At 48.4% G+C, this 249,794-nt stretch overlaps 95 protein-coding genes across 95 annotated transcripts; 43 read left to right on the top strand and 52 right to left on the bottom strand.

Annotated features, from left to right (window-relative positions):
* Positions 1–676: 676 nt before the first annotated feature.
* On the bottom strand, positions 677–2,131 carry N7508_009908 (uncharacterized protein; the record flags this gene model as incomplete). The annotated part of the gene is made up of 4 exons (XM_058467968.1): positions 677–821; positions 1,388–1,528; positions 1,734–1,786; positions 1,991–2,131. 4 exons carry the CDS (start codon positions 2,129–2,131, stop codon positions 677–679), a joined length of 480 nt encoding a protein of 159 aa, XP_058315814.1.
* Positions 2,132–3,601: 1,470 nt separating this feature from the next.
* Positions 3,602–4,597, top strand: N7508_009909 (glycosyltransferase family 32 protein; the record flags this gene model as incomplete). The annotated part of the gene is made up of 1 exon (XM_058467969.1): positions 3,602–4,597. The coding sequence occupies one exon, from the start codon at positions 3,602–3,604 to the stop codon at positions 4,595–4,597; it is 996 nt and encodes a 331-aa protein (XP_058315815.1).
* Positions 4,598–8,091: 3,494 nt separating this feature from the next.
* Positions 8,092–8,877, bottom strand: N7508_009910 (uncharacterized protein; the record flags this gene model as incomplete). Its single annotated transcript, XM_058467970.1, has 1 exon — positions 8,092–8,877. The coding sequence occupies one exon, from the start codon at positions 8,875–8,877 to the stop codon at positions 8,092–8,094; it is 786 nt and encodes a 261-aa protein (XP_058315816.1).
* A 265-nt stretch (positions 8,878–9,142) lies between these two features.
* On the bottom strand, positions 9,143–9,628 carry N7508_009911 (uncharacterized protein; the record flags this gene model as incomplete). The annotated part of the gene is made up of 2 exons (XM_058467971.1): positions 9,143–9,489; positions 9,541–9,628. 2 exons carry the CDS (start codon positions 9,626–9,628, stop codon positions 9,143–9,145), a joined length of 435 nt encoding a protein of 144 aa, XP_058315817.1.
* A 3,767-nt stretch (positions 9,629–13,395) lies between these two features.
* On the bottom strand, positions 13,396–14,240 carry N7508_009912 (uncharacterized protein; the record flags this gene model as incomplete). The annotated part of the gene is made up of 2 exons (XM_058467972.1): positions 13,396–13,887; positions 13,992–14,240. 2 exons carry the CDS (start codon positions 14,238–14,240, stop codon positions 13,396–13,398), a joined length of 741 nt encoding a protein of 246 aa, XP_058315818.1.
* A 1,608-nt stretch (positions 14,241–15,848) lies between these two features.
* On the bottom strand, positions 15,849–16,630 carry N7508_009913 (C4-dicarboxylate transporter/malic acid transport protein; the record flags this gene model as incomplete). Its single annotated transcript, XM_058467973.1, has 2 exons — positions 15,849–15,995; positions 16,049–16,630. The coding sequence occupies 2 exons, from the start codon at positions 16,628–16,630 to the stop codon at positions 15,849–15,851; spliced, it is 729 nt and encodes a 242-aa protein (XP_058315819.1).
* Positions 16,631–18,370: 1,740 nt separating this feature from the next.
* Positions 18,371–19,057, top strand: N7508_009914 (sulfurtransferase; the record flags this gene model as incomplete). The annotated part of the gene is made up of 1 exon (XM_058467974.1): positions 18,371–19,057. One exon carries the CDS (start codon positions 18,371–18,373, stop codon positions 19,055–19,057), a length of 687 nt encoding a protein of 228 aa, XP_058315820.1.
* Positions 19,058–19,482: 425 nt separating this feature from the next.
* On the top strand, positions 19,483–20,382 carry N7508_009915 (MBL fold metallo-hydrolase; the record flags this gene model as incomplete). Its single annotated transcript, XM_058467975.1, has 1 exon — positions 19,483–20,382. One exon carries the CDS (start codon positions 19,483–19,485, stop codon positions 20,380–20,382), a length of 900 nt encoding a protein of 299 aa, XP_058315821.1.
* A 719-nt stretch (positions 20,383–21,101) lies between these two features.
* N7508_009916 (YoaK family protein) lies at positions 21,102–21,839 on the bottom strand (the record flags this gene model as incomplete). The annotated part of the gene is made up of 1 exon (XM_058467976.1): positions 21,102–21,839. One exon carries the CDS (start codon positions 21,837–21,839, stop codon positions 21,102–21,104), a length of 738 nt encoding a protein of 245 aa, XP_058315822.1.
* Positions 21,840–24,625: 2,786 nt separating this feature from the next.
* Positions 24,626–26,964, bottom strand: N7508_009917 (bZIP transcription factor; the record flags this gene model as incomplete). Its single annotated transcript, XM_058467977.1, has 5 exons — positions 24,626–25,216; positions 25,358–25,485; positions 25,884–26,168; positions 26,255–26,709; positions 26,762–26,964. The coding sequence occupies 5 exons, from the start codon at positions 26,962–26,964 to the stop codon at positions 24,626–24,628; spliced, it is 1,662 nt and encodes a 553-aa protein (XP_058315823.1).
* Positions 26,965–28,462: 1,498 nt separating this feature from the next.
* On the bottom strand, positions 28,463–30,046 carry N7508_009918 (snoRNA-binding rRNA-processing protein ENP1; the record flags this gene model as incomplete). Its single annotated transcript, XM_058467978.1, has 3 exons — positions 28,463–29,330; positions 29,377–29,627; positions 29,681–30,046. The coding sequence occupies 3 exons, from the start codon at positions 30,044–30,046 to the stop codon at positions 28,463–28,465; spliced, it is 1,485 nt and encodes a 494-aa protein (XP_058315824.1).
* A 622-nt stretch (positions 30,047–30,668) lies between these two features.
* On the top strand, positions 30,669–32,540 carry N7508_009919 (SPRY domain-containing protein; the record flags this gene model as incomplete). The annotated part of the gene is made up of 1 exon (XM_058467979.1): positions 30,669–32,540. One exon carries the CDS (start codon positions 30,669–30,671, stop codon positions 32,538–32,540), a length of 1,872 nt encoding a protein of 623 aa, XP_058315825.1.
* Positions 32,541–32,853: 313 nt separating this feature from the next.
* On the bottom strand, positions 32,854–34,535 carry N7508_009920 (glutamyl-tRNA(Gln) amidotransferase subunit HER2; the record flags this gene model as incomplete). Its single annotated transcript, XM_058467980.1, has 4 exons — positions 32,854–33,747; positions 33,806–33,965; positions 34,019–34,343; positions 34,400–34,535. The coding sequence occupies 4 exons, from the start codon at positions 34,533–34,535 to the stop codon at positions 32,854–32,856; spliced, it is 1,515 nt and encodes a 504-aa protein (XP_058315826.1).
* Positions 34,536–34,999: 464 nt separating this feature from the next.
* Positions 35,000–35,293, bottom strand: N7508_009921 (uncharacterized protein; the record flags this gene model as incomplete). Its single annotated transcript, XM_058467981.1, has 1 exon — positions 35,000–35,293. The coding sequence occupies one exon, from the start codon at positions 35,291–35,293 to the stop codon at positions 35,000–35,002; it is 294 nt and encodes a 97-aa protein (XP_058315827.1).
* Positions 35,294–36,602: 1,309 nt separating this feature from the next.
* On the top strand, positions 36,603–37,907 carry N7508_009922 (enoyl-[acyl-carrier-protein] reductase; the record flags this gene model as incomplete). The annotated part of the gene is made up of 2 exons (XM_058467982.1): positions 36,603–36,796; positions 36,863–37,907. The coding sequence occupies 2 exons, from the start codon at positions 36,603–36,605 to the stop codon at positions 37,905–37,907; spliced, it is 1,239 nt and encodes a 412-aa protein (XP_058315828.1).
* Positions 37,908–38,193: 286 nt separating this feature from the next.
* On the bottom strand, positions 38,194–40,074 carry N7508_009923 (metallophosphoesterase family protein; the record flags this gene model as incomplete). Its single annotated transcript, XM_058467983.1, has 2 exons — positions 38,194–39,859; positions 39,920–40,074. The coding sequence occupies 2 exons, from the start codon at positions 40,072–40,074 to the stop codon at positions 38,194–38,196; spliced, it is 1,821 nt and encodes a 606-aa protein (XP_058315829.1).
* A 331-nt stretch (positions 40,075–40,405) lies between these two features.
* On the top strand, positions 40,406–41,774 carry N7508_009924 (pyruvate dehydrogenase (acetyl-transferring) subunit E1 beta; the record flags this gene model as incomplete). Its single annotated transcript, XM_058467984.1, has 4 exons — positions 40,406–40,653; positions 40,755–40,878; positions 40,947–41,233; positions 41,299–41,774. The coding sequence occupies 4 exons, from the start codon at positions 40,406–40,408 to the stop codon at positions 41,768–41,770; spliced, it is 1,131 nt and encodes a 376-aa protein (XP_058315830.1). The 3' UTR covers positions 41,771–41,774.
* A 312-nt stretch (positions 41,775–42,086) lies between these two features.
* Positions 42,087–42,778, bottom strand: N7508_009925 (putative C2H2 finger domain protein; the record flags this gene model as incomplete). Its single annotated transcript, XM_058467985.1, has 3 exons — positions 42,087–42,647; positions 42,695–42,721; positions 42,770–42,778. 3 exons carry the CDS (start codon positions 42,776–42,778, stop codon positions 42,087–42,089), a joined length of 597 nt encoding a protein of 198 aa, XP_058315831.1.
* Positions 42,779–42,965: 187 nt separating this feature from the next.
* Positions 42,966–44,047, top strand: N7508_009926 (MCP1 family protein; the record flags this gene model as incomplete). The annotated part of the gene is made up of 2 exons (XM_058467986.1): positions 42,966–43,167; positions 43,260–44,047. 2 exons carry the CDS (start codon positions 42,966–42,968, stop codon positions 44,045–44,047), a joined length of 990 nt encoding a protein of 329 aa, XP_058315832.1.
* Positions 44,048–44,319: 272 nt separating this feature from the next.
* N7508_009927 (tRNA (guanine26-N2)-dimethyltransferase) lies at positions 44,320–46,431 on the top strand (the record flags this gene model as incomplete). The annotated part of the gene is made up of 1 exon (XM_058467987.1): positions 44,320–46,431. One exon carries the CDS (start codon positions 44,320–44,322, stop codon positions 46,429–46,431), a length of 2,112 nt encoding a protein of 703 aa, XP_058315833.1.
* Positions 46,432–47,029: 598 nt separating this feature from the next.
* Positions 47,030–52,699, bottom strand: N7508_009928 (trifunctional fatty acid synthase subunit FAS2; the record flags this gene model as incomplete). The annotated part of the gene is made up of 3 exons (XM_058467988.1): positions 47,030–47,140; positions 47,200–52,133; positions 52,183–52,699. 3 exons carry the CDS (start codon positions 52,697–52,699, stop codon positions 47,030–47,032), a joined length of 5,562 nt encoding a protein of 1,853 aa, XP_058315834.1.
* Positions 52,700–53,629: 930 nt separating this feature from the next.
* On the top strand, positions 53,630–59,893 carry N7508_009929 (tetrafunctional fatty acid synthase subunit FAS1; the record flags this gene model as incomplete). Its single annotated transcript, XM_058467989.1, has 1 exon — positions 53,630–59,893. One exon carries the CDS (start codon positions 53,630–53,632, stop codon positions 59,891–59,893), a length of 6,264 nt encoding a protein of 2,087 aa, XP_058315835.1.
* A 577-nt stretch (positions 59,894–60,470) lies between these two features.
* Positions 60,471–62,649, bottom strand: N7508_009930 (transcription factor IIF subunit TFG1; the record flags this gene model as incomplete). The annotated part of the gene is made up of 3 exons (XM_058467990.1): positions 60,471–60,914; positions 60,970–61,242; positions 61,315–62,649. 3 exons carry the CDS (start codon positions 62,647–62,649, stop codon positions 60,471–60,473), a joined length of 2,052 nt encoding a protein of 683 aa, XP_058315836.1.
* Positions 62,650–63,190: 541 nt separating this feature from the next.
* N7508_009931 (uncharacterized protein) lies at positions 63,191–66,725 on the bottom strand (the record flags this gene model as incomplete). Its single annotated transcript, XM_058467991.1, has 9 exons — positions 63,191–63,253; positions 63,321–64,152; positions 64,202–64,703; positions 64,756–64,909; positions 64,959–65,318; positions 65,366–65,679; positions 65,771–65,829; positions 65,886–66,594; positions 66,719–66,725. The coding sequence occupies 9 exons, from the start codon at positions 66,723–66,725 to the stop codon at positions 63,191–63,193; spliced, it is 3,000 nt and encodes a 999-aa protein (XP_058315837.1).
* Positions 66,726–66,838: 113 nt separating this feature from the next.
* N7508_009932 (protein HGH1) lies at positions 66,839–68,125 on the bottom strand (the record flags this gene model as incomplete). Its single annotated transcript, XM_058467992.1, has 5 exons — positions 66,839–67,633; positions 67,687–67,800; positions 67,850–67,953; positions 68,007–68,052; positions 68,105–68,125. The coding sequence occupies 5 exons, from the start codon at positions 68,123–68,125 to the stop codon at positions 66,839–66,841; spliced, it is 1,080 nt and encodes a 359-aa protein (XP_058315838.1).
* Positions 68,126–68,466: 341 nt separating this feature from the next.
* N7508_009933 (inositol monophosphatase family protein) lies at positions 68,467–69,391 on the top strand (the record flags this gene model as incomplete). The annotated part of the gene is made up of 2 exons (XM_058467993.1): positions 68,467–68,581; positions 68,631–69,391. The coding sequence occupies 2 exons, from the start codon at positions 68,467–68,469 to the stop codon at positions 69,389–69,391; spliced, it is 876 nt and encodes a 291-aa protein (XP_058315839.1).
* A 132-nt stretch (positions 69,392–69,523) lies between these two features.
* Positions 69,524–72,783, bottom strand: N7508_009934 (lipase ROG1 family protein; the record flags this gene model as incomplete). Its single annotated transcript, XM_058467994.1, has 2 exons — positions 69,524–72,458; positions 72,608–72,783. 2 exons carry the CDS (start codon positions 72,781–72,783, stop codon positions 69,524–69,526), a joined length of 3,111 nt encoding a protein of 1,036 aa, XP_058315840.1.
* Positions 72,784–72,963: 180 nt separating this feature from the next.
* N7508_009935 (uncharacterized protein) lies at positions 72,964–74,307 on the bottom strand (the record flags this gene model as incomplete). The annotated part of the gene is made up of 1 exon (XM_058467995.1): positions 72,964–74,307. One exon carries the CDS (start codon positions 74,305–74,307, stop codon positions 72,964–72,966), a length of 1,344 nt encoding a protein of 447 aa, XP_058315841.1.
* Positions 74,308–74,542: 235 nt separating this feature from the next.
* N7508_009936 (inositol polyphosphate kinase VIP1) lies at positions 74,543–78,488 on the bottom strand (the record flags this gene model as incomplete). Its single annotated transcript, XM_058467996.1, has 3 exons — positions 74,543–74,639; positions 74,692–76,009; positions 76,091–78,488. The coding sequence occupies 3 exons, from the start codon at positions 78,486–78,488 to the stop codon at positions 74,543–74,545; spliced, it is 3,813 nt and encodes a 1,270-aa protein (XP_058315842.1).
* Positions 78,489–79,260: 772 nt separating this feature from the next.
* Positions 79,261–82,507, top strand: N7508_009937 (rRNA-processing protein UTP21; the record flags this gene model as incomplete). The annotated part of the gene is made up of 4 exons (XM_058467997.1): positions 79,261–79,371; positions 79,428–80,915; positions 80,968–81,846; positions 81,902–82,507. 4 exons carry the CDS (start codon positions 79,261–79,263, stop codon positions 82,505–82,507), a joined length of 3,084 nt encoding a protein of 1,027 aa, XP_058315843.1.
* A 307-nt stretch (positions 82,508–82,814) lies between these two features.
* On the top strand, positions 82,815–84,638 carry N7508_009938 (uncharacterized protein; the record flags this gene model as incomplete). The annotated part of the gene is made up of 2 exons (XM_058467998.1): positions 82,815–83,077; positions 83,183–84,638. 2 exons carry the CDS (start codon positions 82,815–82,817, stop codon positions 84,636–84,638), a joined length of 1,719 nt encoding a protein of 572 aa, XP_058315844.1.
* Positions 84,639–85,101: 463 nt separating this feature from the next.
* N7508_009939 (rRNA-processing FCF1 family protein) lies at positions 85,102–85,832 on the bottom strand (the record flags this gene model as incomplete). Its single annotated transcript, XM_058467999.1, has 4 exons — positions 85,102–85,183; positions 85,235–85,597; positions 85,649–85,711; positions 85,762–85,832. The coding sequence occupies 4 exons, from the start codon at positions 85,830–85,832 to the stop codon at positions 85,102–85,104; spliced, it is 579 nt and encodes a 192-aa protein (XP_058315845.1).
* A 1,053-nt stretch (positions 85,833–86,885) lies between these two features.
* N7508_009940 (uncharacterized protein) lies at positions 86,886–87,137 on the bottom strand (the record flags this gene model as incomplete). The annotated part of the gene is made up of 1 exon (XM_058468000.1): positions 86,886–87,137. One exon carries the CDS (start codon positions 87,135–87,137, stop codon positions 86,886–86,888), a length of 252 nt encoding a protein of 83 aa, XP_058315846.1.
* Positions 87,138–88,441: 1,304 nt separating this feature from the next.
* On the top strand, positions 88,442–89,150 carry N7508_009941 (FKBP-type peptidyl-prolyl cis-trans isomerase; the record flags this gene model as incomplete). Its single annotated transcript, XM_058468001.1, has 6 exons — positions 88,442–88,575; positions 88,634–88,704; positions 88,797–88,857; positions 88,908–88,928; positions 89,015–89,056; positions 89,111–89,150. 6 exons carry the CDS (start codon positions 88,442–88,444, stop codon positions 89,148–89,150), a joined length of 369 nt encoding a protein of 122 aa, XP_058315847.1.
* A 603-nt stretch (positions 89,151–89,753) lies between these two features.
* On the bottom strand, positions 89,754–91,970 carry N7508_009942 (putative triacylglycerol lipase (LipA); the record flags this gene model as incomplete). Its single annotated transcript, XM_058468002.1, has 9 exons — positions 89,754–89,893; positions 89,950–90,085; positions 90,153–90,439; positions 90,516–90,769; positions 90,845–90,935; positions 90,991–91,058; positions 91,121–91,239; positions 91,306–91,420; positions 91,483–91,970. The coding sequence occupies 9 exons, from the start codon at positions 91,968–91,970 to the stop codon at positions 89,754–89,756; spliced, it is 1,698 nt and encodes a 565-aa protein (XP_058315848.1).
* A 981-nt stretch (positions 91,971–92,951) lies between these two features.
* N7508_009943 (putative LysM domain protein) lies at positions 92,952–94,858 on the bottom strand (the record flags this gene model as incomplete). Its single annotated transcript, XM_058468003.1, has 2 exons — positions 92,952–93,378; positions 93,408–94,858. The coding sequence occupies 2 exons, from the start codon at positions 94,856–94,858 to the stop codon at positions 92,952–92,954; spliced, it is 1,878 nt and encodes a 625-aa protein (XP_058315849.1).
* A 747-nt stretch (positions 94,859–95,605) lies between these two features.
* N7508_009944 (protein-degrading AAA family ATPase MSP1) lies at positions 95,606–96,912 on the bottom strand (the record flags this gene model as incomplete). Its single annotated transcript, XM_058468004.1, has 2 exons — positions 95,606–96,790; positions 96,847–96,912. The coding sequence occupies 2 exons, from the start codon at positions 96,910–96,912 to the stop codon at positions 95,606–95,608; spliced, it is 1,251 nt and encodes a 416-aa protein (XP_058315850.1).
* Positions 96,913–97,142: 230 nt separating this feature from the next.
* Positions 97,143–98,835, top strand: N7508_009945 (putative chromosome segregation protein (Pcs1); the record flags this gene model as incomplete). The annotated part of the gene is made up of 3 exons (XM_058468005.1): positions 97,143–98,070; positions 98,127–98,561; positions 98,615–98,835. 3 exons carry the CDS (start codon positions 97,143–97,145, stop codon positions 98,833–98,835), a joined length of 1,584 nt encoding a protein of 527 aa, XP_058315851.1.
* Positions 98,836–99,140: 305 nt separating this feature from the next.
* N7508_009946 (mannose-ethanolamine phosphotransferase MCD4) lies at positions 99,141–102,328 on the top strand (the record flags this gene model as incomplete). The annotated part of the gene is made up of 3 exons (XM_058468006.1): positions 99,141–101,071; positions 101,122–101,357; positions 101,418–102,328. 3 exons carry the CDS (start codon positions 99,141–99,143, stop codon positions 102,326–102,328), a joined length of 3,078 nt encoding a protein of 1,025 aa, XP_058315852.1.
* A 2,514-nt stretch (positions 102,329–104,842) lies between these two features.
* farA (CeGAL family transcription factor) lies at positions 104,843–108,285 on the top strand (the record flags this gene model as incomplete). Its single annotated transcript, XM_058468007.1, has 6 exons — positions 104,843–104,982; positions 105,228–105,252; positions 105,405–105,422; positions 105,497–106,433; positions 106,494–106,995; positions 107,043–108,285. 6 exons carry the CDS (start codon positions 104,843–104,845, stop codon positions 108,283–108,285), a joined length of 2,865 nt encoding a protein of 954 aa, XP_058315853.1.
* Positions 108,286–108,831: 546 nt separating this feature from the next.
* On the bottom strand, positions 108,832–110,718 carry N7508_009948 (cation:proton antiporter; the record flags this gene model as incomplete). Its single annotated transcript, XM_058468008.1, has 3 exons — positions 108,832–109,515; positions 109,565–110,415; positions 110,466–110,718. The coding sequence occupies 3 exons, from the start codon at positions 110,716–110,718 to the stop codon at positions 108,832–108,834; spliced, it is 1,788 nt and encodes a 595-aa protein (XP_058315854.1).
* Positions 110,719–111,472: 754 nt separating this feature from the next.
* On the top strand, positions 111,473–112,905 carry N7508_009949 (cystathionine beta-lyase STR3; the record flags this gene model as incomplete). Its single annotated transcript, XM_058468009.1, has 3 exons — positions 111,473–111,688; positions 111,753–112,796; positions 112,852–112,905. The coding sequence occupies 3 exons, from the start codon at positions 111,473–111,475 to the stop codon at positions 112,903–112,905; spliced, it is 1,314 nt and encodes a 437-aa protein (XP_058315855.1).
* Positions 112,906–113,228: 323 nt separating this feature from the next.
* N7508_009950 (uncharacterized protein) lies at positions 113,229–114,252 on the top strand (the record flags this gene model as incomplete). Its single annotated transcript, XM_058468010.1, has 2 exons — positions 113,229–113,374; positions 113,427–114,252. 2 exons carry the CDS (start codon positions 113,229–113,231, stop codon positions 114,250–114,252), a joined length of 972 nt encoding a protein of 323 aa, XP_058315856.1.
* A 2,544-nt stretch (positions 114,253–116,796) lies between these two features.
* N7508_009951 (uncharacterized protein) lies at positions 116,797–117,282 on the bottom strand (the record flags this gene model as incomplete). Its single annotated transcript, XM_058468011.1, has 1 exon — positions 116,797–117,282. The coding sequence occupies one exon, from the start codon at positions 117,280–117,282 to the stop codon at positions 116,797–116,799; it is 486 nt and encodes a 161-aa protein (XP_058315857.1).
* On the bottom strand, positions 117,283–117,549 carry N7508_009952 (uncharacterized protein; the record flags this gene model as incomplete). Its single annotated transcript, XM_058468012.1, has 1 exon — positions 117,283–117,549. One exon carries the CDS (start codon positions 117,547–117,549, stop codon positions 117,283–117,285), a length of 267 nt encoding a protein of 88 aa, XP_058315858.1.
* A 5-nt stretch (positions 117,550–117,554) lies between these two features.
* On the bottom strand, positions 117,555–118,205 carry N7508_009953 (uncharacterized protein; the record flags this gene model as incomplete). The annotated part of the gene is made up of 1 exon (XM_058468013.1): positions 117,555–118,205. One exon carries the CDS (start codon positions 118,203–118,205, stop codon positions 117,555–117,557), a length of 651 nt encoding a protein of 216 aa, XP_058315859.1.
* Positions 118,206–118,847: 642 nt separating this feature from the next.
* On the top strand, positions 118,848–120,185 carry N7508_009954 (M20 family metallopeptidase; the record flags this gene model as incomplete). The annotated part of the gene is made up of 2 exons (XM_058468014.1): positions 118,848–118,937; positions 118,986–120,185. 2 exons carry the CDS (start codon positions 118,848–118,850, stop codon positions 120,183–120,185), a joined length of 1,290 nt encoding a protein of 429 aa, XP_058315860.1.
* Positions 120,186–120,729: 544 nt separating this feature from the next.
* On the top strand, positions 120,730–121,599 carry N7508_009955 (uncharacterized protein; the record flags this gene model as incomplete). Its single annotated transcript, XM_058468015.1, has 1 exon — positions 120,730–121,599. The coding sequence occupies one exon, from the start codon at positions 120,730–120,732 to the stop codon at positions 121,597–121,599; it is 870 nt and encodes a 289-aa protein (XP_058315861.1).
* An 897-nt stretch (positions 121,600–122,496) lies between these two features.
* On the bottom strand, positions 122,497–124,427 carry N7508_009956 (fungal specific transcription factor domain-containing protein; the record flags this gene model as incomplete). The annotated part of the gene is made up of 4 exons (XM_058468016.1): positions 122,497–123,250; positions 123,302–123,493; positions 123,518–123,665; positions 123,701–124,427. The coding sequence occupies 4 exons, from the start codon at positions 124,425–124,427 to the stop codon at positions 122,497–122,499; spliced, it is 1,821 nt and encodes a 606-aa protein (XP_058315862.1).
* A 743-nt stretch (positions 124,428–125,170) lies between these two features.
* Positions 125,171–126,420, top strand: N7508_009957 (carbon-nitrogen hydrolase family protein; the record flags this gene model as incomplete). The annotated part of the gene is made up of 3 exons (XM_058468017.1): positions 125,171–125,349; positions 125,434–125,873; positions 125,954–126,420. 3 exons carry the CDS (start codon positions 125,171–125,173, stop codon positions 126,418–126,420), a joined length of 1,086 nt encoding a protein of 361 aa, XP_058315863.1.
* A 388-nt stretch (positions 126,421–126,808) lies between these two features.
* On the bottom strand, positions 126,809–128,539 carry N7508_009958 (uncharacterized protein; the record flags this gene model as incomplete). Its single annotated transcript, XM_058468018.1, has 2 exons — positions 126,809–128,001; positions 128,083–128,539. 2 exons carry the CDS (start codon positions 128,537–128,539, stop codon positions 126,809–126,811), a joined length of 1,650 nt encoding a protein of 549 aa, XP_058315864.1.
* A 709-nt stretch (positions 128,540–129,248) lies between these two features.
* N7508_009959 (ferric reductase family protein) lies at positions 129,249–131,368 on the bottom strand (the record flags this gene model as incomplete). The annotated part of the gene is made up of 6 exons (XM_058468019.1): positions 129,249–130,260; positions 130,310–130,408; positions 130,460–130,711; positions 130,763–130,877; positions 130,931–131,181; positions 131,241–131,368. 6 exons carry the CDS (start codon positions 131,366–131,368, stop codon positions 129,249–129,251), a joined length of 1,857 nt encoding a protein of 618 aa, XP_058315865.1.
* Positions 131,369–132,062: 694 nt separating this feature from the next.
* Positions 132,063–133,727, bottom strand: N7508_009960 (putative cysteine synthase B; the record flags this gene model as incomplete). The annotated part of the gene is made up of 3 exons (XM_058468020.1): positions 132,063–132,590; positions 132,655–133,484; positions 133,535–133,727. The coding sequence occupies 3 exons, from the start codon at positions 133,725–133,727 to the stop codon at positions 132,063–132,065; spliced, it is 1,551 nt and encodes a 516-aa protein (XP_058315866.1).
* An 823-nt stretch (positions 133,728–134,550) lies between these two features.
* N7508_009961 (MDR family MFS transporter) lies at positions 134,551–136,513 on the top strand (the record flags this gene model as incomplete). Its single annotated transcript, XM_058468021.1, has 7 exons — positions 134,551–134,679; positions 134,728–134,861; positions 134,912–135,705; positions 135,752–135,941; positions 135,988–136,053; positions 136,099–136,152; positions 136,198–136,513. 7 exons carry the CDS (start codon positions 134,551–134,553, stop codon positions 136,511–136,513), a joined length of 1,683 nt encoding a protein of 560 aa, XP_058315867.1.
* A 438-nt stretch (positions 136,514–136,951) lies between these two features.
* Positions 136,952–139,303, top strand: N7508_009962 (E3 ubiquitin-protein ligase; the record flags this gene model as incomplete). Its single annotated transcript, XM_058468022.1, has 1 exon — positions 136,952–139,303. One exon carries the CDS (start codon positions 136,952–136,954, stop codon positions 139,301–139,303), a length of 2,352 nt encoding a protein of 783 aa, XP_058315868.1.
* Positions 139,304–139,676: 373 nt separating this feature from the next.
* N7508_009963 (uncharacterized protein) lies at positions 139,677–141,301 on the bottom strand (the record flags this gene model as incomplete). The annotated part of the gene is made up of 3 exons (XM_058468023.1): positions 139,677–140,033; positions 140,106–140,577; positions 140,634–141,301. The coding sequence occupies 3 exons, from the start codon at positions 141,299–141,301 to the stop codon at positions 139,677–139,679; spliced, it is 1,497 nt and encodes a 498-aa protein (XP_058315869.1).
* An 821-nt stretch (positions 141,302–142,122) lies between these two features.
* Positions 142,123–144,985, bottom strand: mfp (putative peroxisomal multifunctional beta-oxidation protein (MFP); the record flags this gene model as incomplete). Its single annotated transcript, XM_058468024.1, has 4 exons — positions 142,123–144,242; positions 144,295–144,493; positions 144,550–144,777; positions 144,830–144,985. The coding sequence occupies 4 exons, from the start codon at positions 144,983–144,985 to the stop codon at positions 142,123–142,125; spliced, it is 2,703 nt and encodes a 900-aa protein (XP_058315870.1).
* A 761-nt stretch (positions 144,986–145,746) lies between these two features.
* N7508_009965 (TDA10 family protein) lies at positions 145,747–146,973 on the top strand (the record flags this gene model as incomplete). Its single annotated transcript, XM_058468025.1, has 5 exons — positions 145,747–145,896; positions 146,006–146,508; positions 146,567–146,590; positions 146,643–146,758; positions 146,819–146,973. The coding sequence occupies 5 exons, from the start codon at positions 145,747–145,749 to the stop codon at positions 146,971–146,973; spliced, it is 948 nt and encodes a 315-aa protein (XP_058315871.1).
* Positions 146,974–147,558: 585 nt separating this feature from the next.
* Positions 147,559–149,166, bottom strand: N7508_009966 (60S ribosomal protein uL30; the record flags this gene model as incomplete). The annotated part of the gene is made up of 3 exons (XM_058468026.1): positions 147,559–148,220; positions 148,425–148,536; positions 149,153–149,166. The coding sequence occupies 3 exons, from the start codon at positions 149,164–149,166 to the stop codon at positions 147,594–147,596; spliced, it is 753 nt and encodes a 250-aa protein (XP_058315872.1). The 3' UTR covers positions 147,559–147,593.
* Positions 149,167–149,478: 312 nt separating this feature from the next.
* Positions 149,479–150,320, top strand: N7508_009967 (ESCRT-II subunit protein SNF8; the record flags this gene model as incomplete). The annotated part of the gene is made up of 2 exons (XM_058468027.1): positions 149,479–149,951; positions 150,008–150,320. The coding sequence occupies 2 exons, from the start codon at positions 149,479–149,481 to the stop codon at positions 150,318–150,320; spliced, it is 786 nt and encodes a 261-aa protein (XP_058315873.1).
* Positions 150,321–151,139: 819 nt separating this feature from the next.
* N7508_009968 (uncharacterized protein) lies at positions 151,140–151,987 on the top strand (the record flags this gene model as incomplete). Its single annotated transcript, XM_058468028.1, has 3 exons — positions 151,140–151,262; positions 151,322–151,517; positions 151,575–151,987. The coding sequence occupies 3 exons, from the start codon at positions 151,140–151,142 to the stop codon at positions 151,985–151,987; spliced, it is 732 nt and encodes a 243-aa protein (XP_058315874.1).
* A 497-nt stretch (positions 151,988–152,484) lies between these two features.
* N7508_009969 (thermophilic desulfurizing enzyme family protein) lies at positions 152,485–153,881 on the top strand (the record flags this gene model as incomplete). The annotated part of the gene is made up of 4 exons (XM_058468029.1): positions 152,485–152,774; positions 152,842–153,214; positions 153,266–153,315; positions 153,368–153,881. The coding sequence occupies 4 exons, from the start codon at positions 152,485–152,487 to the stop codon at positions 153,879–153,881; spliced, it is 1,227 nt and encodes a 408-aa protein (XP_058315875.1).
* Positions 153,882–154,133: 252 nt separating this feature from the next.
* On the top strand, positions 154,134–155,131 carry N7508_009970 (xanthine phosphoribosyltransferase; the record flags this gene model as incomplete). Its single annotated transcript, XM_058468030.1, has 5 exons — positions 154,134–154,166; positions 154,315–154,421; positions 154,549–154,861; positions 154,921–155,033; positions 155,083–155,131. The coding sequence occupies 5 exons, from the start codon at positions 154,134–154,136 to the stop codon at positions 155,129–155,131; spliced, it is 615 nt and encodes a 204-aa protein (XP_058315876.1).
* A 596-nt stretch (positions 155,132–155,727) lies between these two features.
* N7508_009971 (dolichol-phosphate mannosyltransferase subunit 3) lies at positions 155,728–156,172 on the bottom strand (the record flags this gene model as incomplete). Its single annotated transcript, XM_058468031.1, has 3 exons — positions 155,728–155,889; positions 155,992–156,060; positions 156,125–156,172. 3 exons carry the CDS (start codon positions 156,170–156,172, stop codon positions 155,728–155,730), a joined length of 279 nt encoding a protein of 92 aa, XP_058315877.1.
* Positions 156,173–156,775: 603 nt separating this feature from the next.
* N7508_009972 (uncharacterized protein) lies at positions 156,776–159,122 on the top strand (the record flags this gene model as incomplete). The annotated part of the gene is made up of 6 exons (XM_058468032.1): positions 156,776–157,196; positions 157,247–157,381; positions 157,432–157,551; positions 157,603–157,737; positions 157,797–158,983; positions 159,033–159,122. The coding sequence occupies 6 exons, from the start codon at positions 156,776–156,778 to the stop codon at positions 159,120–159,122; spliced, it is 2,088 nt and encodes a 695-aa protein (XP_058315878.1).
* Positions 159,123–159,403: 281 nt separating this feature from the next.
* On the bottom strand, positions 159,404–160,708 carry N7508_009973 (uncharacterized protein; the record flags this gene model as incomplete). Its single annotated transcript, XM_058468033.1, has 2 exons — positions 159,404–160,324; positions 160,373–160,708. The coding sequence occupies 2 exons, from the start codon at positions 160,706–160,708 to the stop codon at positions 159,404–159,406; spliced, it is 1,257 nt and encodes a 418-aa protein (XP_058315879.1).
* Positions 160,709–161,402: 694 nt separating this feature from the next.
* On the top strand, positions 161,403–163,552 carry N7508_009974 (ABC1 kinase family protein; the record flags this gene model as incomplete). Its single annotated transcript, XM_058468034.1, has 3 exons — positions 161,403–161,918; positions 161,966–163,308; positions 163,375–163,552. The coding sequence occupies 3 exons, from the start codon at positions 161,403–161,405 to the stop codon at positions 163,550–163,552; spliced, it is 2,037 nt and encodes a 678-aa protein (XP_058315880.1).
* Positions 163,553–163,914: 362 nt separating this feature from the next.
* Positions 163,915–165,033, bottom strand: N7508_009975 (holocytochrome c synthase CYC3; the record flags this gene model as incomplete). The annotated part of the gene is made up of 3 exons (XM_058468035.1): positions 163,915–164,179; positions 164,243–164,901; positions 164,956–165,033. The coding sequence occupies 3 exons, from the start codon at positions 165,031–165,033 to the stop codon at positions 163,915–163,917; spliced, it is 1,002 nt and encodes a 333-aa protein (XP_058315881.1).
* A 389-nt stretch (positions 165,034–165,422) lies between these two features.
* Positions 165,423–167,174, bottom strand: sam50 (SAM complex subunit SAM50; the record flags this gene model as incomplete). Its single annotated transcript, XM_058468036.1, has 4 exons — positions 165,423–166,627; positions 166,680–166,866; positions 166,960–167,076; positions 167,142–167,174. 4 exons carry the CDS (start codon positions 167,172–167,174, stop codon positions 165,423–165,425), a joined length of 1,542 nt encoding a protein of 513 aa, XP_058315882.1.
* Positions 167,175–167,407: 233 nt separating this feature from the next.
* Positions 167,408–168,351, top strand: N7508_009977 (ubiquitin-conjugating enzyme E2; the record flags this gene model as incomplete). The annotated part of the gene is made up of 3 exons (XM_058468037.1): positions 167,408–167,434; positions 167,496–167,575; positions 167,631–168,351. The coding sequence occupies 3 exons, from the start codon at positions 167,408–167,410 to the stop codon at positions 168,349–168,351; spliced, it is 828 nt and encodes a 275-aa protein (XP_058315883.1).
* A 262-nt stretch (positions 168,352–168,613) lies between these two features.
* Positions 168,614–170,703, top strand: N7508_009978 (uncharacterized protein; the record flags this gene model as incomplete). Its single annotated transcript, XM_058468038.1, has 5 exons — positions 168,614–168,653; positions 168,804–169,259; positions 169,354–169,673; positions 169,722–169,846; positions 169,902–170,703. 5 exons carry the CDS (start codon positions 168,614–168,616, stop codon positions 170,701–170,703), a joined length of 1,743 nt encoding a protein of 580 aa, XP_058315884.1.
* A 408-nt stretch (positions 170,704–171,111) lies between these two features.
* N7508_009979 (transporter YIP1) lies at positions 171,112–172,219 on the top strand (the record flags this gene model as incomplete). The annotated part of the gene is made up of 2 exons (XM_058468039.1): positions 171,112–171,456; positions 171,617–172,219. The coding sequence occupies 2 exons, from the start codon at positions 171,112–171,114 to the stop codon at positions 172,217–172,219; spliced, it is 948 nt and encodes a 315-aa protein (XP_058315885.1).
* Positions 172,220–172,488: 269 nt separating this feature from the next.
* Positions 172,489–174,774, bottom strand: N7508_009980 (putative ubiquitin fusion degradation protein (Ufd1); the record flags this gene model as incomplete). Its single annotated transcript, XM_058468040.1, has 1 exon — positions 172,489–174,774. One exon carries the CDS (start codon positions 174,772–174,774, stop codon positions 172,489–172,491), a length of 2,286 nt encoding a protein of 761 aa, XP_058315886.1.
* Positions 174,775–174,931: 157 nt separating this feature from the next.
* On the bottom strand, positions 174,932–176,689 carry N7508_009981 (uncharacterized protein; the record flags this gene model as incomplete). The annotated part of the gene is made up of 3 exons (XM_058468041.1): positions 174,932–175,019; positions 175,067–175,140; positions 175,208–176,689. 3 exons carry the CDS (start codon positions 176,687–176,689, stop codon positions 174,932–174,934), a joined length of 1,644 nt encoding a protein of 547 aa, XP_058315887.1.
* Positions 176,690–177,911: 1,222 nt separating this feature from the next.
* Positions 177,912–179,200, bottom strand: N7508_009982 (proteasome regulatory particle base subunit RPT6; the record flags this gene model as incomplete). Its single annotated transcript, XM_058468042.1, has 3 exons — positions 177,912–178,170; positions 178,227–178,902; positions 178,966–179,200. 3 exons carry the CDS (start codon positions 179,198–179,200, stop codon positions 177,912–177,914), a joined length of 1,170 nt encoding a protein of 389 aa, XP_058315888.1.
* A 658-nt stretch (positions 179,201–179,858) lies between these two features.
* On the top strand, positions 179,859–183,439 carry N7508_009983 (calcium/hydrogen antiporter; the record flags this gene model as incomplete). Its single annotated transcript, XM_058468043.1, has 5 exons — positions 179,859–179,994; positions 180,051–181,906; positions 181,959–182,897; positions 182,951–183,114; positions 183,172–183,439. The coding sequence occupies 5 exons, from the start codon at positions 179,859–179,861 to the stop codon at positions 183,437–183,439; spliced, it is 3,363 nt and encodes a 1,120-aa protein (XP_058315889.1).
* Positions 183,440–183,785: 346 nt separating this feature from the next.
* Positions 183,786–185,727, bottom strand: N7508_009984 (FGGY-family carbohydrate kinase; the record flags this gene model as incomplete). The annotated part of the gene is made up of 3 exons (XM_058468044.1): positions 183,786–184,844; positions 184,897–185,457; positions 185,515–185,727. 3 exons carry the CDS (start codon positions 185,725–185,727, stop codon positions 183,786–183,788), a joined length of 1,833 nt encoding a protein of 610 aa, XP_058315890.1.
* Positions 185,728–186,271: 544 nt separating this feature from the next.
* N7508_009985 (uncharacterized protein) lies at positions 186,272–186,897 on the top strand (the record flags this gene model as incomplete). The annotated part of the gene is made up of 2 exons (XM_058468045.1): positions 186,272–186,771; positions 186,831–186,897. 2 exons carry the CDS (start codon positions 186,272–186,274, stop codon positions 186,895–186,897), a joined length of 567 nt encoding a protein of 188 aa, XP_058315891.1.
* Positions 186,898–187,558: 661 nt separating this feature from the next.
* Positions 187,559–189,319, top strand: N7508_009986 (uncharacterized protein; the record flags this gene model as incomplete). Its single annotated transcript, XM_058468046.1, has 1 exon — positions 187,559–189,319. One exon carries the CDS (start codon positions 187,559–187,561, stop codon positions 189,317–189,319), a length of 1,761 nt encoding a protein of 586 aa, XP_058315892.1.
* Positions 189,320–189,806: 487 nt separating this feature from the next.
* On the top strand, positions 189,807–191,498 carry N7508_009987 (F-box domain protein; the record flags this gene model as incomplete). Its single annotated transcript, XM_058468047.1, has 1 exon — positions 189,807–191,498. One exon carries the CDS (start codon positions 189,807–189,809, stop codon positions 191,496–191,498), a length of 1,692 nt encoding a protein of 563 aa, XP_058315893.1.
* A 658-nt stretch (positions 191,499–192,156) lies between these two features.
* Positions 192,157–194,492, bottom strand: ptpA (uncharacterized protein; the record flags this gene model as incomplete). Its single annotated transcript, XM_058468048.1, has 3 exons — positions 192,157–192,912; positions 192,964–193,949; positions 194,042–194,492. 3 exons carry the CDS (start codon positions 194,490–194,492, stop codon positions 192,157–192,159), a joined length of 2,193 nt encoding a protein of 730 aa, XP_058315894.1.
* A 959-nt stretch (positions 194,493–195,451) lies between these two features.
* On the bottom strand, positions 195,452–195,921 carry N7508_009989 (cytochrome c oxidase assembly protein COX16; the record flags this gene model as incomplete). Its single annotated transcript, XM_058468049.1, has 2 exons — positions 195,452–195,532; positions 195,595–195,921. The coding sequence occupies 2 exons, from the start codon at positions 195,919–195,921 to the stop codon at positions 195,452–195,454; spliced, it is 408 nt and encodes a 135-aa protein (XP_058315895.1).
* Positions 195,922–196,361: 440 nt separating this feature from the next.
* On the top strand, positions 196,362–199,796 carry nic96 (linker nucleoporin NIC96; the record flags this gene model as incomplete). The annotated part of the gene is made up of 5 exons (XM_058468050.1): positions 196,362–196,849; positions 196,919–197,576; positions 197,640–198,621; positions 198,691–199,415; positions 199,470–199,796. The coding sequence occupies 5 exons, from the start codon at positions 196,362–196,364 to the stop codon at positions 199,794–199,796; spliced, it is 3,180 nt and encodes a 1,059-aa protein (XP_058315896.1).
* A 286-nt stretch (positions 199,797–200,082) lies between these two features.
* On the top strand, positions 200,083–201,948 carry N7508_009991 (RibD family protein; the record flags this gene model as incomplete). Its single annotated transcript, XM_058468051.1, has 1 exon — positions 200,083–201,948. The coding sequence occupies one exon, from the start codon at positions 200,083–200,085 to the stop codon at positions 201,946–201,948; it is 1,866 nt and encodes a 621-aa protein (XP_058315897.1).
* Positions 201,949–202,221: 273 nt separating this feature from the next.
* On the top strand, positions 202,222–203,851 carry N7508_009992 (RCC1 domain-containing protein; the record flags this gene model as incomplete). Its single annotated transcript, XM_058468052.1, has 2 exons — positions 202,222–202,974; positions 203,027–203,851. The coding sequence occupies 2 exons, from the start codon at positions 202,222–202,224 to the stop codon at positions 203,849–203,851; spliced, it is 1,578 nt and encodes a 525-aa protein (XP_058315898.1).
* A 347-nt stretch (positions 203,852–204,198) lies between these two features.
* N7508_009993 (Chromosome segregation in meiosis protein 3) lies at positions 204,199–205,096 on the bottom strand (the record flags this gene model as incomplete). Its single annotated transcript, XM_058468053.1, has 3 exons — positions 204,199–204,693; positions 204,751–204,829; positions 204,879–205,096. The coding sequence occupies 3 exons, from the start codon at positions 205,094–205,096 to the stop codon at positions 204,199–204,201; spliced, it is 792 nt and encodes a 263-aa protein (XP_058315899.1).
* Positions 205,097–205,420: 324 nt separating this feature from the next.
* N7508_009994 (putative NADH-ubiquinone oxidoreductase 21 kDa subunit) lies at positions 205,421–206,236 on the top strand (the record flags this gene model as incomplete). Its single annotated transcript, XM_058468054.1, has 4 exons — positions 205,421–205,480; positions 205,563–205,579; positions 205,634–206,108; positions 206,162–206,236. 4 exons carry the CDS (start codon positions 205,421–205,423, stop codon positions 206,234–206,236), a joined length of 627 nt encoding a protein of 208 aa, XP_058315900.1.
* A 213-nt stretch (positions 206,237–206,449) lies between these two features.
* N7508_009995 (nucleoside deaminase) lies at positions 206,450–207,259 on the bottom strand (the record flags this gene model as incomplete). The annotated part of the gene is made up of 5 exons (XM_058468055.1): positions 206,450–206,526; positions 206,580–206,677; positions 206,732–206,940; positions 207,000–207,104; positions 207,152–207,259. Coding segments are annotated over 5 exons (597 nt in total), but the record flags the coding sequence as incomplete, so codon positions are not given.
* A 374-nt stretch (positions 207,260–207,633) lies between these two features.
* On the top strand, positions 207,634–216,081 carry atrA (protein kinase MEC1; the record flags this gene model as incomplete). The annotated part of the gene is made up of 11 exons (XM_058468056.1): positions 207,634–208,213; positions 208,266–212,790; positions 212,839–213,793; positions 213,843–214,330; positions 214,379–214,508; positions 214,567–214,655; positions 214,711–214,833; positions 214,919–215,091; positions 215,145–215,263; positions 215,324–215,487; positions 215,862–216,081. The coding sequence occupies 11 exons, from the start codon at positions 207,634–207,636 to the stop codon at positions 216,079–216,081; spliced, it is 7,566 nt and encodes a 2,521-aa protein (XP_058315902.1).
* A 1,015-nt stretch (positions 216,082–217,096) lies between these two features.
* Positions 217,097–219,406, bottom strand: N7508_009997 (putative AAA family ATPase; the record flags this gene model as incomplete). The annotated part of the gene is made up of 2 exons (XM_058468057.1): positions 217,097–217,813; positions 217,868–219,406. 2 exons carry the CDS (start codon positions 219,404–219,406, stop codon positions 217,097–217,099), a joined length of 2,256 nt encoding a protein of 751 aa, XP_058315903.1.
* A 325-nt stretch (positions 219,407–219,731) lies between these two features.
* On the bottom strand, positions 219,732–220,458 carry srgA (Rab family GTPase srgA; the record flags this gene model as incomplete). Its single annotated transcript, XM_058468058.1, has 3 exons — positions 219,732–220,054; positions 220,111–220,378; positions 220,429–220,458. The coding sequence occupies 3 exons, from the start codon at positions 220,456–220,458 to the stop codon at positions 219,732–219,734; spliced, it is 621 nt and encodes a 206-aa protein (XP_058315904.1).
* Positions 220,459–220,840: 382 nt separating this feature from the next.
* On the bottom strand, positions 220,841–222,900 carry N7508_009999 (NCA2 family protein; the record flags this gene model as incomplete). The annotated part of the gene is made up of 4 exons (XM_058468059.1): positions 220,841–221,078; positions 221,136–221,261; positions 221,314–222,831; positions 222,884–222,900. The coding sequence occupies 4 exons, from the start codon at positions 222,898–222,900 to the stop codon at positions 220,841–220,843; spliced, it is 1,899 nt and encodes a 632-aa protein (XP_058315905.1).
* A 321-nt stretch (positions 222,901–223,221) lies between these two features.
* N7508_010000 (sterol desaturase family protein) lies at positions 223,222–224,491 on the top strand (the record flags this gene model as incomplete). The annotated part of the gene is made up of 4 exons (XM_058468060.1): positions 223,222–223,232; positions 223,500–223,740; positions 223,794–223,879; positions 223,930–224,491. 4 exons carry the CDS (start codon positions 223,222–223,224, stop codon positions 224,489–224,491), a joined length of 900 nt encoding a protein of 299 aa, XP_058315906.1.
* A 449-nt stretch (positions 224,492–224,940) lies between these two features.
* N7508_010001 (siderochrome-iron transporter MirB) lies at positions 224,941–225,448 on the bottom strand (the record flags this gene model as incomplete). Its single annotated transcript, XM_058468061.1, has 2 exons — positions 224,941–225,244; positions 225,336–225,448. 2 exons carry the CDS (start codon positions 225,446–225,448, stop codon positions 224,941–224,943), a joined length of 417 nt encoding a protein of 138 aa, XP_058315907.1.
* A 24-nt stretch (positions 225,449–225,472) lies between these two features.
* N7508_010002 (siderochrome-iron transporter MirB) lies at positions 225,473–226,060 on the bottom strand (the record flags this gene model as incomplete). Its single annotated transcript, XM_058468062.1, is given in 3 exon segments — positions 225,473–225,844; positions 225,909–225,946; positions 225,961–226,060. 3 exon segments carry the CDS (start codon positions 226,058–226,060, stop codon positions 225,473–225,475), a joined length of 510 nt encoding a protein of 169 aa, XP_058315908.1.
* Positions 226,061–249,794: the final 23,734 nt, after the last annotated feature.

A 249,794-nucleotide genomic window follows, 5' to 3' on the forward strand; every position in this document is an offset into this window, starting at 1 on the left:
TATCACGCTCTAAGAAATCATTGCCGGAGATATATTCTTCGTACGTAGAATCCTACCACCTTTGAACAAAGTCTTTCTTCTAAGCTAGCAGAAGCTTCGCTTTCTTGTTATATAGCTACGTACGTTTAATTATAAGCTATTCATGAAGCTTAGGTTTTCTAGCAATCCTAGAGGTCAATGACGCAATTTTCTCGTTTATCTCCTTGATATTATCCCTTTCTCTAAATATAGTGATAGCAGCCGTATTAAGTCGCTAGGGAGCGTTAGGGTCTCGGTAGTAAGCTATGCTTTGCTCTATATCCCGGTATTCGTAGTCGGGTTCTAAGTCGTAAAATAACGCCTAGATATCTAGCGACTTAATAGAGGATTGGTATTTAATATAGGTATCATGGTTTTGATGGTTAAGCGCTTAGCCCTATGTCGCCTCGGATGCTTTTGCTAGACGAGTTTAGTGAGAGTTCTATCACTAACAATAAAGGAATAAGGAATACTCACGGTCAATACGGTTTGCTATACTACCACGAATCCTATGCACGTGTAATATATCTCTGAAGCACTCCCGACGAGCCAGACTTGTAAAGTTGTGCCGCAATAAAGAGAACGTTAGTGCTCTATTTTGTTTAGGTCCTTCTGGCGTAACCATTCGAAAAAAAGGAGTATCTCTTACACTCTCCTCCTATTTAAGCGTATATGATTCTCTACCCTTAGGTGGCTTTGCATTCAGAACCTCTGCTATAGTACTAAGGCCTTTAAAAGCACCGTTAGCTATGCCATGCACTATCACCCAAAAAACAAAATTCATCCCAAGAATTAGATGTTCTCTGAACTAGTTCTTAGGCCTTATATACTCTAAATCAGCTTTTAGGGTTGAGTATAGTGTAGATAGGGCTATAGTCTTATAAAATTGTATTGTCGCGACAATACCATCCTTTTAGAAACTCTAAATCGATTGTTACCTAACGCTTTAGAGAACTAGTCTAAGGGCTCTATTTGATATTAAATATAATATACTATTATTTTCTTATTAGCATAATATTTGATAGTATAGGCTAAACACAAACCCTATAGTATAAATATTCGTTAGAGTTACGATAAGCACTTAACTTAACTATAGCACCCGCCCTAGCACTAGATCTAGAAAATATAGCGAGAGCACTTCTAGTCTAAACACGTACCCTCTTATATCTATAATCGTGCTAATCGTTGCCAAAAAGACCGCGAAGAAGATATTCGATATCCTTAGCCGTGACCGTGGAGCGTTCTCGCGGCTTCGTCGGTAGATTGTACTTAGGTGTTAACTCTATCCTAATGAACTTCAAAATATTAGAATGATTTATAGCGAACCAGTGTATAAGTCTTATATTTAGGATATTATCCTTGATTTCACGAGGAAGGGAGCGAGAGGTTTCTCGCTCCTATCTCGAAGTGAAGCTGATAAAATTTAGATAAGTAGTCTTCTGTGAAGGAAGTTTTTTTCTTGTTGCAATATAATCCTCCGCAAAAGATTTCAAGATTTGCGGAGTTAGATCTAGCTTATCTTTTGAAAAGTTAGTATCGGCCGCTTCCTTTCGAGAAAGTCTCTACCTCCTAAATATTAATATACGCCTATTAGCTACAATTAGATAACTTATAGAGTCTAGTTTAAGACGGACTTATTATATTTATTGACTATAGTAGGTGCTAGCGCTTTATAGTATATAATATTATCCTCTCTTTCTCGCTCGGTCTAATACTCGTAAGTGAAGCCACGTAATGCGGCAAGTGCAATACGCTTATTAAGAGCTCTCTAGAGATCTTTAGGGAACATAGTCTTGAATACTAGGGGAAAGAAAAAATATAGCGACAAGCCGGAATCAATGCCTCGGTCAGGTATTTATTGCCCTGGCTAGTTATGCGGAGAGACATCCATCATCTTGTCACCCGTTCTCACCCCGTTCTCACCTCTATCACCTCGGTCTCCAGAATTCTCACCCATATCACCCACACTCACCCTAAGACATTTTTTTTTCTCTATTTTAATTTTCAGGGCGCCTCGAGAATTGGCCGCGTAGATTAATGGGCTTAAGTACGGCTGAGCGGACGGGAAGCCCTGTTCTCCACACCCTCTGGTCGTATGTACCTGAATTAGCATTTAAGAGGAATATATAGTGAAGAGGGGAACACGAAGGGGAACTCGATCCTGCCTGTCTGTCTGCGAACCAGGTCGGCCACTAGGGGTAGTAGGAATATAAGAGAGGAGAGCACATAGAGGTGGTAGTGAAGAAGAAAGTGTGTCTGTCTCTATCCTGCTAGTAGGAAGACTTATATATCACAAAAGCCTAAGTCATCCGATACACCGCTAATTCATGAATCATGCAGTAAGCAATTCCCCCACTACAATATTTAATATACTTTTATTAAGAGGAGACTTCGTACTCGATACTAGGGCAAACTCGCACGTAGTGCCATATTATAGTGTATTGATACGGTAATATTACTTCCTCATTCCCGGCAGAGCGAGGCCTTAGGGCTGTACTAGACTGCCGTACCGAATCTACATACAAGCGGTGTGGATCCAGCGAAGCTCAAGAAAGTTAGTTTGGGCTTAGTAATGATAGATTTGGTCTGAAAACTAACGCAGTCACCATAAAGCCGTAATGCGTCTTTACACTAGCAAATATATATACCATATGGATCTAGGCATTTGAGTTGCTGGCTTAAGCGACAAGTCTCACAATCGATTCTACTTGAAAATATTTTTTGTTGAAATTCAGGGACGATGCGAAGCTGAAATAGTACACGTGCCAAGTATTAACATAGAGAGTAGGATGGTTTGTTGCAACGGTAGAGCATGTGATAAATGAAATCCAAAAGTAGACAGCCTGTGAAAAGCAGCTGGAAACAAAAACAGTAAGGATAGAATTATATCATGGATTAGGAGACGGAGGTAAGAATCGAAAAACTCGACAATTGTATCAATAGAGCGTACATCGACTGAGTTACTCATCTTGAACACTAAGAAGCAAGATCAAAATTTAAAGATGAGCAGTTCTTGGCAGTATTTTGAAGTAGGAGCTTGCTCAATTGCTGCATGTTTTATTTATAAATAGTCTGTAAGATGTCGACTGCCCATGTATGATCTAATATACAATTCGCTATGTCTTAAACTCAACGGGTCTGAGTGTTTCAAGCCGACTAGCCAACGCTCTGATCCACATAAGGTTAGCAAACTGGCCCCGTACGGGGAAAAAGTTCAGGGATTGTAAACTAGGCAGCGACTTATTCCTTCAGTATTACGATGACAGTACCGTCAAAGACCATCAAAAGACTGACATAATTTTCCACGGCCGGAGAAAAGCAGGTGAGGTAGAGATATGTCGGAGATGAATTATGACCCGAAATGAAACATGCATGCTCTTTCACGGACTCGATGATGGGATCGGCAATATGGGAGAAGGGACCTGCAAAACTTTGGACTCACATTTGAAAAAAAAACGTGCCATTCAAGCATTCGAGTTTATTCACATCTTCTATTCTTAAAGATTGGTTTGTGAAGAATTCGTCAACCGACTAATGTCACATCATCGTCTGACTAACTGCATCCCATCTCCAGAGAATCACGATGGTAGCTTCCTTGGGAAAGGGGATGAGAAAGCTCGTCGTTCTGGTAGCCACCTCTCTCACGGTTTTTGCTACCTATCGTCTCAGCCATGCTGGAGATCCTGTTCTCACCAGCGGGTTGTCCGAGACTATCAAAATAATTAACGGATGCACTGCTCTCGAACCTCGCGATAACTTGACCGATATCCCTGACTTTGGAATACCCAACACTGTCCACCAAATATGGAAGACAGCCAACATCCAAGAATATTTTTCGAAGATAAAACCATCCCAAGAGGCATGGAAGACCCTACTGGAGCCCCAAAATTACACCATCAAGCTTTGGACTGACGATGATGTCCTTGAGCTCATCAAGTCCAAATACACATGGCTGCTGCCAACATACACGAACTACCCTTACAACATCCAACGTGCCGACATCGCCAGACTGCTGGTTGTACATACCGAAGGCGGTATCTACGCTGATCTGGATGTTTATCCAGAGTCAGCCGAGCAGATAAAATGCCTCCAACATCTAGGCTTGCAAGCAATATTCTCCCCAACAACAGGTACTCTCGGTCTAAGTAATCACTTCTTTATGGCTGAGCGTGATGCTCCAGTCCTACAGTGGTTACTTTATGAGGCAAAGCGGCGGGGACGTGGTCTGAAGCCGCGATGGATAGCTCTGCCGTACCTACAGGTCTTCTGGTCTACGGGGCCTATGATGTTGACAGCAGCATTCAAAGAATACTCCTGGATATATGGATCATTATGGGATATCTTGGGGCTTCTAGACGAAGGGTATAGTGGTACAGTGATACAACATGCTGCTGGGCGGTCATGGCATGCGTTGGACGGACAGGTGCTGAATTACATTGCGGATCATTTGGAGATGGGGCTACATATAAAGGGCGTTGCATGTATTGTTATGGTAGTAGGAAGTATTTATGTTGTTAGGAGATACTATGGTAGACGGTACTCCAGGGGAGGTACAGAGCCACGGATTGCCCAATGCTAGGAAATGAGTTTGACAACTCACACAGAGCCGAGAAGCTTGAAAATTGATTGGGCTGTGCTTGGCGCCGGGAAAGGAGTGTCAATAAAACTCCAAGAAATATACCTAATGAAGCCTTTCGAAGCCCATCGCGTCGTTACTAATTTCAGAATAGAGACGCACATCTTGTATAACAACTTACAAAGGCTGCAGGTGTATGCTCAAGTAGAATAGAACTAACAACTGACGAGCATGAACAACACCGTTCACATTCCGTCAGCACTAATAGTCGAGCTCATGCTGGGCTTGTAGTGCCCCTCTGATCACCCGTTCCCGTCTGAAAGGCTTTCAGAAGGCCGAATCTCACTTTGACCAATTAATCTGAAAGATAAATATCTCGCAATTTAGCGAAATAATTTGCAACAGCTTGAATCACCGTAACGCTCCTTGCGCAGTACTTTACCTTGAGACGCTAGACTCCACACCAACCCTTACTACCTGTAAGGCAGAGTGTAGCGGTAATTTATAACTCGCATTTAGGTGGCAAGATAAGTTCCGAGGCTGTTCGGATGATATTTCGTTCCGTGGCAACACAAGTCCTATCTACCTTCGATGTCCGTGAAACTTACCAAAATATACCCGACGCTTATGAACTGCTGTAATACTTGAAGATAAAACAAACTATTTGATGATATCCGAAAGACGGGAATACTATGAGCATTGATCAAAGTACACTTTGTCCTTTTTATGTCTTGGAATCCGCATCCTCCATGTGCTTGTTTTTATCGCAAAGCCTGTTCGCATTGCCAAGTCTTTGTCTTAGATGCGTTACCGTAGTCTTGAATCCCCCTTTACTTGAATCACTTGTATTACATGATATACCAATGTATTTCTGGATATTAGGATGAGCATTCCACTTAAATTGGGCCCGTTTTCCAGGATTGTATTAGCCTGTACTAAATTAATCCCGTTTAAGCATGACCAAGGTTTATTAGTAGCATTGAAATTCTCATGTGGCCCATAATAGTAAGACGTGTTACGTTAACGACTATTTCACATCAGACAGTAGGCGAAATATATGGCTGCAACCCGACAAATATCCAGTCTGACATCCTCGTACAACCAACAGATTCACCTCATATCCTCCTGTCTTGCACAGAGGCCCTTCGAAGAACGGACCTCCCACGAATATTCCTTCCATCCCCCTTATTCGTATTTCGAAAAGCCATGTCGCAGAGATACCGTTTGTTGTCGTATAGTTGCTGAAGAGAAAATGCAATACAATGAATATCTCCCCATGGCAATGCGAGCTCAACTTTGATTGAAATATCGTTCGGCATTTTCTCAACTATACCACAATTTAGATCAGTTCTTCATACCTTGTCCGTCAATCGGCATAGCTGGCCCGTGTAGTGTGAAACTCCGCCCCAGCGATCTTTCCCACGTTCCCGTCGATTCTTGCATTCTGCTAGAACAGCCATGATTTTGCCCGGAAAGAGACAGTCTTCCAACCTTCCAAGGAAAAGATGAGATACCGCCTGAACTCGGTTAGCTAGTTAGCTTGAGTGTTTAAAATGTGGAAACCATAATTTTTCTTACATTGTCTCATCAAGGGTATAGTCGTCATAGCATACGACCAAAATTTGTTGACAGGGGAGATCCGTGGCCACTATGGTCGTCATGGATTGTATTTGGCGTAGATTCATTGTTCAGAGCTGAAATCCCCCAATTCTTGAATCCCGCCAACCGGAAAACGACTTTAGTATCTTTGGACACTGGAATACAGATTCCGTTGAAAGCATGGTTCAATTTCCTTGGCTCTGCTAGATGGTCCCAAACTGACACCATTTTGGACTCATTAGTATTGCAGGGTTGGACACTGGAATTGGAGTGTTAATACCAGCAAGCATCTTGGCGCGCCGAGGATGTTTGGATAATACTTTTCCAAACATGGCAAATGCGCTAGAATCGTATTATTTCCACGTGATCGTTGCAATAGTATATTCTTGGTAAGTGCCTATATGCTAACGTCTGCTCGGTAGATGATAGCATTCCCAAGGTTTCCGCATGAAGTGTCGCGTGTTTGTAATGAGCAAGGACACTCTAATCTCTCAGTTTTGGAGGCGATTTCACACTTGAGTATCAGCGGAAGATTTCTTCCACCTTCCCATTTCTGATCTAGCGTGGACTCTACAGCGTGCAATGAACCATCTTAGAGGGACAGTCTTAGTTTGACTCATCTCGTCTATCGAAAAGATCGGTCCACAGCGGCTTGATACTAAGTTTAACGAGTAACAAACTGTCCCAGCAGTATTCTTACATTGAGGGTCTTTGTTGGAATTTAAAAACCACGGCGGTCATGTTGGAGTAAGAGATCAATGAAACTTTGGAACATAGATCTTCTCGTACGGGTAATACCGGTATGTATCTCGAACTCCATGTTTGAGCCATCCACATCTCAACGACTTCAATAAGAACTCTTTGTCGACAAAGATAAACATCAATTCAAGGCTTCAGCCTTCGTCGCATCCCATCATAGCACTTACTATGGAACCTTGACTTAAGAGAACTATCGCCAAGTCAATAGACATCAACTCCGAAGCCCCACAATGTTCAGGGCTATTGCGCGGAGTTTTGGCTCTGCAAAGATAGTAGTGGCTATCGAGTCTCATAAACCGCAGGCCCGCCATGTAAAGGTCCTATTCGAATGCTCTTGGCCGGCATCAATCTCTCAGGCTGGTGATGATATGGGTCTTGCTCTCGTACCGCACTGGTAGCTGTTAACGCTGCGACGTTCCTTATTGGGCAAATTATCATTCGCCTGCTTCATCATACTGGTGTATGTTTGATTATCTTGGTTCATCGGGCTCATACTCAAAACTAACTTAGTCAAATCGATGTGTCATCCGTGCTTTGTACATCTGAAGTTGGACTACGATAAAAACTGCTCGAAATGACTGGAGGCCGTGGCATAGTGGTTGCTTGGGATGCTGTCGGTGGGTCTGAATGGGACGGAATTGTTCCCGCTCTTGAGTCCCGTAGAACGATTGTTCACTATGGTTTGCTGCCTGGCAGGCCCTCATTATATCGTCTGTTTACCCGTGTCCACAGACGCGAAGCGTCATGTAACTACTATGAGACTGGGTCTATTCGACTGAACGCCACTCACTGCAACTACGTTTGGACGAGTGTTTTCAACTGATTCGTGATGGCGTAGCGACGTCAAATGTAGTGGCTCTGTTCCTGTCATCAGATATCCGACAGGCGCTGTAATGTGAAGCCACAGCGGGACGTCAAGGGAAAGTACTGTTATCCATGTTAGACATATGTTAGATGTGGAATGTAATGCTTTATGTGAGCGTGAACAATAAGGCTACCGTATTTCTTGCAATAACCGAAAAAAAAGAAGAAGAAATAACTTTGGGACAAATGGCTTCATGAAACAATTGGATGAGGACGGAAAGGCAATGGTTTGTTTTTTGAAGTACATTTTGAATATATAAGCTCCATTTTACCCATCAAAGCCCTGTGTAAAGAGGAATCTTCCTTGGATCGATGGCCCGGGGTCGCATGTCATGGTACATTCTCGGGCAAATTTCTTCCATAGAAAAATAAGGTAATTGACGGGCTATCAGCCCAAAGAGGCATTTAATTTGCACTCGCATAAATCCTCGATACTCCATGTTGTCATAGCTTCGACCCTCAACATAACTAGGATCAATAATTCCAACAAATCCTGGCGGAGCCCAACTCCCCCTGTTATTTTCAGGCTCGTCGAATGTATTTCTGATAGATTGCAAGCATGCATCATCAATAAAAAGACAGAAACATGACCGAGGCATGTCGTCTCCAACAGACAAACCGAGTGATTCCAAGTGCGCGATGAAGTCAGCACGAATCTGCTTCACTGATGCGGAGTCCCAGCGTTCCTGATCTTCAAGAACAACGTTTTTGAATGTCTCTGAGAGAATTTTCTCAGGAATTTCATCTAGAAAGTCCTTTCCGCCCAGATCGATCTCGCAGCGGACGCATTCCTCGATTTCCTTGAGACAAGCCGACCATACTTGGTCCGACTCAGGGGTATAGACGGTGCGATAAATAATGAAGCCCCAGGGCCATTTGCCACTTCTCATGAAATTAACAGAATCACGGTCGTCATGCTGCCAAGACTGTTGTCTCCACCGTGCTCTGCGTTCATCATGAGAAACCGTGAATTCGGGATGAGACCACTGTTCGGGCCATGAAGGGTGGTGGAACAATTCTTCCTCGGAATCCTCCGTTGGGGAAGATACCGATTGAGACATGGGGAGGAGAGTGCTGAATATGGCGCGTGAGGTGACAAGATAAAAAGCAAAAGAATCCAAAATTGGAAATGGACTGAAAGCGCCTTGGCAAAAAGTCTTTGGTTACATAACTTACGGAGATGAGGCTGAATCTGCGGCCCCACTCAACCCGGAAGCCTACGATCAACAGAGATCTTTAGATCATCGCACAAGCTAGGCTTGTGTTTGTTACTAAGTCACTCATCTTAGCTTCATTACACGATAATTGTACTCTCCTGTCTATCTGTCAATAAAGCCACACCCCGTCTTGGTCTAGCATTCCTTCGGCTTCGATCTTCTTCATACAGGCTTTGATTCTCTGCATAACATGCTCTGCATACCCCGGTCCAAGTGGTGGTATTGGTACGGTCATATCTATCTTTAGCCAAGGCACAGAACTGAGCCCTTGGCACTCCTGGCGCATCTCGTCGATTTCTTTATCACCATAAAGGGCGCCTGCAAAGACAGCCACGGGCAGCTCGGAACAGTCCATGCTGCCGCAATTCTGCCTTGCGGTGAGGGGACGGGTGAGTCCTTGCAGCAAGAGGGGTATCTCAACTGCCCCCGAAGAGCTACTGGTGACATTATGCAGAACTATGGATGATTTTAGCCTTCAGCAAGGGCTGGTTTTGTTCTCTCTCCTACCTTCGTATTCCGGTAAGTAAAGAGGTTTGACAGCGTTTAAAACCTGGGGGTCGGTGCTGCCACAGGTGATAACTGGCAATGGCGACATCGTGACTGAGATCAAGTTATAAGTGCAAGAATTCAGTCTGCAAAAGAAAATCAAAGAAATTCTTGTCCAGATGCTCGTTCTTATAACCATGGGCGTGTGGTGTATAGATGATCTTCCCTGCAGCTGCTATTAACTGAGCGAATCGATTTCCTTAACGGGCCAAAGCTGAACTTTGCTGACACAAACACATCGACCCCTCTGAAATCCCCCTCAAACTCCCTTAAAAGTTCGATTATAGTATATCACTTTGGTCGAAGTTAACTGAGGCCAAACTCCAAGCAAATGCCGAACACCGGTCAATATAGCCGCAATTGCTATCCGTGTCGACAGCGACGCTGCAAGGTACGGTGGTCATGGAATAGGCGAGTGAATTTTACCCACTAACAAATGTGACCCCAGTGTGATCTTGCACTTCCTTCCTGTAGCCAATGTCTACGAATAGGAATTTCATGTGCAGGGTATCGGGATGAGACTAGCATGCGCTTCCGCAATGTCAACATTTCGTCGTTTCAACCGAGAACGAGGCACTCTCGTCGAATCATACGTAATCCCGATGCACCAACGGCCCAAGCGGACTTGGACAAAAATAGCGACATCATTCTGTCCAGATGATAAGTGAGCCTTTCCAAGTGTGGAGCCACCATGTGATTCCATTGGACCTACACAAGTTCTCAGTCGAATTAGTCGATACGAGCATAGACAGTAGCATGTTCGCTACCATTCCACGCATTATATCCAGTACAGAAGCAGGTTCCTCGGTTTATGCCGTCTGCAATGCTATTGCATGCGCATATATAGCTAGTATAACGGGGACTACAGCAGCAAATGCCAACAGAATTTGGGCGTATGTGGGCGCACTAGAAACTGTCAATGGAGCTCTAGATGATCCTGTCCAATGCAAGGATGACAGCACATTGTTAGCGATTTGGATGTTTGTGGTGTACGAGGTATGATTTATTCACCAGTGGGTAACTATAGGCCAAATGGACTGATTGATCCAAAGTTCCTATCGAATCCTCACCTTACATCAGTGATAGGGTCAGAGGAAGGAGACCGCCATTGTCAAGGCATGGCCAGTTTAATTTATCTCCGGGGCTACGAGCAATTCACGACGCAGGATGGGCGAAATCTCGTCTGGTTTGTCTGTTATTGCACTGTAAGACATCTTGAACCTGGAGTTTTCTGTCAGTATCTCTGACAGCACTAGCAAGCCAAAGCGCTCGTCGCCGGCCGAGAGTCACCCGTAGAAGTGTTGGGCTGGATCAACGGGCTCCGTCAATATGCGAAACCATCCGAGGATATTCTAGTTCAAGCATGTTCCTTTGCCTACCACTGCAATCGCCTTTCTAGTCGAATTAAAAAGGTGCTAGCCGATAGTTCTGATTTGGTGTTAGCCTCCTACTCATCCATATTGCAAGAGATGGATGAGACCGAGAACATTTGGAATCCTTCCTACGACTCTGGTCAGCCCTCAATATCGTCAATCGGAATACATGCATACCAAGGAAATTTCCAAATGCATCTCTCGGCGAATGTTTCAGTCTTTCTGCTTTGTGCCTCTCAAGCGGGCTGCTCGCAACAGCAGCATATGTATTCCACGGCGAAACAAGGACGCTGCGCTGCTGCTTTCCGTGCTACAGCTACGAGGATCTTCCATGCACAGGGCATTTTACCGGGTATTGATAATTTGCCTCGTGAGAAGTTCAATCTTGGATGGGCAGATGCGGTTATGGTGTACGGATCGTTAAGAACCATCGCAACATCCCCGATGTCACTAGGCTGGCAGAAAGACGCGGCGAATAGGGTTAGCGTAATGATTAAGGAGCGACTTGGTTTTCAACTGTCGCTATAGATACATAACTTTGTTAATTTCTAATCGCCTGTCATATCTGCTCCAGACACATACCCCGAAAGCCAATACCTGCGTCCAAAGTCCAAGTAAACGGCGGTATGAGCGTATGAGGAAGTCTATCCCCGGTTTTCTCCAAGTCCAAAGACCTGTTCGTCAAGCCGATTCGTCAGTCAAAGTAGTGGGCGTGGACATACGGCTGTTACTCCACCATCTCCGATCAAAAGGCGACTGGGATGTGTGCGTGTTCTTCCGCTATCAGATATTGGCACGCCAACAAAAACCTAGACGGTCAATTCAGCCACCTCTAAGGACCTCATCGAGATCATTACTGCTTCGCATCCTATCAATGTGACAACGAAAACATTTGCCGGTTCAGAGACGGATAAGCTCGTCGGAGCCTCTGTTTAGCCTATCATATCGCTGGTGCGTCATCAGTCTGACCTCATAGCAACAGGAACGGCTGGGGCTGGGTCAATGAAAGCCAGCATCACTTCGAACTTTGCGATAATAATCGCGCTAAAATCTAGCATGTGGAAGGGATTGAGCAGTGTTCTGGGTGTATCACTCGCTGCTACGGCTTTCGGTGCGGCTGTGGTATTTCAGTAATAAATTGCGTATCGCTTTGGGCCTTGTCTAAACTCACTGTGACTCGTCATTTCGTCGTTGAGGACGTCATTCAAAGGCTATGTTCGCTCCTTCGTCCTCTTATTGTATCTAATATTACCTAGCCTCACACCCAATTTTCTCCCCTCGAGGTTGTTGCTCTTGACTACTCGCGTAGTCTAATGCTTGAAGGTACGTTGTTTCTGTTACGGTGTAGTTAGGACAGAAGTATCAGGACGTTATCTGAGATCACTCTCCATGGTCGCGGCAAAAATTGGACTGGCTCAAGCATTGCCTGCTCTCAAAAGCAAAGAACGGCGAGGAAAACAACAAAAAGACGGAAAAAAAAACATACAACAGTAAGGATTCGCTAGTGGTCACCCACCTAACTACTAACTTACCGGCGTGTGGCTTAAGTACGGCTGAGCGGACGGGAAGCCCTGTTCTCCACACCCTGTGGTCGTATGTACTTCACTTGTCTTAAACTTCGTATAATAGCCAGAGACATTTAATTGTAAATTAAGTGGACCGGTATGTAAATGGACAGCACATTACATACAGGGTGGGAAAAGCGTGTACATTAGGTGAGAATCATTCAGCAGCATCTTAACTCAGTAACGATTCATTAATCCAACTTACATAACATCGCAGATACTCTGGTTCAAGGACCACGAATTTGGTTCATTCGCATTGAACTTTCTGCGCAATCATTACAATAGCCATCTATTGCAACAGATTAATAGATTTTTGATTGATTGGTTATTATCGCGGGATGTACAGACGGTGTACAAAGAATTAAAATTTATGAAAGCAATGGGCATATCATTGAGGTCATTGCATACAACTTGGAAAACCTGTAGTATATATGGGAGGCCAGGTTCATCACAATGAAGGGTTTTTGTGGGAAAAGAGTCACCCCACAACCGTGCTGGGGATCCACGGAAACAGTTATGCGACGAGTTTCTTTGTATTGAGCTGGCGTGAGAACAACATCCAGGGTCTTCATTTGGGGAGGTTCCCCGTATGGCCGAAACACGTAGACTGATAGATGCTCGAATCAGGATCAATAAATAGTCGTCAGCACGAGCTGAAGCTATCATACTCTCTGTAAATAAGTAGTGCGTGCTTATGGTCGATCTAGTTCTCTGTGGCATTCCATAAAAAGTAATTACAGGTCCTTATGGAATCTCGCTTCCTCCCCAAAGGCTAATTGGATACACAACCATTGACTATTGAAGTGCCGAACCTGAACACTGCTTCATGGAGACTTTTCACAAGAGGATTGCTCACCCTATTTCTTTCGAAACACTCCTCAGAGACGTTTGAGCGGCCCAAACTTGCGATCGAGTCCTTCGTTCATTTCTCGAGTCATCCTAGCCCTTTCCGACTCCACTTCTTTGAGAAATGGCTCATTCTCCTTTGTTGGAGGAGGATATATTTCGAAAATCTTCTCATACTGACCCTCATCGGGGAGATAGTTTCTCCGTTCTCGCGAAGATCCACATAATTTCTCGCCTGTCCTCAATGTTATCTTCTCAAGACTTGAATGCTCATGTCTCCGACCAAAGAAGCGCTTTCCAAATTCGTGTGCTTTGAATTCGGTCAACACCGACAGCATCGATTCGTGCGTCCAGTCGTCTAGATGCATCCGGTCCGCTTGATCCATACCCTTCGAGTCGTCTTCGTCCGCATATTGCTCCCTCAGCTGCTGTCTCAATTGTCGCTCTAGTTGTCGTCTTAGCTGATGCTGCAATTGCCATTCTAACTCCACTTGCCGGACTCCCAGCTCGACATGAATGGATAGCTGGCGAAGGTTTAGAAAGCCTTTTGCCAAACAATCAATGGGTCGGCTAGGCTATAGGGGCTTCTGGTCAGCTTAACCCAAGCTCAATATTTGATGAAACTAACCCATTCACCATCCGTATTCATGTCAACCTCCAGTGTAGTTAGATTGGGACACGACTGGTCCAAGATGCCGATCTCCTTCCCACTAAGAACTTCTCTTTCTCTATCAGGATGCTCGATCGCATGCAGGCAAAGGCGTTTCAGATCTGGATGATTAGCCACAGCATGTACTGAAGGAACATACCCCTTGGCAGTCAGACTTTCCAGGGTATGAAATGAAAGCAAGAATGAGTCAAGTTCTGGATGAATCATGGCTGTCTCTTTGCAGTACCGTGTTATGGTGAAACTGGTTAGATTCAGTACACAGCCGCCGAGATTCTCCAGAAAACCTGGGTTGTCGTCTGGACCCAAGCTGAGAGACCGCAAGTTATGCCATGAAAACTGCTCTCGCCAAAAGGAGGCTTCGGGTCCAATCAGATAGCCGTTCAAGGAAAGACTCGGCTCAAATTGGTTGCAACTTCTTTCCGGGGAGACGTATTCCAAAATCTTTCTACGAAAGGAGGACGGGCGGTGCGTCCCGCACCACCCTCTTCTATATCGACTGACCGAGAGGCATAAATCTTCAATATTTGGATATGCAGCAAACATATCTCGAAGCACTGAAGCATGCTCCACTGGTCCCTCTTCATAATAGGATGCATTAGTAGGGACGTAGATATGCAGTGTCTGTACAGCCAGTATCGGGGCGCTGGTTTGCCTCTCATGATAATAATCGAGCAGATGGAGCCTCGGTGATCCCTTGTGTTCATTCAATGAAATCAAAAATCTCTCCGTCAAAGGAAACTTGCCGTGAAAGCTATCTTCTTTTTTTAGTATATGTCCCCAGGTAAGTGCATAAGGCTCTGCACAGTAGCTTCATGGAACATAGCAGGAGGCCTTACTAGATATCGCGAATATTAGGCATTTGCTTCACTAAGCTAGTCAACGAATGGCTGGAATGCTCGAGTTTTCGGCGGACAGTCGCCATTTCTGCTCTATCGTGTATTCTTGCGAGCCTCAATTCGCGCACCTGAGTTCTTATATTCTCGTCGTGAAGGAGTCGGTTAAAGAGGCTGTATGACAGATCTTTCGCTTTGGCTGGGTCATCAACATCGCTAGGCAACACATCCCAGTTCTCGCCGGTAGTCTCTGACTTGCGTAGTGTGACCGATCGGTACAAAAGTGGAGTGGCGAGTTCGTTGAACAACTTGCACACCTCGCACAAGTTTTTAAGCTCCCTTCGAGTGGACACCTGTATGTATGCTTTCAGGATGGATGTTTATGGTACATGTAATCACTCGAATCTTACCTGAAAGACAAGGTCCCATATATACGGTATGTCTTCTGGTGCTCTCATGGTCCTTGTGTTCATTCTTCAATTTGGGTCGAGAAATAAGGAGAGTGGTATTCATGAAGGAGGGTAGTAGCATTGGGAGATACCACTAACCATTAATAGCTTAGTGCTCGCACTAAGCAGACCCAAGAACCTACCCAACTAGAGTTAGCCCGCATATCAATATAAGAAATATTTTGCAGACTCCAGCAGCATGGGTGATCCAGCATGCTTGAAATTTTAATCCTTGATTGATATTTTCTATTGATATATATATTGCTAAACACTTTAGTAGATAAGTACAGTATTAATATTCCGCAACAGGTGCCGTGAGCAAATACCTGACTTGCGTATTGTTTCCTTGAGAGGTGAGATAGAATCAGGCTATGCTATAGTTCAGATACATCAGTAAGATACGTCCGCTGTGTTGCCCAGCAGAATTTGATGTCTACTGGGTTGATTACCTGGATAGATGCAGTCCAAGCAAGAATGCGATAAATGCCATGACATAGCCAGAACATGCAAACAATAATCTTGACCAAGACAAATCAAACATTTCTTCTCCTACGCCGTTCAACTTCCGTCCTCTCCCATTCCTTCAGACATGGTGCAACAAATATCTTCCGTCGCCAGGTTTGAATAAGCGTGCCGGACATAACAACAATCCAAAGTAGAACGACTACCACAGAGAAGATCTATTCATGTCAGCCACCAACTATCATACACCACAAATCAATAGATAACTCACTGTACCCAAAACCTTGAAGAATAATGAAGGCAGCTCGCTCGCAATCGTGGTTGTTGCGACAGTAAATACCCCAAGTGGGAAAGTAAACCCCCACCAACCCATATTAAATGGGAATTTTGAACGAGTAATAGAGGCGATTGCGAAGAAAAGCCAGACAAGCCCAAATCCCCACATTATAAGACCGACTATGAAGCCTAAGATATAGAGAATAGGGCCAGCTGAAATTTGCGAGGGTAAGCTCTGTGTGACAGGGAAAACCCTGACGGCTTCTTTTCCAAGTTGCATAATACCAAATGCACCTTGACCTAAGGGTCCCAGGGGAAGAAAAACAGACACAATGACTTCACGGGGAGGGATCTTGTGTATCGTCAGGCGATGAAAGTACATAACGAGTACCATCATTGCTAGAGGAACTCCAGTTCCCCACAGTATATAACTGATTATGATAGTCCAGAGTGCGTGTTGCTCATTTTCTAACACTGAGGCCACTATTCCACCTGAGGCAGCAGCAACAACAGTCGGCACAACAGGGAGTAACCAGGCCGCAGTCATTCCCGAAAGTTGATTCGAATGACGAGACATTCTACGAGTCGGCGTTAGCATGTCCTGGAACTTCCAAAATGGGAAGAGAGGCTGGAAGATCGGCGATTCTTACATGACAAAAGGCAAATACACATTATTTGCAAGGGCGATAACGGCATCAATCCACCAAAGTGTCCATGCTAACGTAGCAGCCCCTTTCCCCCAGGCAGGAACACACACAAAGCAGACCATATTAATGATCGTTGCCAGGCCCATGGGAAAGGTGCCTTTCAAAGATTTAGTCAAAACTGGTGGATCATGCCAATAAGAGTGATGCATACCGAGAAATAACGACTGCGTAGGATGATTCAACATTACCGTCCAAATGCCCGGGAATAGCGTATATCGCGCCAGAGAGATAAGGCTGAATAGAGTGAAAAGAAAAACATTAAGAGCGAAAATAACCACGGAGATCCAATAAAGCCAAGTGCCGTTGTAAGGAAGGTTATGAAGAAGAATTGAAACGATGCCCGTTCCCATAGTAGCGCTGAACTGGAAATAGTCAGGATGCGTTTATAATAATGACAGAGCTTTTCTTACCCATCTATGATAAGTTAGTAATGCCCGAACAGAAGAAGTATAAAACGCACGATGGAGTGAAGTTGACTATGACCCGTCTTAACCCTTTCTGATTTTTGGCGTGAATCATCACTTCAATATCATGATCGGTATCTTCTCTGCCACCATGATCGGGGCAATCTTGAGCTTGGTGGCAATTTTCACAGCTTACAGAAGGATCCATTATAGGAGGAATTGATATCTCAGGCAAGATTCTTTGTAAGAAGAAAGAAAAGGAGAAGGGATGCCTGCCCGACGTATTGTAGTGGTAGAGCCGGTGACAGTATCCACGGGACTAGCAACCTGAGTCATCACAATGCAGAATAAGCAGCCTACTGGACCTGAGATTTCTATCTTGGCATGAGCCCTGCATGTGATTCGAGTGGGCGCAGAACTATAATATTTTATTGCTAACGGGCTTTGTAGGTTGACTCATGGGCTCTGGTCGCCGAGTCGATGGTCTTTACAAGTACGTCGGCGACTAGTTTTCTTTAGAACCTTTGATTTTAATGGACGATTTGTAATGCAAGGAGTTCATGGGAGCGGTTAATGTTGACAATGAAACACTTCCTGAATGGTGTTCTACTACGCAAACGACATTTGAAGTGTCGCTGGCCCAGTCATTCGTGGCGAATATCAATGATGTCATAGTTCATAGTCGGTTGAACTAGTGTTTTGATTCATACGTTTGCAATGATTTTAAAGAACAAAACATAAATTTTACGAAGCTGACTTAGCTATCTTGTGTTCCGAAAACCCGTGATTGGCAGTAAGGAACTACAATGCTTCCATATTTCGGGGACCACGAGATCGGGGAACAGAATACGTTTACAACCACAAAGCCACGAGATCGAGATACACCACATACTTATTTTCCTACATCAAGTAATTTACCTATTGCAATGAACATGACCCGAAGTTCTGCTACTCTACCGGCATCTCATCTTTCTCACCATGGCATGTTCTCGCCCCTTCAAATCACTATTCATTTCTCCAGCCGAATTGAACCATGCTCTATCGACTTCCCGAGGATGCCCCCGTATTATACCTATTGCAGCTGGAAGGGAATCTTCCCTTCCCTACTTTGAAGCTCGACACATTCCAAACTCAAAGTTGGTTATTTGGCCCCTAAAGCAACATTGGGAGCTGCGTTTAGTAACCTAAATATCAAGGTTCTTCAACATGGATCAGATCAGTGATACCGGGTCCAGCTACCCATTGACGCTGCCTAACGCAGATATCTTCGCAGAATCTATGATAAAACTCGGCATTCACATGGAAGACATACTCGTTGTTTACGATACGTATGAGACAGGTCTCTATTTTTCTCCACGAGTTGCATGGACTTGCCTTCATTTCCGCCACCAGAGGATTCATGTGTTGAACAATTTTCCGGGTTATGTGGACGCGGGATTTCCAATTTCTACTGGGAAATTTTCCATTAATTCTGAATCTGTCCCTCAGGTCAAGTATCCTCAGCCACTCCCTGATCCACGGAAAGTCATCTCGTTCACCGAACTACGTGACCTTCTCACAGCCAAGGAGAAATATCAGATTATAGATGTCCGGATCCCTGATAAATTTTCTCAGGATGGACATATGCCAACCGCATTGAACATTCCATTGGCTTCCATTTTGAGCTCGGATAAGCTTCTCCTGCCAGCGACGGAGCTAAAGACCATGTTCACCAATGCCGGCGTGCAGGAAAATCTGCCGGCTGTGTTGACATGTAACTCCGGTGTTACTGCTGCAGCACTCGACTTAGCGTTAGGCGTGAGTGGCTTCCGAATGGAAAGGAGGCTATATGATGGAAGCTGGATGGAATGGCAAGACAGAGTGGATGCGGATGGCCTCATTGTTATTGACTGAGAATCTACTGAAGTTGTCTCCTTTGCAAAATATGATCTGATGGCTTATCTGAGTCACATTTCGAAAAACACAAATAATGCATGAAATGGCATCCTTATTTTGAGGATTTTGTAAAGCACTAGTTCAATACTTGATAGGACTGTAAACAGACTAACGAGCCATGTTGTATGTTGATAATCATGATCCACACACCCAGTCCCGGGTGCTTCGGGGACTAGAGGCATCCATGCTGGGCCACGTTTGGGTGGGCCATTACTAGTCGCCGAACGGTTCCCGAACAAGTTGGTGGTGACCGCTTCAGAGACAAGGGGGCACATGCTTTCGTCTCATATATGAAAGTTTCGTGAACGCTCAACAGACGCATTTCTGTGAACTCATACTTTTTCCTCTCCTTTTGGGCCTACCTTCACACTTTCTGCGCCAGTATGGAACCAATCATACACAGCATTATAGATAAAGAGACTGGCACCTGGCAATACATCGTTGCGTGTCCCAATTCACGCAATGCTGTTATTATAGATCCGGTGCTCAATCTGGAGCCAACACAGCCCAAGATCATGACCTCCTCTGCTGATTCACTTTTGGATGTGGTTTCATCTCACAACTACACAGTCGTCCGACTCCTCGAGACACATGCTCATGCAGACCACCTGACTGCTGCCTATTATCTTCAGCGGAGGTTGTTGGTACTCCAGCAATGCAAGGTTCCCATCTGTACCGGCTACCGAATCAAACAGGTCCAAGATTTCTTCGCCGCGATATACAACGTACCCAAGACAGACTTGGACGGTGCTTTCGATCATCTATTTCAAGATGATGAGATCTTCAGTATTGGGAATTTGACTGCTCAAGTTCTTCATTTGCCCGGTCACACCCCTGACCACAGTGGGTTCCTGATCGGTAGCAATATTTTCACCGGCGATTCAATATTCAATCCCGACGTCGGCAGTGCAAGGTGCGATTTTCCAAAGGGGGACCCGAACGCCTTGTTCCAGTCTATGCATAAGCTGCTATGCATGCCATCCCATTACAACCTGTATACGGGGCACGACTATCCCCCGGAGGACTCAGGACGGGACCCCATGCCTTATGTGACCGTTGCGGAACAACGTGAGAGGAATAAGCACGTCAAAGGGGGCACGAAGCAGGAGGAATTTGTCGCTTGGCGTCGAGCTCGCGATTCAGTGTTGAAGAACCCAAGACTTCTACACCAGGCACTTCAGGTCAACATTCGTGGAGGACGACTACCGCGTGGGCCAGGCAACTCCCAAACGTCATTCTTCTTGACACCAGTAGAAATTCCCTCGCTGCTTACTGAAGTCTAATGCTTTCTTTGGCTGTCAACAAGCTCCGCTCTTTTCAATTTGTTCAATCGAATTGGTTTTTTTCTCTTGGTGTAGGTTAATTTCCATTAATGCAAAATGAGATTTCTCATATAGTTCACCTTTTCTCTGCCTAGGAAGAATCACCAAATAGACGGTCATCGTTGGATACTTGACTAGTAGCATACGGGAACCATTTATGTCTCTGATTCATCCACTCTACACAGGTTTTGAATCAGAAGAGAGATAGTCGGGTTTACGTTCTTATTGGTGTGATCTATGGCTGTTGCAGATCAGGAATCAAGCGGCATCAGACATGATTTCTTCTCTAATCTGGCCAGAGAAGCTAGCATAAGATCACTCAGTTAACTTCGCTTCCTTTTCTAATCAGGCCAGAGAGCAGGCTCGCTCGTAATACTGATAATAACTAATGCACGGGATGAGACATCAGAGCTCGCTCCCCGAGACCCACTTCTAGTCGCCGACTTCATCACTCCCGGACGCCCAGTCAGTTTGCAGGTTTTTCGCTCTACTTTCAGATTTGGACGCCTTTTCACACTTCTGGTCGATTTATTCAAAATTCTGCGGGGTGGCTGGTTGTAGAGGGTAGATTGAATTCTTACCAAAATAAAGGAGAAATCCGACTATTGCGTTGCAGGATGCTAGAGCGAGAAATTGGACGCCGATTATTTTCGTAATCAGTTAATAATCAATGCAGTTGATCACATTTCGCTCTTCTCTTTGATAGGTTCGTTGAACAGAAAGGCAAAAGTGACCAGCGTTTTGCCAACTGCACACATGACGATGGAAAATGTAGAGTTGACAGCACGCTCCATGAAAGCTCCAGCAAAGCATCCTGCTGTCAACATAAGAAGGAACCCAACCCGTCGGTTGCGCTGGCGGTTCTTGAGCTTTAGCAAATTGGAATCTGCCATGACATCTATGTAGGCTGCAGTAGCCATTGCTGTAGTAATGTCCGTAATTTTCAACGATCGACCCAGCGCAACCTGGGCTCCCGACGAGAATGCTAACAGAAAAAGAACCACTAGAGCTGCCGGTCCCTCTCTTGAAACAATGACCTGGTACTGTATTGCAGCAGCAGTGTAAACCATGGCTGTTTGAAGAAGACTGCTTATGAACAGCCATAGCCTCTTCCGAGCGCCAAAATAATGACCAATTTGGCCTATGATCAAGCCACCCGCAAGAAATGCACCAAGGCTCATCCCGATGTTGGGCAAACTATTGGAGTTACCTCCAAATCCTGCAGCCCCGATAGCCAGGAAAAGCGTGTTTCCGGTTTGGTTCGATGCGAAACAGCCATAATCCACCCAAGAAGCAGCATCTTGGATGCCAGTTGCAAATGACAAGAGTAATAACTCGCTTTCAAGCATTAAATCCTCCCTCAGATCTTCCGTCAGGTATGACCATAATCTTGACGGTTCTTCCGGGGACTGTGCCATAGTTGACGTCGGAAGCCCAGAGTGGTTGCGCACTAGAATTTGGATACGCTTAGTGAGTGATTGGTTTTAATGGGGAGCATATACACAAATAGTTACCTGAAATTTGCATTTGTTTGCCGGGGATGATAGGCATCAGCGAAACGGCACACTGATTGTTGTCTTTTTGTGGAACTATGCCTACTGAATGACTCTCGGCAGCAACGAAAGAGAACAAGTCTTTCTACTCCGACTCCGTTGGTCCTAAGTTACGGAGTAGTATTTTTAGTGGACGAGAGATTGTATCGCGCTAAAAACCTTCTAATCAGGTCCCACCTGAGTCAATTTATCCTGAGGATAGATTTGGAACACCGAAGACTCGGGGACCAAAACATTTCTTCCCCGATCAAGCGCAGATAACAACGATGAAATTCTCTACTGGAAGGATCCGAAGACAACAGATTTGACTTCAGAAAAGGATTTCAGGGGAAATTTTGCCTCCATGGGGGATAATAACCCTCTCAAGCCTATGTTAGCTCAATATCCAGAGATCCTATCACAAAAGCATAAGAGGTAGGCCATCATACAGCCCAAAATAAAGTGCGAAAAGGTTAAAAAGTACCTGAACCTAAGGTTTAAGTTGATACTCATTAGGAACAACTGATTGATTTATGTCAATAACCTCGGACTAAAAGAAAGAAAAGCAAAGAACAATCGGTGTAGGATGTAGACTCCAATGCAGGGCTCAAGTCAAGTAAAAGGGGAAGAACAAACCAAGGACTATAATTTCGAATCATGACCCGATACTCGACTGGGCATGATTGTTTGTATTAGTGTCAAGTTTTCTCTTTGGGCCAAAGTCAACACCATGACGAGCACTGCTGTTTTACAGTGTTCGATGCTGGATATTGCAAATGTCAAGCAATCAGTATGCGTTTGCCTTAGTTTCGCAAAACTCATTATCTCAAGGAGCTGAATTTGCTCTCTTTCAATTAAATGAAGTATTTTTTATCTTTTTCACTTGACTAGCCTATAAACATGACAAACTTGTTAGAAATGCGTCTAGGCTTTCAGACTATTGCTTGCTTGTTTGCCTGCTATTTGCTAGTCGCCTGTCAGGCCCTATTTAGTCTGCCTTTTTCTCATAGACAATCCATGTTCCAAGGCATCGTTGATCGTCTCTACGTCCTCTTTTTAAGCCAACCTCGACCGTCTCATCCTTCTTCCTCTCTCTCCCTATCAAGACAATCACTTCTCTCGTAGATAGAAAGGGATCATTACCTATCTGTATCAGGAGGGAACACTATCGCCACTGCTATAATTATCCTCGAACCCGAAAAGAGGAATATGGTCAAGCCTGTCACAACTTTGACATTAGGTACTCTTTGGCTGCCACAGGTGATGAAGCAATTGAGATGCGATATAGAGCTGCCAATCGGGTTCCGTACAAACAATGACAATGCTATTCTTATGCAACAGGGCAAATATCGCAAGTTGACTAAATAGTACCTTATGTCTAGCTATTCAGATTCAGTCGACTCGTGCTATTTGTCTTGCTCCATAATCATGATAGCATTTTTACTGTCCGTACGAATCTCGATTGGCTTTATGTCGCATCCCAATGGCTGCACTACCGCTGGTAACCAGACAGATACCCTAGCTGAACTAGTGACTATTCTTGCAGACCGCGAATCAGACAGGCCAAGGCTATTGCTTTTGATTAAATCCCAGTACTGGCTTTCAGGCTAAACTACCTGATCTTATGCTCAGAATTTCGGAGCTCAGAACATTTGCCTCGATTTTGTTTGGAATTTGGAAGGAATGATCTAGGTAATAGTCGACAAGACCAAGCTTGGCACTAAGATCAATCAGCCTTAAGTCTAAGCTAATTAGAATTGGAGAAGCAATCAAAGCTGCCCTCAGCAAGTTTGAATACATCCCTACCTGGGACACTCAAACATCAGGGAGTAAATATTTTCGAACTTACAAAGCCTTTAAACTAGAGACAAAGGAAGCTAGGAATACAGTCGTGTCTTGCCTAACAACATAGGCGCACAGGCAGCTACGCAACAATGCCTGAATCGATCATATTCGGTTCATGTTCAAGAGAAGGGGATTTATTAGTAGTCCCGCGGTTGAAGTGACTCTTGTCTCGATTATCACCCCGTCTATAGCGTACTCACTTTTCCACACCGGAGTTGCGCGTCGTATATTCACTACTCATCTCGCTCAACATAGTCCTCTTCAACACTTAATCAAGTACATACGACCACAGGGTGTGGAGAACAGGGCTTCCCGTCCGCTCAGCCGTACTTAAGCCACACGCCGGTAAGTTAGTAGTTAGGTGGGTGACCACTAGCGAATCCTTACTGTTGTATGTTTTTTTTTTCTTTTTTCTCTATTTTTCTACTTAATATAGAGTGTTTTCTTATAGAAGTTTTTAAGACATGTGTGTATATATATGTAGTTACCTTTTTGAGATTGAGATTAGTGTCCAGAGGTAAATGGTGATAGCCAAGAGAGATAACATCCTTGACGCTTCGTATACTGGGATGTCCGGTTTAGAATATCATACGAAAAGGTATAGATTCAGGTGTACATATATTCAACGCTTAATATGAAATAGTAGGACTGGAAGAAGAACAAGATGAGATAAAAGGAATGAAAATTGAAAAATGAACAACACATCCAGCCCAGACAGACACAAGCATAAAAACAGCCATAACTTCGTAGTGCCATCTACGGATATCCCGGAAGACAAAAGACACAAAAACCAAAGATCAACACACACCAACTGAATCACAACCCCCCTAATTAGCAGCCCTCAAAGCCCTCAACCTAGCCCCAAGCCCATCCTCCGCCTCAGCATCAACTCCAGTCCTCTCCGGCACCTTAACCTCCTCCTTAGGCGCCGAACTCTCCTCAAGATTCCTCCTCATATCAACACCAGCATCATCAGCAAGCTGCTCCATAAGCCGATCAACCTCGGTTTCTCCCTCGGCCCCATACTCCTGCATACTAACACCCTGCGCAACATCCTCGATCGCCGAAGAAGCAATTTTGAAATCCTCACTGCGGGCCAAGAAATTATTCGCATGGCCGACCAGTTGTTCAAGATTAACACTCCGCGACGCAGCGTCCAGGCCTCGCGATGCAAGCGCCAGCGTGCGGGATGTGTCGCGCGTGCTTTGGGCAGCTTTGAGTTCGTTGATTATTACGTCTGCGCGGGCGGCTTCTGATTTGAGTGTTACCTGCCGGCGCTTTTCGCGGATTGCGCTGGCGGCGTGGATGCGGGCGATTTGGAATTCATGGTTTTTCATTGCTTTGTCTGCTTTTGCTTTTTCGGATTTGTAGGTTGATTCGGCGCGGACGGCTTCCTTTTTTAGGCGGTTCGAGTGGAGCTAGTACATATGTCAGTATTTGTTTGGTTTGGTTTATTCTGTTGTGGTTGTTTGTGTATGTTCATGTTGGGTAGAGGGGGAGTGCGGGGAGTGGGCGTTCAGGTGGGAGACTGGAGTGGCCAGGTGGGATGAGTTGCTTACCTTGACATTTGTGCGGGCTTCGAAGATGGGGTCTTTGCGAACCATGATGGCGGTTGTGTTTGGTGTAATGTGCAAGAGAGAGAGACAAGTTGGAGATAGAGGTTGGAGATGGCGCGTGGCAAACGTCACTTACCGCATTCGGTGCATTTTTAGCGTTGGTTCATTTCGTCGATAAGACTCGGAAGGCTACTACTTTTAAGTCAAGATTACGTGGTAGGCAGCATCTACTTTTACAGATTGTCTACAGTAATCACATTAAGTGAAGAGCAATGAGCCAGTCAAATTGCTAAACTAGTATACAGCCAAAAAAAAAACCTCAGTGTTTACTCAGCAGTGATCTGCGAGAACTCCTGGAACTCCGTGAACCTCGATGCTTTCCGTTAATACGTCGCCGACCGGATTTCAAACTACCCTGTTGCGACAGACTGAGACTATCAATTGCCCACGCCATGGTCAACAACAACTCCCAACTCGATCGTGCCTCCGGGGCGCCGGCCGACCAGGTTTGGGAGAAATGCTCACTAACCGCTAGCTGCAATGCTCTGCCCGTCGCATCGCGAAGTGGACGCGCCAAGGCTGGGCTGCAAGCAAGTAGTCTGGTGAGCAGTCTCATCCGAAACACCGGACGACTGGACGCCTTCGAGGACGACAGACTCGGGGTCGAAATCAACCATAGAATCAAAGGGAAATGCTGATAGATCTCCGCCGTCGAGAACGTCAAAGGCAAACCCGTCTTCAGGGAAAGAAGGATTTGGCTCAGCGGGTGAATCACCGTTGAACAGGCGACGGAAGTCATCGTCAGACAGAGGAGCTGCAACGTCATTTGCAGTTGTAGGTTCTTCGGAAAGGTCGAAGAGAGGGAGGGCGCTTCCAGCTCCTTCGAGGCCACCGACGGACACTGCAGGTCACACAACACCGCTGCAGGATGTTGTGTCGCGTCGGAGGCTTCAGCCAGAGTGGAAGGCTTGAGGGTGGGGGAGTAGTCGGTCACAGAGGGGGTGGGGAATGGGATTCGTTCCATGGGGAGTTCGTCGCCTTCCTGCTTGAAGAGGGTTGGCGTGAGAGTGGGAGATTCGATGGCGGGAGAGCTGGCTTTGGGAGTGGCGCTGCGAGATCCGCGGACCTCGGCGGAGAGTTGAGCCACCTGTTGACTGAGGCGGTTGTTCTCGGTCTCCATCTGTGATAGGCGCTGGATGAGGAACTGATTTTGTTGTTCCATGCGGATCTTCTCGGTCTCGAGCTTCTCCATCTCCAGTCTCTTGCGTTCGCGGGATGTTTGAGCGGCAGCGCGGTTCCGAAGGACCCGTTCTATCCGACGCTGCTCTTTCTCATCATCTGTTTTGGCCCGTTTGCTAGTTCTGTTAGTGAGGGTTCGCGAGTAGCCAAGTCAAGTGGCGTACATACCGAGGAGGTAGGTTTGTCTTTGGGGTTGGCAGTTCTTGTCCCCAAGACTTTCTCTTCTTAGCTGGCTTCTTCTCGTCCTCTTCCTCCTTGATGTCATCTTCCGGCTCAGGTGAGTCCAGTGATGTATCAGCGGGGGAGATTGTGTACATTTCGGGATCAGGAGATGTTGGCAATGTGTCCAACGGGTTGATAGTATCGGCCATGATAATGGATAACCGGTGCCGGATGCGAGGTTGTGTACTGATGAAAGCACTTGAGGGGAATGAAAATTAACCTGTCAAGGCCACGCTGTCATCACGGCACCGGAGATCCAGACTCCGGGGAAATTGAGTCAGAGGGTGAGTCAGCAAGAAGAGAGATAATGGAGAGGACAACTGTCTGTTTGCAGAAGTGGCAGATGGGCGGATTTAAGTAGAGGCCAGCGTGGTCTGAAGGGGGGGGAACAAAGGAGTACTTCCCCTATCATAGTGTATTGTATGCGCCACTAGGTACCCTGTAAATTACGCATTTCCCCCCTGCGCCCCTGCATTCCATGGTTCCAGATGCGTTCCGACCAATCAACGTGTCTCGCCTGAAACATTCGCCATCTCCTTACTATCCGTATACGTAGTCATACACAGTACAGCCCCTGTTCTATCTATAGGCGAGGCCCCCTAAGCCCCCCAGGCCCCCAAGGTGTGCCCCTATACTTAGACTTAGTATTGGCCCCTACATCGATTGTACTGCCCTCATATGCATTGCATTAAATTCAACATTGGGGTCCAACACTGAAGGCTGTAAAACACACAACTCGGCAAATAAATAAACACATCCAATCGACACATCTAAATAAAATAGTACACATCAACGTCCCACATGAAAATGCAACACCCCCAATATCAATCACATCAGCCCTCAGCCCCCTCAACTTGCACAATACGGAGTCGTACCCGCTCAGTCTCGAACCTCCCCTCCACACCTTCTGCAACGTTCCAGACAATTCGATGTAATCCCCGAGATACGTTACTGTACTCTACTGTAGCCTACACTACTGTACATTGGAGGGGGTACTGCCAAATCCACCAATCCCATCCACCCCTGCATAGTTCGTGTCCTTACGGACATTACAGTTGCAATGCAACAATCACATTCCATACTCAGGGGGCCGGAGAATTAGATTGATGTGCTCGGCTCACTGATTGGTTTTGGCATGGGACATTCTCCGTGATCAACTTGCATGTAAGCTGAGTTGGACCCACTAGAGGAAGGGGCTGAAACGAGTCGCAGGTTGTACTGTATGATGGGACTGGCCCCTCTGTGTGTCTCGGATTGGAATAGGAGTCACTCCTATTGTCAGTTGATGCAGTATGCTATTGAATATGTGCGTATGCATTGACATGTGCATGGACATGGGATAGTGGGTTATTCTCTTTTGATGTATACCTGAAGCAGTGGTCATTTCGTAGTCCTACTAGTTTACAGTAGTATGTGCTAAACGCTAAACATGAACTATATGTAGACTTCGGCTTATATTCATCCCATTTTTTGGAAACCTGACACCAGGGGAATTATATGCAGACCATCCGAGGCAGAAGAAAATAGAAAAACAATGAAAAAGCAGAGGTGAAAAACGCCATCCCAGAAACAGTGCAGTGCTCATGGCCAAATCGTAAGCGAATACATGCGGGGCTGTGTGGAAGATCCGTCGATCGGACCTACACTCTACATGGTAATGTCCATCGTATCATCGCCAGCATCGAGAGCATTCTGCATCTCGGGATCAGGAACGACAACACCACGTCCACGTCCAGCAAGCAATTCACGACGGACCTCAGGGCCGATATCCTTGTGACCACGGACGAGAAGCAGATCGAGCAGAGCCTCACGCTGATCCTCGGTGATGTCGTTACGGTACCGCTGGGCGAAGACCAGCAGAGACTGGTGCCACAGAACGGGCAGCTTGTAGGTCTTAGAGTTGAGACCGTTGGGGCCGTCGTTCATGGCTTCCGATGGGTCGACTGCGCGGAAACGCATAAAGTGGAAGACTACGGCGTCGATGACCTTGTAGGGCAGGGCGTACTTCTTCTCCAGGAAGACTCGGATGAACATGTTGACGGCACCAGTGCTCTCGAGCGAGGTCATGGACTGCTCGGCTGCGAGGTCGCACATGCGCAGCAGGGCCGCGGCGGAGTGCAGAACTGGCACGGAGACGCGGGCAATCACTGAGGAGACGATGTGGGCTTCGCGCAGGGTGCAGGTTCCGCTTGCGACGAGGGGGAAGAGAAGTCCCTTGAAGAAACAGGCGGGCTTGTACAGCGCCTTGCGCAGAGCGTTGTAGGTGTGGACGTTCAGCTTGCGGGTTTCGTGGATCTCGGAGCGGGTGCGCTCCAGGAGGACCATGTTGATGAACTCCTGGGCAACGTGCGGCTTGGAGGAGATGAAGATTCGGGTTCCGGCGTAAACGGCGTTGCCGGTCCAGTCGGCAGGCTCGGTGATCTCCAGGAGTGTTTGCCAGTTCGGTACGGAGGGGAGGATCTTGAAGGGCTTGGGGAGAGGGCCAGACTTGTAGCGGCGAAGAATCATGGCGACCCTAAACAAATTAGCTTGGGCTGTCTTGTGGGATGTGGGATACATACTTCTCGTATACTTCAATGGCTTTGGCGGGGATCTGGACGGCATCTTCAGGCAATCCACCACCTTGAATGAAGGGTCCACCGGTGTGCTCACCGGCCTGCTTGGCTTCGTGCTCAGCGATCTTCTCTAGAATCAAGTCGGCAAGGTTTGTGGTCTGGCCGCTGGCATTGGGGTCTCTGGGGTGGAAGATAGGGTCTTCCTCGTGGCCGGGCATGAACTTGTTGAACATATCTAGATCATTGGGATCAACTTCCTAAAGATATAATTAGCATGAGTCGTCATCAAATTGAAGATGAAAGATCTTACAACTTCCTCGACTTCATCATCAACCCAGTCATCAGCTCCAAACTTCCCCTCGTCGTCAGAAAAAGCCTCTTCTTCCTCGAACCGAGTATCGAATTCGAATGCGCCGTTCGACTTGGCCGGGCCCCGGGCGAGATTCTGTTCGGCCTCATCTTCGTCGGCCAATTCCTGACCCATCTGTAGAATGTTGCGCGACATCTTCGCATCGATATAGCCCTGTCCATTTTCGCCATCTTCGTCATTTTCGGCCTTGCCCTTGCCCTTCTTGCTGCTCTGTGTCCGAAGGTGCCCCGCGGAACTAATATCTTCGGCGAGAGGGTTGTGTCTGCGAGCCGCAGCAGCGGCCCGGGAAGATCCTGCCTTGGGCATGTTGTATGTGATTTCTGGTGACGGTGATGTCCCGAAAAAAAAGTGCAAGCAGCTCCTAGGGTCCTCGCAGCAAAGCCCACATAGAAATTGTGTGGTCATATTTTTTTTTCTGCCAGGCGGTGCCCCCCAATCATCCACCGCCTGCCCACACCGCCTAACGCTCCGACCCTTTTCTGCCATTGACTGTTTTACCGCCTTTCTACTCAAGGAGATCGTTGATCGCGCTCACTTGAGATCAGCTGAAGATATACATACTGTTGTCTCTATTACTGCATATCAAGGACTCTCATTACTTACAGAGGTAGCTTGCGAGTCTAATTGTGGATTTTCGAGAGCCAGAGCCTCCTATATAGATATCCCCGTTTGCATGCGCCTCGCGCCCAGCGTGTTGCCAGCATATTGAAACCATCACGCCTTACCAGATTGGGTAAGAATGCATTGGATGGACTTCAACTTCTATTCACCGCTCTAAATCCCTTCGAATTGGCATTGGTCTCATTGACTAACTCCATTCCCAGATATCAACGTCCTACTTTGAACGACAGCCTCCCTGAAGCAATATATCACCAGAACTCCGCGGCTTCATCGTTCTTCAAGCTTGGCATAGAGACCAGCCTTCACCATGGCATCCGGCCAAGCTCCTGGGTCCTCGGCACCCTCCTCCAATATCAACTCTCCGATATTACCTCCCAATAGCGGGCCATTGCTCAACACGCAGTTCTCGGACCTGAACCCAAGATCATCTCCAGCTCCGGGCAGTGTCGCATCTCTCCAAGGTGACGGCCGCGCAAAGCGCAATAAAAGGGACAGTCGCAAGAAAAGGGAGGCAAAGGGTCTGGACACCGAGAGTGCTCCCCCGACCAAAAAGCGCTCCACGGCTGCACCAAGCACCGCCCTCCCCAGTTCAAAGCTGCGAATTCTCCGACCGTTGCTGCTGGCTGAGCCGAATGCCACCGACAGATACCCGCCACAGCCTCGCCAGCTCAACCACGTGAGCAGAAAAACCTCCGACGTACTGGGTCAGAGCTGGGACTTCTACGAGGTCGTGGACAAGCTCACCAACAAGAACGGATTCCGCTACAGCTACGCCATTGCCGACCCGGGCTTTTCCCACATCAAGTATCGACAGACAGATGTTCGTCCCTACCATGCCCGTTTCAGTTTTGAGGATTCACCAGCCGCCATTTCCTTCTCCGAATCCGCGACTGCGGTGACCACCAGCGATGCGTGGCATACAGCTCGCGCGAATGTCTGTGCACGAGAAGGCGCGTACTATTACGAGGCCCGGATCATCAGCGGAATAGTTACCGACCCCGAAAACCCACCTCAGAACGGCCGATCAACAACCTCACCGCGCGGCCACGTCCGCATCGGCTTCGCGCGCCGCGAAGCAGACCTAGATGTCAACATCGGAGTCGACTGCTACGGGTACGGCATCCGCGACGTAAACGGCGAAGTCGTCAATCGCATGCGCTGCGAATTCTTCTTCCCAAGAGGCGAAGCCATAAATGAAGGCGATGTCATCGGCATGCTAATCACTCTCCCGCCTCTATCCCTCCACAAGAAGATAGTCGAAGGAACATACAACCCAGCAACGGACGACCCCAACAACCAATCCTCACAACACTCATACCCACCCACGGCAACGAACATCATCCGCGACCGAATCCCCTTCCACTACAAATCAGACTTCTGCTGGCAACAGTCAAACGTCTTCTCGACCAAACATCTCCGCGACTATGCATTCAACCTTAAAGAAACACCCACCTTCGGCCGTCCATCGCCCACAAACGCAGAAGACCCAACACTCCGTACACTCCCCGGGTCAAGCATCACGATCTTCAAAAATGGAAAAGAAATGGGAACCCCCTTCAAAGACCTCTTCGCCTTCCTCCCACCAGCTAGCCGCCTCGCAAACGGCACAAACAACCTCGGCATCGGCGAACGTGAGAACGCCGACGATGGAATGATAGGCTACTACCCAGCAGTAAGCTGCTACGGCGGTGGCGCAGTCGAATGCAAATTCGAGGGGCCGTGGTGGGTAGGTCCACCATCTACAACAGAATCTGGTACCACTATCCGACCCATGGGCGAACGCTTCAATGATCAGATTGTCGAGGATGTCCTCGCCGATATCGTCGATGAAGTCGAGGCTATGACTACCTGGGGTGGGATTGATGGCGATATCATCGGGAACAATAATACTGCTGGAGATGGCGTGCTTGAAGAGGGATCTGCTTCTGGGGCCGTGGGTGGTACGGAGGTTTTGAAGGGTGGTGTTGGGGCGGCTATTGAGTCTGTTTCTGTTAATACGCCTGGTACGGCTGGTGCGTCTGATTCCGCGGCTAATAGTAATCGCCAGACGCCTATTGCTGGTGATGTACCTGGCGTTGGTGAGGATGGGGTTAGTGTTGGGACCGCTGGGACACCTTTGGCTGTTGAGATTACGGGGGATGCGGAGGGTGATGGGGATGGGGATGTTGAGATGAGTTGAGCGTTAGGAGAGAACCCCGGGAGAAGTGCCGAGGCGAGTTTGCTATGGTGATCTACCTCGAATTCGGAGTGCTGGTGGCAGACAGTGCTTCTTTGATATGTATCATGATATACAGGCGTTTCGGAACATGATAGCATTGATACCAAATTTCAATCAGAGTCCAGGATTCAAGGATTCAAAAATTCAGCCTTGACTGAATATAATATACACACTCGAAAGTAACTTAATCATACAAAGATGTCAATCTAGACAAAGTATAGAGTGGCACAAAAGTAACGAAAAGGCCAATGATCCCTCAGCACTTGAGTTGCAATCACGCAGCCTCCTCCAAAGTCCTCCCTTCCAACATCTCTCCAACGTTCATAACCAACTCATCATCTCCATACTGACCAACAACCTGAATACCCGCCAACTCCGCCTCATCACCCTGCCCAGCAACAGTAACAGGCACCGAGACAGCAGGTAGCCCAGCCAAACTAGCCGGAACAGTAAACACATCCGTGACATAGGCATCAAGAGAAGACTTCTTCTTCGGATCCGTCAAATCAGACAAACGCGGCGGGGAAGAGGGCGCAGTAGGACAAAGCAAAACATCAACATCAGGATGCGTCACGGAATCATTCTGCGCATGCTGAGAAGCAGTGACATGAAGCGGGTGTTTAGCCGCAAAGACAGAATCAAAATCATGTTGAACAAGACGCCGAACGCGCTGAGCTTTAATGAAATAGTTATCGATTTCATCGGCACTGAGAGAAAACGTGCCGAGCACGATTCGTCTCTTGACTTCTGCTCCAAAGCCCTCGCCGCGCGTGTTGGCATAGAGATATCCATCTGGCTTGCCGTCGCCATCTGGGCCTGCGGCGCGAGTGCCGTAGCGGACTCCGTCGTATTTGGCTAGGTTTGAAGATGCTTCGCCTGGTGCTAGGATGTAGTATGCTGAGAGGGCGTGTCTTGTGGCGGGCAGGGAAACCGGGTGGATTGTGTGGCCTTGTTTCTGGAGGTGGGCGAGAGATAGGATCCATGCGCGTCGGACAGAGGGTGTCAGTTCCGAGACGTTGTATTCGATTGGGACGCCGATTCGGAGGGGTGCTGATGTCAGTCTGGAGGCGAAGCGTGGAGTTTGGTGGTATGCATTTATGCGTGAGCGGGATTGAATGGATAGGTTGGTTGGGTCGCGCTGGTCGTGCTTGTTGAGGAGGTCCATGGTCTTGTTAGGAGTGGCTCGGTGCTTGTAGGAATGGAACCATACCGAAGATATCCCGTACACTAGCGGTGGTCTTGCTCAGGATACCCACTGTATCGAGGGAATTGGCATACGCTACTACACCCCATCGTGAGATCATGCCGTATGACGGCTTGAAGCCCACTGTTCCAGTGTACGCAGCTGGAAGTCTGACCGAGCCTCCGGTGTCTGTACCCAGCGAGCTATACATCTTCAGTCAGCCAAGACAATGTTTCTGGCGGCCCAGAATACCTACGCATAGCATTGATCGGCAGCAACCGAGGCAGCACTTCCACCAGAGCTGCCACCAGCAGAGAGGTCCTCCCCACTCCCATCACGACGCGGGTTCTGAACAGCCCCAAAATGAGAGTTGATCGAATTAGATCCCATCCCAAACTCATCCAGATTGGTCTTTCCAGCAACAATCGCACCGGCATTCTCCAATTCGTCAACGACGGTAGCATTGAACGGGCTCTTGAATTTATCCAGGATCCCCGAAGCACATGTTGTTGGCATGTCGCGTGTGCAGATATTGTCCTTTATGGATATTAAGCGGCCATCGACGGCGGATTTGGGCTTGCCTGTTCAAATACACTTGTCAGTCGTAGTCCCGAGTGCGGAATTCAATGGGAGCTACCTGATTCCTTGCGCGCATCGGCTTCCTTCACGCGGTCCAGCCATGGCCCCGCGCGTGAGAGTGGCGTTATAAATGCATTGATCCCGTATGCATATTGGTTAGCGACGCATTTCTCAGCTTCGCGCAAAAGGGACATTAGAGCTTTGGGGTATGTGGTGGTCGTCAGTGGAGGATGCGCGGGAATGCGAGTCTCCCCGGTTGGTCCGTGCGCTCTAACTACATGCCGGTTTTGAGTGGAAGTTTTGGTCATGGGAAATACATTCTATATTTTCAAAAATTCACTCGAGTTTAAGTGGGAACGATACAGGTACTCCTCGTTGTATGATGATCAATTTCAGAAAGACCTGAAAGTCATGTAAATTTATTTGGCCCGAAGCTCGAGAAATATATACTTCTACGAGTTATTTGTTTGCGAAGTCACCACAATATTATTGTCCAAAGAACCAATGACTACCAAATAGACACAAAGTGAGAGACAACAATAGACGACATATTGAGCTGCACTGATTAACATCAAAAGACAAAGACTAGATCCAAGAGCTCATCCCTCCATTCCACCAGTCTTCTCAATGAAGACATATCAAAACTTGATATGTTGATTTAACAGCCCGAAACACGGAAGCTGCCCATACTCTTGCCCAGAGTGTGATCATTCCAGTCGTCATCGGCGATTCCAATCTGGTTATCGCAGGACTTGTCACTGTACAGACGGAGGACGCAGTCCGAGCCCCAGGTGTTCTCCCAGTCAATGGTGTCGCCAGTCTTGCAGGAGGACTTTGTGCAGCCCTGGTTGCCGTGGCTGTCCCACTGGCCACTGCAGGTGGAGAAGATCCAGGCGTTAGCCATGGGAAGGACGGCGACAAGCGCAGCGATGGTGGTAGTAGTGAACTTCATGTTGGTTCGAACTCGAAGATTGAATTGAGGTTTGAAAGGTTGTGGATTGATTGATTGTGATTGTGATTGAGACTGATTGTCTGAGAGGATGAAGACCATAGAGACGAGGAAGATAGCCGTTTAAATAGAAATCCAGATGCCGTTGAGTATGTTTTTTGATATAGTATGAACATGTAACCTCGTTGATGCCAATGCTCGTATTATCCCGAATGAAGCCAGAATAGAACTTATCACGAGAGATCAACATTGTTCATGAGGCCCTAACTCATGTTGCCAAGAGTGAATACGATTTCCATTAGTGATTCTTTTGTCGATACTGCCAGCAATTGGTACCTCGCTGCCGTCAACATGTTGCGGCCGAGATATTATTGTCGATCACGAACGAAAGTAGTCATCTACAGGATCCGAGCGAAGAACCAAGAAGGGAAATCTATGACAGATTCGTATTCTCAGTTTGGACCGCCTCAGTTTGAGATCAAGCTGCGAAATTATACTTTAAGCAGAAAGATCATCATCGGATAGGAACTCTTAGAATGTTGAGTGCGGCTCCGCTCTTAATGGGAATGTCGTCGTATAGATCTGGAAAATGCTGAACCTATTATTAGCTTGAAGCCATCCATTTCCACGGATTGAGTCTATTCCTGGGTCAAGGTTAGCCTCTGCAAACGATGATCGGCGGGCTGCTGCGGCTGTTCTCCTAGTCCAGTAATCTGCATGGATGATCCTCGTATCAAGGGCCAAGACTTCCAGTTGCCTCAGCCCCTGCCTTATAGACATCTCACATTATCGTGTTCGTGGGGGCAGCAGTACTTGAGTTAGATATGTGAGGATCTGTGTGAGCATTGTCTCGTGAGGAAACTTGCCTTAAGTAAACTGTCCCTAGTTGCACCTTAGGTCTCACTCTTCAGTCTATATGGTTTGCTGTACTTTGATTAGAATAAAGCGCAAAACTTAGGGATTAAGACTCATGCTAACTTGCCCTTTTCTCGAGAGCTAATTGTGTATGAAAATCGCTGTACTAGATCATTGCGATGTACGGAGTACTCTGTACTTCATGGCGGTATACTTCACAACATATTTCGTCACTGGTCGAGTCTCTCATCTGTTAGAACCAATAATATGGAACCTACAGTACTGATGAGCTATAACAGGATAATAAGTAAAAACCAAGTAGCTGTCGGTTAAGAGTTGAACTGTAGTTGGCAGTTCCTTCGGGCCGAGCGAAATCGCCGACTAAGCGACGTCATCCGCATCCGCATTGCTCAATAATTTCCTCCTTCACCCTCTCTACCTTCACCACACACCAAATATGTTTTCGCGAAGCGCACTACGAGCTGCAGCTCCGGGTACACCTCTCGTGGCCCCTGTCCGCGTCACACCAATCCCGGTGCTCTCCGGCAAAGCTCCGATGGGATACGGTCGGAGATACATATCAGTCTACGGCTACACCCAAGCCAAGGCATTGATGTACTCGAAATACGGCGAGCCCAAAGATGTCCTCCGGTAAGAAACAACCAATTCAAGCTCCAAGCCAAGCCCAAGAGTCAAAGCCACTGACCAATCGCCCAGCCTACACAAGCACTCGATTTCCGCGCCGCATGCAACCCAAGTAAACCTCCGCCTAATGACAGCCCCAATGAACCCAGCAGACGTCAACCAAATCCAAGGCGTCTACCCCAGCAAACCGCCCTTCCAATCGGCCCTCGGCAACACCGAGCCGGCCGCAGTAGCCGGAAACGAAGGCGCCTTCGAGGTTCTTTCCACCGGCGCGGGAGTTAAGAACCTCACAAAGGGTGACTGGGTCATTATGAAGCGCACAGGGCTGGGAACCTGGCGCACACATGCGCAGCTGGACGAGTCCCAGCTCATCAAGATCGAGAACAAGGACGGACTTACCCCGCTGCAGGTCGGCACCGTCAGCGTCAACCCCGTCACGGCATACCGTATGATCCGTGATTTCTGTGCGTGGGACATGATGCGCACGGGCGAGGAATGGCTCATTCAGAACGGCGCGAACAGCGGTGTTGGCCGGGCTGCTATTCAGCTTGGACGGGAGTGGGGTATTAAGACGCTTAATGTTGTTCGGCAGCGGAGTACGCCCGAGGAGACTGAGGTTCTTAAGCAGGAACTTAAGGCTCTAGGCGCTACTGCTGTTGTTACGGAAGAGGAGATGCTTACTGGTGGGTTTCGCGATATGGTTCATGAGTTTACCCGTCAGGGTCGGGAGCCGATTCGTCTTGCGTTGAACTGTGTTGGAGGCAAGAATGCTACTGCTTTGGCTAAGACTTTGGCGCCGGATTCGCATATGGTTACTTATGGTGCTATGTCAAAGCAGCCTGTTGCTTTGCCGTCTGGTTTGCTGATCTTCAAGAACCTTTCGTTTAATGGGTTCTGGGTTAGCAAGTGGGGTGACAAGAACCCTGAGCTGAAGGAGAACACCATTAAGGATGTGCTTCAGTTGACTCGGGCTGGTAAATTCCAGGATATTCCCGTGGATGATGTCAAGTGGAACTGGGACTCTGAGGGCCCTGAGCTTGCTGAGAGCGTGCAGGGTACTTTGGGTGGTTACCGCAGTGGAAAGGGTGTTTTCACATTCACTGGTGGCGATGAATAATTTAGGATCAAGTTAGGTGTATGATATGAATTGAGCTCATCTACATAGGCTGTCTGTGGATATTGATTACTTTATACGCGGAAGGAGCCTGAAGCAGAAGAGGAGTGCTATTATCTTCCATGAGAAAACATAGTGAAGATTTGCACAGAAGCATGGACAAGGCCTGCACAATCGTAAATTACAACGTACCTTCTCGCTATATTTCACTCCTGGAAACGCGTAATTAAATGGGGTAAATTGTATGTATGATTGAATAAATCGAAAACAAATATCATATATAATTATATTACTCATCGCACTTCCAATGCGTCTTCACCCAGTCCAGAATCAGGTTCGTCATGGTCATTCCTGGCATGTACACATCACTCTCCTTCGCAAAGTCAACATCAATACCAGCAAAGTTAGCCGCGAGCACCATATACCGCTCGATGAAATCAATGTAGACCAGATCCACCTTCTCCGGGGTCTCGGACGAATTGGCAGATACAAGTGCCTGAATACAATTGGGGACGCGATAGAAGGGAATTGGGGCATGAATAGTATCATCACCGTCCGTGCCCGCATCGTCCTTGGTCGTGTAGCCGTACACAAGTGGTTCAGAGGGCTTATCACCAGACATGAGGATTTGGGCAGATCTGGGACCAGACAATAATGGCCATGTCTCGACTACCACATCCTCTGGGTATGCAAGTTGCTCAGGAGGTGCGAGTGTGGTACGTAGTGACTCGCTTCCGTATTGCGATGCGTACAACACTTGGGGTTGTTTGTTCAAGACCTCGAGCATAAGCTGGGCTTTGTCATATGGAACGTTCTTCAAATAGCGGAAACCACTCGTAAATGGCGAGACAATAAAAGTCGAATCTTGAGTGAAAGGACCCTTGAAGATGTCGAACCTCATGGCTCCTGTATTCACAATAGCCAGGGCAGGCACATCCGCTCGAGAATCGTCTCGTAACGAGTCGGGGATGACTTGAGTCGCAAGCCATGAGAAAATGCTGGCTTCATCGTCGTACTTGACTCGTGACATCCAGAGCTCACGAGGAGCACAGCCATGGACCTTGTCCAACTCAAGTTCGCTTCGTGCCTTGGAAATCAGACGGGAAACATTCTGGCCCTTCTCTGTGGGGAATGTATCCTGATCGAGACCGGTATGGTAATAGTAAGAATAAAGGTTGCTATCAATGTATCTTCGCTTGAACACAGGGCCGGAATTAAGCAGGCCAGATTTACCTCCAGTGGTAAGGCCATCAATGGACATGAAGCCTATAGTCTCCATGAACCGGCCGCTTGCCAATGCATATGCCTTGTCGTCGTACTTGGCGTAATCGCGGACATGTTGATGTCCACCAAAGAATTGGATTGGGGTATCCCAGCGGATGCCTCGAATCGTTTTGAAGATCGCACGATACTCTGGCGAATGGGCGGGCACATGACCGATCACGAGGAACAGATCGACCTCTTTATCCCTGATAGCCTCTTGGAACCAATCTTCTTTGATGGTTTCTTCTACCGGCTGGACCACAGTATTGTTGTAGTTTCCGGTAAAATCAAAGAGGAAGCCAAAAGCTACAATACGTATGCCCTGCTTGTTGGTAGTAAACTTCTTGTACCGGGGAGCAAGAGGTACAAGCTCATGGGTTGTAGGATGAAATATATCAATATTGGAAGCGAGGTAGTTGCCCCGGAAATTAGGAACGGTGGTGAGGAGTTCAGCCTCGGATGTGTTCTGCTTGTATAGTTCGTGGTTTCCCGACGTCAACAAGTCGATATGTTGATGCCGGAGGATGTCCGAGAGGTAGATGCCTTTGGGCTCGGACGAGTCGTACAAGCCGTTGCCTTCAACTCTGTCGCCGGTATCGATCACCAACAGGTCTTGTCCCTGGGCCTCCGCCTTTTCCCGCAGACGCGTTGCAAACGATACATAGTCACCCCAGTCTGCGGAATATGACGGCCTGTAATACAGATCAGTATGGCTCAATAAAGCTTCCTGGATAGGCTAGACAGCTGCATACTCCTGCAAATGACCGGCTAGCCAGCCATGAGTATCAGTCGTATGGAGGAAATTCAGTTGCCCGAAATCAAGGGTGCGCAGCGGAGCGGAGATGGGTTCGGGCGCGGAGGGTTGAGCGGCGAGCGCCGACGGAAGTAGCCAGAATAAGGGCAACATCCTCAACAGCTAGAGAACAAGATATGTGGTAGCATTAGTTAAACAGTCAAAAGTGGGAGTCAAATGAAGCTCTCGAGGTGGAATCAAGGACCCTCGTAGCTGTGTTGAAGTAGATAGCCTGTGTATGGACCGTTACAGTACCGGTGAGTTGCGGGGGTCACGTGAAGCCCAACATCTTCGGATTTGCATCTCAAAGATTATTCTATTCGATCTCCGCAGGGCATATCTTTCTTTGCTCCCCCAGTCGCTGATTTTCCTCTCGCGATCTTCAATTGATCCTTTCGTTTGTCTTTATCCTTTCTCATCGACTCGATCGATCATAATTACCGTCATGGCAGCTCCCCGACTTTTCCGCCCAACAGCTCGTCTGTTCTCTTCGCGCCTTGCTTCCACTACTTTGCGCTCCGCTACTCGCCAGTCAGCCTGTGCTCCCTCGATCTTGCGCCGTGGATACGCTACCGAGAACGGCACCAAGGAGGTCACCGTTCGCGATGCCTTGAACGAGGCTCTGGCGGAGGAGTTGGAGCTCAACCAGAAGACTTTCATCCTGGGTGAGGAGGTCGCACAGTACAACGGAGCGTGAGCAATCCCTCAGTCGCAGATCAATTCCAGCCATGAGATGGCGGAATCATATCCCGGTGGAATCGTTGAAACTGTTCATCATGCTGATCCCTTTACAGCTACAAGGTGACGAGGGGTCTTCTCGACCGCTTCGGCCCTAAGCGTGTCATTGATACTCCCATCACAGAGGCCGGATTCACGGGTCTCGCCGTTGGTGCTGCCCTCGCTGGTCTGCACCCCATTGTGAGTTTTTCCGCGAAGACCGGAGACCGGAGACGATTGTTGGGCCACGCTGACACTGGACAATCTAGTGTGAATTCATGACCTTCAACTTCGCCATGCAGTCCATCGATCAGATTATCAACTCTGCCGCTAAGACTCACTACATGTCCGGTGGTATCCAGCCTTGCAACATCACTTTCCGCGGTCCCAACGGTTTCGCCGCCGGTGTTGCCGCCCAGCACTCCCAGGACTACTCTGCCTGGTACGGCAGCATTCCCGGCCTGAAGGTTGTCTCCCCCTGGAGCTCCGAGGACGCCAAGGGTCTGCTCAAGGCTGCTATCCGTGACCCCAACCCCGTTGTTGTCCTGGAGAACGAGTGAGTTGCGCATAACCCGGAAATCGGAAAATTGGAAAATTGGACGGTAAACTGACATACCTTAGGCTTATGTATGGTCAAGTCTTCCCCATGAGCGAGGCTGCCCAGAAGAACGACTTCGTCCTGCCCATCGGCAAGGCCAAGATTGAGCGCCCCGGAAAGGACCTCACCATTGTCTCCGTCTCCCGCTGTGTCGGCCAGTCCATGACTGCCGCCGCTGAGCTCAAGCAGAAGTACGGTGTTGAGGCCGAGGTTGTCAACCTGCGCTCCATCAAGCCCCTCGATGTCGAGACCATCATCGCCTCTCTCAAGAAGACCGGCCGCATCATGGTCGTTGAGTCCGGCTACCCCATGTTCGGTGTTGCCTCCGAGATCCTCGCTCTGTCCATGGAGTACGGTTTCGACTACCTGACCGCCCCTGGTCTCCGTGTCACCGGTGCTGAGGTTCCTACTCCTTACGCCGCTGGCCTCGAGGCCATGGCCTTCCCCCAGGAGGACACCATTGTCAGCCAGGCCGCCAAGCTCTTGCGTTTGTAAGTCAACGGACTGAGACGAGTGAAGAGCTCGTTATAATATAGCCATGTGCCTAGTACCCTTTCATCTGTTCCATTTTTAAGTCATGTTGTTTCATTATGTTCCTGCGGTTTGTTTTCTAGACAGATTCTTGGAAAGCTATGTACGATTACATTCTGAGGGTCTGTCCTTCCAGCGTAAAGTGCTTTGATATTCTCTAACTTCTCAAAATGATAGATAGCTGTTTTGTTTCCAAGAAAAGAGTCACCACAACAAGAACATGTAAACTCCAAGCGCCGTCCAAGCATTAGTCCTCCAACAATGAATGTGATATCCAGCATCACGTAGTAATCTTCATTTTCTGAGTTGCACATCCAGCAAAACAATCCGTAGGCCGACGCGGGTCATAGTAGGCACCACTTCCATGTGAATATCCCTCATCAGAATCACTTTCAACATCATCACGGCGCTCCTCTTTCTCCACAACCTTAGCAGCAGCAAGTGGGACACTGTCCACAGGCTTGGGAGTATCATCATCATCGTCCCCAAGAACATTCCTCTTCACAGGAGCAGCAGGAGCCGCAGAGCCCTTGACAGCAGCGAAAGAGCTCTTGAAACCACCCTTCTTAAACCCACCACCACTCTTGGCCGCAGGAGCTGGGGCAGCCCCCTCAGGAGTCTCAATAACCTTTAGACCAGCCTCAGCGTCCGCCTTGCGCTCGGCCCGCCGGGCCTTCTCAGCGGCATTTGGGTCGCGCGAGAGCTGCTTCAGATCTTGAAGTCGCTTGCGATGCTGGTGATCATATGAGCCGATATGAGCTTCATATTCTGGGTGTCGAGAGTAAGACTTGTTGCACAGAGTACAGGTGAAGGCGCTCAGCGCAGACCGTGCCGACTCGGTCTGTTGGGATTAGCTTAAAGTTTAGATGTTGGGAGTTGAGAGCTCACCTTTGGAGCGGGATTGGTAAAGCCTCGCTATTTGCATGTTAGCTTGTTTATATAGAAAGGCATAGTTAAGCATACCGGAGCCATGATATGGAGTGAGGTTGAGAAACGTGAAGAGCCAGCCTATCAACGTCGTTGTGTTTGCGGGAATCAGCAAGATCGTCAACCCCAACTTTCTTCCAACTGAACTGAAGTGACGATTTTCTTTTCTCTATTTCTCTTTTTATCTTTTTCTTTTGTCTTTTGTCTTTTGTCTGTACTTCTCATAATTATAATGCCATCTCAACCCTCCAAACCGGAGGACGTCGACACCAAGTCCATCATCTCTATGCAAGAATTGGACCCCTCGCCAGTCACCGACACGCCCGACGTTGAAAGCGGCGACTACTTCCCTTCAAATGAGCCTCTGCCACAACATGAAACAGGCTTCTTAATCCCCAAACTGGGCCTCCGCGGCCACCGCTGGGATACATGGCGTACGTCAACCTCAACCCACCTCAACCCACCTCAACCCACCTCTACGCGGATTCAAAAAGAAAAAAAAAAATATGCTAACACATATCACCAGTGACCGGCTTCCAAAAATACTCAACCTACCCACCGACAGCCTTCTTCATCCTCCACCTCGCCAATACCTCCCTCATCCCGCTCGTAACCCGCTCCGTGCCCGCAAGCGAGCCTTACCTTCTCCTCACGCGACCAATCTATCAAGCCCCAGGAATCGAACACCTAGTCCTCACCCTCCCAATCCTAGGCCACATCGCATCCGGCATCGCTCTCCGCAACATCCGCGCTGCACGCCGCGCAAGACTATATGGCGCCGAAACCCGTGCGCAGCGTGACAAGCTCTCCTGGTGGCCACGGATGTCTCTACAAGCTCGCTCGGGATATGTCGTTGCCCCGCTGATCGGATTGCATGCTCTGGTGAACCGCGCAACGCCTGTTATGGTTGAGGGTGGGAGTTCCGGCGTGGGTCTCGGATATATTGCGCATGGATTTGCTCGCAGTCCGGTCTTCTGGAATGTCTTCTACGTCATTTTTGTTGCTGCTAGTGTTTGGCATTTTGTTGGTGGGTGGGCGACTTGGATGGGGTGGAGGGTTACTACGGTGCGTAAGGAACGGGGGAGCCAGAAGGGGTCGTTGGAGGGGTATCTCGGATACACGGAGAACCCCAGTCAGAAAAAAAGACAGCGCAAGATGTGGTGGATGGTAAATGGCATTGCTGCTGTTGGCGCGTCGCTTTGGCTTGCTGGTGCTCTTGGTGTTATTGGGCGTGGTGGTGAGGGTGTTGGGTGGGAGGCTAAGGGGTGGAATGAGATGTATAGCCAGGTTCCAGTGATTGGAGACTGGTTATGATCTCTCTTTATCTCTCTCTTTGTGCGTGTATAGAAGAAGAAGTATAACGATAGATATATATCCTAATGTAATCCCACTTGGTCCGTGCGCTGCATCTTTTCCTCGACTCTTCATGCGACAATCTTTTTCTACAGGCCTCCATGCCCACCATTTTGATTTCTCGCTTGACAGTAGGATGCGCACATAAGAACCCGAGTTCGACCCTTGCTTTTGCCCAATTAATTCACTCGACATCTACTCCCCGAGTATCTCTACCTCGACTCTTTTCCACCATGGAGAACACCGCTGCCGAAACACCTAGCCAGGTGGAATTCAAGGGCACCGAGTACAATGTGATCAAGGAGGGGCTCGCGCATATTCTCAACCCTCCGGCTCAGGAAGCCGCTTCCAAGGGACCAAAGAAGTTCCTCAAAGAGGAGGATCAATCTCAGTCCGTCTTCTACAATCCAATCCAGCAATTCAACCGCGACCTGAGTGTGCTCGCCATTCGCGCGTATGGCGAACATGCCATGGACCTGAGGAAGAAAAAGACGGATCAGAAAATGAAGAAGCGCGCAGGCAATGGCGAAAAGAAGCGCAAGCGGGAAGACGACGAGACCGAGAGTGAACAGGTCCCGAGGCCCGCACCCAAGGAGGGAGAGCAAGGCAATGCTGAAGAAACCGAGCAGCCAGTGTCTGCTCCTGTCGACCAGCAAATTGATGCAAACCCCGAGAAGCAGCACCCGCCGCCAGCTTTCACCGTACTCGACGCCCTGTCCGCAACAGGCCTGCGTGCTCTCCGCTACGCTTCGGAGCTTCCATTCGTCACCAAGGTCGTAGGAAATGACATGTCCGAGTCTGCAATCAAGTCAATGAAGACCAATATCGAGTACAACAAGCTCGAGGACCGCATCCAGCCTAACCTGGGCGATGCCCGCGCCTTCATGTACGGACTCGACCACGCCGACAAGTTCGACGTAATCGATCTTGATCCTTACGGCACAGCAGGCCCATTCCTGGACGGTGCCGTCCAAGCCGCCAAAGATGGTGGTCTTCTTTGCGTCACTTGCACGGACGCCGGTGTCTGGGCTTCGACCGGCTACTCAGAGAAGGCATTCGCCCTGTACGGTGGTATCCCCGTCAAAGGCCAACACTCCCACGAGGGTGGTCTCCGCCTGATTTTGAACAGTCTCGCCATGTCCGCATCTAAATACGGAATCGCCATTGAGCCTCTCCTGTCTCTGTCCATCGATTTCTACGCCCGTGTCTTCTTGCGCGTCTACCGCTCCCCTGCCCAAGTCAAGTTTAACGCTGGTAACACCATGCTCGTATGGAACTGCGATGCCGGCTGCGGCGCCTGGTCCACCCAACCCATCGGCTCGACAAAAGAACGCGCAGACAAGAAAGGAAACCCCTTCTACCACCACGGCATAACAAAGGGCCCAACCTCCAGCCCGAACTGCGAACACTGCGGCACAAAAACACACCTAGCCGGCCCAATGTGGGCAGGACCCCTCCACAACCCAATCTTTATCCAAAAAATCCTGGACATGCTCCCAGGCGCCGACAAACAAACCTACCAAACAACCGCTCGCATCGAGGGAATGTTAACAACAGCCCTCGAAGAAGACCTGGATCTATCCCAATCCACTTCAACCTCTCCCTCAAATCCCAACGAAGGCGACGAAATCAACATCAAAACCGCCTCGGACTCAGACGAATCCCTCTACCCAGCCCTAATCCCCCGCCAACCCCTAACCCCCAAACCCGAACACCCATTCTACTTCTCCCTCAGCGCCCTCTCAAAAGTCCTCCACACAACAACACCCCCCATCGACGAATTCCGCGGAGCTATTGCCCACCTGGGCTACCGCTCAACACGCAGCCACACAAAACCAAACTCCGTTCGCACCGATGCGCCATGGGCTGTTGTTTGGGAGATTATGCGTGAATGGGTTCGCCAACATGCGCCTAATAAATCTCCCGTTCTCAAGCCAGGGACTGCTGGTGCGGGTATCATGGCCAAGAGCCGTGATAATGTGCGGGTTGCTGGTGATAACGAGAACCTCTCGACCTTGAAGAATGAATTACTCGCTGCTATCCAAGCCGGGAAGGATGTATCCGATCTCGTTACGAAAGTTGAAGCTGCTCTTTACCGGTCTGGTGCTCGGGGTGGCAATGCTTCTGGTGATGCTGCGCCTGCGAAGGCTGCTGCTTCTACTACCACCTCTACTGCTACCTCTACAGCCCCATCTAAACCTCCTCACCCCAGTACCCTCGAAGTAACATTCGATGCTGAGCTTGGTCGTCAGGTTTCGGCTCAGCATACTAGTAAAAGGATCGTGCGGTATCAGCTTAACCCTCGTGCGAACTGGGGTCCGTTGAATCGGGCTGGGAAGTCGTGATTTCTCTTTTCTTCAAATTTGCAATGTAGATAGGGTTGTATTTTTCTATGGGATTTACTTTTGGTTTTTGTATTACTTTCTTGTCTTCTTTTAGGTGTTGAGATGTGAATACGCTGGTGGCCATTTCAAGAAGAGATTGTATTCGCTAAGTGTATATCTCATCATTTTAGTTTATTCGTCAAGCCAGATGGATGGAAAGATATAAGATCTCAATCTTTGATTTCTGTGTAGATGTTATAAGCCAACCTAGAGAATGATATGTCTATGCCTACTATACTCCACTCTATAAAGTGTGTAGGGAGCTAACATTAATATTGACCTACACCAACTTAAAGACATCTACTCAATCCCTCCAAATCTAAACCAAACCCAAATAGAACAATGAGAAAATACCATTCATAACACCCATTATAAACACAAACGGACACAGACACAAACCAGTCCGGAAAATTCTAAGAAAACATAAATCACAATCATTACGTCTCAACAGGGGCACGTTCAAAAAAAAAAAAAATAACAGAATGCCCGATCTCAAGGATCTATATGCGAAACAACAACACAACAACACAACAACAGCAGCCATTCACACTGTTCTAATCTAGAACTGCGAGACGGCAACAGCAACAGCCTGCGAGTCGCTGTGGCTGATGCTGACGCTGACTTGCTTGACGCCGGCTTGTTTGGCGGCGGCAGCGGCGGAACCGGTGAGCTGGGAGTATGTTAGCTTTCTGTCTGTATTGGATTGTCTTTGGGGAAAGAGTGACTTACGTTAACAGTAGGAGCGCCGTTGGCATCGACGCCAATCTCGATTTCCTTCAGGGCAGCGCCGGCACCCTTGCTGCTCACACCAAGAGACTTGAAGACAGCTTCCTTTGCGCTCCAGCGGCCAGCGAAGGAGGACTGAGGGGAGGCGGCCTTGCGGCAGTAAGCCTGTTCGCTAGCGGTAAAGTTGCGCTCGACAAAGGTCTCGTTGTCGATGTTCACGGAGTCGATGTGCTCGACATCGACGCCGATTTTGGAGTTCTCCGAGGCGTTGGCCTTGGCGAGGGACTCGACTGTTTGGCGGGTTGCCTCGGATTCCTTGGCCTGGGGGGCTGTGGCGGAGTACTTGAGCTCGGAGGTCTTCTTGTCGACCGAGACGCGGTAGTCGGGGTTGAGGAAGATCCTGCTCTGGAGGTCGTCTTCGTAGGGGGCCTTGTTCTTGGCGACGAAGATGCTGTTGTTGATCAGGCCGTTGTGGAAGTAGCGGTAGGCCTTCTTCTGGCGGGCTTCGACCTTGGTCTTGTAGGCCTGGTACTGGGCCTTCTCAAGAGTGGCGTACAGGTACTTGGGGTGGATACCAATGACCTGAGCACCCTTCTGACCGAAACCGAAGGAGGTAACGGAGAAGGCCTTGACACCGTCGGTTTGGATACTGCGGCTGGGGTAGACGATGTAGTCGAACTTCTCCATGACCTTGTCGACGTTGTCGGCGTTGCGGTTACCGGGGACGAGACCGCTCTCCAGTACTTGGAGACAGCCGTTGAACATCCACGCGCCGGCGGCTCCCTTAGGATGGCCTGTCAAATACTTCTGGAAGATACCCATGACGGCGTTACCCTTGGTACGACCGAGGTGCTTCATCTGCTGGCAGATGACATCGGACTCATTCTTGTCGTTGGCGACAGTGGAGGTACCGTGGAAGGAGGCAACGTCGATGTCATCAACGGTCAGACCCCAGGTAGCGAGGGCACCACGGAGAGGAGCGATACGCGAATCCTGCTTCCAGAAGTTGTTGCCGAGGCTGAACTGAGCATCCTTCTCCTGGCGGACGGCCTCGCGCTCAATGTGCTGAGCACGCTCCTGCAAGTACTCGGACTCGTTGAAGGTCTCGTCGCTCTGGGCCTTCATGGCCTCGACCTCCTCCTGGAGGTAGAGGAGCTCGGACTCCTGCCACTCGTTGATCTGCTTCTTGCGGAGATCAAGCTGGCGACGGCGGTACTTGAGGTCAAGCAGAGGCGAGGGGAACTTTCCGGGGTTCTCACGGGCAGTAGTGAGGACACCCTGGCCAGGAGCGGGAACGGAACGTCCGATCTTGTCGGTAGCGGTGGTGGTCAGGGCAATGATACCGTGAATGGGGACACCCATGTCAAGAGCGAGCTGAGCAGTCATGATGAGCTGCATACCGCAACCCTGGGACTCCATGAATCCAGCACGGGTAGTGGTAGTGGGACGCGACATCTCCTGAGGGGTGCGGCCGTGAGCGAACTCATCCTCGGCGTTGGAGGTAGCCTTCATGTTGGCGAACTCGTAAGAGCCCTCCTCCTGGAAGTCATCGAAACCACCGACGAAGCAGACGCGAGCCTTGCCCTCGACAATAGTCTCGTAACCGATATCCACGGACTCGACGGCGGTGGCGCAAGCACCGACGGGGGTCTTGATGGGACCGGTGGAGGAGAGGAGCAACATGTTCACCCAAGCACTCATGGTGTTGATGAAAGACTCCTGCAGAATATCCTTCTGCAAGGGCTTGTCCAGGTAGCGATCCTTGTACATACCGCGAAGAGCGTGGGTACCACCAATACCGGAACCAATGCAGTTACCGACCTCAGAAAGGTGTACGTACTTGTAGAACTCGTAGGGGTCGGTGATACCGGCGGAGAGCATAGCCTCAGCAGTACAGACCAGGACGAACAGAGTGACTGGGTCAACCTGCTCGATAATGTCGTCGGGGATACCGTAACGGCTGGCATCCCAGCCGGTAGGCACCTGACCAGCAACGAGACGGTCGAACTGGAGAGCCTTGGGGATGAGCATGGTGGCACCCTTGCGGAGGCGGACGGTGTACTCGCCAGACTCAGGGATCTCGAAGATCTCGACCTTGTCTCCGTGCTCACGCTTGAACTCCTCGGCAGTCTCCTTGGAGGACTCGAAAGGCTCGAGGTCCTCCTGGATGACGATCTCCTGGAGAAGCTGCTTCTGCTTGGGGTCGTAACCCTTGAACAGCTCAGGCTCGATGAGACGGATACCAGTGTGCTCGAGAATGTGCTTCTCATACTTGGGCTTGACATCCTTGTCATCGACAGGGTCGCCAGTCTTGGCGTCAACCCAGCCGGAGTAGGCCTTGCCCTTGAGGGGACCGTTGTGGTGTTTGATCAGACCCATAATCCAGGCCATCTCAACACAGCCCTCGAGGGAGAACTTGCCCTTGGACTCCATCTCCCAACGGGTACGAGAGTTACCCCAGGGGCCGACTTCAGAGAAACCAGTGACAACGACAACCTTGTCCAAGTTAACCATACCCTTGAGAGAGTCGTTGAGAGGCTTGACCTCCTCTTCCCAGTCAGGCAGGTTGGGGAACTCGAACTTGATGTTGGCACGGGGCTCGGCAACAACCTTCTTGTACAGAACTCCGCTGTCCTCGCCGTTGACGACCTTGTGCTCGATGGCGGTCTCCTTAATGACAGCCTGGCGAACATCGCTGGTCTCCATGATGTCGGTACGCAGCTTGGTCATCAATCCCTTGAGGTCAGGGATAAACTGCAGACCACCGTTCAGGTCGGCAAAGACGGGGTCAAGTTGGCAGAGGTTGACAATGGCGGGGGACATCAGACCGAGAAGATTGAAGGCCATCTCCTGCTGAGAGAAGGTGCGCACACCAAGCTTCTCAACACCCTCAGCAACCATGTTGTTACCGCTCATGAGACCAGTACCACGGGTCCAGCCAATGACGGCACCGCAAATGGTGAGGTAGTGGCTCCAGCTCTCAGAGTACCAACGGTTGAAGAGAGTCTCGAGAGCGAGCTTGGACTCGGAGTAGAGACCGTCGTTACCAAAGGTACCGTGGTTGGGGGACAGAGGCAGGATGACCTGGGCGGGACGAGTCTCGAAGCCATTAGTCTGCTTCTGGGTCTTGATGGAACCGAGAAGACGAAGCAGGTTGGTCAACATGATACGGTGAGCAAGCTCAGACTTGGAGTCGATAGAGTCGATCTCACGACCGTTCTCGGGGATGGCGGCGAAGGGAACGACAAAGTCCAAGTCCCAGCCGAGACCCTTCTTAGTGTCGTAGATGTAGTCAACCAGAGCCTCAACATCCTGCTTGCTACCCTGGTTGAAGGGAACAACCACGAGTTGAGAGCCACGAGCGCCATAGCGGGCGTACATGGCCTGGTAGTACTCGGTGACCTCACGGGAGAAGCGACTGGTGGTGACAACAACCTTGGCACCACCGCTGATGAGACCCTGCAGGACCTCGGCACCAATGGAACCGGCACCGGCACCGGTCATCAAGACGTTCTTACCCTGGAAGGTGAGACCGTCACGGGCAGCAGACTCGAGTACATTGAGGTAGGTACCAGTGAGCTTCTTGTTGTAGTCCCAGCCGTGCTCTGTCTTCTTCTTGAGGTGAAGGAAGGGAATAGTCTCGACCTTGCCGGGGCGAGTGGGAGAGCGCTTGAGACCGTTGCGGCCCTTCTTGGCGGAGCCGTTCTCCTGAGGGATGATCTGACCCTCGTTCATGCCGAGTGCGTGGAGGACATCCTTGTACAAGGTGTCAAACTGGATCTGAGAAGACTTGGAAAGACGGTGCTGCTTGCGGATCATTTTGTAGACGTTCTTCAGGTCGTGCTGAACCTTGGTGCGGTTGCTGTACTCGGAGATGGGGCCACCCTCAGCCATGTGCTTGACGTAGTGCTCGAGCTTGCGAGCGCTGGCACGAGGAGCTTCCTTGTAGCCAATGCTGCCACGGGCATCAATGGTGGTCTGGGGACCGGTAGGAACAGCGACATCCTTGTAGACAGGAGCCACGTTCATGACCTCTTGACAATTATCAATGAGCTGCTGTCCAAGTTCCTTGGCGAGCTGGTAGGTCTCGCCGCGCTCGGTAGGGCAGTTGTCGATGTGGTATTGCATAAATTCGAGGAGGAGGGGGTTGGAGCGGTTCATAATGCGGATACACTGGCTGACAATCTCACGGTCGACGACTTCGAGGCGGCCAAAGATAATATCGTAGTACATGCTCAAAGCATCCTGACGAGCCCAATTCCATGAGGAGTCGTAGACACGGGCCTTGAGAGGGTTGAAAGAGGGCTCAATACCGGAGGCGTAGAAGTCACCGTGCTCTGCCTGCCACAAGTCCAGCTGGGCCTGGAGAGTCTTTTGGGTCTCCTGGGAGGTAATGTAGGCCTTTTCGCCACCACGGAGGTCCATCTTGAGGTAGCGAGCAATGATCTCGAGCTGCTGCTTGAAGAGAGCCTTCTGATCCTTGGTAAGAGCATCAATGGCAGCAGGGTCCATCATCATACCACCACCGCCGCCACCGCTGTCACCACCGGCGACAGGAGCTGAGAGGTTAATCCCGGCGCTGGCAGCGTACTTGTTGGTCACATCGTCAAGGTAAGCCTTGGCATCACCCTCGGAGCCCAGACGGGCAGCGGGCTCCATAGTGAGAGCGAGCAAGAGCACACCGTCCTGGCGGCCATTGCCCAAGCCCCAGCGGGTCTCTAGGTACTTGCGAACAGCAGTGATGTTAAAGCCACCGGGCATCTTGGAGGAGACCATGCGGGCAATCAGAGAAGAGGACTGCTTGCCCAATTGACCGTTAAATGTGGCTTGCATCGAGGCACCGAGCTCATCGAGGGGAACATCCTCGGGCTTCTCTGGCGTGGAACCGAATTCCTTACCCAGGTCACCTAGGATTTCATTCTGTAATGTGGACTTGCCTATTGAAGTTAGTACTCAATTCAAAGGACGGTGTTCTGGTATTCTTACCTCCAACAAGGTCCTTAATAGCTTTTGTCAAGGGAACATCTGCGAGGCTCTTCTTCAACTTTTGAGCAACCAGTGTCCGTAGCACATCGACGGCTGTGACAGGGACATCCTCCACGGCAGCAGCGGGGCCAGCACTGGGAGCAGCGGGGGCAGCAGCCGCAGGGGCGGCAGCCGGTGCCGCTGCAGGGGCACCTGAAGAAGCAGGCTCTGCGGCGGGCTCGGGCTCATCCTCCACGGGATCGACATCGTAATAGATCTCTTTGGCGTCCTTATTGTAGCAAAGAATCTGACGCTGCACTGAAGTTGCGGCATCGTAGGCCTCGTACTTGGAGGCTAGTGTCCGCCGTGCCATTCCTCCAAGGGTATCTGCGGGACCGATTTCGACGATGCGCTCGGTGCGCTGCTCGGCGAGGATGACATCCTGTGTCTCGATCCATCTGACGGGCGAGGCGAATTGGTAGGCGAGCAACTCCACCAGCAAGGTGTGAGCAAGCTCTTGTTCGACTTCCGGACGCATGTTGGAAGTCTGGGTATCAATTGATTAAAAACAAAAAGGACGTGAAAGTCCTGGCTGAATTGTCGGGCGCGACGAAAGGGGGTCGCAAAGTAAGCCCGTGAATAAAGAGAAATAAGAGTAAGGGGAATGGGAGAAAGGAAGAATTAGAGAAGTTCCTGTCCAGGTGTCAGTGTCCTGAATGTAGAAAAAAAAGGTGGGAAGTCGGAGAGCTTGGTTGGTATGTAATACCGTAATTTTCCCACACTTTTTTTTTATAAGGGACAAAGCACTCACCCCAGAATTATTTGGATAGGAAATTGACAGAATCCGGACAGAAGGGAGGAGTAATAGTCTTAATGCTACTAGAGGTTCAACCAGCGAAATTCGGGGGAATGGGGAGGGACATAAATTTGGTGAGGGCGTTGGGGTTCCAGAGCTTCGGCCGGATCTAGGAGAGGTACGGCATTGATCACCCAACCACTAAATGCTCCAAGGTACAGAGTAGAATGTATAATGCACTATGATTATTAGATCAGACCACGTTGTATACAGTAACCTAGCGAATCACTATCACTAATACATAGAAGAGTATCGAACCTTGACTGTAATCCTCAACGGGTCCGAGTCGCAACTCATTGGGGCGGGTCTGTGACGGCGCTAAGCCCGTTTCAGCTACTTGCAGTTCAACAGCGGATCTTTTTTTCTTTCTCCCCCCAGGTCAATTGATTATTATAATCTGTTGTCTGTATAGTTGTGCTTTAATTATATTCTTTTGATTAATACCCTTTTCTCTTGTCCAGAGATCAATTGGACCTGTGAGTCGTTCCTTCCGTTCCTGTGGTCGTGGTTGCCGTTTTACTGACTGTTCCTTCCTAGCCTTCTTCTTCTCCGCGGTCCTCTCTTTCTCTTCTTCTTTCCCCCCCCCCCAGAGACCCCCATAGAGAGAGCATCATGTACGGCACATCGACCGGTCCTCAAACCGGAATTAACACTCCTCGATCCTCCCAATCTCTCCGCCCTCTTATCCTTTCGCATGGCTCTCTCGAGTTCTCCTTCCTCGTTCCTACCTCGCTTCACTTCCATGCGTCCCAGTTGAAAGATAGCTTCACCGCTTCCCTACCGGAACCCACAGATGAATTGGCTCAAGATGACGAGCCTTCATCAGTGACTGAGCTTGTGGCTCGCTACATTGGCCATGTGGCACACGAGCTTGACGAGGGCGAGGATGATGCGTCAGGCAACTACTTGGATGTGCTGAAGCTCGTGATGAACGAATTTGAACGTGCTTTCATGCGCGGTAACGATGTCCACGCCGTGGCTGCTGCCCTCCCCGGTATTGTGGCCAAGAAGAACCAGGTCGCCGAGGCCTACTATGCTGGACGAGCTGCGGCGGGCCGGCCCACCAAGCCTTACGACTCAGCTTTGTTCCGTGCGGCCTCTGATGAGACTGCCGGTATCTACTCCGTCTTCGGTGGACAGGGCAACATCGAGGAATATTTTGATGAATTGCGCAGCATTTACAACACCTACCCCTCCTTTGTGGAGGACCTTATTACTTCCTCCGCAGAGCTGCTTCAATCGCTCTCCCATGAGCCCGAGGCGAGCAAGCTCTACCCTAAGGGTCTGGATATCATGCGCTGGCTGCAGGATCGGGACGCTCAGCCCGATATCGATTATCTGGTGTCCGCCCCAGTGAGTCTGCCTTTGATTGGTTTGGTTCAGTTGGCCCACTACACAGTGACCTGCAAAGTCTTGGGTCGCCAGCCCGGTGATATCCTGGAGCGTATTCTGGGAACCACCGGTCACTCCCAGGGTGTAGTGACCGCTGCTGCTATTGCGACTGCCACCAGCTGGGAGTCTTTCGCCAAGGCTGCTAAGAACGCCTTGACGATGCTCTTCTGGATTGGTCTTCGCAGCCAGCAGGCTTATCCCCGTACTTCCCTCGCTCCCTCCGTTCTTCAGGACTCGATTGAAAACGGTGAGGGTACTCCTACTCCTATGCTGTCCATCCGTGACCTCTCTCGCACCGCCGTTCAGGAGCACATTGATGCCACCAACCAACATTTGCCCGAGGACCGTCACATCTCCATCTCTCTGATTAACAGTGCCCGCAACTTTGTTGTTACTGGTCCCCCCATCTCGCTCTACGGTCTCAACCTTCGTTTGCGTAAGGTCAAGGCCGCTACTGGCCTCGACCAGAACCGTGTGCCCTTCACCCAGCGCAAGGTTCGCTTCGTCAACCGTTTCCTCCCCATCACTGCTCCTTTCCACAGCCAGTACCTCACCTCTGCTTATGACCGCATTCTGGACGACCTCGAGGATGTTGACATCCCCGCCAAGTCCCTTGTGATCCCCGTCTTCGACACCAAGACCGGTGAAGATCTGCGCTCTCTCGGTGACAAGAGCGTCGTTCCCTCTCTGGTTCGCATGATCACTCACGATCCTGTCAACTGGGAGCAGGCTACCGTCTTCCCCGGTGCTACTCACATCCTTGACTTCGGCCCTGGTGGTATCTCCGGTCTGGGTGTTCTCACCAACCGTAACAAGGACGGCACTGGCGTTCGCGTCATTCTTGCCGGTGAGATGGACGGCACTAACGCCGAGGTTGGCTACAAGCCCGAGTTGTTCGACCGTGATGAGCACTCCGTCAAGTATGCCACCGACTGGGTTAAGGAACACGGCCCCCGTCTGGTGCAGACTTCTACTGGTCAAACCTACGTTGACACCAAGATGAGTCGCCTGCTCGGCATTCCCCCCGTGATGGTTGCTGGTATGACCCCCACTACCGTCGCCTGGGACTTTGTGGCCGCCACTATGAACGCTGGCTACCACATTGAGTTGGCTGGTGGTGGTTACTACAACGCCAAGACCATGACCGAGGCCATCACCAAGATTGAGAAGGCCATTCCTCCTGGACGTGGTATCACCATCAACTTGATCTACGTCAACCCCCGTGCCATGGCCTGGCAGATCCCTCTCATCGGCCGCCTGCGTGCCGAGGGTGTTCCCATTGAGGGTCTGACCATTGGTGCCGGTGTGCCCTCCATTGAGGTCGCCAACGAGTACATTGAGACTCTTGGTATCAAGCACATCGCCTTCAAGCCCGGTTCCGTCGACGCCATCCAGCAGGTCATTAACGTTGCCAAGGCCAACCCTAAGTTCCCCATCATCCTTCAGTGGACCGGTGGTCGTGGTGGTGGTCACCACTCCTTCGAGGACTTCCACCAGCCCGTGCTTCAGATGTACGGCCGTATTCGCAAGCAGGATAACATTATCCTTGTTGCTGGCAGTGGTTTCGGTGGCTCCGAGGACACCTACCCTTACCTCTCTGGTGAGTGGTCTCACAAGTACGGCTACCCTCCCATGCCTTTCGATGGTTGTCTCTTCGGTTCTCGTATGATGATCGCCAAGGAGGCCCACACTTCTCATAATGCCAAGAAGGCTATTGCCGATGCTCCTGGTGTCGATGATGCCGAGTGGGAGAAGACCTACAAGGGTGCCACCGGCGGCGTCATCACTGTCCTCTCTGAGATGGGTGAGCCCATTCACAAGCTCGCCACCCGTGGTGTGCTATTCTGGCAGGAGATGGACCAGAAGATCTTCAAGCTTGACAAGGCCAAGCGTGTCCCGGAGCTGAAGAAGCAGCGCAACTACATCATCAAGAAGCTCAACGATGACTTCCACAAGGTATGGTTCGGTCGCAACGCCGCTGGCGAGACCGTTGACCTCGAGGACATGACCTACACCGAGGTTGTTCACCGTATGGTGGACCTCATGTACGTCAAGCACGAGGCTCGCTGGATTGATCCTTCCCTGAAGAAGTTGACCGGTGACTTCATTCGTCGTGTTGAGGAGCGTTTCACCACTGCCGAGGGCCAGGCTTCTCTGTTGCAGAGCTACTCTGACCTCGACACCCCCTACCCTGCCGTCAACAACATTCTGGCTGCCTACCCTGAGGCCGCTAGCCAGTTGATCAACGCCCAGGATGTGCAGCACTTCTTGCTGCTCTGCCAGCGTCGTGGCCAGAAGCCCGTTCCTTTCGTTCCCGTTCTGGATGAGAACTTCGAGTTCTTCTTCAAGAAGGATTCTCTCTGGCAGAGTGAGGATCTCGAGGCTGTCGTTGACCAGGATGTCGGCCGTACCTGTATCCTTCAGGGTCCCATGGCCGCCCGCTTCTCCAACATCATTGATGAGCCCGTCCAGGCCATCCTTGATGGTGTTCACCAGGGACACATCGCCAGCCTCCTGCGTGATGTCTACGGCAGCGAGAAGTCCAAGGTTCCCACCATCGAGTACTTCGGTGGTCAGCTCCTGAACACCGACACTGAGTCCGAGCTTGATGGCCTCACCGTCTCCGAGGAGTCCAACAAAATCAGCTTCCGCCTGTCTTCTTCCCCCTCTGCTGTCCTGCCTGACGCTGACCGCTGGCTGAGCCTTTTGGCTGGCAATGTCTACTCTTGGAGACACGCTCTTTTCCTGGCCGATGTCTTCGTCCAGGGCCACCGTTTCCAGACAAACCCCATGAAGCGCATTGTTGCGCCCACTGGAGGCATGTTCGTTGAGATTGCCTACCCCAATGACCCTGCCAAGACTGTCATCAGTGTCCGTGAGCCCTATCAGTCTGGCAAGCTTGTCAAGACCGTCGAGGCCAAGATGAACGAGAACGGCCAGATCAGCCTGACCCTGTTTGAGGGCCGCACCGCCGAGAGTGGTGTCACCACCCTGTCCTTCCTGTTCACCTACCACCCCGAGACTGGTTACGCTCCCATTCGTGAGGTCATGGGTGACCGCAACGACCGCATCAAGGAGTTCTACTACCGTATCTGGTTTGGTAATAAGGACGTGCCCTTCGACACTCCTACCACTGCCACTTTCAGCGGTGGCCGTGAGACCATCACCTCCCAGGCTGTTGCCGACTTCGTCCACGCCGTTGGCAACACTGGCGAGGCTTTCGTTGACCGTCCCGGTAAGGAGGTCTTCGCGCCCATGGACTTTGCCATCGTCGCCGGCTGGAAGGCTATCACCAAGCCCATCTTCCCCCGCACCATTGATGGTGATCTCTTGAAGCTGGTTCACTTGTCCAACGGCTTCAAGATGGTTCCCGGTGCTCAGCCCCTCAAGGTTGGTGATGTCCTGGACACCACTGCCCAGATCAACGCCGTCATCAACCAGGAGTCTGGTAAGATGGTCGAGGTTTGCGGTACCATCACCCGCGAGGGCAAACCCATCATGCACGTCACTAGCCAATTCCTCTACCGCGGTGCCTACACCGACTTCGAGAATACCTTCCAGCGCAAAGATGAAGTCCCCATGCAGGTTCACTTGGCCACTAGCCGGGATGTCGCCATCCTGCGCTCCAAGGAGTGGTTCCGCGTGGACGACTCCGAGACTGAGCTTCTTGGTGCCACCCTGACCTTCCGTCTGCAGAGTTTGATTCGCTTCAAGAACCACACTGTCTTCAGCAACGTCCAGACTATTGGTCAGGCTCTTCTTGAGCTTCCTACCAAGGAGGTCATCCAGGTCGCTTCCGTTGAGTACGAGGCCGGTGACTCCCATGGTAACCCTGTCATCGACTACCTCCAGCGTAACGGTACTTCCATTGAGCAGCCCGTGTACTTCGAGAACCCCATCCCTCTCAGTGGCAAGACCGCTCTGGAACTGCGTGCTCCCGCCTCCAACGAGACATACGCTCGCGTCTCTGGTGACTACAACCCCATTCACGTTTCGCGTGTCTTCTCCAGCTATGCCAATCTGCCCGGAACCATCACCCACGGCATGTACAGCAGTGCCGCTGTCCGCAGCCTTGTCGAGACCTGGGCTGCTGAGAACAACATTGGCCGTGTTCGTGGCTTCCAGGTTTCCCTGGTCGGCATGGTTCTGCCCAACGACATGATCACTGTCAAGCTCCAACACGTCGGCATGATCGCTGGTCGCAAGATCATCAAGGTCGAGGCTCTCAACAAAGAGACCGAGGATAAAGTTCTTCAGGGTGAGGCCGAGGTTGAGCAGCCCGTTACCTCTTACGTCTTCACTGGTCAAGGTTCTCAGGAGCAGGGCATGGGTATGGAGCTTTACGCTAGCAGCCCCGTTGCCCAGGAGGTTTGGGATCGTGCTGACCGCCACTTCATGGAGAACTATGGTCTTTCCATCATCGACATTGTCAAGAACAACCCCAAGGAGCTCACCGTCCACTTCGGTGGTCCTCGTGGTAAGGCTATCCGCCACAACTACATGTCGATGACTTTCGAGTCTGTCAATGCCGATGGTTCCATCAAGTCCGAGAAGATCTTCAAGGAGGTCGATGAGAACAGCGCTTCTTACACCTACCGCTCCCCCACTGGTCTTCTCTCCGCTACCCAGTTCACTCAGCCCGCCCTGACCCTGATGGAGAAGGCCAGCTTCGAGGACATGCGCTCCAAGGGCTTGGTCCAGCGTGACAGTAGCTTCGCCGGTCACTCGCTTGGTGAATACTCTGCCCTCGCTGCCCTCGCTGATGTCATGCCCATTGAGAGCTTGGTGTCTGTTGTGTTCTACCGTGGTTTGACCATGCAAGTCGCCGTCGAGCGTGACGAGCAGGGTCGCTCCAACTACTCCATGTGCGCTGTCAACCCCAGCCGTATCTCCAAGACCTTCAACGAGCAGGCTCTTCAGTACGTTGTTGAGAACATCGCTGAGACCACCGGCTGGCTCCTGGAGATTGTCAACTACAACGTTGCCAACATGCAATATGTTGCCGCTGGTGACCTCCGCGCCCTGGACTGCCTAACCAACTTGCTCAACTTCCTCAAGGCCCAGAACATTGACATCCCCGCTCTTATGCAGAGCATGTCTTTGGAAGACGTCAAGGAGCACCTCGTCGGCATCATCCAGGAGTGTGTCAAGCAGACTGAAGCCAAGCCCCGCCCCATCAACCTGGAGCGCGGCTTCGCCACCATCCCTCTCAAGGGCATTGACGTGCCTTTCCACAGCACCTTCTTGCGCTCCGGTGTCAAGCCCTTCCGTTCCTTCTTGCTGAAGAAGATCAACAAGACCACCATCGACCCCAGTAAGCTGGTCGGCAAGTACATCCCCAACGTCACTGCCCGTCCCTTCGAGATCACAAAGGAGTACTTCGAGGACGTCTACCGTCTCACCAACTCCCCTCGCATTGCTTCCATTCTCGCCAACTGGGAGAAGTATGAGGAGGGTACCGAGAACGCCGCTCGTGCCGCCTAAGTTAAGCTTCATTTGAATTCCCTCGCCTTGCTTCCTTTCTAGCCAACTGGAAGGATTGCCAGGAATCAAAGACGCTGCTTCTGCGGTTTAATCTTGTGAATTTTATTCCCCTTGTTATAATGCTGTGCTTTTGATAGAGACCTGTTTACATTGGGTCATTATGTGATATGTCTCAAAGCCTTGGAGTTATGTGCATGTAAATGAATTTCATTATCATTGTTTAATTTATTTCTTTTCATATTTTTCATTTCCATCTTTCTAAAACGTATTGCAATATCCTTGGATAGATAGGTAAACCAGTTGCAGTGAATTTATTTGATTGAGTACAAGCTTACCAAATAGAAACCTTCGTCTAACATAGTAGATCAAAACAATATCCAGCATGAAAAGTATTGATTCCTTCGGATGAAGATGAATCCATCTGAACATTAGGACCATGAACCATGACTTGAAGTTGAAGTATTTCCAAAGATAGCAGCTACCATATCTGCAATCTGCATTTGCATCACATATCCATCCTCCATATCCACCAACTTTACATCGCCTCGCCTCCATCCAACCCAAACCGCAACCTCAACTAATTCCCCTTCCAAGGCCCAGGCCTCAGCATCCGATCCTCCTTCCCATAAACACTAACATCTTTAACAATAGCAATAAACTTGCGATGATTCTCCCCAATCCTCGGCCTGAAAACCTTCAGCAGTTCACTACTAGAAATACCAGAAGCAGGAATAGCAGCATGAATCTCCGCAGGCGTCGGGAACGAGCCGGAAGCAGAGAGAGGCGTTGAAAGGCGGTTTCCGCGAGCTCCTTCGGGACTGCTGGCGCGGCTGCCGGGGTGTCGACTTATGGGTGAGCCGGCGCGGGATCCGGCTGGGGTTCCGCTGCGGGAGGCGTTGGGTGGGTTTAGTTTTAGTTTCTTTTTTAATGGGTCGTTTGTTTCGTTTGAGGAGATTGCACCTTCGACGTCGCTGCCGGAGTTTGCGCCGCTGCCGGGGATGCGGACGCGTTTTGTACCCGTCTGGTTTTTGTTAGGGGGTTGTTTGGAATTTGGGTTTGGTGGATTGGGTACGTACCTGGATGGCAGATGGGGACATTGGACGGGATGGGGGCTGCGATGTTGGGTTGGCCTTCTTGGGCTTCTTGCGAGATGTATCGGTGCCACTTGCGTCCGAGGTGGGAGAGCCTAGTCGCTTGCGGCCTGCGGCGGATTTCTTGAGGGCGTCTGTATGCTTGGGACGGCCTGAGGGTGTGTTGGTGCCCTTGGAGGAAGCTTCCTTCTCTTTCTCAACCTCGGCCTTCTTGCGCTCTTCTTCCTTTGCCTTCTCGGTCTCGGTGTCATCGGAACTCTGTTGGAGGTCAATACCGTCTCAATATGGACTGGCCAATATAGACTGGCAATAGATACAGATATGACTTACCTCGTCATCCGAGTATGGGTTGTTTTCAGACCCACTGCTGTAGTCAAAGTTCTTCTCCCTCTTCTTTAGGGCCTTGCGCACGCTCTTACCCAGAACATGGCGAGCCTCTCGTTCACGCAACTCCCGCTTCTCTTCTGCCTCGTAATCCTTCTCATCCTTGAGGTCAAAGACGTTGGCCTTGAGCTGATCCTCTTTGATTCTCTTCTCGGCATCCTTGGCATCTTCGTCATCGTTGAACAAGCCATCATCGTGCTCTTCATCATCAGCGAAACGATCCTCTTCAAAGTCCATTTCCCCAGCCTCCAGTCCCGCGCCTCCAGATGCTGGCAAGCCTTGCTTGCCAGCGTAGACCTTCCGCTGCTTAGCATAAGTGTCCAGCTCCCTCTTCTGCTCCAGTTCTTGTTGCTTCTCCATGAACCATCTGGGATCCTTGACCTTCTTAGCCATGAACTTCTCAGCCTCCTCAATAGTCAATGCCTTGAAGTTACTCTTGGCACTAAACTTGTACCACTTCTCAGCCGGAATCATACGCATCTTCCCACCATCCAGAACAAACACCGCATGAGTTCCAGACAGAGCAGCCTCGTAGTTTCCGACCCAAGTGTGCTTGTTATCGAAATCCTCCAGATGCCAATGCAAAGCCTCTTCGTACTTGATGCGCATTTTCGCAACTTCCTCGGGCGTCATATCAGACTTGAAGACCTGCTGGGTCTTTTGTTTAGGGGCATTAGGCCGTTTCGAAGTAGTACCCAGAGCAGGCGCAATCTGAGCCATGTTCTCAGCACGCTCCTTCTCACGTGCTGCGCGGCGCGCATCGAAAGCTTCACGCTCGGCTTCATCCATTGGCGGAGCATCTGGGTCTTCGAATCGGGACGGGTGTGAGTCCTGGCCACGCCGTGGGTCACGACGGTGCAGTCGGACTGGTCGGGTGAATTGTGTTTCATCGCGGGGGTCGACGTTCTTCTTTGAGGCGAAACGCGCAATGTGGTGCTTCAATCCTTCCATTAGAGCTCGCTTTGTCGTGACGACCGGGTAATCGAAGTATTTGTCAGTGAGCAAAGGACCGCTGAATCCATTAACGGGTGCATTGTTGCTAGTCACGCCGAGTGAGGACCTCTCGATGGTAGCGGGTGGGTTATTCGACACCGGGGGGCGTGTAGGAAGAGTCTTGGTGGCTGTCCGACCACCCGGAGCAGCTCCGGCTGGCTTGGGAGCTGGTCTTCTCTTTGGGCGGACCAATGGATCTGCAGCCTTTGGACGGCGCATTCTCATCGGTGGTGCGCCATTTGGTCCTGTTGGGGTTCGGGCATTCGATGGGTTTGTTGGAGTCGACATCTTTCCGGTGCAGCTACGTGATGCGGCAGCAGAAGATGACGCGGCCTAGTGATCAGATCACCATGAAAGATTACCGCAAGGAATGACTCAACAAAGAGCCAGTCGGAGATTTGCGACAGAGGTGGTGAAGGCAGAGAGATGGGAAAAGCAAGGATGAGGAGATGTGCTCGCGACGTATGACGGTGAGCTTAGTCAGCTCAGCCCCCGGTTCTTTCATCGAAGTCTACAAGTTACTTCAACTAACTTACAGAGGGAATACATGTGCACACAATGCCATAAAAGAATCGGAAAGTTCTATTCAAAGTCCTGGGATCGATTGTACAGCTTAGTCGAATATACTTGCCCTCCTTTGTCCTCTCCTTTTTTTTCGTCTCTTGGCCATTTCGTATTGCCTCAGGTCAATCATCTAGGACTATACGAAGGTGACAATTTGAGAGAACTTATGTCCTCTGTCATACAATAGTTACTTCATTCATTATTGACATTGTTTCATAAATTCTTGATACTTTGTGCTCTGAGCTGAGATCCTTTGATCTAGGCTCTACTGACCAAACTTTTGACCAGGTTCTAGTTGTTTATATGGACAAGCAATCCAGTCACAGCCCTGTTCGCAACAAAGTTAGCACCCAAGACGGAACATCCAAAGGGAATGAAACCCCGAAGAAACTCACCTGTTTGTAAATCTCCGTTCCCCACCACTTGAATCCATCAACCCAACCAGGGTAAATGAAAGCAAAGAAGACCACCACAACAGCAAACGCCAGACCCGAATCCAAGGCAGCAGACAAAGTCATGGCATACTTCTCCCACCAAGCAGTCCTCTTTCTCCGGATCACATAATTGAATATGAAACAAACAAGTGCCCAAATTGAGAAGTTCAGTCCAGTGGCAGGTGGAATCCAACTTAGACTACCGAAAAGAATGGGGAAATTGACCTTCCGCCAGAAACTCTTCTTGCTATGCCGACCTAGAAGCCAAGTTCCAAGCGGTGCGACAGCGCCTACCAAAAAGGCCCATACAAGGGGTCTGTAGAGGCCCCCTGGACCGAAGAAGCGCTGGGGACCGACAACTCCCCAGAGAATGCTGCCATTGAAGTGGACTCGGGCGATGGGGCAGTTGAAGCCGTTGATGGCCTCGGGCGTGCACAATTTCGGGATGTAGGTGAACATCCAATTTAGCACGCCTATCTGGGTTAGACTTGAAACCAGTGTTGCCATCATTTGCACGCCGAAGAGGATTCGGGGTGGAATTTTCATGTAGTGGCCGAGTTTTAGGTCGGAGGAGAATTTAATTCCTTGCGCGGAGCTGATGTATGAGTAGGTCACGAAGATCATGTTTGCCACTGGCCTTCCTGGGAAGACTATGCCACAGATGAGCTGGCAGACTAAGTAGAGGCTGCTGTGTTGGTTTGTAACTGCCATGATGATTCCCACTGGGATGAAGAAAATGCTGGTAATGATCAGAGCTAGGAGTAGGCCGTACCAAGGGAGGTGGGTAGGATAGCTTCAGAATGGTTAGTTTGGGTAAATCGAATAAGGGTAGGGCAACGTACTATTCCACCGTAAAAGTGGCGATGGCCAACATGGAAATAAACACAAGTATGTACCAGGTGAGAGGAGCATCCTTGTAGCGTCTCATCAAGCGGCAATGGACATCTTCCATTCCCAGTTGGCTTTCCAGGCGAGGGTCTGAACCACTTCTTGAGATATCAAAGCTTTGCTGACTGTCCCTATTGTGGCCTCGAAGTGGCTGATACGTCTCCATGGCTGGGGCATCTTGTCTCTCATCAAAAGCTTTTCTGGTCTGTTGCCAGATATCTTTCCCATACCAGCAAATCGTGTGGGTGACCAGGGATGTCAAAGCAGCGAACTGCACTCCATATGACAATACGTAGGTGATTGGGAGGTAGACCGGGGAGTAGTCTTTATAAGCCTGCTCATCGAACAAAAACTCTCCGGTCAGGATTCGGCTGACGTTGTAAGGCTTACCAGTGTTATCAAACACGGCTGTTGAGAGGATGGGCATGTATGAGGAGAAAAGAACGTTTTTGTAATCTGTTCATGTTAGAAGGGCATGATTAGGTGGTTAGAGTATGGGAGATCTTACAAAGGATTGGAGCAACAGCCCAAATGACGACCACTAGGCCTGTCACAATGTTGGCTGCGGCCCACCAAGGTGTTAGTAATGGAGAGCCAATGTAGGCAATTTGAGCCCAATCAAATGTCAAAGGGAACATTCCAAGACCCGAAGCAACACCAAACTAGAGCAAGTCAGCAGGGAACAATTGAGAACAAAAGCTAGAAACGTACCAGATTGGATACAACAACGTTCTTAGGCGCTAGCCAGGTGATAACGTTGAAGTAGCTCAGAGCAGGCATCAACAACCCTGGAACAAAATACCAGAGAAATGCTCCAGCCCAAACAATTATGAAAAACTTGTATCGGGAGATACTCCACCCATTGGCCTTTTTGTTGACAGACTTGTGCATGGTAGAAAACATGGCAGTAGACATCAGGGTTCCTGGCCATATCATGGCCGAAGGCCGGACCAAGAATCGTCGAGTCAGTCCGGCGAATGCATAACCCAAGACCTGGGTTGATATAATGAGCAAGAGTTGATACGTGATCGGAACCTCTTGATTGTAAAACTTGTGTTGCTCAACAAGAACCTGTTATCGGTTAATTTTTGCGGTGTGATAGATTCGAGAACACTCACATCAGTGGCGAAAGCAAATCCAAAAGAAACATTGCTGCTGATGTATACACAAGCATGTTCTTTTTCGTTCCAACGACCCTGGCCAAACCAAAGTCTGACTTTCGTCCTCAATGAAACAAAAGGGGTATCATTGTCGCCGTTGAGCGTTTCTCGATGATGAAGGGATCCGTTCTCGAATACTTCGACAGGATCGCCTGTGTGTTTGCAGAGTACATCCCAAAACTTGCCGAGTGGATGAACCAAAACGAGAGCAATGATTGGGGTAATAGCCACGCTGGGATATCGCAGCGAAAAGAAAAGATTGGCAGCAGAGCCTGTTAGAGAAAAGAGCAATGAAAGAATCCACATTCGCGGTGCTAAATCAAACATCAGACAAAAGCCAAGACTCGAGATTGACGCACATACTGTTGATGGAAAGAGTGACATTGTCTGTGGCCGGTACCGAAGCTCGTACTTGAGCATACCTGAAATGAAATGTATTAGCAATAAATACCCATATACAGACCGCTGCTCAACTCACGGCGAATTATCCGGCGGATCCTCATCAGAAGGCTTTGAATCATCATCATCAATATCCAAAATATCATCCTCGTCACTGCTCATATAAGGCGACGAAGCGGGCGTCTCCTGCATGACCGGGTTACCCTGGACAGCCAGTCCAGTTGCAAACGAGAACTTAGAATCAGCACCCATGCCAACATCAGACGCAGCAGAAGAAGGCCTCCGACCGCGCCTCTCAGCATACATGCTGTTCCGTCGCCTAACAAAAGAATGAGACCGCCGTGGTCCAGCACTGGAGCTCGCAGCACCATTTTCAAAGCTAGCGCGCTGCAACCTCGCCTTCCGCCGGGACCCAGTTGACCTGGTCGTCCCGGTCGCAGCCTCAGCCCCGACCTCTATCTCATCTCCATCTTCGTCTCCGTCTGGGATGCGCACGGCTCCGTAAGTCGCGGCACCCAGCGCGGGCGACGAGAGAAGAGGGGCGCGAGACATAAAGGCCCGCACGCGCTGGGCAATTGTCCCTGTGCCTGTGCCTGTGTCCGGGTTCACGTCGGGCGGTAGATCGATGTCGGAGTCACTGTCACTGTACTCATTGTTGCAAGGATCTGAGTTGACAGGATCTTGATTTTGAGCGGGAAGCCACTTGCGCCTCGGGGACGAGGGGCAAGACAGCTTCCGCGTCCGCAGTGGAATATCGGTCGTGGTGATGGTGGGGGGATGATGAAATACTGTGTGTATTTCCGGTTTAGGGCGTGCAGTAGCTTCAGTTTCGTTTGTGTATTGGAGGAATCAGAGGTGGGAGAGAGCAGAGCTAATGAGAACTAGAGTCGTAGTGTGCTGAGAGTGACCCACCCGACATCGGCACGGGCTTTCGATCTCCCAGCCGTACGTCGTCCAATTGATATCTACATCTACTCTCTACACACTGTAAGTCCACGTTTTGGTATGTCTATATACAATTGAGGTATCACGCTAAAACAGTTCTACTACCTGGTCATCCTCGTTTTTAGCAGGCTCCAATTGAGGCTGCTCGGGCTCTTGGCCTTCACCTTCCTCGTCACGCATGAGAACCTGCACTAATCGGTCGCAGGCCTCTTGCACATTCTCATCCTGGACATTCAAATGTGTCTCACGGATCAGAGGGTAGACCTTGACAGCACGCATCTTATCCCGACCTTCCCGAGAGGTAGTCATGAGGAGCAATGTTTCAAGGTGGGTAGTGACGATGGTGTTGTCGCTGTCGCGCTGTTTGTCAGGGGGCAGAAGCTGAAGATCGGGCAGCATGTCCATACTGTCCTCATCAGAGAATTCCTCCGGTCCGGCAAGAGGGAGGAGCAGGTAAGGCAGGAGGTTGACAGCGTCCTCGTCGAAGAGCATGGGGTGCGAGGCAATGTCGAAGGCCACGTTCTTGATTGTGGATGCTACACCCTTTCGGCGGATGTTACTCTTGTGCTCGGTGAAGACGGTCAACTTGGTGATGGGCACGACGCCGTCGTACTCCTGGCGCTCTGTGAAATACGCCCGACCTTTCTCGGTCTGGGACAGATCGGCGAATACGTATGACAAGTAATCGTAGTTGGCGTTTTTGTTAAGACCACCCTCGGCACCCTTGACGAAACAGTCCATAATCTGGTCAATGGCATTCTCAGAGGTCGATACAGCCTCGGGGACCTTGCGCTTCAGCTCGAACAGTTTTTGGAGGACGTCGGACTTGACCAGGTTGGCCAGCAGCATGGCGACTTCGTCGACGTTGGGATCCTTGACACTCTGGCGCAGCTGTATTAGTATGGATCATGCGCACATACTTCGGCTTCACTCACGGTCAACTTCAAGAGCAGGGTCTCGATGAATTGGTCATCCTCGGCAAGAACCTTCAACACTTCTTCGTCGCCGGACAAGTTGACCAGCATTGTCAATGCATTTTTCGCAATTGGCTATAGCGCATCAGTTGGTATGTCCTCCACTAGATCGATCTCAACGCACAGTGTAATCCCGGGCAAGAAGCTTCAGGTCGCGGATGGGGAGTAATTGATCGCGCTTGAACAGGTCAGGCTGCGCGGTGGAGAATCCGACGAGGTTTTCGGCAGCTAAGTATATACTGTCAGTTCATGCGCTGGTATTTGCGAGGAGTGTTCCGTACCGATTTGTCTGATCTGGGTGTTTCCGTGGTGGAGGAATTCCACCAGCTATAGAATTGGTGAGCTTCTGGATCTCGCAACACGAGTTGCGCAGTCTTACCTCTTCGAGTTCGGTCGGCATATTGTACTCAGCAGTGTATGAGTCTTGACTTGTGTAATGTCCAGCTGAAGTGTGCCCTAAGATTTTTTTCGGAAGTGGGGTGTTTCGACGTCACTAGAATCGCGGAGATGTCTGACCAAGCGGATCTATAAGTCACTGTATACATAGGTTCTAGCTATATTTACATTTCTTTGTCTCCATTTTAGTATTCAACTTAGATTTATAGTACTCAATAGACAATCCTACAAATCGCAGGCAATTGCTCTAATCTCCGGTTGCCCCGCCTCTAGCGTTGTCCGGGGAGATCCTCCATCCTTCCTCTCTACACTCCCAACTCCCAACTCTCTACACCACAGTACACAATGGAACCAAACCTCACCGAGATCCACGACTACCTCATCGAGCTAGCCTTCAAGGCCGGCGACATAATCAACAACGCCCTCCCCGAAACCAGCGGCACAGGAGCAAAGAAGAACAGTCCGTCTCCATCCCCAAACCAAACCAAACAGAACTAACACCCCTTCAGGCGCAGACCTCGTAACAGAATATGACCGCGCAGTCGAAACAATGATCTCAACCTCCCTCTCTGCAAAATACCCCGACTACACCTTCCACGGCGAAGAAACCTACGACCCATCCAAACCCCTGACAGACGCCCCAACCTTCATAGTAGACCCAATAGACGGCACAATCAACTTCATCCACAGCTTCCCCTTCGCCTGTGTCTCACTAGGCTTCGCGGTAAACCGGATCCCCGTCGTGGGCATCGTATACAATCCCTCCACGAAGACACTATACTCAGCGATCAAGGGGCAAGGCGCGTTCGTGAACCGAACCGCGAAGTTGCCCCTGCGTGGTGATTCAGTTGAGCCCTTGACTGGACTGTCTAATGCGCTTGTTGCTATTGAGTGGGGATCTGATCGGAGTGGGGGGAACTTTGATACGAAGGTTAGAACGTTTGAGATGCTTGGGCGGGCGAAGGAGAATGGGGGGGCTATGGTGCGGTCGTTTAGGAGTTTGGGTTCTGCGGCGTTGAATCTTTGTGCTGTTGCTGAGGGGACGGTGGATCTGTATTGGGAGGGTGGGTGTTGGGCTTGGGATGTTTGTGCTGGATGGGTTATTTTGAGTGAGGCTGGTGGACGGATGGTTGGGGGCAATAAGGGAGAGTGGGAGGCTACGTTAGATGGAAGAAAGTATCTTGCGGTAAGAGGGTCACCTGGCGGTGGTGGGCAGGAGGAGATTGTGAAGGAGTTTTGGGGGTATATTCAGGGTGAGATAGTTTACTGATTTATTGGTATATGTTAAAAAGTGCGAATTCACAGTAATTCAAAATCCATCAATGCATTCATTACTTACAGGGTATATCCAAAATACAAAATACTATGTACAATCCAAAGGGCAAGTAAACCCTACATCAGTCTACTGTCGAGACCACCGGAACCCAGAATTAACCTCCTCCTCAAAACCAGACTCACAGTCATCCTCGTCGACCTCTCGATCAGTCCATCGAGCCGAATCCTGCCTCGACACACAGTTTCCACGTTCGGTCGGGCTCATAGTTCGTTGAGATTCATTCTCCCCCGACAAAGTATCACTCCGATGAGCATGATCATGACCCTGCAACGGATCAGACACATTCAACCCAGAGACAGCAGGCAAATCATCAGTATCTTTACCAGTCTCCAGTTCCGGCGTCTTAGTCTGGTCTTCGACCTCATCTCCCGAGCTGGTCGGCCCGACATTGGGAGACCGTGCTCGATCGACACTGCGCTTCTGCGAATCTTCAATGGCTACCACGGGCGTATGCGCGAAATGCGTATCAACCAAGTGTTTCACGACAGGCCACCCGTGGGCATTAGTGAACATGCGTCGAACAATGATGTTGTTATGGGCATCCGGCTCGAGTCGGACTAGGACCTTGCGCCAGGATAGATCGCGGTGGTAGGCTCTGGCGATTTTCTCTTCGACCTTTAGGCCGCTCTCGGCGCTGTTTGCACTGGAGCTTGAGCCTGGAGGTAGCTGGGTCGCCGTATGGGGTGCTGACTTTGACTGCTTGTTTTGCAGTGAACCGAATGCCAGTGTGCGTCGCTTGACTGGCATAGGAGGGGGTATATCTTCTGGGTGGTAGATGCGGTCGTGGAAGATGGTTCTGGGTCGCGAGGCAGGATCCAAGATGAACTCTGGCGGTGGAAGTGGAGGCATCAGTAGGTCTCCGGCAGACTCGAAGAAGGTCGTTTTCGGCGGTGTGTGAACGCCGTCGTTCTCGTATGTGGAATGGCCGTGGGTAACAGGCGTCACGCCATCATTCTCGAAAGAGCCTAGAGTCTGGCTGCGTTTGTAGATTCGAGAATTCTTGCCACTATGGGGAGTCTTGTTCTCCTTGGGGCGGAACAGTGACATAAAGGTATCAATGGGACCAAGAGAGGCATTTGCTGAAACATCCTCTTTCACGGGTTCCTCTTCTGGGATACTCGTGTGAGACAAATGATGACTAGGCGGTGCGAGGAACTGGCCGGGTCTCGGAGAGACGGCCTCGTTCCCCTCATCGCTGTTTTGCCCTTGTGGAACTTGAATGGTAGGATGTGAGTGCTGACCAGTCTCAGCTGATTCAGTCAGAGGTGATTCATCACCAGAGCGACCTAAACGTGGAGATTTCGAATGTGCTCCAGTCAACTCTGCCCAGCCCCATTCAGCCATGGTTCCAACAAGTCCGTTGTCCCTCCTCGCCTTCTCAACCCGGTCCAGACCTTTCCAGTCTAGAAACAAGAGACAAGAAGTGCGCAGAGGAACGATTCCATCATTCACCACATTCGAGTAGACAGTCCGATGCTGGAACTTGCTGAGAACCTCATGCGCAGGACCACAGGGTAGAATCCGGAGAAGAGGCTTGGAACCAGGGTCTGATTGGGCTTGATGTTTTGCCGAATCTCCTCTTCCGGCAATAATAGCTCCCCAACCGCTTCGTACTTTCGGTGCTGTCCAGCTCAATCCGAGATCTTGTCCAGTTCGACCAACCAGACCCAAGTCCAGCGCAAACCGGACATACATTGGGTTCTCATTGCTGAGGCCGAGGAAAGGTGTTGCGAGAGCGATGAAGTTGACTGGCTCGATCTTATCAAAGAACTCTGGGGAGTGCTTTTGGATGTATGCAATTGCATATGTCTGAATCAGGCCTCCGAGGGAGTGTCCGATGAAGCTGATACTGGTGATCTGGTAAGGGTGATCTTCACTTCCAATAGTGTTGTCGCTGTTCTCAGTCGCCACATGATGAGGATTAGATTGGTGGGTATGCTGCTTGCGAGCAGTGAAAGGTCGAATGAGTGGATTTGGTTTGGAGCCTTTGAGGGGGAAGTAGGGCTGATCAGGGTATGTCAGAAGCAAAACATATTTGGCAAGACGTTTTCCGAGATATTGAATTCCACGCTCGGTGCGAACAGCGTTGCCAGAGAAGCCTCGGACAATGACTTGCTCTTCGTCACCTTCGTCGACATCAACTTGGCACCCATCAGCAGATTTGGCATGGCTTGCCCTCCTTCGCTGTCTCTTCGTAGCCGCATCAATGCTCTCCTTCATATAGAGCATGTCCGTACCCAGATTGCTGTGAAGCCCATGCGTCAGTAGCACAAGATGTACCTTCTTCTTCGACTTCTTCTTGGCATCTGCAGGTGCTTCAGGTCTGCTCTGCGGATCTGGATATTCTTCCGTTGGAGTCCTCGGATCATGGCTCTCCTGCTTTGCACCCTCCGACTCTTCTGCAGTAGGAAAAGGCGGACTATTCCACAAACTATTCGTATCATCGACCTGCAAAGCAATCGACTTCGAATAAACACCCTTAGCAGCAAGCACCTGCTTCCCCCTAGCATCAGGCGACCAATGATCCAGCATTTTCCCAGGAGGACCATGTCCACTACTCCAACCCCCACCAGAGAAGTATTCCAGCGATTTCTCATCACGCCCAACCAGTAACTCGAAATGCACCGCCGCACTACTCGAGAATATCACCTGCGACTGTATCTCAACAATCCAAGTAACACTCTGCTCCGCATTTGACCCATCATTCCCGGATGATCCGAAATTCTGCGCATTCTGGACGTAGGACGGGACCTTGATGACGGCATCCCAACCACCCCCAGCCTTGAGATACGGCTCATATTGCGGGGCGCCTTCTAGATCTTGTCGTTCATACTTTGTATTCGGGTCGAATTTCGCCGGGTAGCAGGCAGCGTAGAGCGTGTAGGGGCCGTGGAGGTATGCGGCGCGCAATGGGAGCGCGGAGGTGTTCTTCACTCGCACGTAGAGCTCGGAGGGGATGGGGAGGATTGGATCTGCTGCAGGCGTGTAGGTTATCGTATATCTGAACAACCGCGGTTAGCATATGGAGTGTAGATTAGGAGTCTGTTGGACTCAGGGCACGCGACAGTTGGTACTGCCCCGTGAGTATGCTCCATGCTCCATGCTCCATTCTCCAAGCTTGGAACTGCACTTCCTCCTTGGCAAGCTCACCTGACCACTTCGCCTACTCGCACACTTCCAACTTGGTGGATCATCAACATCTCTGTTGCTTGTTTGGCGTCGGGGCTTTTGCGCCACCCGGAAAGGGTGTGGTATCGGGAGCCTTCAGAGGAGAGGGTTCGGTCTGGGGACTGAGAGGCGGAATAGGTGCGCGCAGTGATCAGCATCGAATCGGACGGGCAATTCCATCTCAAAAGAGAAATAAATCTGAGGCCCTGAAGGGTTGGGGCTGTGTTTATCGGAGATGGCGGGAGAGACACATGATTGGGATCGGCGACTCGGCATTCTATACTTCATTCTGATATTTATATTATGACTGCATTCTAGCATGAGTATAAGTGTTACTGCTACTGAATTAAGTGAAGCAACCGCTTAGTCTCTTTATACAACTCCAGCCATCCACCCCTCTCAACAGCAACAATCTTACCATCAATACAAACCCGCCTCCATCTCTCCTCATCCTCAAGGAAATCAATCCTCAACCCTTCAATATTAACATAGGTAACCGTGCCCTCTGCAACATGCTTCCCACCCTGATAAGCAAGAGCCATCAAGTGCAACGCATCCTGCGGCGACATAGGTCCAAACCGAATGAACCTCATATCTCCACTAAGCGGCACAGACTCAGGAGAAATCAAAAACTCCTTCTCAAGACGCGGAACCATAGCAGCAAGCGCATACATATGCTCATCACTTTCCACAATTTCCTGACGAATATCCCCATCTTCCCCATCCTTCCGCAGAGATATCGTAATCTTCCCCTTGAACCGATGACAAGGCGACCCGTCCGATGGATAAAGCAGCTCATTAGCAGCCATTTTAAAACGATCAATACCGAATTTGCGGTATTCGAATGTATCACTATCCGCAACGAGCGCGGCATGAAGACCCCAGCTTGCAACGACTGCACAGTGTACCGTCCGGTAAGCAGCATCGTCACGATCACCGTCACTGTCTATCGGCATCCGCTGACGACCCTCATCAATGACAAACTGACTCCCAGGTGAGAATCGAGCGCCGAAGACTGGGATGGGAGCTGGCGTGCCTCGGAGTAGCGTAGACAAACCTGGTATCGGACCAGATCGTAGTCCAATTGAACTCGCCATGGCGTTCCCTGTCCCGCATGGGATCAGGACGATAATAGGCGGGACTTTCACTGTTTGCTTTGATTTGTAGAATATGTCGAGGATGTCAATCAGGCCGCCATCTCCTGAGAGGAGGATGATGGTCTGGGGTACGCCTTCGGCGGCATGCTTGATGAATTTGGTTTGTGCTAATTCGGTGATTGTCTGTGCAGATTCTGTTTCGTAGATTTCGATGCCTTTTAGCCCGATGTTGGTGAATAGAGGTTGGAGGGCATCTTGGAAGACGGCTTTGGCTTTGCCTGTTCCTGAGCCTATGGATATCACCACTTGGATCACAGGTGGCTTGTCTGTGTTTTGAATGTGGCTTGGGATCGTCGTTAAGAAGCTGCTAAGCTCTATCGGTAAGTTTTTTATATCGAGTTTCTTTAGGTATGTGTGCTCTCCTGACTTGGCGCTGTCTTTTTTGGCTTGCTCGAAGAACAGTACGCGATGCTTGTTGGGCGCTGGACCTGGCAGTATACACAGGATGTCGTCGAAGTCAATGTTGCCATCAGTGTATTTCAGCGTGTTGCCGGCTATGTCGACCTCGAAAGCTGATTCAACCATTTTGGAGTGAGACTTGGAAAGAAGTGTCCAGCGGTCCAAGAAGAAATAGGTCAACACGGGCGTTCGGGCGTTGATAAGCCGCGGGGCACCGCTTACGGTCCTTTGATCCTTCTACATGTGATTTATATTTGTGACTATGATTCCATTCCCGTTTCTAAATTGCTTTTCTAGATAGTACAGTCAATAGAGTACAAACACAATTCAATAATCAAATAGTAAAGTCAATTTATGCGTATTATTGACCAGAGGCCTCGTGCGGGGCGTCTTCATCAGGATGAGCGGTATGCTTGTCGCTCAGGTTAACTGCGATGAAGGTTTTAGGAAGTTCCACCCTGGGCATAATTAGAAACCTCTATCACATCCTGAAGGATTGGGGCAACTCACGTATTAAATTTGGCCTTCAATGTTTCAATCACCTCCTTCCAGTCCTGGTGAGCTGTCAAGCTTCGTCGCGGGGCACAGCCGATGGCGTGCCTCGAGTCGAGTTGCACGTCAAGAGGATCAAAGGCGTGACAGCCGGGACTGACGGAGATGCGGATGGAGTAGGAGTAGGAGTCTGACTCGCTATCCCGAGCCTCATATAGTTCGAAGCAGATCTGAGAGAGATAGTCTAGCTCGGGTATGGCGCTCCTGGCAATCTTGGTTTGGATTCCCCCTTCCAGGATGCAGTTCAAGAGGGTATAGATGTGAGATTCCTTAGTGAAGTAGAAGAAAGATTTGGCATCCTGTGATGCTTGCACTTCTTCCAGGTCTCGGACAATCTCTTGCAGAAGAGGGAGGGATGTTAGGAGACCAATCTCCAGCTTCTCACTATCGGTAATACCGTATTCCTGGGGTGTCACATAGTCAAACAGGACCTTGGCCAGCTTGTACAGCTCCCGGAGCTTAGAGAGTCGTTCATCCATCTTGCACTTGGAAGACTTGGCACCAGGGAAAAGCTTGAAGTAGTGATCATATGAATCATCCAGCGCCCGGAGGTGGGGGAGTGACTCGAGCACGCTACGCTTCTTCAACCCGAAGCGATGAGCAAATGTCTGAGTTTCTTCGGGTTTTTCGCTTCCAGACTCCTGCGCTTGCTTAGATTCCCCAACTTCTGACTTTGGGCTCTTGCCCTTCAAGCTGGCATTGTCATCCTCATCAACGGCAATATCTGGAGGCATGAAGACCCATTCGAGGAATTGCCTATTGTGGAGGGCATCGAATTTCATGCTGTCGTACAACTCAGAAAGCTTGCTAGGATCAACCTTCTCAGTGTCGCAGAATTCTGCGAAGAGCTTCTCCCATCGCTCCTTGAAGAGCCGGGGATCTTCACCCGCGCACCAACGACCCTGAATGTTCTCGATACTGGGGTGTTCAGATGGAGTACCATCAGCCTGGGCAGCATCGATATCATTGGATGTAGCAGGTGTGAGGTGCGATGAACTGGCAATCTTCTCAAAGTTGTGTCGCATCACGCTACGGTGGAACTTCATCAGTTCGACGACCGTGGCGAGCACAACCGAAGGCTCTGGGATGTTGCTATCCTTGGGCCAAGCGAATTGCGAAGGCGCCGATCCTTCTCTCAGGAGCAATTTAAGCTTCTTCTTGACTTTATCCATGACATCCTTGGCAGCATTGGAGTCGTCAAGTAAGTCCTTGCGGACCTGAATCAAGTCTTCGGGGATGTCCTTCTGGTCTAAGAATGAACAGGCCCAAATTTGTGCTAATTAGAAGGATTGTTAGCATGCAATTGATTACAAGGAGGTTGCCTCCCAAGAAGGTGGGTGGGTGGGTTTAAACTCACCACTAGTGCTCACTCTGCGTTCCGAGCTGGTAAACAGACGAACGTTGTTGAGTGCCTCCCTGTTCATCAACTTCAGATCATCGCGCATGTTCAATCCAAGATCCTGCGATTGATAACGGGCAGCATGAGTAGGCTCTCCTCCCCATTTAATCACAAGCTGTAGCTTATCCAAGATCAAGTCATTCTCAGCAGCAGAGAAGCGGGAGAATGTTGCACCAGAGATGGAATCACTTCGTGCCTGGCGCAGCTCCTCAGTTTCCGCATGCTCGGGATCCTCCGGCACAGGTGTAAGAGGCTCTTCGCCTATAACAGCTCCAGGAGTGGAAACAACAGGTGTAGTATCACCCATCTCCTCTGCAGTCCGCTTTCTGAACATGGGCTTGATCTGAACCTTGGTTCCGGGCCAACCGCCCTTCTTTTCCAGAGAGGTGCGGAGCAACTTCAGCTTCTCCATATCTTCCAGGCCCTTCTCCATGGCTTCTTTGACTGCATCAGATACACTGGACAACGCAGCCTCACCCTTGATCACTATCTCTTCCTGGTGGCCCTTGAGAAGGTTCACAAAGGGTTGACTGTGGAAGGTGAATTTGAACTTTTGCTTGGGAGTTCGGTCTGCATGACGAATCACTGCGACCATTCCCTTCAATTTCCAAGAGTGCTTGGAAGCCGGAAGAGGGGGAAGAGCTTCGTCGTTGGCATGTTGCACCGAGAGAGCTGGTGACTTCGCATTAGAGGGACTGTAGGCACGAGAAGCAGAGTGCCCCTCGCGGGAGTTCAGCTTGCTAAGAGCAGCGCCAATATCAGCGCTCTCCACTCCAGATGAAGAGGCCACCGACGGAGTGGCAGTAGATACCTCCGAGGGAAGGTTATCGTTTGCTTTGTGGGATCCTTGGACGCCGTAAAGTCTGGAATGGCTAGGAGACTTCAGCAATGTTTTCAAGGCCTGGCGATGAGACCCAGCAGTGCTCCTCCTGGATGGTCCGATGTCCGGAGATGGGGGCTCAGAAGCATCGATTGGTCCTTCACATTTACGTCTCTCGTTCAGGAAAATATCTCGCAGAATGTTGGCACACTTGTCGTAATAGTCATTGTTGTCCTTGACAAAACTCCAGCCATTGACATCAATGACGTAGCTCTTGTCTCCCACACGGAGCATGTCAAAGCCGCAAATCCTCTGGCCAAATCCATTAGAGATCTTGGAAGCAATTGCCGCTTCTTCCTTGCCAAGTTTCGTGATGTAACGAATTTCCTTTCCGTGGGTGTTACGCCGGACAAGTCCATCCACCACGGGAGACTTGCGTGTCTCTGCATGACAGAAATCGGGTCCGACTGTGTAGGCCTTGACATCCTCGGCATTGTCGACTCTGAGGAATTGCTCGTACAGATAACTTGTATCGTTCTCGGTAACCGATCGTGGCACAGACAAATTGGGATCGTATTCTGAGCTCTTGTTGCCAACCTTTCGGAAGAGCCGTCTTCCACCACCGCCATACTGAGAGTCGTTGGGGAAGTAGATGTGAATGTTATGGTCTTCACCATTGACTGGCTTTTCGACAAAAGGCTTCTTGAAGACTTTGCCGTCAACAATCAATGATTCGCCGTCCTCGGACATAGAGACACTCTGAGTTCTGGGAGCACCACCACCAGTCCCGTCTTCCGGACCTGGAAGTTTCACACCCGTAAGGCGATAGATATGCTGGCCCAGTTCGGGCGATTCCAGAACTGGACCGCCATCACGGTTGACTTCCAACCGTTTCGGGGTGGGAACACCCATATGATCGAGGATCTGCAGACACAACCTCCGATCCCACAACACCTTTTGCATAGGTAGGTCATTGACACAGAGCGGTTTCCGCAACTTCGCATACGCAATCGCCTTATCTAAGGGGAATCCGTCGGAGAAAAATGCCACCAAGAAATCACACACTGGCCAATTTTCCACGGCCTCGTCAAGAATCACTTTGTCACCAAAAACAATCACCTCGAAATCACCCTTTGATTGTAAACGGGTCAGGATATTCTGGCTTGGCTTGCTGCGAGCCTTGACATCCAAAGCACATACTCCAATCCTCCATGGCTTGAGAGAGCTGGATTCCATCTCGCTGATAGAGCTTGCAGTTGTACTGGCAGCTGTGCTTCCACTGAATCTTCTGGGTGCTCGACTCGAGGAGCGTGTAGAATGTCCAATTAAACCACCGGGCCGAAATTCAGATCCCGGTTCGGGTTTTCCTGTGGTCTTTGGATGGACAGGCTTTGTTGGCGACAATCCCGTTGGCTCGGGGATCAAACCTGTAGGGGTCTGCTCGTTCTCGGACTCCATCGGCGAGGGAGGGGAGGCCGTCATGATAGGTTCCGTAGGGGTCGAGGAGTCGGCATTGAGAGAGCCTCCGAGATCCATAGCGGACACTGGGAATGTCCCACTGATAGGAGGGGCAAAGTGGGGGTGAATATGATAACAGAAACTCCGACAAGAAGATGTGTTTAACTAAGACAAGAGAGAAGAGAAGAATTGATCAACGTCGCATTCGGAGAGAAAGACTGTATTACCAAAGAATGGGCCCGCAGGCGGAGAGACGGTGAAGAGGTTCACCAACTTTATATTTGCGCTCATGACGAGCCGTTGAAAGTATCGAGTGGTGAGTATCTTCTGGGGCTATTATGTCTCTTCCGTGCTTCTGGAATTGAGAGTATTTTGTACTTATAGCCAGGTACTTTGCCTGAGCGTACTCATTACGCATACATCATTGGTAAGGTGATCAACTCCATGAGGCAAATGTTGATGACATGGAGTCTCGAGATTACCAGACCGAATTAATTCAGATATACGTCAAATTCTATCTATCGAGCTTGATAATGATATCCTCCACATAAATATATCAACATAATTGATCCTGTTACAAGTACTTGATACTTCGTGATCATGTACTTCTTCCCGTAATGGCAGGCGGTCTCCACCGTGCAGGATTAGGCGGGGCAGAAAAAAAACAGCGGGAAAAAAAAGAAGCTCAGATTGAGACGACTTCAAACACATACTGTACTGCAAGTGCTGTTTGTGGGGGATATCTGGAAGTCAATGGTAATTGAAATATTACATTGGCACTCTTAATATCTTGATTCCCCGCTGCCTCACCAGCATTTATCTCGAGTCGATATCCAGACTCCCTATCAGCATGCCTGCTGCTAGCGACAAGCACGATGCGCCTCTGGCCAAGAGGCAGAAGCGCACATCGCAACTGTCCAAGGGTCAATCGCGAGGCTCCAAGATCTTCGCTCCTTTCCGGGTATGTGGAAGGTCACACTCCGAACTCGATGATCCAGCTGACAATGTCCCGTGAAGACATTAGGATTAGTGTCACCCACACCGGTCCCTTTCACTTCGGTTCGCCTGGGCAAATCGACCTTTCAGATTACCACTTCGGTCGGACATTCCCTGCAGACTTACGATTTGCGCCGTGGACTGAATCTTGTCTTCCTGAGTCGGCCTCAAACCCCCGAGATTATCACCGCAACTTGCGCATGGCAGGATAAGGTATTCGCGTCATGGGGCCATCTCCGGCCGCGGTCCCCGGGTGGTGTCTGGGTTTTCAAGCGTGGAAAGAAGGTCGCAGCTCTTGATAGCCCCTCGGACCTGACGGGTCCCATCCAGCGATTAGTCGTGTTCGGTTCGTGGGTCGTTGGTTGCTGGGCTGGTGGTGTTGAAGTGTGGAAGACAGGAACATACGAGCACTATGCTAGTCTGCGTGCGCAGCCCGTTCACGGCTCTGATCAGGTCTACACCGGTGTCATGTGCAACATGCCAACTTATCTGAACAAGGTCTTCGTGGGCCGCACCGATGGAGCGGTTGATATTTGGAACCTCCGCAGCGGAAAGCTCCTCTTCACTCTGCCTGCTCTGTCTGCAGGGGCTGGACCTGTGACTGCTATCAGCTCAACCCCCGCTCTGTCTCTTGTTGCCATTGCGTATAAGAGCGGCGCATTGTCGATTCAAAATGTCAACTCTGGCCTAACAGTTTTGGCTCTGCGGGCTGCCTCGTCTCGGGGCCTTCCCGTGACGTCTATCACATTCCGAAGTGATGGTCTTGGTGCTGGTTCCGAAGGCCGCACCCCAGGTGTCATGGCCACTGCATCGAGCGGCAGTGGTGATATCACTCTCTGGGATCTGAATGAGGGAGGCCGTGTTGCCGGCATTCTCCGTGGTGCTCACAAGGTTATGAGTGGCGAGAAGTCCATGGGAGCGAACAACGTTGAATTCCTGGATGGTCAGCCCGTGATGGTGTCCTCTGGTGATGACAACGCACTGAGGACTTGGATCTTTGACGCCACCCCCTTCTCACCTATCCCCAGACCTCTTCATGCAAGAAACGGTCACTCCGCTGCTGTCAGCGCCATTGACTTCCTGCCAGCCTCTTCGGACGGATCCGATTCCGGCGGCAAGTGGCTCATGAGTGCTAGCAAGGACTGCAGTCTCTGGGGACTCAGTCTGCGCAAGGATAGCCAACATACAGAAATATCACAAGGCAATGTGGAAAGCAAGGCCAAGAAGACAGGCCAGAGTAACTCGAGCAAATCGTCAGTGGATGATCTCAAGGCTCCCGAGATTTCTTGTATCGCTTCCAGTCTGAACCGTGATGCTGGCATGGGTATCACAACCTCTGGGCCTATTTGGTCGAACCCCAAGGTTACAAACGCCGATGCTTCCAATGCAACCGGCTGGGAAAGTGTGGTCACTGGTCATCGGGGCGACAAGTTCGCACGTACTTGGTTCTGGGGTAAGAAGAAGGCAGGTCGCTGGGCGTTTGAGACTAGCGACGGAACGGAAGTCAAGGTATGTACTTACTCGGAATATTTGGTTCTTTATTACTAACAATTCTGTACAGAGCGTGGCAATGTCGCAATGTGGAACTTTCGCCGTCATTGGTTCAGCTGGAGGTGCCATTGACATGTTTAACATGCAATCTGGACAACACCGCCAGAGCTTCCCAGCCCGTCTACCAAAGTCTCGCGTGAGTAAGCTCAACATTACGCCCTCGACAAAGCACACCAAGGCTGTCACCGGATTGATGATTGACAGTCTGAACCGGACCGTCGTCAGCTGTGGATTGGATGGCAAAGTAAAGTTCTGGGATCTTCTTTCTGGATCATTCATCGACGAGCTCGATTGGCACCCAATGGCTGCCATTACTGGACTTCGCTACAACAAGGCCAGTGAGTTGGTCGCCTTCAGCTGTGACGACCTCTCGATCCGTGTGATCGACCTCGAGACCAAGAAGCTTGTCCGTGAGTTCTGGGGATGTGTGGGCCAGGTCAATGACTTCATCTTCTCAAATGATGGACGATGGGTCATTGCGGCGTCTATGGACTCAGTGGTCCGTGTTTGGGATCTACCCACTGGACATCTCATCGATATCTTCCGGGTATCCAGCACATGTGTTGCCCTGACTATGTCATCCACTGGTGAATTCCTTGCTACTGCCCACGCTGGTAGTATTGGCATTAGTCTCTGGAGCAACCGCAGTCTCTTCATGCCCATCTCGACCAAGAACCTGGACGAGAGTGTCATTGAGAACGTTGGCGTCCCAGCCACATCCGGCGAGAGTGGTGCTGGTCTCGTTGAGGCGGCCTTTGTTGATGTTGCTGAAGATGACGAGGCTGAGGGCCCAGTTCTGGCAACTGAACAACTACAAAACAATATGATGACTCTCAGTCTGGTTCCCAAGAGCAGATGGCAGTCACTGATCCACCTCGATACTATTCGGGTAAGACCTATTTACCATTTGCATCATAAGAATTCCAAAGCTAATAATTAAACAGGAACGTAACAAGCCCAAGGAAGCACCCAAGGCACCCGAGAAGGCACCTTTCTTCCTCCCATCCATGCTCAGCTCCAGCGGACCTGAGCCAGCCGCCTCCAGCAATGACGCCGTTGAAGCCGGATTCCTCGCGCAAACCGCTGAGGCCGAACGTCTACGCATCGCCAAGTTGCAAAATGGCGAAACAGGCCCCTCCTCCCAGACCGTCTTCACTCGGTCCTTGGAAGCCGGTCACAAATCCGGCAACTATGATTCTTTCATCGACCACCTCAAGTCCCTCCCTCCCGCCAAGGCCGATCTCGAGATTCGGTCATTGGATCCTCGCGTCCGCGCTGGACACTCTGAATTGTCCGACTTCGTCATTGCTCTCACTAACCGCTTGAAGTCCAAGAGAGACTTTGAAATGGTCAATGCTTGGATGGCGGTGTTCCTGAAGATTCACTCCGATACTGTCTCCCTCAGCTCACAGAGAGATGGACCCGAGTTCCGTCTCTTGCAGAAGGTTTTGGCTTCTTGGGCTCAGGAGCAGGAGCGGGAAGGAAAGCGTTTGGCTGAGTTGGTTGGATACTGTCGTGGTGTTGTTGGATTCTTGCGGTCTGCCCGGTAAAGGACTAGAGTCATTGAATGGGTCTGGCGTATGTAAATGAGCAGTCTAATTTGTTTCAATATATGCATAGTTTATGCTTTCGGGATATATGAATAGTCCCGCAAAATCCGCATAACCAAGCTCTCCTAAACCGTGCATTTGTTCGTTTCCGTATCTGAGGTATGTAGACATGACAGTTTGACTTATGGTTGAAATAAACATCCAAGCCATCTATATTTCTGTTAGTGCCCGTCACCCGCGGTCCATCCAACCTGACTAATACAACCAGGAAAATATCCGCCAGCCAACACTCCAATTCCTACACACTATGGGAATTCAATACCTCACCAAACACCTCCTCCCGTATGCCGAGAGCATCCAACTCAATGGGCAAACACCAGGCCTAGAAGACCCCCCGCGCGTACGAGGAGTCGTCATCGACGGTCCAAGTCTAGTATACCATGTGCACCACCGCCTACTTTCATGGATAGACCCAAGCTGCGACATCCTAGACGTCCAACCAAGCTGCGATGAGGTCAGTCGCGGGGTATGTAGCTACCTCCTCCAATTGAACGAACTAGGTGTTGAAATGTGAGCATTCCACACCCCACCATCCATCCCACCATCCCACCTAACACTTCCTCGCATACATCTACATTTGCAATAAGCAAAAACCCACTAACAACATATAACCAGCCATAAAATTTGCTTCGATGGCGCCCTCCCAACCCCAAAACGCGAAACACGCCTAAGCAGAAACGAAAAATCCCGCAAAAGACTCGAGCTCGCACGACGCGATCTCCCCCTCCACACAGCACCAAAGTCCCGACCCCCCATAAACCCAAAAGCAGGCCAAATATGGTGCAGTCGTGGTCTACCTAGTCGAAGAAAGAATCTGCCCGAAAACCCATTCATGGTCTCAACCGTCTACGAAGATCTCAAAGGCCGCTGGAGCAAAGAATCCATACGCAACAATGTCGACGAGGATATCACCTCTCTCATTCATCAAGAAGAATATCCCTGGGCAGAGAGGACAGTCATGGTTCCCGGCGAAGCAGACGTGGAATGTGCGCGTGTTGCGAAAGCAACGGGGTCGGCTGTCCTATCCGGTGATTCGGATTTGATGGTTCATGACCTTGGGCCGGAGGGTTCTGTTGTTTTCCTTGATTCTGTGCAGACACCTTCGGGCGTGTGGGATGCTGTTGCGGGTGATATTCGCGGGTTGAGGATTTGTCCGGCTGTTCTTGCGCGAAAGCTGGGTGTTGCTAGTATTCAACGGTTTGCGTTTGCGTTGACGCAGAATCCGCATTTGAGGTTTGCGCAAATTGTGCAGGCGGCTAAGGATGATGGGGGTGTTACTGAGTCTTCGGATGTGTATCGGAACTTTTTGAGGGAGTATGAAGATCAAGATACGCATTTGCAGCCGGCTGTTGGGGCGGGCTGTTTGGTTCAGGACTTGGATCCTAGGGTTTCGGAGTTGGTTTGGCAGTATCAGCTTCCTAGGATTTATTGTTCGGATGGTGTGCCGCATGTTTATCTTGGGGTTTTGAGTGAAGATCATGCTAGGCAATGTGCTTGGAGGCATGGGAGGGATTATCGTGCTCTTGGGTATTCGTTCTTCAATCTCTCCAGGGCTGCTGATAATCGGTACTCAATTGTGCGTGAGTATGTTCGTCGCGGTGGGAGGATTGTTGCCGATGAGGTGGCTCTCAGTGAGGAACCGTACGTGAAGTTGGAGTTAGGGCTCCTTCGGAGTCGGCTTGAATCTACACGAGATACCTTCGGGCATAGTCTGGCCACAGAGAGGTTCTGGGTCCTGTTCGCTCTTTCGGAGATCTACCGCGATGCGAGTACGACTCCAACTGGAAAGCAAGTAGAAAAGTTCCTTGCAAAGGGGTACATGGGTCAGAGGACTGATTGGGCGGATGTTCAGCTCCTCGGTCAGATCCAGGCTACATTGTATTCTCTACGGGTACTGAAGCAGCTTCTTGATATCGCAGCTCCTGATGACGACTCGGTTGAATCCAGGTCATTACTTGCAGAGTTGCCACCGCTATATATCATGATGTCGCGGCGGAGGATGATTGAGAGCTTTGCTGACAATCGGATCGCTAAGGATGCGGTTCGTCGATTGTTCACAACATTTTTTTAATAACTATAATACATGCTGCAGTCCAGCCCGCCAGAATGACTGGGATGGAAGCAAATAGCCTATGTGCAATCATCGGTCTTATTTCAAGCAGGACCTCAACTCATTGGCTTTGCCATCAGAGAATAATCGCGATGGCCATCGTAAAATTTAAGATGAGGGCATTGGCGGTAAGCTCATTCGCAGCTATCCTTGAAAGGCCCCTTGAATCGCACCTGATGCTGGTTTGAATTCAAACCGTCGAACTCAGACTCGTACTGCTTCGATCCGTTTCATGTGACAGCTCAATTTGGCGCCTATCAGTCCCGAATGATGTGAAATTCGCCCACCACTAACAAGACAAATCTATGGTTTGTTGCAACTTTTGATGAAAAAAAAAAAGAAATTCGTGGGTATCGCAATGGTAAACAAAAGACCGACGAACAAGACGCCAGGCCGAACGCAATGGAAGATCGTGTAGAAGCGCTCACTTCTCGGGGGCATCGGGGAGACGCTCAATAACGTATTTTCCGCGAGCAACGCTCATAATAGGAGCACCGGGGATTTTACTATAAACGTCAGAATAAGCACTTCAACTTTTCCTACTCCGCAGAACATACCGAATACGTCTCTTGAGATCGCGATCGTTGGTGGCGATGATGTAGACACGGTGCTTGATCACGCGGTCGACGAGACAGTCATCGGCATAGGTACCCTTGTGGTCACATTTGACTCTCTCGAACCGGGTATCCTTGGCCACACGCAGGGCGAGACGGTACTTCGGGCCCAGCTTTTCCAACTCGGCAAGCACGCAGTCTGTGACTATAGGAATACACTTTGCGTATAGACAGTCCATCATGCTGGGGATGACCTCGAGCTTGTGTTGAATGGTGTGGGAGATGAAGTTGGTATCGACCAGGACGGAGTACGGGGGAGCGAGAGCTGTGTTGTATTGGAAGAACATGGACGAAGGAGCCTGGGGACTGGAGATTTGTTAGACCTTTGCATTTTTGACATTTCATGCAGTTACTCACGCTTCTCTGATCAGATCATCCTTGGGCTTCTTAGCCTCCTCCTTCTTGTCTTGATTTTGCTTCCTAGTTGGTGTTAGCAGGTTTGACAGGACTGGGATTCAAAGGGGACAAACAGGCGGTTGTCCTTCATAGTTATGGCCCTCTTGGCCAAGGCAAACTTTTTGGTCTTCCTCTGGACACCCATTGTGACGTTAGGCTGGTAAGTTGATATGAACGAGGTTGATGGGACCTTGGAAGGTTTTTTTTCTTATCGGCGATCGAGGCATGATGACTAATCAGAGATAGCCCGACCGTCGGCAGGCAATTTGAAAGTGAAATAAACCAGAGAAATCTAGGAAGTGTAAAATAAAAACATAGATATCTGCATCTAGTTCGCTAAGAAGCATATCATAGCCTTGCCCTCTGGAGTTTAGTTCACAGTCGTTGTGTTGCGTCCCCAGCCCTGCGATGTGAGGTGCAAAACAGTCAGGTATATATAGAAATGTCCATCACCTTTGAGATTGCTTTTTACATGGTATAAAGCGAAGGGGCCTAGCATCTAGCGTCTTCAATGTTATGTTACATGCTTCTCTGCCCAAATTGGGCTTCAAAATTTGAAGTGACCTGACTCTGTGCATAAGATTTTGAATGTAACAATCTTATGTGTAATCAAATAGGAAAACAGCTTTACAATAAAAGCCCAGCTGGGCACAATGGCTAGCGCGCGAGACTTATACTTTGGTACTTGAGATTCCCTGGAGGAGATTTGCTTCAAACATAAGGTTTATCTTGAGGTTGCCTGTGACCCCGGCGTTGGGCTTTCTTTCCTTTCCGATTCATTTTTTTTTTTTTTTTTTTCGATTTGCGCTAAAAAGCAAAGGAATTAGGCCAGAAATGGCAGAGTTATGGCGCTTTCAGTCCATGCGGTGGTGCTAACATAGATATATAAATGTGATACCTGCAAAGTTGGAAACTACAAGAGGGTAACAAGTGCAATATATAATTATGGCGTCATATTGTAAGAAATCAGAACTCGATCCTGCCCAATTAGAGTACATCGAGATCTCAGTGTATGATAGCATCATTCATTAAAGGTCTTTGTGGTCATTAAGTACATCCCATTCTATCTCATTATACCGAATAGCGCCCAATTCTCCCAATTCCCGTCTAAGTCATTATTTCCGTCTAGAGCGCTGTAGAACTGAGTCAAAGTCAGAAAAACATGTCGTAGTTGGTCATCTGTGCTGGCACTCACCATTTAAATGTCACGTCGGTGTCCTTGGCCAGCATATCTGCCAGGTGGGAAGGTGTACTCGTCTTCCCAGTGTTCCTTGGCGGCCATCAGAGGAGCCCAATCCTTCTTCAGGTTGCTGAAGTGCTTCTTGAAGCGAGAGAAGTGAGAAGATTGGGAGGATGAGGAGGTAGAGGATTGTTTTGAAGCGTCTTTTGAGGCATCTGTAGTGTTGCTTAGAGCCTCAGAGCTCATCTTGATAGATGTGGAGGCGCTCATGATGTATGAAGGCTTGCGGGATGGCAAGGAAAGGCGCTAGTGGAAGAGTGGATTGAGTTGATATACTCAATTTTCAGATGCGAGAGCAGGCTTATTATATATCTATGGAGTCAACTGTGAAAAACCTAAGATTAACAATAAAAATGAAATATGTGCAGGGCTGAAAACCTTTAATGCCTCAGCCGAGTTTGTACCGAGTGATCGCCGGTTCTCTTTCCTGCCGAACAGGCCGATCAAAATCTAAATGATTTCAATGCTGACATTTTCTCCAGTCTGGGCCTAGCAAATGACAATGATTTTCGGCGCCTAGTTCGAATAGGATTGCTGTGTGCAGGGTTTCGGCGATCGGTCGGTGCAGGCTCGGTCTCTGTGATGGAGGTGTCGATCAATGGAACGGTCCACTTAACCATTCATTCTTATCTTGACCCTTGTCGCATCAGAATGCAATCTGTTTATATCTCAGTTCGCCTGATGTGAAGAGGTGCTGGGTGCCACTTAGTTCTTAAAATACGTTGGCAACGGGCTAGCGGAGATCCACTTCGTCAACAAGTAGATTGTGCGACTGGTACGATATCCAGGCATGAGATCACGACCATGACAAATCCTGGCATGTGGGAATGGTTGAAATTGGTGATCACTATCTATGACTCTTGCTGCACTGGGTCTCGACTCGAACCCAACGTTTACAACGTCCATTCTTCTGAGACTGACAAATTCTAAGCTAAACCGGCAGCATTGCGACGCGAGAAATATCGGCGCGGGACATGTGGGCCGTGCCTACCCTACGATTAACTTTTGCTTCTGGGTGGCAATATAGACCCTAGCATCTTGACAGCCTGAGACTGAAGTGATATCATGGCATCTTCCGTTCGTCTAAGTATGAGCGGCGACTTTCACGAACCGATTACTGATGACTTGTACTCCTTTGAGAGACATAACCGTGTTGGGATGCAGTTGTTCAAGTCATGACGGGCTATAGATGTCGAGATATATGTCGAAGCCCGCTAGTCCGGAATAGGAACACTAAGCCGCATTTGGAGCTCTATATCATTACCTCAGCTGGCAATTGATACTCCATCTCTGAAGTGGGCCGAAAAACAAATCTTTGTTTTGGTAAAGCTCGAGCCTTGAATGTAAAGCTCTCTCCTCTCACTATGAATTCAATCAGGCCAATGGCATCGCTATGTAGCGGATTGACAAGAGGTGTCCCACTTTGGAGAAAAGTGGATAGTCCGTTGCCCCTCGGTTTTCGTCAACATCTTTTCTCTCCTCAATCATCTTCATTCTCATCTACATCATTCAAAATGGGCGTCGAGAAACTGACTTTGAAGGAGGGCAACGGCATTGACTACCCTAAGAAGGGTGAGCACGTCGCCATCCACTACACTGGCTGCCTTTATGACGAGAGCAAGGCCGACAACCACTTCATGGGCACCAAGTAAGCTATCCCCTCGGTCTCGATCGTTCTACTTGCTAACATATTCTCAACCCAACAGGTTCGATAGCTCCCACAACCCCGGCCGTGGTCCCCTTGCCACTCCCATCGGTGTCGGTCGTCTCATCCGCGGTGCGTCCTCTCTCTCGTCATACCCTGGATGACAACATACTCGCGGACGAGTTCACCTTGAGCGATCACATACTAACTCGCTTTGGATTTAGGCTGGGACGAGGGTGTTCCCCAGATGAGCCTCGGCGAGAAGGCCATCCTGACCATCAGCCCGTGAGTTATCCCGTCGAACCTATTATAGACACTTGGCTAACGATTCCCAGTGACTTCGGCTACGGTGCTCGGTACGTATAAGCTGAACCCACTACTTCCGACGCTTTCCTGCATTCTCGGGGTATTAAGTATAAGCTGGATACTAACGAATACTTAGTGGCTTCCCCGGTCTAATCCCCGAGAACTCCCGTCTCGTCTTGTAAGTCATACTGTTTCCCCCTCGAATGAGAACATCCGGGCTAACTCTCCACAGCGAGGTCGAGCTCCTCAAGATCGGCACCAAGAGCGTTTAAATCAATTGCTATTCGCCAAAACTTGACCCGCAACTCTAATAACTACGTGGAGAGAATACCGGCTTGATCCTGCTCCTACTTTCATGTGAGCAGGTTACACCAATGCCGAAATAAAAATGCGGTCTCTTGCTGTCCCTCGATTAGACTCGTTCAGCGAAGAAAATCGAGTGGATTGGCATGCGTTTACCATTGTTTCCCGTGCTGCTTGCAGTAGACTTTGTAGATGTTTGGGCGAATGTAGGTCCAGATATGTACGGCTGTACAGCTTGAATACTTTTCCATCGAAGTTTCTAACTTGAACTGCTATGTGGCCAAGACAAATGCTCTGATTGTGGGCTTCCTGCTTGCCTGACTCTATACCCAGTAACTGATACGAGGGCGTTCCGGCCTCGAGGCTCAACTAACATTCATCGGAAACTGGAATGCTATCCAAGGTGAGAACTATTATATCGTGCCAAAGAGGAACGTCTACAAGCAAATACCCCATAGTCACCGAAAATGGGCCATCAAATACAATGTCAACAACTGCCATAGAATCCAAATCCAACGTAAAAGAAGTCTTATGAAACCCAAGTATCAATAAACATTCTCCTCCCTATCCCCTTACCGTGCAATAGTATTGATATAATCAATCCCATCCAGCCGATATTCATCATCCTCAATATAACTCTCGTTCCGAGGTAAACGGAAAACAAAATTAGTAGCCCGATTCGAATAGCGAGTCCACCTGGGAATACGGTCCACTATGAACCGTCAGCATCATCAATCTCCAACTATGACTCCGAGTAGATAAACATACCACCATGCCCATTAGGATCCAAATCAGCTACAAAAGAAGCCCACATCCTTGCAGCCATTTGCCCAAGCTCCAGCCGGGCAGGATCAGAGCCTAGAGGCGTAATTGTCTGGACGGGATTGGCAAAGACGAATGGGATCTAAAGATCATTCCTCACTTAGCCACGAAGGTAAAATAGAATAAAAGACAGCGTAGTATCTACATACCTCAGCAAAATGCTGCACGCCAATTGTACTCGAACTATTCTGCGCAGCAACATCCCACCGGTACGAGTAAACCCTACCGGCGAAACCGGACATCGTCTGCGCTAGCAATCGCCGCGGCGCGACCATCGTTATATCGCCGGCCATTGAGGCGTACCGCTTATACATTACTCCTAGCGAGGGCCAGGTTGTGTTTCCCCATCCGTACGGACAGCCGATGGATGAGATGTTCGGGTAGTGGGTTATGAGTTCTGTTGCTTGGGGGCGGGTGAGGACCCAGCGCTTTGATGCTGTTTATTTGGTAGTATCAGTATGGAACGTATAGTTTGATGGGTAGGTTCTTGCGTGAAAGTTGAATACACTTACATATCAGCTGGTCGATGCAATCCTCATCGGTATTTGTCCCTGTCGTGCCGAAGCTGGTTCCTTCGTCTGTGTTCGTGCCGAGGAGTACAGGTACTTTGGATATCTTGCCTTGCTTGTAGCTTATTTGCGGGTATTGGGAGATGAATGTGCCGTCGACTGTGGCGAACCATTCTAGGCCTTCGTAGGCAGCGCTGTATAGTGTTGCGTATGGGAGATTGCGGAGGCACTGGAGGGTGTTTGAAGACTCTGTGCATCTGATCGCGATGAATATTTGTCAGTATCAACTTGAAAAGAACTCAGCTTCATTGGGGGATTGTAAGAGGGCATACCCAGCTCTTTCGACAATACGGTCGTACATTGGCTGATGCCATTCGGTTCCATTATATGGGGGTCCGACTGCATTGCCCGAGTCCATGATTGCTGTTTCTGTTCAGTAAATGCTCATTGTGTAAGGAGTGTTAGACATTGCACGTACCAGCCCTGAAAAGTCCTTCATTATCACCGTCGTTGGTGACAAGATGAGCTCCAACACTATAAGCACCCCTGTTTTCAACGACATTAGTGTCACTCTGATATAAGAAGGTAATATCTCCCGGGTTTCACACGCAGACTCGCCCCAGATAGTGATCTTATTTGGATCACCACCAAACGCTTTGATATTCTTCCTCACCCAACGCATAGCAATGCGCTGATCACGCAATGCCAGATTGGTATTCCCTTCGGCCTGACAGTTGATCAGTATTTCGAACTTCTCGAATCCATAAGTTCAAGTCCAATTTCAATGTCGTACCCTCACTTCCTCGGAATCAAGGAATCCAAACGCTGATACTCGATAGTTGATAGAAACACCCAAAACAGGCTTATCGTTCAGATCACTCTGCTGAACAAAATAACTCATGTTATACCTACTCAGAAACAACATAAATAGTCAGTCATAGACAATATACCAAAGAAGCAGCAACCATACCTCGGATCAGCAGTAGCACCCTGAGTCCACCCACCCCCAAAAATCCAAATGACAACAGGGAGCAACTCATCCGTGCTAGATTGTGGCCGAATAATATTCAAATTATGACAATCCTCGTTCAACGTAGCAAGACCCTGATTCACCAGCGTGGTGGTATCGGATCCATAAGCTGGGCAGTCATAGCCATACTGCGTGGCATTGTAGTATACCGACTTGGTACTGGTGCTAGCCCCTGCCTTGGTGAGATCGTATGCTCCCGAGTTACTGTCGTGAGAGGCATACGCTGTTTTCAGTTCTGTAGGTGTGAAGCGGGTTGGTTTGTTGGCGTACTTTATTCCTAGGAAGAGATCTTGGTTGAACTCCGGTAGGCTGCGGCCTATGAATTTTGATTTGTATAGAGTTGCTGTTGGTGGGTTTGCTGTTGTTCCTGATATCAGTGAGAAAAGGAGGGTAGAGATAAGAAGGGAGGTGCTTGATATTGGTTTCATTTTGCGTTGGTTGTAGACTGGTATATATCGTTGCTTGGGGGCTTGCTTTTATACGTAACGCTACCAGCTTTGATTCGGATCTACATGCCCAGATATTTAGCACATAAACAATGAATGGGTTTAATTGTTCCTTCGGGCTCGGAATTCAATCGAAATTACATGTAGCGCAACCCCGCTGTGGAGGGATTCTAGTGAAGTTGTAGCTCGGCGTTGCCTCTATGGGCGCTCATAGGTGGGAAAATAAAGCTAGGCAAATTCGGTGCTCTATATGTTGACCTAGGGGTATCTGATCCCCACACCGTAAGGTACATATTCACTGCACTTCTTCAGGGGAAGATAGCATGACTTCTCCAATATAGATTGACCCTTTATTGTTTAGTATGTGGGCGCATGATATGCCACCAAAAACCCAAGGACTAAAGTATGAGACATGCAGCGAGACTACAAAAATCTGGAAAGACAAAAATAAGCTTCAAGCTACCGCAAATATAATATTCTATTCAGAAAACAATTGATCTAAATGGTGGATTATCAGGCTGAAAGGCCGGGGTGATAAAGGAAAATTTGCTGCAGTAGCAACAAGCGCATTGTAAGTATTGTACACACCAACATGCGCTAGTGACGAAGATGACAGGGGTGACACTGCCTCCGCTCTGTCCGAGGTCAAGCATCACTCAATATCCAAGACATTGACCAATTATCCAGTCGGACCAAGAAGCCGTATGCAGAACTTCAGTGCGGATTCGAAGCTCATCTTACCCTGTCATGTATGCGATGCTCCAGTGCGGCCGAATCTTGGAGCGGTCTAGCACTGGAAAGTGCCAACGCCGAAGTAGAAATAAAGTGCCAAGCCGCTCGGGAAAAGAAAGAAAGAAAGAAAGAAAGAAAGAAAGTGGCGGGAAATGAAAATGCAATGGTGAACTTGAGAGGTCCACACACGGAGACTCTTATTATGTACGCTTGGAAATTCAATCAAACACGTTAATCGTCCTTCGCCCGCTCATGTGCGGAACCTGAGCCTGCCGCGAATCCAGTCGCACGAGACCTGCTCGCTGCGGCTACAGAGGGGCTGTTGAATCGGACGGATGAGGCTGAAGAGGATGTGCCCTGCTGCTCAGACCTGCGGGATGTGCCCTTGAAAGGGCTGGGGGAGTTTCGACCATCTATCATCCCATCGTCCAACTCGATTAGATCGTCCATCCGCCACTTATTGCGACCCCGATTTGGGCCCTGCTGGTTGGGGGTTCCTTGCTGCAGTTCATTGATGCCAGCCTTGGCCCGCGTTGCTACATTGCGAATCCATCCCTCGAACGCACCGCCGATGTTCTCGAGGCCAGTCGATGCATGGGATGTGGCGCTGGACACAGACCCGAAAGAAGCTTTCCGAGTGTTTTCCGGGGGGGCGGAGCTAAATTTGGCATATGCTGTGCGAAGAACTTGGTGAATCCATCCAATGTGGGCCCTGGTCCAGTAGAGGTCGGATCAAGGGTTCCTACTCCAGTCCCAGACAGATGCAGACTACTGCGTTGACGGCGGTGTCCAAGGCGAGTAGGACGCGCGGCCCTGGGTTTAGCTTGATCGCCACTGGGTCGAGTGCGTGGGAATACACCCAATGATAAAGGTGGTGGCGGCGATCCGGTGGGAGAAGGAGGTGTGATGGTCTCGCGGTAAGAGCCAAATGGTTCAGCGTCGGTGTAAGATACTGATTTTCGCCGGGTGCGCGGAAAGAATCCTAAAGCCCTTCGAGGGACCCGACCAATTTGTACTTGGTCCGGAAACCCATCCATGTACACCCATTTCTCATGTTTCCAAATCTGGTTGTCATCCGTTTCAGAAGTAGTTGCAGGGGAATCTTCTGCAGAGGGGTTATCGGTAGAGGTAGCCGGAGGGGCAATAGAGCTGTCATTGGGATCTTCAGGATCAGGCCCCAAGAGATCCACGGGCTTCGTTGAGGCAGGCCGGCCTTTCACGGAGCATGCATCGACCGGGAGAAGGACAGTGTTCCGACTCTGGATATTATCGTTAGGCCAGAAGCCATTCGCCTTTCGGAAAACCGCAGCCTGGCAACCATATTTAATTGTCACACCGGTGATGGTATCTGTTGCTTGTACTCTGTGGATGTAGGCCAGGGCATCTTCGTCGTGTTCCGGATCCAGGGCTTGGTGCGAAGTATCGCCAGAGTCGCGTCGTTTGTGAGTAAATGTGCGACTTGTGATCGGGTCACTTTCAGCTAGGAGCAACGCCTCTCTCTTTTTAGCCTGCACCAAAGCTTGTCGTTCCTCCTTCGTCCCGGTTCCAACCTGCGGCGAATTCGGCGCTGATGGCCCCCACGTTGAAAGTCCCGACCGAGGGTTACTTTTGATACATACGTCCGAGCGAGATGGCTTTCTAGTGTGTGATTTGGTCGTATTATTTGGGGTGGATCGTCCAGTATCGTTCCCAAGCACCGAGGATGCCAGACTCTGGAGAGAAGACCATGATGAGTCAAGAAAGTCGGCAGTACCACGCGATGATGAAGCCTTTGATGACCCGTTCCAAGCAAATGAAGTTGTCTCGTTGCGAGAGCCACGATTGATCGATTCGGTTGCGCGCGATGGGTGTTTCATCGGCAGTGGGGAGGCCCCCCGGGATGACAATGGCGAGGGGGTCGCTCCACGAGATCGGGTCGTGCCACCATCGGAGGGTGCAAGAGTCGTTGAAAATGCAGAGGAGAATGGCTGGGAGTCATTCTGGTAGGAGCAATTCGTATTATTATTGCTGTCATCTTCGTCGTCCATGAATGAGACTAAGCGGCGAGGGCGTGATCGGACCGTAGAGGTTGACGTTGTGCTTGCGCTGGCGGAGTTGAAGCTTGGTGAAGCATTGACAAAGCTATTTTGGGAACTCATTCCTGACAAAGAACCAAGTGAATACCAGGTGTGTTCTTCTAAGAATGCAAGTGAGCTCCCGTAGTGTGTGCAGCCAAGTCACCAGTAGCCATTAATAACCTAGAAACCCATTCGTCCACCCCGGAGTCGCATTCGTAATGTGAACAGCGTAGGACAAGCGACTTGACCATATAGCTGGAGGGTTCATATAACAAGTACAGAATAAGAAACGTTCCACGGCGGAGAGGGAGAGTTGGCGATAGGGAAGTCAAGGAGGCGTGAGGTGATGATAACGACCCGCAGGACCCTTGTGGACAATGGGCAACGAGAGTGAAGCAAATTAGACCCAAAATAAGGAGAGCTCGCGATCTGTACAAGGACTAGAATGCAGCCACAGTAATGTAGGAGCAAGTTCCAGGTTCGGGGGGCGTACGTTGATCGGCAGGTGACTTCGCCGCTTGGCAAAGTAACAGTACATGACGTTGCCCGGGGACTGTCACCTATTATGGGTACCGGTACATTCCTCTTCACAAGTCGCACCTTATATGTTTTACGTACTCTATGTCAATTTCACTTAGAACATTCTTCAACACTCTTTATATTAGGTATCCAAGCAATTGTACACAAAATTCTATGGACAACCCCAAAACACAGACTCCAGGGCCGTCAATAAGCAACATGGCCTGGCAAGGGTCTCTTCCAGTAGATAACGCCCAGTCTTCGCACTGCGAGGGAAATCAAATATTAACATATGAAAATTGCTGTCTATTATTCTGGAGGCTCAGTCATCGCTGAGTGACGAGCCTCGGCTTCTGATGTGGCTTCAGATTCAGTGCTCCAGTCTCCATCTTCCTTCTCGCTGACCTTTCCAGTAGGCATTGGAGAGGGCTGGGGAATGACCTTGACACCGCCAGCGCGGGAGAAGAAATCTTCTGTCCGAAGACCACGAACTTCTTGAGGGTTCACAGCATCCATTTGCATGCCATTCGCCTTCTTCTGTCGAATCAACTCCCGGACAGGTACCATTGCTGCATCTCGGCAGGCTTCCTTGATATCACTGCCTGACATACCGGCCATTGTTTTGACCAGATAGTGCAGGTCAAAGTTATCGCGGTCAACCTTGGTGTCCTTGAGGATCAGGCTGAGAATGCGGAGTCGCTGGGCAATTGGAGGAAGTGTCACGGGGAACTTCTTGGGCATTCGGCGCAAAATAGCCTCGTCGATATCTTGAATGCGGTTGGTAGCTCCAAGAACAACGATGCGCTGCGGCTCTCCCGTGGAATTCGCCGAGGTGAGACCATCCCAATGTGTCATAAACTCGGCCTTGACCATACCACTTGCCTCATGCTCACCACTTCTCCTGGTTCCCAGAACGGCATCAATCTCATCAATGAAGACAATGGCGGGCTGCAACTTGCGCGCGAGCGAAAACACTGCATTGACAAGCTTGTTGGAGTCACCATACCACTTCTCTGTCAATGTCGAAATGTGCAAGTTGATAAAGCATGCGCCACTCTCAGATGCCAATGCTTTGGCAAGCATAGTCTTTCCGCAGCCAGGCGGACCGTACAACAGGACTCCGGAGGGCGCCGTCAGGAGGGATGATGTGGAAGCATAGAGGTGAGGCATTGTCAATGGATAGATGACCGATTCTTTCAACTCTTCAATAATTTCGTCAAGACCACCAATATCCTCGAATGAAACTGCAATATCCTCTGGCGCAACAACATCCATCGCGACCGCTTGTTCGTATTGATTCAGGGTGAGCTCTTTCTTTTTCTGTCCTCGCCCACGCTTCCCTTCACGCCGCGGTGAGTCGTCATCTGAATCATTTCCTTCAAGTCGACGCAAGATGGCTGCCGACTTCTGCCGTTGTTCCTCTTTCTTCTGGCTCTCGGGGTCGAAATCAAGGCGTGATAGAAGGTAGCGAACTAGAAAATATGCCGAGGCGGACTTTCAACGGCGTTAGAAACACCCTCGCGATTGAAAATGCAGAACTATAAACTCACAGTGCCTGCGATCATCACCATCTCTTGGAAGAACTGCTGCCATCTTCGGCCACCGGCTGAAGCCATGGTGATAAAAATGGGAATTAGATAGGTAGATATGACAAATGACAAAAAATAAGTTCCGGAGAAGTTGAATAAGATAGAAAGAAGCAGATTAGATGAGATTATAGAAGACCGAACCCCCGAAGATCGGGCAGCTGTGGCGGGAGCCGGGGAATGTCACATGTCGCAAGGCGGAGAGGTGTTGTTGTTCGGCGCGTCCCCCATGAGTTTGTCTCCGCACACTCCATTGCACAATGCCCAAACGAAAGGCGCCTTCTAAGATCTCTGGCCTTTTGGGCTCAGATGATGAAGATCTCATGCAGGTCAAGCAAACCGAAGCCCAAGAAATACACGACGAGCCTCCCGCCAAAAAGCGCAGAGGCAGACCGCGTACTTCACATGAAAATGTGACCGCCGAACCCAAGCCCAAGCCCAAGCCCAAACCAGCAACACGAGCAAAGAAACAGAAAGAAGTAGTTGAAGCTACAGAAGAAGCCCCCGCTCCAAAGAAAAGAGGCCGGCCAAGAGGAGGCAGTCGCGTGTCGCAGTCGCAAGATCCCGAACCAAAGAACCAGACAGCTGCCACCGAAGAAATGCAGATGGACGATCATACTCAAGACCAGGAAAACGAAGATCCCCAGCACTCGCAAAAGACCAATGCCACAAAGCCAGCACCCGCCCATCGCGGACGAGCTGCAGCCAACGCGAAGGAGCTTCAAACAGACAATGGATTCGAGTACACTCCACGCGCCAATCAGAAAGCTAGTGCTCTAGAAGAGCCTGAAGAGCATCCCTCACTCAGTCCTCATCCTCGGGCGAAAGGGCGAAGAGCGGGGCCTGAAGTAGAGGAAACACAGCAAGCCGATGAACCTCCCGCAGAACTTGTAGATGAGACAATCCTTCCCAGTGAACCGGCCTCGAGTCGCTACATCACATCACCTGTGAAGAATGCTCGCGCCCGAGCGTCCCTTCTGCGCCACCCACCAGATTCTTCTCCTCGGAAGCGCAAGCTAGGTGAAATTGAACAGAACGGCGATCCAGAGTTAAGGCGTAGGCTTGGTGAACTCAACAAAAAGCACGATGCATTGGAAGCCAAGTATCGGAACCTTCGGGAGATTGGAATTGTCGAGGCCAATGCCAATATGGACAAATTGCGGAGACAGAGTGAGATTATCACTACAGGTAGATTGCCCCATGTTACTGTAGCAGCCAAAATGCATCGATTGACATACGAATAGCTTCGAACGATTTGGTTGCCTCGCTCAGAGCAGAGCTGCAAGTCCAGCGCAAGCTAGGGCAGCAGAGCCGTGGATTACAGAAGCAACTCAGTGACCGTGATGCCGAGATGGCCACACTCAAGTCTCAAGCTGGTGAGGCGCAAGCTCAACTCGCCTCTGCCCAAACCGAGGTCAAGGCCCTACAGACCAAGCTTGCTGCGGCGCGCAACACAGCTGCCAGTATTGAGGGAGCTGCCAAGGTACCCGGCAGTGCCATCAAGGGTGGCCCAGCCAACCGTGCCAATGCAGCAGCCAGCGCTGAAGCCGCGCAAGCTGCACAGCTGGCACAGCTAAAGGAAGATCTGTACAGTGACCTAACCGGATTGATCGTTCGCGATGTCAAGACCACGGATACAGATCATGTGTATGATTGCATCCAGACCGGAATCAATGGAAGTAAGTTGCTAGATCTTTCGGTAATCTCCTTGTCTTGTCTAACCTCCTTGCAGCTCTTCATTTCCACTTGGCCATCCCCAAGACATCAACTAACTACGACAATACCGAGATCCAGTACCTGCCTCTCTTGGATGCCAACCGGGATCGCGACTTGGTGAACATGCTGCCGAACTTCTTGGTGGAGGATATTACCTTCAGTCGTGGACAGGCGGCCAAGTTCTATACGCGGGTAATCGATGCCTTGACAAAACGCCGCTCTCTTCCAGCTCAGTAGTCAACATTTATATAGTGCTTCATACATTGCAAGAAGTCGGGGCAGGTCAATGTTATATGTTTGTTCTCTACTTCGCTTTAGTGTAAACAGTGGGTTCTGCCGTGCGCAATTGAAACGCTATGATTGGCTCTCACCGCCCCCAAGGTTCCCCCCAATGCGGACAAAAGTTGACGTGTTGCGTTTGACATGCCTATCATGCTTGTCTCCTTTCAATTGCTTTGCTCAATTCCTTCTTGATATCATTTGTGGCAGGGGACCACTTCCACTCTTTTGCCCCTTGAGCTGGACCTGAGAAGAAATACATCATGGCGCGTCTCGGCCGCGTCGGGTTCCTGGCCCTCGCGGTGGTATTCCACCTGATCTATACATATTCAATCTTCGACATCTACTTCGTCAGCCCGATCGTGAGTGGCATGCGATCATATGGCGTTGAAAGATCCTCTGAAGTCGCGGCACCAGCCAAGCGTCTCGTCCTATTTGTCGCCGACGGCCTACGAGCCGACAAGGCCTTCCAAGCTTTCCCCGATCCTTCTCCCGATGCCGATCCAGAATCCCAAGACGTGATTCGCCTGTCTCCGTTCATTCGCTCGAAAGTTCTCTCCGAAGGTACATTTGGCGTCTCGCACACCCGCGTACCCACCGAATCACGACCTGGCCATGTTGCGCTTATCGCCGGACTCTACGAGGATGTGTCCTCGGTCACAACTGGGTGGAAGATGAACCCGGTTAACTTCGACAGCGTGTTCAACCAGAGCCGACACACGTGGAGCTGGGGTAGTCCTGATATTCTGCCCATGTTCAAAGAGGGCGCAGTACCTGGTAGAGTCGATGCGGAGATGTACAGTGAGGAAGCGGAGGATTTCACTGTCGATGCTACGCACCTGGACACCTGGGTTTTTGATAAGGTGCATGGGCTCTTCGAGTCCGCAAAGACGGACCCCGAAGTGGATCGGAAGCTGCGAGACGACAAGTTAGTCTTCTTCCTTCATCTGCTGGGATTGGATACCACTGGTCATTCTTTCCGGCCTTATTCGAAGGAATATCTGCACAACATCAAGATTGTTGATTCTGGAGTCAAGTCCGTCACAAAGCTGGTGGAGGATTTCTACGGCGACGATAAGACAGCATTTGTGTTCACTGCGGATCATGGCATGAGTGACACCGGCAGTCACGGTGACGGTCACCCAGATAACACGCGTACACCGTTGGTAGTCTGGGGCTCTGGTGTTGCGAAGCCACAACTTTCCATTGACGGAATTGCCCCCGGCCACGAAGATGGCTTTTCGTCCGATTGGGGATTCGACCAGGTCCGACGCCACGATGTAGCACAGGCCGATGTGGCCGCACTCATGGCTTATCTGGTTGGACTTGATTTTCCCGTTAACTCGGTTGGCCAGTTGCCGCTTGAGTATCTCAATGCCAGTCCCAGGGAGAGGGCCCTGGCTTCGTTGGCCAATACGCAGGGGGTTTTGGAAATGTACCGCGTGAAAGAGGAGCAAAAGAGACACGCCGTGATCCGGTATGTTCCTTACGATCCTCTGTCTGGATACCATGAGACCTCAATTGAAGGCCGACTGGCAAGAATCGAGGAACTCATTGCCAGTGGTGATCCCGAGGAGGCCATTGTGGTATCCTCTGAGCTTCTTCGGACTGCCCTTGAAGGTCTGCGCTATTTGCAGACCTACGACTGGGTGTTCCTGCGAAGTATTGTTTCTGTTGGATACTTGGGTTGGATTGCTTATGCTCTGACTACGGTAATTGATCTGCATGTCTTGCATGGAACGTCGGACTCTCACCGAACGACAGCCAGTATTTCGTTCTTCTCATCCATTCTGGTTGCGCTCTTCTCCATCTTCCTGTACCAGGGCTCCTCCTGGCGCTACTATGTCTACGCATTCTTCCCAGTATACTTCTGGGAAGAGGTATTCGCGCGTCGCAGGGCTTTGATCGCCGGTCGTGAGATTGTATTGGGCCATGTGCGCTCTTTCACTGGATACCTCAAGTTGGGTCTTCAGCTGCTGGCGTTCCTCGCAGTGATGGAGGCCTTGGTCCAGTCCTATTTCCATCGGGAGATCTTCACCGTTTGCTTTGCTCTGGGTGCGTTGTGGCCTGTGGTTCACGGCTTTGGTTTCATTCGAAGCCATGCACTGCTTTTTGTAACCTGGGCACTTGGTTGCGGATTAATGAGCACTTTCACTCTTCTTCCAGTCATCAAGGTGGAAAATGTTGACACAATGTAAGCTTCCTGTTTCTTCATTAGTTTGCACCTCATTAACACTTTCATAGCACTTATGGTGGACTGGTCATGTTCCTGACTGGCATCTTATACCTGTTGTTCGAGGATAATATCATTGGACACGGCAATCGCAATGCCATTGGACGTGTCGGATCGCGAGTGATTATGGGTGTTCAGATTGGCATGGTTCTTCTTGCCTTGATTGTGACCAGATCAACTGTGTACTCGTTGCAGGCTCGCCAAGGCGTTCCCGTTGGAAACATTGTTGTTGGATGGATTGTACTGGGTAAGTTCGGTTTATCAAAGATCTTGGATGATATCTCTGAGCAATACTAATGAAGCTCAGTGGCCTCTCTCTCCCTCCCATTCTTCCACCGTCTGTGTCCAAACAGCCACTATCTACACCGTCTTATGGTCATTTTCTTGACCTTCTCACCAACCTTTATCATTCTCACCATCTCATGGGAGGGACTGTTCTACTTTGTGTTCTGCATGACCATTGTAACATGGGTTCGTTTGGAGCACGCAATTTACGTCCATACAAAGACCAATACTACGGTGCAACATGCCGGCAATGGCTCTGCCAAAAAGCCTTCGACTGGCACTGCCACTGTTGACGGCGAAACCTTCCATTACCGTGCTCTTACGCTCTCCGATGTCCGTGTGGCACTCTTCTTCTTCTTCCTCTTGCAGGCAGCCTTTTTCAGCACCGGAAATGTCGCCTCAATCTCGACCTTCTCCTTGGACAGCGTCCGCCGTCTAGTCCCCGTCTTTAACCCCTTCAGCCAAGGCGCTCTCCTCATCCTTCAAATCCTCATTCCATTCGCCATTATCAGTGCCAACCTGGGCATTCTCAACCGGCGACTGGAAGTTCCACCTAGTGCCCTCTTTATGGTTGTCATGGCCATCTCAGACATCATGACCCTCAACTTCTTCTTCATGGTCCGAGATGAGGGCTCCTGGCTCGACATTGGCATGACTATCAGCCACTTCTGCATTGCCAGTGCCTTGTGCACCTTCGTGGCAGGTCTGGAATTCTTAAGTGAGCAATTTGTCAGCGGCGTGGACGTGAATCCTACAGTAGCAGCTGTTGGATCGGCCGTGGTCCAGGCCATGAATGAAGCGGCTGACTGTGGCCACGAGGCAGACCGCAAAGAGCCGGAACCCAAGAAAGCCCAGCTTAATGGAAACGGGGTTAAGCAAGGCCGGTCCAAATCAAAGGGCAAGGCCAAGGGCAAAAGGACCGGGTTCTCATAGCCCACTTGACATGTGGGTGTAGTATTAATTCAACCCGGGGACCACCCTGCTCCCCGAAAACCCGCAGGAATACTACAGGTTTAATTGGGACTTTTTAATGTATTTTACATGTACCACATGACAATTTATCTACCTCGTCAATATCGTATTGAACACGAACCTGAATACGCAACGCAAACGCTACAATATGATATAGATTCGATCAACCCTCGCCCTAGCAAGACTATGTCCAATAGTAGAGTACCGCAGAACTTACCCTGCAACTCATCCCCGAACCCACAATTCCTCCCCGAGAGACAAGGGCGATCGGACTTCCATTCCCCTCCGATCATCCCCTAACCAGCCTAGCCCACATAATAAATTAACAGGCACATCCGCTAAACAAGGATCTCGACCCGGCGAACGGGTCCAGGATCATGGTGCCTGACCGAAACAGTGGGCTCTATACCCAAAACATCAAAGAGGCTTGCAGAAGGATCATCTCCTATGTGGAGCCCTGTGCTGTGATTGGCTGGGGCGCTTTGTGCCGAGGTATCACAGGTTTGCTACAAGATGTCCTGTAGAACATCAGCTCTTTGTAAGGAATCTGGGGATCGGAGTGAGATGAATACATTTGATGGGATTGGATTAGATGTTCCCCGCGTTTTTCCTTTGTGTTTTCGTCTCCCGGGTTCCGCCCCCGCAATATCGCTTTTGGCGGGTTTGATGGTGGTGATGGTGTTGGTTGGGCTGCGTTGAGGGTCTGAGGGTTTGAGGGATCGGTTGCAGTAGCATGATCTACAGGCGAACCTATTTTTCTGAAACAGTTCTCTGCGACTGGCTTGTCAGTCACGTAGATGTAGATGTGCTTGATTATAATGTATCGAGCAAGTCATATGGCTATGGGTTGATAGATGTATACAGCTGCCATTTTCTATAGAGGTAACACAACACGAACTCCCCTCATGCCACCCAATAGCCCATATGCAAACACATACCTCCGAATGCAAGAACATGCTCACCGGTCAGAGTACAGAGCAATAGAAAATCCCCGACTCAATCCGTTCCATTGGCATGCTGCGTGGCTGTAGGCTTCTCCGGCCGTGGCTATTCCATCTGGTAACGTCATATCCCACAGACGAATTGCAAGTCGTCGGCAAGAAAACCACATACGGGACGATCCCCAGGAGGCTGAAGTCAGGGAACGGTGTGCAGGTGGGCCTACGCACACCGTTGGAAACTAAGTTACTTGTCTTTACCCCTATCCCTTGCCGTATTGGGCTTTGGCTCTTGCTGCTTTTTGTATATCTGAGCATGGGTTGATTACATAATAGACATGGCTGTCTCCAGAGCTCCAGGGCTGTTATACTCTCCTTCTTTCCCTGTTTAGCTGAATGCTTACAGCAAGGACACGACAGATTATAACACCAACTCTGTAGGGCAAAGCTAGAAGAATTGATGTTGAGGTCATCAAGTATACCTATAATCTACCTCTTAGGAAGCGGACGTTGGCCATCTTGAACGGTGCATTATATCCTTATTACTCAATTTCTCTGGTTTAACTAACAGAATGAATTACTTTCAAATCTTTTTCGTACGCACCTACAGATAATTTCTGAAAGCTTTCAAATCGGAACGCAAAATAGGAACAAGTAGCCTTTTAGGGGGAGTCCAGGCCGAGACCCGACTCGAAAGCTAGATATATATTCAGTGTTGCAAACATGGGCTCTAGCTAAGTTCCTCCTCCATCAACCACCGTAGTAAAAAGTATCTGTGTTCCTCAAGATCCATTTCGTCTTTCTTACGTGTCTTCTACTTCATGATCAAGACTTATCAAACAGAAATGTCCACGTACGAGATGAATAATTAGGGCATCTTCATGACCACGTGACCAACAGACTGAGAAATACACAGGCCCAAAGCGGCATCACACGTGCCAAGATAGGAAAGCCCCAGAGGAAATCGGCTCTCCACCATCTCCCCTCTGTAGATCACTACTTCCTGTCACTATTCAGTGACTACTCATAGTGCCGAGTAGAGTGGCTATATGTTATATGCTACTTGGAACCTATCGGGTGTCTAGGGCTACATATACATATGTCGGTAGTTGTGCTGTAGGCAGTACCCTACAGTATCAGCCATGTACGTAGTAGGTACGTAGCTTAAGTTACAGGTTATGGCTATATTCTCAATATTCAGAAATCAATTTTATAGCTCCAGTACCAAAATGCAACATATAATAGTGTGGACGTAAAACCGTTGAAACAGCCTATAAGTTGTACCCAAATTGCTGACCAGGGGGAGATCTCCACCGTGATGATTATTGCCACAGCCCTCCCCCAGATATTCCTTCTCTCTCTTCTTCCCCCTCTGTGTTCCGATACTTTTTCTTTTGATCGCGTGGCGTCCTCCTTATTCTCGGTGCCTACCTTACAGCCTTGAGTCTTATATCGCCAGCTTCTTCCCTCCGCCCTCCGCCCTTACCTCCTTCACCTGCGACCCTCTCGACCTGAGAGGCTGCATGGAGACTGCGCGATGAGCACCAACGAATTCCACTCCGAACAGCATTCGGACAACTCGCACCCCAGCCCAGCTCCGAGTAACGCGGGCTCGACGGGGACGTCGGGCATCACCGTGCGCAATGGTCCGCAAGGCCAACCGCTGAGTTTTAGGAGGTAAGTTTTGCAAGATGCGATGCTGAGAGACACTGGAGACACTGGAGATGCTGGAAATGGCGATACAGTCTTCAATATGTGCGCTAGATGCTATATTGGTTGATGCTGGGAGTCGCGGGGGGTGTGCGGGCGCAGCCCAGTGAGGAACTGGGTTTTCCAGGGTCTCACACCCCCGTTGCTGGAGAAAGAATATGCAAGGTCAAGCATTTAAAAAGGCGTTTGCTGATTTGTTTTATCTAATTTAGACAACGTGCATCACGCGCGTGCGAGGTACGTTCTGGATTCTCGAGGGGTGACGCGACTGGGGTGCCGAGGTTCTCTCGCACCTCGGCTCGGTTGCTTATCGGTGAACTGCATATACTTCCTCCCCACTATAGCTTCAAACTGGACAAAGTGGCTGACTGTTTTTCTGTGTGAACTAGACTTGTCATGCTCGAAAGGTGCGTTTTCTCTCGGTCGCACCGTTGCATCGTCGCACCGTACCTCGTCGTCGCTAACCCCTCACCGCCTATAGGTCCGATGTGATGCTGCGAGTCTCGGAGTGCCCTGCACCAATTGTGTCGCCTTCTCGATCGAATGCAAGATTCCCTCGCCGAAACGAAAGAAGAGTCAAGCCAAGAGCAAGGATGAGTCGCGGTATGGTGACAGTCCCCCACACACTGCATCCTCGCTCGTCGACGCCGCCGTTGCTCAATTTCGACCCACCGAGGAGCCAGCGCGCTCTGGATCTGTGTCTGGATCTGTCTCGGCACCACGGGAAGCGGAGCGGAACTCCGACTCAGACGAGAAGGATGCTTTTGGATACAGAGGAAACCGTATGGCTACCGAAGGCATGCCTGTTACCTCTCTTTCTGAGGCCGAGGCAGCCCAACAAGCATCGGCCAACAATGCCTACGCTCAATTCATGAAGCCCAAGTTTGCTCGGGCTCCGATAAAAGACGCTGGCCGAGTGGCGTATCTGGGCGAGTCATCAAATCTGTCTCTGCTGGTTCAAGATCGACATGGCACGACAGATGTAGTGCACTACCCGCTCCCACCGAATATCAGAGGATCTCGCGCACGCTTGACAGACTTGGACAATTTGGAAATCGATATTCTGCATCAGCGCGGTGCTTTCTTGCTCCCTCCAAAACCGCTGTGCGATGAGTTGGTCGAAGCCTACTTCAAGTGGGTGGCGCCAGTGGTGCCGATTATCAACAAGAGTCGCTTCATGCGTCAATACCGAGACCCTAAGAACCCACCTTCGCTGCTTCTCTTGCAGGCGATTCTGCTGGCAGGATCGAGAGTCTGCACCAACCAGCAGCTGATGGATGCTAATGGGTCGACCACCCCCGCTGCCATGACTTTCTACAAGCGTGCTAAGGCGCTATATGATGCCAACTATGAGGATGATCGCGTCACCATCGTGCAGGCACTGGTGCTCTTGGGTTGGTACTGGGAAGGACCTGAAGGTGAGTGATTGATCAGCATTTACCTTTATTTCCATTATTTCACCCTCTAATGAATTATAGATGTCACCAAGAATGTGTTCTACTGGACTCGGGTCGCGATGGTAGTTGCACAGGGCTCTGGAATGCACCGCAGTGTCGAAATGTCACAGCTTAGCAAACCAGACAAGAGACTCTGGAAGAGGATTTGGTGGACTCTTTTCACCCGTGATCGTTCTGTGGCTGTCGCATTGGGACGCCCAATCGGAATCAATACAGACGACTCGGATGTTGAGATGGTCACAGAAGACGATTTCATTGAAGATGAGCTCGATGCCCCGGCCGACATTCCTCCAGATCCCGTCCATGTCCACTTCTTCCTCCAATATGTTAAATTGTGTGAGATCATGGGCTTGGTTCTGTCACAGCAGTACTCTGTGGCTTCAAAGTCACGGCGCATGAATGCAATGGACCTCACCCACTCAGATATGGCCTTGGCCGATTGGCTGCAGAACTGCCCCAAGGAGGTTTGCTGGCAACGGTCTAGACATCATTTCTGGGCAGCTCTCTTGCATTCAAACTACTAGTATGTGGTTTCCCCTCTGAATTCTCGACTGAAACTAACTATTTTAGTACCACGCTATGTCTTCTTCACAGGGCTCACATGCCGCCTGCCTCCTCTGCGCCAAATAGTTACAGGGTTGAAGAAATGGCTTACCCATCACGTACCATTGCCTTCCAGGCTGCAGGTATGATCACTTCAATTGTCGAAAATCTGCACGCCCACGGAGAGATTCGATTTGCACCTGCATTCATCGTTTACAGTCTTTTCTCGGCCTTGATCATGCACGTGTATCAAATGCGTTCTTCGGTTCCTTCGATTGTGACGACTTGCCAGGAAAGAATCAATGCATGCATGCTGGCACTGAAGGATGTATCAAAGGTTTGGCTGGTGGCGAAGATGGTCAACACGCTTTTTGAGTCTATTCTAGGAAACAAGATTCTAGAGGAGCGACTCCAGAAAGCTGCTGGCCGGAAACATCAAAGAAACCGACACGAAAACGCCGCCTCTTCGAAGAGGCCAGACCCGCCGAAACGCAAGTTCGACGACATGGATCTCGGACTGCCAAATGGTGGCCCTACACCTCCTGTCTCATACGAGCGCTCTCGTCCCCAGACGCCCGCCGTTACACCATCACGAGAACTGAACCAACCCCCTCTGGGCCACCAATCACCAAACACACACCGCGGTCCCCACGATCCAATGACAGGTACAGGCAACTCTCGAGCCAACACCCGGCCAACAACTCCCTTCAATGGCCAATTCTCTCTCCCTGCCACGCCCCCCGATTTCTTCCTAGTAACGCGCGCGTCACCAAACCTCTCTCCATCCCTCTGGGAAAACTTCCAACCAGATCAACTCTTTCCCGACGGCACAGCCTTCTTCCCAGAGCTGACCTCTCCACCCCCACCTGGCTCAGTCGACCCATCCCTCCATATCCCATCCAACCTCCAACCCCCGAACATGTCCCAGCGTCCAGGCCCAATGATGAACAACCAACCCCAGCCGGTTCCAGGCGGCCGCAGCATGCCCGCCTCCCAGGGTAGCCCACAGATGATGCAAGGCATCCCAGGCGCCGTTGGCATGCAGCCAACAGCCCCACAACCAATGTTCGGCATGGACGGCCAACAGACCTGGCCCCCAATGCAAGGCCTCGACGGAACAATGAGCGGTGCAGCCATGGACAACGCCAGCCAGGATGATAACTGGAGTAGCAGTTCGCGCAGTGGACCTACTGCACCTACCACACTGAATGTCGAGGACTGGTTCCAGTTCTTTGGTATTAACGGTGGCTTTGGAGATTTGGCTGCGTAATTATGTCCCACCCGAGCTTTGCTCAAGCAGTTACGTTTGGTTCTTCGGGATGGCGGCTTGGGTCTGGCTTTAGCATCGGATTGGAATCCTTTCAATCCGCTTTGCGTTTTTTAATCTAATTGCTATGCCTTGTTATGCTTTGCTATGTTGGTATATACTATTATCTCTATCTCTATCGCTATCTCAATACTTGCAGCTTTACTTCCTGCTGTCTGTGTTGGTTTCACAAAACGGTTACGAGGTGGTGGCGTTTTGGATGTGGGATTGGTTGATGGATTGGTTTGTTTGGGGTTGTTCTGTTCTTGGATATCCTTGGAGGATGCTGGTTAAAGTTTTCCTTCTTGTTACTTGCTCTCTTATCTCGTCTCTCTGAGTTTGTTCTCTTTCTATATTCTTGTTTGTTTGGTCATTTGGTAAAACTTCATGGACTGGCATCCAGAGGGAGTTGGAGGAGTAGGAGCATGTACATTTTCAATCAATTGCCTTTCTCTTATCGTGCGAAGAAGTACCTCAACATATGCATAATTGAGCTATGTATATAGACAGCTAAATGCCCCATACACCCAGTGGATCTGACTCCGAGCCCGAGTTTTTCCTGGATTTCTGTAGTTTCTTCACTCGTCTGACCAGTGTTCCAACCATGATCGGACCGATTAGTGTGCAGAGTGAAATTGCCCATATCACTACCAGGTAGACATCAGATGAGCCTTCAGACGATGATCCAGAAGAGAATATCCCCTGGCTTTCGGCGATGGAGGCAATGAGGTATCCCACTTCACCTCTGGCGAGCATTGCCAATCCAAGGATGGATGAGGGATATAGTGATTTCGGGTTGGGCGGAAGAGACATGTGAGATCTGTTTTTCGATCTGGGATTGGGGTTGGTCGCGGGTGGTTCATTGGTTGTTAGAGTTTCTTCTGGATTGGAATCATCTGGACTCGGTATACCACCAGTCTCAGTCCCACTTTGACCGCCTGTCTTCTTTGAGCTCTTCTTCTCTAGCTTTAAAGGTTTGCTGGTTGCTTGATGTTTAGAACAGCAGGAATGAACATATGTAAATGGTCTCTTTAGGACCGAGACAAGACCAGCCAGTGGATTCGCAGAGAAACGAACGAGCCATAACCCTGTAATGATTTTTCCAATTGCCATTAGGATAGCGTAGATTATCCCTCGCCATACGATTTGGCCTTGGAACATTTCGGTTATGGGAATTGCAAATCCAATCGATGCCTATGTGAATTAGCTGGTTTCGCCAGTTGGCAGGAGTTGGGGTACTCACGAAGAATAGAGGTAAAAGGATCCGGTTGGCTGGTTCTTTGTAGTATTTGTGATAGATGAGTTCACCTGTCGGTGTACTGTCATGCGATGGTTCATTTTTTGATGTGGTTCGTGTACCAGACGACTCTGTAACGCGAGAAGTCTGATTTATATCAACGACTGTAGCATTATCGTGACTGTCAACCTGCTGGTGGGATGAACCAGTAGCTGACTGAGAGGTTTCAGAGCGTGAAGAATTTTCTGAGAACTTCGATTCAGCTACCAAGCTATCAAACCAGGAGACAATGACTCCGGCAAGGTAAGCAGCAAAAAGACTCGAGGTACCAGCATATGTCGCACCGGCCACGATGCCCACAAGAACACAGGTGTGCGCCAGGAATGCGAATTGCGCAGTTCGCAAAAATTTAGGGAACTTGCTCTCGTGGTCAATCACTTTCTTCAATACAGGCCGGAGACAGAAAGCACACAGCAGTAAGAGACCAACAGCGAACCCGAGCGAGACAAAAACGGGCCGGATGACAGTCACGGCACTGAACGACGCGGTGCCTCCACCAAGGTTGGAGATAATCTGAACCAAAACCAGGCCAACGACATCGTCGATCATTGCAGCACTTGTTGTGACGGTGCCAAGGCGTGTAGTCGTTAATTGAGTGGTTGAAAGGATGGTAAAGGTAGTTCCAAGACTTGTTGCGCTGAGCGCTGCACCCGCAGCGAATGCCTGAAGAGATGTTGCTGATACAAGCTCAGTCAAGATGAAGGACAATCCCAATGGTACACCGATTCCAGTGAGGGCAACGGCCGTTGAAAGAAGAATGTTTGCCTTGAGAGATTTGATCGCGGTTGATAGCCCACCTGTTTATGTTAGATTATATATTTATGTAAATCCAATGATATATACATACCTTCATAGATTAGTAGGATCAATCCTAGATAGCCAATTTGCTGAATGACGCGTTCTGTCTCTTGGTTAAGCCATTGGGCGCCCGGTGTGCCCCAAAGGATGCCGACGAAGAGCTGGCCGATGAGTCCACAATACAGCAGATTGTCGAGACATATTTTGATTATATTGAGGACTAATAGAAGGCCTGTATAATTCAGCACTGTTTCGATGGATGGCTCGTGGTAAGCAAATGCTGCCTCCGATCCCGACGCCATTTTATTCAGTGGCTTGATGAACACGTTCCAATTATCATGGCAAAAGTAGAAGAATATATTTCAACAAAGACCGTAGACTCCATAGAGGGACTATTTTGGCCTATTGAAATTTTGAGACAGGGAGTTGGAGTCGGAATGAGGATAATCTGGAATTCCAGGGCGGTGGGTAACTTGCTTGCCTCCGTTGTCAAGTCGATGACTTATCAAAGTAGCGATAACGAAATTCCTAGTATACGGAGATAGACATTGTATCTTAGTTGGGGGTAGAGAGAGGAACAAGAGGAAGCTAGTATAAAGATATGACAGCTTTGGTCTACGACGGGTGGCACATATGCAGTTACCTGACCACATACACTTCATCCATTGCGTATTATGCTGAAACATACCTACCTATTATAGATAGATCCGACTCACTACATCCATCTATCTCTATCACCATCATCTATCTATATAATATCCCTAGAAGCGTGTGAGAGAATGCCTGACTCACCCCAGACTGCCTAATCGGGCCTAGTGAATGACGAAATCGCAATCCTGGCCTCTCGACCAATCACAGCGCGGCCGAAGAGTCAGTACGTCCGGGGGAGAAGAAGACGTGAATGTGTGACTTCTTTTTCTTCTCTTCTTTATTTTTGTTGCTCCCATTGATATATTCCCTCTCACTCTTCAACTTGCATTTCAAGGATTATTGTGCATTAGCATAGACTCCATATCTCCATCTATTCGCTCCCTCTTTCTGCCCCGCTCTGCAGCGATGTCGGCCTCAGGATCCGGAGTTCCCAATGCTGCGTCGGGGTCGACCAGCACTGGAAAGAAGGCATTTCCTTCTGTTGATCTGGAAGGAAATGACCTGCCACCTTCGCCAGCCCCATCCAGCCCTCACCCTGGTCGCCGCTACAACATTGCCACCGAATTGGTCTTCACCGAGGGCAGTGACCAATACAATGCCAGCAGCGTGCCGATCTACCAGGTACACATTCCCCAACAACCCAATGGCAATTCCAACAGGAGTGCTGACCATGATTGACCTCTAGAGTGCTACGTTCAAGCAAACCTCTGGCGGTGGTGGTGGAGAGTATGACTACACACGGTCTGGTAACCCGACCCGCACACACCTCGAGCGACACTTGGCCAAGATCATGTCGGCACAGCGTGCCCTCGTGGTCTCCTCCGGCATGGCTGCTTTGGACGTGATTACCCGACTCCTCCGTCCTGGTGACGAGGTTGTCACTGGTGATGATCTCTACGGCGGTACCAACCGACTCCTCAAGTATCTCTCCACCAACGGCGGCATCATCGTGCACCACGTCGACACCACAAATGTTGAGAAGGTTCAGGCAGTGCTGAGCGAGAAGACCACCATGGTCCTGCTCGAGACCCCTACCAACCCCCTTATCAAGATTGTTGACATTGGCCGCATTGCTACCGCTGCCCACGAAGCCAATCCCAGCTGCATTGTCTCAGTGGATAACACCATGATGTCTCCACTCCTGCTTAACCCGCTAGACTTCGGTGCTGATGTCGTTTACGAGAGTGGTACCAAGTACCTGTCGGGTCACCACGATCTGATGGCCGGTGTCATTGCGGTCAATGATCTGGCCCTCGGAGAACGTCTTTACTTCCCTATCAACGCCTCGGGATGCGGTCTCTCGCCTTTCGACTCTTGGCTGTTGCTGCGGGGTGTGAAGACCCTCAAGGTCCGCATGGACCAGCAACAGAGCAACGCTCAGCGCATTGCCGAGTTCCTGGAGTCGAACGGCTTCAAGGTTCGCTACCCCGGTCTGCGGTCGCACCCGCAGTACGAACTTCACAACTCCATGGCGCGGGGCGCTGGTGCTGTGCTCTCTTTCGAGACCGGTGACACTGTTGTCAGTGAGCGCATTGTCGAGAGCGCTAAGATTTGGGCGATCAGTGTCAGCTTTGGCTGTGTCAACAGCTTGATCAGTATGCCCTGCCGTATGAGCCATGCCAGCATTGACGCGAAGACGCGGGCGGAACGCGCCATGCCAGAGGACTTGATTCGTCTCTGTGTAGGAATTGAGGATGTGGACGACTTGATTGACGACTTGCGCCGCGCGGTATGATTCCCGTATATCCCCCCATTTTAGTATTTTGGAAACTAATTTTTCACAGCTCGTGGAAGCTGGTGCTGTCAATGTGACTATGGAAGGAATTGAGGCTCGCTAGAGGTGAATATCCGGCGTTGGGGATTTAAAATATGTTAGCTATAATGAACAAATGACCATCCTGGACTTGCATTTATCCGGAGAGTAGATCTCGGGCCGGCATCGGAGACCCGGCGCCGGGTCGCGCCCGGGTCATTCTCGTCCGAAGCTGGGGTCGCGATAGTCCTCAATCTTGCATTTGTAATTCTTCTTTTCTCATTTGTTCTTCCCCAGGTTTTATTTGTACAGTACCTACGCCTTGTGATGCACTATTACCTGCATCCTTGTACCGTATTATAATTCCATGGGAGTTTGACTCGGAATGCAATCGCAGATCCATTCAATATGTCGACAGTAAAACAAAGCTCCGTCGCTCGCTCTACACCATCAACATGGAACACGAAAGACCTGGGCAAGCGACTCGGTGTCGATGTCGCCAGCGCAGCAACTGCAGGCGCGCTGACCTGTCCGCTGATCACAATCATTGACCGGTAAGCTCCCAAGCTACAGATGAGCTTTTCAAGACGCTAACACGTTGAGCAGTGCAATCATCGAAAAAGCATCAAAAGGCTTCCCTATCCAGCGAACAATAACAAACTGCCTCAAATCAATGGTCTCTAAACCAACCGGCTTCTTCTTCAGCACTCCATTCCTCCTCATCTATACCCTATACAGCTCGACCTACCTCACAGCAAATGCAATCGACACACTTACCTCAACGATGCGCAACCAGTCCTACGACACTGTAACACCAGGCCCTCTCAAATTCATCTCCACAACAACAGTCAATATGGCAATCTGCGTCTACAAAGACGCGCGCTTCGCCAAAATCTTCGGCGCCTCTCCTCCCCCATCCCATCCAGCTGTCACAACAACAGCAACACAACCACCCTCCGCTCTACGCGCCCCAGTCCCGACTCCAGCACAGGCACAGGCACCGCCCTCAACGTGCCATCCTCACGCTGCGCCAGGCTCAGCATTAACAATTCCAAAATCCTCCTACACCCTCTTCTGCCTCCGAGACAGCATCACAATCTTCGCATCCTTCAACATCCCAGCCCTGATCGCACCCTCGATACCAGACTTTGTCGCCTCAACCCCCGGCATGAAATCTGCCATCGCGCAATTTTCATGTCCAGCGCTTATGCAGTTCGCCAGTACACCTATGCATCTCCTCGGTTTGGATCTGTTTAACCGCCAGCCTGTCGGCGGTTTACCCTGGACGGATCGTGTAGCGCGCATTCGTCGCGATTATGTCCCCGCTTGCTTTGCGCGCATGGGAAAGATCGTTCCTGCTTATGGTATTGGTGGTGTGGTGAACGTTAGATTGAGAGATAATTTGATGAAGCGCGTTGAGAACCGTGCTTGATTGGATGTCACTCTTTTTTCTTTTACAGCGCTGCCTCTTTATGTTTATTTGGGAGTGTTAGTGCTGCTGTCGGATCGGACTTATGACCTGATGATATTTTCATTTCACTTCTCATTTCTCTAGATCTGCTTTTTTTGTGGCTTGGACCATTTTTGATGCCGCTCTCTCTCTCTCTCTCTCTCTCTCTCCACTCAAACTTACATTTATCTTTATATATTATTTGGGGGTTATGTTTGGAGTTTTTGTTTTTGTTCTGGGTTTGCACATTCGACCTTGTTTATGCCTGAGACGAGCATTGTTTTATCATTTGGCCGTGGCGTTGATTGATTTTTCGGGTACATTTTCTCCCTTGTGTTATTATTCTTGCTTTGCTAGACTGTGTGATACATCTTAGATAAGTACAGACTCGGGCTTTAGACTGGCTAGATTGTCTTTGCCGTTAATACTACGCATTTTTCTGGATTATGGATTTCTCACTTTTATGTTAGAATAGTTAGTAGCTGTGAATGTGGCGATACACCAATGAATTGAGCTCAAATCCACGCTGTCAATGGCGTTATTGGTATGCGAGGCTAGTCAGTAGTATCCTGCGGGCTGATAACACCGGAAGTATGCATACTGGGGCTAACTAATTTGGACCTTTGCTCAACCCTAGATTTCTACGTATGGTAAAGCACTGTGACACGATCTGTGGCTTTTGGTTTGGCTTTCAGTCATCTGATAACTATTAAACATGTATGCAATGCAGAGATCCAAGCATGTCCCAAAAATGAGGCTGAGATTGAGTTGCATTAGTTCCTTGGCGTCTATACGGTCCAAATTAGGGTTGGGGGCGCAAAGTATGCTCGACATCACCTGGAGCACCCAGATAAGAAATAAAATCGAGAGGAAGAAGTTTTAATGTCTCGAGAGAATTGGTCAGGTGTATCAGTATGTCTACTTAAAACTCATGGGTCTTGCCTTGTTTGTTCTTAGTGGAACCAAAAGGGAAGCAGGCTCATCCCGCTACTGACTCTAGCACTGAGCTTTATAAGGGTGCATATACGCTCGAATCCACATCTGGTCAAGATCCGGTGGACTGGGTAGCAGGACTATGTCTCGAAGCTCTCGAAGACACGGTACATTTGGTAAGTGAGGTTGAAGACTGCAGATTCCCAGGCTGTGTTTAGGGCGTACTGCCTCAAGATCTGGAATATAAGAAACGAATTTGTGGCTTTCTCATTTCAACCAGTCGCTTCAGCATTCAAGACATGTTGTTTGGCGATGAAGCACCCGACAGATACATGGACCAAAGCTGCCCACAGAAGAGCAAAACCCAGTGTTTAAAAGTAGGAAGTACCCGTGGGGGCAGGGACACCTCAGGGTCCGCTTTAATATACGTGCATAAAAATGGCTTGATTAGATCTTAGACTTTTGAGTTCTTTGTTACCCCAGGTTGCCTAATTGGGATTACGTGGCACTTTGGTGATGTTTTCCAATTATTGGGAGGGAGGGAAATCAGTCGCTGATATAAAAACACGCCTGAGGATGTGTCAAAGAGATTGATAAGGATCCCAGCTTTTTGACTTGTTTGCTTACATCGGTCACATGTGAACCCTACACTTCCGTATGTACTTCGGCTGCCGTACGCTATTCATTCCTGTCCTGTATTATACTCCTTTTTGGCTTTCACTAAGATTCAAGCCCGAAGGACCACATCCATGTACGCCAACATAACTTCGACGAATAGAAGACTCGGGCAATGAATCTCCATTGAGTAGGTAGGAGCTTCAGCCAGCAAGTGATACGTCCAGGTGACTTTCCTAAGCTCATGGACTCACTGTTCTTACCTGGTTGAAAATGAACCAATCCGCAGTAATTGCTCACCTCCATCGGGTCGTCTCATATTGAAGAGGTCTATACACAATTAGTCCCTCTCCAGTCACGCCATGTCAAACACTTGGGAGTCCAAAGCCCGCATGCGCACCCGCACCGGTTGTCTCGAATGTCAGCGCTGAATATAACCCCAAGAGTGACTCAACTGACCTAAAGCAGGTCGTTAGCGCCGCAAGAAATGTGACGAGCAAAGATCAACATGTCAAAGATGCGTCCACCTCGGCTCTGCCTGCACTTGGCCCACAACCTCCAGTCAGCTCCTAGACGGCCGAAGGCGCGATAGTCGCCAGTGGAATCCTAGGAGCTCCAGCTTCATAGATGGGAAAAGGCATTGTATAGACATTCTGTCACGACCGTGATGCCGCAGCTTGTGCGACCCAATTGTCCGTCTATGTACAGTGACCAATCTCACATGGTCCGACTGGCCCAGGAATTCTCTCCGCTGATGGCCATTATGATAGCTATTGCGGCTTTTGATCTTGGTAATGATAACCTCGCTACGCAGCACTATCTAGACTCGCTGCGCAGTCTGCAGAGTCATATAGCAGATGTCTCCGGCACCGGGAACGAAGATGGTTTACTGGCGACGACGATATGTCTGTGCGTGTTTGAGGTAAGCTTTCTCTTTCTCTTTCCTTATTGGCATTCGATCTAAAGGATCAGCGAGAGCTAAAACGGATTCAGAATCTCCGACCGGATGTACCCCCAACCAAAAGTATCATGGGAAACCGCCGTACTCTGGTATCCAGGTCCGACAATAACATCTAGATGGTTGTCCAGGAACACGCGGCGCATTTTAGCCGCGATTTCTGCACGTGAGGCATTCAAATCAAACAATCCTCGCAAAGTCGGCTCTTCTACTTTTCCGTCGAGGTCGTACGTGAATCGAAGTGATGGTATTGCCGGCTCTCCAGAATTGCGGATATGTTGCAACGCGGTCTGATCTGGATCAATTCGGAAGAAGCGGAATGCCAGATCTGCTGCAGCTCCCAAGAAGTCGATCTGCTTAGACAGATCCACGATGAGATGGCCTGCATGTTCTAGCTTCTCTATGGCCCTTCTGAGAGTCCGCTGTATGTTGGGGTGTAATGGAGTTTCGAGGTTTTCCGGCAAGACTCCGATTGTGAGCTGCATGGGCGGCTTCACGGGCTGCATCTAGGGAAATCCCAGGGCCATATCGTCCATATCATCAGATGAGGCACTGAAAACTGCCCTCAGAAGCATCTCTGCGTCGCGAATCGAGTAGCACAGGGGCCCTGCGCTTGGAGCAATCCCGGTCATTCCTGGTCTGCTGGCGCTCGTTTGCCCAGCATACGGCACGCGGCCGACACTTGGCTTGAAGCCCACGATACCGCAACACAATACTGGGATGCGGATTGATCCAGCAATATCAGTCCCAATTCCTAGGATGGATCCACGCATGGCTATCAGAGCCCACTGCTGCCACCGGCTGTGAGAGTGCTTCGATGTGGGTTCCGCACACGTCCAAAGACATTTTTATGCGAGTCTGCCGTCATCATTGTTTGAGGCACGTTGGTCTTCACATATAGCACCGCACCTGCTTCGAGAAGGATGTCTATCAAGACAGAGTTCTGGCTGACGGGCTCGTGATCCAAGAAAGACGTAAAGCCGAGAGAAGTGGGTACACCCTTGATGTTGAAGGTCTCCTTCAAACTTATCGGAACACCATGAAGAAGTCCGACGGGCTTTCCAGTAGTCTTGATATGTGTATCTAGATCTTTCGCTCTGACAAGAGCCTCTGAGAACAACGTCTCTGTCAAGCAGGAACTCAACTGTTGCGCGATAGCGGCACGCTTGCAAAAAGCAGTGGTAACATCAATGCAGCTGAGCTCTTGGGTGGCGAGCTTATCTCGCAGCGTAGTTGCATCGGGGAGCTCGGTAATAGCTAGCTCTCTCCTACTAAGGATAACGCACTTCGAGGGAACATCGAGGATGTCCAGCTCGTTTTTATCCACCTGTTGGAGGATTTCTGCTGAAAGTCGCCAATCAATGGGGATTTTGGCGGCTGCTTCGGCCTGTTTGGCAGCACACTTGTCTTGCCAGGTCAGATTGGTCATCTTGCTCAGTCTTCAAAGACGACTTGAGGTAAAGGGGTAAAAAGAGATGTGCAAAAGATAGATTCCTGTAAAAAGTGAACAAAGGGAACTGTAGAAGCTTGATATTCGACTCTTAGGGACGTTTATCCTCGCCTTTATACTTCATACTCCGGTGGAGGGTGGGGCTAGGCCAATCAAACACTTTTGCGCCGACGTACAACGCTAGCCAAAAGCCCTCTCCCACCTTCCACAGTTACATGATCTTCATGGCTCGCCTGAGGCATTTAGAAATGAGACAAAAAAGAGGTGTAGAAAGAGGCAAAAGAAGAAAAGCTAACCACGGAAACCGATGATGCATGAACTGGCACCCTTACTTCTTCAAGAGCTTTGTCAGAACTCTTCCAATACTTCTTAGTACCGTGAAGTAGCTTATGGCCCGCCTTGGTTTTCATTGATGTTGCATAAGATAGCACTAGCTGCCATGTGTAGTGAATTTGTTAGACATGCATGTCAGAGAGTTCAGGCCCCTCTATTTGCCGGCCGTTTGCTTGCTATTTGCCAGAACCTATTTAGTCTGCTTCCTGCAGTAGAGAGCTCATCGCTCTTAGACATCCTTTGTGTTCAGTCTATCAAAATCATTCAATTCCAACCTAAGAATCGACCATGACTATACTATCCAAGGATGACGTCCAAACAGCCATCGACAAATACATCGACAGTCTAGCAGATGGCTTACGCATGCTAAATCAGAAGGTAATTTCCTGGCTATCTATCAAAAGCTCTTTTCTCACCAAGTCATAGAGTCACGAGAATCCAGAATTGGCGTACGAAGAACACATTGCGCACGACGCCATTTGCGACTTCCTCCAATCTCAAAGTATCCAATTTACACGCCACGCATATGGCCTCAGCACCGCATTCGAGGCCAAAGTTGGCAATGGAAATGGAAGTGGTCGCTGCGTGAACTTCAACGCCGAGTATGACGCACTCCCCGGGATTGGGCACGCATGCGGTCACAACCTCATCGCAATTTCCAGCATCACTGAATTTCTAGCTCTGGTATTTGCCATTCGCGAATTTGGTATTTCCGGCCATGCGCAGCTCTTGGGAACTCCAGCCGAAGAGGATGGCGGTGGGAAACTCGATCTGATAAACGCCGGGGCATATCATATGGCGGATGTATCTTTGATGATGTATGGAATTTCTATCTTTTTGACTCCAACTGGATATTGGGCTAACAAGCTCAGCCACCCCATTGCAGGGGAAGAATTCAGTACAGACGTTCTTGGTATCGCCGGTCGCTCCTCAATTGCGTGCTATGATATCACAGCAGTATACCACGGCGTCAGCGCTCATGCGTCTGCCAGTCCGTGGGAAGGAGTCAATGCCCTTGACGCTCTAGTCACTGGCTACAATACCATCTTCATGCTATGTCAGCAGATCAAGCCGGACGAACGAGTTCACGGGGCAATTCTTGAGGCACCCAACGTCACCAATGCAATTCCCGAGATCACTCGCACTAAATACTCGATCCACAGCCCAACCATGGCTGGGACACGAGCGCTGGGTGAACGCGTACGAAAATATCTCGAATCAGGTACCCTTGCCACCGGGTGTATGGTGGGGTTTGAGGAGAATCAGATATTCGCCGATTTGGTTGTGAACCCGCCTTTGTGTGAAAGCTTTCAGGAATCGATGGCCGAGCAAGGGGAACGCATATCGGCCAAGGATGGGGTTCTCATGTCGGGGTCCACTGACCAAGGGAACGTGTCCCAGCTAATCCCGTCTCTGCATGGTCTTATTGGAATCCCAGTAGACAATGGGACTAAGAATCATACGCGGCAATTCACTGCGGCAGCTGGCACGAGCGTTGCTCATGAGAGAATGATCATTACTGGAAAAGCCATGGCGATAACGGGCTGGAGGATACTCGTAAACGAGGAGCTCTACGGCAGTGTACTCAATGCCTTTACTGAAGCGAGGGGGGACAGGATTCGTTAGGATGTTATCAACTTTACCTTCGCCTATTACAGCGCCGGCCATGGAACCGGCCCGGACATGCGACCAATCAGCGATAATTGCGCTGGACCCACCTCTGGAGCTTCCCCGGATTTGCTATCATTTTCAATCTATAGACATCGAGAAGTTGAAGAGACAATCAGAAATAATTAAATATAACGATTTCTCTACTTTTGGTACTTATCATCTCATCGAATCATTTACCACAACATCCGTCCATCTACTTACAGTGACATCCATCGACCTCGATACCAAATCAGGTCCCTCAGAGGACCTGAAGCAAGCGACTTCCATAGGGAGCATCACCGATGTCTCCCCTGGAGAGTCCCGCCGAGTACGGAGAAAAAGTGATTACATTCTTCTCCCAATTCTTGGATTCTGCTACTTTCTCCAGTTCCTGGACAAGCCGACGCTGAGCTATGCGAGTCTACTAAGAATGATCAAAGACACACACCTAGAAGGCAAGCAATTCTCATAGACAGGGTCAATCTTCTACTTTGGATTCATATTCTGGTCGTACCCGACCATGTACTTGTCTGTGCGTTTGCTGATTGGAAAATATCTAGGTATTACGGTGTTAGTATTGCCTCTTTTCCGGACTTCTTTGACTACCGGTAGAGAACCTAAACTTACCACATCTGATAGAATTGTCTGGGCCGCTATTCTCATGTGCCACGCAGCGTGCCACAACTTCACAGGTCTTATGATCACCCGATTCTTCCTCGGTGCCTTCGAAGCATCTATCGCCCCGGGATTCTCCCTGATAACGGGTATGTTTTACACCCGACGCCAGCAGCCGCTCCGATATGGGATATGGTTTGCGGGTGGCTCCATGGCCACCTTATTTGGAGGACTGCTTTCATACGGCGTCGGACATATCGCCGGCAGCGTAGCTGCATGGCAATATCTGTTCCTAATTTTCGGTGCCATCACTGCTATCTGGGGCATCGTCATGCTTTTCTTCCTGCTAGACACACCATCCACAACATTTTGGCTAACCTCCGGCGAAAGATCGACTGCAATCCACAATATCATGACTGACGGCCAGCCCGGTGCGAAAGCTTCCTACAAGATGTCGCAGGTAGTCGAAACCCTACGAGACCCGCTCACTTGGTGTCTAAGCCTCTACAGCTTCTGCGTGAACATCGCCAATGGTGGCCTAACAACCTTCGGGTCGCTGGTTGTGCAAGGGTTCGGATACGAAGGTCTCCAGGCCCTCCTGATCCAAATGCCCACCGGTGCCGCCCAGCTATGCTTCGTTATAACAAGCGCCGTGCTGTGCTCTTATATCCCAGATATCCGCGCGCTGACTATGATGGCCCTTGCGCTGATCAGCTTGGTGGGAATGGTGCTTATGTATGCTCTAGAGGACAGCAACCAAGCGGGCCGTGGTTAACGCGTGTGTTTTGGTTATATATTGCGTGGGAAATATCGTTTTTTTTTCAGTGTGGATGAAGCGCCGCGGTATAGAAGGGGTATCACGGCTAGTCTGGTTGGATTTGGGCTGGGCTTTTTCTGGATCTTGTGTCTGCGGCTGTATTTACAGTGGCAGAATAAGAAACGAGCAAATGAGGTGGGATTGGATATGCCGCTGGACGTGCTGCATAATGAAGATCGGACTGATTGGGAGACACCCGGGTACCAGTATGTTCTATAGGGGGCTGGAGGACATTATTGCTTATGAGGCTGCCTGGAAGCTGTCAACTCTGTGCAGTATCTGGGTTTATATTGAAACATTTGCTATCGCCTCAATTTCTATGGCAATTTGGCATGTAAGACCGAATTCATGTTCCATTAAATCATTGAAATCAAGTTGCAAGGGCTCTGTCAAATATCAAGTTTTGAAGTAGATCGTTGGAATTTATGCCATCACAGAGCTGGTCTCAAAGACTCAGCGTCATTGCACATGTAAAAGCATAAGTCAAATAGGGAGATAGTCTGCCAAATCTTGGTATGTGATTTAACAGGGGTCTCAGTAGAAATATGAAACGGGGTTCAAATCATTTAGTTCTGCGGCAAAAAGTTTCTTGTTTCCTCAGTTCTCTAGTGAGCTTTGATTTTGTCTCTCGCTGTCGTGCACTATTACTTTTGCTAGACATTAATATTTCTGTCGCTATCACCAGTTCTGTGCCACATAATCTCGAAAGTGTGGGTGACCAAAGCAAAATAGTCTTGATGTATGGCATGAAAAAAAGCCAAGCATGTCACTTGTCTAGCTTGAAATCCTTTTATATGAAAATAATGGATTCAGAGGTCGTGTTTTGCTTGTAAGCTCGGCTCGTAGACTCAACCACTAAAGCTGGCATTCGAAGGGCATATGCAGGTCCGTAATTTCGGCCTGATAGGAAGCAAAAAAGTCCATCGAGCTGAAATCAGACCATGATATACCTTCCAACACATTTTCGATCTCAAAATCCTCCAGAGGCTCGTCTTGCAACTTTGTTCCAGACCTTGTCCCGTCAAGCATTTCCATAGTTTGCCCAGTGGGCATAAAAGAACTTGCTGGAAATCCATGCAAAGGGAGAGCTTGCATTATACCCCATCTTTGCGCCAGTCCTTGGAGAGAGAGAACAAATCTTCTTGCTTTAATCCATCTGTTCTGCATTGACATGAGAGCATTGAAACATACACGGAAATGTCTGATGGATTGACCCTTTAAAGTCGGTTGCGTCGATGTCGCATTAAGAAGGGTAGTGACGGCGGCCGTCATAATACTATGTGCCACGTACGGTGGTGCTTTGTCTAATTGTGCAACCCTTTCATACTCCCGAATCAGTTTGACCAGAGAAACGGAGGCAATAGACATCGCTCGCATGGAGAGACGAAATGGACTACTCTCGGCGGGGTGCTTGAGAAAGGGCCGATGTATCAGGATTTGGGACATATTGTATGTCATATGAAGAATAATGACTGGGGGCGACGAATTGGTTGAGCTCAGGTGAACACGCGCGTCTAAATTTCGGTAGAATGAAAGAAGTTGCTCGCGAGCACTCAGGAGAAGTCGATGTTGTTCTGGGCTATTCAAGCCATCAAAGTCGAACGAGTAGCTGTAGTCACATTAAGTTGCGAAGCAACGGTTTCGGAAAAACAGTACTTACATCTTGTCCATCCACTGATCATGAAGAAACCATAGCCGACAATGTGAATCAAAAATCAGATCACATATACTTGGTACGGAAATTGTATTGATAAATGAAGGTGCTCGGACCCTCGTCCATGGTAACATGCAATTTCGTCCAAGCAGTGAGGTCGCAATTCTGTTCCCCCGAGTCAGCTTTGACGGGAAGGCGCTAGTCTATGGGCGCGTAGCTAACCTATCAATTAACAGCGCAGACCAAGCAGCAGCTATGCCTGCACGGTCATCTCCATTCGTAGGTCTCTCGAGAGCATGTAGCGAGCTAACTGGAAGCCCAAGATGCAGTGTCATGCTGGCGCACATGGCTAGGAAATATGATCCATTAACTCTTGAGTTGATAGAGGGAACCAAAAAAACGCACAGTTATACATCCAGGCCATGTTATAGTTTTCTAGACCAAGTTCGCGCCAGCACATGATGGCCAAGGCCTGAACTAGTGGTATACTAGGGTACTGTCGGCAAGCTGGCAGTAGAACAGACTCAACTGCAGAAGCGGCATCGTTTCCAAAAGCACGGCTGTCTTCATCATCGTCCAAGATTGATGCGGCAGCCATGGCTGCGTGCTTTACTAAGCTCAAGTCTGGCTTTATATCCTCTGCTCGTAGTTGACCGAGTGCGTTCTGGCACACGAAGTAATGGAAAGGATTGATCAGTTCAACAAACAGGTCGAGAAGACGATTCGTGATCAGCGTTTCAGGGTTGCTTGGGTCTGTTGGCACAACAGGGCTCTTCATGGTCAATTTTTGGGGGTCTAGTTTATCCTCAGGGAGTGTTCTTTGCGCAGTAGGGAAGCAAGCGTTCCCAGATGGGCCGATAAAAGCCGGTTCCCCCGAGTCTTCGATGCTCATGCGCCATATCATGGAGCTGATGTCCTGGATGGGTGTAGACTTTCTTGATATCTTTCCACAAGCCGCAGAAGCTTCGTCTTGTCCTGTGATGCAATTCTGGCTCAGGTTTCCATGTTGTAACTGAGGAATATCTTTAAATTCCGGCCCCAAATTCTTGAGGCGGTTCAACTCATCTTTAAGCAGCTCAATTTGATCTTCTAGTCCGATTACGTACCCAGGATCACGTTTTTGCCTGCTCATCAGTTAGCACTGCAAGAAACAATCGAATGATGGTTGTTTGCACCTCGGTGCTTTACTCAAACTGTAACGGCACTCAACATCTCGACTCCGACACCCATGGCATATGGGCTGTACTCCATCGCACTGTCACATGTGGGCCAGTCAGGAAGCTGTATATGATATTTTTTTGGCAGTTCTTACCTTGCGTTTACGCTTGCGGCACATCTCACAAGCAACACGAACCCTGGATGAGTCTACTGCCTCCATTCTACATGAACTAGAGCGGTTGGATCGGGTTAGATGCGGTAATAGCGCCCGATCAAGTTTAGTTCGAAAGTGTGAGTAACAGGAGCGCAGATGTCCGAGAACTCTGGGAAAATCATGTCAAGAACTTGATCGTGAGGGCGAGTCAGACAAAGGAATCTGCTTTTCTTGGCTTATCGCGGCGGCTCTGGACGTTCCGCCGGTCATTTCTTGGCTCGGCCAATCAGGAGACATGTACTAGCACTTGGGAAAGATTGCAATAGTGCACTTCTCTCTTTATCGAACATCATTCAATATTTAAATATATAATTACCCTTACCTGATGATATAACATCAACGAAATTTTATTCCGGCAAGCATACCCAGGGTGTAGCGGAGAACGCGCTGCCGCCGTGATAACGCCGAAAACAATGGGGTGTACTTAATCCGCAGTAAATACACGTTGTAACTGAACCTTTTCTCCGAGAACATATCAGCAGCCAAAGCCGCAGGCCCTCGGAATGTCTGTCTCTTCCAGTTCACAAGTTCGTGTTGCTGTCACCCAGGCTGAACCCGTCTGGCTCGACCTGGACGCAACGGTCGACAAAACCTGTACTCTTATTGCAGAAGCTGCTGCGAACGGGGCACAGCTAGTGGCTTTTCCTGAGTGCTGGATACCTGGATATCCCGCTTGGATTTGGTATGACCTTGTTCTCCATGAGAATCAAAAGGCTCCACCGGATATCTCAATTCCCGCGCTAACACAATCTGTGGGAATTTACAGGACACGGCCGATAGATCAGTACTTGACGACCTTGTACATGCAGAACTCCCTCAAGGTTGAATCGCCCCAAATGGCCAGGATAATAGAGTGCGCAGAGACGAACAGAATCACAGTCTGCATCAGCTTTTCCGAAAACATTCATCATTCCCTGTACATCGCACAGGCCACTATTGGTAGCAACGGGAAAATCCTCAACCTCCGAAAGAAAATGAAGGCAACACATATGGAACGCACTATTTTCGGTGATTCCCTAGGCGACTGCCTGCACAGCGTGGTGGAAACACCTGTCGGCCGTGTCGGTGCCTTATCATGCTGGGAACATGTTCAGCCGCTTCTCAAGTACAACACGTACTTGCAACGCGAGCAGATCCATATTGCAGCTTGGCCGCCATTATTCAATCACGACGGAGGTGGTGGTCTCTATTCCATGTCCTCTCAAGGTACAGTGCCCATGAGACCCACTTTGCTTTGTAAAGATGAGGAAGAGGCTAATGCAATCTGCATTTCTCGGTGAGAACAGGCACTGACGCCCTCGCCCGAACATATGCAATTGAGTCACAGTCTTTCGTTCTTCACACAACAGCCGTGTTAAGCCAGTCAGGTATTGATCGTATGAATACCAAGACTGGAGCAATCATGAACAGACCAGGTGGTGGATTCTCGGCAGTTTACGGCCCTGATGGCCGTAAGGTCTCCACCCCTCTCCCTGAGACTGAAGAGGGCATTGTTTACGCGGACCTGGACCTGAATGATATCTGCAAGTCCCGGTCGTTTCTTGATGTTTGTGGTCACTATAGTCGCCCCGATCTACTGTGGCTAGGCATCGAGGGTGGTATCCAGAAGCATGCCAATGTCCAAGGAAACGTGATTTGCCAATCACAGTCAGGCTTGCAAACAAAGGATTCGGATTCAGACCTTGTCAAACCTGCAATTTTCGGAATCGAAGATAGTGGGAATCGGGTAGAAGCAGAATTTCATACTCAATAGGGTGGACTGGAATTAATGCGTATAAGGGCTCTCGTATTTTACTTCAACTTTCCCACAGGACTAATATTCCTTTGTAAGAACCCACGGGATGACATGAGTTTTAGATCATTACGCTCACTTCGTGTCGGAAACTGTACGCCATTTTGAAGTTCATGGATTCGCGTGGCCTAATGTAGTGGTTGTGTTCCTCTTATTCGCTTCTAGGTTTCTACGCTAATTGTGATTATCCCGACCATTTCATAGCCTCTTTGAGACGCCTTCGAAGGTAGATGAGACTGTTGAAATGTAAGTCTATCTTCAGATGTGAAACGGTATATGAGCGCAAGTCGGCTGGCAAATGATTCATGTTATTAAGTGAGGTATACTTCCAATTCAATCCGGCACAGCTCTACCAAAAGACATTGCCATGCTTAGCATTGCCTGTTCGATGGAACAGATTATGATGTTCTGACCAAGCACGAATCCGTTTTCCAAAGACATAAATTGGTATGTGTGTCAACATGACGGCCACAGTAACACCTCCAAAAGTAGAAAAGAATTTTAACGGCCCCACCTGAGCAAGATATTGATTGAAGACAAAAGACAGACCGAACGCAAAGGCGCTTTTGATGACCTGCAAGCATGTTAGATCCATGGGATATTGTCCCGAAGGGACGTAGATGTTGTGGTTTACCATTGCAAGCCCAAAAGCATCTCCTGCTCTCTCTGCGGCGACATCGTTGGTGTACGCTACAATCCCAGTACAGCCCATACCCACAGCGAAGTTCAAAATTGCCAGAAACACCCCGCACACAACTGGTGAAAGCCCCTGCTCAATTGCAGCACCCAATCCAAACGTGCCTATGGCCATGGTCACAGTGGCTAGGGGCATAACCCATAGGCGGAATTCAGGTTCATATGTACCCGAATTGCGTCTAGCCAGGCTTCTGCCACAGAAGTCACAGAGCAACCCACCTACAGACGTGCCAATCGCCGATCCAAGGAAGGGAGCGATGCCTGCAAGATTACCCACGGCGACAGTGCTCATATTAAATGGGGCTGCTGTGAAAATTTGAGAAGCCACGGCTCCGACAAGAATAGTCCACGTGAAGACCACTGCCCACATCACACATTCCCAAGCCACTATCGGATGAATGAGAATATACCATGGCTTGATGCAGGCTATAATAAGATTAGGTCGATCGGGAAACATGACAGAGTCCAATCCGATGCCCCAGTAAGCCCAGAGTCGTGATCGCTCGGGAGCATTAGGGTTGATGGCCACTATGCGCTCTTTCCCTTCCCCTTCCTTGAAAATGGTCTCTGTTACTGATACATCACAGCTGTGGCGAATGAAAGATGTTTCTGGGAAACAGATCAAGACAGCGACAAGAAGGATGCCGTACATGATTGCCTCAAACCAAAAACTCCAACGCCACGACATGTTGGAAATCACGTATCCACTGATGACCGGAGTGAGGTTCACAGAGGCGATGAATCCGAGATTCCATAGGCCAACTCGAAGTCCCCGTTCCTGGACAAAGAACACATCATTCATCGATGCTGTGCCTGCAAGAGCCAAAAAGCTGCCCATGCCCAATCCTGCGTATATAGAAAACGGTAAGCCAATTGCCTCGAATTAGTGCTTTGAAGAAAGCCCTAAAGAGGCATAGGTCAGTTTACCTTGAAATACACGGGACGCTAACAGCGAGACGTATGATTTGGAAGCCGCAGCCCAGCAACATGAGACCAACAGAAGCACGGTGGTGAACAGGTAGACTGCCCGCTTTCCGAAAACCATGGAAAATGAGGCAGAGAAGTAAGAGCTCACACCCAAGGCCATGACCAACGACCCATTCAGCAGCGTCACATTGGTCAGATTAACATCCAAGTCTTTGGCAACAACAGCGAATCCAGGAACGAGGACAGGTCCCAATGACCCCGTAAAACAGGAGCCAAGGATGATGGTAGCAAATAAGAGTTCTTTCTTTAGCCGAGACCAATTAAGAGGGTCGAGATGCGAGGATGATGGGCGAGGAACTCGAACTTGGATCTTAATTTCAGCATGGTCGACGCTTTCGACCTTGTAGGTGGAAGAAGGCTGAACCCCTGTTGCTGGTTCCAGAACACCAAAAGCCATTTGTGAGATTTTGTCAATGAAATATGCTGAACGGAAAGAAGAGGTAATCTACCCGGTGTAGTTCTGGATCCTCAGCAAAATGGAGATATTCGAACTATATAAACCGGTTACCCCAGAATAGCTTATCTCGTCTTATCCGGGCGGCTCAATCGGGTCCGCCACTAGTGAGATCCCATCCTTATTGCTCCAATCATCAGAATTGACTATCCAAACCAAATACCAAGTTTGCGATAGGCTGCTACTGACCTATTGTGTAGTGGAATAGAGCGGAGTATTTAGTTACCTTGACTATATCTTTCTTTGTTTGGCAGCACACTTTTCTTGCCCGGTCAGATTATTCGGCTTGTTTAGACAGCTTATGGCCCATGCTGTATGAAATTTGAGTTACAAATTTAGTCTTGTAACTTGAGGGCAACAAGCTGTCGACCAGGTTGGACTAGTGTAACAGAGTCTGGCCCAGGATCTTACTCATGAGAGTAGCTCATATGAAAATGTCTGATATACAATTGAAAATAAGTGCACATTGTTCAGCAGAAAGTAATGCGGTGGACCGGCCAATATAATGTGCACAAAGTGAAAGATAAATATAAAATGAGTAGGTAAGTTGTGTCAGTAGTCCAGCAGATAAATAGTTGCACCCGAGAGGGTCTCATTTACCACCTATCAATCCCAGTCAGTAAAAATTCCTAAAAGCAAAATCAATGGAAACTTACACAAATGGTTCAGAGTGCAAATACAACTCCTCAACTTCGCCACCAAACACACGGCCCTGCGCTACTGCGGCTGCGTTTCGGGTATCATGCAGCATAGACGCAGGACCACACACCAGGACTCCGACACGCTGTTTCTTCTGCAAATGCGCCCCTTGAACATGAGCCATAGCCACAGTGCGCGCAATCATCCCAGGCAGGTCGGGCCGTGCATTGCGGTGGACGTTCAAACTGAAACTTCCGGTAGTCGTCACCTCGGTTGGAGGCATCTTCCCACCTGTACCCGTAACATCGTCAGATTCCGAAGATGAAGAGAAGCCAGAGTGACGTTGATCTGTCACGTGGACAGATACTGAGGTTTCGAACCCGTTCTCTGGGTCTGTTGATAGCATTGTTGATTGCGAAATCCGGGACTCGATTTCTTCGATATACCAGTCCGCCATGGCGTGATCACGAGTGGAGAAAACGACTTGGAGATTTCGGCGGTGAGTTCTGTCTTTTTCGCTCACTGACAGTGCCATTCCAGTGAGACGAAGTGCTTCGTCTACCATGGCCAGGGAGAACCCGCCTCCCGAGCCACCGGCGATGACTAGGATAGTGTCGAATTGAGCCATATGAGGCTCACTGACACCACCATATGGGCCTTCTATGAGGATCTTCTTGGTACAACCTGGGCTCTTTGCTGCCATCGCTCTCAGGCGTCCTGTAACTCCGCCTCGGGGCTTGATGTAGAAGACAAGTTCTGAGGATTTGCCGGATTCGTTGGGCGTGCGGCATGTGGAAGAGATGGTGAATGGATGAGCAGTGAGTAAGTGCAAATCTGAAGTTAGGAATCGCACAAATACATGCTGGCCGGGCGTCCATTTCATAGTTGATGGAACGGACACTTTGACGAGACCACATGGTAAGAGCCCGAGACTGGCGTTATTGAGGCCGTGCTTCAGATAAGTACGGGCATGTGATGCGATCAGATTGGCCATATATATTGTACCGGAAGCAATAAAGTAGTCCCTGTAATAGGTTAGTTGACTTCCGTCAAGGAATATCCCAATTGGCATACCAGGAAGAAAGTCGGAAATCGCAGTGGATGAAGAAGAACACGACAAAGACCGCGGCCATGAAGATGTGAGTAGCCTTGAAGAACTCATAGAATCGATTCCTATGACTTGTTAGGTTTATTTCTTGCTCGGCGTGTTAAAATCAATCTTACCGAATAAAAGGCAGTGACATGAGGGTTAGATATGCCTGCGAGATAAGAGCAACAACTCCTGTCCAGTACGCCACACTTGTCTTCCAATTCTTCACCATGTCCCCTTGTCCAATATCATAGATTATGAAAGGGAAAGTGTGAACCAAGGCCAAAGCGAACATCGCATAACTAGTCCAATGGTGGAAAACTTGGAGTTTTTCATGCGGAATACCAGTCAACGCTGAGATCATATTGGCTTTTGTGCTCAGAGCACTGAAACAAAGTTAGTGAATAAATCAAAAGCAGCTTACAGGTATAACTCACAGCACAAAGGGTAATAGCCCTAAGGCCATCCAGCCAGCTCGAGTCGCAAGGGGTGGACTTCCTCCATAAGAAGCGTCTGTCGGCCAGTAATAGGGTTTCGGGCCGAGTGTCATGGCTATGATCATCAGTGGGCTTCCTTTTGCATTCCCTGATTCAGTATAGACCCACCGAAGAAGAAGATAGCGCCTAGAGCACCCAAAATCACCACCCCCAGTGCTGGCGACCAATACCGCAACGCGCGGGCTCGAAATCCGCGATAAGAAAGGTATCGCGACACCGAAGTGAACATACGCCATGGTCTTGTCCGTTTTACGCAATCAGGCGCAAATCTGACAAGCAGATTGGAAACCATAAACACACCAATCACGGCACACATAAAGTACACCGTGTTTAGCGCATAGACATGATCGGCTTCATACCTAAAGATCTTCAATAAGCATATGTGTATACAGTACTCCCCAGTGGCAAAGGCGCATACCAGTAGCGCCAACTATAATTGCGATAGCGGCATTGAGCATCGGTCAGCTTGCATTTGTCGGCACGAGATGAGTGCAGCGTCACCGGCTGATCCAGCCAGGGGGCCCCTGGCATCTTCATATCCATCATCTTGCGATCGAGGGAAATTGACAACCATGAAGGAGATCAAGTCAAATCTCAACATGAAAAGGGGACGTTATTAGCTTAACGGCCATCTCGGTGGATGGTTACGGAACCGAAAACGGGAATTGTGTATCAAGGACTCAAGGGTTCATGTTTGGACATTCCCGGGCCCCGCCGATCACCCCGGGAGATCTGCTCACAATTGAGCACATTTCCTGGAGAAACGGGGCTGCAATCATCACTTTGCTATTGGTCCCACTATATAAGGAGGTAGAGCACATTTGCGAAGCAATGCAGTCCCCCCGCACACGAATTCCACCGTACTTGATTCATAGGCGGATTCGTGTCTCTATGCTCATCTTTCGCATATTACTTCTTGATTTGAACCGGCAAGATCTTTTTTTTCTGCTCGAACTCGAGCTATTCAGCGCATATACGAGTTGCATCCGGACACCCCGGGCCTGAGCCACCAGGCTCTCTGACGTAGTGAGGGGAGAGGGTCAAACAAAAACACTCAAATTGGAAGAGTCATAGGGTAGTATGCGCCAAACAAAAAATCCAGTCAATGAAGCAATAGAAACATGGCAAATGACAAAAAGAAGAAAAGAAAAGAAAAAGAAAAGCAGGGGAAGCAATCCACGACCGGATCGGGACTAGCGCCTCACATGGCAGATCCAACCCTACATTCCGATTGCGTTTTCTACTCAAGGGACACCGGCGCGACGGAAATAGTAGCCCCAAGCGGCACCTTGGCAGGGATCGGACTCTCGCTCCCGATGCCGTACATCTTCAGCGCACGGTGACCTCCACGCACGCTATCCGCTTCGATGCCCTTGGCCCGAAGCACGCTGGTAGCCACGCGTGCCGTGTCCCCATCGTAACAGACCACGAGAACGTGATGCCTTCTCAGATCTGAAACCAAGGCGTCATCTGTGAAGATCTTCTCCAGTTCCACCCATTGCGCCTCCAGCAACCCCGGGTCTGAAAACGGTGATGGGGTGTGAGGCCCGACGCTGGACAATTGAAGGTTCATCGAACCGGGGAGGTTCCACGCGTAGAAGTCAAGGGGCTTTCGCAGGTCCAGAACGCGATTCTGGGTCTTTAGTGCTATCTCGCTCAACTGACATTGGGCGAGTGTTCGTGGTGATCCATAGAACTGCGGTAGGACTTCCAGTGCGTCACGCTCCCAGCTCTCATCGTAACGGTGTAGATCGACCTTTGTCAGGCGCTGTATATTGAATCAGCCCTCCGTGGGCACAAAAACGTCAACACGTCATGGATTTGGCACTTACCTCATTTCGGATTGGGGGGAATTGTTCATCGCCTAGCTTTTGGAAGTACTCACCAATATACTGATATGGCAGGTCACAGCAGAGGAAGACGCAGTGGGTTTTGCCATCGGGGCCTGAAAGCTCAGATAGGGTTCCCTTGGCTTTGCGCTTTTCCAGGGTCTGGAACAGTCCTTGAAGATTGAAACCAGATGATGGGCCACAGACCAGTCCCTCTCGACAGAGGTTCAGGGACAGAGTATACGACTCCAAGGACCCAACTTCTTCAATGGTATCCACTGCCTCTTTCCAAGGAAACTCGACAGGGCGCATCAGGGCGTATGACCGAGGACCAGGTACCCGGTCACCAGGGGCTGTACAGACTCCAAGTCTGTGGACAGATGGTTTGACTCCTTTGAAATAAGTCCCCAGGCCTGTCATAGTACCTGAAGTTCCCATGCCAGCACAAAGAACGTTAATCTCAGGCAGCTGCTTAAAGATCTGAGGACCAGTCCACCGGATATGAGACTGCCAGTTGTTGCTGTTCTCATACTGGTTTGGGTTGACAATCTTGTCAGACTCCATAGCCTGTCTTCGGGCACTTTGAATGCCGCCTCTCTCGTCAAGTGGCTCTGGCTGAGATGGGCCACCAAACAATGTAATATCCAGGCCGAAGAACTGCATCAGCTTCAATTTTGCATCGCTTGTCTTGTTGCTCAGGAACGCCCGGGTATCGTACACTCCGTGCATGACACGGGCAACCATCGACATTGAAATGACTGTTGAGCCGGAGCTATACTCTAGAATTCTCTCTGTCTCCCCAGGTACCACACTGTTTTCAAGCATATTCATCGCTAGTCGCGCGTCAGTAAATATTTGGATGAACAGCCATGAATTTTCTTACCTGGCATAGCTTTGACATTGTTTGCTGGATGCAAGGTCATCATCTTGGCATATATCCGTACTCCATCTTCATAGTAGGGGTTTAAATGAGGCGGTAGCTCCACAAGAGGTAAGGGGGGCTGCGAGTCAGGGTCGAAGTACTTTTTCAACGAGTCAGGACCAAAATAACTATTGCACTCATTGATGTTGGTCATATTGGCGAAGAAGTGACCAAGTAGTTCCAACTTCCAACTTTCGTGATATGAACGAATATAGAGACAATACTACGGGCCCCTCCGAGAAGTTATACTTCTACAATGGCTATCATTTGCCCCTCTTCCTGTTGCGTCTTTCTTGGCGTCCGAGAGGTAGACAGAGATTAATCGCTCCACAGCCCGTGAATGTCCTGCCACACGACTCAGAGATGAGGGGCCTGAACTTCGGAGCCAGTCAGATTGTGGAAGCTGCATGCGCCGGAAATTTCAGACCAGGAACAAGGAAACCGCGTGGAGCAGGCTCCGGGATGTCATTGCGCCCAATTGTAGATCGGGCCCTGGCTCTCCTCTCTTCACGGGGACTGAATATAACATTGAAAACGGAATGATCAACAGAGCTGCGTCGTATTTTCTTCGGTATTTGAGAGGTCTTTCTCGGCAATGTTCTAGAATCTGTGATTATTCGTCCCCGGCATGTATAGATCGGCATTTGGCAAGGTCCTCAGGGTGAAGAGATTTCATTCTCGCATGTACTTTGCTTGGCATCAATAATTGTTAGCTGATTGAAAATACCCGATTCGATATTCAGGCGAGTATAGAAAGGGGCGGGTACCTTGAGAGTGTTTGAGAAGGTTTGCCAACCCTAATTGCTGCAGATCTTCTGTCAAGGTGCTCGGCCGTGTCGATCGGTCGGATTCAACGGATTCGGGAATTGCGAGATTAGATTGATTTGACTTGTTTAGATCCCTTTCTTCCGTCCCTCTTTTATCTGTCCTGCGTTCCTCAAGGGAGTTCCTCACCATCCCTTCACATTCTACCCGCAATGACAGGGGTACTTGCAAACAACTCAGGGCAATCTACACCCCAGGCGGATGCCGCGGTTGAAAAGAATGGAGCCCAAGTTGAGTTCAACGAACAAACTAATTATGTGCCTAAGCGCACAATCATCACGGTTAGTGTCCGGCAAGAAGCAATATGGCCAAACTAATGCCACCCTTAGATCTTCCTGGCATGTTCCACGGTCGATTTACTGGCTTTGATGGACCAGACAACTCTGGCGGCCAGTTTATCCATCATTGGGAATGCATTAGGGGCCAGTGATCAAACTTCGTGGATATCCGGCGGTTATTTCGTGTATACTTTCCCACGGTTGTCGGTGCTTGCCAATACTAACGCTTCTGCAGAACATCAACATGTTTCCAGTTACTATATGGCAAACTTTCTGACATCTGGTCTCGAAAGCTGGTCCTCTTTGTCGGTCTGGCCATTTTCTTTTTCGGATCATTGGCAGCCTCCCTTGCTCAGACTGCCACCCAATTGATTGTCTTCCGTGCTTTCACTGGTGTAGGCGGCGGTGGTCTTATGACCGTAGCACAGATGATTGTTAGTGATGTTGTCCCGCTTCGTGAACGAGGCAAATATCAAGGTATCCTAGGTGCCGTGGTTGCTATTGCCAACGGCATAGGCCCTGTCATCGGCGGTGCACTAGCCTCGATATCGGAAGACTCTTGGCGATGGATTTTCCGTCTCAATCTGCCCTTGACAGCTCTGACCACTCTGGCGGTTTTGTTTTTCATGCCTCTTCGCAAGGTTACTGGTGACTGGAAAGCCAAACTGATGGCGATCGATTTCTTCGGTGCGCTTTTAGCTCTAGGGGGAACCTCAGTCCTGCTGCTTGGTTTGACTTGGGGTGGTGGTGAATACTCGTGGGACTCAGCGCACGTTATTGCAACATTAGTTGTTGGTTTCGCTATCTCTGTTGCTTTTGTTGCGTGGCAGTGGAAGGGAACGTCAACGCCGCTCGTCCCAATGCATATTTTCAAGGGCAAGATTGTAAATGGCGCCTGCTTGACTATGTTTATCAACGGGTGGAACTTTTTGGTTCAAGTCTACTATATTCCCACCTTCTATCAGTTGGTGTTTGGATATTCAACGGTGAAGGCTGCGGCAATGCTGCTACCTATCACACTCATGCAGAGTATGAAACTCTCCCTCATTCTATTTCTTACTAACACTGTATGCAGCTGTCAGCAGTACCTGTTCTGGTCTCGTTGTACACTGGGTCGGCCGCTACCGAGAATGTATCCTCTTTGGATGGGTGATCTGGGCCGCTGGACTTGGGCTATTCTCGACGCTTGATCAGACCTCGGGACTAGGAAAGCAGATTGGATATGGTATACTCACAGGTGTTGGAGTTGGAAATACTCTGCAACCGTATGTCTCACTCGTTTTGTATAAAGGTCCAGGCTGATCATTATAGTGCTCTTATTGCCGTTCAGGCTGGCGTTGAAAGGCGAGACATGGCTGTAGTCACCTCTTTCAGGAAGTAGGTATATCTTCCATACGAGTACTTCATTGCTAACAAGAGCAGCTTTGTACGCAATCTTGGTGGTACACTTGGCCTTGCCATAGCTGGAACTATCATGTATGTTCCTGTCACGCCCGTCTTTGTTTTTGCTAACAATTTTAGCAACAACATTGTCTCGTCGTCCATTTCGGTCCTTGATCTCGACGACAGTCAGTCCCGGTCCCTCCTATCCAGCCCACAGAACTATCTTTCGAAGCTGTCTGCAGAGGATGCACAGCATGTGCGTGACGTCCTGACACCAGCATATCAAAAAGGCTTTCGCATTATCTTCATCATTGGTGCATCACTTGCAGCTTTTGCCTTCCTCTTGTCCGTCTGGCTAATGCCGCAGCTTGCTTTGAAGAGGGCAGATGATGAGAAACTGAAAGAGGAAGCGAAGAAGAGAATAGAAGGGGAACTGGATGAAGAGAAGAGATAGCTTCTGCTGCGTCTGCCAACTATACACCACCTTTAGTGGGAGACAGCCCAATTTTCGGGGAAACCCCTGTATATTTACCAAATCTTCTTGAAGCTTTACTGAATTTCCTCAAGAATACAAAAATATATTGTACAATCCAACGACATGCCCGGTGGCAGAGTAGCCAAATCATTCCTACTTTAGGTCAAGCTGAAGCGGTCGGCAAATCCTGAAAAGTACAACGAGCTGAAATCATTTGAAAGCAGAGTCAAATCAAAGCCTTGTCAAAATAAGTATAAAATCGCAAATAGACCAAGATCGAGAGAGGCCAAAGTAGCGAAAACACCCGGGCGGAGCGTCTTATGTAACAATCCTTCATTCTCCAGGCTTCCAGGTTCTCCGGTCTCACCACCTAGACAAATTTTCTCCAACCATGTAGACACGTCTGCATCTGCAAACATGGTGCTCTCGCTGCCGGTCCCCAGCTTCTATAGATCGTCGGCCTCACCCCCACGCCCCGCTGACGGCTCACCCGCACAGTCCAGACACCGAAGTTCAGCCTCATCCTCCAGCTCCTTCAGCTCCTCCAGCCGCTGGAAACCCGCTCTCCAGAGTTCCTCTTCTCCGAATCACTCTATCACCCTCGAAGCCCTACGCAATAATCCCTTCGGCAGTTCACGGTCCCGCGGCGCCGCCCAGCTCTCGCTCAGTGAGACTGAAGAACAAAGGCGGGAGCAGGAGGAGCTCAACGCGGCACTGGAGACTTTAGTACGCGTCTTTCCCGATGTGAAGGTCGAGGTATTCCGGGAGCTACTGGTGCACTTTGATGGCCAGAGCCGGGTACAGGTGTGCATCGAGGAGCTACTCAGGAATAAGAAAAAATGGGTTTCTGGGCGCTGGAACATCCCGGAGGAGAACAGTGAAGCCGATGCAGATGGAAATGCTCGTGCAGGTCCATGTGGCTACTCTGACGACGAAATCGCTCGGGATGACGCCGAACAGCGTGGACTTGTCCCACCCGAGGAGCGGTTCCGCTCTGATGAATACAAGGCTACCGTGCGGATCGCCTTGACGAAGGAATTCAACAGTCTCAGCAGGAGTGTGGTCGACGCCGTGCTGGCTGAAGCGAATTACAGCTATGCCCGGGCACGACCGACGCTGCGGGATCTATCGCGCCGTACCTGGCGTGCAACTATCAACAACCTCCTCCCGTTCCGGCGAAAGAAAGATCGCGAGGAGCATCCTTTCATGTTCTGGCACCGTCGAGCAGATGGAGAAATGGTTCCGGGTCTGAGGGAAACAGGCTGCAGTGAGCTGGATGGCGAGCTCCATGAGATGCTACTTGTCCCGTTGATACGACAGAACCGCGAAGAGCAGGAAGGCAAAGACTTTAGATTTGCTTCTGAGCTGAATGAAAAAGAAGCTCAAGCTGCCGATGCTCTATATGAATGCGAGTGTTGTTTTGCCGATGTGACATTCGAGCAGATCGCGACGTGTTCGGCCAATACTCACATTATTTGCTACCACTGCATCCAAAGAACTGTCCACGAAGCACTCTTTGGACAAGGTTGGGGCAAATCTGTGGACATGGAGCGCTCTACTTTGAAGTGTCTTGCGCCGCTGTCAGTTGGGTCCTGTGATGGATGTCTTCATCCCCGGATTGTCCAACAGGCCATTCTTCTCGATACAGCTGGCTTGGAAACATACCGCAAATTCGAGCACCGGCTCTCTTCCGAGGCCCTTTTAAAATCTCAGTTAAAGCTCATCCGATGTCCATTCTGCTCCTATGCCGAAATCGACCCTCTCTACCACCCTTCATCCCGCGGTGTCTGCTGGCGCATCCGCCGTGATGGCGGCATCATCCCTACGATTTTAATGACCCTCCTTCTACTTGATCTTCTCCCCCTCTTCTTGATACCCGTCCTCGTTCTTCTCATTGTGGACCCAGCCGCTATAACAACACTCTTCGGCAATTCTATACGTAACCTCTGTCTCAAAATGCGTCCGAAACGATTCATCTGTGTCAACCCCTCATGTCTGCGCATTAGCTGCATGACCTGCCAAAAACCATGGCGAGATCCACACGTCTGCCACGAACCTCTCCTTCTAGACCTACGCGCCACAGTCGAGGCCGCCCGCACAGCCGCCGTAAAACGCACCTGTCCCCGCTGCTGCCTTTCTTTCGTCAAATCCTCAGGCTGCAACAAACTAACCTGCGTCTGTGGGTATTCCATGTGCTACCTCTGCCGGAAAGCATTAGGCCCACCCGTTCGACAGTCCACACCAGGCCGTGGACGTGAAAACGCCCAGCCTCCCCGTGGTCTCGGCTACGACGGACCAGGCAATGATCCCAACCCCTTCGATGAAGGCGGCAGCATCTCAGACGATGACGAGTTCGAAGAACCAGAAGGCTACCAGCACTTCTGTGAACACTTCCGCATTAACCCGGGTTCCCGCTGTACTGAGTGCACGAAATGTAATCTCTACCAAGCGGAAGACGAAGAAGCCGTCGCCCGCCGTGCAGGCGAGAAAGCCGAGCGCGAATGGCGTATTCGTCAGGGTGTCAGCACTGATAATGCCACGGCGTCTGCTGTTGGATTCCGGAATATCAATCAGGATCTTTCGGCTGGGACTGACGGTCCTGCCAACCGTCGTGCGTCAACTTCGATGTGGGATATGCAGTTTGGACCGTCCGGGAAGACTTGGGATTATTGGGCTTTTGATGTTTGGTTTCATGGGAGGTGGAAACTCGAGGGTCAAGCTTTTGTGGATTGGGTCGTTGAATGCATCATCGTGATCGATGAAGTATGATGTTTCTTTTTCACTTTTTCTTTCTGTTTTGTGTTAAAAAAGATTCGAGATTGCTTTCTCATTTTGGTTTTGAATTTGCGCTTCGACGCTGTTGCTTTTTCACTCTCGCAAGAGATGGCGTCTTGGCTTTTCTTAGGAGTTTTGGATGACTTGATGATTGATGACATTCTCTTCGCTTTTTTCTGCTCTTGCGATACAGTGCAGAGCTACTCTCTTTAATGCATGATTTTCAGACAAATTCTTCATTTGAGTAGAAAAGGTAGATGTAATTGTAATTGTAAAAGTCAACTTCAAAGCAAGACAGGAAGAAAAAGATAATACACCAAGCCAACAATCACCAATCCCAAAGAAGCCCAAAGACTCAGACGAGGACTTAGTACCCTGGGTCCTCGCTGCACAAATGCTTAGGACTCTTAAACCCGCCCATATTGGCAGCACTAATAAAGTCCTTCGTCTTCTGAGCATTACCACTGCAGATAGACCCACACCAAACAGGCCGACTGTTATGCCCATACGGCTGCAAGATATATTCCTTATCCTGGTAGTCGGAGTCGACAGCAGCGCCAACATCACACACGGGAACAGTGAAGATACCCTCCCAAGATGCACCCTGTGAACCGGGACTAGCCCAGGCCCCGGAGATGGCATCTGAGGCACGGCTGGCGGCTGTGTCGGCGTCATAGTTGTATCCGGCGACGTTGTAGGCGTCTAGAGAGGAGTTGATGATATCCTGTAATGGTATTGGTATTAGCAGGCCATCCCAAACCCATGCGAATCGTTGAAGTATATGGATCCAACTCACTTCCACTTTAACCCCCCCATACTCATTCTGACCCAGTTGATCCGCACCAGGCGGCGAAGCAACCCATCCCCATTGATGCGAAGTCGTCGAAACAACGTCGTTCTCCTGCCAGTAATACAGATACCAAGCTTTGTCATCACGGCATACAGTTGCTTCCTGGGGACCAGAGCCAATTCCCTGGTTATCGCCACAGGCACCACCGCCCATGACGAAGATCTTCTGTGTGCGGTAGAGCTGGTTTATCGAGGTGCCAACTAGCATATTTGTCATGGCTTCTGTGACGGCATTCTTGTCCACGCCTGGGTAGGCGAGGAAGGCTCCGCCGGATAGGTAGCTGCGGACGTCGGCGTCGCTGTAGGATTGGCCGCTCATGAGTTGGTTGTTGGCTGTTGTGAAAGATTTCAGGGAGTCGATAACTATGCTGCCGAGGATGCCGCCTAGGTCGGCCGACTTTTGGAACGTGTCATCCGTGCTAGCTCAGGTTAGCATGTTGGAAGATGGAACTCGACAATGGAGTGCTGGACATACTGATCAGGCATGGCATTCTTCGCTGCCCCAACTGCACCATTGGTGAGGGCATTGCCAGCACCAGCAATAGCGTCAGCAGCAGCACCACCCAGCCCAGCAAATGAAGCACCGACACCGACAATGGTAGTGACCAGAGTCAACACGTTCTTCAGGGCACCAACGCTCTTATCATCCTTGTCCCTGTAGAAAGTCGTAGCCCAAGAATCCTTCGACAACGCCGCCCCCAATGCAGTAGTAGTAAATGCCTCTCCAATACCAGTAAAGTAATTATGAAGACGATTGACAGACTCCAAGACATAGTATGTCGAGCGGATATCGTCACCGCGGTCATTGAGGACCCTGTTATCACAAAGCTGCAAATCACAGTCCGAGTCCGAGCCATCGTCGCGGCATGACCAGTCCGGGTTGCCCATTGCCCATTGACCAAAGGCGCCGGCGAACCCGGCTGAACTGTTGGATATTAGACCGTCATTGTTGTTCCACCAGGTGTTGAGCCAGTCGCCTGTCTTGTAGGTGTCCCAATCAGAGGTTTGTTGGTTGTAGTATTTGGAGACTGGACCGCAGCGTCTGTAGATGCCGCTGGGGTGTTGAATTGGCCGGTGGTTTGAGGGTGCTGCTTGGACGGCTGGAAGGAGGGCAATAGCCGTTAGGGCTAAAGAGGGAAGCATCTTTCGTGCTTGGATTGGATGGCTTGTATGATGGGGGACAGAGAATGGAATAACCCTTCTCTTATAGAGATTGTTGTCCCAGTCCTGAAGCAAATGAAAGATGATCTCTTGTCACATCGGGGATGTGGTCCAAGGTTCATACAGCTGAAGGAATCCTTCGGTCAGCCCTAGTGAAGTCTCTCCGTGCAGGTGACCCACTGGAAAGTCCAGGGCGAGGTACATTGGAACAAGCACTACCATCGGACCTTGTTGCAAGTCAATCATTGGGTCTCTTGTCTTGTCAGGTTATAAGCACATATGCCACATCGGGGTGATCGCCAGGGACTTGGGGCCGATCGAGTATAGTGGCGGGTCTGGTCGTGGGGGCCGTTGTGACTGACGATCTTGACAGCCTCCAAGTTGCCTCTTTCGGGAATTGGTAAACGGAATTGTTAAGTTTGTTCAGGGGAAGTTGAAGTAGATGCAGGAATGCATTGTTTCATGTTGGCTGTGGTGATAAACTTGGAAGACTGTGCAAGAGTTATAACGTTGACACATAGGGAGAAAGGAGACTTGCCTGTATGTTACTTCCGGTGCATTTTCGTCTCTCAAGATTCCTTCATGAAATGGACAATATGGTTAGCACTTGTACGGATGAACATGGCGACACTATAAGCTCTAGTTCTGGGAAATGAAATTCAGAAAGATCTCATTGATCTCATTATGAAATAAAACAAGAAAGAAAACCAGGTAGTATATACAAACAAGAAGCAGCAATCTGTTCCAAAAGATCCGGCTCGCATGCCAACAGGGGATATCGCTTCAACCAAAGATTTTGTACTCTACAGCTTAGCCTTGGCGCCCTCCAGGAGCTCGGCACCAGCGCCGGTGATGGCGGGCTTGCCAGTCTCAACGACGGTGGCCTGGAAGAGGACAGTGTTGCCCTCCTTCCACATCTCCGTCTTGAGTGTCTGACCGGGTAGGACGACACCAGCGAAGCGAACCTTGAGGTTCTTGTAGGCACCGAACTTGGAGAAGACGTGCTTGGCGGATACACCAAGAGAACACAGACCGTGGAGAATGGGGGTCTTGAAGCCACCGACCTTGCTGAACTCGGGGTCGATGTGGAGGGGGTTGCGGTCGCCGTTCAGGCGGTAGAGAGCAGCCTGGTCCTCGGAGGTCTTCTCCTCGATAACGGCATCGGGCTGGCGCTGGGGAGCCTTGTAGGCAGCGGTGGCAGCCTTGGCGCGGGGAACGGTGGGCTTGGGGGAGCCGCCGAAGCCACCACTGCCGCGGATGAAGACGGTTGACTCGTTGTAGAACAGGTCCTCGCCGGTCTTAGCATCCTTGGTGGTGTAGCCAGCCACAACGAGGGCGGCGTTGCCCTTGTCGACAACGTCGATGAGCTTGGGGTAGGTCAAGGTGTTGGCGGTGGTGGGGATGGGGAACTTGCGGACCTCCATGTACTGCTCACCGTGCAACAGCATCATAGGGGAGAAGTTCTTGACAATGTCGTCCATGTTCCAGGGAGTAGCAGTGTTGAACCAGGGGACAACACCGTAGGAGGGAAGAGCCTGGAAGTGGTCGTTGTTCTCGTAAACCAGAGGCAAGTCGGTGCGCTTGGCACCCAAGCTAAGGTTGTAGAGGATGACATCGCGGTCCTCGTAGTCGAAAGCAGTACCCTCGGTGGAGAGAGCCTTGGCCTTCTCGATGTTCTTGAGGATGTCGCTCTCGCCCGCATCACCGTGAACACGGTTGGACATGTTAGCCATGATCTTCTCGGCGCCAGCCTGGCCATCCTCGGGGTGGTCAGCACGGCCATCCTCGAAGTTGGTGATCTGCTTCCAGTTGCGGCGGACCTCCTCGGGGGTCAGCTTGACGTCCACGGGGAATCCGTGACCGCCGGAGCGCTGCCAGCGGGTACGGCCGAACCAACCGCTACCACACTCGAACAGACCCTTGGTCGAGGGCTCAGGAGCCATATCAGAGCAGAGCAGGACAACAAGAGGAGCAACGTAGTCAGGCTTGAAGGCCTGGACCATCTCCTCGGGCATAATAGTACGGGTCATGTTGGTACCAGCATTAGGAGCAATGGTGTTGACCTTGATGTTGTACTTAGCACCCTCCATAGCGAGAGTGCGGGAGAGACCGAGGATTCCGAGCTTGGCCGCAGCGTAGTTAGCTTGGCCGAAGTTGCCGTAGATACCGCTGGTGCTGGCAGTGTTGACAACACGACCGTACTTCTGCTTGAGGAAGTAAGGCCAGGCGGCCTTGGTCACCTTGTAGGTACCACGGAGGTGGACGTTGACAACGGAGTTCCACAGGTTATCGTCCATGTTGGTGAAAGCCTTGTCGCGCAGAATACCGGCGTTGTTGACCAAGATATCAATGCGGCCAAAGGCATCGATGGCGCTCTTGACAACAGCGTCGCCATCCTCGCAGTTGGCCTTGTTGCCAACGGCCTTACCGCCAAGAGCCTTGATCTCCTGGACGACAGGCTCGGGGTCGACGAGATCGTTGACAACGACGGAGGCACCAAGCTTGGCGAACTGCAAGCAGTATGCGCGGCCGAGACCGGCACCACCACCAGTGACCAGGGCAACACGGCCCTTGAAGTCGGGCTCCTCGCCAGCGGCGGCGCTGGGCATCTTAAGGCCGTCCTCCAAGAAGCTCATGAAGTCGGCAGGGCCAGTGGGGTATTCGGGCTTAGAGAAATCGTTGACATCGTTCCACTTGCGGGCGAGGGCACCAGGAGTCAGGGAAGCATCAGTCTTGAGAAGAGCACCCTTGGCTCGCTCCCAGCGGAGCTTGGCAACGTGACCACCGCCGACTTCGTAGATACCACCAGTCTCAGTGGTGTTAGAAGAGTGCACAAGGGAAGCGACCAGAGGGACAACCCAGTCGGGCTTAAGGTTCTCGAGGACATCGGGGGGCATGACAGTTGCGGTCATACGGCTGGCAGCTAGTTGAAGTTAGTTTTCCGGTCTCCGGTTAGGACTCCGACAATCACTTACCGATGGGAGCAATAACGTTGGCAATAATGTTGTACTTGGCACCCTCCTTAGCCAGAGTCTCAGTGAAACCAACCTGTCCGAGCTTGGCAGCGGAGTAGTTGGCCTGGCCGAAGCTACCAAAGAGACCAGCAGCCGAGGCCGTGTTGATGACACGACCGTACTTCTGCTTACGGAAGTGAGGCCATGCGGCTCTTGCGCACTACTAGAGCATCAGTCTCTGCCACACGAGCTGTATTTATATCCACAGATTCTCACCTTATATGCACCGTAGGTGTGAACTCGGTTGATCAGATCCCAGTCGGCATCCTTCATGTTCTTGAAGCTGATGTCGCGGAGGATACCGGCATTGTTGAGGAGGATATCGATACGGCCGAAGTTCTTAATAGCGGTCTCGATAATGGCTTCACCGTTCTCGACGCTGTCGTAGTTGGCGACCGCCTTACCGCCGGCGGCCCGGATCTCTTCGACGACATCATCTGCGGCCTATGCGCTGTTAGTCTCTGTCGGTGTAGCTGAGGGGGGGGGGTGTACATACCTTTCCTGACTTGCCCTCACCCTTGTGAGAGCCGCCGAGGTCGTTGACGACGACATTTGCGCCCCTTGAGGCGAAGAAGAGAGCATATGCCTTCCCCAGACCACCACCGGCACCGGTGACGACCACCGTTTGGTTATCAAATCGTAGCTCGGACATGATGTGTGTGTTGTCCGAAGAGTATGGAGAATATGGAACCAAGAAAAGAAGGGGAAAAGCTGGAGAAGAAGAGGAGGTTAAAAGCGCAAGCTCGGCTGGTTTGGACCTCGGCCCATACCGTAATGGGAGGTGTATTGTTACATGGCAGATTACCATCTTCACATGCCGACATGCATAATGCAATAGGTAACTTATACCTGTGTAACATATATGCAGATGTATTTATTGAGTACGATGTGACTACCGAGCACATTAGACAGTCGAGTGACAGCCAGTTCTTGTATAGTCTTTGAGAACGGAAAATACAATACTTGACTAAGCATTCACTTTCACCGAAATAAGGAATAGGGGGATCTGCAGTGTGGGTGAGATCTATTGTACTCGATCTATCTACTAGCTAAGTAAAAATATAAATGTCCTCCGTAACTACTAGGCTTATAACTACTTGTATATTGAAGTTCAAGTCAATGTATCACGGGTCCGAGTAAGGCATGTGACGACCGACGTCATTGCCATGTGCACTCAAAGCTCTATGATGTCTATAAGCCTAAGTCTAAATCCAACGTATACCTATGAATCTACGATCCAGCCTATGTGCTCAACCATATACTCAAACTATACTCAATGGAAAAAGTAGCGGCTGAACTGTACCCCGCGCTCCCCAGATTCCTCACTCGGCCGATCGGGGGAGAGTTCCCGCGTACCGTAGCCGGTACAAGAACAGCCATGACACCCCTAGTCGGTAGGTAAAACAATCCAAAATGCCTGGAATCATAGACGACAAATCACAGCACTGCATCCCCTTCCTCCTCGACCGTCTGCGCGTTCACACCGAGCGACACCGCGGCACCTCTACCCCGCCATTCTTCATAGGTCTCAATGGCGTGCAGGGTGCCGGCAAGACTGTGCTAGTAAGTCGGTCCGGTCGGTTCTGATGCCTCGGGATTTTTGTCTCCCTCGGCCAAAGAGCTCGACCTGCATACAGTAGTTTAGTACGTTCTAACCTAAACTCATTTGCAGGTGTCCGCTCTCAATGACACGCTCCGTTCAGCGCCGTATTCGCTCTCCGTCGTGACGTTGTCGCTGGACGATATTTACCTCACACACGTCGATCAGGTTGCTCTCACCCAGGTGCATCCTTCCAATCCGCTTTTGCAGCATCGTGGTCAACCTTCCACTCACGACCTTGTGTTGGGTGAGGAGGTCTTTGCTTCGTTGGCTGCGGAGAAGCCCACTGCTATCCCGCAGTACGATAAATCTGCGTTCGGGGGTCAGGGTGATCGCGTTCCGAAGGATCAATGGAAAGTGGTCAATGAAGAAGGTCAGGATAAAGTAAAGATCGTCATCTTCGAGGGTTGGTGTGTTGGATTCCGGGCGTGGGATGATCACACCCTACGCGCGAAATGGGAGAATGCTGTGCGTCAGAAGGAGTCGGGCGATTATAATGGGAGATTGGGTCATGTCCAGTTCGAGGATGTGAAAGCTGTCAATGATGCTTTGAAGAGATATGATATTTTGACAGGGTGGGTTTTTTCAATTGGTGGTTGCGATATTGGAATTGCTAACATGTTTCTTCTACAGCAAGCTGGATGCATTGATTCATATGTATGTGCTATCTCCATTTCTAGGCTCGACTCTGAATACTGATATTCTCTAGTGATGCTGAAAACCCGCGTTTCGTTTACGAGTGGCGCCAGGAACAGGAGCGCACTCTCCGTGCTGCTAAGGGTACTGGAATGACGGAGGAACAAGTCAACCATTTTGTGGACGGGTGTATGTATCAATTCTTGGACTCAGTTGAGTATTGCCGAGTAATCATATTAACATGCATAGATTATCCATCCTATGAACTCTTCACCGAGACTCTCCGTGAAGGCGTGTTCAAGCCTGCCTCACACAACTCTGTGTCAGACTCTGACTGGCAAGGTCGACAGCTTCGTCTTGTTGTCAACCGGGACAGGAGAGTGCAAGAGGTCATTAAGATCTGATCTCGGACCTATTTAAAAGACATATCTTGTCTTCGGCATTGCGTAGATAGAAATGAAGTAGTGTGCATATACTCTGTGCAGCTGAACAATATATATCAGACTTTCTTTTTCTTTGTTCTTTCCCTCCAAGGTACAAGCATTCAGCTCCATTCAGCAGCTGAATGTGATCAGAACATAGATAAAAATAGAACAGACATGATGGTATTGAAAGCAGTCTACATGTAGAACAGCACGGAGTACAGTGAGCGGAACTCGGACCTCGGGTCAAATTTCAGCCTAAGAAAAAGATAACCATGGACCGAAGGGCGAAAGTCCCAGGTGCAGCCAGGTGCAGCGGCACTGACGAAAATTTGCCCATGCTGGCTACTAGAAATCTACGGGGGACTGCTACAGAAATACAAACTACAGTTGGAAGGTCGTCGACCATGCAATTGGGTTGCTTGAAGCATTAAATTGATCGGAAAACCCAGACCATCGTATCGCTAAAATTGACCGGAGGATATTAAACAGCCCGTGCAAAAAACAACCCAAGACAGTAAAGTCGTAAAATTTTGTAAAAGTTTTGATGGCGGTGCACTCAGAGAGCGCCCATACCAAGACCCCTCATGAGAAGAATCAATCTAGTTCATCTGGCGGATGAGACCGTTGATGTTGTCCTCACGGTTACCGGTGTCACCACCCTCAATGTAGTGCTTGAACTTGCGGGTGCGGAAGCCACCGTTAGGGTTAGACAGCTTGAAGGGCCAGAGGAAGTTGTTGGCCTGCTTGAAGTTGGGGCCAACAGTGTAGATCTCGTGGATGAGATCCTCCATGCAGACAATGCCGAACTTGCCGAGGTGCTCCTCAATGATCTGGTTGTCGGTGAGGGGAGTGCGCTGCTTGTCGACCTTTCCGTAACCACGCTTGTAGAGGAGCTCACGGACGGACTTCAGGTTGGGGTAACCGTAGGCAATGTAGGGGTTGACGATGGTCAACATCTCCTGGGTAGCCTTGGTGAGACGGATGAAGGTACCGCTGTTGATCTGGAGCAGACGGAGCAGCTGGAGGATCTTGCGGGGCTTGGGAGCGATCTTGTTGATACCCTTGATACGGACAACGAAGACCAGCTTGGGCTCACCCTCGACGTAGAAGTTACCCTCGTTGCGGGCAACACGGTTGAGGCGGATCTTCTCACGCTCAGCGTTGCGGTACTCCTGGACGTAGGACTCGGCGCGCTTGAAGATAACACCACGCTTCTCCTTGTTGGCCTGTGAAAATTCAGTTAGTTTTGAATTCTGAAAATCATGAGTGTGAAAATTTTCAAGTGTCATGAACAGTGTCAGACCCGAAAGATGGTTAACAATCGACAGCATTGACCGCCTGGTAGGATGGTCTAGTCGGTTGAATGGTGTTATGCATCATAATGAACGAAGGGGAGGCGGTATGGAAGTAACTGGAGAGGATTAACCAACCTTCTTGACCTTCTCGGCCTCAGCGCGACGCTCAGCGCGGGCAGCCTCCTGGGACTTGCGCTTCTTCAGAAGGGTCTCGGGAACGAGGACCTGGTTCTGGGTGGGGACGGAGCTGTATTACACATGTTAGAACAGTCTGTTCAAATGGAACAAGACTGAGACAATTCGCCGAGTGAAAGAATTGCAGCATATAGCGCCACATTCTCAACTGAAGGCAAAAATAAAAACTCGACGAAATGTCTTTGATCAGTGAGGGCCATTGCAGCGAGGTGGGTTGTTAGCGGCCAGGTACTAGTTGCAAAAATTTCAGTGCAATGTTCTCGCAGCCCAACCGTCCACATCTGCAAATGATGCCTTCATCCGACAAAACCCCGACGTTGTCAGGAATAAATGTTGACGCTCTTCGAATCAGAAGCAAGATGCTGTTACCACATCTGAACAACTGGAACGATAGCTCACAACAATGTTTTTGGAAGAGAAGGCGCAAAGCGCTTTCAGCCTCAAGACTCCATCACCCTCTTTCTCCATCCATGTTGTACTCTGCGGCAGACAGATGTATGCGAGGCCACCAGGGTGGAGAGAGAGGGCAGGAAGGATCGAGCTGGTGCCTGGCAACCATCATCGAGGCCGACGATGGCTGTAGCATCTCCAGCGAGAAGTGCGACTATAGCTGAAACCTTACAATCTCGAGGAGATTGAAGCAGTCCAGAAGTCAAGGGAGGTCATACGTGGTAGCGGCCATTTTGAAGGTTGTTGTCGAAGGTTGTCGAAGGAGAAGAAAAAGTTCGCAGACAAGAAGGAAAAGGGAATTCGCTTGTGCGGGTGGAGTATCCACTAGCCATATGTGGCTAGACTACAAAACATGATTGATCTAACCCAATGTGGGCTATGCCCTTATCGCTTACCAGATAAGGGTTTCCAAGATGACGCCTCATTGATGCCTTAATATGCCTGAATTGGGGTAACCCCATAAGTTAGTTACTTACCTTAGACGACCCGAGGGCATCTAGGATCTGGATCTGTCAACAGGACCTCACTTTAACAACCTCACATCATGTCGCGTCGTGGAGTCGGCCTTGGGGCCTTTACAAACCGCACTCAAACAAGCCAGTCATACGCTACCCATGGCGCAAACCTACGCTCTACTCATACGGCCTCCCTTCAGACCCAGCTCTCGGTCTTCCAGTCCCTGCTACATACATTCGCGCTGGAACATAGTTCAACAATCAAATCTGATCCAACCTTCCGAGCCGAGTTCGCGCGCATGTGTAATACCATCGGAGTTGATCCTCTTGCTGCAAGCAACATCAAAGGAAAGAATGGCCGCCGTGGACTGGGCGAGGGAGGTAGCTTCTGGACCCAGATACTGGGAGGAGATATGAATGATTTTTATTTTGAAGTTGCCACTCGAGTTGTGGACCTGTGCAGGGAGACAAGGAGTGAAAATGGTGGACTGATTGGTGTTGAAGAGTGTCGCAAACGAGTGGGGAAGGGCAAGGCGATCGGAAGCGGGCTTGAGGTTTCTGAGTATGAGGCCTGTATGAAGGATGATACGTGCCACTGGCTAACCGCGTGATTGACAGCGACGATATCTTACGTGCAGTCCGGTCTCTCGAGCCCCTAGGCTCTGGGTTCTCCATTGTCAACGTGGGCAGCAAGCAATATATTCGATCTGTCCCGAAAGAGCTCAACACGGACCAAGCGACTGTCCTAGAGGCAATCCAGGTTCTAGGATTCGTCAGTGTCTCTATGTTGCGATTAAACCTCAAGTGGGAAAAAGCTCGAGCGCAAACAGTAATCGATGACCTGCTTGCTGATGGTTTGGTCTGGGTGGATGCCCAAGGCCCTGAAAAGGAATACTGGTCACCGCAAAACCTGCTCGATGATAGTGGGTGAAGCATTCACGCTTTGACATATGACTATCATCCCAGCCACATTGAGATCTCACCCGAATGCCACCCCAAGACCCAAAGGAAGGCTGCACTACAGAGTCTTACCCATCTGAAAGACAATCAACACATTGTCAGACTATGAATGTCAAGCCCGGTTCATCATATTACAGCGGTTCAAAAGACTGCAAAGTTGGCTGTGCAGAGTTTAGAAATGGTCTTGGGATCTTCAGAACCCATCAGTTTGGCGCTGAGGTATTCGAATAAGACCTCCGGAGTGGACAATATTAAAACGGTACCTGGAGATTGGGTCATGACCAATGGCCTACAACCGAGGCTAAGAGGATCAGAACTAAGATGATAGAAACAGGGTTGTGGCCCAAGAGAGATTGCCTTGTTGCCTATTAGACCGCATTTTTTTCAGGATCTACCAATATTTGGAATTTCTGGCTATTGGAAATCACATGGCATAACATGTTAGAAGTCGAAATAAGCACATCATCTGGGGCATGATTGTGTGATATTTATTCCACTCGGTCGATAACTGAACCCTGAGTTCATCTCTTAACAAGCTTTGACATCGACCTAATTTCATGTTTCCCAAGGAGCCTGCCTGAACCCGACCAGCAGTGCGCCCCGAAGGTTGCAGTCCCGACATATTTCGCCATCATCATTCGCAATTATGTGATGCAAGATCCACATATCACCAAAAAGGTGTAGTTCATTTGGAGAAAGCTTCCAGATCAAATATCCTCCCCCTTGATCAGCACCACTACTTCCTATACCTTAACCTACTTCTACACTGCTATACCACCTACAAGCAACAATGGTCTCATCAGCCGCCCAAGAATCCCTAAGCGGAGAAATGAAAACAGACAACTCGATCGACATCGAACAGCAAAATGTCGGCACTTTGAACGTCGAGATTCCAAAAACCCTCGGCGCAGGTGTAAGTCTAATACCTGTATTCCTCGAGTGATGAGATTCTGACTCTCCGATTCATTACAGTCTGCCCTTGCCCTTGGTGCATTCGGAACTACTCTAACAACATTGTCACTGAGTCTGATGGAGTGGAGAGGCGTCACCACTGCGAATGTCTTCATTGCCAATTTCTTCTTCATTGCCGCGTTTGGGTTGGTGGTTACTGCTCAATGGGAATTGTCTATTGGTAATGGGTTTGCGTATACTGTTTTCAGTGCTTTTGGTACGTGAACGCTTGTCTCTTCTCTGGTAGAGATAGTATTGATTGATTGAGATTTAGGCTTGTTCTACGCTGGCTATGGTGCAATCTTGACTCCAGCATTTGGTGTCGCTCAAGCTTATGGCGGTGACAGTACAGCAGAGTATAACAATGCGGTCGGGTTCTTTATGATATTGTGGACGGTGTTCGTTTTCACGTTTTTGATAGCGTCGCTTCCAAGCAACCTTGCCTATATCCTGGTCTTTTTTTTTGTTGACCTTGGGTTCCTTACTGTTGCGGCGAGCTACTTTGCTTTGGCTGATGGTAAAGCGGCTTCTGCGACTACTTTGAAAAAGTCTGGAGGTGTGTTTTGTTTCTTGGCTGGATTGGTGGGCTGGTATATTGTTTTCCATTTGCTGTTGAAGGAGTCTTTGCTTGAGCTACCCCTTGGCGATACTTCGCGAATTTTTGCTAAAAAGAAGAAGACGAACTAAATAGGACTAGAGCTTACACTGAGGCTGGGGTATGGCATACTATCACTATTTAATGGGTACACATATGTCTAGTGCTAAGTTATACACAGTGCGTTGACAATATTAATCTATAGAAGGCTTTACGTGCACAAGTTGCATCGTTGAAGCCCTTATAACAGAGAACTTCTGATCCAGAGAATGTATAGAATGGCGCGAGACCCGAGAGAATGAGACAAGGTGCAGATCTGAAGATCTTAAAATTGATGCAAAGTTCATCACAATTTCGTCCAAAGAAATAAACCATTTGGATCCAGTGGCTGATACTAAAGAACAATAACGACATATTCTTTCCGACTGACGAAAAGGGCTCCTATCTGAAACTTGGGCGTGCGTGTTCATTGCGTGATAATCCTGGGAGAGCATGTAATGACTCGCCCGAGAGATAAGTATAGATTTACTGCCTACTTCCTCTACACTCCAGATAATCAATTTTGATAATTTGACTTCCAACTACAACTATGGCCCCAGTCCCTGAGACAGACCCTGCTGTCTATGCCGAGTATCTGGCCAAATGGTCCGAGCTCCCTAGCACTGAAGATGCGTGGCTTGCGAGAGCTCAAGAGGTTGCCAATGTGCTGGCCCAAGATGCTGCCCAGAGAGACCAGGTGAACAAGTCTCCGCGCGCTGAAGTCGCCTTGCTCAAACATTCGGGCCTACTGAAACTCCTCGGTCCTAAGAAGTATGGAGGTGGTGAGCAGCCCTGGAGCGTTGGATATAAGGCGATTAGAGAGGTTGCAAAGGCCGATGGGTAAGGATTATGTCTGATTATAATTGACTCATACGTGTAGTTATACGTGAACCTAACAAGGAACTAGATCTATTGGTATGCTGCTTGGTTACCATCTCCTCTGGTCCACCACCGCAAATGTGGTTGGTACACCAGAACAAGCCGACCGAACCCATCAGTTGATAATTCAAAACAATTACTTCGTCGGTGGTGCTGTGAACCCCCGCGACAGTGATCTAAAGATTACTGTGGATGGAGACGACATTGTGTTCAGCGGAAACAAGTTCTTCAACACTGGCGGTGTTGTATCTGACCTGACAGTCCTCGAGGGTGTTCTGGACGGCACCCAAGATCATATATTTGCCCTGGTCAAGACCCAACAACCTGGCATCCAATTTGCATACAACTGGCACAACATTGGGTTGCGTCTAACCGAGTCTGGGGGCGTCAGGATCGACAATGTCCGAGCTCCATGGACAGATGCATGAGGATGGGATGCATTGACCAAGCAGCCGCGTGAGAATACCTTAAAGATTGCATTCCCGACCTTGCTTTTGCCAACGTAAGCTTTCTTATACATTTTGCTCGCTGGCTAAATGCTAACTTCCTCCCAGAATCCAACTCGTCTTCAGCAACTTTTACCTCGGCATTTCTCTAGGCGCATTGGAATTCGCCTCGAAGTATACCGCAACCGCGACACGCGCTTGGCCCTTCGGAGGCGACAACAAGGAATTGGCAATAGACGAGTTCTACATCCTGGAACGATATGGTAATTTCTTCGCACACCTTCGTGCAGCCGAAGCCCTGGCAGACCGAGCCGGTGATCAGCTTTCGGGATTGTATGCTCGCTATTCTTCCGACAAGGCGGCTCTTACACCCCGCGAACGTGGAGAGGTTGCCGAGTGGGTTGCCAGTGTCAAAATTGTTACCACTGATGTTGGACTGCGGGTTACCTCTGGTGTCTTTGAAGTGACTGGAGCTCGGGCCACTGCATCGAAGGTCGGCTTAGATCGATTCTGGAGAGATATCAGGGTCCATACGCTTCATGACCCGGTGGCTTATAAGAACCGGGAAGTGGGGCGATATGCGTTGTTGAATGAAGTGCCGGAGCCCAGTTGGTATACCTAGATTTAGTTAGATGTGAGGTATATGAATGCAATGCAATGCAATATATGTTGAAGAGAAGAGAGTGTTCACAAGTGATCTTGGCATACACAAAATATGTAGTGGCGGCGATAAGAGCGGGCCGATACCGAGAAAAAATTCCCCTCCATTTTCTTGTGGGAACGGGTGACATTTGACAGGCCCTTTTTTTTCCCCTTCAGATCGTCTCTATACTTTTCTTCTCACCCCCTCACCGAGTCTTGCTCAACCGCCATCATGCCGCAGAAGGTCTATGTCACTTACAACCAGGTATGATCTATGATCTATGATCCCACATGGAATGGTCCCTGTTCCTCTGTCGCACAAGGGCAGGGAATTCACGTTCTTTGCGACAGCGCAGTCCTATCACAGCCTACAACCTCTTCCAAAGGTACATTCACTAACAAAACAACCCTAGGTCCACAAGCTGTGCCAGACCTCGGCCGACCAGATCCTCAAGGACTTCCACCCCAATCTTATGATCGCCATCGGTGGTGGTGGTTACGTCCCTGCTCGTATTCTCCGGTATGCAAATCCCTCTATACCACATCTGCAGTCTGCAAAATCCACAATTGCATGCCACATCACTCATGCCACTGCACGACTACAAGTCCAAGTTCAAGTCCAAGTATACTAACACCCACTCCAACAGATCCTTCCTCAAGCGCACCGGCGACCCCAACATCCCCATTCAGGCCATCGGTCTCTCCCTCTACGAGGATCTCGGCCGCGGCGATGCCGAGGAGGTCCCGGGTACCAAGGTTACCCGTACCCAATGGCTCGACATGAGCTCTCTGGAGATGGCCAACTTGATCGGCAAGAACATTCTGATTGTCGATGAGGTCGATGATACCCGTACAACTCTTGAGTACGCTGTTCGCGAGCTCCAGAAGGATGTCGAGATTGCCCAGAAGCAGCTTGGTCGTGAGGGCGAGAAGACTAACTTCTTTGTCTTTGTTCTTCACGTATGTTTTTTACTTCCGGGAGAGTGTCGGGTTGATATTGGTGCTGACTATTCGAATAGAACAAGAACAAGGAGAAGAAGGGTGTTCTGCCCGCTGATATGATGGAGGGTGGTCGCTACCACGCTTCCGTCACCACTGATGATGTCTGGATCTGCTACCCCTGGGAGGCTAAGTATGTTCCTCGGATATTTTCTGCTAGACTGTGACTAACATACTTGCAGGGACATTGATGAGCACGATTCTCTGGCCAAGGAGAACCCTCTTATCTAAAAAGACGAGGGCATTTGCATATAGCATTCTGGTTTGCGCGGCGCTCTAAAAGCCTGCATTGGCGACCATTGGGGTCGTCGATTTTGCTTTCATGCTGAGGGTTCAGGTGCATAACCTGCATAACTCTGAGCATGCACTTTTTACGATATCCTTGATGAATTTATAGAAAAGTTCCTTTCTTTCTGGCATGGGCGGATTGCCTCAAATGACTCCTTAATTCAACTGCACTTCCATACTCCATACACCATGCTTCAGATATCCCAAGCATGCTCTTATAGCCATCGACAGACTTCTCGTGGCCTCGCAGCACACCCCTAGAGACTACCTGGGTTCAAACACATTCCACGTGAACCAATTGTATTGTAGACGGGTATCAAGAAAACATTGCATTGATAGCGAAACAAAAGTTGATGTAGCGTATTATATCGGAGTCTGGGCGCGTCTTTCTACGTGAACGCCGCGTTGACCTTCCGCGTCCGAACACCAAATCCAAAGCCAGGACAGAGCCCCCCGGGCCCTATTTAAGACTGGGATAGGTCATCCGGCTACCAAGCTAGCTTGTATACATTGTATACACAGACAGAGTAATTGCGCATTTAGTCGACCTCAACCTTGCCCTGGCGCAGCTCGATCTTGGCCTGCTCGATCTCCTTCTGTAGCTCGGCGTGTGCCTCGGGGACATCGTTGAACGTGAAGATCGCAACGCCCAGACGGCCGAGGAGATAGCATCCGAAAACGATGACGGCGTAGAAGGGGAGCTGGGTAGGGGTATGAATGTTAGCTTTAGGTTCGTTGACGTGGTGTAGTTTGCGAGTCTAGCGGGCCCGGGGGGGGGGGGGTTGACGGTGCGTGCGACATACAACTGGGATAACCTCGGTCTGGAAGGTTTCATTCAGGGGGACGAGGCCCAGGTAGAGGACGAGGTAGAGCTGATCAATTGTTAGTAAAGTGCACGTGTTGCTGTGGTTCTCCTGGGAAGGACTTGGAGCGTACGGAGGAGACGAGGAGGAGAACGGAGAGGGCTTGAAGAGCGCGCGTCATTTTGAGTGGATTTGAGGTGTTGGTTTTCACAAAGGAGGGAAGATTGGTCAAATGTGAATGGAACACAGAGTAGGTAAAATGAGGGACTTGGAGATGTGTTGTATGCGGCAGAGGCCAGCTTGCTTGGCGCCCGGATCAGGTCACTGGGTCTACAGTCGGGGCAAGGCAACTATAGGGTTAACTGGTGACTACTTGGGAGTTGAAACTGCTGTTTAATCCATTCTAGTTCTTTTGTCTTTCTAAATATCTTATCAATATGGAGAAACCGCGAGAAACATCCATGTATACCTTCTCCGCCTAAGTTAACCTAAATTGGGTGGATGCCTGAATCCCTGAGGCAGCACCCCCGGTCCACTAAGCTAAACATTTGTGATATTCCTACAACAAGTGCCTCCTCCACTTCTGGTCTTTGTTGCCTACTTTCATCTAGTGGACCACTGTTACCCAAAGCTCCAAATAGCAGAACCAGGCCGCCATCTAGGCTCCATCTACAATTTGAAAGACCATTTCCTGTTCGGGCAAGGAACTCTCATCTGAGTCCACGCAGACCCCGTCTAGTCATACTACTCCCTGAAGGCAGCTATCGGAACTTCATCTGGCAATATGTCTTCCCAGGGTGGTATATCTACTGTCCAGTCCAGCCATGGAGCTGGCAACCAGTCAGTTTCGAAACAGGGAGATTGGGACCTACCTCCTATCAAAGATATCGTCTCAGATCTATCTGGATCTTCTTCTCTTCTACCTGCACAGAGTTCTGAATCCTTTGAATTGGAAGAGCAACAGGCTATGTTCCATGCTTTACGGGACATCATCGAAAAGGCCCAAGAGGTCGATGAAGGTGGAAACAACTTCGATCTCAAGGAGCTCCATGCTTCCCTTGAAGAGGCAGATGCTACCACGAAGAGAGGACGCCGAGATGCGGACTCTTTACAGAGTGTGGTAGGTACTCTGAATAAGCTGTGGAACAGCAAGTCGGAGTACTTGGTTCAAGCTACTGAGATTATTGCAAATGGTAGCAGAGATCGTGAGTAAGGTGATCATTTGTGGACTCATTGAGTTGCTAATTCCAATAAGCATCATGGCGTGTTCCGTTTGGCCAGTCTGGTATCTTGAAATTCTTTTTGGATGTCATCTCCCTGAAAGATGGGGTGGATACCAGCTTGCTGCTTCAGTCTTTGCGTGTTATTGGCAACTCCTGTGCCGATACGGGTAGGCCACCTTTCTTTCCTTGATCTTACTTATAACTGATGTCCCTCTAGATGAAAACAGAGATATTATCGTCAAAGGAAACTACACTCTTGCTATCATCCGATACTTCCTTGACCCGGAGTTGGTCTTCATTGCCATTCCGGTCATTTACAACATCTGCATGGACTATGGTATGTACTAGAAGCAGAAATCGATACCAAATGTTTTGCTAACACAATCAGAACCCGCACATGCTCAAATCGCCACTAACCGGACTGCCTATATACTGTTGAAGTTGATCAAAGACGGAGAGATCGAAGATAACGAGGCTCTACTCAACTTTTCTTATGACTTGATTGAATTGGCTTCAGAACAAGGTACGATTTGCTTCGTAAATTTTTATATTCAGTCCAGATCTGACATGGTGCATCCACAGCCGAGGGCATTGAAAAATCTCCCGATGGCACAATCTTGTTGCTGATGGAGCTTGCTCTTGATGAAACCCTTCAATTCTCACACTTCTCATCTTTGGTCACTTCCCTTGCCGCTTACCTAGAAAAAGAAAGGTTCCAGGCTGTTTGTGTATCAAATGACATGGTGGAGGGCGTACTGGACGTCCTGCGTCGTTCGTTCTCAATTGAGGTCGATCAATCATCCGCCGAAGATGTCAAGGCTATCGCCCAGCTTCGGCTCAAGATAAATCAGGCCTTGTCTGAGGTATCCGCATCCCCATTGTTTTCTCAGCATTATCCTCTAGACTCCTCTCTTTCACAGACTTTGAAGTCTTGGGTGGTTGCAGATGAGGACCAACTTCAGATCTGTGCCTGTGTCATGCTAGGCAACCTGGCTCGGTCTGACGAGGTCTGTCAGGTGATGGTTCGGGATCTGAAGATCCACGAAGAGTTGATCTTTGTTTTGAACGGCGAGTCTCGGGGCGCAGTCTTGCACTCTTCTCTTGGCTTCCTGAAGAACCTGGCAATTGCTGGTGATAACAGAATCATTCTTGGAGAAGCCGGTATAATCCCTGCCGTTTCGCGGTTATGGGCATATGAGTCTGTTCCGCAGGTTCAATTCTCTGCTGCCAGTATTGCGCGCCAAGTTATCATTTCTTCGATTGATAACATCTCCCACCTTCTTGCTCCTCTTTCAATTGACCCTGACTCGCCAGCTAATCAGCGAACATATCTCTCTTTGCTGTTGTCTCTTTTCGAAAAATCGGATTCTACGCCGATCAAGACAGAGATTGGACGTACTGTCGCTTCAATTTGTCGAACCGTTAGTCCCAAGGCTCGTGATGAAGATGAACAAGCAAATGCTTTGCTTGGCAAGCTGTTCACCCTACACGAGGGTCTTGCCCTTCCATTGGGTGCTATGATTACACAAACTCAATGGCCTGTTGTCCGCAGTGAGGGCTGGTTTGCTCTTGCTCTGATGGCGACACATAAGCTTGGATGTGCCGCAGTCGTAGACTGTTTGCACAAGACTGAGGTCACCGAGTTACTTAAGACGACGTTGGGTGCGGAACCTTCCAGTCAGGAGACCACGGAAGAGACAGATAAGTCCCAAGAGAACAAGGATCGAGACAACGCTTTCATTCTTGTGAAAGAGCTGCTGAAGAATGAGGTAAGTTTTTGACCAAAATGATCAGAGGCATTTGCTAATTAAATGGTAGGCTGGTACACTTCCTCTCGGGTATAGAGACATGCTGGAAGATTTGGTGAAAGTTCATACTGCCCAGTTGAGAGCTATTGCGGGTGCTTAGCTATGTTCTTCCACATGATTTGTTTGAGACGCACCCTTTGTCAAGCTCATATACCAAGCCAGTATAGATTGAGCAATACTTATAGACGGAGACCCAAGGACTAGTTTTCTTGAGCTCTTGAGTTATGATGAAAAAAAGTTATTCTCCCTTTTTTTAATTGTTCATATGATGTAGTAAATCTGCTTAATCTGTAGCATGAATATTAAGAGGCCTTGATAGCCGAACAAAAAGCATTGGGTATATGTATATACATGATATCACTTGACTGGTTTGTTCCAATCTTACTCAGTCCGCAAGCACACTCGCTCTTCTGCGTATGCTCGATAACGAGCCAGAAGATCCGTAGTATCCAGACCAGCCACACCTTGACGGGAAGAATAATGCGAAACAAGACCCTTGCCATCAATGATGACATGCGGGCGAGATCTATCCGGCTTTGGATGAGAAGCTGTTGTCTGGCTGTTGTGGCGGAACATATGGTGCACAGCAACCGCATCATTGCCCCAGAAGCACCCAAAGTTTTCGCTGATGGGCTCTGTGGGGTCGACCCAGATTGGGAACTTGTAAAGTCCCAGGTCATTGTTTTCGAGGTGATGTAAGAATGAATAGTGCTGCTGTGCACCAACGGTCCAGTCATCTAGGGTTGGGCCTGTGTCGGTGTATACGGAAGCGGAGATGGGATCTCGGTCAATGCTTTTATCGGCAGGCAGCAACCAGCGGTGTCCGTTGAAAGGTGGCTTAAAGTCTTTGTTGACTTTGAATTTCATAGGACCTTGCCAGTGTGGGAGACTTGATGCTCGCCATTCTTGATGCATTTGAGGCTTTGACAGAGACAGTTGATCGACGTGGTGGAACAACTCTGGGAGATATGGCATTGCAACGCCCGGGTGGCTGTGAAGCGATGCGAGGGCTGCCTCATTCACGACGTTGGCTGACACCATAAGAGAGCTAGGATTGTCGAGTTTTGTCTTGACAATTGTTGAAATGGTGTGATCTTCGAGGAAGACGGTGTCGCCGTCAATTCGGATGTACATCACATTGTCCATTGCGGATTTCCACTCCATATCCTGACCAGCTGGAGAAATATCATATTCGGGTGTTTGGTTGACAATCGAATTCAGCCATCCCAAGCTAAGGGCGTCATTGGTCTGCGGCACAAAGACAACCCGATCAAGGAATCCGTTGTTTTGAACCAAGTTTTTCTGCTATATGTTAGATCAATATCATAATAGCAATTGGATGTGCCCTACCTGCAGATAGCAGTCCAAGATTGACGTAGGTTCATAATCAGTGAACGGAACCAGAGCAATTATTTTGAAACCCTGGGGTTTGGAGTAATGGCTCGATCCCTGTGAGAACGCAAAGAACGGAGACATCTCCTTTCGGAACAATATTGAGGTGACATCAAATGGCAAGAAGCCGGGGTTGAAGTAGGTCAGCACCGTCAAGATGATGAACATATAGCCCAGAAAGCTCCATAGGAAGACCAGAACCCAGTCGTGCCAGTTGGAAGGCTTCTCTTCTTTGTTGGACTCGATGTCGCGCAGATTGCGAGTGCGACCCACAATTAAGAGTTCTCGCGCCATCTGACAGGTGTTTTGTTAGTTGAGGAAGTTGGACAAGCCATTGTGGGACTCTGGGGTATCAGGCCCATTTAATGTCGGCCAAGGCTGTCGTTTCGGTCGTTTGAATAAGGCTTTGTGACCCGTTTTCGGGAGATTATCAGCCTCAACCATTGATCGAGTCCGCTGTCAACCATTGACCGACCATATCACGCTTTTTTCTTGACAAAGCAGTTAGGATCAACCGTGTATTGCCGGATCGGGCAATGCTTGACGCCGGCAAGCGGACAAAGGGTGAGGAATGTGGCTGTGGAATGTTAAGGGCGACGACTTCGGAAGGGAGTCAAGTCAAGCTGAAGAACATATGCAGCTATCCATTGATAATATGCATCTGCCAAGTATGCACATTTCTGCCTCTGTGCTAGTCAATGCCATGTCTGTGGGCCAGTATAAAGTACAGATTTAACGTGGACCATGATTATTTGAGAAATGCAAGTAAGATTGATTCAATGTGGTTTTAATTGATTCAAATTGAAGTATTCCAACTTCAAAGAATCATGTTGTCTGCATAATTGTCGCGAGAAGTGAAGTTATCTTGTTCCTCGGATATGACGTCGTAGCACGTGTTTATCCACATCCAGGCTCACCTTACACTCTCGCTCTTCTTTACTTTAGAGTAAACACTCTGTTCCATGTTAACATATCTCTACATGGAATCATGAGGACGGCCGTCCTGTTCGGCCGTTTCTGTCTTAAGCGCGGTCTTCCGCGTCTACCTCGACACCATTTCGGTCGCCCGCCATGGCCTCGGCAATTAACCAAGGGCACCCCGCGCCGGGGTCCCATCATAGGAGGGCTGTTTATGACTGCCCTGGCTCCAGCTGCATTCTTGAAGCTGGCAGAGGATAATGATGGCCAAGGCAAAACCGCCGAGATGCAGATGCTAGAGGCCTCGCGCGAAGAGGTCCGGAAGACCGTCTCACCTGACGCGCAAGGCCTCTCCAAGCTCTGCCAGACAGTATGGGTCTACTTCTACTATTACGTCTATGATCCTATTGCCACAGGACTTCGATTTATGCACCTTGCTGTCATTTTCATACCGGTCGTTGTCGCGGTGCCGGCTATTTGGATTGGACGGAAAGTCCAAGATCATGACAGTGCCCGGACTGGCACTCTGTGGTGGTACCGCTTCTTGGTGAAGGCTATGGAGCGGGCTGGGCCTGCATTTATCAAGGTAAGCTCTTCTGACTGGCATTGTCTACTGTATTTTAACCTGGACAGCTTGGGCAATGGGCCGCATCACGAACAGATATCTTCCCTCCTGAAATGTGCAACATCATGTCTTCTCTACATTCGAACGCGCCCGCTCACTCACTCTGGCAAACGAAACGAATTATACGCAGGGCATTCAATGGACTACCGTTTGAGGATATTTTTGAGGAATTCCAGGAGGAGCCTCTTGGGGTTGGTGCTATTGCGCAAGTCTACAAAGCCAAGCTGAAGCCAAGCCTGGCTGCGTCCAGCGACGAAGAAATGGGCATTGAACCGGAAACGCTGAGCGAGAAGGTTCGGAAGAACGTCGATGTGCTGGTCAAGAGTTCACCGCAGAGAGTGCCATCCTCATATGTAGCAATCAAGGTGCTGCACCCCCGGGTTGAGCAGATGATTCACAGAGACTTGAAGATCATGTCGTTCTTCGCATCGATGATCAATGCTATTCCCACAATGCACTGGCTTTCCTTCCCGGACGAGGTCCAACAGTTCGGGGAAATGATGAAGCTCCAGCTGGACCTCCGGATCGAAGCTACCAACCTGGTCATGTTCCGCCAGAAGTTCAAGTCTCGTACCACCGCCTGGTTCCCGTATCCATATCTGGAGTACACCACTCGCGAGGTACTGGTCGAAGAGTTTGCCCAAGGCATCCCGTTGGCTACCTTCTTGGATATCGGGGGAGGCGTGTATCAGCACGATATTGCCAACGAAGGCCTAGATGCTTTTTTGCATATGCTCCTCATTGACAACTTCGTCCATGCCGACCTTCACCCAGGAAACATCATGGTGCGATTTTACAAACCTAGCGAGCTGGACCTTTCCCTCCGCAAACATTCTCGTGCATTTGATGCTCCAACACGGGCTGAAGTTGATGTGACGGAGGCAGTTCTCAAACGCTTACGCCCGCACTCTCATAACCGCGATGATTGGAACGCTGCCCTCTCCGAGCTAAACGACGAGGGGTATCGGCCGCAGCTTATTTTCATTGACACTGGGCTAGTCACCCAATTGAATGACCTTAACCGACGGAATTTTTTGGATTTGTTCCGGGCTATTGCTGAATTCGACGGCTATCGGGCTGGTCAGCTCATGGTTGAGCGATGCCGGACACCAGAAGAGGTACTCGACCCGGAAGTATTTGCGCTGAAAATGCAGCACCTAGTTCTGAGTATCAAGTCAAGAACCTTCGCTCTGGGAAGTGTCAAGATTGGCGACGTTCTCAGTGAAGTTTTAACCATGGTCCGGGGTCACCATGTACGGTTTGAAGGAGACTTTGTCAATGTCGTTATTTCTTGTCTTCTTCTTGAAGGCATCGGACGCAGTCTCAACCCCGACCTAGATCTGTTTAAGAGGTGAGTGTTTTCCCATGAGGTTTCAGCCCGCTACCTCCGAGGATTGTAATGACTGACATATTCTAGCGCGCTTCCTATTCTACGACAGCTGGGATCTGGCAGTACATTCTTGCAGACTGTTCGCTCGGGTGACACTTCGATGCTTCGGGTTTGGTTCGGCTTAGAAGCTCGTGGGTTGCTGCAGGCCAGCATCGAGAGTGTAGAACACTGCGTCAAATACGACCAACTCTCGCCTAATATATGAGAACACTCACCCCATTCTGTACCATAGACATACTTCTTCACTGTTGATATGGGAGATTAGATGAAATACACGAATTCACTTAAAATGACATACGTTCGAGTTACATCTGACGTTAAGAAATAGTCTAAGGTAGGAAAGTTATAAATAGTATAGACAGCTAGGATCAAATTAATGCAAAGATCATTATCATGCGTGTGCTCACATAGCCTAGCAAGAAAAAACCAAGCGTGTAGGTTGTATAAGACAAGTGGGAAGAAAAGGAACATAATACAAGCATAAGCGCCGAAGGTGAATCATGGAACGCCTGCGCCATGTCTTCGAAAGTGTACAAAGTAGAGTGGAGAGTATTCAACCTGGTGCTTTCAGTGTTGACGCGAAGCTTGCGCAGCCTGTTCACGAACAGAGGCGCCGCTAGCCCTCCACCAGACATCGCCACCCCAGCGCATTAATCGCTCAACAGCGGCTGTGGGCGAGTCCAATGCAGGACGAATGTCAAGGAAGAAAACAGGCTCTCCGGTGGGCTCGGGCTCGCCGGAGTAGTAGTCGATCACGTATCGAACTTCCTTGGGGCCAGCAGGAGTGTTGCGGATGACGTACCAGTCGTGACGGTCGAATGGAGGTTTCGTCCTGTTGAGAGCGAAGTCAGTCTTTGCTTCATGGAAATTGCATGGATATTATAGGATTGCTTACTCGAACTTGCTTGGGTACGCCCAACCAAGAGCCTGGAAGATCTGCGCCTTGGGAGTCAACTCCTTCGGCCGACCCTGGAATCGGAGCAGACGAGGCTCAGAAGACTGATCGAGTTTACCAGTCATCTCGTCGTGGTACAAGTCGAAGCTCAGGTTCTCCTCGCCGCGTCGGCACCTTTTCCACCCAGCTATGAGGCCTTTGGCGAATACACGCTCCCATCCGACAATCTCGTTCCAGGCGCCTTCGTTCAAGAAGTTGTGGACTGCAACCATTGACTCGACAGCATCCTGGGGAGTGTCGGTATGCCCTTTGCGCAGCATCGCATTGTACATTTGCTGGGGGGATGGGTACTCCCAGTTGCCTTCCGCGTCACCTCGAGGAATAGAAGAGGGCTCACGATCAACGGGAAGGTCGACAGTCTGGTTCTCAGCACGCTCTTGGGAGATAGACGCGAACATATAGTTCATAGGGTTCAGTCGCGACAGGGTAGAGGGCTGAGCCGGGGCCGGCGCGGGTGGCTGCGGCGTTTGCGCAGAGGATGATTTCGGGGGTGTATAGAATGGCGAGTCGGTGGATTTCATCGGGCAGGCATCAGGGAGTTCGACTGGCGCTACCTTTGCTGCTGGCGTCGCACCAGACTCGTGCATCGGGCATCCCGGCTGGAGATACGGGTCAGTCTATACAATCAAGTGTGTTTTGCGCGAGAGACGAACTGGAGGAGCGGCACTTGAGGATCCGTGGGGAGCCGGTGGTGTAGGAACCTTTGGAGAGTCTGCCCAAAACCAACCCATTTTGTAGAATTCTTTTGTTGTAGAAAAGATGAGAAATCGCCTTCACGCGATAAAAGATCGGAGCAGGCGGACTTTTTTTTTGATGACATAAAGAACCCACGTGATAGGCCTAGCCCAAAGCGGTGAAATCTAAACAGATCTATAACGCAACGTATAGATCGACCTGCAGTCTCTAGAAGTCTGGTATAACTGCAAGCGAATACATATTCCTAGAAAATCTTACTCTATTAACATGGCTGATTTCCAAGTCATTTTATATGCATCTTTCTAGAATATTTGAAAGCGATGGTAAAGTGACTAAATTGTAGATACTATTCATATGGGCTCCAGTCGGTTGATAAGCAATGGAGTGGTATGGATGAATTCACGATAAGTCTACTAAAACATGTCTACAGGAAGTTGATGCCAATACCCAACTGCAGTCCTTTGCGGCCTTCTTCGCCCTTTCGCAACACCAGAGGCAGGGAGAAGTTGAGCTCGAACCGAGCAACGGGGTGGGCGTAGACAATACCAAATCCAGCTGCGATGCTAGGCAGACCGTTTTGTAGTTCAGACAGAGTGGAGACCATGGCATCTTGCACCTCGCCATTGGTGGCGGGAGTGGCCTTTTGGGATGTCCGCAGAGGCAAGAGACGGCCGCCGTTCAAGAAAGCCTGGAAGCGCACAGGCTTCTCAGCACCAAGACGAGGAAGAGGGAATAGCAGGTTAGCGCTTCCAGCAGCGTAGACATCACCGCCTAGGGAGTCGGCTCCCTCACGGGGGCCAAGACCGCAGAGACGGAACCCACGAACATCGGTGGGTCCTCCGAGAAGGAAGCGGTCATTGACACGGGAAAGCTGAGGGCGAGAGCTGGGCTCCAGTCCGAGGGGGTAGAGAAGACCGGCACGGAACCCAGTGGTGAAGCTGACACCGCTGTCACCCTTGATGCCCGGAATGGGGATGGGAATAGCACTCTGAGTTTCGATCTCCGACTTCCAGAAAGAGACATCGCCCTTCAAAGGGCCAATGCCAGCAACTTCGTTAAAGGCCTTGGCGTAGTAACCGCGAGAAGGCAGGAGGGCATTATCGCGCTGGTCATTGACCCAGCTGTGGAAGATGCTACTCTTCACGCTGTCACCTGCATCAGCACGTACAGTAGGGGAGGCATTCTCTGCAAGGCCAGTAAGCTGTCTCCAGAAACCATTGTAGCCCAACTCATGGCGGTGCCCAGATTTGCTGATCCACCGGAGCTTGCTCCAACCCCCCTTAACGACCTCTTCGTGGCTAGCCCAGGACTTTTGAGTCGAGCTTGCGATACCGCCAACTTCCAGACGGAAATCAGGGTCACCCATGATTGGGGTCTCGAATGCAGCCTGATAAGCGGATCGCGTGCGAGTACCGAGGGAAGCATTCAAGTTCAGAGTCTCAGCACCGCCGAATACATTGCGCCAAAGAAGGTTTCCGTAGGCTGAGCCCTCGGCATTTCCAAGGTCAGTTCCGGTCTTCAGCAGCACGCGGGATTTCTCCCGGGTGGCCAGGTAGACGTCGATGTTGCGCATGCCATTCTGGCCTTGCGACTCATCCAAGTATACGGAGATAGGCTGGTGGAACAAGTCTTCGTAAATGTTAGCGAGTATCCTACCAGTATCATTCTGTGAAGTCCATACCAAAACGACCAAGCTTATCAGCTGTAGCCGACACCTCCCGCAAGGCCTCCGAAAGTGTATATGGGCGACCCTTGTTCTCGCTCAAAAGCGGGCTCAGGCTGCGCTCAAGGAAGCTGCGACGGGTGTGAGGAGCACTCGTGACTTGGACCGAGGAGATTGTGCAGGGCAATGTCGAGTTTTCGTCGATCTAGATGTCGAATTCACAATCAGCCGGGGGCTCCGAAGACAAGCAAACGCAAATTGACAGCTATCTTCTGCTTCCGGGGGTGAAGAAACACACCAGTTCTGCAAGTCTGCTCTGTGCTTTTTGGTAAATAGCTTGCATGCGCTCATTCACGGCATTTTGTTGCTCTTCCAGCACCTTTGGGTCTGCGCGCTGTTGTAGACGCTCGAAGACCTAAGTAGAGGTCAGTAGTGATTCAATGGGGCTGTGGCAGTGACAGTGTGCATCAATATACTCACACTCTCGTCTCCGGCAGCAAATGAGGAAGACATTATTGCGCCGAATGGCTAGAACCTACTCCGGGGAAGCATCTCGGAGTTCGCGTGCCGAATCCGCGAAGATACGGGCGGTAGGCACGTGATCCAACGGCCAGGCCGCGCCTTATGCGACCGACCACCCGCAACTCTCTTTTGACAACTCACTCATTCCTCGTCTATCGCTTCATTCTCGGGTCAGAACTTTTGGTCTTTGTCTCCATTCACATCTTTGATAGTCTCTTTCGAAGATGGCCACAAAAGCAGCCTTCAAGCGGGTAAGTGGCGAGCTCTCGGCGACCTCTAGCATCAGCCCAACAATGTCTAACAATACTACAGCTCACTCGTGAATACCAAAACATTCAGAAGGACCCCACACCGTTTATTGTCACTCATCCCTCCGAGCAGAACATCCTTGAGTGAGTTGATTTCCACTCCCCGCCTTGACGTGCGGAATCTGACTTATCGATATAGATGGCATTATGTCCTTACCGGACCTCCGGGGACCCCTTATGAGAATGGACAATACTGGGGCACATTAATATTCCCTCCCGAGTACCCATTTGCCCCTCCCGCTATCCGCATGCACACACCCAGCGGCCGATTCCAGCCGTCCACTCGACTATGTCTCAGTATCAGCGACTTCCACCCGAAATCCTTTAACCCCGCCTGGGAAGTCTCGACCATTCTCATCGGGCTACTATCTTTCATGACCAGCGAAGAAATGACCACAGGAAGTGTTTCTGCCTCGGAGAGCGAACGGAGAGTGCTTGCAGCGCGATCTCGGTGGTGGAATTCAACGGGAGGTGGATCTCACATCAGCGCCACCGCTGGTGTCACTCGAACCTCCAAGGGAATCAACAATGTCAAAGCAGGAGACGGCGGTTTAAAGTTCCGCACAGAATGGCCCGAACTGGATCAAGAGAACTGGGCTTGGATGAAAGAGCATCGCATTGACAGCGGCACCGGTCAGATCTTACCCGACCCTGATGCGCCCACCAAATGTTCGCCTGATACAAGTGCCCTACGCAGACGACCTAACGGAAGTGCTCCCGCATTTGGTGGCGTTATGGAAGGTGGGAATGTTGCGCGAGAGGCAGGTCAAGGCTGGGTTCGACAACACCGAGTTTGGATCGGCATGGCCCTCTTCTTTGGCTATGCCCTGATCTCGCGATTACTGAGTGACATGGCTTGATAGAATACCCTTTGTCTTTTAGCGAGAATTGCATGGCAAGGAGTTAGAGAGGATGCATGTCTGGCATGTTACACCGTTGACCACCAGATCATCCCAGGCGATTAGCGCTGAATTGGGCTTGCGCTCACCCCGCATTGGCAATGTTACTACTTCTTTTTCTCTTCTTAATCCGCCCTCCCCAACTGCAGTCTCTATCCACCTTTTTTATTGGGCCTGTCCTTGTTTTGCCTCTATTCCTCTGCATTCCGAAACCTTGGCTGGGATGGATCCTCTGCAGCCGTTCACCTTCCCCCGTTTCTCAGGTCAGTGCTTTGTGCAGACTGCGGGGGAGCCCTGGTTCCCAGCCGCTGTTTAGGAGATGCTTCTTTCAAGGCTTCCCTTGACTCCCATTAGTCTTCCTGGTTGCACTAGAAGGGTCGGTCCAAGTCGTGCTTGTACTAAATGTTAGTCAGGGCCCAAGGCGAAACCTGCGCCGCTTGATCGGCCTTCGTTTACCTTTATCGATCACGATGATGATCTGACCTCCAAGAGGATCAAAGATGTCAATGCTCGCAAAGCCATTCGTTCTCATGTCATGCGCGATGTGCGTCGACGTGAGAGACTTGCAGGATTGAAACGAACATCCAGACGTGCTCAACATGATGCTTCAAAGGTTGCCGAGGATGAGGACGAGCATAGATTGGTGGTAAGGACTCAGTCCCAGTCACCTGCCTCTTCCTCGATCCTCGATTCGGACAGCCTCAAATATCCTTTGTGTCAAAGAGGACGTCCAGCGAGATGGTCTGCTGGCTATCCTTTGCCACTTCACTCAAATCCTAACCCACCTACCTCTTGGTTCCTCGATCCTTTCTCTACCTTACCAGGTACTAGTGAGCTTCCTTTGATGGTTGCTCACTTGGTGTACTACTGTGAGTCGTGCCATCTCCTCGACTTCCTATACTTCTGGCATTTTCATTGTTTCAACTCCAGCCTCGCAGGAATGGAGCTGACTACGGGGTGAAGGGAAAACCATATTTGTCCCCATGACATTTCCCAACACGAGCAAAGGTTCAACACAGGAGATGGAGCTGATGGTGCGGTCCTCATTCTCGGATAAGGGCAGCTTCTTTGGATTAATGAGTATGTGCGCTGCACATCGAGCCGTTCTCGCGAGCCAGCATACATTTATATTCAACTCAGATGGCCGAAAACAGTCACCTGACTCTGACTACTGTATGATGAGGGCAATGTCTATTGGGGAAATGAATACGAAGATGCAAGATCCGCATCGCAGACTTAGTGACGAGGCATTTGATACCATCATCAACCTCCTGACTGGCGCGGTATGACTTGACACTGAAACTCCATTGTGCAGGTCTAATGATCCACAGCTTATCATCGGCGAGTTTGAAGAGGCTCATATTCATCTCAAAGGACTCAAACGTATGGTTGAGCTGCGAGGTGGGATAACAGATGACAGCATCCGTTCGTCTTCGATGTTGTCTGCTATCATTACGTGCGTGTCTCCAGTAGACCCTTCTACTATCCCGTGCTCACTTTGGGAATATTAGCACCGACATCAAAGCAGCGTCTGGCCTAATGGCCAAGCCTGTCTTTCCCTTGACTTGGGACGCCCAGCCTGTTCCTTCAGATATCCAGCAGCGCATTAGGCCACAAGCTTCATCCCCTCTCAACAACGTCGGATCCGGCTTCTTCGCCAATTCATGTATCAGTCCACCCTTGCAACGAATTTTGTATGTGCTACGCGATATGGTTTTCTTTAGCATCATGAATCAGATGGCACCTGCGGCTCTTCAACCCATTGATCAGGACTTTTTCCGAGTCCTTAACTGCGAAGCAGAGCATCAACTACTCAGCTATATTTATACAGACGACTCTCCCATTCCAGTTTCCAAGCTTCATCCTATTGAAGCTGTCACCAGAGTGGCTTCTATCTGTTTTCTTAATCATTTTCTGATTGTTTCGCCATCATCGTCCGGTCTGGGCCGAGCCCTTACGAGACACCTTACGACTGCAGTAGAGAAATGCAAGTTATCTCTCCTTCGTGGACTACCCAAGGAAAGCTTTGGTCCGTATGCTTGGGCACTTTTCGTCGGAGCTCAAGGCTCTCAAGGTCAGGCTGAACGAGCTTGGTTTGTGGAGCGTCTGGCTCGCGTTGCAATAATCTGTGGGTGGCAGTCGTGGGAACAAGTCTCAAAAGTTATGGCCAATTATTTCTTTGTTATGACGTCGGATGGCTTAAGCTGGCGATCTATATGGGACGAAGCAATGTCTGGATTTGTAGTCTCTGAGGGGGACGAACTGGAATGCCTTCTTGAACGAGATACAATCATTAATGAGCTCTCTGTATGAACCTTTGTATATCTATTATGCCAGTGTTAGTTTAGGAATACCAAGACATTTTATGAAAAGGGGGAATTGTTTTAGGTTGAACTGTATATATATGTCAATGTAAAGACATGGTCCACAACCTTTTTAAATATATGAAAAGGAAAATACGTTAGAGGCAGTATTCCAGGCAAGCACATGTAGTAAAAAATAAAATCAAAGTTATCTCAGTTCCAGAGAGCCAGCCTTTATAAGTCCTCTGATCGTCATAGTTCATAGATCAGGCCCCGACAAACCACCGCTTAGTCATCCCATTTGAGGCCATTTGGAGCTCCGAAGCTCCAATAATCTACACCTCACTCAAGAACACCCCAAGCACGCCAAACAAACACCCGCGACTTCTCACCACTCTGTCCGCCGTCCGTCGCGGTAATGGCCCAATACTACCCCCAACAACAAGGCTACGCCCCCCAAGGCTCCGCACAGAATCTCCAGTTCTTCCCCTCCTCCTACTCCTCAGTCTCCGGCCACACAACTCCATCACAAGCATCCTATGGCGGCGGCTTCAGCGGTGCTCCCAATCCCTCTGCACAGGCCTACCCTGCCGCTGCTGGCTATGGCGGCTTTGGATCCCCGGCCGCGGGTGTTACTGGACGTATGGGTGAACAGGGCGGCTTAAGGACGGGTTGGTTGGCTGCGTTTGGGACGGAAGGGTATGATGGCGAGCCACCGTTGCTTGAGGAATTGGGTGTTAATTTCGAGCATATTCGCACGAAGGTTAGTTGTGTTCTTTGGTGTTTGAGGGGTCTTCGTTCAGGAGACATGGGTGGATTGTTTACCCCGGGTTTTTCGTTCGATTCGTTTATGCCTTGGATTGAGATAGAATCGGCCTTGCGCAAACATTTGAACAGCCTGCTAACGGTACTTCGCTATATAGACTTTGACCGTGTTGAATCCCTTCGCCTCAATCGATAACCACCTCATGGACGACAGCGATCTCTACGGAGCCTTGCTCTACATCGTCCTCTACGGAACCTTCCTCCTACTTTCAGGAAAGGTCTTCTATGGATACATCTACGGCGTGGCTGTCTTCGGCACTGTCGCCCTCCACCTCATTCTCAGCCTTATGTCTCCGGCCCTTGATACTGTCCCATCCGTCAACGCCGCAGACCCCACAAACTACAACCCTCACCACAAACCCTCTATGTCCAATGCCTCAGCGGCTGGCCATTTCTCTGCTACTTTGACTTTCCCTCGCTCCGCTAGCGTTCTCGGTTACTGCTTCCTTCCCTTGGTGCTTACCAGTCTTATTGGGATCCTTATTCCTATGGATACCTTGCTCGGATATCTCTTGACGACAGCTGCTGTTGGTTGGTGCACGTACAGTTCGTCGGGTATGTTTTGTTCCGTGGCGCGCATGAGCGGCATGAGAGGTCTGGTGGCGTATCCGCTGGCTTTGTTCTATGTTGTCTTTGGTATTATGGGGATTTTCTCATCGCGCGGTACGGGTTCTTTGGCTGCGAAAACAGGTGCGGCTTGAAAAGAATATAGTTTGCTAGGGGGTGTATAAGTTCTCTCTACGGTGCTACTGCTCTACTACCCTGCAAAATGAAGTCTGCAGGTTAGTGACTGCAAAGTATATGGTTCTTGGACTTGACTTTGCTTTTACTCATGAATATTATGAAATTCCAGCTGTTTATGTATCATTATGCATTATTAGATTCAACCATTTCTTTACTCCGATCCTATGCTATAAATGCAAGTGTAAATGAACCGAATTCTAAATGTCCAAAATCACAAGAGACATTTTTAGTTTTTCGTCGGAGCCCATTTCCATAGCCATTCTCTTGTCTTCTCCAGATCACCACTTGCAGCCTCAGCTCCTGCAATACACCACGCAAGGTCATATCCCTTGCCCTCCATGCCTGCACTTTCAGCAGCAATCAATTCGGCCAAGGTCCGACGATGTTGACTTGTCTCATCGGCGCAGAACCAAAAAGGTGCCGTGTTTGGCACATCAGGCTTAGTGTTGAGTCCTTCAACAAGCGGCCGCGTGACCTTCATGATATCAGCCACAGCCATGGCCGCCAGAGGAACAGATGCATCTGCCTTTTTCTGTTTCGCCGTCTTGCAGTACTCATTTTGACACCAGGGCTTGCCACAGCCAGTCATCATCTGGGACAGGTATTTGCGTTCAATGCGGCGCCGTAGAGCTTTGCCTTCTGGGTCGTGGGTGTCCACGTATAAAGGACCGAAGCAGAAATTGCATAGACCCAGGGAGTCGTTCCCGGCATTGTTCAATGTACGGCCGCAGTTCTGGTTCAAGCATGTGCGAGGCGCGGGCCGAGATAGGCGTTCTAGTTCGTGATGGCGGAGGTGGGTATTCATGTCTCGGAGTCGGATGATCTTGTTGCAGAGGTGGCATTCGGTAGTGCGCCCTCCGTCTACCAATTCGTGCGGGGTGAGACCGGAAAGCATTACCTCAGGATCGTGAAAATCGGGATCGGAATCGCCTTTCTGTGGTACGAGAAGGTGGCAGAATTGGCAGAGAATCAGCTTTCCTGAACAGTCGCTGGTGCGGTGCTGGGCAAGAGCTGGGAGTCCTTCCAGGGCCAATTCACAGTCGGGACACTGATGAATCTCATGGAAAATAGTGTCATGTTTTTCTTTGCTGGGAGCGTCGTTGCCATGACCAGAGTCGTGAGGACAGTGCCAGTGATTCTGCCATTCTGTAGATCGCTTTTGAAACACAGTCTGGCACTTTGGACAAAGGATGTTATTCCGGAGACAGAAGTTCTCGTGCAGAACGAGTGTTCGCTCAGGAACCCATTGCTGGCAGTTTTTGCACTGTACATCGCCCGGCTCGTGGGACTCACCCGCTTGCTCCGTTGAATCAGAAACATTAGATGACTCGTTAGATGACTTCACTGTAATCCGAATATGATACTGTGAAGGCGACTTCTCCGGCAACTTGGATGATTCATCGTTCGCAGAATCGGCATGAACTGAAATATAGAGGGCCTCGGCGCCTTCCAAGGCCACATTCGTAGGCCGCAGCTGGAACTTCTTAGGTGACTGGCCTGAAAAGTCACCCCAGACATGCATATCCGCCCTCGGACGACCTCGTTGGCGGGGAGCAAAAGGACTACCGAAGAGACTCAGATCCGGATCGTCCGTGTGTACCTCAACCTGGATGGTATCCTCCCGGTTCCAGTCTCGAACCTCATAATCCACATATTCCCCAGGTAAGACCTGAGCTGTGACATCCTCTCCGAGGCCGAGGACACCACCGATAGAACTGCCACTGCTCGTACCCGGGGCGCGCGTGGACTTTTCCAGCCTCTTCTGCAACGTTTCCCGAGCTTGTTCTTCCGATAGTGCCACGATATCAACCTCAAGATCTGTATCCACCACACATATCCCTTCGCCCTCGGGGAACACTTTATCGACCAAGAACCTAAACGACTCGCTCCGCGTACCGGGCACCGTCAAAAGCTCGCCAGTCGTGAGAGTCGTGAAGTTGTCCCGCAGGTATCTTTCCAGCAAAGCCTTCCAGTCTTCCGGGTCATATCCAGCTTCAAGTGGACGCAGACGGACGTATGTGCCTTTGGGTAGCTGTTTCGCATGCACAGTAACAGCAGGGCCATTTCGCGGGGGGTTCGCTTCGGTTTCCGGTGACGTGGGAGTTTGTGCTTCTCCATCTTTATCTGAGAATTCTTCATCCTTGATATCAAGCGACTCCCTTAGCAGTGCACTTAGTGCGACCTCACTTTCCTCGGCGGAAAATTCGCGGATGCCGGCGTAGATGAAGCGGCCATTCTGGGGATTGACGATTCGGAATGTTAATGGGTGGGGGAGCTGCTGCTGACGCTGCTCGACTTGCTGACGGGCGTACGATTCGGCGGCGAAGGTGTGGTGGTTAAATGGGTCGAATGTCGAAGTATGCGCACGATTATTGCTGGGGACAGCTTGAAGCGGGGCGGCAGCTAGGAGCTGTTCGAGTGCTGATTGCGGCAAGGTGATTTTGTCGCCTGGTAATCTAGGGGCGCGATGTGGAGGCGCGACCAGAAGCTGAGACGACCAGACTAGATCCATGATGAATATTTACAAAAGAAGCGGAAGTGAGCTTTGATATTGGGAGGCGGAGAGAGATAAGTTGATAAGCAATTCTGGAAGACTCCACGCGTATACTTCGACTGTTCCACGTCTAACTCTGCGTTTCTACATCCCATTGGATTATTAAGTAATTAAATCATATTAAAAATTGGCAAATGGGATATATCTGCTTAATAAAAGTCACCTCGCATTCGGTGGCGAGAACTGGTATTACACCAGTCACACTGTAGGCAGGTTAGTTGGAACTATGGAATTAGGGTTCGACACTTACCAGTGTGGACGAGCATCCTTCATTGTGCTGAATACAATAATCGCCTTGACAACCTTGGCAGGTGTATTGGCAATCTAGTTTGCAAGAAGCACACTGTGGTGGTCAGAAAAGCCAAAGGTCTATCAGATGGAGTTAACTTACGGTTGGGCCACACTCCCAGCAATCCTTGCTCACACCTCGCTCTTGCAGCTCGCTGTCATGTTGGTCCGAGCGAAGGGCTGTCTGGTGTGGAGACAGGCTTACTCGCACACGTTGTGGATGTGGCAGACAGTTACCACAGAACCACTTGTTGCACCGATGGCACCAGCGGTTAGTGAGACAGTCGGCGCACCGAGCAATGAGAACTGGATGTTCACCTGGAATTAACTCAGGGCGCTTCGCCGCAGCAACATTCGAAGCGTGCAGCGGTGGAGGACTGAGCATCGGGAATTGAACATCTGGGGCTTGACCCCAGATAGCTGGGCCCTCGGGGGAACTGTGGCACCCGTCACAACCGCGGGGCCCGAGAGCTACGGTGGCCACTGCAGGTCCGAGCAACGGGACCTCCACTGGCGAGTTCTCACCAGTGAATAGATTGGCATCGTGTCTCGGGCCGCGACAGAGGGCGGCATCGAAAGCGATGATACCCTCGCACTTTTGGAGCACTTGGGCCCAGCCATCCTCAAGGCTATGCTTGAAGAGCTTCCCTGTTGGGCTATACCACTCATTTTGTTGCTGCTCTACTGCAGGCTTCGAAGCTTCCTGATCAGGCTCTGAGCGAGTTTGGCTGGGGCTTCGTGTTCCTACACGGGATCCCCACCAATCACGGTATCGGGGACGTGCAACTGGTTGCGGAGCTGTATATATCGGCGAGAAGTGATAGATGCCCTTGACTCGTGGCGAATCTGCAGGACGTGTAGGTCGAACGGCATGTTGAATAACCTGCATGAGCTTGCGCTCATTCAGATGCCGGCACTCGCGAATGGACAGGATATTCACGTTAAAGCGGCCGGTCAAGAGGATGTCAGCCACGAGATCTGCGGGCACTGACAGACCATCTAAGATGAGGGTGCGCACATCCCGTAGGATGCCTCTGCGCTCGAGACTGCTGAAGATGCGCTTCAATGGAGCCGCATAGATCTCATCCTCAGTCTGGGACTCATTCTCCTCAGATGTAGTGGTAGCAAGCTCGGCACCCCGGCAGTTGGATAGATCGAGATGACGGAAGACATATGGAGTCTGTGTGATAACTGTATGCAGGCGGCGGGACGTTGAGTCCAATGCCATCAAAGATGATACTGACAGATAAGGGGCCATCTGGTCAAGAATCAAATTGTTGCCTAGCAGATCCTCCAGCGAGGTTGATCGAGGTGCAGGTATCGATTTCACCGGTACCCGGTCAACTGGTAGCTCGTGCACCACAGGCTCCAATCCCAGCTCCTTTAGAGTCAATCGACGGGAGCCATAGAAATCGGGAGCACGGCCAATGAGGTTCTGCCTGTAGGCGGCCATGGCACCGACAGCGATCTCCTCACCTAGGAAGCCAAATGGAGAGGCATTGGGTTGGATTTCCTGGAGAGCAGCTCTGGCTTTGACCAGCTCACTCTCCAAGAGATTGATAGTAGATTGGAGGACAGCAGGCATGGCTTGGGTTCTTTTGGGGTCAATGGCAAGGGCTATAGAAGACCAAAGATCGGACATAGTCCGGTATAAATTATATACTCCCAGGAGAAAGGTATAAGAAGAGGTGGGGAAGGATAAATGGGGAAGTCGGGTAATTAAGAGTCAGATTCAGAAGTATAACGTGGAGAACGGAAGACGAGATCCGGGGAGATATGAGTAAATCCTCCCTGTCAACTCTTTACCCAACAAGGACTGTCGGTCAGCGGAAAGGCCAAATGCAGCAGGTCCGTGATTCTATAGGCCTGTCTACTACGCCTGTATGGACCTAGTGGAATTAACTAAACCCTTCTCGAACCCAACTTTAATGTCTAATTCAAAGATTGCCATCTTGGCCTGTAAGGGAGAGGATTGGCATTTAGGGGGATGCCAGAAAGTGGACATCTGATCAAGTCCCAGATACCTAGTTTAAGTATGGGGTGACCCTCAGTGGATCCGGTACTCGGGACAAGGGGTTCAGGTACTAGACGTTGGGAAATGATCCACTGGTCACGCGCATGGCCGCGTCAGTGGCAAGTTGTACGGAGTAACAGGGTTATATTACCCGATATCATAGCCTTATAGATCGAAAGGGTCCAGGTAGTTAGCCTTGTATAGAGCAAAATACATTGTACACTCAAACAGACCTCTTAGTAAGTGCAGTATACATTCACATACAGTCCACGGGTACCACACATTCTCAATACTGTATTCTCATTCCTCCCTTGACATAAAAAGGAGTCTGCCAAGACAATAGCGATCCTCGCGGACTGCGATTTCCGCGCCAAGCGAATACTGGTCCCTGTCTCCCTGAGGATCTACACGGTCCGCAACATGATTGCCAAGTCTTCTATCGAGGCTGAGCTACTGTATATCCCATTGAACATAGGCTAATAGGACTGCCAAGTCCAGCCGAGGCAGATTGCTTTATCCCTTCCTCCTTTCCCACAAGAAAAAAGCAATTATCCTAGTGCCAATTTTAGGGCCCGGGACATCATAGGTCCCAATATTGGCCTGCCTAAAGATAGTCGTTTCTAGGCGAGCATGCTGCCAAGGGCACTAGTTACACCTCTTACTCCGTACACCCGAATGGGATTGAGACACGTCGTCACACAATGCATTGAGGGTTGGGGCGAGAATGATCAGGGTAGGATTAGAACTAGTGATACAATGTCGTCGATCAGATCCACCCCGCTGCGAGGCTTCTCTACTTCCATAGCTTCGACACCGCAACCTCCTTGTCGTCGTGCTTGTTGAGAATCTTGGCGGTGGCCAGATCAAAGTCCTCTTGTGTGACATGCACCCGACGCTCACGCAGTGCATACATGCCTGCTTCGGTGCAGACACCCTTGAGCTCGGCTCCAGAACACCCGTTCATCTTCTCCGCAATCTTAGTCAAGTTGATACCACGGGTCAGGTTCATTGAGCGGGAGTGAATCCGCAGAATGTCGGCACGAGCTTCGACCCTACAGGAAAGAATATAATTAGCATCAGAACGGGCTGCAAGGGATGGGGTACTGACGATGGTGGGGGGAACTCGATCTTCCGGTCGATACGCCCAGGCCGAAGCAGGGCCGGATCGAGAATGTCCAGTCGGTTGGTGGCCATGATAATCTTAATGTTCTTTGTTGGCTCGAATCCGTCCAACTGGTTCAACAATTCCAGCATGGTACGCTGAACTTCAGAATCACCACCTCCTGCTGAGTCTATCCGACTTGAACCGATGCTGTCGATCTCATCCATGAAGATGATACTAGGGGCATGCTCTCGTGCCATGACGAACAGCTCACGAACCATTCGGCTACCTTCACCAATGTACTTCTGCACCAGTTCTGAACCACTGACTCGGATGAATCGACAGTCGGTGTGGTGAGCGACTGCTCGAGCGAGTAGGGTCTTTCCGGTTCCTGGTGGACCGTAAAGCAGAACACCCTTCGGCTGTGCAATACCCAATGACTCGAACAACTCGGGGTGCTTGAGACCCAGCTCGATCACTTCCTTGATTTCCTTGATCTGTTGATCCAGACCACCAATCATGTCGTAAGTACTGTCGGGGACCTTCTCAACCATCATGAGTGACACCAGGGGATCGACCGAAGATGGCAGCATCTTCTCCAGCTTGTAGGAATCAGACAGAAGGGCGACTCGCTTGCCCACGGTGAGCTTGCTAATATCCACACCGTCGGAGATATCCACCACTGCAAGTAGACCATAGCGTTAGTACAAGGCTATTTAGAAATGACAATAGCGCCAAAACCTACCGTATTTGCCCTCTGGGTGTACCTTCACCAGAACCTTCTTGGTGCTCATCACCTTAACCACTTCGCCAACGTACGAGCCGGGCTGCTGCAGCAACCCAAGCTCCTCACGCAGTAGACGCACTCTGGAGTTGTAGTCATTGCGCTGGGCTTCTAATCGTCGTAGAACAGCTTGGCCTTGAATGATCTCGAGCTTCATGCCCTCGATCTTATTGCGATAGTAGTTATCCAAAGCCATGATGGCGAGCGGGTTGATGACGCTGTGGAGACTCAAGGGCTTGTCCGTCTTCCACAGAGCGAATGCAGCAAAGGAAAAGACCTTTGGTTATCTACCCAGAAGATAGTATATCGAGGATGCGTCAGGAAGGTATGGCTCGGTTCGGGGACGAAGAAGTTGAAGCTGGGGTTTGGAGAGCTGAGCAGTCCAGCTGTCCGTGAAGCTGCGCCTGTTCGCCGCGGCTGACTAAGACACAACACTCCTCGAAATTCAGGCATCAAGATGCAAACTACACCAACCAGACAAACCAGACAAATAGCCACCACGACCCACGGTTGAGAGCTCACCATCAGCTGAGTCAGCTGTCAGTCTGATTGGGCGCGGAGCTGCCTGATGATCGGGTCATTTGCTTGCGAAAGTGCAATAAGGCAACGGTCAAAGAACCATTCTCCTCTTCTTATTTCTCTCGGGCTCTATCCTATCTGGCCCTGACCCTGTATGAATCTCAGCTAATGGAACTTTCATCTCAAGTTTTGTGTTTCAATTAGATCTACTTGAACGATGTCACTGGTGATTCCAAGTGCTTAGTCGTTTTTTCCCTCTTGATTTTGACAACGCAACTTTGGTGTCTTGAGTTTGTCTTTGTTTGCTGCCTGTGGTTCTGCCAAGTTGCTTGGCCATGGCAGATAAAGGGAAGAATGACTCTTCCGAGTCAACGCGACCATCTGCAACGATATCTGCATCGACAGGAAGTGAGAACCCTACCTCCGGGGCGCCTCCAATGAGACCATCTGCACCTAGCCGGAGAACATACGGTGCGTTTGACTTGGTGTAACCTGCGGCCATGACCTGTACTGATCCAGATTTGCAGGTACACTCGACTCATCTTCACTTGAACCGCCAAATCTAGAGGCGCGTTTCGATGACGGCCAAGAAGAAACTATGAGTCGCGTAATTACAAACCAATCGTCTGCCGACCCCGAAAGGCCTCGCAAACCATCAGTCTCGCGCCGCATGTCTTCCAAGCGTCAAATCCCCCACAAGGGGCAGGAATTCTCGACGGACGATGATGTCACCGAGGTCCAGCAATACATGGCCATGAAGGGCCCCAACACACAAACGTCCCCTAGAATACGACCATTGCGAACACAAAGCTCGACCCTCAGGCGACGTCCCAGTGCCCGACCCAGTCCCCTTGCAAGAGGGGAGTCGGAGAGTAACAATCCTGATGACGGCGCGTTGCCTGAACCAGGGTTGGAGGTCGACGACGAAATCCCTTCATTCAACCAGGCTGATGAAAATAGTGGTATGGAAAGTGATGAGGGTGAGGACACAGACACACTGGAAGACGACGAAGACGTTGCCAGTGATGCAGAGAGCTTCACCCTCAAAGATCGTCAGCAGGCCATCAACGAAACTCACCCATTCGGTATCAGGATTTGGAAGCCTGCCTTGTATAAAAAGAGTCGTTCTGTAGAGAAGACCGCCGAGGGAGATATTCATTCTTCACCAGGTGGCCGTGTCAGCCCCATGCTATTTTTGACCAACCTGTTATGGTCTTTGTTCTTTGGATGGTGGCTTGCCCTAATTTCTTTGCTTGCCGCGGTCGCATGCTTTTTCTTTGCCTACTCGTCGAGTGCCATGGCTTATGGAAGGGTATTTGCGGGTCTTTCACGATATCTGCTCTACCCCTTTGGGTCATTTGTCCTTTTAGAGACCAACGAGCATTATGCCGAAGAAGACGAGGGCGAAGGACGCAGTATCAGTGAATATGAGCAATGGCAGAATGGTGATCTGGAACATGGGCGTCTGTTCTTCGGGCCTCGCAGGGATCGATCGCTCGTCGGCAGACGCAGGAACAGCGTTGATTCGGCCGGTGAGCAGGACAGTCTGCTGGGACGACCACAGCGTGGACAACAAGATGAATCTCAGTTGGCCCACTCCAAACGCCGCCTTTTTGGGCGTGGCGAATGGACCTTGGGTCGGGTCGTGTTTTTCGTGTTCTTCTATTTCCTCGTCGGGCCACTGATGCTTCTGGTGTCCCTCACATGCTGGCTACTGGTTTTCTGGATTCCCATGGGGCGCGTCACGCTCACTCTAGTGAGCCATCTACGCAGGCATCCTTTGGCGCTGTCCTTCCATTCCGATACCACCTATGCTAGACTGAGCACAACCTCCTCGTCTTCGATCCTGCTTTGCACCTACCGAGCAGCAGGAACCAGGTACTGGAAGTATACTGTTGATGGAACGAACATCTTCCTAATCAATCTGCTTGGCGTGGTCGTCTTCGTGATTGTCGACTATTTCCTGCTTGGGAAGTTTTTGGGCCTGCAGAGCTGGATCACGCATCCAGGGTTGATTTTTACTCTGGCTCTGCTTTCCATTATCCCTCTAGCCTACTTCATTGGGCAAGCCGTTGCTTCGATCTCTGCCCAGTCTTCGATGGGTCTAGGTGCTGCCATCAACGCTTTCTTCTCCACTGTTGTAGAAGTGTATCTGTATTGTGTTGCTTTGACCGAGGGTAAAGCCCAGCTTGTGGAGGGAAGCATTATCGGCAGTATTTTTGCTGGCATTTTGTTCCTCCCTGGATTGTCCATGTGCTTTGGTGCTATCAAGCGCAAGACTCAACGGTTCAATGTGAAATCAGCGGGTGTCACCTCGACAATGCTGTTGTTTGCGGTGATTGCTGCGTTCGGGCCCACTCTCTTTTATCAGGTTTATGGCAGTGTGAGTTTCGATTTCCTTTCTTCAAACGAGACTAAAACTGACAGTTGCATAGCACGAACTGAATTGCCACTCGTGCGTCAGCTCCATTGATTCGGAGAGTCGGGATTGTCGCCGCTGTTATTTCTCTCAGACGGCGGCCATTAATGACCAGTTCTTCCAAAAGGCTGTGCAACCATATGCGTGGTTCGCCGCTGTATTCCTATTTCTATCGTACATCATCGGTCTATGGTTCACTCTCAGAACCCATGCCGCTCTTATCTGGGCTACTGAAATGGAAGAGAAGAAGAATGCTCAAGCAACCCAAGAGTCATCCTTTTATGAGCCAAGGCACCTACTATTCCCAAGTGGTCAGCCCGAGGCATCCGGTGCAGTTTCCGGAAGCAAGGACTCAATCCGTGAATCCCAGTTGTACAAGCGAATTCTAGGCCAATCCTTGAGGCATTATGGGTTCGAGGACAACGGCACAGGAAACTGGGAGCTGGCGGACGGTGAAGCAAGGACTGAATCCAGAAACAATATTCCGCACTTGGTACCACCGCGGTCTAGCGGCGACGACAACAGTGGCCCAAATGCTGTCGGTGGTCTGTCCAAAGAAGAAAACGAACGCCTTGTACGTCAAGTCACCGAAGTGGCAGCGACAGCTGCGGCAGTTGCTGCGCGAGATGCAACCCGAAGCCGCAAGCCCCCTGCTCAAAGTTCTGTCAACCGACAGGCTAGCCGTCCAGCAGCAGAACAACCACGAACCCCTGGAGAAGAGCTCGAGGATATTGGTTTGAATGTCGAGGCCGCCCAGGCTGGTGGAGGACATGATGCACCCAACTGGAGCAAGGCCAAGAGTTCTATTATCCTTCTCGGAGCAACATTCCTCTATGCAGTCATCGCTGAGATTCTCGTCAATACGGTCGATGTTGTCTTGGAGAGCGTGGACATTGACGAGAAGTTCCTCGGTATTACTCTTTTCGCATTGGTCCCCAACACCACAGAGTTTTTGGTATGTTGATTTGTCTTGATGAAACTTGTAATCATTAACTGACTTGAGAACAGAACGCCATCTCCTTTGCCATGAATGGCAATATCGCATTGTCTATGGAAATCGGTTCGGCCTATGCACTGCAGGTCTGTCTGTTACAGGTGCCCGCTGTGGTTCTTTTCAGTGCGTTCTACGGACGCACGCTGGATCCATCTGAGCTTGTCAGCCACTCGTTCAAGTAAGACATCTTCCCTGTTCCTGCTTCCGTCTTCCTTGACTGACCTTGTTTCACCAGTCTGATCTTCCCTCAATGGGATATGATCACCGTTATTCTGTGTGTGTTCCTGTTGTCATATGTCTACGGTGAAGGCAAGAGTAACTACTTCAAGGGCTCCATTCTCGTCCTCACCTACTTTGTCGTTGTTCTTGGCTTCTACATGTCAGGCTACGTCAACATGGACAGCATGGGTGTGGACCGGTTCGATACTCTCGCTCTGGGCGGCACAAGCAGCGCCGAGAAGTTCTACACTATTGGCCGAACAAGAGGCGGGGAGGCCTACTAATTAGCGCACATACTGACGGTGGCTTCTTGATGAGAAAAACTGTCGAGGCTTTTCTCGATTCAATTTAGCATAGCGATTTTGACATTATCTTGTTCTGTCATGCGTTTCTAAGATGGCCCTGGGGCTATCTTAGATGTGATCTGAATTGATCAGGCCACTCACTGCCTTAGATATCACGTTTACATGCATTACTCATCACTATTTTGAAAAAATTGTACCTGAGGGTTTTATCCAACAATTCGATCCTGCGGTAATGACTGATGACATTCGAAATCCCAGCACATTATCACTCGCTTTTTTTTTGGTATTTCAATGAAAGAAAATTCGTCTTGCTCGTCATATAACATTAGGTGGACTTCCACGCGCCCACAGCTTCGTCGACCATTCCACGGTATTTCTGCTGCTTGAAGCACTGATCCAAGAAGACCTCATACTTAACCCGGAGCAAAGCTTTTTCATTTGCATCCCCCGTCGGCAACACTTTCTTTCCAGGCTTGCTCATCCGGTTCATGATATCCCACAGATCTTCAGTCTTACCCTGAGAATCAGCGCTGGCGGCCTTCGCACCCAGCATGGCAGCACCATGGCACACCGCAGCGTGAATGTAGCGAGGAATCAGCACGGGCATTTCACAAGCTGATGCAACAAGGTTGACCAGGATGTCGTTCTGGCACTGAGAGCCTGACATGAACACTGAAGTGATACGATGGCCTGCCTTGTTCATTGTCTCGACAATCTGCTTGGTTTGCAGCGCGATGAACTCGAGAGTGGCGTAGTAGTAAATTGCAAGCCCGTCTACTGATTTATCGCTGGTCAGGCCGAAGATCGACCCCGTCATGTTTGGATCGGCGATGGGTGAACGGTTGCCCCATAAGTCACCGTAGAAGAAGAAATGGCGTCCTAGGTAGGAGACGCAAGGAGCACCTTGGTCGTGGGCCATCTCTTTCAGATGCTCGTTCAAATATTCGTAGATGTTGGCATGGTATGACTCGGCGATTGAGTGGGCTTGTTGGAAGGCCGGGTGGGTTTCGATGACATGCTTGAGCAACTCGCCTGTGGCTGATTGTCCACCTTCAGCCATCCAGTATCCGGGAAGAATGGTATCCCGGTATGGACCCCAGACACCGTCTACGAAGACGGGATCCGGCGACATAGCAAGATGACAGGTCGAGGTTCCTGCCACAGCTGCGAGCCGTGAGAAGGCCTCGGATCTATCGAGCTTGGGGGCCTCTGCGATGGATTGGCCTGATCCTAGATCGACCTTCGATCCAACGGTACCAATCCAGCCGGCATAAGCATCGATCACACCGCTGCCAATGGCAATGCCAGCTGGCAGGCCTAATTCGGCGGCAGCTTTGTCACACAGAGTGCCGACCAACTCACCAGCACTCAGGTAATCACCATTCTGTTCAAGGCGAGGTCAGTAATTAGTTACTTATCAATTAGGGAAGGCTCACCACCCCGTCAACTCCGCCCATGCGTTTGAAATCGTCCTTGGCCAAGTCGCCCAATCCAATATCGTTCAGGAAGTCTTCTTGCCAACCCTTGACGCTCCCATCGACGCCAACAGGAACATAACCCTGCTTGCAAACAACGCTGCAGAAGCTTCGCTTCTCGTTGCCGGTAGCGATGTGTGTGAGTGCATCACCTAGATCATAAAACTTGCATCTTTCGAAGAGCTCAGCTGGCATGTGGTTCTTCAGCCAAAGGACCTTCGGGATCTCCATCTCAATGGACATTTTGCCTCCAACATAACGCAAAAGGTTATGGTTAGTGGCGTTGATCTTGGCCGCTTCCTCGACGGGACGGTGATCCAACCACAAGATCACATTGCGGTCCGAGTCGAAGTTCGGACCAGTGACTGAGATTGGCTCATCTGTATCATTGGCGAACACGGACAAGGAGCATGTTGCGTCGAATCCGATACCCCGTACAGTGTCAGGGTTGATATTATGCTGGCTCACAGCACGCTGGACGGCAATACAGATGCAACGCCAAATATCAGAGGTAGATTGTTCCTAGACAGCAGGTCAGCTTCTGCACTTCATTGCGTGCCAATTGGAAAGGTTTCCTACATAGTAACCATGCTCTGGCTGCCAAAGGCCAATGTTTTCAGAGGCCAATCCCACAATATCACCCTTGGCATCGATGATACAGGCACGAGCACTGCCAGTTCCGACATCAATGCCGATATAGTGATCGAGATGGACATCCAGCTCCTCCCTGGGGTCGGTGGAAGCTTTCCGGGAAGCTTGAACGGATGCTCGGCGGTAGGGCAGCGAGGCCATTTTGTCCGCTGTACTTCGTAGGGAACTAAGCTCGTATTGTTCTAACCACGGGTTAAAGCTCTGGAAATCACGGAGCTGGGTCAGTCTGAGGCCAAAGTACCTTCTTTGGAGCTTCGAATTGAGCTCAATATATATAAAAAAAAAGAGAAAGAGGCGAGGGGGATTGAACATGACCTCGATTTGCCTCACATTCTGTGGGGTGACGGAGCCCTGCTGACCGGTACCTTCGGGGGTACTTGAGGGATACCTGGAGGTACATGTGTGCCCCGCCACGGCCTGCGCTGTGGGATGTACTCTGATGTACCATACAGCTCGGATATTGTAAGTTGAGTATCCCTGCCATGTAACTCGTGGAAATCATGGCAATGAAACCCTAGAAGTCAAAGCACAATATGCACACAGCCAATAAGTAACTACTTGTACAGGTAAGTTAAACGAGGCCAACGTACACGTATGTACTCGCAGGTATAACTGCAAGGTGGAGCTCGGACCGCCTATCTTTCTCGAACATCTCTCTCCGTCAACAACTCACCCCCCATTCGCCATGCGGTTCCTACAAATGATCCTTAGCGCTCTGTCGCTCCTGGTTTCCGTCAATGCCTCCTCTCCCGTGACTGATATTCTCTACTGGCCCGTGGGGTCTGCGCAGCCCTCCATCCTCGCGCGTGTCACCTACGACTCGGCCTCGATGAAATCCGACGTGCTCTCGTATACTCCTCCAAAGAACCAAGACGATGGTCTAGTACGCGTCGGTCTCTACACTTCAGCGCCTACAAACAACAAGCAATGGGTTGGCAGTCTTGTGTCGGCGTCCTCTTTAACCGGCAATGGGCAACCAACAATTCGCCTGCACCTTGGTCCCGCCAACGAGGTCTACCATGTCTCCCTAGGTGCTCCATCTGCTATCCAGGGCTCATCCAATAGTGCTCAGGTTGATCTTGTAGCGAATGAGCTTGGAGCGCAACCGCACTTGAACCGGCCAGTGGTTGTTAACCCTGATGGCGGAAACGCCGAGGAGCCTGAGGAGAAATCTCTTTTGCAAAGGTGAGTTGGGAATTAGATTGTGACGCCGTCGCCTAAAATGCTAATTGCTGGGTATCTAGGTACTGGTGGCTTCTGCCCATCCTCTTCTTCCTCACCATGTCTGGTGGCGGCGAAGGACAGTCATGATCGGTTGCTTTGGCATTTTATACAGTCCTTGGGTGGTAGAAATAATATATGAATCAATCTGTACACTTTGGTTACTCTATCGCTGGTCACGGCAGCTATTACGACGCATATGAAACCACCCGCCTATGAGTAGACAAGGTCCTAAAGTCGTGCGCTGCTCCGAACTGATACCACCGAGCTCCTGATTGATCGTTGACAGTTATCTGAGGTTGTGTTTATTATTGCACTTTGCCATGCTGGGTATGCAGCGCCTATATTTTTCGATATCCAAGAGAACTTCAACCGCCCTCAACAGCGATTTCTGATACTTGAGCAGGAGACTTAATTCGAGTTTTAGTCTTATCGGGGCCTTTCTTTTGAGTAAGGGCTTAAATAGGAAATCTTTGGCTAGTGATCAACTTGAGAGTGACAAGAAATTCGGAGGTGCGATGAACCGGCCAGTTGACGCTAGCCCTGATCATCCGGTTACTTTTATCCAGCTTTTATTACGTGGATCCCGGCTACCTTGGCCGATGAGATCGGGATTGATATAAACGTCGGGTGACAGATCCGACTCTCCTCATTATATAAATTCAATTGCCAATACCATAAGCCAATCCCGCATCTCATCTACAACTTTTCCTGATAAGACATCAAAGCTCACAGCCAAGGACTAATACAAATGACAATCAAATTGAGTGAGCGAGTCTTCGAAGGTACCGCACATATCAAGGGCGATGCATCAGGAAAGCTCATAGCAAGCGACCTGGAGTTGAGCTTCTGGGGGGGCGTAAGCCCCAAGACCAGCGAGATCATTGATCGCCACCATCCATTGAGCGGCCAATACCTTCAAGGCAACATACTTGCGATTCCTGGTGGTCGCGGCTCTTGCACCGGTAGCTCGGTCATGTTGGAGCTGCTTCTCATAGACAAAGGACCGAAAGCTATGATATTTGAACGACAAGAAGACATTCTGGTTCTTGGAGTTATTGTCGCCGAAGAGATATTTGGAAAGACCATCCCCGTTGTGATGCTGGATCCGAAGGATTTTCGCGAAATCCTACAATTCAATGGCTCTGATATTCATATCAGCAACAGCCAAGTCTCGGTCGGCCCCAAGACATGGCTCAATGAAGTCCAAAGTCTGACCAAAGCATCGGATAATGTAGAGCTCTCGGATATTGACAGAGCTCTATTGAATGGCGAGTTCGGTGATGCTTCCCGCGCAGCAATGAACGTTGTTTTACGAATGGCAGGCATGCTAGGAGTGAGTGAGTTGATGGACATCACCCAAGTCCATGTCGATGGATGCGTCTACACTGGACCAGGCTGTCTTCTTTTTGCAGAAAAATTGCGGAATCGAGGAGGCAAGGTGCGGGTTCCAACCTCTTTGAATTCCATATCGATCGACATGAATCGGCTTCAAGTTCAAGGGGCCAACCAAGAATTCGCGGCAGCAGCTGGTAAGCTAGCCAATGCCTATACCGATATGGGGGCACGTTCAACCTTTACATGTGCTCCATATCAACTTGACAGCGCTCCAAAGTTTGGGGATCAAGTTGCTTGGGCCGAGTCCAACGCCGTCGTCTATGCAAACAGTGTGCTAGGAGCGAGAACCATGAAATATCCTGATTTCCTCGATATCTGTATTGCCCTGACCGGCCGGGCCCCGAAAGGAGGACCACACGTGCATATCAACCGAATGGCATCACTCATCATAAATGTTGAGGGCATTGAGAACGCTAAAATTGACGATTCATTCTATCCTCTTCTCGGATACCATGTGGGAGCTTTAGCACCGAGTGAAATTCCTGTGATAGTAGGTATCAAATTGCTGGCCCCATCCAAGGATGATATGAAGGCCTTGGGGGCGGCCTTTGCGACTGTATCAAGTGCCCCGATGTTTCACATTCTTGGTGTCACTCCTGAAGCAGTAGATCTTGGGGCTGTGGTTGCCAAAGGTTCTGACTTACGCTCCGTCAGTGTACATCTGAGTGATCTGATCGGGTGCTGGGATGAACTGAATAGTGCGTCAAAAAACCAACCAGTTGACCTGGTGTCCCTGGGAAACCCTCACTTCTCGCTCGACGAAATTCAAACACTCCACAGTCTTTGCCGAGGCCGGAAAAAGAACAAGAATGTGGCAATTGTGGTGACGTGCGGCAGATTGACTTACAATTCAGCTTGCACGGCCGGATTGCTTGATGAACTGGAGGAGTTTGGGGTTCAATTCGTCACGGATACCTGCTGGTGTATGATCACCGACCCAACCATCCCCCGTTCCAAGAGTGCAATTATGACCAACTCTGGAAAATATGCTCATTATGGTCCTGGACTCACTGGCAAGAGCTTCTATTTTGGAAACCTTGCCCGGTGTGTCGACGCTGCATGTGGGGATACTTATGTGGAAAGTCGACCACAATGGCTAGAGTTAGGTCAGTGATATTGAATATACCGACCAGTTGGAATACAACAGTGGCCATCAGTCCTTCCACAGCTCCATGTTTCTCTGATTTCCATGGCTTATCTGAGGCGCTTGAGAATAGGCCACAAAGTGGTGAAAAAGAGGTGAAAAAGTGGTGGAAAAAACAGAGACCAAGTGAGGACAGAAATAATCTATGAAATGACACACTCACTTGGGGGATGTAAAGAGCTTGTCCAATAATTCATAGCCTTGTGAGCTTATGAACCCTGTTGTGTTTGATTCCCTTTATCAAACGTAGTATAAACACCAAACAAAGTGTCGAAAAGGCGTTTGGCCATGGATACTTACAGACACCAGCGCTAAAGCCTAGCAAACCAGGCTCTAGAGCAATTCAATTAATCTTTCACGTCCACAGAACTTTTGCAATGCTCATCTTTGCTTGAAAAGCCGGCAAAGTCCACAAAAGCCCGTGCCTTCTCCGACCGCATTCAGGCTCCACCTCATCATGCTTCGTCTCCCAGTTGAGTTGGTTCAACTCATACTCCGCCATTGCGAAACTCCTGCCTATTTCCAAGCTGCGTTTACGAGTCGCAAGCTTTTCAGAATTGCAACGGGTAGCAGAGATGTTATCCTGCACCATCTGCACGAGACCCCGGGGCATGACTTCGAGCATCTGCAACTCCGGACAATAGAGCTATTTTGCATCTTGATGAAGCGATCTGTGGCGCAACTATATGGCGCTGAATTCCATGCAGATTGCACACTCTATAAATTCCAGCATGTGCTTGATACGCGAGCATCAACATTGGACGGTCCTGTCTTCGGAGAGGCGTTGCTTGTCTTCAAAGGCAGCAGTACCGTTCATCTGGTTCATACCTTCGATGAGTTTCTAATTCATGAGCTGGAACTGAAATATCCGGGAAAATACATTGGAAATATCGAAGTTCTTCGCACCGCGGTCGATCACGATAATGGACTCTATGTGCTGCATCGATTCAAGCCATTTCTGGACCAAGAACTCGAGCCCAACCATCCCTTTGTCAAGCATGCTCTGCAGTCTCATCCTGACGGAAACATCTTCATGGCCCACTATGAATTGGATTCCCCGCTTGTTCGCATGTGTGCCTTCCCCCACCGTCATGACTACAGGCCTCTTGCTCTATCTGCTACCCCTGATAGATTCGCAATCTCCTGGCAGCAGATCGCAAATCCCCATGACCACGAGGTTGAACTTTACACCTGGCTTGACGATGGAAATGAGGAGGATGAAAGTGACGAAGAAGCCATCAAGGAACGTCTGGAAGCAGTGGATGTCAATCAAAACGCCAAACCAAAGCCAAGCAAAATTCGATATGCCTCTTATGCATGCAACACTCTTGCGAGCTCATATGGACATGACTCGAATTGTGATTCATTTAAGGGCAGAGGGCCCGCGGTGAGGTTGGCTTTTAACGATCGAGAGCGCCAGTTACTCTACCACTACAGGGCTCAAACTCTTTACGGATCCTTCCAACAACTTTCTCCTCAACATCTGAGACCGACAAAACCGCCAAATGAGAATGAATGTCTCGTGCCATATTCAGATTTGCTTTCACTGCAATTCTCTATTGACATTCCGTTCTTTGCTACCCACCAATTTGATGACCGTTTGCCGGGAGCAAGCTGTCATTGGCAATATCTTGCCTTCGGGATTGCTACTCATCGGGTCGAACAATGGACAGTGGCCTGTCTTTTGAAATCTGAAGCTTACCCTCGAGCCCAGCGTTGCGACCATGTCTTCAACCTTGCCCGCGGAAGGCGTTTTGATCAGTGGGAGATCATGGCGCAGCTTGAGGAATTTGAAGAGTTGACTACCTCGCAAGGCTCTTGCGTGGCTGCTTCACCCCTCGGAACTCGAATTGCCGTTGCCAATTGGAAAACACTCCGTATCTGGGCATTGGAGCCAAAGGAAGTGATTGAAGGAAACACCACCGGCTATTATGCACCATCCTGGGTGTCTGACTCAGGTGCTATTAAGCTACGGCCTGTTGTTATCCAATTAGACGCCGTCTGCTCCGACTTGAAATTCGCCGAAAAAGAAGACGAGCTGGTTGCGATTACTGACCGTGGGCTGATGTATTTGAATGTTAGCCCCAGTGGTCAAGGTCTGCGACGTGTCGACACACAGGGACTTGGACCAGTCTCTGAGAGCTTCTGATATGTTGTGGTGGCTGATACAACGGGATATTTGTAGTTTTCAAATTGAGCGGACTTTTAACATTTAGCAGTGAACGCTGTGCTAATAGAGCAGATGATGTATGCTAGACAGGTGTAGTACAATATTGAAAGCCTATCTACTTGACGCAGCTTGGCTTCCATAGCACATGCGTGTGGGAGAATAAGCAGTTCGGATATCAAACCCGATGCAATGGACCTGATCTACATTCCCGGCCCTGTGTGTCAGGAATGCTTTGCCTGTTTAACAAGTATTGACCGAAGCATCTAATAATCCCAAGACAGCCCCTTGTCCTATCAAAAGGCATGTTATGAACGAGAATGTCGAACTCCTAATTGCAGATGTCCTCGGGCAAGTAAAAGGGGTTTCCACTGTTTAAACAAATAGTCGTTTATTGAATGTATGCTGATATTCGATGGGAAATACAAAATGAATCTGATTCTTTTTTTTTTTTTCTGATCCTAAAATCCCACGAATCACCCGGACACCAGAAAATGCGGCAAGACAATCATCGCAAGTTGCATGGCATTGTAAAAGAAATCATGTATAAGCCATGGCTCTGAGCATGCAAGGCAGAATAGGGTATCCCAGTTTCATCATCATAGCTTGTAGAAAAAGTAAAAAGGGGAGATGCAAGATCTTATGATTTGTCATGGTCCATCTGCGAAACGAGCCATTCAAGCACGCTTTCATAGCAGAGCGCATATTGACTCAGATTCTGCACCATGCTTGGCCTTTGCCTCCGGAAGTCCTCCACGGTCTTTGCAATTAGGTCGGTGCTGTGGTCTCGAATCCAATCCGAGGAAGTGGTAGGGTTTTGGTCCAAGGCTTCGCCATTTTTGGCCTGCGAAAGTTGCCGTTTCAACATATCCAGCACACTATCGACGGTGCAAAATGTTCCTGTGCGTCCACAGCCCGCGCTGCAATGAACGAGGATTGGCCGCTGACCCTTCGGCTCCGGTTGCTGGCTGCTAAACCCAGTGTTGCTTGTGGCACGAATAACCTTGTTGCATTGCTCGATCAGATTGAGAAGATGGGTAGGTTGAGACGTGGTTCCAAAATCGGGCCAATAAGGGTACTGTAGCTGGGTGATATCCCGAAGTGGTTGGAAGGGGAATGCTGTGTGAGAGACACTAAAATGTCGTACAACGATGACGGGGTTTTCGTTTGTGCCATTGGGCTTTTCGGCGGATGCATTAGGGCTGCGGATCGTTGAATTGATTGGCTGGCCTTTAGATTCAATGTGAATGTGTTTCTCCGAATATGCTTTGACCTCGAACGGCCCATAATTTCCAGATTCCCAATATCGGTCGCATTTCACCTGTCCTCGCTCGATTTCAGCCGTGAGAGAAACAAGTAGTCTGACATCCTGTTCCCAAACCACGCGCCAGAAGTCCTATATGATGTGAGTAACTTGATAATGAGAACTGAGAACCGCGATACTTACACAAAATGTGTCAGGGACAGGAGCCTGCGTGGCAATGTATCTCCGATTACTAAATTCCGCTTGGATGTGATTTGCGTTGACATAGTCACAGGCCCCAGATGGGATCCCCTCAAGTCGGACGCGGGAATGATCGAATGGATAAATGTCGTTGTAACGGTTCTTTGTGCCTTTCTCAATCCCAGCAACGCGATATTTCTTGGATCCACCAGTGACCTCTGCCGCAGAACCTTCGTAGGTCAGGGCTTGCTTCATGCGCTCGAGTTCAGTTTTTTCAAGATCCAAAAATCTGTTGGAGACGATGTGCCCTTGGTCCTTTGTGTCTGAAGCGTCCCGCAACCAGGGAGGAAGCGACTGTCTTTTTTCATCGGTAAGGCTGTCGGGCTGTTTCAAGGGAACCTGTCCAACTCCGCCGAGAAGATCCATATTTTGACGAATATTAGAGAAAAAGGGGTTGATAGCGGAGGATGATTCTGGCAGGGCACACCCACCAACGACAGGAGCAACAGACTGCAGATCAATGCTCATCGGCGCACGGCGTTTGGGAGATGGCCCTGTCGTGTTTGTTTGTGGCCGCTGAATCAAATGCGGATACATAGTCGAGAAACCCTGAAATCCATTTTGTAGGACTAAACCATCTCCTTTCCAATCTTCTGCCTGGAATTTATTGAGGACGTTCAAGAGAGGCGCTGCATCTTTCGAATCGGCAGCGGCAGAGTCGTATACAATGATCACGTTGCAGTTTCTCCATCGAGCAAATTTTTGTTTATCACTGTCATCTGTGAAAGTGCCTTCTAGTTTTTGGGTGTCAAATGAGCGACGTTTGAGTAGAGTGGTTGGGATGCATAAATTCAGTGATCCTTGGATATTGGCTTGTCTGAAGTGGGCAAATGGGCGAACGTCAAATAACATGACATTCGATTGTGATGATCCAAGAAGATCGGCACAGCGTTCGGGTGAGACCCAGGGGAATGCAGTGAGAGGGGCACCTGGAAAATACAGTCAGTATGGGATCAATTATATCTAAGATAAACAGCAGCGTAACGAGATTGCCATCGATAATCAAATAGAGGGACCATACCTTGTGGGAGTACTGGACTTGCGCCAGCTCCTATCCCATTTCCGCTTGGATGTGAAGTTGATGACTTGGACCAGGACGGTCTGCCGTGGGGATCACCATTGAAGGGGGTATCATGGAAGGTTGATTCACGACGTCTTCGGTTGGCCTCAGGCTCAGTCTTCAACATATTCACCAGTCCCGTTGATACAGACTCCTTGGGATAAACTGGCAATTTGGGACTCGGGAGAGACTGTGCGTGCGGTGACGCACCCCAGCTCTTTTGCGGGGACAGTCCTGGATTAGACGTCTGTGTGTTGGAGGTTGGCACCGCCATGCCGAAGTAGTTGGGACTCGGTCGTTCTGAGGTGCTGGGTGACATGCTAGGGCGCAAGGACTGCGTAACGCCATCACGATGACCGCCCTGGGTAGTCTGCACCCAAGGCGAGGATGACGAGCGTCCTGGGCCTGTCATGGCCAAGAAGCCGGCTTCCACAACTCCAGATCTCAAGATACAATCTCAAGGAGTCCGAGTATGCACAGATCCAATGGTTCACAGAATTAAAACTAAGATGTCGGTGTTTTCGTGGCCCAGGGTTGCAGTAAAAATGCTCATAAAGATGACAGAAGGGAGCAGTCGCAAAGAGGGGCAATAAGAAACGATAGCCCAGGTCCAGCCAGAAGAAGGTCAAGGTGGGGGATGAACAGGTCTGATATCAGAGAACCCGTGTCATTGCTGAATAATAAAAACCAGCCCTGGAGCCGGGGGGAAATGGGCGAAAAGAAGAAATTTGGGGCTTCGAGAAGAAAGGTATGACGTTGTTGTGTGGGGATCACGGGTTCTCGGTTCTGACGTCGTGGCGTGACCAAGATCTAAGAGATATAAAAATATATAGAGAGTTGGGACTTTAGATAGAATTGATAGAATGTAGGAATATACTTGTACATATATAGGATAGAAGACTTCTGAATATATACACACATGTCAACGTCTCTCCACGGCGATCATCTGAAGCGCTCTAGCCGGGGCTATATCAGGCTGAGTAAGCACCGGTGTCGGGCAATGTACAGTGTACAGGATTTGCATTGATTTTTGTAGGCTCGATTTAATAGTGATCTCACCTGTGGTGGTCGCTCCACTTATGCAAGTTGCACGTCAATATGATCAGAAGACGAAACAATCTCGAGAGGAAAGGGAGCATGATCTTGACGGCATTGAGACCTGCACACAGATGAGCATGGAAAGGGGTTTCCAGGGCTAGACTCCATCTCGGTGTGTGCCAGCTGCAGAGGCAGTTCAGATTGGAGCCGTGGCTCTTTATTCGCCACATTACACTGTCATGCAATGAGCTCATGCGCCAGGGTGAGATCATGGTGCGTCGTGTTTTAGTCGCGCTAGAGAAAACGGCAGCACCGGTACTCAAGCTTATGGCTTCATAGTCTTCCGTCAGGTTCGCCCTTGAATCGCTCTACTCGCTTCTGCTCCCACTGATCGAGGTCTTTGGCCATGAGTCTCTAAAGATGCAGTCAGCATGCAGTCTATGGGATTCAGGTGAGTCAAATATAGAGATGCATACGTAGTATTCTTCCTTCTCATCACCTACAATCCTTCGCCTTGGATTGCGTTTGATCCCAGCGTCTTCTCCATCAGGGCCTTTCAGACCAAGATCAAATGCCTCCTCCTTGCTTAACTGCTTGACCTTACGGTCATATCGCTCATAACGGAGGGCGGCAGCAGGTGTCAGTGCAAAAGACCCTGCTACAATCACAGTAATAAATGGAAGCCCGAAAAGAATAAACGGGTGACGTGCCAGTCGCGCCCGGTACAATGCACCAATGCGTTCACCGAGTGATGATGACTCTGTGGTTGCCCGCCGGAATGTTTTAGATTGGAAGGCAGGCATTGCTGCACATGAATTCAATTGACCTCAATTGAGAAAAGGTGTATAGATGAAGAGTTTGGCAATTAAACCATGTTGAATAGCAAATGATAGGTGTGGATCGGACTATGGATGTTCCGGGGTGCCGGTTGAATTGTTTAGAAGAGCTTCTCAGCCTCTGCAGATGCTCAGCGACATCTACCTACTCTCAATTGCTCGACTATTTTAATCGACATAAAGCTGGGCTCCCACAAAGCTCTGTCTTCTGTGTTTGAAGCCCGAGATATACTCGCCGCATTCCTTGTTTCTCTTCGACGGGTGGCTTCGAGTGCGCGACGTCCAGTTTTCTTGTGAGTACATCTTCACTTGACTCTTAATAAAGCACAAACTGACACGGCGACCAGTTTAGCATAATTTTGGCTTTAATTGTGCCTTTTGCAGCTTTCGAAATTGACGTGCCCAACATGGCCTCCAGTGGCAGCTCTTTGTTCGGAGGGGGTGGTGGTCTTGGAGCCTCGACAACACAGTCAAACAGTCTTTTTTCGGGAAACAAACCCACCGCAAGCCCGTTTTCGGGGCTGGGTTCGACATCCACCCAGAGCGCACAACCTCAGTCTATGTTCGGAGGCCAATCCCAGACCCAGCAACAACCCTCTCAGTCCTCGTTCATGGGCCAGACGCAGCAACCTGCTCAATCCTCGCTTCTGGGACAACCTCAACAAGCTAGTACTGCGCAGACTCAAGGGCAACCTCCAATTGCGTCAACACAGCCTGCCTTCTTCAACAGTCTGCTGGAGCGCGGCAAGAAGCGGCCATTGTCATCGGTTGGCCAAAACAACAACTTCGAAGACGTGCCCAGTCTTCAGCTGGGCTTAGATGACATTCGCAGAAAAGCCCGCGAATTGGGCTCAGCGGGACAAAAGGATGCTCCAAATGGCGCTAATACCAAGGCGTGAGTTTTAAACATCTAGTCACCTTCGTCTTGAATGGATCTAGCTAACTTTGACATACCACCGAACAGTCACTATCTGCTTGCAGCTTCTGGTATCTCCCCTGGCCGAGCCTTGCGCGACCTCAAATCCCTCGACCCCCAGGCATCTCTGGCGAGCCCAGCTAAAGAACAGGATAACTTTGACCCCGACAACCAAAGATTTTTGCGAAATATCCAGCAGCGTGGTCGTCAGGTCATGATCAACGAAAGTCTCGCGAGGGCTCATAGGGACTTCGATGCCTTTTTGGAAGAGAAGCTTGACATGGACTGGGAGGAGCAGCGTCACAACATATTCCATCATTTCGGGCTTGTCTCGAACGATGACTCCAGTGAATTTAAATCCACTACAAGGGGCGCTTTTGGTCGGACAGCAAGACAATCCAAACAACCTGGTGGCCCAGGCAATGGACCCTCGGCCGCATCTCGCCGAAGCGTCTTTGGGCGTTCCGGCCTTGAAAAGTCGGTCATTGGAACACCTGGAGTCGGACTGGCAAGTCGTCAAATTTTTGAAGACCAAAGCGACCGAAGCGAGGGTAGTGTATCCCAGTCGCCCGATCTCAGATTCCATCGCGAGAAAATGGGACAGTATGCCGAAAAGGTTCAGCAGCTCAACCTTGCAAGACTACAAGGGAAATGTTATCCAATTCTTGATGAGTTTGCGACAGTTGAGATGCGCACCGGTGGTGATGTAAGCTAACCACCCATATTCTGTCACACATCAAGGTTGAATATTCAGCTAATCATATTCTAGATCCCTCCCCAACTTTTCGCTGCATACCAGGCTTTGATAGGAATCGTCCACGAGAAGCCAAACATCGTCAGCCCATCGGAGCCTGGCGCAGTGAAAGAACGACAGTATGCTGAGGACTATCTTGATGAATCACCCAAATCCCGCAAAGCCATCAATTTAAAGAAGCAAATCCTTGAAGGTTCAAGGGCTTTCCTTGAGAATACCTTCTTCGATGAAGTGGAGATCGCCATCGCCAAAAACCCCCGGGAGGCACAGCTGGGTGGAATTCCAACTGTGATCAACAAAATCCGTGCGTTCATTCGACTCCGAGCTGCAAGAAAGGATCTCGCACCGGACGGAACCGAACTGCAGATGGTGAACCAGGACTACTGCTGGATTCTCATATTTTACCTCCTTCGTTGCGGATTTGTCACTGAAGCAGCTGAATACGTGAGCCAGGATAGCGGGTTCCGCTCTTTGGATCACAAATTTGTGACTTACATGACCACCTATGCGCAAAACCGACGCCTTCCCCGGGAACTGCAGTCAAAAATTAATGGCGAGTTCCAACAACGCTCGCGAAATGCACCCGAAAACACTGTCGACCCTTACCGAATGGCATGCTACAAGATTATCGGCCGTTGTGATATCTCGCGCCGTCGTCTGGAAGGTGTCAACCAGAGTGTAGAGGACTGGATGTGGCTACAGTTCAGCCTTGCTAGAGAGGATGACCGTGCCGAAGAGGTTGCAAGCGACGTTTTCGGTCTGGAAGACATCCAGACTGACATTCAAGAAATCGGCCAACGAGTATTTACCAAGGGCCAGGAAGGACCCGGTGGCTATGGAACTTACTTCCTCCTCCAGATCTTGGGAGGAATGTTCGAACAGGCCGTGCATTACCTCGGTACTTATGCACCGGTTACTGCTGTCCATTTTGCCGTTGCTCTTTCTTACTACGGACTTTTGCGGGTATCCGACTTTTACACCTCTGGCGAAGAAATCTGTAAGCGGATCACCTCGCCTATCTCTATATGCCATCAGGTTTCTGGAGCATGCTAACTTTGTCTTGCAGTAACCTTTACAGTGAAACAATATCCTCAAATCAATTTCGGATACCTCTTAACTCAATACACACGAGAGTTCCGTACTGGATTTGTTGAAGCAGCAATCGATTACTTTACCCTGATTTGTCTTAACGCAGATCTTCCAGGTGCTCTGGGCAAGTCACAGGCATCGGTATGCCATGAGGCCTTGCGGGAATTCATCCTGGAAACTAGAGACTTCGCCAAATTGCTCGGTGATATTCGTGCTGACGGTACCCGGCTCAAGGGAGCAATCGAGCAGCGCCTCGATTTGATCAAGCTTGACGATCAACAAGAGTTCTTGAAGACCATTACAGTTCAAGCTGCCGCCGTGGCAGATGACAAGGGATTGATCACTGATGCTGTTCTTTTGTACCACCTGGCTGAAAATTATGACCGTGTTATCGACATCATCAACCGTGCGTTGTCAGATGCCATTGCGGTTGATTTGGGTGCTATCGTACCGAAACTGCAACCCCTGCGCCCCCGTGTTCACCAGGGCGAGCCTGATGTAATCGACGCTGGAAGCAGCCTCAGCTTGACTGCTGTGGATGATCCCGCTGTGCTTGCCAAGAACATGATTAGCCTGTACAATTCCAACAACATGTACTTTGGAAAGATTCGACAAGCCAACCGCGACGCTTGTGGGTTGCTGCTGCTCATGATTGAGGCAAAGACTCAGGTCGAAGCTGGCAGATGGGCCCCGGCACTTGATGTAAGTCTTCTTGTTTGTCCCCAACGATATCCGAGTCACTAATGAAGAGATTAGGCGATCAACATCTTGAATATTCTTCCCTTGCAAGCACGTGGCGCGGTGCCTATGGTTCGAGCTGCTGCTCAATCCTTCGCGTCTTTGCCGCCGATCATCTCACGCAACATCGGGCATGTCATCATGTGGAGTATTACCTGTATTGGCCATGAACGCCAGAAACAGACCTCTGGGGCCTATGAGAATGAAGTGCGCCAGGGTTTGGCGGACACTCTGCTTGTCATGGCCAAGGATCTCATGGTCTTCTCGGGTATGGTCAAGTACAAGCTGCCGCCACGAGTCTATGAGACTCTGGCTCGTGCTGGAGCGGAGATCGGAGCATACTAAATGTGTACAACGTGATGTCATTTTGCTTTATTGCCTTAATACGATGAATGAAGAGAATTGAATGGGGCAACAAATGAGACCGAGGTGTAAAGATGTATAGATATATGTAGACTGTCTGGCAGCAAACTTAAAAGCGGAGCATGTGTTCCGCCAAGCTTCTGAGGGAATCTTCCATGCTCCGTTATAGCTTACCGTTCTTCCACCCGAGACCTTTGTGCTTAACCGAAATGGCTGTTTTGTCATAGCCGGGAACGAACTTCTGTGTTCTGCCTCTCAGTTCCCCAGAATGGACCATGCCTCCAACGCGTCCGGCTCGAGCATAGAGGCGTCCGACAGCGAAGCGGGGTCCCCGCACAATGGCTTTGTACAGGTAGAGGACGTGTTGCAGACAGACAGAGGAGGCGGGCTGGTACATCCACAGACACGAAAAGATGCGATGGAAGAAGACCGGCCGCAACCCGAAGCCACCCCGATCAACTTATCCGGTGCTCTCAACAAGCAGGCTTTACGCGGTGACGAAACTGATTCGAGCCAATTTCGTGCAAAAACCGATTCGAACGACGCCAGTAGCAGCAATGCGCCTCCAAATTTCAATGTGAAGACAACACTCAGTCTTTTCAACAATCCACCGAACCTAGCGCGAATTCGAAAGGTCTTATTTGAGTGCAACGACCCGATAGAGATCAGTCTGGAGGAGTTTGAGACATATTGGCCTTTTATTGACAATGTCTGGGTCAAGCAAAGATCAAACGCCAGCAAGGAGGGCCACTGCACCACAGACTATTACATGTGCCGTTTACGACGTCCAACCCACCGCACATCCGAGACTCGGCCACTTCCAGAAGGCAAACGCCCTCGAAAGAAACGTGTACGCGAAGGGGGCATCTGCAATTTCCAGATCAAGGTTGTACGCTTCGAGGGTGCGTACTCAACCGTGACTATCGCGAGAACCCCAGGAAGCTGCAGCGTTCACTCGCACGATCTGGATTATATTGACCGGGTGAAGCGAAACTCGGGGTTAATGGAATACGCGCGAAAAGAATCCGTTAAAGGATATCTTCCTTCTTCTATTTACACCAAATTCCAAGAAGAGCCAGATAGGCTGTGCGAGGCCGGAGGGCGGTTCTTCACCGTGACAGATGTCCGCAACATCTCTGCTAAATGGCGCATCCAAAACCCGGAGGTCAATTTAGTTCCGCACGAGGGCTATGAATACCAAAAGGGCCACGGAATCGTCAAAACTCAAAGCACCGATGGGGTCAATGAAGTCCCATCGCAATCAAAGCCAACGCCATCGATCTCATCATCTTCATTACCACCAGACACGCTATCATTTCCTCAATTCTCGCTGGATTTCCTGCAGCCCTATCTTCCCAATAATTCCGAGCGACGAGAGTTCCCTCATGTCACATTGTCTTATGCATCTTCAATGGACTCAAAGATCTCGCTTCAACCAGGAATGCAAACGGTGCTATCTGGACCAGAGGCCAAACTGATGACTCATTACCTACGGTCCCGGCATGATGCTATTCTTGTCGGAGTAGGCACAGTTCTAGCAGATAATCCCGGGTTGAACTGTCGCCTAGAGGGCGCTGGTGGGTTTGGAGGCCTGGGTAGAATGTGGCAACCCAGGCCAGTGATTATTGATCCCATGGGGCGATGGCCTGTCCATCCTGAATGCCGAATGTTGCGTACTGCCGTGGATGGCAAAGGTAAAGCCCCATGGGTTGTTGTATCCCCGGGAGCTCAGATCAATCCTCAGACATTAATGATGCTCAAGGGCTACGGCGGCGACTTTCTTCGCATTGTAGAGTTTAACCAACACTGGCGATTGAGGTGGGAAGCTATCTTCCGTGCTCTTGCATCCGAGGGTATCAAGAGCGTCATGATCGAAGGCGGCGGAACAGTCTTGAGTGAACTATTGAATCCCGAGTATACCAGCTTCATCGACTCGATCGTCGTAACGGTTGCTCCCACTTACCTTGGACGCGGCGGAGTCAATGTTAGTCCAGACTCCAAGCAAGACCCTGGAGGTGCACCCAATGCTGCACTCAACCCAAGAGAAGTCAAATGGATGCCCTTGGGGCAGAATGTGATTATGTGTGGCAAGATTCGGCCAAGTGCGCGACCGGAGGAAGCACAAAGAGACTGAAATAATCCATTGTCTATATCTGGCCCGTTTGCGCTGGAACTTCCTGTGCCATGTATAAATAAGAGACAAAGACAAAGCAAGGAAAGTATATAAGAAAACATGTAAATGCAAGTCGAGTAAATTCGGGGGGCCGGGGAGAATGCCGCATTATTTACGCCCTAGGCTTGGCACCTTTTTTTTTCTTTCGCGCGTCAGGCCTACCCTTTCACAGTTCCCATACATTCCTCCCCCCTTTATCCCCTTTCTTTATTATTTCTTAGCTCTTGATTTACAATGCCTCCTAAAAAGAGCACATCCGCTGCGCCGAAGAAGCCAGCTGCGAAGGCTTCAACGGAGACCAAGACCACTGGTCGGAGCAAGAGAAGCGTCACAACGACCACCAAGACCGTGAAGGAATCCAAGTCGCGCAACATGTCCACAGCTACCACCAAGTCTACGACCGCAACAAAGAAGCGCAAGGCCGATGACGATGAAGAGCCCAGTGAAGCCAAAAAACCTCGCGTCACACAAGCCCGTCAAGTGAAGGCGACGAGAGTGGCTAAGCCGAAGTCCAAGGTCAAGGTGATCATCAATGAGGCACCGAAAACCAAATTAAATGTGTTTGTCTGCGGCGAGGGAAGCTCTGGAGAGCTTGGTTTGGGCGCGGCAAAGAATGTCATCGATGTCAAGCGCCCACGTTTGAATAAGCTTCTTAGTGCCGAGGAAGTCGGTGTCGTGCAGGTTGCTGTTGGCGGTATGCACTGCGTCGCTCTCACCCATGACAACAAGATTCTGAGCTGGGGTGTGAACGACCAAGGAGCGTTGGGCAGAGACACCGCGTGGGACGGTGGCTACAAGGACATGGATGCCAACGACTCTGATTCGGACGACGATGACAGCGGATTGAACCCCCACGAGTCCACACCCACTGCTATTCCCGCTAGCGCATTCCCCGAGGGCACTGTTTTTGTCGAAGTCGCTGCCGCCGATAGCTCGAGTTTCGCCTTGACTGATGACGGTCTGGTCTATGGCTGGGGTACCTTCCGAGTAAGCATTGTCTTTGTCTCATGCCTGTGATATCTGCTGACTATGAATCTAGAGCAACGATGGAATTCTTGGGTTTGACGCGACGCACCACGTCCAAATGACCCCCCTCCATATCTCGTCTTTGAAGAAGATCACGCACTTGAGTTGCGGAGCCAACCACGTACTAGCCCTTGGTGACCAAGGTCGCGTTTTCTCTTGGGGCTCAGGGCAGCAGAACCAGCTGGGCCGTCGCATCGTTGAACGTAACAGACTCAATGGTCTGCAGCCCCGCGAGTTCGGATTGCCCAAGAATATTGTTCACATCGGCAGTGGTTGCTACCACTCATTCGCTGTTCACACATCTGGCAAGGTTTTTGCATGGGGACTGAACAGCTTTGGCGCAACAGCTATCCGCGAGGGTGCCGGTGATTCTGAGGCTGCCATCGTGCATCCCACTCTCGTTGAATCGCTTTCGGGAAGAAACGTCACTCAGATTTGCGGTGGCTCTCATCACTCGCTTGCCAGAACAGCTGATGGCGAGTGCTTGGTATGGGGCCGCCTGGACGGCTTCCAAAGCGGCATGAAGGTCGACACGCTCCCCACCGAGTCCACTATCAAGGATGAACGTGATCATCCTCGCATTCTTATTGAGCCCACCCCCATCCCCGGCATCAAGGCCAAGGCTGTTGCTGCAAACTCCGATCACTCACTTGCGATTGATGCCGAAGGCCGTGCGTGGTCATGGGGCTTCTCAGCTACTTATGCCACCGGCCAAGGAACCCAAGATGACATCGAGGTGGCCACAATCATTGACAACACTGCTGTTCGTGGCAAGCAGTTGAACTGGGCGGGTGCCGGCGGCCAATTCTCCGTTTTTACAGAGGCTGCTAGCGCGTAAAAAGAACCGATCGTTCTCTCCTGTACTTTAACATCTAATGTCCCTTTTATTCTGAGATTTCTCTTGCTTGGGGCATTTGCACCCTTTCCGCAATCTCCCGGTGCCAGCACTTGTGTGTTACTATGTAACCTGCTACTATCTTTATGTCACCCCCTTACTTTTTGTCTAAGTTGTGGTGGTGCTTCAAATGAACCATTGGTCAAACTACTATTCTTTACTGCGGGACTGGCATATACTCCTGAACCATAAGGTCGATGTTTCTAAAGTGTTGTGGTTCTATAAGTTGAGATTGAATAGAATGGATCAATTGCTGTCATTGAAATCTATCGTAAAAGGTATCTCTGCAACTACAATCCAAGTTCCTTCATGGCTTCATATTCAGCGTCGTAGTCGTCAAGATTATCAGGCGGTGGCCGTGAAGATGATGCAGCCACATTAGAGGGATGATCGGCCATTGGCTCATCTTGCTCCCTGAGTAGATCATCTAGATCGTCGTCGTCAGGCTCGGGGTAGCTGGCAGTCTGTCGTGTGCCTTCGTGATCTGGAATGAATAGGTCCCCGTCACCACTCTTCTCTTGCTCTGTGGAAGCCGAAGCATTACTGTCACTATGATGGGTTGCATTTTTGAGAATCTGAAGACCCTCAAGCATTTCTCGCGTAGGCTCGGAGCTGTCAAAAGGCCTTGGTTTCTCCTCATCAATCCATTCTCTTCGCATGACCTGAATTCTTTTTGAATGTCCCAGTTTCTCGATCATTGCCAGGCCATCGACGAACTTTGCGCGTGGGTATAGATCGTCAAGCCATAGTTGGTAGAAGTTGAGAAGGCGTGCGGCATCCGAAAACTTAAGTCGTAAGTGGTTAGTGGGGACAGGCTCCTTGGGATGCGTTGGAGAACAAACCTCGTGCCCTTTGCCTTTGAACTTCAGTTTGCGTCTTGCAGATTGCCGTAGCTTGGGAATCCCCGCTTGTGAGAGTAGACTAGCCTAATCAGCATCACCATACTTGCTGCGAGGGTAGACATGCTCACCGGCTTTCATCGAGTTTCGCGACGGGTTGCCGTTGCTTTGTGACCTTAACCTCTTCGTCGAGGCCAAGACCAAGTGCAGAATCCCCTGCGGTAGCGATTTTGGTATTGTTGGCATGGTTGTTCGCTGGGACAATCTCATCCAGTCCGACATCATAATCAAAAAGATCGTTCAAATCATTTGCTGGACTTCCATGCTCTGAAATGTTCGCGTCGGCCATAGTTCCAATACGATATAACGCTGGAAATTGAGTTTGTATGTATTGTGTTGGATGCCGGACACTTACAGGATCTCAGGAAGGTCCTTGATTCGCTCAATTGCTGTACTTGAGGTGCTCAATGGTTTCAAGTGTTCAACATCAAACGCAATCAATCAGAGGCCGCCTTGACGCGTGACGCGAGTAGCAAGTTCTCGGTGCTCTGATTGGCTGCCGGTAATTCTGCCCGCCTTCAATGCGCTATCCCTAATTGGGCTAGTGTACCCTCCTCTCCTCCAACTCCCAGAACTTCAACCTCAACTGCACATTCAACCCTCAAGTCCCAACATGGCGACAGACACCAAGACGGCCATTGTGCCCCCTAAGCGGGCCAGCACTGATTACCCAGTATGATTTCCTGCACAATCTCTGGGAACCGCATTTTGCTTCCCTGTGCGCCTTTTGGCTCTTGTGCTAACATATCCCACAGTTGATCGATTCCGACCCGTACGATTTACCCCGGATTTTAGAATATTGACTTGGAGCTCACACCATTGACAGGCATTTGAAACGGGTGTTCGGATATGCCCGGCCTTCCGACTACGCCATGGCTGGTGGAATGGCCTCAGTTTCTCCCATTGCCTTCTGGGTCATGGAGAGAACCAGCCCGTCGCATGTGGGCCGCGGTGGCTTTGCGCCCGTTATGCGTCTCGCTACAGCTGTCGGTCTGATCGGTGGTCTCCATGTGCTCTACCAGCGCTCCTGCAGTATGTCAACCTATATTCCCGGATGCTTTCGCGAGGTTTTTAATGTCGCCGCTTACACCTTCGCAGGACGTTTCTACGGCTTCACTGAGAACTCGAGGGAGGTTGAGATGGACACTCGCGAGATGGTCGACAAGGTCAAGAAGGGCGAGCCTTTGTACGGCGCTTCCAAGGTGTCATCCTACCTACAAGGTGTCGCAGCCCGGAACTCGCGCTACTCGGAACTCTTTATCCATATCCTCCCATGGATCAATGTTGTCAACCATGACCAGGTACGTTCATATTCTGCCTCATTGGGCAGTCCATGATATTGACTGTTTTGCAGCATGGTGTCGACACAGCCAAGTACTACCAGCAGGCTGAGCGGGAATTGGAGGCAGAGCGGACTGGCTCCTCATGAATCACCCAGCAAAAATGATGGAGAGCCTTTCCGGTGCAGACTTGTACACATATCCGCTTTCGTGTGTGTTTTTGGGGCGCAATTGCTATTTACAATACAGATTCCCATTCTGATCAACCTTGAAATGGTTTCATTTGAGAGTACATAGGACTTGGTAAGACAATATTCAGTCGTAGTAATACGTGCCATTTTTGAGAAAGTGCACACCTACAATGGTGTTGATGCTTCTTCACTGCCATCCTCAAATTTAGTATTCAACTCGCGATTCTTCTTTGGTCTTGGGTTGGGAGCTGGCATGATGTTAGCAGGTGGACGGCATCCAAGTCTAATAACTCCTAATTACCTTTCTCGTTCTCCTGGATGTAGAACCGACGGAGCAGCATAATTGCTTCCTTCTCGAACAAACCACCGTACACAGGAAATGGTGGGTCAATTGAGGAGCTATCTTGGGTCAGTCTTTTGCACTGATTCTGAGCAGCTTCTGGGCCTACTCACTCGGAATGTAAAGACAACACGCCGCCAGTGCCCCCAAAACGATCATTCGCACAACCGAAGTACACACAGCGTATGCGGTACTGCTTCAAGGCAGATGCACACATCACACAGGGCTCGACTGTCACATAGAGATCCGTATGTTGCAATGCTGATCTGGGGTAGGATTGGAGCATTTCTGCAATCGCTATGAACTCAGCGTGCCGGGTACCCTTAGTATGGTTAGCAGGTTTTTTCTCATGTAGAAAGGCTGTTCCATCAAACCACGTACATTCATGGATCTATTCGTATCGTTCATGCCATACCCCACAATCTGATCATTGTGCACCAGAACACAGCCCACGGGGGTTTCTCCTGACTGGAGTGCCTTCTCGCCCTGTCATCGGATTCAGTATGAGTTCTCGCCGTGTAGGAGCATCATACCATCAGCAAAGCCTGTCTCATAAAATAGCCATGCCTTGAATCCTCTGCCACCGCGGGGTTACCCGTAAACTCCACGGCGGGCATTTGAGAGGTCTCTGGGGTCTGCATTGTTTTGGGGAAGATGGTTCTAGTTGAATAAATTCTCTATGCCAGAGCACAGGCTAAAGGGATGAAAGACGTTAGAAGGAAATGATAGTGGCAAGCGAAATTTCAAATGAGGTCAACCATTCATGGCAAAGCTGAGCTCATGTCATTTCTAGTCAGCCAAATTCATCAATTTATTTGAAGATCCGGGATGGTATTGAACCCGTAGGATCATGAGAATTATTCAATGTAAAAATGTATACGCGGTGGTGGGTAATGGTGCCTCAGGTGTCGACGACATATCAACTCTTCGCGTATCTGCACCTCCTTCACGCAACTCCGGACATCTTGTTCGCGCACTTTAGTTCTTGACTTTTGCCTGAACATGTATGTCCCATATGGCTGCCGAGGGAGACAATGAACGGGTCGCCGTACCTGGGAACATTTGGAGACCTGAGCCCGCCTCGTCAATCCTTGCTGCGCATTTTGCACCGCGTCTTGCCTCCCAAGGGCACGATGCTCAGCTCACAAGAGAGACTTTCTCTCAGCTACGACAGGAACTTCTTGGTGAAGTTCATAATCAATTACGTGTGGATGAAGATGTCACCGATGTTAACAAACTCATATGCATTGTCTTAAAGGCTGGGCTCGATATCAGCCCAAAAAGCAACTCTCCGGAGCAAAGCTTAGAAGGGCAAGTACTTGACTGCTTAGACATTATTCAAGCTAGTATTGAGAAAGCTCCCCAGGCTCTATGGGCACCATCTGACCCACTCATATTGGGCGAGGATGTACATGCGCCTCTGTTTTCATGGCTAATCATACGCCTGATTCGACTTGCCAACATCTGGACCTCTGAGATCGTACGCGATAGGATACAGCTTGTATGGTCTAGTTTAGTTTACTGCAGCCAAAGGCAAGCCCGGTCACTGCCTTCAAGCTATGCGGTTTCTGCGTTTCTGCGTGCTTGCACGTCAGGTCTGTTTCTTTCTTCATATCTGACCTCGGGCAAGGCTTACAAATTTAGCAGATATATTGCTTTCACTTGAAAAGTTCCAATTCAATACTTCCTGGTCGTCACGCCACAAAAAACTGACAATGCCCGCGGAAAGTGGGACCCTCATTGAAGACATCGAAAACCTAGGTCTCTCCCCTGGTTTGTTCAGTAATTGTACAGTCCTTGGTGATTTCCACCAATCATTTTCACTGGCCTGTCGATTGCTAGATTCGTTCAGTCCTAACAATGATGTGGTGTCCCGTGCAAAGCATCACGAGTTCAACCTTTCGTGGACGCTGAACGGATATCATCGCCTACGAAGGGTCATTGTCGAGTGGTTGTACCTCTCTGGAGCCCAGCCAGCTCCAGATGACGAGACTATGTCTTTGCAATATCTGGCTTGTTTGCAGCGTTGCTGGGTCTCGGGATCTCATGATTCAAGTCTACTTTCAAACACAAGCCTGATTTCTACATGGTGTCAATGCCTACGTGGACTTTTGGGTCTAGGTATTCTAGATCAATTGCCTTCTGTTCAAGCGCTTCTGAGTTGCTTCCTGGATGATCTTTCACGAGCAGCAGCCAACTCAAATTCACTGGTTAAACAGTTGAGAGAAACCCTGCCAGCTTTGGAAGATATCAAATCGGTTCATTCAAACGACCAGTTCTTTGAGTCACATCTATGGAGCTCCCTCAGGAGATTACATGCCAAGTTGGAAACTTCCTCAGCTGATGCCCCGATGGAATCAGATTCCGCTTTCCAGAGACCTAGCGATTTACCGCAAGATGAGCCAAATGAAGATACCCGAGCACCGAAGCGGTTGTGTCTTCCAGGACTGCCGAGTGAATCCGACATTCAGGACTTGCTCCAAGTTCTAGAAGGAAGATTTTCTTCCGTTCTTCACTCTGACTGTGGCAAATCAATCCCAGAACTGCTTACCTTCATCCAAAAATCGCACGAAGAACTTTCCGATCCTCAGAAAATTGAAATGTTGGACATTCTTGGCAAAATCGCATGTGCAGTAACAAGAATGCTTCGGAGGAAGCCTTCTGATATCATAGAGCAAGACACCTTCTTCTGCCAGAAATGCGATATGGAAATAGGTCCGCACAATGACGCAGACGCAGAGTATCCTGAGTACGGCGAAATTTGGACATTGTTTAATCTCATTCTACCAAGGCTGACACGCACACCCGGTCCTCGGATATCTGCAATGGTTGCCTTGAGACGAATTCTAATGCATGCCCCAAACTCGAATCAAATGTATCTTTCAACTTCCGCCTCTGGGGAGTTCTGTCTTCATTCACTTCGAAGTTCAATAAGGGAATTACGCGTTGCGACTGGGCATACCGTGGTGGCTTTTGTGCGTCCAGGTCTTCCAGAAGATGTTCGTCGCGCCAATTTTGTCGTTATACTCGAGTGGGTTAAGAATCTCTCAGAAAAGGACGACATGCCAGTGCAGGAAGCCTGTATTATGACACTTTGTCGGCTAGCAACTGTCTCAGAGGATGAAGAAAAAAACATCATTCTTTTACGGCTATTGGAGTATCTCGCACATCCAAACCCCTACGTTTGTGCTGTGGCCTATAATGAGTTGTCAAAACTTGCACAGCACTTTTCTTTGACGCCTGCTGGCCTGTTTCGGCCTTACTGGAGAACTCTCTCAGTGACGGTTGTCAAGAACCTTCAATCTCGCCCACATATGGCTGAGCAGCTATGTGACTTGCTTGGCATGAAGGTGGATGGCTTCCTTCGGCTGACGGAAGTTCATGTCTTGCCCTACTTAGTTTTGACTCGGAAACGAGACATTATTTGCAGAATTGGAGCTAGTCGCAATGAGGGCGAATCTGCTTTTGATGTCTGCTCAGAAAAAAACAACCTAGCCGCAATCCTTGCGTTTCTCTTGTCACAGCAATCAGATAACCCAGAAGCCATGATCATGTCCCTCTTGGCAGAGATAGATCCCGCTTTCAAGGGCCGATCATTGGCAGAGTTAGTCAGAATCGAGCCAATTCTCATCACCTGTGATCTGCTGAAAAGTCTTGGTGATGCGGGCGAGCAGAAAAAAGAAAGGTTTTATCAAGCCCTCCATCGTCTGGCCACGTTCGTCCCACGAAAGATTACGCATGGAAACACGTCAAAAAAGGCGGATCTGAGTCACTTCATTGAGGAGCATGTTCTCGGCATTATCACCCAATTCGCAAATGCTATCAACGACTTCCAAGTGAGACAAACGTTGGCAGAAAAGAGGAGAAACATCAAAGCCATTGAAGAAATGATCAACATTGCCCAGGGTCACGTTAGCAGTGCTTTGCCCCAGGTCTGTGCCTGTCTTCGCTCAGCTCTTGAGATTGAGGAACTTAGCGACTGTGCATTCTCAGCATGGAAGACCTTGGTTAGCTCACTTAGCGAAGAAGACCTTGAACCGATAATTGACCAAACACTGGCAATTGTGATTAGATACTGGGATAATTTGACCGAAGAGAGCAGAAACCGTGCCTGCGAGCTCATTGATCACATATTGATAAATCATCAGAGTCTTGTGAGAGATACATTCAACACAATGCCTTCGCTTGCATCCATCCCAGAATTGGCCCCTTTCGATGCCAAGATCAATGACCTTAGGGCTCAAATGGATGTGCGCAGCCAGTTCCTGGCGCTCATACGCCGCTGCCAAAGCGAGAATGCCACCGTTGTTGAACAAGCATTGATTGAATTGGCACCTTTTCTGTCCGCAAATGAGGAGTTCCTCCACGACTCTGTTCTGAGCGAACAACCAGATCCTGTTATTGCCCATCTGACCAGGTCGCTGCTGGACTGTTGCGTGAAATTCAACACTACCTCAGACAACATTACATTGCTGTCGGCGCGATGCTTGGGGCTTGTCGGCTGCCTTGATCCTAACCGAGTAGAGACCATAAAAGAGAAAAAAGACATACTTGTTTTGTCCAACTTCGACAGAATGGAGGAAACGGTTGCCTTTATTCTTTTCTTTCTCCAGCACGTGCTAGTCGAGGCATTCCTGTCTGCTTCCAATACCAGAGCCCAGGGCTTTCTAGCATGGGCCATGCAGGGTCTTCTCAAGTTCTGCAAACTCAATTCGGTGTTTAATCAGCGGTCTCGCGATCTTCAAGGCGACGAAAAGCTTCAGCGCTGGATGGAGCTTCCGGAAAGTGTTCGGAACACTCTCACGCCATTTCTCACATCTACGTACACGGTCACTGTGGTTACCAATCATGCCGAAGTCAGATATCCGCTGTTCTCCCCTAAATTGACTCACAGCGAGTGGCTTCGAACGTTTGTGCAAGACCTTCTGCAAACAGGCAACGGAGATAACGCAAAAATGGTCTTCTCCATATCCAGTCGTGTTGTGAAAGGTCAAGATATCTCCATATCTTCTTTCCTTCTACCCTTCGCGGTTCTGAACCGTATTGTGGGAGGGACTGAACATGAGAAACAGGATCTTCAACGCGAATTGATGAGAGTCCTTTCACATCCTGTCCCTGAGACAAACAACAATGCCCGTGAGACCATAATCAGCAGTAGTCAAAGTGTGTTTGAAGTGCTCGATTACCTTTCCAGGTGGTTACAAGGAAAGAAGAAGCACCTGAACGGCCTGGCACAAAATTCCAACCATTCGAGTCGTTCCAATAAAGATTTGAGCCGTGACGCGCTCATCGACAAATATTCGTCACAGATCAAGTCTGTGGAAACACTACTATCTTCCATACCTCCTGAAATCATTTCCAAACGGGCGGTTGAATGTAAATCATTCTCCAAAGCACTCTTTCATTGGGAGCAGTACATTCGAAAGACCAAATCAAATGGAGGAGAGCAGGACTGCGGCAGTCTTGAGCCTCTGTACCAACGATTACAAGACATCTACAGTCAAATCGATGAACCGGATGGCATTGAGGGCATCTCAAGCCACTTGTCCGCCTTAAACATTGACCAGCAAGTCCTTGAACATAGGAAAGCAGGAAGATGGGCCACGGCACAGAGTTGGTATGAACTGCAACTTGAAAAAGAGCCCAACAATGTCGATGCTCAATGGAATCTCGTGACATGTCTCAAAGAATCAGGTCAACAAGATGCCATTCTTACTCGCTTCGAGGTTCTAAAAGAAAGTGAATCAGCGGCTTCGCGATTCCTTCCGTTCGCAGTTGAAGCAACGTGGATCATGGGCAGATGGGATAAGCTAGAAGGATACCTTAGACTGTGTGCTGAACAAGGCACCGAAGAGTTCAATGTTGGCATCGGGTCGGCTCTTGATGCTCTTCGCCAAAAGCAATCAAGTTCATTCACAGACAAGATTAATGAGCTCAGGCTCAATGTTGCTCGATCACTGACCGCCAACTCAGTCGCGTCACTACAGTCATGCCATGATGACATGCTTCGATTGCATGCTTTATCAGAGGTCGAATCTATTGCCAGGGTCGAGTCTGATCGCTCTCATTCTGGCTTACTTGATACGCTGGACAGACGGCTGGATGTGTTGGGAGGTTACCTGTCTGACAAACAATACCTTTTGGGGTTGAGACGTGCCACCATGGAGCTAGCGTGAGTTGCGCCTTAGGAACATCTAGAATTTGACTAACTCGTATTAAGGGGCGAATTTGCCGATTCTGACATCTCTGCGGCGTGGCTGACTAGTGCACGTCTATCACGCAAGGGCAACTTTAGCAGCCAAGCGTATCACTCAATGCTGAACGCTGCACGGTTGAAAGACAGGTCTGCTACCATTGAACATGCACGACTCCTCTGGAAAGACGGACATCATCGAAAGGCTATTCAAACTCTTGAGGGTGCCATATCTGCCAATGAAGCCACCCAAACCACGTCCTCTTCAAGTGACGTTGAAGCCATGTCATTCCTCTCGAGCCGTGGGCAACATCAAAATGAATCCACTGCCCTCGCGCATCTCATGCTGGCTAAATGGACAGACAGAGCTGGTCAGACACATTCTCAGGCCATCGTTCAGAGATACCGAGAAGCTATCAAGCTCTATCCAAAGTGGGAAAGGGCACATTATTACCTGGGAAAACATTACAACAAAATCCTGGAGTCTGAAAAGGCTAAACCCATGGGAAGAGAGGCCCAGATATACTTGAGTGGAGAAGCAACAAAGCTTGTCATTGACAATTATCTTCGCTCATTGACATACGGGACCAAATATGTCTTTCAGACGCTGCCCAAACTTCTTACACTCTGGCTTGAACATGCTTCTATCGTTGAACAGCCACTTGATCCTAAAAGGGGCGACAATGAAGATTTCCAGAGACACACAAAAGCCCAACGACAGAAGAGTCTGGATGAAATGCATGCACAGCTGAAGAAATACATCGAAAAACGATTGCAAGCAGCTCTCTTGTTCACAATCCTACCCCAAGTTGTTGCCCGGATCTGCCATCCCAACAGCACAGTCTACGATCTATTGACGCGGATTGTAGCCAAAGCGGTTCACAATTTCCCACAGCAGGGTCTCTGGACTGTTCTTGCTGTTGTCAAATCATCCAACAAAGAGCGAGCCACTAAGGGCTTCACCTGTCTGCAAAAAATAATGGTAAGTAGCTACTTATTCAACCAGCTCACACACTCACTGACCTGCCTAGGATTATGGTAACAAGTCCAAGGGAGACTCATCCTCGGCATCCGAAATTCGCCGCATGATAAACCAAGGCCAGAAGTTTTCCGAGGAACTACTTCAACTATGTCTTGCTCGAGTTGAGAACAAGGTATCCAAGGTCCAATTGGGTCGCAATCTAGGATTCAACCATAAAGTGGCACCGTGTCGGCTGGTAGTTCCTTTCCAGGCGATGTTGATTCCAAGTCTTCCTGCCAGCCAAAACCTCGAATACATCAAAGGATTTAGAGCTTTCCCTCGAGATCCGACAACCATCGAGGCCGTTCTTGATGATGCCCAGATTTTGAATTCGCTCCAAAAGCCACGCAAGATTAGCATACGAGGGTCTGATGGAAAGATCTACAACGCACTGTGCAAACCCAAGGATGACTTGCGGAAGGACCAACGTCTCATGGAGTTTAATAACATGATCAACAGGTTTCTCAAGAGAGACGTTGAATCAAGCAAGCGGCGCATGTGTGAGTACTTCTGGTTTATATGCATCCAGGCCCAAAGCTGACGCAGATTAGACATCAAAACATACGCCGTGACGCCTTTGAACGAGGAATGTGGTCTCATCGAGTGGGTTGACAACCTCCGCACGCTGAGGGAGATTATCATGAAAGGCCTACGCGAAAAAGGAATCACGCCAAATGTAAGCTTATGAAACCTATCCCGGAATTTTTATATTGGTTTGTTGACGAGTGCAATAGTACAATGAGATCAGGCACTATTTGGAAGATATCTGCGCCGACCAGTCATTCTCAAAGCTGCCGTTGTTCACAACCAAAATCTTGGCTAAGTATGTTCCAAGATCGCTGTTTTGGTCGGTGTTCTGCCGTACTGACAGACAACAGGCTTCCCCCAGTTCTTCATGAGTGGTTCATCGAGATGTTCCCCGAGACAGAAGCCTGGTTCACAGCCAGACTGCGGTATACACGATCTTCTGCCGTTATGTCAATGGTGGGATATGTCCTGGGGTATGTTAGATCGCCATTCCATTGCCCATAGAGGACTTCTCCTACTCCTACCTCTGTGAAACTAACATCTGCTACTACCTTATAGTCTAGGCGATCGACATGGCGAGAACCTCTCGTTCGAGGAAGGCACAGGTGGCCTACTACATGTGGATTTCAACTGTCTGTTTGACAAAGGTCAAACATTCGAAAAGCCCGAGGTGGTACCATTCCGACTGACTCATAACATGGTCGATGCGTTTGGCGCTTATGGATACAACGGTGTGTTTGGATGAAACCTCCGTGTTGGTTCCGTACTAATCCTAGAGATATAGGTCCGTTCAGACGGACCTGTGAAATCACTCTCAGTCTTTTACGACAGAACGAGGATGCTTTGATGACTGTTCTTGAGACCTTTTTGCATGATCCAACAACGGATTTCATTGGCAAGAGGGTGAGTACAACTTGACATGTCTCGATGAGCTGCCGCTAACATGCACAATTTCCCCCTCAGCGCCGCACTCATGTTAATGTTCCCGATACACCAGCCGGTGTTTTGGAAGATGTGCGAAACAAACTTCGCGGCTACATGTCTAAGCAGCCCATTGCCCTTTCCGTGGATGGCCAGGTAGATGAGTTGATCGTGCAAGCAACAGACAAGAAGAAGCTAGCGTCGATGTATATCGGATGGTGTTCGTTCTTCTGAACTGTCAATACGATTCCACTGCTTTGATCCATAGTCAGAAAATACGGTCTAAGAAAATGAGAAATAACAAAATATTGGTACTCGAAGGACACTGTTCTTGCTTCAGCCGCTACTTCATAACTCAGGTTTCATTTTTGTTTTCAATACATTGATTGTGGATATCCTGCGAAAGACAATCGGTTGCCTGCAACAGAAGGCCAAGTAGATGTGGTAAAGTTGCACACCAAGGATCCACTCCATGAAGACAGTGAAATGATATTCCGACACATCGAGTGCTCAATGGCGGTTTCGACCCCGGCTTCTGGCTGGGCTGCGGCTTCGACTGCTGCCACCATAACTGCTATAGCTTGGGCTACGGCGCCTGTGGTGATGCGAGTCTGCGCGAATACTACCTCGTCGGGGTGGGGGAGACCGTGATCGAGAGGAATATGACCGCGAACGAACGGGAGATCGTGAACGTGACAGAGACCTTGGTCTGTAGACATCATGACGTTCCGTCGGCCGTCCACCGCCGTGTCTTCTTGGCGAAGATTGTTGGCCTGCATATGGTCCCCGGCCATATCTAGGGCGGCCACCATTCCCTCGGTTTGATGCAGGGGGCGGCGATTGTGAGAATTTCCGTCGGGGAAGAACAATTGAAACATTCAGGATGGCCCCATCAAGTTGAGCCTCGTGCATGTGAGCGATGGCAGCCTCTGCATCGGCAGGATCATAATAGAGAATATATGCCGTTCCACGATTGGTCATGACTAAAACAAGAGGAGTTAGAACTTGTACATCGAGGATTGGACGAGAGGCAAGACTTACAAGCCTTGTTGATCGGAAGGTCGAGATACTCAATGTCTCCAAAGTCCCCAAAGATTTCTCGAATGTGATTTTGCGTAACGTTTTTGGTTAATTTTTCTACCACAATCTTTTATTGAGATGGACGTTAGCACATGCTTCATACTCGTGCAGTCTCGGGGGGACTTTGCGTGGAATTGCATCAGCACTGACCTTGGAACTTCTTGGGGGGCTTTGATTCGGAGTGAGTGAGCGACTGTCACTCTTGCTATGATAACGACGACCACCTCGGCTGCGACTGCGGGATCGGGTTCTGCCACGAGAGGGGGATCGGGTTCTTGAGCGATGGCGGTCGCGATGTCCATGGGAAGGACTCCGACTAGTACTACGGGGAGTTTCACTTAGGGGCCTCGAGCGACGCGCAGAACGCGATCGCGATCGTGGTCGGTCTTGGTCGAGTGAGCGCTGTGGTGAAGGACCGCGAGGTGATCTCATGGACATGTTGAAGACTAGGCGCTCAGGGCGCACGACGATTTTGTCAAGTATGGTAAGAGTCCAGGGATTTTGAATTTCGAAAAATCAGAGGCAATGTCAGATGCAAAGCGCAGATAGCAGAGACTTGAATTCTCGCAGTTGAAGAAGAAAGGAAGCTCGGAAGGGATGCATTCTAAGCCGCGCTAACCCGATCTAGTAATCACCTCTCAAGTATATAGTTTCCCTTCACCTTCGCTTTTGCTTTTGATTTTGCATTTACTCTTGATTTTGGTCTTTTATTGTACAGCATCTTCAAGCGTCCTCTTAGCCATCCCTCCACTGTTCATACTCTTTGATGACAGCATCCGTAATTTGGCGCCTCACTTGTCCCAGGGCATATTCAAAGTGCTTCCACTTCACATCTAGTTCCTGCTGAATCTCCTCTTCTTCATCGAGTGCAGCATCTCCGGCAGTTTCACAGATGCTGACTATCTCTGCGCCTGAATATCCCTCAGTCAAAACTGCCAGGTCATCCAAGTCAACCTCCGGATTCACCACGGACTTGCTGGCCCAGATGCGTAGGATTTCCTTGCGCGCTTCAACATCCGGCGGACCGATATAGAGGATGTTATCCAATCTTCCAGGACGCATCAAAGCCGGGTCTAGAACATCGGGCTTGTTGGTGGCCGCAATGACCAGTACGTTTCGGAGCTCTTCAATGCCGTCCATTTCGTTCAGCAAAGTCGTCAAAACATTCACACCTCCTTGGGAGCTGCCACGTCGTGCAGCAATAGCATCAATCTCATCGAAAAATATGATGCTAGGCCTTGCGGCCCGAGCTTTTCGGAAAATCTCTCGCAATGACCGCTCGGATTCTCCAACATACATGCTGAGGATCTCGGCGCCCTTGACTGCCAAAAAGTTCAACCCAGCTTCGGTAGCCAGTGCCTTGACCGTCAATGTCTTTGAACATCCAGGTGGTCCGTAGAGGAGAACACCCTTTTTGCTATTGACATTGAGTCTGCGCATCCGTTGAGGATACTAGTATGCAATGTCAGTTTGACTCCAAATTGTTGAGTTTGGGATTCTTCTCACCTTCAAAGGTCGCTCGACTGCTTGTTGAAGACGTCTTTTGATCTCATGCTGTCCACCAATATCCGACCATCTGACCTTGGGTGTCTCTAGGAAAACCTCCCGCATGGCAGTAGGACGAATCTCTTGCAGAGAGGACATGATATCTGGCTCTTGGATCACCAGCGGGATAGCCATGTCACCTTCGTTATCACCATCAAGGTGTGAGCTATAGGGCTCAATTGTGGAGTTGGCGGATGTCACGAGGGAGCTCTTCTCCATCAGTTGACGCTGTCGAGCTTTGCGACACACTAGTTGCAGGAGGGCGAAAAGGTCGGCTCCTACATATCCGTGTGTCTTTTCGGCCAAGAGCTCCACAAGTTCATCGGTCAAGCCAGCAGAAACTGGCCCACGAATGGCTCGTAAAATTTCGGCTCGGTCCTGTGCGGTTGGAACTTGCAGTTCAATTTCCGTCCCAAGTCGCTGGGGAGTTCTGAGGGCATCATCGACCTGGTTGGGGTGTCGGGTTGCAGCTACCACTAGTGTTGATGTACCTCGGAGCGCATCCAAATTTTCACACAAGACAGATGCAAGAGACTGGGATTCGAACGAGGTTCGCTTTGGGGCAATGAATTCCAGCTGGTCGATGATTATCACACTGGGTTTAGAGCGAGCTGCCTCCTGGAAGAGATTGCGCAGCTTGCCCTCGCCTTCGCTGGTACTTCTTCCCAAAGAAGAGGTGCCAATTCTGAAGACTTGTCTCCAGCCAGCCTTCTCGATCTGTTCCAAAAGACTTGTTTTGCCGGTGCCTTTCGGTCCATAGAGTAGGATACCTCGGTTGTTCTCGTAGAATGATGGCATCTCCGGTTTCCGCGGATCGATATTGAAATCGGATAGGCTCTCATTAATGTCCTCAATCTGGCGGGATAAACCTCCAAGGCCAACGGACTGGACTTGGAGATCAGAGAACGTTTTTGCCATAGACACACCCGTTTCTGCTCCAAGGGAGATCCTGGAAGTATCTGTGAACTGAAACAGTGTGTGGCTAGAGTTGGGATTTTTAGAGCGGATGTTAACCACTCGGAAACTCCTGGGTTGACCCTTGAGCTCCAGTTCAAATGTCAGTCCCGTAGCCAGAGAGCCGCATCTGAGAAGCTTTTCATCCAAGGCCCATTCCCAGTGAGGTCTATCGGTGTCCGAGATGGCACCGTACTTGTCAATCTTGTCGGCATCGGAAGAATCCTCTAATGTCACCAGTTCGATATCCTCCAGGGAGCCATCGACCTTGGTGATAGAAACTTTTTCTCCAACTTTGATACCGTAGCAATCTTGCAGAGTCCTTGATGTTTGCATGACAGTATTTTGAATATTTTCTGCTGCATACCATGCTATGGCAGTCTTCGGTGGCCCATCCGCTTGCCTTAAGATGCAGATACTCTCGGTTTGAAGCCTCAAAGCAGCTAGCGATGCAGAATTAAGATAGATTCGAAATGCATCTTTCAAATCCTTCCTTGCCGTTTGTTTCGACAAAGGTCGAGCAGTAAAACTGCGAACCTCGGCCATGTTGAAGGGTGGGTTGTGATTCAAGAATGGTGAGGGTGAGTTTTTTTCCCCTCATGTATAAATTAGTTAGAAGATGGCAAAGACCCCAAAGATCTTTTTCCCTGGAGATTAACTAGTTTTCGGGAGAAAGAGGTGCAAGTATCAAGAGAGATTTTTTTTGGAGGGGCAACTTCGGGAACGGTACACAACAGAAATCAATGTACCCCAGAAAGTGGGCCGCTGATAGGCATCTAGACTACGAAACATATACACTGCACTTGGACATTCAGACATGAAGAAACCCAGAAAATAATAGAATAATAGCTCAAAGACAATGGTAATACAACTAACAGCACTTTCCTCCGGAGTTACCGTTCACACCCGAGCCCTGCTGGTCTATACTCACCCCCTGGGAACCCGATTGTTCAGTCTTGGATGTGTCCATCCCCTTCTTGATATCCGATGCAAGGCTGTAGAACGCCTTCTCAATGTTGATGTTGTTCTTAGCCGACACCTCAAGGAAAGGAATACCGAGTTCATCGGCAAGCTGCTGGCCTTGCTCGGTAGTAACCGCTCGTTTCTCTTCCCAGTCACACTTGTTTCCAATAAGGATCTTGTGTACACCTTCGCTAGCGTGCTGCTCGACGTTTGAAAACCACGTCCGAATGTCTAGAGGGAGAACAGTGTTAGGCACTTTCCACGGGGAAAGAAAAGAAAGGACTGACTTTGGAATGATCGCTCGTCTGTCACATCATAGACAAGGAGAATACCCATGGCGCCTCTATAGTACGCCGTCGTGATCGTGCGAAAGCGCTCCTGGCCTGCTGTGTCCCAGATTTGCAGTTTCACTCTCTTTCCGTCCAGTTCGATCGTGCGGATCTTGAAATCGATGCCGATGGTAGTGATGAATGATGGGGTGAAGGAGTCTTCGCTGAATCGTAGGAGACAACATGACTTGCCCACACCGGAGTCTCCGATCAGCAGTAGTTTGATCTATAACAAAGTCAGATTGCGTATCTGGATCTAAGGCAGTGGATACTGACCAGGAAGTCATAATTCCGTGTGCCGGCCATATTGGATGGTCGTGATATTTGTGAAGAGGGGGTAAAAGGTGGCAAGGTAAACAATCCTCAGATCAAACCCCGTTCAAATCTTGGGTTGTAAAGAAAGGTAGATGGAATGGGGGTGTTTGGAGAGAAGCGGAGAAGCAGCGTGGATAAATTAGAGCCGAGTATCTTTCCCCGGAGGTATCAAAGGATAGAGAAGAGGAACGATGCGACAAAACTCGAATGTAAGAGTGTAAGGGCGTTTACACAAGCGTATGACTAGACTTTTAGGAAAGGAGGTCGATGACCTGAGTGGAGGTGATGACGGTACGCAAGTGCATTATGTAAGCATCATGTGTTCAGTCTATATCTATGGAGTACAGAGACGAAGTACGGTATATATTGTCTTTCATTGAAAGTATGACCATCTCATCCTCTCAATCACACGAAGTTGCTTGTCAACTCCATTCTGTACGTTGAGCAGATCTTGGATATCTTCCCGGAACTCTTGATACTTCATACTGCTAGAAACCGCCCTCATCTGCTGCAGTAGAGCCTCCGCCTCGCAGATCAATTGACCGGAGTCTTTGTATGGGATCTTTCCATTTGCAGAAATCCCAGAGGATGTCAGAATCCGAGCCACATTCCTACAGCCATCGTAATTAGCATTTGAAGTGTAGTTTGAACGGTTAGGGGCCGCATACCGCAATCCACGCTTGAGTTCATGTCGATGCTTGCCCTTTTGCAGGCCTCGTCGGCTACCCAAAAGGGTGCCCAGCCATCTCAGGGCTGCAAAAGAGACCAAGATCCCTGGGGTTAATCCAACGAACCTAGCAAATTTCAATCAATAATGCTCATGGTTTTCAAATCGGGAGCACATACCCAAAGACAAGTTCTTGGCTCTTCAGTAGAGCATCAATACCGCTGATGGCAATCTCCACGTCAACCTTGGTTTTCTGGATTTGAATCAAGAGGGCACGGATTAGATCGCCCCGAACGGTTCCAACCAGTGGTGACCGCAAGTCTCTTTCGTACGCTTTCAGAACGGGGGTCAAGTCACCCTCCTTAACTGCGTTCACGATGGTGGTGGTGTCTGCTACTCCTTCGTGAAGGTCCGGGCGATCTTGAACAAAATCAACCACCATTCTTTCCAAGCTGGCTCGATCAGCCAGCAGACTATTCTTGCTCATGATAGCGATTTCGCTTTTTTCATCATGCCTGATGGTCCCAATGAGCTTTCGGATGGGGTGCACAACCCAGTTGCCCCAAAAGTCGATGGTTGTGGCACCAATGTCCATGATCCCCTGGATGATTTCCTCCTGTCTGTTGGACAAGAACCTCATCGACACACTGCCGAAAAGGATGGCAGCTGAGATTGGTAACCAGTAGCGGACCATGCCCGAAGGCCGTCCATGGTGACCAACAAATATTGAAACTGAAGCTTTATGTTGTGGCAACTTCTGTCGGAGCACATGCACAAGTCGTTCGATTAATTCGAGGGGCTGCTGGACGCGGGGTTCACTCTGTGCTTGCAATTGCATGCTATCAGTTTCTCTCTTCAGAGCTGCAAATACGCACCCCTCCAATGCCTGGATGCTGGGCTCAAGTCTTATCTGGTGACAGACAGCTTCGATTAGAACTACTGCCCTGCATACTTCATCGCGCCATTGCTTGCCTAGGTCCATAGAGGTGGCACTCGCAGTGGATTCATCGGCCTCGAACGAATGCCACCCTTCCATCAGAAGGCCAAGGCTGCTGGTGTGAAGATCCTTCATCGCGAATATCAAGTCTCTTTTTTGCCGCATCTCCGCGCGCGACGACCTGATGGGAGCAAGCAAATGGCCACGTATGGAGTGTCCTCCTAATTTCCAGACACTTTGTTGGGCAACCTGGTAAAATTGAATCCACCTGTCTACAATGGACGAGGTGCCTTGAGTTTGTGTCAGATATGTGTTCTTAGTCCATCGAAACAACTCTACTGGGGAGGTCTGGATCGTATACAGGCCGCTGTGCCAGACTGAACCCAGCATCTCTCCCCAATAATAAGCTTCATCGTGGAGTTCAAGCGTTTGGTCCAGAACAGTGCTCATGAGCAAGCCAGATGTCTGGACGGCAGCCTTTGCTGCTATTATCCATACGTAGTCAGAGGCATTTCCAGCAGAGACCCCAGATATACTAGGACTGGATTGGAGGCGAGATATAGCCGGGTCAGAAAGCAAGGCTGCCAATCGAGTGGGGGATAGAAGAGGTTGTGTCTTTGATGTCACTGAAATAGCGTGGATGACATCTTGCAACTGGTCGATATGTTCTTGAGACTGATCAGGAAGAGAAGCGGCCTCAAGTTGTTGAGTTGTAATCTGCTGGAGGCGGTCTAGCTGTGTATTGACGCCACAAACTGTTCTGCAAAACAATTAGTAAAATTGACGTGGATCTGTGGTCCCATTACACTCACTCTCGTATGACCGACATAACTCCGGTGTAGAAAGAATGAAGCTCGAGAGGAAGAAGGGGATGCCGTCATACACAAACACAGCAAACAGCAAACAGCAAACAGCACAAACCAGTCAAACAAGTCAAAGTGTACTCGCGTCTACGCGTGTACAGAACATACTGACTTCACTACAGGTACATGTATTTCTAAGTAAGTTAACAAGTAAGAAGAACACTATGATACTGTATTTACTCTACTTCATAGTTAATATGATAGACTGGAGCCTAGACTTCTTCAAAGGTCAAGTATAGATTAAGATCGTACGATTCAGCCATACACAGACGAGGCAATTCCGCATTATGCAGGTGGGGTGACCTCGGATGCCGGCCTGCCAGTGGCCTTATGTCCCCCCTTCAGGGGGTCTCGCCACGTCGGGATTCGATTGTCCCTGATCGTCTTTTTTTTTTTTTTGAACCATTTTCCATTCCCCCCCTTTCTATTCGTTCTTTTATAAGGAACCGCTAGACTTCTTGTTTTCCATTTCTTCACCTTTCTACTTTCACTCATTGGAAACACATCATGTACGCTCTCTTTCCCTTTGACTTCTTCCACTCTCCCCTAATTTTTTTGGTTTTAGGAACTCAACAGTCTTGTCCTCAGGGACGTACTGGGGCCAATTCGAGGAAATCTCCAAGTACAACACCCAGCTCAATGTGGCCGAGAGACTGTGGGCTGCCTGGTATGCCTGGATGCAGAACGATGTTCTCGCCACTGGCATCATGTCGTTCGTGATGCACGAAGCAGTATACTTCGGTCGGTCGCTTCCCTGGATTTTCATCGATACTCTGGGCCTGTTCAATCGCTACAAGATTCAAGGAGTAAGCGATCTGCTTCATAAAAGGGTATCTTTTCCATTTCTAACACCATCTAGAACAAAATTCCCTCGCTCCGCGAGCAGTGGGACTGCGCAAAGTTCGTCCTTCTCAGTCACTTCACGGTTGAACTACCTCAGATTTGGTAAGACAGTTGGATTTTCTGGCCATGAAATCTCATCTGACAATCTCCAGGCTCTTCCACCCCATGGCACAATTCTGCGGTCTCTCAACCTCGATCCCGTTCCCCACCCTTTGGACCATGGCATACCAGATTGCCGTTTTTTTCGTGATGGAGGATACTTGGCATTACTTCTCTCACCGTGCTCTTCACTGGGGACCTCTCTACAAGGCCATTCACAAGATCCACCACCAATACTCGGCGCCTTTCGGCTTGGCTGCAGAGTACGCGTCTCCTATTGAGGTGATGATCCTAGGCTTTGGAACCGTCGGCTGCCCTATCCTTTGGTGTGCCGTGACTGGTGATTTGCATATTCTCACCATGTACATCTGGATTGTGCTGCGTCTGTTCCAGGCCATCGATGCACACAGCGGCTATGAATTCCCCTGGAGTCTTCACCACTTCCTTCCCTTCTGGGCTGGTGCTGATCATCATGATCTTCACCATGAGAAGTTCATTGGCAACTATGCTAGCAGCTTCCGCTGGTGGGATTACGTCCTTGACACCGAGTACACTCCGGATGCTCTGAAGCGCCGGAGGGAGAACAAGGCCAAGGTTTCAAACAAGGCGCAGTAAAGCAGACTTTGGTTGCTCATATTCTTTTTTCCCCTCTTGGCCTGATTTGATTTGTTGTCCAGCTGGCAACGGGCAATCGTGAAGGCTCTCATGATACCATCTTGAGGATGGCCTATCAAATGTGATAATGTATTTAATACAACGTTTATGTGCTTTGAAGCAATAACTTAGACTTTTAATGGGATAGCCATTGGCCTGTCCACTGCATTCATGCGCTCCCTTAGGAAACCGGTAGCCCTAATTGAGCTCTGATCCGCAAGTCTTGCGATTGTTGGATTAGTACAAATGTCCCCCGTGTGACTTGTACGGTACATGTATACATGTATACGGAGAACTACCTAATGGCTGGGCTAACTTTGATCAATATCTTTAGTCCTAACTCTATCATCACACGCTCAGGTGATACTGTATGTACTTCTTTGGCGATATCTCAAGATAGGCATTTCATTTTAGAAGACAGTACCTTTGGTTTGACCCATGTTCTTGACGTTCAGATTCCTCGTCATAGCTACCCAGATGAAGCCCATAAACTCGGCCCCAGAAGCAAGCACTCTTATTTGGGCGGAGCCGCAGGCTTTCACGATGGCATCCCGCGTTAGGCTACCGACTGGGTAACTGAGCTGCGCCAGAAGACGTTCGTAAATTAGAGTCAGATCGGGTATAGCTGACTCTGGAAGGTTTTGCTCAAGTTGCTTCAAGACAGTGTTTGTCCAGATCGCTCCACAGATTGCACTTCCTACAGCGTCGCCAATACTCCCCCATCACGAAAGGTAAGGCAAGTATGGCAAGCTGCACGCAAAGTATAAAAAAGACTCTTCCAGCGACTGAGAAAATGATCTGGCACAAGACAAGGTAGCCAATATATCCACCCGGTTGGCGGAAATGAACCACCAGGCTCAATCCAAATGTGTTAAGGGATACACGCCCCCATAGCATCCATTCGAATCGACCTGTCATACGGACAAGTCATCCAGCAAGAAATCAGAAGACAAAGGAGACCACGCTGAAGGTGTTGCCGACATATCTAGCTGTGGTAACGTCTAGCTCATACACCACCTGCAGAAAGGATGAGAGGTAACTGGCATAGCAATAGCAAGATATCTGATATGTCATATCCAGAAGGCATGCACTCAGGATAATTCTGTCGGTGAGAATCTTGTATTTCAGGAACGGCACGGGAGCGAGGCAAACCTCATATAATCCAAATCCAATAATAATAATCCAACCCACCACAGTTATGGTAATGATATAGCCCGACTGATAGCCATGGGGAGCAGTACTGGCTGATGTACAGGGAAGGAGAAGTATGACGAAGCCACCAGCGAACAGAAAACCCCCCTGGGACTGTATATCCTGTTGAAAAATGGACGAATGTTAAGAATAGTATCACTCACGGACAAAATCTATGATACCCCACCAAAGTTGTTGCACATTGAACGTTTTGGGGGTGGTTTCCTAGGTGATAATACCTTCCTTCTCGGCTCGGCGCAGGTTATAGGCCAGCAAGCCATATATGGGCATTGCGAATACCGGCAGGATGATTGCCCCAATTCCATGGCCCCATCCCATCGCCAGTTGACGTGGCCTAACAATTCTACAGCGGCCTAGTACCAGCAAATGCCGAGATCAACGTCGGTGACGAGGTAACTGCAAATGCGATGCCTCAGTTCTCAAGTTCGTGACATCGGTTGCGAGCACTTCCCAGCTATACGTAAGACCTCCGATACCGACCGAATAAAAACCTTGGTCTGCATGAGCAAAGCTGCAGTAGTGAGACTGGTGGCCGTTGGCGTCTCACCTCTCCAACACATTAGGTAAGGATATTATGCGATGCAGCCAAAGGAACTATACCCAGAATGCAAAATCGTAACCATCAGGAGAACCCGCTCGGTGACAGATTTGCTACCGAAAATCCTCTGAATTCTGGAGAGGGCTGGCATTTCGAAGCACGAGATAGAAAGCACAAGTATAGGAAATCCTTATAATGAGAGGTGAAGGGCTTATGTATGTGGCCCAAGGCCTATCAAATTAGTCAAACTAGTAGAAAGGCCATGCGCGAGGGTGGCAAGTTCCCGAGCTATACTAGTGTATAGGGTCAATGCAGATATATTGGGGCACACCGAAGTTTACAAAATTCTAGTCGATTGAACAAATGGCCCCCAAAATTCTAGTGAGGTGGCGCCAAAACGGGTCTGGTCTAGACGTGGGCCAAGATCAGATTAGATTGATAATGGCGGACCTCTTGGCATATGACCGATTTTGATGATTGAATGCCGATTTAAATACGCGTGGCATCGCTGGATGGTGCGAATTTTGCAAACGGAGCCTGATCTTGCTACGTTAATAATCATGTAGGCTTTCAATGCGGAGTTTTCACTTAAATTGTACATAGGGCTTTGGACGACTGGATAATGCATTCCACGGATTCTTTGTACACAATGATTTGCTGTCATTGTATTGATCTTACCTATACCACGTTTTTTGGCGGCTTTTGTGGCAGCGGAGAGCAACTGTGACCTGGTCAGTTGGATGTGGGTCCACCCTCTCGGGCCACAGTTGAAAATTGATCCGAAATTTAGTGGTATTGTTATACTAATACCTCTTAACGGCAAAAAGAATCCACAAGTATAACTCATCTCTACTATACAATTATCACTTTTCTCCCTTTTTTATATTAAACTTTAGCTTTTTTTTATGCTATCTACTTATTCATAGACATAATTTAATAATTTAACTATCTTAATAAGGTAGAAATTATTACTTTTAATAATAAAAATATTATTTATAAGATAAATTTCATAAAAAGTGTGTACTTAACTAGTATAATATTAAGGTAATAGGCGGGAGGCGCCGGGAGGGAGGGGTAGAATTAGGGGTAGGGTTACTGTGAGACCACGCAGAGTCTCCGGTTTAGTTAGGTAAGCGAAGTAGAAGCCTCAGCTGACGTGTAGTACAATATGGTTCTATTGTAGAAGAGACTGAACGCTGACCCTTCCCAGGGTCAGCGGGGATGAACTAAATACAGGCTGGCCCAGCTTCCGGGCGGTGAGCAGTACTATACTGCCACGATTCCTGAGGCACCACTCGTGCCTCAGGTACCAACATAAGTAGTCGAGGGTCCTGACAACAACCCATTGGGGCCCCAAGAATCATTGCGGTTTGAACCCAAAAAACCAAAAACCGCAATGGTTCCTAGAACTGGCCCCAAAAACTGACCCATTTGCGGTTTGGGTTGGTTCGATTTTGCGGTTTTGCGGTTTTTGGCGCACTCGAATTTCGTTATAGTGTAAAACTCTAATAATATAACGATTAATTATCCTCCTATCGAGGACGCTTCCGCGATCGAACTAATTGACGAGTTTAAGTGCTTCCCTCCCAAGGGACTAGTAGAGTAAGAACTATATTTTTAGAAAAGTCACCAGTATCTCCCTCTCTCTCTTCTTCCTAGGCGCCCTCCTTATTATCACTAATTAGGTCAAGTTTAAACTAATCTAGTATATCTTCCTTTTCCTCTCTTACTACTAGACCTTGATATTTCCCATTGGACTAAAAGAATTTACCATCTTTACATTATTTTCATAATAATGATGGATAAATCGCTGAGTTATCATAATAAAATACGGTAATTTAAATATGTTTTAGCGAGTATTAAGACTAACATATATTTATTACTTTTGATATATTCCGACCATAGTTTTGTGATTATTTAGTATATCTTTAATGAAAAGCTATTGTAAATGAGATACCGTTCGGAATCGCCAAGAAATGCATAATTTATATATGTCACGAGATAGCTGATGTTTGCATTGTTTACAGCCCCATGGGAGGCGTCCCATGGTAATGTCAAGGGCTAAGTAATAATATCTCCTGTTTTGTGTTTGCCTAGGTAGACTAAGATTATTACTTTATCTACTAGATATTAGTAGTATTATTTGTCGGATCTACTTTTATGTATCTAAGTAAGTTATTTAAACTTAATTAAATAATATATGTAAGCCCCAATTCGCGTAGTATCCTCTAGGAGTGACTATAGATTAGTTACTAAAATATTATTAGTAATTTACTATAAATACTCAAGAAAATAGGGACGTCTAGTTGTTAAGTGCAATTAAAAGCCTTATATTATTAGGAACCTTTTAGAGGATATCCTACTATCTTAACTAAATAGAGCTTTATAGCTAATAGCGAATAGTTTTTGCGGAGGGATTATCCAGTATTAATAGAACGGATTAGGCAAGTTAAATCATGCGAGAAAACCTGGAATATTTAATGAGCTCAATTAGAAGACGAGAAATAATAAGAAAGATAAGAAGTTTTTCTTCCTAGGCCTCTTAGGTGAAATTTTTCTTATTCGCTATCATTAAACCCTCGAGGTGAGTTAGATAACATTAGCATTAGGAGATCACTTCCCTTTAGTTATATAAACTTTATTAGGCTAGTTTTTAATACGCTATTATTAGAAGATCTTAGATAGCTAGCACTTTTAATATACCCCACTATAAAGGTTTTTATACTAAGCTCCCGGTAGCTTAGAAGAATAGGGATACTTAAGAATCTAAGTATAGCGTTTATATATAACCTTCGGTGCACTATTAGAGGTATTAGCTACTTGGTAAAATTATTTATAGGTGTCTAATAGATAGACTAAGTCCTATTGTATCTTACTTAGCTTCCTACACCTAGTCTCGAGCTACTAATTCACCTACTTAGAATATATTTCTATAATATAAAGAGCAAAGGCTTTCTTCTAAGACTAATAAGGGTAAGAGAGGGAGGTATCGTAGGAGGAGGTAGAGGTGGTAGTCAAAGAAACTTAGCATCGAAAGAATCAAAAATTTATTTAACTACTTAAAGGATTAGATATAAATAAATACGCGTTCTTAGGAATAAGGTAAGAAATCTTATTCATTTTACTTATATAGACAGATAAGGAGGAGCCTCGGAGTTCTAACTCTAAGATATAGCTATTAGGCAAAAAGAAGGTAAGGGGGAAGTGAGAATTTAGAGATCTAAAATACATTCCACTCACTAAGACAATAGGTATCTATAGAGCTCTTAAATAATGATTGAGTAAGGAAATTGATATATCGTAAGCTTAGGCCTATGCTAAACTCAGTTGATATAATATAATTATTTAATACTTACTTGTTTTAGAGTGTAAAGTCTATAAAAGTCTATAAACAGCCTATAACTACTAATAACACTACTCTATGTTTATTTGACCTTTATATCTAGTAATTAAATTATTACCAAAACTATCATATCAGATTATAATTGAATTTCTCTTAATTTTAGGACATTAATAGGTTGAATTTCAACGAATTCATAGTAGCGACTAAAATGGGCGTAAGAAATAGTATTTTATTTGGGTGAATCAGACGCTTTATAATCGCCAAGAGCTAGATTTTATGAAAAGTTGGGCCTTCGTGGGGGCCTATTAGGGGCCCACGGTAGGCTGTGGGTCGGAGGGCCCGAGCCCAAAGCCCACGCGGGTTAGGTCGTGGGCCCAATCGTGGGCATTAGCGAAGTCTAGATATATTAGGTTATAGGCTGCAATAATATAATATATCTATAGTATAATTCAAATTAAGTACTAAAATTACCTTCTATAAGAGGGTTAAAACGGCCCTTAAACACGTGTAATTTTGCATGATCTATTTTTGCACATTTCTAACCCAAGTTGGGCCCCCAGACCCAGTGCCGGGTTAATGGGTTCTGCGGAAGTCTAATCCCGATCTTTATTCTCTATATTAGATACTACACTCCAGAGTATTCTCCCTATGGCACGCTCTAGAAGCTCCTAGTTTATAGGCTATATATTAAATATAGCTAAATTATTCTCCTCGTCTTCACTTATTAGATCTAGATCTTTGAGTAATATTGAGATTTATAGCGTATCGAGTCTAGATTCCTAATATATTAGGTTTAAATACGGTGATCAGTATTAGACCTACTAAGTAGAGTATAGATTAGGAGAATAGTTCTTATTTATGTGGCGTTTTTCTTGACAAAGGAGAGAATCGGCAATAATACGATGATATCATTCACGGGAAAAGGACGGAGAGGGGAAGAAGTCCTGCTCTCCAAGCTAGCTATCTAACTGGGCTCAGATCTGGACAGTTTTTCACTTATAAAAAAAGACTAGGCTTAAACAACCTCGTCGGCCTTGATATGAATACTTCCCTATTTAGTATGTTGAGATTCATGGCGCATCAAGGCATGAATCTAGTGATCAGCGTTGGATCTACCAAATAGAGTATAGTGCAGGAGTTACTACCACAAAATTAGCATTAAATTCTAATACTATTAAAACCTCAATATATCCAGGTATCTTCAAGCTTTACTTTGTAAAAATTAAAAATAAAAATAGCTAGATTGCTTTAAATCACTATCTATTTCGGACTAGTAGACGGTCAATACTTATTTCTACTTTACTACTATATAATAAATAGGGGGGTACCTTTTATCTATATACTCTAAGTGTCAAAATCAAAAGCAGTTTACATGCACTTTTCTCGCGAATTTTAAAATGTAACATATAAAATATACGGGGAGTAGATACTTAATTTAAATAGGAGTTCAAATAGTAAATAGAAAGTACCTTATGCCCTATAACCAAATTTTGCGCACTTGTTTATGTAGTATATTAAGCGGGGGAATATTGTTTATTAAATCGCAATAAATTGCCAAATATCTAGTGCTATTTTAGTGGTATGATATCGTTAGTACAATTACCGGAAAAATATCCGGCCCGATTGGAAAATAAGGGGGGTGTCCTTTTAGCATAATCCCTAATGTAAGCTATCTGTTTTTGATATCGAATTTCGATATATACATCGATATTGTTAGATCTTAGTCGTTTCGTTTAGTTAGCCCCCATAGTAGTAATAGATATCACGCGCAGATTTTAAAAAGTCATGCTATACCTATACTAGTTATATGGATAGACAAAAGTTCACGCGCTACGGTGGAAAGAACTAGATATTGATCTTGACCTAAAATATTATTAGAGAAATCTCAATATTATCTAGTACTTAATTAATAGTACAGGTTTTAACTTACTACTATTAAGGTAATATGTAGCCGTATTAAGTTAATAGACCTCGCTTTGGGTCGGGTTTGGGTACGACTTCAGGAACCGTACCCATGGGTCGGGTATGGACCCAAAACCCAAACCCAAACCCACGGGTTTACGGGTTCTTGGCGGGTACCCGCGGGTTACCCGCCAAGAACCCGTTTCAGCATAACTATCCTAAATAGGCCGTGCCAAGATGGATAAGGCTGCTGATTAAGTCAATTAAATTACGGTAATTTACCTCTGTTCTAGTCACGTCTGCTGTTCTTTCCCGAAAGCCTCTCTTTCTTTTGTGAAATTTCAGGAAATTGCCTTGTTTTCAGAATAGTAAGTCGTGGTAATGTTATAGACATTGCTCTCGGCGTTTTTCTATATAATTGTGGTAGTGAAAAAAATGCTTGTTGGAATACTGCTCTGTAGATAGGAAATATATATATAAGACGTGCAGTGAACTTAGCGGATATTTATAACAAAGGTATCAAAGTTCTGACGGCCGTCACAAAAAGGGTGCTATAGACTATAAGCAATCGCACTAGTACTTTTGACGGCCGTTAGTTAATACGATTATTAAGTTATGGTGTTCTACAAAGCCTTATATACCGTATAAGCTTTTTTCGATGGCCGTTAGTACTTCGGGACTAACTTAAAGGGAATGTATTAAGTGTAGCGGGTAACCTATGGGTTTATAGGTTCTTGGCGGGTAACCCGCGGGTTACCCGTTCTGTATGCATGCGATAAACCAATTAACATACCTTTTCTTCTTCCTATATAGGCCTTTATTGATATATCATCTTTTTGTCTTCGAAGAACAGGGGTATCGCGAGGCCCCTAAATATAAGTCTACGCGTTTTAGAATCTTCTGTAAGTCGTCTAACAGTTATTAGCGAGAAACCCTTCAATATATATAGTCCCTAATGTCTTAATTCACTAATGCCTACGCATTATCTGCGTATAACATAGACCTCCTACTACTAGATAACCTTCCAATTCTTCCTTCGGACGACCTTACCCCTAATCTATCGATTAGTCAATAGGCATTTCCTCCGGTCGCAAGCTCCGCAATCGACTCCGATTTCATATTATAAACCTTCTTGTCTCCGATTCTACCCAACCTCGAGACTATTCGACCTAACCGTGTCACTCTATATATGGTATATACTAAAGAAATAACTATCGAGTTCGTATAGTAGTGGCTACAATCAGACTTTGGAAGAAAGAAGCGCCTACGCTAGGACTCACGGCACTTCTCTGATGTTTGGGATCATTTTGACTAGGTAGCTAGGGCTACTAATAGGGAACCGAAGGTAATATATAAGCTTTGCAAGGCTATTCTAAACCACCTAGGGCTTAGTGATAGGACTTCAACTATAAAGAAACATGTTGCAAGCTATGGTGTAAAGAAGAGAGGCCTAAATATTAGGCAATTTATATAAGCGGTATAATACCCTCTTTATCCTTATATACGTCGATTTTAATGATTTCTTAAGGCGCTAGTACCTTCTACCGATACCCTGTTTAGCCAAGAAAAGTGGGAATCATATCTTCTTCGGTTTATTACTAAATCAAAACTACTATTCTAGCTCCTAGAGCACGCAGGCTTCCGGGATATTATAGCTATGGCCTAAAGAGCTCCTAAGGATGTTAATATTCCGTCTACAAAGGTAGCACGGAGTCGACTACGCACTATAGTCTTCGAACGCTATCGGAAAATACTCGAGAGCTTGCCCGAAGATAGGAAAATCTTAATTGCCCTTAACTATTGGACGTCCCCTTTTGCCCAAGCATTCATAGTAGTCACTAGATATTTTATTGACAAAGACTAGAACTATCGAGAGCTGCTTCTTAGATTTGAACCACTTCGTGGAGTATATTCTAGTGCTAATCTTAGTGCTATTCTACTTTAGCTTCTACGGAATCATAATCTAGCCGATCGAGTGCTTACTATCACTACCGATAATGTATCAAACAATAATATATTAGTGGCAAGTATTCAAGAATCGGTTTAGTCTCTTGATCTCGGTAATAGTATAGTAATCATTCGAGTTCTATATATGGCCTACGTTATATAATTAAGTTTGAAGCAACTTCTCGGATAGATGAAGGTAGAACCAAAGAACAACACTGCCTAGGCCGAATAGACTAAATCCTAGGAATAGTTAGTTCGGGCTAGGCATCAGAAAAGGGAGATTATTGACACTCTAAACAAGGTTCGCCCCTGATTAATCTAGTAGATATCTAATTCTAATATCGCATTAGCTTCGGGGCCTAGCGATCTTTATTAACGCGAGCCCCTAACGTCGTGAAGCTTTCCTATCTCTTTAGACGGGTTCGAACGCTCTTATTCTAATATAGGACGTCTATACGCGCTAGAACTCGATATTCTTAATGCTTCGCCGAGCTAAACGACTACAATCCTACTTAATTGAATTCTGTTCAAAGTATAGCTATCCCTACCTCTAGCTTGATTATGAGCAATGGCGTTAGATTGATTATCTACTTCTAATTATATAGCTATTCTTCCGTTTTACGACTGCACTATCAAAGACAAAGGATGTCACTATCCACCTAATCTTTGCAATCTACAATAAGCTCTTTGATTATCTTGAAAAGTCAATTAGGCAGCTTATAAGGAAGAATATCGCCTAGAAAAAGCTTATACTCACTGCTCTCCGCGTAGCCGAGGAAAAGTTAAGGTAGTACTATAGTAAGACGGAGGATATCTATAGTGATATCTTTGCTATTGGTACAATGCTTGCTCCGCACCTAAAGCTCTAGTTCTTTCGAAGTAGAGAATAGGGTGGTAGGCCTAAGTTAGTTACTCGATATCGACAGAGCTTTGAGGACTACTTTGAACTATATAAGTAACGTCGGTTAAAAGAACAAACTAGTAGTGATTAAGAGCCTACTACGCAAGGCTTAAGCCTAGATCTTGATCAAATGTTCAGCCTTAACCAGGTATCTTAAGCTTATTAGTAGAACGAACTTACAATATATCTTGATAGTGGTAAGTATACCTAGTCTTTATATTGTCAAACTTAGGTTAATCAATGTTCGTTAGCAACTACTACTACTATACTAGTTCGCGCGTTCTAGAAGGAGCACTAGGCTATATTTCCTATACTTGCAAAACTCGCATAAGATATTCTCTCGATTCCTACGACTAGCGCGGGCGTTAAGCGGCTATTTAATATAGCGCGGGATATCTATCACTATCGTCGCGGCTCACTAAAAGCTACAACAATTCAGGAAATCATGTTGTATCGTTACACGACCGAGTTTGAGGTCCAAGAAGACGTGATTGCTGTCTAGAAGGAGTACTTTTCTGAAGGCGATATAGAAGCGGATTATAAGGAGAGAGATAGTCTAGATAGACAACAGCTAGAAGATACAATTGAGCCAATTAGTGATAATAAGGAGGGGAACGAGGATAATATATAATCGGTTGTTATTCTTGTTTAAACCGAAGCAGCTATGCAAGGTTATTTAGAAGGTTCTCTTAGAAAGAGGAGAAGGAGTATTATATTGCAATAGGATACTAAGGGCCGTAAGGATGATAAAGAGCTAGAAGAGGATAATGTACCCCTACCTAAGACCCAACAGCGTGTCTCAGGAAGATCTCGAAAACGCCCACGGGTTTATAACGATCAGTTTATAGAGTATTAGTCTTTGATAAAATTGAAGCTATTCACACTTATTTTGCTATCCAGTATCTGTAAACGTGACTACCTATAAGCAGAATACATATAAATACAGCCAAAAAAATGCACAATTTGTGTATGTCACGAGATTCTCTATGTTTGCACTGTTTATTAACCCGTGGGTAACCCGTGGGTCGGGTCGGGTATGACTATCAAAACCCATACCCGACCTCGGGTATAGACTTTGGACCCAAAACCCGCCAAGAAATGGGTATGGGTCGGGTAAAACCCGCTTACCCACGGGTATGGGCGAGGCCTATAAGTTAACCTAATCGCTCAGGATATTTAGCTTCTATAGACTATATAGATAACTAAGCTTAGTATAACGTAATTGACTACCCAGTGGATCACACCACCAAGTGGATCAGCGACGCGAAAACGCGTCAATTAATTAGACCTCTCTTCTTTAACCACCTACCATGCCACCAATTCGCACTCAAAGCTCTCAAAATCGTACGGAGCAAGAGGGTAGGATCTTATTAGCTATTCAGGCTATTCGGAAGCAAGAAATTACCTCTATACGCGAAGCAGCGCGTCGTTTTGAAATACCATTCTCTTCTTTACGGAACCGCCTTAACGGCTATACAAATCGCTCCGAAACTCGCGCAAATTGCCTAAAATTGACAGATATTGAAGAAGAATCTCTTCAAAAATGGATTTTCTCAATGGATTCTCGTGGAGCAGCCCATCGGCCCTCTACCGTACGAGAAATAGCCGATTTACTACTAGCCGCGCGTGGATCTACCCCCCCCCCTCTTTCGGTCGGCCAAAATTGGGTTACAAAATTTGTTAAAAGGTATCCTCTTCTTTCCTCCCAATTCTCGAGACACTACGATTATCAGCGAGCTAAATGCGAAGACCCGAAGCTTATTTCCGAATGGTTTTCTCTTGTTTAAAAGACGATCCTTTCGTACGGTATCGATCCCGACGATATCTACAACTTTGACGAGACCGGTTTTGCAATAGGCTTAATCGCGACCGCGAAGGTTATAACGAGGAAGGATATCTACGGTCGGCGATCGCTTTTATAGCCCGGAAATCGCGCGTGGGTGACTACAATCGAGTATATAAACGCGTCGGGGTAGGCGCTTCCTCCGTGCGTGATCTTTAAAGGCAAAGTCTTTATCGAATCTTGGTTCGACGGCCTTCCGGACAATTAGAGACTCGAGGTTAGCTCTTACGGGTAGACTTCCGATCAAATTGGACTTCGGTGGCTCGAAAAGCTCTTTATTCCGTCAACTTCTTCGCGTATAAAAGGGACGTATAGAATTTTGATACTCGGCGGCCACGGGAGTTATTTAACCCCGGAATTCGACGAAATTTACAAGAAGAACAATATTATCGCAATTTGTATACCTCCGCACTCGTCTTACCTTTTATAGCCTCTCGATATCGGCTATTTTACGGTCTTAAAGCGCTCGTATAATCGGCTTATCGAATCGAAAATACGGGTTAGAATCAATTATATCGATAAGTTAGACTTCCTCGAAGCCTACCTATCCGCACGAATTAAGGTATTTAAATCGGAGACTATTAAGAATAGCTTTGCCGCCGCTAGTGTACTACCTTTTAATCCCGATCGAGTGCTTTCGAAGCTCAATATTTGCCTTCGTACGCCGACACCCCCCTCGAGCTAGGAGAGTGAGTAGTCGCCGAAAACGCCTTCGAATCACGTACAATTACAAAAGCAAGCTTCTTCGATAAAAGCCTTACTAAAACAGCGTTCATGAAGCCCACCGAGCCCGCTTAATTCCGCGATAAATTAGTTTTTCAAAGCCTATCAAATCATAATGCAATCGGCAGCTATTCTCGAAAAGGAAGTAAGCGATTTACGCGCTAAAAACGAGAAAAAGAAGCAAAAAAGGACCCGTTCTATAAAGCAAACACCTTCCAAAGAAGGCCTCTTAGTTTTAGAGGCCTCTACCTTATTAGCGTAGCCAGAGGAAGCAATTTTAGCAGCAATACCCCGTGAGGTAGTGTCGGCTCCGGCACCTTCTCAACCACGTACGAGGGCCTTACCGAGGTGTAGCATTTGTGGAAACCATAGTCATAGAATGAATAGATATCCTAATAATCCTAGTTTTAGCTTATTGAATTTAATGGCGTTTTGGTTGAGATAAATGCATTTAAAATGAATAGACAGGTGGTGCTGATCCACTCGGTAGTGATAATTACGTTAATATATATAGATATTACATAAATTGATAGTATCTTTATTGCTAGTTTATACTATTATCTAAGTCCTAGTCTTTCCTATTAACGAACTAGAGCTTATACTCTATCTAGTATAAGGATTATACTAATAGCAAAGAGATCACTATAAGCTTCATCTACTTTAGTATAATATTTTATAGACCTTTAGTATACAGTGCTTCCAAGGAACTTCCTTTCGTTAAAGCTAGCGGGTTAATCTTTTCAAGATATTTGAAAAGATTATTAAATTCTAGTATCCTAGCTTTTATATAAGATATTAGTGAATATAAAAAAATATAGCTAAATCATCTAAAGAAGACAATTAATCTAACGCTATTCGTCTTTTTTAAGATATTAAGAGTAACGTCTCTTAACTAAAGCTACGAGCAAAATTTAGAACAGCTGTAAGTGCTATATTATCCTGAATATTAGGTACTTATAATAAACCCTAGATACTTAAAACTAGAGTATTATTATTAGATATATTGTTAGTAACGTATTTTATACGCGAGCGGCGCACCAAACACACTATATTTAATAGGATAAATTACAACTTTATAGCTTAACAACGGTAGCCTCTTGTCAGGACCACCGACTACCCATGTTGGGCCTGAGGCATGCAGTCATGCCTCAGGAATTATGGCAGTATAGTACTGCACCTTCACTGCCCGAAGCAGGGCCAGTCCTGTATTTAGTCCACACCTGCTGACCTTGGGAAGGGTCAGCGTTCAGTCTTCCTTACAATCGAACCATATTGTGCCACACGTCAGCTGAGGCTTCTACTTCGCTTACCTAACTACTACACCAAGAGACTCTACGTGGTCTGACACCTCTGTAGTGATTTTACCTCATAGCGCAATACTTTTTTTTTGTGATATCTAGGCTGTTTATAGAGCTTTAAAGGAATGCTATACTAAATTGAACAAGACATATATATTTCTAGTAGATAGTAACGTAATATCAGATACAATATTAATATCGCTTACCGATTTCTTTTGAACTAATATGTAGAGGCTAATAGAATAAAAACGTGGTTATTGAGATACAATAATATAACTTATCCTATTTAGTACGGTGTCTTAGGTACGCCGCTTATATATAAAATACGTTATAATTACTTTCTATAAAGCGGTAAAAGTGATCTATTATATCCTTTTTACTATCATTATTATTAGAAGCCCCTTATACTCGTCCCCTTACATATACCTAGTTCATTATTATCACGTATTAGATCCAGCTTAAACTAATTACACGCATATTCTCTTTATACTTTACCCACTTTGATTTTATTAGAAGAAAATTTATTTCAAAAATATAACGAAGTCCTCCTAAGAGGTTAGATCTTAATATACAAAGCAAAAACCATTAGTCCCTATATTATTATACTGTTTAAGCGTCTTTAGCGAAAATAGATATCCTAAACAATCCTTTAATATCAGCACTAGCTACTAGGATTAAAAGGATATCCTAGGAAGCGGCGCTGATTTATTTTCGAAAATAGCAAATATAAGATATTAATGAAATCTATTAAGAATAAAACCACTCCTAGTATAGGGTCCCTATACAACCGTCTTAAACCCCTTTTGATATCAATCGTGCTACTAATCGTCTTAGATATTTGTATTTCCTATAAAACTAGCCAAAATCTAGTCCCACGTCTATAGGACTAAGAAATAACTTAGTCCCACCACAGGAGTCCTACGAAAGATAATCTACTTAAAACGACCCTAAAATAGGTCGAAGATTCGGACCCTCTAAGGGTCTATTCTATTATAGGTGACTCTTGACGACCTACAGCGAGCCTTAATTGTATAAGCTCGACGCGCTTTCCCTAAATAGGATAAATAGAATTGATTACTCATTATACAAATTAATATTATTTATAGCTATTTTGGTTAGTATATAAACAACTATTAGATATTGACTTTCCTATAGGACTAAATACACACGTAATAGTATGTTTGGCTATATTTTCATTATATTTAAGTAGGTAATTGTAATACAGCGTACATATAGGTCAACACAAATCTACCAACTACGCCAAAAAAGACCAATATATCAGCCTAACGGCTGATATGCCTAGGACCAATACATATATGTTAGGACCTATCGGGTCTGATAGGCTGCGTGGCTATACTAACTAAGTTAGTTGACACGTAAGTAAACGCGTACTTAATACGGTTTAAGAGCATGATTGCCGTTAGGCAGTTATAGTGGTCCGCGTTCCAAATACTAAGCTCTTACAGTGATCTTAACAATGTACTGACTAAGTACGCACAATTGCTCTATACAAAAGAGTTATTTCTATATAGATCTTATACAATAAAGTTATATTATAGCTTTTTTTTAAAAAGTACGAAAAGTACGCGGTTTACACAGAAAATAGTAGTGCTTATATATATCTCTCCTATATATATCCCTTATATAGTAATATAATATCAAATATAGCGTATATTTAAACGTCTTATATACTAAATAAATTATTATAAGCTACTTTTAGGCTAGTATAGCCATTCAAAAATAGGCTAAAAATAGCTCAAACTTATAGGACTCCCATGGGAACTCCTATGGCGGGTCCAATTTTTTTTGTCATATAGGAAATGTCAAGGTCTAATTATAGCTCCGTTAAATAGCTCTTATCGTAGCGGAATTTTTCTAATCTTTAAAATATGATTAGGCTTAATCCACTAGTCTACCTACTTTATATATACTATGTAATCGTAAAGTACGTAGTTGTTTCTTTGATCTACGCTAACGTGCTTAAAATAGAATAAGATTAATAGGCAAGGCTTTATAATTAGCGAATATTCGACTCTTTTAGTCAAGACTTTGTCTAAGTATGAAAGTAAAAGAGAAGTAGAAAGAGACTTTAGAAGAGACGTAAAGACTTACTAATATTAGTTATAGAAATTAAGCGTTAGGTAAAGTAGGCTATTTTTTAATTACTATATTAGATTAGAATAGCCCTATAATTAGTGAATAATAACAATATTAAGTATGATTTAGCTTATATAACCTATAGATAACCTATGTTTTGCCTTTAAAAATCTATAACTTGATTCGGATTTACTATGGTTAGTCTTATGCTATGAATATTATACCAAACCAATTTATAAATAGAATTGACGTAATTCATAGGTAAACTAGCTACACCGCCGAGCTAGTGTCGAGATCACGTGATCCAGGATAGACCTGAGAGTAGTTAGTTTGCTAGCTTGGAGAGCGGGACTTCTTCCCCTCTCCGTCCTTCTTCATCAATAATAACCTCATATTATTGTTGCCTTTCTTCCACTGCCAAGAGCTAGCCACCCTAAAACGTTATATATAGTAAATACGATAAATTACAATATAGTATCACAACAACAACAAGCTATAGGGACTTCTTCTTTGAGATTTCTGCTTTCTAGGTGATATCTTGTCTTTAAGAGAATTTAAATGAATTTCTATAACTTGGTATCTTAGACATATATATTACTGACTCCTAGCAATGTAATTTTCGATCCCGTGATCATATGTAGGTTCTCGATTTTTTCAAAATCGATATGTAGTGCTAAAAATCCTTATCAACAGCTATCGGCAAATAATGAATTCAAATAGTAACGTTGCTGTTAAGATATTAAGGTAGAATATATCGTATTTACTATAGTGTTCGAGGGTAGCTAGCTTATTAGTGAATCACGATATATTTAGGACATTACCTAGGATGCTTTTCGGAACCCCTCTCTCTATTCAGTAAATATTATTAGGCACACTGTAGTAATTAAACTCAACTGTATTAACTCTTGGTACTACTAATACTTCGAGTATTAGAGTTTTGCCTAAATACTATTATACCTTTTGAGTGTCTACTTTTAGTATTAGACTTTCGCAAAACCCAACCTAACCTAGTCCGGGTTAGGTTCTGGGTCGGACTTTAAGACCTAAATTGGGTTTTGCGGAAGTCTATTTAGTATACAAATTAATAGTAAAATAGGCTACTACGTTATATATCTAGCACCTTGCTTCTGATTCCTCTTAATTTCTGAGTTAGTATGGTAATATCCAAAACGTGGAGTGGGTAAATAGTTTTGCATGGTATATATATATATATATATACCGTTAGATATCGCTAAAGCCCACGCTAACCCAAGTCTATCCCAACCTAACCCGTAAATAGGTTGGGCTTTGGGCCTAGTCTTTGAGCTCACGATAGGCTATGGGCTTTGCTTATAGGCCCCAAAACAATGCAAACAGAGCAGAGACTCGTGACTGTATAAAATATGCAATTTTCGCCTATATTTTTGGGTATTTCTTTTACTTAACTCTCAATTCTTTTTTGACAAAAGCCTAAGTTTAAAGGTATTTATTTAATAAGGTGAATATCAACGAATTGATAGTAGTGACTAAAATAGGCTTAAGGAACAGTATTTTATTTGGGTGAATCAGCAGCTTTATGACCGCTAAGAGCTAGATTTTATGAAAAGTTGGGCTTTCGTGGGGGCGTTCTTTATACTTTTTTAATCTTTTATATTAGTGTTTCACTAGTGATTCTCTCCTTTTAACCTCTATATTATCTCTAGTATCAATTATTTAATCAATCAAAGTTCTATCAATATATTGAAATATAGCTAGTATCGTAATAACTATATAGGCGTTCCTTTCTCGTCAAAGTAAGAATTCGTGTTCCGTAGGCCTAATTATCCTCTAGTAATTAGGCCATTCTCTGAAATATAGAGAGTACTAACCGTGTATATAAGTCAAATAAGATAGACCTATAAGCCTAGTAAATTAGTGAACTTAAAATAACCAAATGGAAATAAGAGTCTTAGTACCTAAGTGCAAAATTAATACGTAGATACTCTATCTACCTATCGATCTAGAAACTAGCCAATTTCTACCATGGTAAGATTAGAGCCCGTTTTTCGATATCCTCACTCTAGCCTCGATTACTAATTATAGTTATATCTAACGTATTGTATATGCGAGCTACCACCACGAGCGAGCCGCTATCCCTCGAGCATATATAGCGTATATACGATATAGTATACCTTGATATTTCAATAATAGTAGCCTATATAATCTTGTCCTTTTTATAAAATGGTTTTTTGATTATATATACCCCCTTTAGGGAGTTTAGATAGCAGATTAAATATTGAGTGACCGAGAGATACATATTTCTGGAGAAAGCAGCTCGCTTATAATAGCGGCTTGTATATAAAATACGTTAGTAGGATATAAAGGTATTTTGTGGGGTAGACGTCTAATTAATTAGATAAGTTTTAAAGACCATAAGTGGTCAAGGAATAGCAAAAGAAATAATTATTTTTGAATAAGATTAGTTTCTTGTGATACAGAAATTATTCGCCAAACGACTTTATCTTTTATACCATAGGTAAGTGGAAGTAACGTATTTCCCAAGCGAGCGCCGCACCCACCTATCATATTTACTATTATTATTAAATCTTTTCAATTATTACCTATATTCAATGAAATTGAAGCTATTCAAGCCTTTCTAGACACTAGTTTCTATTATATATAGGCGTTTTATAGAGACTAGATCGCTGTAGTCTCTTATTAGTTGGATTAGGCGTTAGCGATAGGCCTCTAGCCTAGTCAAATTCAGCGTTACCCACCTATCCTAGTCCATATACGCGCTGTATAGCACTATATTATGATATTAATTATAGATAGCTATAAGTAGACTTCGCCAAAGCCCACGTTTGGGCCTAGACTCCGGGCCTAAGTGTCAGGACCCTCGACTACTTATGTTGGTACCTGAGGCACGAGTGGTGCCTCAGGAATCGTGGCAGTATAGTACTGCTCACCGCCCGGAAGCTGGGCCAGCCTGTATTTAGTTCATCCCCGCTGACCCTGGGAAGGGCCAGCGTTCAGTCTCTCCTACAATAGAACCATATTGTACCACACGTCAGCTGAGGCTTCTACTTCGCTTACCAAGCCAAACCAGAGACTCTGCGTGGTCTCACACTAAGCCTAGCCTATAGCCTATCGTGGGCCTACAATAGGCCCCTACGAAAGCCTAACTTTTCATAAAATTCAGGTCTTGGCGGTTATTAAGCTGCTAATCTACCTAAATAAAACACTTTTTCCTACGCCTAGTCTGGTCACTACTATGAATTCGTTGAATTTCAACCTATTAATACCCTTAAATTAAGAGAAATTCAATTGCATTCTACTATGATAGCTTTAGTTATAACTTAATTCCTAGATATAAGAGTAAAATAAATATAGGGTAGCGCTATTAGTAGTTATAGGATATTTATAGAACTAAAAATAGTAGTTATAGAAATATATATTTAATATAGAATGGTTGAAGTTTGTCTTTATGGATAGTCTCAAGAAATTTTGATCACTTTACTTTCCGACGTATATTTAGAACCGGCAAGCTACTAAACTAAGGCTTTCGTTAAAAAAGATTGAGAGTTGAGTAAAGAAAATACCCCAAAAATAGGCGAAAATTGCGTATTTTATGTAGTTACGAGTCTCTAATCTGCTTGCGTTGTTTGGGGCCTATTGGGGGCCTGTAGTAGGCCCGCGGGCGTATAAGCAAAGCCCATAGCCTGTCGTAAGCTCAAAAACTAGGCCTAAAGCCTAACTAATTTGCGAATTGGGTTGGGTTGGTGTAGGCTTTGGCGATGTTTAGCTATAAGTTGTTTAGAAGTCAATTATAATTGGCAATATTACTATAAATTACGGTATAGTTTCCCCGATATATATTTAAGTCGATAACGGTGTCTTGAAATAGACTAAGGTCCCTAGAATATGTGCTATTATTTATAACGTAACGTACAAGCGAGCGCCGTATTCAACCGAGCGCCGCACCCACCTAGTATATCGACTTATATTTTATTGTTTTCTTAACCACAACGCGAATTGAATGGAATTGAAGCTATTTAGATCTCTCTAGGCACCTATTTCTCTTATTCCTAGGCGATTTACAAATGCTGTATCGCTGTGGGCGTCTTTTATTAGTCGGATTAGCCATCGGTGATGCCCAGTCGGCATAATTAGATCTCGCTTCTTCGACCTCTCCCTCTATACCGAAACGCGATATAGCTTCTCTAACTAGTAGACTTCCTTTATGTACTATTCGAGTATTCGTACGTTTTTTTTTACGCGAAACCTTCCCGTTGGCGGCAAGTAAATCCTTGCGGATAGCTATCTAATAACCTCTCTCTATTGAATCAATAGCATTATCTAGACGTCGGGAATACTATCTAGCTATTTTGCGAATAGATAAAGCTTGTCTCCGTATATCCTTTATTGTGCGAGGGGTTCTCGGAGTAAAAGTTTGCTTAAATCGCTTCCCTAGCTAGGTAGACGTAGGGGGGTAGTAAGACGGACGCTAAGCTTCGATAATACGCGCTTTAGGTCGAATAGTATAAGACTAGCGCTAGCAAAGCTATTTTGTATATTCTCTTGCTTATAAATGTCCTTTCTCGCTATTTAATATACCTCTAGAAAGTCGTTTTTGTCGATATAGGTAATACTAAGCCGAGTCTACGATAATATCTTCTTACTATATCTACGTTTAAAGGCACTAGAATACCCGATATCGGGAGTCTATAAGAGACAAGATAGATACAGAGGTATATAAAAAGTGAATATCTTGTTTTTATCGTAGATTTTCGTGAAGTAGGGGGTTAAAGGTAGCTATTATATCCGTGGAGTATTAAGAGTCGATACGCCCCCTTTCTCCGCCTATTACTCGATAGAATAAAGACCTATTAAAGCTATTTAAGTCTAATCGTATCTATCGTCTATATATTATTATTACTGACTAAAATTTGCTAGGTAGTCGGTAAAGGATTGGAGGGTTAGAACTAGGATTTTATTAAGACCTTCCCTTTGAAAATGACACTTAAGTATCACCTATTCTCGATTTCTGGGTTACAATAATAATCTCCGTCCGTATAACGTTTTCATAATAATTTTAGCGGTGATAGTTATACCGAGGGCGAATCTAGTTTTATCGAAGATGTAGATATCGTTATCCACAATACCGTACTTCTCGACCGTCTTTCTTACACAATTAAACTATTTTGATAAAAGATTATAATTCTCACATTAAGTTCTCTAAAAATCGTACGTAGACCTTGACATTTCCCATGGGACTATAAACAATGCAAACATTAGCTATCTCTTGACTTATATAAATAATGTATTTCTTGGCGATTCCAAACGGTATTTTATTTATAATAGCTTTTTCTAAATTAAAGATAAACTAAATAATCATAAAAATATAGTCGGAGTATATGAAAAGTAATAAATGTTTGTTAGTCTTAATATTCGCTGAAACACCTTGAAATTACCGTATTTATCATAATAACTCAGCGATTTATCCATCATTATTATGAAAATAATGTATAGATGGGAAATCTTTTTAGTCCTATAGGAGTGGGTCCACGGGACTAGATACTTTTTAAGCGTTTCCTCTTCTAAATCAGTCAATTTTCAGCTATTTGGGTGGATTTTAGTGCGATATTTCACCCCGGATAGGCGGCAGCAGAGCGTTCAATTAGGTATATCGTATTTTAATATATGCTAAGGATATAGTCCGTTGCTACTATAAAAGCTAGGCGAAATGGTATATCCTAGCAATTTAACATAATAGAGAGATTAGTATTACCTTAATAAAGAATCTAGAGAAGCTTTTTCATCGTTCCTAAACTATATCTCTAAAATAAGAGGGAAAGGAGGAGTAAGCCGGGCTATTTTACTGAACTCGCAAATATTCATTATTTAATAAGCTAGAAGGGTAATCGTAGGGTAGTAATAAAGGTTTATTAGCGTAGGGGTAATACGGATCTAACTACCAGAGAGATTAATAAGAAAGCCCTTAGAAAGGTCACTAGTAATAGTAGGCCTAGGAAGAGCTAGTATACTAAATTAGAAGTATATTAATAGGTTTTTATAATTTGAGGCTAGAGGAACTAGATTTACAAGATATAAGCAAGTAATACGGCTATCACGGCGTGACGTTGGTTTTACGTGCTTTTAGGGCCTAAGGGTATAATACTAATATAGGCCTAGGAGATTAGCTATTAGGGAAATATTAAGCTAATCTAAGAGTAAATAGATTTTACCATTCTTGATATATCCGTTCCGCTCTTACTTTGATTTATATATCGAATATTCAATACTATAACTACGCGCTTTAGTAAATATGTTTTAATTCTACCTTTACTTGTATTTCGACTATACAATAAATATCCACTAAATAAGTTATTTCTTTTAACGTACCATTCTTAATTTCCAACTACTGATATTATAATATTCGAGATTTATTCGTTATAGTTTTCAATCTATTTTGACTAGATATGTTATTATGCCCAATTATGAATCCCTCTTATTATTTAGTGCGATATATTATTTTTCACTCTTTTAACGCTATCTAATTATATTACTCAAAAATTAGTTTAATTATTTATTTCTTGAATACGTATCTATATTTGAGCATATTATTTGCGAACCCGCTTCCTATATATAACGCATTAATAATTTGAGCTATAGCTCTTCGTGACTACAACCTAAAATTTTTATAATAGTTCGGCTATTTCTAGAGCTATTCTCTACGCTTTTTACGAGCTTTCTATGATATATTCGACAAGTGAAGTAAAGAGGATTCTTAGTGTTAGTCCCCGAACTATAGTAGTCTAATCGTTTAAAAATAACCTTTTAGGTATATATTATTACCCCACTAATTTTAGGTCTATGGTTATATCATGCCCTCTTTATTATCTAGGAGTAAGGTGTAATACTCACCCGTTTCCTATTTCTACGCTATTATACTAGTAAACTTCCTTGCCTTTGTACGTACCTATTTATGTATATTGGAAATAATATTCAAACTATACGACATACTATGTAAGCGTATAAGCGAGTGGAACAGCCAGAATACTACCTAAAATGCGAAATTTGACGACGATATTTACCGACAACTAGCCCTATTTATAACGCACTATTATAAGTAGTAAGAGTAGATAGCTACATGAGGTTCAATAAAATATAATAATGATTGAATTTATTACGATAAAATACGGTGTATTTTTTGGTTCTCATATAAAAACATGTATATTTCGGCCCTAGAGCCTTTAACCGATCCAAGACTTATACAGGAAAATAGATCCTTTATATATAGTTCATCTTTACATTTGAACTAGTTGTTATTATCCTACGAGCGTGGAACTTGGACATTATAGTTTATCACCTTTTAAAGTGGGTGGTGCTCTAGCTATTCCACTCACTTAATAAAAAAGTAGGTAGGGTGTCCGTTTAGCACTTTTGTATATTCAATAGAGTCTATATTATTGAATTCCATTTATTTATTTAAGAGCCTATACCTTATAGTGTTTGATTCTTCTACCTAACTTATATTTCAGAATCTATTAGCGCTTAATTACTTCTATTTCTCCAATTCGGATATTCTAGTAACTCTTAACTAATATCCGATAAGGATCCTATCCGTTTAACTTTCTTTACGATTTTTTCGTAGAATATAAACGTATTCAAGGAGATACTTTTTTGATATAGTAGAATTCTCCTTTTATAGAAAGGAAACTACTTATTTCTAACCCCGATATAGTAGATACCTACCCAATTTTTTTCGTCTATTCTAAGAGTACAATTACTCTATTTCCCTATATCTCGAATTGGCTTCTTCTAGCTTACTAAAAAGTAATCCAATCGATTTTATATTATATTGGTTATCTTTATAGACTACGTGCGTACTTATATACGTTTTTATTCTTATCTTAGTCTTCTATATCTATTTTCGCCTGTTGTTATCGCTTTCTAGCTTTAGTTCTAGGAGGACTAATCTTTATATGTATATATATATTTTTTATTTAACTATACACTATAACCAACTAAAATATTTGACCAGCCTATATTTCTGATTGTAGGTTATCAAAGATTTCCACATACGTATATATATATAAGAATATCATTAGTACTCTGCTTAATTATAGTCCTTTTAACCTCCATATGTACCCTTTTATCACTAAGCTATATATTAGTGTTAGGACCTTATGTGGTCTTATAGTTAGATATAAGCTATAAATCAAATTAAGAAGCTAGAATCAATGCGTCAAACTTTTAGTTAAAAAAAGTCGATATAGGTTAGTTATAGGACATTTACTAGACTCACGGGCTATATATAGGCTTTCATAGGGCTCCGCGAGTCCTTAATGGGTCTCTATAGGTTCCCGATAGAGTTTCACGGGTGACAATTCGTTTTAGCGGTTTAGGCCTACTAAAAATCCCTACACCAAACTAATATTACAACACTATAAGGTTTATTATTAATTTAATATAATAATCAATCAATAAGTCTACTAGCCTTGAGCTTTTTTCCCACAAAGACGTCGGTATATCTTAAAGTTAATACTTAAACGTATTGCTATTATCTACCTTTGATAATATATCTCTGAGAGGGTTTTACACTTATTATTAGAGAACCTATAGCTGTTTGCCCTAAGCTGTCTAGTAGCTAGTAAATATTCAATTTATTTACTTGACAATTGTTACGACTATAACTCCAACGCAGATAGTAAGCGAGCGGTTCACCTAGCCATTATATCTAGCATTATTATGCATCATTTTCAACCACAACCCGAATTAAATAGAGCCGAAGCTATTTAGACCTCTCTAGGTACATATTTATCTTATTTCTAGGCATTTTACATAAATTGTATTGCTGTGGGCGCCTCTTATTGGTCGGGATAGGCGTCAGCTATAGCTGGTCGGCATGATTAGATCTCGCTTCTTCGACCTCTCTCTCTTCGCTAAAGCGCGTTATAGCTTCTTTAACTATGAGACCTTCTTTATATACTGCTAGCGCTAGCGAAGCTATTCACAATCGTCTCTAGTATACATCTAGTAAATTCTTTTTATCAATAATTTTAATAATAACCTTGTTCTAAATCTCGATAGCCTTATTATAAGCACATTTTAATGCCCTAAAATTTCTGATATCGAAAAATTAAAGAAGGTAAGGTAAATATAGAGGTATATAAACCTTGATATTATTGTAAGCGTATAGCTCTTAGAAGCTTAGGGCGAGATAGCTATTATATCTATCGTCTGCGTATTAATATTAACTGAAATAACTAGCTATCTAGTAGAGGGTCGGGGCTAGTAAACTAGGATTTTATGATGACCTCGCCTTTAAAAATCACATCTGATAGTAACTCCTATCCCGATACGCTTATAGCCTTAATAACTATCACCTATTCTCGATTCCTAGGTTATAAGAGAGTGTGTCGACTATATCACGTTCGAGTTACAATTTTAGCGGTAGCTAGTAAGGCCTAGGGCGAAGCTACTTTTATTGAAGTGA

This window comes from Penicillium antarcticum, assembly GCF_028974205.1.
Source record: "Penicillium antarcticum strain IBT 31339 chromosome Unknown utg000009l_segment0_segment0, whole genome shotgun sequence".
Lineage (NCBI taxonomy): Eukaryota > Fungi > Ascomycota > Eurotiomycetes > Eurotiales > Aspergillaceae > Penicillium > Penicillium antarcticum.